The sequence below is a fragment of the Neoarius graeffei genome, chromosome 14, assembly GCF_027579695.1.
Source record: "Neoarius graeffei isolate fNeoGra1 chromosome 14, fNeoGra1.pri, whole genome shotgun sequence".
In the NCBI taxonomy this organism is placed as follows: Eukaryota; Metazoa; Chordata; class Actinopteri; order Siluriformes; family Ariidae; genus Neoarius; species Neoarius graeffei.
In genome coordinates, this window is record NC_083582.1 from 70579573 (window position 1) to 70852726 (window position 273154).

At 42.3% G+C, this 273154-nt stretch overlaps 5 protein-coding genes across 6 annotated transcripts; 2 read left to right on the forward strand and 3 right to left on the reverse strand.

The window, feature by feature from the left end:
- Positions 1–762: 762 nt before the first annotated feature.
- On the reverse strand, positions 763–10239 carry bccip (BRCA2 and CDKN1A interacting protein). Its single transcript, XM_060939073.1, has 7 exons — positions 9815–10239; positions 9580–9654; positions 9385–9465; positions 4427–4513; positions 4126–4313; positions 1221–1386; positions 763–1139 (listed from the first exon to the last, which is right to left on the reverse strand). The coding sequence occupies exons 1-7, from the start codon at positions 9938–9940 to the stop codon at positions 969–971; spliced, it is 894 nt and encodes a 297-aa protein (XP_060795056.1). The 5' UTR covers positions 9941–10239; the 3' UTR covers positions 763–968.
- Positions 10240–11162: 923 nt separating this feature from the next.
- wbp2 (WW domain binding protein 2) lies at positions 11163–41417 on the forward strand. Its single transcript, XM_060940286.1, has 8 exons — positions 11163–11361; positions 16890–16998; positions 21296–21431; positions 23608–23700; positions 28409–28558; positions 31355–31474; positions 33371–33450; positions 40650–41417. The coding sequence occupies exons 1-8, from the start codon at positions 11303–11305 to the stop codon at positions 40695–40697; spliced, it is 795 nt and encodes a 264-aa protein (XP_060796269.1). The 5' UTR covers positions 11163–11302; the 3' UTR covers positions 40698–41417.
- On the reverse strand, positions 41371–71458 carry trim65 (tripartite motif containing 65). The gene is made up of 7 exons (XM_060940285.1): positions 71371–71458; positions 70378–70835; positions 68669–68764; positions 53137–53367; positions 50375–50543; positions 49267–49356; positions 41371–45068 (listed from the first exon to the last, which is right to left on the reverse strand). Exons 2-7 carry the CDS (start codon positions 70813–70815, stop codon positions 44530–44532), a joined length of 1563 nt encoding a protein of 520 aa, XP_060796268.1. The 5' UTR covers positions 70816–70835; positions 71371–71458; the 3' UTR covers positions 41371–44529.
- An 8401-nt stretch (positions 71459–79859) lies between these two features.
- Positions 79860–124504, forward strand: mrpl38 (mitochondrial ribosomal protein L38). Its single transcript, XM_060940288.1, has 9 exons — positions 79860–79968; positions 88748–88933; positions 98343–98474; positions 98590–98792; positions 98895–98967; positions 102577–102622; positions 108166–108324; positions 121053–121189; positions 121641–124504. Exons 1-9 carry the CDS (start codon positions 79881–79883, stop codon positions 121775–121777), a joined length of 1161 nt encoding a protein of 386 aa, XP_060796271.1. The 5' UTR covers positions 79860–79880; the 3' UTR covers positions 121778–124504.
- A 19885-nt stretch (positions 124505–144389) lies between these two features.
- Positions 144390–240659, reverse strand: fdxr (ferredoxin reductase). 2 transcript variants are annotated; one of them, XM_060940289.1, is made up of 12 exons: positions 240155–240659; positions 236804–236898; positions 207705–207800; positions 202098–202220; positions 201893–202006; positions 188856–188957; positions 176709–176816; positions 166852–166936; positions 161608–161789; positions 161249–161420; positions 149622–149795; positions 144390–144664 (listed from the first exon to the last, which is right to left on the reverse strand). In XM_060940289.1, the coding sequence occupies exons 1-12, from the start codon at positions 240234–240236 to the stop codon at positions 144534–144536; spliced, it is 1464 nt and encodes a 487-aa protein (XP_060796272.1). In that variant the 5' UTR covers positions 240237–240659; the 3' UTR covers positions 144390–144533. The 2 variants fall into 2 exon arrangements, with proteins under 2 accessions (XP_060796272.1, XP_060796273.1); XM_060940290.1 differs by lacking the exon at positions 240155–240659 and adding an exon at positions 236636–236674 and having other exon boundaries at positions 236804–236822.
- Positions 240660–273154: the final 32495 nt, after the last annotated feature.

Consider the following 273154-nt stretch of genomic DNA (forward strand, 5'->3'; position numbering starts at 1 on the left):
ATATATATATATATATATATATATATATATATATATATATATATACACACACACACACACACACACACACACACAATGTCTAGTTCTTATCTAGAGTGTTTACTTTTTGTATTGTTTATTCTCAATTATTCTATTTATTGCATTGCTTGTTTGCACTGTCTGCTCCTATGTCTAGTTCTTATCTAGAGTGTTTATACTGTTTGTATTGTTTTTCAATTCATCTCATCTCATTATCTCTAGCCGCTTTATCCTGTTCTACAGGGTTGCAGGCAAGCTGGAGCCTATCCCAGCTGACTACGGGCGAAAGGCGGGGTACACCCTGGACAAGTCGCCAGGTCATCACAGGGCTGACACATAGACACAGACAACCATTCACACTCACATTCACACCTACGCTCAATTTAGAGTCACCAGTTAACCTAACCTGCATGTCTTTGGACTGTGGGGGAAACCGGAGCACCCGGAGGAAACCCATGCGGACACGGGGAGAACATGCAAACTCCGTACAGAAAGGCCCTCGCCGGCCACGGGGCTCGAACCCGGACCTTCTTGCTGTGAGGCGACAGCGCTAACCACTACACCACCATGCCGCCTTGTTTTTCAATTATTATATTTTTTATTTATTGCATTGCCTGTTTGCATCGTGGGTCAGAGAGGACTGAAATTTCATCTGTGCTGTACGTCGAGCATGTATAGCATATTTGACAAAGTTGACTTGACTTGAAATCATGTTTCATCAATAACTGATTCCACCCATCTCGGTTATCTTGGTAAAATGTGTTTTTAATTGAAGATGTTGAGCAGGCTCTGAGGTCCTGATGGATATTCTCTAAACAGAGAGCACTTGTACGTGTCGATCCTGGCTGCGTTCACGCCGCCGTCTCTCTCTCTCAGTTTTTAAAGAAGACTGTATTACAGGGAGAAAAATGACTCCGTCTTTTGGATGAGGAGGAAGGGTGTCGAAGTGTTCAGAGTGTGAGATAGTCCTTCAGCTTGTCCATAATTACTGGCATTCTCTCCATGGGGATCAAACACACTGTCCGGAAGGGTTTCATAGGTACGTCATCGAACGACCATCGTCCCGAGTGACATGAATCGGCGTCCTCCTGGACGGAGAAGTGAAACTTCACCACGGCTTGCTGTGATCGACAGGAAACAAACCATTAGATTCACGGAGAGAATAAGACGCGATGTCCATGACAATGTTTATTTTCCTCTACCTCGTAAAAGAACTCCTCTTCGGCGTTGATGAACAGTGGCACTTCTTTGGCAGGCCGTCTCCCCGGGATGCTCTTCTTGGCTTCCTGGCATGTTTTACTGATCATCAGACAGTAGTGACATTTCCCACTGGGTTTATTGGTCCTCTGGGCTTCAGACATCTCCTCACTGTCCAAACGATTAAAACATTAATATCCATGGCACAGATTTCAGCAGTGGGGTTAACAGGCAAGGGGCAGTTTCACTTAACATGCAGTAGCTCAAAGTTACAAACTGCTCCTTTAAAGGAGAACTGAAGGCAAATTTTTTTATCATCAAAATTCTATTTCTCATTATTAAATATAGGAATACATTTTTGATAGCATATTTCAAACACTCAACTTGCTATAGTAGTGACAAAATAGCTGTGTGATACATCAGTCCATATGTCAAAGCGATGGCCGTAAATGAGATTCGTTGAGTATGGAATCAATTTTGTGCCAAAATGTTCATAAAATACTTTTGAAATATCAAACAAAAACGACAAATCAAAATACAAAAAAACAAAAAGTCAATTTTTTTAGACTGGCAAACAAATTATTCGTGTAATCGTGCAAAATATCAGTCTATTACTCTTCAGAAACCTTTTATTTTTGTTCCGCGTCTTTCTCAGTTTTGTTTGACGTAATTTATTTTGGTTGCGCTTCCAGCTTTCTCGTTTGCGCTGCCTGACTTTTTGCTTGCAGTTTTGGCACAAATGTCACGTGTGGGTGGGCTGTCCAGGAATGCATTCCCATTGGCTAACTTGTGTTTGACTGACAGCTACGCTCAGCCATTCCCTACTCGGATTCTGGCGGACTGTTTGACGAGTGACCGATCCATTGACGGTAAAGAAGGATCGAGTGGACTTCAGTGGCGACTATGATATTGAATTTACACTTTGTTGAATTAATTCAATATCATAGTCGCCACTGAAGTCCACTCCATCCTTGTGTACCGTCAATGGATCGGTCACTCGTCAAACAGTCCGCCAGAATCCGAGTAGGGAATGGCTGAGCGTAGCTGTCAGTCAAACACAAGTTAGCCAATGGGAATGCATTCCTGGACAGCCCACCCACACGTCAAGTTTGTGCCAAAACTGCAAGCAAAAAGTCAGGCAGCGCAAACGAGAAAGCTGGAAGCGCAACCAAAATAAATTACGTCAAACAAAACTGAGAAAGACGCGGAACAAAAATAAAAGGTTTCTGAAGAGTAATAGACTGATATTTTGCACGATTACACGAATAATTTGTTTGCCAGTCTAAAAAAATTGACTTTTTGTTTTTTTGTATTTTGATTTGTCGTTTTTGTTTGATATTTCAAAAGTATTTTATGAACATTTTGGCACAAAATTGATTCCATAGTTGAGACCTGTGCAAGACATCGTAGGACGGAAGTAAAACGTACAGCGCAAATCAAAGTGGCCGACGTCTGCCAGCATTGTCAAAAGACGCGCGCGCCCTATTTCAAATGCTGACGTGATCAAGCTGGAAGTTTTGTTTGTTTTGATAGCAATCAGGAAAGTTTGAAAAAAGTACGCAGTAATCGTCATTTAAATTCGTTTTTGTGGTTTGGAAAACTGTTTTCAAAATGGCGGCGCTGACACTTGACGTTTTGAAGTCTCGCACAGGTCTCGTGAAGATCGCGCGGATAAGCGACGCCTGCCGTGGACCAAACGAACTAAATTCAACATGGCTGAAAACCGAATAGGCCTTTAAGTATAATATTTAATTGCAATTAGTTGCCAAAACGAGTCACAATATAAGATTACCAAAACCAAAAACGTAATCGAATAACACATTAAGAAATAAAGCAAGTTTAAAAATGACTTCAGTTCCCCTTTAAGACTCAACTAACATCCAGTAGCCTACTATCACCAGCTTTAAAAAAAAAAAAAACATCACGACAGGACATGGCACCACAGAAATCTAATTATATCCAATTTAAAGTGCCATTCCACCATTGGATGTATTCTCTGGCATAAAATACAATATATTTTGACAACATATATAAATGGTATCACTAGATAGAGAAATCTTTTAGCTTCAAAATGATATATCAAACATAATTTTTTGACAACGACAAGTATATTAATTTTGCGACCAAAGTCACCTACCCTTTTAATTTCCGCGCGTGATGTCATCGGCAGGTTCCCCTTCTTCTGTACCACGTGACGTGGCACATATTATCAGCAATGGCGGATAGAACGCGATAAAAATAATACCAATAAATCTAGCTAATACCAATAAATCTAGCTAACTGAAAGATTAACTCAAAATTTTTCGCAATTTTTTTGGCCCCCATATACGAGGAGAAATGACTCTCTCACTTTGGGGGTTTCCTGGTCTAAAAATAGACCGACACGTGGTACACAAGAAGGGGAACCTGCCGATGACATCACGTTTCACTACCGCGCGGAAATTAAAAGGGTAGGTGACTTTGGTCGCAAAATTAATATACTTGTCGTTGTCAAAAAATTATGTTTGATATATCATTTTGAAGCTAAAAGATTTCTCTGTCTAGTCATGTTGTCATAAAATATATTGTATTTTATGCCAAAGAATACATCCAATGGTGGAATGGCACTTTAAGTCAAAATTCAAGGATCAAAACTTAAACACGTTAGCTGACGATCATTTAAAATAAGTTTAAAAACCATTGTCTTTTTTTTTTCTGCCCCAAAGCAATCCATAAAGATGCTTTTAGGAAACTGATCTAAAGCAATTTTTAAGTCCTTTCAGTTTAAAAGGTCCAATTTAAGCGTTCCTAGACCTGTAATATTATTTAATGAGAGCATTTTCAAACCAAGCCATTAGCTCTGCCCCTTCCACCTCCTTCAGAAAAGCAGCAGCGTGTAAATCAGGCCACAGGGACGCTCTAAATACTCACAGCAGTTGTGTGTATAGCGGCAAGGCGATCTGTGGGGGAACGTTGATAAATCGCTCACTGAGCAGCAGGCCGACACTCTGAGACGCGTCCTCTATAACCTGCTGAAACTGCTCCTGCACAGCGGCCGAGCACGCTTTCTCACACTGTCCCAAAACCAGTTCCTTAATCTGCTCCACACACTCCATACCCTGTTCAACACACACTTATTAGTTGAGAGGAAATGAAGAAATTAACTACTGTATCAATGCTATGATCTACTACACGTTTTAGAATGTAGTTGTAGTAGAAGCTGGTATTCTACCTTTCTGTCCGTCAGATTTATAATACTGATAAACCCAAACACTTCATCTGGATCCTCGTTATCGCTGTCATCGGGCAACTCCGCTTGCTGTAAACAGATGCGCAAAGCCAGCATGAACTCTCAAATAAATAAAATATCATTTGTTCCTAGGGCTGGGTGAGAACGGCTAGAACGACAAACATCTGTTTTGCTTTAATTTACTTGTGCGTTTCAGTTTCAAATCAACAGAAAACATCCTTTCACCAACTACAATGGACTCTAAAGGGGTGTTCACACGGCAACTTTTACTCCGGTGTAGCACCGGGGCTGCCCCGGTAGAGCGTTCACACGGTACAAAGTTATACCGGTGTAGCCCCTGAAAGCTGCTTAAACCGGTGCAAATCTAACCCTGCTCGGGAGGTGGTTTAAGAAATTTACTCCGGAGTAAATGCTAGTTTGCGGGGCAGCACCGATATAAAATGAGACATCTGAACGCTACAGGGGTAGACTCGCTACGCGTGAGGAGAGTTGATTACATACAGGCATTGCATAATTTGCATCCTGGTATTTTGCGCTTCCAAAATGGCGAATATCAACAACAACAGAACTGCGTGTCTTCCAGTGTTGCCAGATTGGGTGGTTTTAAGTGCATTTTGGTGGATTTGAACATATTTTGGGCTGGAAAATGTCAGCAGTATCTGGCAACACTGGTGTCTTCATCCACGTTGTTTTCCCAGGGCTTGGTGATGCCATGACAACCGGGAAAAGGAAGTACATTTTCACGCATGCGCATATTTCATTTCCGCATTATTACTATCGTATAGCACGGTCGGAAAAACTGCCGTGTGAACGCAAGTGGAGCTGCACCGGTGCTAACACGCTTCTCTCTAGTAAGCAGGTTTGTGACGTGTGAACGCGCCACAAAATTTACACCGGTGTAAGATATATCGCAACAAAATACATCGGTGCAGCATCGATGCAAACATGTGCCGTGTGAACACTCCTTATTTCCATTTAAATGTGCAGCCCTCGTCTATACATTGTTTAAAACCATAGTTGTACACCTACAAAACAGACATACAATCCCGATTCCAAAAAAGTTGGGACAAAGTACAAATTGTAAATAAAAACGGAATGCAATAATTTACAAATCTCAAAAACTGATATTGTATTCACAATAGAACATAGACAACATATCAAATGTCGAAAGTGAGACATTTTGAAATTTCATGCCAAATATTGGCTCATTTGAAATTTCATGACAGCAACACATCTCAAAAAAGTTGGGACGGGGCAATAAGAGGCTGGAAAAGTTAAAGGTACAAAAAAGGAACAGCTGGAGGACCAAATTGCAACTCATTAGGTCAATTGGCAATAGGTCATTAACATGACTGGGTATAAAAAGAGCATCTTGGAGTGGCAGCGGCTCTCAGAAGTAAAGATGGGAAGAGGATCACCAATCCCCCTAATTCTGCGCCGACAAATGGTGGAGCAATATCAGAAAGGAGTTCGACAGTGTAATATTGCAAAGAGTTTGAACATATCATCATCTACAGTGCATATCATCATCAAAAGATTCAGAGAATCTGGAAGAATCTCTGTGCGTAAGGGTCAAGGCCGGAAAACCATACTGGGTGCCCGTGATCTTCGGGCCCTTAGACGGCACTGCATCACATACAGGCATGCTTCTGTATTGGAAATCACAAAATGGGCTCAGGAATATTTCCAGAGAACATTATCTGTGAACACAATTCACCGTGCCATCCGCCGTTGCCAGCTAAAACTCTATAGTTCAAAGAAGAAGCCGTATCTAAACACGATCCAGAAGCGCAGACGTCTTCTCTGGGCCAAGGCTCATTTAAAATGGACTGTGGCAAAGTGGAAAACTGCTCTGTGGTCAGACGAATCAAAATTTGAAGTTCTTTATGGAAATCAGGGACGCCGTGTCATTCGGACTAAAGAGGAGAAGGACGACCCAAGTTGTTATCAGCGCTCAGTTCAGAAGCCTGCATCTCTGATGGTATGGGGTTGCATTAGTGCGTGTGGCATGGGCAGCTTACACATCTGGAAAGACACCATCAATGCTGAAAGGTATATCCAGGTTCTAGAGCAACATATGCTCCCATCCAGACGACGTCTCTTTCAGGGAAGACCTTGCATTTTCCAACATGACAATGCCAAACCACACACTGCATCAATTACAGCATCATGGCTGCGTAGAAGAAGGGTCCGGGTACTGAACTGGCCAGCCTGCAGTCCAGATCTTTCACCCATAGAAAACATTTGGCGCATCATAAAACAGAAGATACGACAAAAAAGACCAACTAGAATCCTACATTAGACAAGAATGGGTTAACATTCCTATCCCTAAACTTGAGCAACTTGTCTCCTCAGTCCCCAGACGTTTACAGACTGTTGTAAAGAGAAAAGGGGATGTCTCACAGTGGGAAACATGGCCTTGTCCCAACTTTTTTGAGATGTGTTGTTGTCATGAAATTTAAAATCACCTAATTGTTCTCTTTAAATGATACATTTTCTCAGTTTAAACATTTGATATGTCATCTATGTTCTATTCTGAATAAAATATGGAATTTTGAAGCTTCCACATCATTGCATTCCGTTTTTATTTACAATTTGTACTTTGTCCCAACTTTTTTGGAATCGGGGTTGTAAAAGTACAGACACTTGGTATATTTTACTTATACGATTTTTTTTTTTTTTCATTTTTGTGGTTACTGCCTCAGAGTAAATATATATATATATATATATATATATATATATATATATATATATATATATATATGCGCTATATTTACTGTATGGACATGGGATCAGAAAACTATTTTATTTATAAGCAGTAGGCACATGGACCCATAGGGGACCGATTTTTCTCTTATACAGTGTATCTATCATCCCAACACAAACTGTACAATCCTTCCTTTCTCTTTAGGACAGTTGTTGAAACAGGATTATTTTCTCATGTTATTTGCCTTTTTCACTTCATTCTCACAGTCACGTCTTAACAGTATTTACTGGTTGCAAGCTGCATGAATATTGTACCAGTGAATAATGCGACCAATAAATACTGTTAAGACGTGACTGTGAGAATGAAGTGAAAATGGCAAATAACATGAGAAAATAATCCTGTTTCAACAACCATCCTAAACAGAAAGGAAGGACTATTATACAAAAGAGAAAAGGTGCACTGTATAAGAGAAAAACTGAAATAATCTCTGTAAAAATTATAGTAATAAAAGAGCTGGTCAAAAAATGATCAGAGACTGGAAAAGAAAACAACAGTAGTGAAGGGGATTGCTATAAAGGAATGGGGGTAAATTTTGGAAAATAAGAGGAGGTAATGAAAGGGGGGAAAGTTAAGAGATGCTTTTCTTAGGGCAAATTTGATCAGATATGATGGTTTAACAAATAAACCAAATACACGCGATGAGAGTGGTAAGATGGCGGCCAGACGGTTTCACTCTGACGAGCCTATGAGCTCTCCAGGTTTTATATAGAGCTCAGTAAGATCTACATATGGAATAATAGATATGTTCTTTACAAAAATAGATCTATTTTCTGTAAACCATGGTTTAATATTATTATTTTGATTAATCAGTTGTTTAACCAGCATGGCCAACTATATTCATACTCAGAATTTTTACACAGGTATGGAATCCCCATTCCTCCAAAGGAATTCTCGATTGTATTTGATGCAATACCGTCAGGTATTATTACGCTCTTTAGAGGAGTGGGGGTGAGTCGAAATCTCCCTACAGTGTGTGTGACAAGTATTGGAAAGAGTTGTCTTTCACCACACAAGAATGTCAACAAAACTATTCGTATTCTTTTCTAACAAGATCTCATTACTACTCCTTGCTCTTTGTCACACTGGTCGAATTTGGTGAGGGAGATCTGTTGGGAAAAAGTTTGGCTATTACCACAAAAATTCTTTTTGACCAATAAGGTGAAAGAAATATCTTTCAAAATGCTACATAGATTTTATCCTAACAATTTTTCATCTCATCTCATTATCTCTAGCCGCTTTATCCTGTTCTGCAGGGTCGCAGGCAAGCTGGAGCCTATCCCAGCTGACTATGGGCGAAAGGCGGGGTACACCCTGGACAAGTCGCCAGGTCATCACAGGGCTGACACATAGACACAGACAACCATTCACACTCACATTCACACCTACGCTCAATTTAGAGTCACCAGTTAACCTAACCTGCATGTCTTTGGACTGTGGGGGAAACCGGAGCACCCGGAGGAAACCCACGCGGACACGGGGAGAACATGCAAACTCCGCACAGAAAGGCCCTCGCCGGCCACGGGGCTCGAACCCGGACCTTCTTGCTGTGAGGCGACAGCGCTAACCACTACACCACCGTGCCGCCCCCTACGAATTTTTATTTGCAGAAATTTAAAAAAAAGACATCATTGTCAATTGTTATTTTTGTGGGGTAGAAAGAGAAACCCTTATTTATTTTAGCTTTGCCCTTATTCAAAGCTTTGGTGGAGTAAGCTTACTCGTCTTATTATCGACTCCATTCATTCAAACTTTAGTCTGAAATGGGAGAATGTCTTGTTTGGCTTTTATGACAGCAGAAATCTTGTCTCTCATTTTTACTTGATTAATTTGTTGTTAATAATATTGACAAAATACTACATTCATAAGTCTAAATTTCAGAATAAAAAAAAAACTAATTTTACAGGACTTAGTACAGACATTAAACAGTACGTAACCACTATTTCTAGCAGCAATAATAAGAAGGCTGTCAAAACACAAACACTTTTTGTGCTATACAATGTGTTTTTATGATCTGTTTTTTGTTTTTTTGTTTATTTTGTAGTGTACATCCCCCTGGCGTAGCTGCACCAATGTTATTGTATTGTATACTCTTTGTATACTTGATTTGATCTAATAAAAAAAGAGCTCAGTAAGCATTTCTTTCAAATAAATTAAAATATGAATAATGTCGCACCCTGATGACGCTGCCTATGTGATTTTGCTGGATGATGACGTCAGTGAGCTCTGCGACGTTCACGTGCGCCTTCAAGAAAAGCTGGAGAGAAAAACGTTATCATGACTACATTTAAATTATTAATTGTTTTAAAATATATTCGCTATAATCTAAATTACATTTTTGCTCATTCGTGTTTCTAAGCTACATATTTACCTGCTGCAGCAGTTTCTTAATGCCGTTGAAATCGTTGTCTGATATCGTGTGTGCCTCAAAATCCACCACAACTTCCTAAAAAACAAAACAATACACTTTCACACATATTGAAAAATTCGTAATATTTAAAACAAACACTAACCAGACTGCTTATTACCGGTGTTGACGTTAGCCAGCATGGCATAGCAGCTTGTCAACACTGAGCTGAAAAACATGGAATTCAGTGCTAATTTACCTCGTTCATTTCTTCTGAGTTTTCACTCTCCTCTCCGGAATCCTCTAATCCTTCATCCGAGCTGTCATCGCGGTCTTGAGGGTTTTCTCCGCTTCCAATCGCTCTTCTTTTCGCAGATGAAGCCATGCTGCTGCCCAGACGAAATACAACACACGCTGGGAGAATGAGCGACGTGAGACACGTTGAATTATACACAAGGGAAACTGCCTTTCACTGGCTACCATTCCGGCTCGAAGTCAAATTCATTTTCTATTAGAAGTAACCGCTGAAATGGAGCCAAAATGGCGGACGTTTCTTCAGCTACATACCTGAAGAAATGAAAGAAACCATTTTGCAGAGGAAGTGGAGTGTTGAAAGGTCCTTCCGTTCACATTCAAGAATGAAATAATAAAAAAAATTAAATGCATTAAAAATTGAACTTTTCAGTTCAAATACAACACACGCTGGGAGAATGAGCGACGTGAGATACGTTGAATTGTACACAAGGGAAACTGTCTTTCACTGGCTACCATTCCGGCTCGAAGTCAAATTCATTTTCTATTAGAAGTAACTGCTGAAATGGAGCCAAAATGGCGGACGTTTCTTCAGCTACATACCTGAAGAAACCATTTTGCAGAGGAAGTGGGGTGTTGAAAGGTTCTTCCGTTCACATTCAAGAATGAAAGAATTTATATATATTAAATGTATTAAAAATTGAACTTTTCAGCCATTGTAGCACAATACCTTATAGTTGTTGGGGTTTTTTTTGCAATAGAACTAAATTAAGGGAAGTGAAAGTAAATAAATGAAAATGACAGTAAAAACAAAACAAAAAATGGTTGTACCTAAAGAAATTACATAAAAGGGAGCTTTGCTTTGGGCCTGTTAAATGTGGAGATGATACATGGCAATGTAGGAATAGTTAATAGTAGTTATAATAATAGTTATACGTCCATAAATGGACTTAGAAGTATAATTTCTATTTAATTTCAACCAATTAAAAAATCTGTAGTAAAAATACCAGCCTTAATGTATGTAATGGGGCACTAACATTCAGTACCTTTAATAGACCTAGTATTTTTTAAACAAACATTTTAAGCAATTTAATCCATGCAACAAGTAAGACTAAACATACATAAAACATTAACTGTATGTAGTTTTATAGAAAATCATTTATAGCATTTCTTAAGATATTTATTATTATTATTATTATTATTGTTATTATTATTATTATTATTATTATTTTGTGGTCGTCATGGTAACACTACTTCACAACACATCCTATTTGCGAACTGGAGGGAGAACTTTCGGGAATTTTCCGTGTTCTTCCTGACGTCGCCATGACGACGCATAGTGGGCGTTACGAGTTCCGGAAGTGCAGGTGCACCGTTACAGAATACTTTCAGCTCCGGAAATAATAATTTATCCGAGTTTCTGATTGTGTTGGAAGAAGGATCTGTGTCGCTCTGTCTGTCTGTCGTGGATGTAAAAGCAAACCGTGGAGATAAAATGGCTTTAAACCAGAATCACTCGGAGGCAGGGGGAGTCATCGTCAACAACAGTGAGAGGTAAAGAACATGCGCTGTTGGCCATTTTAAAGGAAAATCACGCAGATGTTGATGTATTTAATGTAGCTAGCCATCTAAAACAGTTCCCATTGAAACTATTTATCAGTTTCTTTTGGTGTGTAACACTGTGTACAGCTGGTGTGTCAGATTATCTCTCTTACAGAAGATAAGAGTCAGGGAGCAGCTCACATGCGTTGGTCTGTGTAATAGGGCCAAAGTCCAAAAATCTCTCCACACCATTGATTAAAATGATTGATATGAATGCACAGAAAAATAATTTAACGCGAATCCGGTTATCCAGGAACGGTTCAGTCGTTTCTCATCAGGTCACACGATCCTGAAAGCCTCTTAACCCTTTTAAGCACCATGGACAGGGTTGTTATTGTTTTGTCTGAGGTGACTTCATCACCTAATAGTAGAGCACTGATCTATGGGGTTTATCTTCTTTCGACACTCCAAGTTATGAGAAAAAAATGTTGATATATGTTCAGCTCCATTAGTTGGGCATGTGGTACTGACAGTTCAATCGTGAAAAACAGTTCAATACCTTTCAATGAGGGATGGATTAGGAAAATCCTGAGCCCTTGGGTGGGAAGCTATACAGGTCCACCTCCCACCCCGCTACACATGGACCAGTGCATGGAGCCCTTATCTCCCAACCCCGCAATTTATAAACCAGTGCGTGGTCCCCTTACCTCCCCACCTCGCAACTCGTAAACCAGTGTATGGACCCCTTGTCTCCTCACCTCACAACTCGTAAACCAGTGCGTGGACCCCTTACCTCCCCACCCTGCAACTCGTAAACCAGTGCGTGGACCCCTTACCTCCCCACCTCGCAACTCGTAAACCAGTGCGTAGATCCCTTACCTCTCTACCTCGCAACTCGTAAACCAGTGCATGGACCCCTTACCTCTCCACCTCGCAACTCGTAAACCAGTGCGTGGACCCCTTACCTCCCCACCTCGCAACTCGTAAACCAGTGCGTAGATCCCTTACCTCTCTACCACGTAACCCGTAAACCAGTGTGTGGACCCCTTACCTCCCCACCCTGAAACTCGTAAACCAGTGCGTGGACCCCTTACCTCTCCACCTCGCAACTCGTAAACCAGTGCATGGACCCCTTACCTCCCCACCCTGCAACTCGCAAACCAGTGCGTGGACCCCTTACCTCCCCACCATGCAACTCGGAAACCAATGCGTGGACCCCTTACCTTCCTACCCCACAACTCATAAACCAGTGCGTGGACCCCTTATTTCCCTACCCTGCAACTCGTAAACCAGTGCATGGATCCCTTACCTCCTCAACTCACAACTCGTAAACCAGTGCATGGACCCCTTACCTCCTCAACTCGTAAACCAGTGCGTGGACCCCTTACCTCTCCACCTTGCAACTCATAAACCAGTGCATGGATCCCTTACCTCCTCAACTCACAACTCATAAACCAGTGCGTGGACCCCTTACCTCCCCACCTCACAACTCGTAAACCAGTGCATGGACCCCTTACCTCCTCAACTCGTAAACCAGTGCGTGGACCCCTTACCTCTCCACCTCGCAACTCGTAAACTAGTGCATGGACCCCTTACCTCCCCACCCTGCAACTCGCAAACCAGTGTGTGGACCCCTTACTTCCCCACCCCGCAACTCGTAAACCAATGTGTGGACCCCTTACTTCCCCACCTCATAACTCGTAAACCAGTGTATGGACCCCTTACCTCCTCAACTCGTAAACCAGTGCGTGGACCCCTTACCTCCCCACCTTGCAATTCGTAAACCAGTGCATGGACCCCTTACCTCCCCACCTTGCAACTCGTAAACCAGCGCGCGGACCCCTTACCTCCCCACCTTGCAATTCGTAAACCAGTGCATGGACCCCTTACCTCCCCACCTTGCAACTCGTAAACCAGCGCGCGGACCCCTTACCTCCCCACCCCGCAACTTGTAAACCAATGCGTGGACCCCTTACCTCCCTACCTTGCAACTCGTAAACCAGTGCATGGACCCCTTAACTCCCCACCCCCCAACTCGTAAACCAGTGCGTGGACCCTTTACTTCCCCATCCCGCAACTAATAAACCAGTGCACAGACCCTTTACCTCCCCACCTTGCAACTTGTAAACCAGTGCGCGGACCCTGTCCTCTCACCTCGCAACCCAACACATGAAGGAAAATCCCCACGTATATTATTATGTTATGTAATCATTACAAGTGCCTGAGTAGTTTCTGTGATGCACAGAAGGTAATCTTACCTCTGGTGACTGGTTTCTTTCTTGCTTTTCAGCTCTCAAACGCATTCACCAAATCATTGAAATACAGTGTTTTTTAAACAAGCTCTGACTTGATGACCAGCAGTGATGGCATGTTGTGTCTTGACCCATTTTGGTACATCTTTTTAACTAACTCATTTGGGAAAATGGAAGTTCTCTGGCTTCTTTCCTTTTTCAGCAATAACAATCCACATACTTTGTATGATTGTACAGTATGATCGTGCATGTTTGTTTATCCATGAGTTTTCCTGCTTATCTAGCTCCAGTTAAAACAATTAGGACCTGACCTATGAATTTATTGGATAAAGTTTAGACCCACACCCCAGTATCATTTCTCAGTGTATTTCAGATTCTGGGACTTTTCCAGTGTTCCAGAACATTGGCTTGTGTTCTGTGTATTGTGTTGTGTGGGTCAGTGTTGTGCAATGGCCTATTCATTCCCTTCGAATCCTTGCCCATTGAGAGTGCCTAATTGGCCAGGGCCCCTGGGCACATGCCCAGTATGCTCGGTCAGTAATCTATCCCTGCTTTAAACACTTTCATTTTCACTAAATATGCCACAGGTTCCCAATATGTTGAAACTGTGTCATGCTTATAAATGAGTCAGAGCCACAAAGTAGCTTTGTGCCCCTTTTGTCAAGTTGTACTTTGAATAGGATAGGAAAGTTGTACTTTGACTATATGGGACACACTTATAGAAGCAAGTTATTTAAAAATCACGCTATCTGTTATCACCCAGATAACATGATTGGTTCCCTTTTGACTCTGGTTTCTCTCGAGGTTTCTTCCTCATGTCGTCTGAGGGAGTTTTTCCTTGTCACCATCACAACAGGCTTGCTCATCAGGGATAAATACATTTATTAGGAATAATATAAGCTCATATGTTTTAAAGTCTGTATTTTTCTGTAACGCTGCTTTGTAACAATGCCCATTGTTAAACGCGCTATACAAATAAGCTGACTAAAGCACATCGGCTTAGCAGTATTGTTGGTCTGTCTGTAGAATATTTCCATTTAGCCACCTTTAAATGAAACTGTTAACACACCGGTGTTCAAAACAGAAATTTGATGAGATACAGTTCTGTGCAAAAAAAAAAAAGGCCTTAAGCATCCTGGGTTTTTTTTTCATACAAACTTTATCGATTTCTGTTCTATGACTTCTACATTATCAAGTCAAAACATTACAAACATTTTAGAGTTCCAGAGACTCGGATTGTTTTGCAGGTCAAGGGGCCCACAGGGCCCCTCCTGGGAAAAAACAGGGGCTCATTTCTACGATGGGGGGCCCAGTGATTTATCCTTCAGTTGAAGTGAACCCAGTGAACAGCTGGGGCAGCCCAGCGGCTGTTTTTTCTTCTCAATTCTGTTTTGGTTTTTTTTTGTATTAGAACCCATATGAAGCAATGTAGATGACAAAAATCAATGCTTCAACCAAATATATTGAGATATTGTTTAATTAGTGCCAATATTTTGGAATTCAACCACAGGCCACTATATATCACATCTATATTATCTCCTCCTTGTAAATTATAATTTATTTTATTAACTTGTTTTCAGTTTGGTGTAGGTCTATAGTAGTAGTAGTAGTAGTCACCAGTGGTGGTAGTAGTAGTGGTTGCTGTTGTAGTAGTTGATGTTGCAGTAGTAATTGTTGTTGTTGTAAATCTAGTATGACTAATTACCTTGGGTATCAGGGGTATCAGTTTTTTCAGGTGAATGTACTCTCTTTCTGCCGAAGAATGACAAAATAGATGTATTTTTCTTTTTTTCTTATCCATGTTTTCTTGTCTCTTTCGAATATTCGTACCTAGACCGTAAGACGGCACCTAGCGAAAGACTTGGATCAGGTTTTACTCGCTTGGGACGCTACAAACGGGGCGGCGTTAATACACGAACGGGTCTGACGTATATTCAATATGGCGGCAGTCAAAACAAATTCATCTGATGCTGAAATCTGTTGAATATCCAGATAATTATGTTGGAAGTTGCATATTTGTGCAAGATTTTCGATACTGAGACCATGAAGTCAAGTACGCCACGAAACGTTCCAAATAGGGTATAAAATGCTTGCGTCCATATTGGCCCCTGCCCCTCTCAACAATGCGTTCATTATTCGAAATAGTGCGTCTTAGATGCGGGCGCGTCAACAATCTGAGTCTCTGGAGTTCCAAACGTTCGTTTTCCAGCACAGAATTAAATGTTACAGAAAAACAAAGTTTGTACCATATCTGAGCAGCATATTCCATAAGAGAGCACTTTTCAGATTAAAAAAGAAAACATAATGAAGGCTGCTGGGTTTTGGGGCAAAATGAAGACGCGAGTGTGACAGTCAAAGTGTCCAGAAGAACTGTGGCTGGTTCTGGAAGACGCTCAGTAAAACCTACAGCTTGGGACATTTCCGCATCAAACTGCACTCAGTGTACCTGAGACGACTATTTTTTTTTTAAAGCAAAGGGTTGTCTTACACCAAATACTGACTTTGGTTTTCTTATTTATTATGACTGACTGCTGTTGAGAGTATTTTTTTTTATGTTGAAACATTTCATTTCGTTATTTTTAAGCCATTTTTGCTCTACAGCATTTCTTTACACGCGCCTAAGATTTTTGCACAGTACTGTATGTACACTATAATCCAATAATCTGAACTGATGCTGTTTAAAGTAACCTGGTTAATTTTGTACAAATTCCACTTTCAGGGCTAATTTACACATCGAAATCCATCCATCCATCATCTGTAGCCGCTTTATCCTGTTCTACAGGGTCGCAGGCAAGCTGGAGCCTATCCCAGCTGACTACGGGCGAGAGGCGGGGTACACCCTGGACAAGTCGCCAGATCATCACAGGGCTGACACATAGACACAGACAACCATTCACACTCACATTCACACCTACGGTCAATTTAGAGTCGCCAGTTAACCTAACCTGCATGTCTTTGGACTGTGGGGGAAACCGGAGCACCCGGAGGAAACCCACGCGGACACGGGGAGAACATGCAAACTCCACACAGAAAGGACCCCGTTGGCTACCGGGCTCGAACCCAGAACCTTCTTGCTAACCACTACACCACCGTGCTGCCTGAAATACTAACTAGTAATAGTTCAAATCCAGTATTGAATATCAAGTGATGTTTTTTTTTTTTAACGTTTATGGTATTATTTTGGTATCCGGTGTTGTGCTACAGTGCTTGGTATCCAAATCAAACTTGTACTATAAGGAGAACACTAAAAAAAAAAAGCACATTTGTTCTCATTTCTCATCTCCTTAGTGTCTTGATGTCCTATGAGAACGTAGAGCTGACGTTCAGCGATGCAGAACGCTTGCCAGACGTGTTTAGGAAGAGCAGGAAGGGGAGTGTCTATCTCACACCATACAGGGTAGGTATCAGTTCTTTGGAGCTGACTTTTCTGATCAACTCTCGACCAGAAACTTTTTTTTTTTTTTTTTAGTTGCGGTGCTTGAACCCAAGCAAGCTCGTATACCAATAGGTGTAGGAGATCACTCACTAATCTGAGGTCCATGCAGGAACAGTACATCAGTCGGATTACTATATTTGATTAGAACAAAGACAGGACGTGCAACCTCAGTTTACTGAGTGATTTTCTCATCCTTATTGTTGAGAGTTTATTTCAACCCTGTCAAAGGCTCAACTAAACCGCACAACGGGATATTTGCTCTGACTGGATGCATGATTTATTAGAACAGTTTTGATTCATGTTGTTACTGTAGTTTCTTATGACTCCTTTTTACAATATTACAACTCCATCCAAATAACTATTTATATATATATATATATATATATATATATATATATATATATATATACACACACATATATATACACACACACACACACACACACACTTGTGTTCAAAATAATAGCAGTCCAACACGACTAACCAGATCAATCACTGTTTTTGGTGGAAATTATATTACTACATGGCAAATAATTTACCAGTAGGTGTAGTAGAGTCATAGAAAACCAACAGACCCAACATTCATGATATGCATGCTCCCGAGTCTGTGTAATTGAATAATTAAGTGAAAGGGACGTGTTCAAAATAATAGCAGTGTGGAGTTTAATTAGTGAGATCATTCATTCTGTGAAAAAAACAGATGTCAGTCAGGTGGCCCTAATTTAAGGATGAAGCCAGCACATGTTGTACATCCATTTCTCTCTGAAAACCTGAGAAACATGGGTCGTTCCAGACATTGTTCAGAAGAACAGCGTGCTTTGATTAAAACATTGATTGGAGCGGTAAAACGTATACTGTAAAGAAGTGCAGAAAATGATGGGCTGCTCGGCTAAAATGATCTCCAGTGCTTTAAAATGGACAGCAAAGCCAGAGAGATGTGGAAGAAAACAGAAGACTACCATTCGAATGGATCGAAGAATAGCCAGAATGGCAAAGACTCAGCCAGTGATCAGCTCCAGGGTGATCAAAGACGGTCTGAAGTTACCTGTGAGTACTGTGACAATTAGAAGGTGCCTGTGTGAAGCTAATCTATCGGCAAGAAGCTCCCGCAAAGTTCCACTGTTAAAAAAAAAAGACATGCTGAAGAGGATACAATTTGCCAAAGAACACATCGACTGGCCTAAAGAGAAATGGAAAAACATTTTGTGGACTGATGAAAGTAAAATTGTTCTTTTTGGGTCCAAGAGCCGCAGACAGTTTTTCAGACGACCCCCAAACACTGAATTCAAGCCACAGTACACTCTGAAGACAGTGAAGCATGGTGGTGCAAGCATCATGATATGGGGATGTTTCTCTTACTGTGGTGTTGGGCCCATTTATCGCATACCAGGGATCATGGATCAGTTTGCATATATCAAAATACTTGAGGAGGTCATGTTGCCTTATGCTGAAGAGGAAATGCCCTTGAAATGGGTGTTTCAACAAGACAACGACCCCAAACACACCAGTAAGCGAGCAGCATCAGGGTTCAAAACCAACAAAATGAAAGTTATGGAGTGGCCAGCCCAATCCCCGGACCTTGATCCGATAGAAAACTTGTGGGGTGACATCAAAAATGCTGTTTCTGAGGCAAAACCAAGAAATGCAGAGGAATTGTGGAATGTTGTCAAATCATCCTGGGCTGGAATACCTGTTCACAGGTGCCAGAAGTTCTCAGAAACTGTGGTTATACAACTAAATATTAGTTTAGTGATTCACAGGAATACTAAATCCTTAAATTTTTTTCAGTTTATACAGTAAATATTTGGAGTTTGTAATGAAAAATGCAGACACTGCTATTTTTTTGAACAGCCCAATGTTAATTTTTCTTCATTTTCTGTAAAGTAATTAAAATATTGATACATTTTTCTTCATGTTTTGATGTAGAATATAATGTGCAGTGTTCCCAATGCATGGAAATAAAAACTATTATAAGGATTTTGAGCTTTACTCACGTTTTTAAACACACTGCTATTATTTTGAACACAACTGTGTGTATATATATATATATATATATATATATATATATATATATATATATATATATATACACACATACATACATACATACATACAGTTATGTTCAAAATAATAGCAGTCCCTCAACAGTAGCAAGATAAATCACTGTTTTTGTTAAAATTTCAACCTTTACACCGCAAGCAAGTTTCTGGAGGGTATAGTAAAGGTATAGAAAACCGACAGACCCAACAGGCCTGCCGTGCATGCTACTGATTCTGTGAAATTGAATGATTAGCTGAAAGGGGTGTGTTCAAAAAAATAGCAGTGGTGAGTTCAATTAGGAGGGCCTTGATTTTGTGAAAAAAAAGGTGTTAACAGGTGGTCCTTATTTAAGGATCAAGGCAACTGACATTGCATATGCTGGCTGTCCTGCATTGGTCCTGAAAAACCAAGTAAAATGGGTCGTTCAAGACACTGTTCTGATGAAGAGCGGCTTTTAATCAAGAAGTGGATAAAAGAGGGGAAAACATACAAAGAAGTGCAGAAACTTATAGGCTGTTCAGCTAAAATGATATCAAACACTTTAAAATGGCAGCCAAAACCAGAAAGACGAGGAAGAAAAAGAAAAACAACTTCTCGAATGGATCGGAGAATAACCAAACTGGCAAAGGCTCAGCCAATGATCAGCTCCAGGAGGATCAAAGAAGATCTAAACTTGCCTGTGAGTACTGGTACAATCAGACGACGTCTATGTGAAGCCAATCTACCAGCAAGAAGCCCCCGCAAAGTCCCATTGTTAAAGAAAAGACATGTGCTGAAGCGGCTACAATTTGCCAAAGAACACATTGACTGGCCTGAAAAGAAATGGCGTAATATTTTGTGGACAGATGAAAGTAAGATTGTTCTTTTTGGGTCTAAGGGTCACAGACAGTTTGTCAGACGTCCTGCAAACACAGAATTCAAGCCACAGTACACAGTGAAGACTGTTAAGCATGGTGGTGCAAGCATCACGATATGGGGATGTTTTTCATACTACGGTGTTGGTCCTATTTACCGCATACCAGGGATCATGGATCAGTTTGAGTACATCAGGATACTGGAAGAAGTCATGTTGCCATATGCTGAAGAGGAAATGCCTTTGAAGTGGGTGTTTCAACAAGACAATGACCCCAAATACACCAGCAAGCGAGCAAAATCATGGTTTCAGACAAACAGCATCCAACTAATGGAGTGGCCAGCACAATCCCCGGACCTCAATCCCATAGAAAACTTGTGGGCTGACATAAAAAATGCTGTTCATGAGGCAAAAGCAAGAAATGCAGAGGAATTGTGGAACGTAGTACAATTGACCTGGGCTGCAATACCTGTTGACCGTTGCCAGAAATTGGTCGACTCCATGCACCACAGATGCGAAGCAGTTATCAGAAACCATGGTTATGCAACAAAATATTAGTTTAGGATACTCAGCAAAGTTGAATTTTCAAGAATGTCTTAGTTTGTATGGTACATTTTTGAGTTTCCAAAGAAAGATGTCAACACTGCTATTTTTTTGAACATTACATTTCTTGACTTTCTGTGAAATATTATGAAATGTAATTACTTTTTCCAATTTTCTTGCTTTGAAATAGAATGTGCAGTATGCCCAATGCATTTGTGTTCATTAAAGTACAATTTATTTGAAGAATTTTGACATTTACTCGCCTTTTTAAAGACACTGCTATTATTTTGAGCACAACTGTGTGTGTGTATATATATATATATATATATATATATATATATATATATATATATATATCATTATCTCTAGCCGCTTTATCCTGTTCTACAGGGTCGCAGGCGAGCTGGAGCCTATCCCAGCTGACTACGGGCGAAAGGCGGGGTACACCCTGGACAAGTCGCCAGGTCATCACAGGGCTGACACATAGACACAGACAACCATTCACACTCACATTCACACCTACGGTCAATTTAGAGTCACCAGTTAACCTAACCTGCATGTCTTTGGACTGTGGGGGAAACCGGAGCACCCGGAGGAAACCCACGCGGACACGGGGAGAACATGCAAACTCCACACAGAAAGGCCCTCGCTGGCCACGGGGCTCGAACCCAGACCTTCTTGCTGTGAGGCGACAGCGCTAACCACTACACCACCGTGCTGCGCCGAATTTGTCATCATTGTAGATTTAATATGAATACTCTGATGCAGCAGTTCTTTATTTGCTTTTTGTACTCATTACGAGTTGGGTTTTTTTTTTCTTAGGTGATATTTGTGACAAAGGCGAAAGAGACTTTGCAGTCATTCATGATGCCGTTCTACCTGATGAAGGGCTGTGAGGTCAAACAACCTGTGCTCGGAGCCAATTACATCAAGAGCACTGTAAATGCTGAACCAGGAGGTGACAATTTCAGTCTGTTTCTGAACTAGCAAAGACAGCGTGAAGCATCGGTCGTAAACGGCACGAAACTAAAGTGCATGTAACGCCCCTAAACTCCACTTTTTTTCCTTGTACAAAGCAACAATCATTATGTTGATTGACCATGCGTTTTCGAACCGGAGCTGATCCAAAAGGCCATAAATTGATGGAAAAATCAATAAAATCAGCCGATTTTCACGGAATCTGCCGAGACTCATCCGGAAGATCCCGAAGGGGTGCGTGACGTCACACGTGTAACAATCCAGGTATCAATTTCGTTCCCATGCGCACCAGTGGTTAGACCAGTCTCCATTGGGATTCTTATATGTCGGATGAAGGGCCAGATGATTATCAAGGATATTCCGGAGTAAATGGTTCTCTTTTTGAGCCCCTAAGATGAGAAACAGATGCCAGTTCACGACAGTCTTCCTCTGTAGTGTGCGTGAGATCTTGAGATGGATACTGTAGGTGGATAGATAGAGAGATGTTTAGAACATGGTATTTACCTTTCATCATGGTTTCCTGAACAAAACTAAAAACAAATCGAGTCTCACAATATTGCAATCTGAGAGCATTTAACACGTTTCAGTTAATAATTAATGATGACTGCGTGCACGTGTTTTTCTTCCTGTTAAAGTGCATCAGATATGATGAGATCGGACGTCACGAGCGTGTAAATGTCGCTCATAATCCTGCATCCGGTGCACACTGTGTGTGTGCGGCTTAATAGGGGAATCGACAAACTCTCCAAATGTCAGATCAAATGTCATTTATTAAATCAATGGGTTTCTTTTTTGCTCCAGTAATTCCCACGTGGTCGTTCTGGTGGTGGTGAACACTTGATGAATCAGATTTATTATTAGTAGGCGACATCAGATCTGCCCATTTCGTTTGCACAAACCTCACCCACTGTCGCTTCAGTGTCATTTCTCGGAAATTCATGAACCGAATGTCCTGTTGTATATGGATTTGAACATCCAAACACAACTCAGCGCTTTCACATCGTCGTTTTTGTAAGATTCCAACAACAATATCCAATTTCAGCGAGTAAACAAGCACGGAGTCAGATGAACCGGAATGACCCAGATAATGGCCCAGGTTTCACGTGTAACATCATGCGAGATTAGCCCTGAGCCAAGGCTGCCTTTTTCCGGAATCCGGACGCCACGATTTATCAATAGTTTTGTGCTTGATAATAAAATAACATAATATTATTTTCCCCCTGCTTTATTAATTCATTTTGGCCGTTACTAATGATATATATTCATTTTAAGGCATTACAATAAGGCATGACATACACTTTAACTTCGTATGCAGTTCAGGACAGAAGTCACACAAGTCTTATGTTCTGTCCGGTGTTTTAGAGCTGTGCATTTGAAACGTTTATCAGGAAACCTCAAAATACCTGTTTTAAATAACTATAGGAACCATCAGACATGAGCACTAAATGATAGTGCTAGGGCTTAGTCAGGGAGAAATTGAGCCGAGGACATCTGAGGTGGTGTTTACATTAGACCGTATCAGCGGATCATCAGATCAACGTTTTTAAAACGATTCGCGTGCACACAGCAACGCCAATACACGGATACGCTCGGCTCCGCAGGCATCCTGCGCTCCAAATCACTCCGCCCTGAACAGCGAGTGCTCTCTGGAGGGTGCGCACTCCGGCCCTGCGCAGCTCACAGAGCGCACGAGCAGTGATTCGGGACAAATAGCAGGAAGTGAAAGTCCGTGCCTGTGCCGTTTTTCAGCAGTCGCGTCACATGACCAACGTGGCATGACCAACGCCAGCAAATCAGGAAGGTGGATGTCACGGTGACGTTGTCCGATGACGACGTCAGCTAGAGCTCAGCACAGCGTATCCTCGTTTCTCAATGTTTACACAGCACCGGATCAGATACGTAATGGATTGAATACGTGGGCCCTGGCGGATTCAAGTTGTTCCGCCTGTGGAGTCGTTTCCCGGCGTTTTAATGTGAACGGACAGTGCATCCGCGACGAAAACGAGACAGATACGGTCTAATGTAAACACCACCTCAGTTCCCCAATCGTTAACCGACCGAACTTAATAATGAGTATAAATCTGTCCGTGTTAATTAAACACCAGAATTGGCACGTTAACCCCGTTAAAATATATTGGATGTCTTTTGCTTTCTAGGTGGTTGGGAGGGTTCTGCAACATTCAAGCTGATATTTGTCTCTGGTGGAGCTATTGAGTTTGGACAGTACATGATGCAGGTGGCATCTCAAGGTAAATATATCTACTGTTCCCAGTTTCTACAGGGTTTTTTTTTTTTTTTGGAAAGGCAAGGCAATTTATTTGTATAGCGCTTTTACCAACAGACATTGTCACAAAGCAACTTTACCAAAAATGAACGATTTTAAACCAGTCTTGTAGTCGAGTCACTAAACCTCGAGTCCGAGTCATTAAAGAAAATTTCAAGTCAAGTCTGAGAACAAGACTCCAACCGCACCATTTGACGGTGGTTGTTGCTGCGTTTATGTGAAAGCGTCTCTGCTGCTGTGTCGGACTAACGTTCCTGCTCAACTGCACCATTTTAGTTAACAGGCTACAGATAAAAAGCTTGTTCATCGCTCAGCAAGCCCCGCCCACTATCAACAGAGCAAATAACATGAGAGAGGGTTAACACTAGCTAGTTCATCACTCAGCAAGCCCCGCCTACTATCAACAGAGCGATGAACATAGCATGTCACTGCCTTCTCTGGGTGGAGTCTCGCCAAATGACGATTGAAGTTCGAGGTCGTCCCCGTAGTCTCCTCGATAGTTCTTCTACATATGGAACACGTAGCAGGGCATTTTTTTTTCCCCACATTTTTTTCTGTATAAGCAAAGCGGACAATCCTAGCGGCGTTCTCTCCAGGCGTTTCAGCGCCATTAACGTTAGTTTGTTCCTGAACATGACGTATGAACAGGTTCATTCTCTTGCATGAAATTAGTATAAAAATTAATGTAGATATAAATATCTTATGCCAAATTATTGACGTTACAAAAAATAAAGAAAAAAAATCAGAGTCCTCGTCTCTAATTTACGAGTCCGAATGCAGTTCATGCACGAGTCTGATGGCCCTTTTCCACTACCCTTTTTCAGCTCGCTTCAGCTCACTTCAGCCCGACACGGCTCGCGTTTCGACTACCAAAAAACAGCACGACTCAGCTCGCTTCAGCCCTGCTTAGCCCCTAAAACTTGCACCGTTTTGGAGTGGGGCTGAAGCGAGCCAAAGCGAGTCGAGTGAGGCTGGGGGCGTGAACAGACACTCCCCTGTGCACTGACTGGTGAGGAGGAGTGTCCTCACATGCCCACACACGCCCCGCGAGCACGCTGGGATCTGTAAACACCGTAAACCCGGAAGAAGAAGAATTACGAATTACGAGAATTATGAAGCCTTATGCGCCTCGCCTCATCTATATGCTCTTGCCAGTATCTGTTGGCGTTGTCGGTGACAACAAGCCACAGCACCAAGACCAGCAACACTAACGACTCCATGTCCTCCATGTTTATTGTTTACTATCCGGGTCGTGAGACTACCGCTTAAAAGGTCACTGCTGTCACTGTTTGCGCCGCTTAACGACAACACGTGACGTCCACCCACTTTTGCTAACTCCACCCAATGTGTCCACCCACTTCCAGCCAGCACGGTTCAGCGCGGTTGTAGTCGAAATGCAACTCCAACAGCCCCGCTCAGCTCGACACGGCTCAGCCGCGTTTGTAGTGGAAAAGCGGCATGAGTCATCAGTGTTCAAGTCCAAGTCGAGTCACGAGTCCTTAAAATTAGGGCACGAGTCGGACTCGAGTACTACAAGCCTGCTTTAAAACAGATAAACTAAAATGTATCCCTAGAGGTGTAAGCATGTATATAGTGCTGTAGGTTGTTATTCAGATGCTGTTGCAGTCCAAAAGCAATGCTGATTTAACTAAAAAGTCACTAGACAGCAAATAAAGGATTACACTAGATGAATTAACAGCTTTAAGATATTCTTAAAAGTATCCTAAAAGTTTATGAAATGGGCTAAATTTCAGTGTATTTACTTATAACTTTCAGAAGAATTATTTTAGTATAACTTTGTGACTTTCCATGACGTCTTAAAGATAATGAAATGCTGTTAAAAGGAACATTCAAGATGTGACTTAAAGTTACTAAATTTAACATTTAAATGTACTTAGTCACTCCTACTTTTAAGAATCTCATCTCATCTCATTATCTGTAGCCGCTTTATCCTGTTCTACAGGGTCGCAGGCAAGCTGGAGCCTATCCCAGCTGACTACGGGCGAAAGGCGGGGTACACCCTGGACAAGTCGCCAGGTCATCACAGGGCTGACACATAGACACAGGCCCTGTCCACACGGCAACGGATTCAGGTGAATCCGATGAAATTTATCATCACGATATTTTTTGAGAACGGTTTCCAGAGTGGAAAAATCTGGCAATGGCGCCGTTGCGAAATCGTCTGGATGAGTAGAACGGATTTGTTTACGATGACGTCACAACCACATGACTAGAACAAGCAGCACTCTCGCTCTCTCTTCCTGCGAGTGCTTCACGCCGGGTAGAAGAAGGGGTTTATGCGCATGCGTCCTACTTCTTCTATTGTTCTGGTGTCTCCGATGGGACCGTCTTACAGCGCACGTAGAGGTGTGGCATGTGCATTGCATCGTTTTCAGCAAGCGTTGCGTTGCCATATGTACCTGATATTTTACTGATCCGTTGCCCATGTGGACGCGATATTTTTTTTACCTGCTAAAAAAAAAAAAATCTCGTTGCCGTTGTCATGTGGATGTAGCCACAGACAACCATTCACACTCACGGTCAATTTAGAGTTGACCTAACCTGCATGTCTTTGGACTGTTGGGGAAACCGGAGCACCCGGAGGAAACCCACGCGGACACGGGGAGAACATGCAAACTTCACACAGAAAGGCCCTCGCCGGCCCCGGGGCTCGAACCCAGACCTTCTTGCTGTGAGGCGACAGCGCTAACCACTACACCATCGTGCCGCCCACTTTTAAGAATACCAAGTATATTTAATTAATTTAAAAAGTTCAGTAAAGGTACTTACATTTACCGTATTTATCCTTATAGAAGCGCCCTCCCTATTTGACGCGCCTCCACGATTTTCAGAGCTAGAATAGTATTTACCAACCATTTTCTTCATTTAACAAACTTTAAATCCAACAAACCACAACAGAGACGTTCAATTTCACCGCTGATTTTTTTTACCGGAAATCGCGTTAGTAAACATGGACAGTATAAAATACGGACATTCACTCTGCTGCGGATATCAATACGGGTGGAGATGTACCTTTTGTTTGCACCACTCTTGTACACGTTTACGGTGAACATTAAATGTTTTTGCAGCTAAGTGTTTGCCTTTCTGCTCTGCCAGTTCTACAACCTTTAACTTAAAACTAGCGGTGAAGGATCGTTTTGAGGACGACATTTTGTTTTGTGAGCTCATAAACATCGACGATGATGTGAATTGTGGCGTCACTACAAATAGTTTACTTACCAATGTTATCCTTATAAGCGAGCTGGACATTGTTTAATTGACTTTTTGGACATATAACTGTATTTTCATGTGTTTCAAAATAAATGTTTTAAATTCCGATGATTTTGTCATGTTCGATTTTTGTCATTTCAGGGTCGAAATTGACGCTCCCCCTTCATGTTTTGCATCGCGCCCGGGCGCGTTTATTAGAATAAATACGGTACTTCTAAATTTAAGGTTCCTTTCAGGTTTAGATGAAATGCAACTAAATTCACGTTTTCTCCGAGTGATCAGAGGTGCCGATACTTAATAATTACTGTATACAAATTGAAAACACCACAACAGTACATAAGCTCCAACCCTTTCCCTTGGTATACTGAAAACGTGTGACATGTATACACAGTACAGTGAACTACTTGTATTTACAAAGCCATGGTCTGAATGCTGGGTCAGCCATGACAAGGTCGTGTTCAAGAGCCCGATAATGGCAACGTGGCGGTGCTGAGATTTTAACCCACGCCCTTCTGATGGCTAGCCCAGATCCTTAACCACTGCTGAAGCTGCACAGTCTGCTTTTTGGAGATTGTAACATGCTTGGTTCTGATACTGTAGCTGTATTTTATTATGCCTGTTGTGTGCCTAATAGTAAATTTCCTAATCCTCATTTTCCTCTTTTTCTTTGCTCTTTGACCAGGGTGCGCTCAGGTCACCTGAAAGGAGACAATTTTATATATATGAGTGATTCCACGCTTATGGGTACTGAAATGGGGACATGTATTTATTTTTAAAAATTCACCTAAAACCATTTCTTTTTTTACCATCAGGTCACAAAACATGTAATCTTTAATGAATGATATGTTAAAAGATAACTTTAATTTTCTGAGATGTAATAAAAACATATTTATGCGCCAAAGTCAAGCCTATGAGTTCCAAAATGATGTCTGTTACATTACTTCTGTTACGATTGTCCATCTCGCGTCTGTTACAAATTAATTACAATCTCGCTATATACCATGTTAATCTTATTGAAAGAATGTGTATGTTTATTCTACTACACATGTTTATTAATTATATTTGCTAAAACATCACCTTCCTATGTTTCAAAAAGTAATTCTACATTGTTAAAATTGAGAATCTATATGTCCACAACGCTTCTGTTACGTTCTGACTTTGGCATATAAATATGTTTTTATTACATCTCAGAAAATTAAAGTTATCTTTTAACATATCATTCATTAAAGATTACATGTTTTGTGACCTGATGGTAAAAAAAAGAAATGGTTTTAGGTGAATTTTTAAAAATAAGTTCATGTCTCCATTTCAGTACCCATAAGCGTGGAATCACTCATTTTATATATATATATATATATATATATATATATATATATATATATATATATATATAAAAAGCAAATAAAATGTGTATAAGCTGTATTTGTGATTTCTCCTCCTAGCCTCCAGAGGGCAGCCTGTGACCCCCAATTTTGGCTGTCCATACATGGCTAATGGCTCATATGCTTACCCACCTCCCCCTCCAGCGAACGGCATCTACTCCACTGCACCACCTCCTCCTGGCTATTCGTACCCTGCTCCTCCACCTCCAGGTAATACACTGTGTGTGCACCAGGCTTGTAGTACTCAAGTCCGACTCCTGCCCTAATTTTAAGCACTCGAACTTGGACTCATACATTAACTGCATTCGGACTCAAATTGGAGACGAGGACTCAGATTTTTTCTTTATTTTTTGTAACAAGCCATAATAATTTGGCACAAGATATTTATATCTACATTAATTTTTGTACTAATTTTGTGTAAAAGAGTGTCACACCTGTGCACCTTGTCGCATGCATCAGATAGACTCTCGGACGTGCTCCGGACAGCGCGCGCACCAAGCGGACTCTCTTGCGCGCGCACGCCGTAAATGACTCGCACCTGCACAGGATTAAGGCGCAAGCAGCGCGCCGATATAAAAACTGTGAAAAAACACTTACTTTGCGAAGTATTGAATTATGTTGCTGATACATTAACAAGCCTTATTTCCTTGTTTGGTTTCCTGATCCCTAATTTCCTGTTTCTCGTCTTCGATTCTGCCGAGTCGGTACGGTGGTGTAGTAGTTAGCATGGTCGCCTCACAGCAAGAAGGTTCCGGGTTCGAGCCCAGCGGCCAGCGAGGGTCTTTCTGTGTGGTGTTTGCATGTTCTCCCCATGTCCGCGTGGGTTTCCTCCGGGTGCTCCGGTTTCCCCCACAGTCCAAAGACATGCAGGTTAGGTTAACTGGTGACTCTAAATTGAGCGTAGGTGTGAATGTGAGTGTGAATGGTTGTCTGTGTCTATGTGTCAGCCCTGTGATGACCTGGCGACTTGTCCAGGGTGTACCCCGCCTTTCGCCCGTAGTCAGCTGGGATAGGCTCCAGCTTGCCTGCGACCCTGTAGAACAGGATAAAGCGGCTAGAGATAATGAGATGAGATGATTTGGACTTGAACGCTGGGGACTCGAGACTCGACTACAACACCATGTGTGGACTGACTGACACACCATTATGAAGGTCTCTCAGGTCATGGCTTCTGATTTCAAAGGCAAACAGACATGATGGTTAAAGAGCTGCTGTTCTAAAACATATGTTTTTAGTTGGTCTGAAAAGATGAACAACGAAGGTGCAAATTACAGTGCTGAGCGTAAATTAGTACACCCCCTTTTAAAAGTAACATTTTAAACAATATCTCAATGAACACAAACAGTTTCCAAAATGTTGACAAGACAAAGTTTAATATAACATCTGTTTAACTTATAACGGGAAAGTAAGGTTAATAATATAACTTGGAGTACACGTTTTTTCAGTTTTACTCAAATTAGGGTGGTGCAAATATGAGTACACCCCACAACAAAAACTACATCATCTAGTACTTTGTATGGCCTCCATGATTTTTAATGACAGCACCAAGTCTTCTAGGCATGGAATGAACAAGTTGGCGACATTTTGCAACATCAATCTTTTTCCATTCTTCAACAACGACCTCTTTTAGTGACTGGATGCTGGATGGAGAGTGATGCTCAACTGGTCTCTTCAGAATTCCCCATAGGTGTTCGATTGGGTTCAGATCAGGAGACATACTTGGCCACTGAAATCACTTTCACCCTGTTCTTCTTCAGAAATCCAACAGTGGCCTTAGATGTGTGTTTAGTCATGTTGGAAAAGTGCACGACGACCAAGGGCATGGAGCGATGGTAGCATCTTCTCTTTCAGTATAGAGCAATACATCTGTGAATTCATGATGCCGTCAATGAAATGCAGCTCCCCGACACCAGCAGCACTCATGCAGCCCCACATAAGGACACTGCCACCACCATGTTTCACTGGAGGCACCATGCATTTTTCTTTGTATTCCTCACCTTTGCGACGCCATACAGTTTTGAAGCCATCAGTTCCAAAAACATTTATCTTGGTCTCATCACTCCAGAGTATAGAGTCCCAGTAGTCTTCATCTTTGTCAGCATGGGCCCTGGCAAACTCTAGGTGGGCTTTTTTGTGCCTGGGCTTTAGGAGAGGCTTCTTTCGTGGACGGCATCCATGCATGCCATTCCTCTGCAGTGTACGCCGTATTGTGTCACGGGAAATAGTCACCCCAGTTTGGCTTTCTACTTCTTTAGATAACTGCAGTGAACTTGCATGCCGATTTTCTTCAGCCCTTCTCATCAGAAGACGCTCCTGTCAAGGTGTTAACTTCCGTGGACGACCTGGACGTCTCTGTGAGATGGTTGCAGTTCCATCTTTCTTAAATTTTTGTACCACTTTTGCTACAGTATTCCGACTGATAAGTAAAGCTTTGCTGATCTTCTTGTAGCCTTCACCTTTGTGGTGTAAAGAAATTATTTTCTTTGGGGAATTCTGAAGAGACCAGTTGAGCATCACTCTCCATCCAGCATCCAGTCACTAAAAGAGGTCGTTGTTGAAGAATGGAAAAAGATTGATGTTGCAAAATGTCGCCAACTTGTTCATTCCATGCCTAGAAGACTTGGTGCTGTCATTAAAAATCATGGAGGCCATACAAAGTACTCGATGTAGTAGTTTTTGTTGTGGGGTGTACTCATTTTTGCACCACCCTAATTTGAGTAAAACTGAAAAATGTGTAATCTAAGTTATATTATTAACCTTACTTTCACGTTATAAGTTAAACAGATGTTATATTAAACTTTGTCTTGTCAACATTTTGGAAATTGTTTGTGTTCATTGAGATATTGTTTAAAATGTTACTTTTCAAAGGGGGTGCACTCATTTACGCTGAGCACTCTAACTTACCGTTAATGCTGTTTGTAATTTTTTAATGGCAGTTGTATGAGGAAATGGATGATTAGTGCTGTATGTCTGCTTCCCTGACTCACTATTCTGGCTTGTTTCCAGGTGCACTCTATCCCCATCCTTCGGGTTTTGATGGCGCTGCAGCCTACGTGCCCCCTCCACCTTACTCCGCCTCACTGGCCCAAGCCCCTCTCAACCCTGATCTACCACGTACACCTGCAGGTCCAGACCACAGCCAGAGAACATCAGAGATCTCACGGCCAGAATAATGATCAGTTTCCTGATAAACATGAATTATAATATGGATAGGACGGAGACACTTCTAGATGAGCACTTATAGCCTGAATGAAGACTAAAAAAATATTAGTGACAGAGTGTTCAGAGTATATCATGTCTACCTCTACCTCTCATAGACCTGAAGCTACAGGAAAGTAGGAGAATCAGCAATTATATAGAATAAATGACTGATTTTGGTTCTCTCATAATTGAATACTGTATAGCAGGGGTCACCAAACTACGGCCCGCGGGCCAGATCCGGCCCACCACCCCCCTTTGACCGGCCCCCCCAGCCCCTCTGCCCCCCATCACTTAAACCGGCCCTATGAGGCAATCCCCAAAAGTGGTCATGGCCTATTTTTTTAAATTGCTTTTTGGCAAATAATAACATGTCTGCATCTTGTATTTTGTTGATTTTATCAATTAAAATTGATATTTAGTTATAAAATTAACTATTCATATTTTCCGAATTTTCGTCATATGCTCGCGATCAAGCAGTGACAGGCAGCGCACGCGCAGAGAACTGTCAGTGTTCAGGACAGCAAAATGGCTAGCGGTCAGCGAAAAGCTGACAGAGAGTGCAGAGTTTTTAAAGAACAGTGGACCACCGATTATTTTTTCGTTCAGTGTAAGGACCGTGCAGTTTGTCTTGTATGTAAAGAAAGTGTGCCGGTTTTCAAAGAATATAATCTGCGTCGTCACTACGAAACCCGCCACAAAGAGTATGCTAGTTTGCGAGGGCAAACAAGAGAAGACAGGATTCGGAGGATGAAATGCAGACTGGCTGCACAACAGAATGTATTCCTTCACCAAACCCAGATCAACCAGGCTGCTGTCTGAGCTAGCTATAAGGTAGCTCACCTACTAGCTACCCATGGAAAGCTGTTTACTGATGGGGACTTTGTTAAAGTATGCATGCTTGCTGTGGCTAAGGAGGCGTGTCCCGACAAGAAGGATGCGCTCAACGCGGTGAGTCTCTCCGCACCTACTATGACCAGGCGAACCAAAGATTTGGGGGACACCGTGTATGACCAGCTGAATGAGAAAGCGTCAGAATATGAGTTTTTTGCTTTGGCCATGGATGAGAGCAATGACGTGCAGGACACAGCACAACTGCTGTGATCTATTGCTCATATTATTATAATTTCACTGTTTTTTAAAATGTATTTATTTTATAGGCCTATTTATTTGACCTTTATTAAGTGCTGCATACAATTATTATTTATATTATTAATAATATCAACAGGCCTACCTACAATTTCTAATTTTCCACTCACCTTTGCCAGTGTCAATCACCTCAACTAGGCAGATGTTTCTTACCTTGACAGCTTTGATATTATTTTTATTAGAAAATAAATAAATGGAATATCAGTGGTATTTCAAATTAAAACAAAGTGTGAAGACTCGATTACTACTTTTGCAAACCACTAGTAAAGATAAACAAATATGTGCCAGGAATCAAGTGTTGATCTAGTAGTGTGGATATAGTAGTGTGGATGGCCGTGCCAGGCTAGTAATCTCTACTACACAATGAGGCCTGCTGGTGGTCATATTTGTCTGGGTCATACAATTCTATGTGATATAGCTGACCCGACCCCGGCCCCCATCACAGTCAGGAACGACAATGTGGCCCCCAGAGAAAAAAGTTTGGTGACCCCTGCTGTATAGTGTACCCAAGTCACATTATTATTATTATTAATTTCCAAATTAAGATATTTTAATATAATACAAGAACACTGGTGCAGATTCAAAACATGATCTGGATTTTTTTTTGGAGAAAACAATGTTGTGTGATGAATTATTAGATATAGTTGGCACAAATTTCATGTCTGTGTCTTTCAGCGGAGGCTAAAGCAGCCGAGGCAGCAGCCAGCGCTGCAAACCCTGCTCCTCTTGCTCCTACTCACGTTTATCTGCCCGAAGTAAGTTTCATCTCTGCTCTCGACCCTATTCAGACATACGCAGCCAACCTGTTTCACACAAAACCTGCTCTCTGACTTACAATTACATCTCTCCATCCTCTGTAAAGTGTCATGCGTAAGTATTGACCCTGTTGAACTTTTCCACATTTGGAAAAATTTACAGCCTGGACTTGAAAATGACTTAAATTTAGATTTTTGTAGCTACTGCCTCATAGAGGCGAAGCGAGGCAGTAGCCGCCATGCCATCACATTGTAAGAAGGAGTGTAACAATAGCGCACTGTGCATACGCATAAGCATTACAAATCACCAGAACGGTGAATCGTAGTCTCGCGTTATCAAAGGTACACAAGAACGAGTGGTGACGCCATTATGGCATCATGTTGTAAGAATGAGTGCAACGATAGTGAAACTTCGTAACCAATCAGCACTTATCCTGATCGAGTTCGATTACCCGTTCTACTTCTTGATAAACTTCGGAACCAATCAGAACCAGAAACGAAATAAGAGAAACCTCATTATAACTTCATACTATCGGAAGATAATCGGCAGATAAAAAGATAAACGAAATTCACCTCGTGGTTCGCCAAGGCTGCTGATTCGATATCGAGTAAGTGGGGTTTATTTTAAGAAAATTGACCTTTTGATTATCACAGCTTTTGTTTGGTCCTTATGAAAGGTCAAATGAAAGGTTTTGTAAGTTTTTTTTTTTTTTTTTTTGGGGGGGGGGGGGGGGGTGGTTAGCTTTTTGGCAGATATATCAAAAAGCCGATATCAAACTTCCTTCTGCTATTCGCTTTAATTTTTTTTTTAATTTTAGTGTCTTTACACTACACTTGTGAAACAAAACGTGCTCATTAGTACCAAATAATGCTTCTAAGGTGGGGTTTACATTAGACCGTATCAGCGGATCATCAGATTAACGTTTTTAAAACGATTAGTGTGCACACAGCAACGCCAATACACGATTTGCGTGCACACAGCAACGCCAATACACGGATACGCTCGGCTCCGCAGGCATCCTGCGCTCCAAATCACTCCGCCCTGAACAGCGAGTGCCCTCTGGAGGGTGCGCACTCCGGCCCTGCGCAGCTCACAGAGCGCGCGAGTGAAGTGCACGAGCAGTGATTCGGGACTGAGCCGCTGTGTGTGTGATCCCAGTGCATATCACTTACCACTTGCAAGTGGAAGGATGGCAAGCCTAAAGACAATCATAACTACACAATGGGCAGTATTTGCATCAGTATTTGCAGTATTTTCATACTTTTATACTCTTTAATGAAAGGCGATACAAGGCGGAAGTCCGCGCCGTTTTTCAGCAGTCGCGTCACATGACCAACGCCAGTGAATCAGGAAGGTGGATGTCACAGTGACGTTGTCCAATGACGACGCCAGCTAGAGCTCAGCACAGCGTATCCGCGTATTCTCAATGTTTACACAGCACCGGACCAGACACTATCTGGATTGAATACGTGGACCCTGACGGATTCCCGTTTCCCGGCGTTTTAATGTAAACGGACAGTGCATCCGCGAAGAAAACGAGACAGATACGGTCTAATGTAAACTTGGCCTAAGACGATTCATGAACAAGCGCTTCCTTTCTTAGTATTTTGAAAATAGATCTAGTTCACAGCACTGAATTTCGAACAAAAAACACAGGAAACAAAATTGGTAGCCAAAATACTCCAAGCCCTGATGCTGCTCACAGCTTGGTGATGCTTGCAAGAGATGAGGCGAGTAGAACTGATAACATGTACTGTATATATGCGATATTTACTGTATGGACATGGGATCAGAAAACTATTTTATTTATAAGCAGTAGCCACATGGACCCATAAGGTACCTTTTTTTAGCATTTGATTTACAGATTGTCTTAACATTTGAAGGGGTACAATGTTATATTGTGACAGAAATGGTAATTCAACCAACCAACCAACCAACCAACCAAAAACCCCACAAAAGATACATATTTGGCAGTATTAGTACTGTACTCACTCTTCTGGGTCAGTACTCAATACTTTTGCAGAGGATGCGTGTCTATCAGTTTTACACATCTTCTTAATGTTGGTGAATAATGTTCAAGTCTTGATAAAAATTCTCAACCAGACTGAGATCTGGGCTTTGACTGGGACATGAACACTGAGTATCCTGGTTGTGAATCAATCCACTGAAGCTTTGCCAGTATGCTTAGGATGGTCGTCCTGTTCAAAGGTAAACCTCCACCCTCCTCTCAAGTCTCTTGCAAATTGAAACAGGTTTTCTTCTAGGCCTTGAATCCTGACCGGTTTCCCAGTCCCTGCTGATGAAAAGCATTCCCACAGCATGATGCTACCACCACCAGGCTTTACTGCAGGATTGAGTCCACAGAATGATGAGCAGTATTGGGTTTCTACCAAACCAAGCATTATAAAATGGTCTCATCTAACCAGATACCCTTTTCCATGTCTGACGAGTCTCCAACTTCTTTTGGCAAACTCTAAATGGGATTTCTTGTGCCTTTTATTTCAATAAGAAGGGAAAGTCAACAGAACAGCTCTTAAATGCACATTACAGAGAAGTGGAGAGAAGAAGCAGCAGAAAGAAAAGTTATTTGTGGGAATACTGTTTGTCGGTTTTTACCAAAGCTTTCAACACAGTCACATAATGTTCGTGCAAAAGCTGAACAACCTTGGAATTAGAGGAGATATTTGGCTGTGGTTAAAGAATTACCTCACAGAACGAAGACAACTCGTCAGAATCAATGGACGTGACTCAGATATTACACAGTTTATATCGCATGGAGTACCACAAGGGTCAGTCCTCGGACCCACATTATTCTCGCTTTTCACAAACGACCTCCCAAAGTTAGCATGTTCTGCGGAAACCTACTTGAATGCAGACGATACAACAATATTTAACGTATTAACAAACACACTAAACAATGTCCTAGCTGAACTCAAGAAATGGTGTGACAGGAATCCACTGGTACCCCATCCAGACAAGTGCAAGGCAACGATCATGCAATGGAAACCATTTATTGGTCCCATTCAAGCTCTGCATCTTGGTAACATCATCATAAAGTGGACAACCTCCGATCGACTCCTTGGAGTTCAAGTGGACAATAAGATGTCCTGGTCAGCTCATGCTGCAAATGTAGCGAAGTCCTTTGCGTCTAAACTAAGTTTACGCCGATGTATGCGGTTTCTTCACTGGAAGCATATGAAGGACTTCTACACGAAGGTTGTACTGCCATCAGTTATGTATGGTCTAATAGTTTGGGGCTCATGCAACGAGACACATTTAAGCAACCTGGAAAAACTTCTTGCAAGGGCCGGGCGTATTGTATAGGGACCGTCGTAGGGGACAGCACTGAAGAAGTTTTACCGTAAACAGGATGGGAGACTTTGGAGACAATGTACGATTAACGGAGTTTGTCTTCAAAGGCATAAAAGGTTATACTGTTACAGAATTCAAGGATTTATCTGCACAGAGGAATTCAAGCCGTGAAAGTAGAAGAAATGGAGACATAATTCTTCCAAGTCCAGAAATGAATTATACCAGGCTTGTAGTATTTGAGCCTAGGACTCAGACTCGAGTCCGACTCATGCTCTAATTTTAAGGACTTGTGCTCTTGACTTGGACTTGAGCACTGATGACTCGGACTCATGCACTAACTGCGTTCGGACTCATAAACGGTAGACGAGGACTCGGATTTTTTCTTTATTTTTGTAACATGCCATAATTTGGCATATTTATCTACATTACATTAATTTTTGTCCTAATTTTGTGTAAGAGTGTCACACCTGCGCACTGTGGTGTGTGCATCAGATATAGTGGTGCTTGAAAGTTTGTGAACCCTTTAGAATTTTCTATATTTCTGTATAAATATGACCGAAAACAACATCAGATTTTCACACAAGTCCTAAAAGTAGATAAAGAGAACCCAGTTAAACAAATGAGACAAAAATATTATACTTGGTCATTTATTTATTGAGGAAAATGATCCAATATTACAGATCTGTGAGTGGCAAAAGTATGTGAACCTCTAGGATTAGCAGTTAATTTGAAGGTGAAATTAGAGTCAGGTGTTTTCAATCAATGGGATGACAATCAGGTGTGAGTGGGCACCCTGTTTTATTTAAAGAACAGGGATCTATCAAAGTCTGATCTTCACAACACATGTTTGTGGAAGTGTATCATGGCACGAACAAAGGAGATTTCTGAGGACCTCAGAAAAAGCGTTGTTGATGCTCATCAGGCTGGAAAAGGTTACAAAACCATCTGTAAAGAGTCTCGACTCCACCAATCCACAGTGAGACAGATTGTGTACAAATGGAGGAAATTCAAGACCATTGTTACCCTCCCCAGGAGTGGTCGACCAACAAAGATCACTCCAAGAGCAAGGCGTGTAATAGTCGGCGAGGTCACAAAGGACCCCAGGGTAACTTCTAAGCAACTGAAGGCTTCTCTCACATTGGCTAATGTTAATGTTCATGAGTCCACCATCAGGAGAACACTGAACAACAATGGTGTGCATGGCAGGGTTGCAAGGAGAAAGCCACTGCTCTCCAAAAAGAACATTGCTGCTCGTCTGCAGTTTGCTAAAGATCACATGGGCAAGCCAGAAGGCTATTGGAAAAATGTTTTGTGGATAGATGAGACCAAAATAGAACATTTTGGTTTAAATGAGAAGCGTTATGTTTGGAGAAAGGAAAACACTGCATTCCAGCATAAGAACCTTATCCCATCTGTGAAACATGGTGGTGGTAGTATCATGGTTTGGGCCTGTTTTGCTGCATCTGGGCCAGGATGGCTTGCCATCATTGATGGAACAATGAATTCTGAATTATACCAGCGAACTCTAAAGGAAAATGTCAGGACATCTGTCCATGAACTGAATCTCAAGAGAAGGTGGGCCAATGCAGCAAGACAACGACCCTAAGCACACAAGTCGTTCTACCAAAGAATGGTTAAAGAAGAATAAAGTTAATGTTTTGGAATGGTCAAGTCAAAGTCCTGACCTTAATCCAATGGAAATGTTGTGGAAGGACCTGAAGCGAGCAGTTCATGTGAGGAAACCCACCAACATCCCAGAGTTGAAGCTGTTCTGGACGGAGGAACGGGCTAAAATTCCTCCAAGCCGGTGTGCAGGACTGATCAACAGTTACCGCAAACGTTTAGTTGCAGTTATTGCTGCACAAGGGGGTCACACCAGATACTGAAAGCAAAGGTTCACATACTTTTGCCACTCACAGATATGTAATATTGGATCATTTTCCTCAATAAATAAATAAATGGCCAAGTATATTTTTGTCTCGTTTGTTTAACTGGGTTCTCTTTATCTACTTTTAGGACTTGTGTGAAAATCTGATGTTGTTTTAGGTCATATTTATGCAGAAATATAGAAAATTCTAAAGGGTTCACAAAATTTCAAGCACCACTGTTGACTCTCGGGTGTGCTCCAAACAGCACGCACGCCAAGCGGACTCTCTCGCGTGCACGCACCATAAACGACTCGCACCTGCACAGGATTAAGGCACAATCAGCGCACCGATATAAAAACTCTGAAAATGCACTTCCTTTGCGAAGTATTGAGTTGCATTGCTGATACATTAACAAGCCTTATTTCCTTGTTTGGTTTTCTGATCCCTGATTTCCTGTTTCTCGTCTTTGATTCTGCCGAGTCTACGATAGGCTGTTTGTGCCTTGCTCGACCTGTTTCACTGTTTTACGATTTTGCCTGCCATTCTGGATTGTTTACCGTCTTCACTTGTATTAATAAACACACCTTCTGCACTTACATCCGTCTCCCAACCATCTCTGACAGAATACTTTACACTCCCTGATAAAGAGAAGCACATTCACCTGTTCATACGTCATGTTCAGGAACAAACTAATTTTAATGGCACTGAAACAGCCACCGTCACATGGTGCGGTTGGAATCTTGTTCTTGGACTCGACTTGAAATTTTTTTTAATGACTTGGACTTGAACACTGGGGACTCGAAGTTTAGAGACTCGACTACAATATTGAATTATATTAGGAACTCCATATGATACAGAGGAGCAATAGCGTGGAACAGTCTATCAAGCAAGGAATCACCGGCCAATAACTTAAACGAATTCAGGTGTTTACTAGCTAAATTTGACATTAGCTAAATAAACTTTTATCCTATTGCCGCTGTAACTAAACACTATTATGCATACCGTTAATTAACTTAATGTGAAGATAATTAAGGGGGCGGCACAGTGGTGTAGTGGTTAGCGCTGTCGCCTCACAGCAAGAAGGTCCGGGTTCGAGCCCCGGGGCCGGCGAGGGCCTTTCTGTGCGGAGTTTGCATGTTCTCCCCGTGTCCGCGTGGGTTTCCTCCGGGTGCTCCGGTTTCCCCCAGTCCAAAGACATGCAGGTTAGGTTAACTGGTGACTCTAAATTGACCGTAGGTGTGAATGTGAGTGTGAATGGTTGTGTGTGTCTATGTGTCGGCCCTGTGATGACCTGGCGACTTGTCCAGGGTGTACCCCGCCTTTCGCCCGTAGTCAGCTGGGATAGGCTCCAGCTTGCCTGCGACCCTGTAGAACAGGATAAAGCAGCTACAGATAATGAGATGAAGATAATTAACAGATAATCAACATATTTTAAGTTGTTGGGTTTTTTTTAAAGATTGTGTATATATTTTTAGGGTTTTTTTGTATTTGTAATTATTTGCATCTGTACATGCACAACCCCACCAGCTCTGCTGATCAACTTCTCATCTCATTATCTCTAGCCGCTTTATCCTGTTCTACAGGGTCGCAGGCAAGCTGGAGCCTATCCCAGCTGACTACGGGCGAAAGGCGGGGTACACCCTGGACAAGTCGCCAGGTCATCACAGGGCTGACACATAGACACAGACAACCATTCACACAGACACGGGGAGAACATGCAAACTCCGCACAGAAAGGCCCTCGCCGGCCACGGGGCTCGAACCCGGACCTTCTTGCTGTGAGGCGACAGCGCTAACCACTACACCACCGTGCCGCCCCGCTGATCAACTTCTCATGTTTAAATAAATTAATTTATTCATCCATTCAAATGTTCCTTTTACATTCAATTCAATTACAATTTTCAGCACAAACAAATCCCTCTGTTCCTCACAAGATGGCAGTATTGTGACAAAACAGAATTCAGCATGATGCATGAGCTTATTTATGAATATCAACGTTTGTTTTTGTTTGTTTAATAGGACAAGCCACCACCTTACTCACCTCCTGAAGACAAGAAGAACCAGTAAACGTCACACCAGCAATCCCAAAGCCAGCCCTCAAGCTCCTCTCTCAGTGGTTTCTCTCACGCTCACACCTTCTGAACAGCATTTCATTTAATAATCTCTACTATCCATACCAGGCGTTTATTCCAACAAGCAGTAAATTGTGGCATTAAAGAAGGAGAGGAAAAAAACAAAACGCGAGTGTGAAGGAATTAAAGTTTTAGGGCTTATTCAGAGTCACGACAGATTTCCTAACGGTGTATTTTGTTGTATTTGTAAAGTATTGACTGCGTATCGGACTCGATTTGTGAGTTTATTTTCAGGAGCTGGTCCAGTTGGCCATGAAATACAGAGCCAGTATGTTTGGATCAACCATTTGATGAGAAATACTAATCACTGCTGTGTATTCGGTCAGGCATTCTACTTCACATCCTTCCCCGTTTCTTGAATGTGTTCATCCTGAAGGCACCTTGCTGTACCTGTGGATCCTCTGTCCCAGTGTTACTCGTGTCTGTGTGATTCTCTGGTGCATGACTCACACTAACACGGCACTTTAGCTTTTTTTTTTTGGTCATGCATCAGTATAATCTGTTCTGAGAAACATCGTGTGTACATATACTATAGCTGTTTAACAGTTCTTCATTTATTTGGATTATAAAATATGTAACCATCTAAGCATGCTCTCAGGTGTGATGTCTAACATGTATAATGGATGTATTTTATTAAATTAAACATGGACCGGTTTACAGGGTTGTCTTTTTTTAAACAGCAAACAAACATTTTAAAATACACACACTCTTCAGGGTGCAGTACAGATTCCATTACTATTGCGACAGTTGGCCTATATTTAAAGTCTTTTCCTCCTTTTGAACTGGTTCATCGACTTGCTAGATAATCAGAGTGCATTTATCACTTTCTGGATGCGTGTGTACGCGCCTCTCCTAACGTCCCAGTGTCTTTGTAACAGATCTACAATCAGCCCGGTCTGTTTGCTGTTCGAAGCTCATCTACACGTTAATAGTCGCAATAAAAAAGAAAAGGGTTAATTTAACATCATACATGAATCAAATCAATCAATGTGCTTCACGTTTGGTCCATTGAAAAAAAAAAAATCCCTTCACAGAAGGGAAGGAGAGTAATGTAAATATGCTGGGTTGAAATAAAACACTATTTACACAGCATCTAGGCAGCAATGTGACAACCAGAGGTCAGGCTGAGTCAAAAATCACCACCGTAATAAACCTGATTACTAGCTGAATACATACCATGCCCTCCAGAATTATTGGCACCCATTGTAAACATTCGTAAAAAGGGTTCAGAAAGAAAAAATCCACCTTTTGGTGAAATAGCTTCATCTCATACGGAAAAAAACCCCCAAACAAACAGAAAAATCCAACCTTTAATTGAAAATTCATGAGAAGTAAAACAAATCCCTCATCAAGAAATAATTATTGGCACCCCTGCATTTAATACTTTGTACAACCTTCTTTGCAGTAAAACAGCGCTGAGTCTCTCCTATAACATTTTATAAGGTTAGCGATACATAGCAGGGCATCGGAGACCGTTCCTCTTTACACAGTCTCTCCAGGTTCTTGTCCAGGGTCCTCGGCCCTCTCTATTCTTCAGCTCACTCCACAGGTTTTCAATGGAGTTCAGGTCAGGGGACTGAGATGGCCATGGCAGAAGCTTGATTCTGTAGTCAGCGAACCATTTTTTTAAAAACTAAATCTTTACAAGGGGTGCAAATAATTATGAAAGGTTGGAATTCTCTCGTTTTTTTCAGTGATATGAAGCGACTTCACCAAAAGGTGGATTTTTTTTCTCTAGCCCTTTTTACTAATGTTTACAAGGGGTGCCAATAGTTGTAGAGAGCACTGTATATTGTACAGGTAATATTATTATTATAGGAGTAATGCTGCACACACAAAAAAAAAATCACAATTTTGATTTGTCTCTGGTTGCAATTTGATTAAGAAACATTTGCATTTGAATAAAACAGAGCACCATGACTCCTCCCTATTCACCGAGACCAATGAGCATAGACACTGTACCACATGACCACAACAAACATCTGTGTGTCGTGAGAAGGAACAAATTTGTCCTAAATGTTTAAGATTATTTACAGAAGAATAATTTTCAGATTACTGAACAAAATGAGTAAATGTGTGAAAGGAATGAACGATGTGCTTACCATTATCAGGTAAAGTTGTTTGAGAAGGTAAACGTCCCGTATTTTGACACCATGGTGAATAAAGTGCATGAACTAACACGATGGATAACTTGAGAAATGTAGCATAAGAAAAAAAGTATATGAGTGAACAAGACTGTTCACGTTATTAAATAAAAAGTTAGTTGTGCTGGAGCATCTGGCTTTTAAGAGTTCTTTGTCTTTGAGTACAACGCCTCGAGTTTGTTTTTCGAATAAAAGTCTAGGTTTCAGGAAATGGCTTTGTCTCGGAGCGTTTGTTACTGGTGAGGATCCTCACAATACTTCTTGGAGGCCTGGAGCTACTTCCCTACTCTAGTGAAATTAAGTGACCCTATGGAGTGCTTGTTCATTTGCTACAGAGCTAAATTAGTTCCAACCCCCAAAAAGTTAGGACACTGTGTAAAACATAAATAAATAAACACACACAAAAATAAATAAATAAAGGAGTTGTCAATCATGGAAACCCTATACTTCACTGAAAATAGTACAAAGACAACATATATGCCAGTAACACATTTTAAAAAGAAGTTGGGACAGGGGCATGTTTACCACGGTGTTGCATCACCTCTACTTTTAACAACACTCTTAACTTTTGGGAACTGAGGAGACTAACTACTGTAGTTTTGAAAGTAAAATATAGTTCCTTTATTGCCTAATATACAATTTCAGCTGCTCAACAGTTTGGGGTCCCCAAATGTTTTAAATGGGAGATAGTTCTGTACTGCAGGCAGGCCAGTTTAGCACCCGGACTCTTTTACTCTGGAGCCATGCAGTTGTAATATGTACAGAATTCAGTTTGGCATTGTCTTGCTGAAAGAACGAAAGCCTTCCTTGAAAAAGATTTTGTCTGGATGGCAGCATATCACTCTGAAACATGTATATATCATTCAGCATTAATGATGCCTTCCCAGATGTACAAGCTACCCATGTCATGTGCACTAATGCCCCCTCATACCATCACAGATACTGGCTTTTGAACTGTGCGCTGATAACAAGCCGGATGGCTCCTCTCCTTTTTAGCCTGGAGGACGTGGTGTCCATGATTTCTAAAAAAAAAAAAAAAAAGAATCTCTACTTTTGATTCGTCAGACCTCGGGACAATTTTCCACTTCGCCTCAGTCCATCATAAAAGAGCGGCGGTGTTTCTGGATATTGTTTGTATCTGGTTTTAACTTGCATTTGTGGATGCAGTAATGAATAGTTTTCACAGACGATGGTTTTCTGAAACGTTCCCCATTTTTCCTCTCCGAGATGCTCTTTTTATACCCAATCAGGTTACTGACCTGTTGCCAATTAGGTTTTTTTTTCCCCCCCCAAACATTACACAACTTTTCCAGTCTTTTGCTGGAAAGACTTGTCCCAACGTTTTCGAAACATGTTGCTGGCACTAAATACAAAACGAGCATGTATTTTTTGAAAAAGCAATAAGATTTATAAGTTTCAACATTTGATATGTTGTCTTTGTACTATTTTCAACAAAATATAGAGTTTCCATGATTTGCAAATCATTGCATTATGTTTTTAGTTAAATTTTACACAGCGTTCCAACTTTTTTGGAACTGGGGTTATTGAAATTGTTTAATGAGCTGAATGACAGCGTTTCTGAAGTTCAGTTCTGCGCAGTTTGTTTAGAAAAGCTGTTGACATTCACACTGGGCAGAGTGTGACGCTGACGCCCTCGCCAATCCAGCAGGCAGGATAGAGCTCATGGGCAAAGATGCAGTGGAAGGTGTGCAGCCTCACTTGGTTCTCCGCATAATAAGCCAGAGTGCCTTCCTCATAGTCCAGCAGGATGCCAATGCGCAGAGGCTGTTTGTTTAACTGCAGCTCACCTGTTACAGTCTCTCCATGGCTGCCGTGCCAAGCCGTGAGCTGGCGCTCGTTCAGCTGCAGGCTCCATGACAGTTCATTCATTCCCAGCATGGACGTCCTGCCTTTCTCCTTGCGTGGGATGTCCGGGTACGTCACACCTACGTACGCCCAAGGCTTGGACACCTCCAGCTCCCAGTAGTGGCGACCGTGTGTGAAATTCTCCAAGCACAACACCTGCCAGGTGTGGTCAAAACGCGCTGCTTCAGGGGGCACTGGATGAGGCCCCGTGGTCAGGTGCTCCGCCCGCTGGTTGTTCTGAGAAAGCATGAGGTGAGCGTTGGCCGTGCGATGGTCAAAGGTCAATGAACAACGGTCTGTCACAACAGAATGTACATAAAAGAACGTTATTAAAACACTGAATTGTCATTTTAACACTGGTGTTACAGCATATAATGAAAACCTGTAAACTAAATGAAATCCCAGGACCTTTACATTCTCCTATAATTTTTTTAAAAAATATTAATTTCATTTTAAACACGAGCCATGGCCTAATGGTTAGAGAAGCAGCTTTGAGACCAAAAGGTCACCAGTTTGATTCTCTGGACCAGCAGGAATGGCTGAAGTGGCCTTGAGCAAGACAACTAATCCCCAACTGCTCCCTGAGCTGCTCTGGGTATGTTGTATGTCGCTCTGGATATGAGCGTCTGCTAAATACCTGTAATGTCATGTCATGTCAACACTACATGATCATAAAAGGTCAAAATAAACCTTATTATTACTATTGGAATAAGACGCTGCCAATATGATGTAGATTTTGATACCCTGTAAAACAGAATATTTATTTTATTTAGCTAATGTAAAGATAAACAGAGAACAAAATATATATTAAAAATCTCCCAATTTACGTTTCAAGTCCCTGCTTTTACTTCTGATTTTATATTTAACAGTTATTCCATGAAATCGAATCATACATGAGCTGATATAAGCCATGTACAATGAGATTGAGTGGAATAACTGTTTTATTCTATCCATATTAACTGGATTTTGAGAAACGGAGCATTTTTATTTATTTTTTTTTTGCAAATTCGATAAATACACACACACACACACACAGTGGTGCTTGAAAGTTTGTGAACCCTTTAGAATTTCCTATATTTCTGCATAAATATGACCTAAAACATCAGATTTTCACACAAGTCCTAAAAGTAGATAAAGAGAACCCAGTTAAACAAATGAGACAAAAATATTATACTTGGTCATTTATTTATTGAGGAAAATGATCCAATATTACACATCTGTGAGTGGCAAAAGTATGTGAACCTTTGCTTTCAGTATCTGGTGTGACCCCCTTGTGCAGCAATAACTGCAACTAAACGTTTGCGGTAACTGTTGATCAGTCCTGCACACCGGCTTGGAGGAATTTTAGCCCATTCCTCCGTACAGAACAGCTTCAACTCTGGGATGTTGGTGGGTTTCCTTACATGAACTGCTCGCTTCAGGTCCTTCCACAACATTTCCATTGGATTAAGGTCAGGACTTTGACTTGGCCATTCCAAAACATTAGCTTTATTCTTCTTTAACCATTCTTTGGTAGAACGACTTGTGTGCTTAGGGTCATTGTCTTGCTGCATGACCCACCTTCTCTTGAGATTCAGTTCATGGACAGATGTCCTGACATTTTCCTTTAGAATTCGCTGGTAAAATTCAGGATTCATTGTTCCATCAATGATGGCAAGCCGTCCTGGCCCAGATGCAGCAAAACAGGCCCAAACCATGATACTACCATCACCATGTTTCACAGATGGGATAAGGTTCTTATGCTGGAATGCAGTGTTTTCCTTTCTCCAAACATAACACTTCTCATTTAAAACAAAAAGTTCTATTTTGGTCTCATCCATCCACAAAACATTTTTCCAATAGCCTTCTGGCTTGTCCATGTGATCTTTAGCAAACTGCAGACGGGCAGCAATGTTCTTTTTGGAGAGCAGTGGCTTTCTCCTTGCAACCCTGCCATGCACACCATTGTTGTTCAGTGTTCTCCTGATGGTGGACTCATGAACATTAACATTAGCCAATGTGAGAGAGGCCTTCAGTTGCTTAGAAGTTACCCTGGGGTCCTTCATGACCTTGCCGACGATTACACGCCTTGCTCTTGGAGTGATCTTTGTTGGTTGACCACTCTTGGGGAGGGTAACAATGGTCTTGAATTTCCTCCATTTGTACACAATCTGTCTGACTGTGGATTGGTGGAGTCCAAACTCTTTAGAGATGATTTTGTAACCTTTTCCAGCCTGATGAGCATCAACAACGATTTTTCTGAGGTGCTCAGAAATCTCCTTTGTTCGTGCCATGATACACTTCCACAAACATGTGTTGTGAAGATCAGACTTTGATAGATCCCTGTTCTTGAAATAAAACAGGGCGCCCACTCACACCTGATTCTCATCCCATTGATTGAAAACACCTGACTCTAATTTCACCTTCAAATTAACTGCTAATCCTAGAGGTTCACATACTTTTGCCACTCACAGATATGTAATATTGGATCATTTTCCTCAATAAATAAATGACCAAGTATAATATTTTTGTCTCATTTCTTTACCTGGGTTCTCTTTATCTACTTTTAGGACTTGCGTGAAAATCTGATGATGTTCTCGGTCATATTTATGTAGAAATATAGATAATTCTAAAGGGTTCACAAACTTTCAAGCACCACTGTAATGTGTGTGTATATATAGAGTGGGGGGGGAAATACATTCTTACCATCAAACACTTTCCATATTTTCTTGCTTTTTTTGCGGTTTTGTTTTCGAGTAGAGTTTTTATTTCATCCTCGGATGGTTCAGCAACACGCTCCGCCATTTTGTTTTTCTCTACTCACGGTATACGAGCTGATAACCTAGTAGTCGAGTAGCCAATCAGAGTGTGCGATTGCTCGTATCCAGTGAATGTGGATAGAATAATCAATCAGTCTTATACCGGTTTTCCATCAGTATAACAGGGTGAAGTTACGAATCAGAATCCACGACCTAAATAAATACCCGTGTTCATTTTTCATCAAATAATGCTCTGGAAGTAGGAGTTCCCAGTAAATAGTAAAAAGAGTCGCATCATTGCAGGAGCTTCATAGTGTGAACCTTAACTGTGTTGATAGATTTATTCAAAAGACATAAAATAGCTAATCAAACAGAAACTCAAGGGATTTCATTGTATTTGATGTGACTCATCACACACACACACACACACACACACACACACACACACACACACACACACACTACAGACTGAGGTATTACGCAGCCTGGTAGGAAACATATTCTAGCAAGATTAGTCTTAGGGTGTATTCAGACCAGGATAGTTCGATAGTTTACTTGCTTTGGTCCGAACCAAATGTTTTTTTTATTTTTTCATTTTGGTGCGGTTCGCTTTCACACTGTACATTTTAGTAAGCGGACCAAAATCTGTCAACAAAGCCACGCGCCCTGAGGTCGTTCAGCTATTGGTCAGAGACGACACGCGCACAAAGCATTAAGTTCAAAAGTAGTCACGGAGGATAGCGCTGATGAGCGCACATCATGTTGTGACAGTTCTGGCTCTTCACGCAAGTCGCTAGTACCGCCACTTTTTGAACGAATGTCCCTGATTTTAATGTAGGTCTGACGGAGTTTCTTCACTTTTAGCCGACATTGTTCTGGGGAGCGCGTGAACCCCTTCTCCTTCATTTTCTCACTGAATACAGCAAACACGCCGGCATTTTTGTGTGTTCTCTCCAAAAGCTCAGATATGTGGACATCTGCCCAGATATCCACAAGGGTACGCGTTTCTTCCTCGGCCCACGTTTGCCCCCTACTCATTTTTTGTACTCTGTAGTCTAGCCTGAATGACTGAACGACTGTTGTAAGGTTCCCTTGACAACCGAAACAGTGTTTGCGCTTTGCGGTGGAGTGTCAAGACTCTGTTTCCCATAATGCTCGACAAACGACGGAAGCTCCCGAGGTACAAAAAAGCAAAATTGTCGGATTAGGTCCGGTCTGCTTTCACACCTCCAAAAGATCCGCACCAGGGTTCCTTTGGTCCGGACCGAGTCCGACCTTGCAGCTCGGTCTCGGTCCGCTTGTTTGGTCCGGACCAGAGTTCGGTGGTTTGTATTCAGACCAACCCAAAAGGTCCGGACCAAGGGAAATTTGGTTCGTTTGGTCCGGACCAAACAACGTAGGTGTGAATACGCCCTTAGACTGTAAACAATAGACTATATGAAGGAATAAACTTGACTACTTTGTCATGTCCAAATTGGGAAAGAGCTCTGTTTTTACTACTTATCAGCTAGCGTGTCAGTTTAATGGATTATTTTACTTTTCATAATAAACGTCTTATAAATGACAAGCTTAAGTACAGTTAAAAGACATCAGTTGAGAGTTTAGCATTTAAATGCATAAGTATTACACTATGCAACCCTTCATAGAGGACACATATTATCTGTGAAAGTATTGCTGTGTTAAAAATAAATAAATAAATAAATAAATAAATAAATAGAGTTGTGTGGGTTTTTGTCGGGTTTTTTTTTTTTTTTACATTGAGTGAGGCCTTCCTTTCCTGTTGGATAAGGTGGAGTGGCTGGACTTGGCACAACAGCGAGCATCGGTCTCTTGTCTTGAGGAGAGCCTGTGCAAAAAGAACATGTTTAACATGTGTAAGCGCATCTGAAAAGGAAGAAAAAAAAAAAAAAGGTACCTTATGGGTCCATGTAGCTACTACTTATAAATAAAATAGTTTTCTGATCCCATGTCCATACAGTAAATATCGCATATATACAGTACATGTTATCAGTTCTACTCGCCTCATCTCTTGCAAGCATCACCAAGCTGTGAGCAGCATCAGGGCTTGGAGTATTTTGGTTCCCAATTTTGTTTACTGTGTTTTGTTCGAAATACAGCGCTGTGAACTAGATCTATTTTCAAAATAGTAAGAAAGCAAGCGCTTGTTCATGAATCGTCTTAGAAGCATTATTTAGTACTAACGAGCACATTTTGTTTCACAAGTGTAGTGTGAAGATTCTAAAATAAAATTTAAAAAATTAAAGCGAATAGCAGAATTTTGATATCGGCTTCTCAACATATCTACCAAAAAGCGAAAAGAAAACCTTACAAAACCTTTCAGAAGGACCAAACAAAAGCTGTGATAATCAAAAGGTTAATTTTCTTAAAATAAACACCACTTACTCGATATCGAATCAGTAGCCTTGGCGAACCACGAGGTGAATTTCGTTTATCTTTTTACCTGCTGATTATCTTCCGATAGTACGGAGTTATAACGAGGTTTCTCTTATTTCGTTTCTGGTTCTGAAGTTTATCAAGAAGTAGAACGGGTAATCGAACTGTGCTGATTGGTTACGAAGTTTCGCTATTGTTGCACTCATTCTTACAACACGATGACATCGCGGCTTCGACACTCGTTCTTGTGTACCTTTGATAACGTGAGATCAACTGCTCGTATCGCGAGATCACGATTCGCCGTTCTAGTGATTGTAATGGTTATGCGTATGCGCAGTGCGCTATTGTTACACTCATTCTTACAACATGATGACATAGTGGCTACTACCTCGCTTCGCTTCGATGAGGCAGTAGCCACAAAAACACATTTATTTATCAAACGTGTACAAAACAATACTCTTTCTCCTAACCTTCTTTGCTGTGGCTCACAGCTGCATTAACGGCTTTATCCAGATCCTCACACACCAGCTTTGAGATACGAGACAGGACGTCTGTGACCGGATTCAGCTTCTCTTGAAGGTTGACACTGACGTCTACAGGAACTGAACCCATCTGAGGGACCTCCACCAGCCTGGAGTCCTGTTCACACACATACCACATGTAACATAAGCCAACACAAGTTATTTACAGCCCCGCCTAGCAGTATTGGCACCCCTTAATTTTATTCACAACCTTTGTAATATCTCCAGAAATAAATGGAAATGGACACAATTTGCAATACCAAGATCTTTTAATTGAAGGTCCAAAGGAACTGAAAAGTTGTTTTCGTTCAATATAGGCATTTTAATTTCTAAGACAACAAAAAACAGAAATACAGCAGGTGCAGGAATATTGGCACCCCTCCTTAGTATTTGGTTGCACACCCTTTGGCAGCGATGACGGCCTCCAAACGTTTCCTGTAGCCATCAATGAGCTTCTTGCATTTGTCTTGTGGTATTTTCTCCCACTCTTCCTTCGCTATGCGCTCTAGGTCTTGGATATTTGAAGGATTCCTTCTGCCAATGGCAGATTTCAACTCCCCCCAAAGATTCTCAATTGGATTGAGGTCAGGACTCATTGCTGGCCATTTCAAAAGAGTCCATTTTTTCTTTTCTAACCATTTTTGTGTGCTTTTAGATGTGTGTTTGGGGTCTTTGTCCTGCTGGAGTACCCAAGATCTTCGCCTCAAACCGAGCTTTCTTACACTGGGCAGGACGTTTTGCTCCAAAATCTGTTGATAATCTTCAGATTTCATAATACCTATGACACACGTAAGGCCTCCAGTCCCAGATGCAGCAAAGCAGCCCCACAGCATTATTGATCCTCCACCATGCTTGACTGTTGGTAGGGTGTTCTTTTCTTTGAATGCTTCATTGCAGCGCCTGTAAACATACTGCCTGTGAGAATTCCCAAAAAGCTCTACTTTTGTCTCATCTGTCCACAGGACATTTTCCCAGAAGGACTGTGGCTTGTCCAGGTTCTCTTTCGCAAACTCCAGACGCTCCTTTTTGTGTCTTTTTTTCAATAATGGGGTCTTCCTTGGCCTCCGCCCATGTAGCCCTGCTGTGTTGAGTGTGCGCCTTATGGTGCTTCTTGAAACAGTTACCCCAGACTGTTCCAGGTGGGCCTGCAGGTCCGTAGATGTTAACTGAGGTGATTCTGCCACCAATCGCACCAACCTTCGACGACTTCTATCATTGATTTTTCTCTTACCCCCACGCCCAGGGAGGTTCTTGACAGTTCCATGCTTCAAATATTTCTTAATAACATTACGCACTGTTGACACAGGGATACCAAGCTCTTTGGAGATGGCTTTATAACCTTTGGAGCTCTTGTGTTTGTCAACAACTGCATTTCTTGTTTCTTCAGACAGCTCTTTTGTCTTCACCATTGTGAAAAAGGGACTGAGTGAAACAGTTGGTTTTTCAAAACACAAATCTCATCATTCATTGGCCATTTCATGTCACATGGGCACAGACAGGTCTTCACAGGTGATTTCCATTTGTAATTTACCATAGGTGAGTCAAATTAGGTTTAGTTAGGTTAGGTTTTAGGACTAACAGCAAAGGGTGCCAATACTAGTGATACAGCAAGATTTACCTTTTTCATTTTTTTTCACTCTAATTGTTTATTTTTTTTAATTTTGTTGATACTTTGCTCTTTTATATTAACCACGAGCTATCTGTAGAAAAATTCTGCATCACTACATCACTTTTGTTTAGGAGATGCTTAACTTTAAGTACATAAACTTCAAGGGTGCCAATACTACTAGGCGGCACTGTAGGTTTTCATCTGTGTCCTGCCTGAGTGACAACTGGCTAATTGCATTCACACCTATCATCATGAATTGCTTCGAGCAGCTCACACATACAAAGCAGGCTTCCCTGTACACTGGACCCATTCCAGCATAGCATTCTACCGTCCTAACCGCCCAACAGAGGACTCCGTATCCACTTTTCTCTGACTCACCGAGGCAAAAAGGACAGTTACGTACAGATTTCAGTTCGGCACAATCATCCCACAACGACTGGTAGAAAAGCTGAGCCTACACCACCACCTCCAGCACCTCCACACTGAACACCGGCGCTCCTCAGGGCTGCATGCCAAGTCCACTGCTGACTGTGCTGCAAAGTACAGTTCAAATCACATGATCGAGTTTGCTGACGATACTACAGTTGTGGGTCTAATCAGTAATGATGGGTCACCGTATAGGGAGGAGGTAGAGCAACTCGCAGAACGGTACAGAGACAACAGTTGACAAGTCCAGAGATTTGATCGCTGATTTCAGGAGGATCTGACTGGATCCCTTACCACTGCACATCAATGGAACAACTGGGGAGAAAGTCAAAACCTCTACGTTTCTGGGTGTGCGCATGACCAAGGACCTCACTGTGACTCGAGCCAAGGCGGCCCAGCAGCACCTCCACTTTCTGCAGATACTGAAGAGGGCCAACATCCTTCACAGGTCCTCACCACCTTCTACAGACGGACAACAGAGAGCGTCCTGACCAGCTGTCTCACCGTCTGTTACGGGAATTGCACCGTTCCAGACAGCAAGACCTTACAGCGAATTGTGGCAATAGCTGAAAAGATCAGGGGTCTGTCTCGACCCACCTTGAGGAAAAAGTCTGAAATCTGCAGCCATTTTGTAAAATTGCCTCTGCGTGTTTATGCTATGCGAGTTGTTTCCAACCTGAATGAACTGGCAGTTGGGGAGGGCACAGAGGCTGCTGATCTGCTCCTGTAGCTCTCCGAGCTGCTGAAGTTTCTCCTGCAGGTTGCTGAGCCGAACCTCAGCCTGAGACACGGTGCTGGCCTGCTGCTGGTCCAAGAAATTCTGCGTCACTTCCTGTTTCTCCGCCAGCACCTTCAGCAGCTGTGAAAACTTTGTGCTCACCCACTGAGACGTCTGCTGCAGTGACACCTGTGACAGAAACAAGAGTGCTGAGGAACTTGCCAAAGGCCAAAAAATAAAAATTATCGTAATGTTCTATTTATCTTCAAACAACCCAGTTTAAATGCTTACTAATATTTATAACTTACAAAAAAAATGTAACAGCTTAAAGGAGATACGCAGAACCATGGCCTCACTTTTTGTTTATAAATGCCTTGAGACCTCAAGAATAGCACAGGAATAGTTTTAAGCGTTAACAATAAATCTAATATAGTAATTTTTACGATTAAAATGATTCATATAGGTAGCGGTCTGAGTGAATGACCTTGACATCTGTGACGTCACAGCAGGAAGGCTATCGGTCTCATCGCCATTTCCGCTAGACTAAAAAAACAGAGCTGACTGCAACTTTGATTCTCCATTTTGAGCTACTTTATCGCCATGCCATGTAGATGTGTTGCTGGAGGGTGCAGCAACATAACAGAAGGTGGATTTATGTTGCATTCATGGCCCAAGAATGTTCAAACTGCAAAGATTTGGACGCGTTTTGCGAGAAGTTCACGGGCACATTTTACTGATGACTTGTACGAGACCTCTGATCCGTTGAGGAGCGTTGGATATAAGCCTGTATTGAAAGAGGGTGCAGTATCAACAATTAAAGGAAAAGAAAACTACAAGAAAAGGAAAGTAAGTTCAGTTGCACCAGTTCTCCCGGAGCGTGAGCCGAAAAGTCATGGCGGAGTACTCAGTATGGAGAAAATGTTGAATGAGTGGACCAGTCGTCAGATTTCTCCACTGGATATGCTCCCCCCCCCCGCCGGATATGCTTGCCTCAGCAGCAATATCTCGCCCTTACGTGGAAGAAGCGAATGAACGAAGAAATGAAAGTCAGATTGTTTCAAAACAATCAGCTACAAGCTCAGCCTTCAAGAAGCGAGAACACAGACGGGTAAGATGCGACTCTCATTTGGTTACGTGACAACAACACTCGTTGCTTACCAGCATTTAGATTAACTTGTAATAGTAACTTGTATTGTGTATTTAAGTTGCCGGTATAAGATTCTTTAATTTGCTTCAGAATGTGATTGTCTCAGTTCATCTAATTATTTAATTAGCCTTTTACATTTTAATCAGTGAAAATGCATGCATGTACATGTATGGTGCATAAGTTATAACACCTATCCTGTTTTAATGAGAGTCACATGAGACTGTCAGTTCAATTCCATCCAATTCTCTAGACGGCTTTGTTCTCTGGCTTTATTTTGTAAGATGAGGGCCTCCGTGGCCGACGTGTTGCTATCGGATTCACTTTCCGATGGTTTGAACTGATACGGTTCTACGTGTATAGCAGTAGCATGTACACACACACACACACTCCAATTTCAGGACTATCACAGTCAGATGTAAACTGTGGGTGGTAAAAGAGAGCAACTGGACTTGCTTGAAGGTTCTTGAAGACGTTTCACCTCTCATCCAAAAGGCTTCTTCAGTTCTGTCTGACTAATAGGGAGTATCAGGTATTTATCCTCTATGGATGAAAAGCAATCCTAAGGTGTCGTTGAGTCATCCTGTTGATGTGGGTCACTGGGGGCTGGGTGTGAACGACCTCAAGAGTCGTTGGGGTGATCAATGGATTGCTGGTTCTCTCTGTCCTCCTGTGAGTCACTGAAAACAGCTGGGTTTTGGTGTGCATTCAGTTGTCTGGGAAGTGTGCCAAGGACTGCATTGTAGGTGGCTGATAAATGATGTCTTAGGCTACGTTTACATTACGTCGAATCAGCGGATCATCAGATTAACGTTCTTAAAACGATTCGCGTTGACACTAAAACCGTTAGCCGTGCACACAGCAACACCAATACGCGGATACGCTCGGCTCCGCAGGCATCCTGCGCTCCAAATCACTCCGCCCTGAACAGCGAGTGCCCTCTGGAGGGTGCGCACTCCGGCCCTGCGCAGCTCACACAGCGCGCGAGTGAAGTGAACAAGCCACGATTCGGGACTGAGCCGCTGTGTGTGTGATCCCAGCGCATATCACTTATTACTTGCAAGTGGAAGGATGGCAAGCCTAAAGACAATCATAACTACACAATGGGCAGTATTTGCATCAGTATTTGCAGTATTTTCATACTTTTATACTCTTTAATGAAAGGTGATACAAGGCGGAAGTCTGCGCCGTTTTTCAGCAGTCGTGTCACATGACCAACGCCAGCGAATCAGGAAGGTGGATGTCACAGTGACGTTGTCCAATGAGACGCCAGCTAGAGCTCAGCACAGCGTATTCGCGTATTCTCAATGTTTACACAGCACCGGAGCTGATACGATCTAGATTGAATACGTGGATGCTGGCGGATTCCCGTTTCCCCGCTTTTTCAGGGGGGTTAATGTAAACGGACAGTGCGTCCGCGAAGAAAACGAGACAGATAGGGTCTAGTGTAAACGTAGCCTTAGATCCCCACCTCTGGTCAGTGATGGCCGTTCCAAGTTGACAAAAACGGCTTCTTTAACTCCTCACTCATACCAACGATCCTCTCTGGCTAAAATGCGTACGTTGCAATCCTGAAATGAGTGTCCTTTGTTGTTAAGATGAAGATAGACAGCAGAGTCCTGGCCTGAGGAACTGGCTCTCCTGTGTCGAGCCATGCGCCTGTGAAGCGGTTGTTTTGTTTCCCCAATATACGCGTCCGTGCATTTTTCACTGCACTGAATTGCATACACTACGTAGTCCTGTTTGTGTCTGGCTATTCTGTCCTTAGGGTGGACCAGTTTCTGCTTCAAGGTGTTAATGGGTCTGAAATGTACCGGAATGTTGTGTTTGTAGAAGATCCTCCTGAGTTTCTCAGATAGACCAGAAATGTAGGGAATGACAACGTTCTTGCGTTTGTTCCTGTTGTCCTCCTTGTCCATCATGTTCCTTTTTCTGCTCTCGAAGAAAGCCCAGTTGGGATACCCACAGTTCTGAAGTGCTTTCTTGATGTGATTCCGCTCCTTCTCTTTTCCCTCTACCGTTGTAGGAATGTTCTGAGCCCTGTGTTGCAAGGTCCTAATGACCCCCAATTTGTGTTCCAGTGGATGGTGAGAGTCGAAGAGTAGGTACTGGTCTGTGTGTGTGGGTTTCCGGTAGACCTCGATGCTAAGGCTTCCGTCTTGTCTAATGTGTACATCACAATCCAAGAAGGCTAGATTATTCCCACTGACATCCTCCTGAGTGAAATTAACATTGATATCCACTGCATTGATGTGCTTAGAGAAGGCTTCCACCTCATGGGTTTTGATTTTAACCCAGGTGTCATCCACATATCTGAACCAGTGGCTGGGAGCAACTCCTGAAAAAGTGGTCAAAGCTTTATGTTCCACTTCCTCCATGTAAAGATTGGCCACAATAGGGGACACCGGTGAGCCCATGGCACATCCATGCTTCTGTCTGTAGAAACTTTCATTAAACTGGAAATAAGTGGTAGTCAGGCAGAGGTCAAGCAGGGCGCAAATCTGGTCCGTGGTGAGGTTTGTTCTATCCAGTAAGGTGCTGTCTTGAAGGAGTCGTTTTCTAACAGATTTGACTGCTTCTGTGGTGGGAATGCAGGTGAAAAGAGAAGTGACATCGTAGGAAACCATGGTTTCATCTGAGAGGTCTGCAACTCATCTCATCTCATTATCTCTAGCCGCTTTATCCTTCTACAGGGTCGCAGGCAAGCTGGAGCCTATCCCAGCTGACTACGGGCGAAAGGCGGGGTACACCCTGGACAAGTCGCCAGGTCATCACAGGGCTGACACATAGACACAGACAACCATTCACACTCACATTCACACCTACGGTCAATTTAGAGTCACCAGTTAACCTAACCTGCATGTCTTTGGGCTGTGGGGGAAACCGGAGCACCCGGAGGAAACCCACGCGGACACGGGGAGAACATGCAAACTCCACACAGAAAGGCCCTCGCCGGCCCCGGGGCTCGAACCCAGGACCTTCTTGCTGTGAGGCGACAGCGCTAACCACTACACCACCGTGCCGCCCAGGTCTGCAACTTTAGTAGCAAAATCTTGGGAGTTTTTGATGTGATGTGGCGTATTCCCAACAAGAGGAGCCAGGATGGTGGCTAGGTGTTTGGCAATGTTATAGGTGACAGAGTTTATACTGCTGATGATAGGTCTGAGTGGAGCTCCTTCCTTACGAATCTTGGGGAGTCCGTATATGAGAGGAATGGCTTCCCCAGGGTGCAATCTGTAGTACGGAGATCGGTTGATGGTTTGATCTTTTTCTAGTTGTTGCAAACAGCTAACAACTTTCTTTTTGTAACAACTGGTGGGGTCCCGCCTCAAGGTTTCATAGGTGGTTGTGTCACTGAGGAGACTGGTCATCTTGGAGTGGTAGTCCGCTGTGTTTAGCACCACTGTGCATCTTCCTTTGTCAGTAAGAAGGATGGTGATGTTCCAGTCTCTTTGAAGCAAAGTAAGGGCCCTCCTTTCTTGGCTGGTGAGGTTGTTGGGGGTGCTTTAAAGAAGCCATTTTTATCAACTTGGAATGGCCATCACTGAACAGAGGTGGGGGTCTAAGACATCATTTATCAGCCACCTACAATGCGGTCCTTGGCACACTTCCCAGACAACTGAATGCACACCAAAACCCAGCTGTTTTCAGTCACTCACAGGAGGACAGAGAGAACCAGCAATCCATTGATCACCCCAACGACTCTCGAGGTCGTTCACACCCAGCCCCCAGTGACCCACACCAACAGGATGACTCAATGACACCTTAGGATTGCTTTTCATCCATAGAGGATAAATACCTGATACTCCCTATTAGTCAGACAGAACTGAAGAAGCCTTTCGGATGAGAGGTGAAACGCCTTCAAGAATCTTCAAGCAAGTCCAGTTGCTCTTTTTTACCACCCACAGTTTACTATGACCTGGATGACTGAGAATCTTCACAGACATGTTTCCACGCACTTTGGGATGAGAACCCTTCAACTGGTGCGGGAGCATGAGAGAATTTCCAGGAAACTGGCAGACTACAGAAACCACCTGCGTTTCAACCTGAGATGCCGACAATCCAACATTATCCCCACTAGCCTATGCCTGTATTCAACTGTCAAAGGACACAGAGCTGAAATAATCCTCCAGAAAGCCCAGAAGCAGCTTCTCAACGAGAGAGTGAGACAAATACATTTCACCATCGATGCTCTCCAGAACAGGACTGAACTGATGTTTGAAGAGTTGATAGTACTTCTTCCCAGTGAAGTTTTGGAACGAGTCTCTGAGTTCGCTGAGAAGGCACAGATTTCACAACATACCAAAGGCAAGGAACGACAGATGCACAAATTTCAAACATTGCTGTCTAAAACCACCTCCTCCAGCAAGACAGAAGTGCTGACTTGGAAGAAGAAATCTGACCAGGCTACACAACCGGACACAGAAGAGAAATGGGTGAAGAACTTATCCGACAGGGTACTCACCCAACCAGAGAAAGATGTTTTATCCAAGGGACTTAACTTTGTAGTTTCACCAGAGCAGACACCAGTGGTAGACCTCATCACAGCCACAGAGTCAGCCATCAGAAACAACAATCTGACCAACACAGAGGCAGAACAACTTAGAGTGAAGATATCAGCTGCTCTGTCCAGTGCGAAAGCACCCCCCTCCAACCTCACCAGCCAAGAAAAGAGGGCCCTTACATTGTTTCAAAGAGACCGGAACATCACCATCATCTCCCTTTGTCAGCAGGAAGACACAGTGGTGCTAAACACAGCGGTGCTAAACACAGCGGACTACCACTCCAAGATGACCAGTCTCCTCAGCGACACAACCAGTTGTTACAAAAAGAAAGTTGTTAGCTGCCTGCAACAACTAGAAAAGGACCAAGCCATCAACCGATCTCTGTACTACAGATTGTACCCTGGAGAAGCCGTTCCTCTCATATACGGACTCCCCAAGATTCACAAGGAAGGAGCTCCACTCAGACCTATCATCAGCAGTATAAACTCTGTCACCTATAACATTGCCAAACACCTAGCTACCATCCTGGCTCCTCTTGTTGGAAATACGCCACATCACATCAAAAACTCCCAAGATTTTGCTACTAAAGTTGCAGACCTCTCAGATGAAACCATGGTTTCCTACGATGTCACTTCTCTTTTCACCTGCATTCCCACCACAGAAGCAGTCGAATCTGTTAGAAAACAACTCCTTCAAGACAGCACCTTACTGGATAGAACGAACCTCACCACGGACCAGATTTGCGCCCTGCTTGACCTCTGCCTGACTACCACTTATTTCCAGTTTAATGAAAGTTTCTACAGACAGAAGCATGGATGCGCCATGGGCTTACCAGAAAGCAGAAACTGGTCCACCCTAAGGACAGAATAGCCAAACACAAACAGGACAACGTAGTGTATGCAATTCAGTGAAGTGAGGAATGCACGGAATCGTATATTGGGGAAACAAAACAACCGCTTCACAGGCGCATGGCTCGACACAGGAGAGCCAGTTCCTCAGGCCAGGACTCTGCTGTCTATCTTCATCTTAACAACAAAGGACACTCATTTCAGGATTGCAACGTACGCATTTTAGCCAGAGAGGATCATTGGTATGAGCGAGGAGTTAAAGAAGCCATTTTTATCAACTTGGAACGGCCATCACTGAACAGAGGTGGGGGTCTAAGACATTTATCAGCCACCTACAATGCGGTCCTTGGCACACTTCTCAGACAACTGAATGCACACCAAAACCCAGCTGTTTTCAGTCACTCACAGGAGGACAGAGAGAACCAGCAATCCATTGATCACCCCAAAGACTCTCGAGGTCGTTCACACCCAGCCCCCAGTGACCCACATCAACAGGATGACTCAACGACACCTTAGGATTGCTTTCCATCCATAGAGGATAAATACCTGATACTCCCTATTAGTCAGACAGAACTGAAGAAGCCTTTCGGATGAGAGGTGAAACGCCTTCAAGAATCTTCAAGCAAGTCCAGTTGCTCTCTTTTACCACCCACAGTTTACTATGACCTGGATGACTGAGAATCTTCACAGACACACAGTCAGATGTATTACCATCTGAGGAATCTGAAGAATCTTCAATAAATCCGAATGCAGAGGCCATTGCAACCACTCTTGCCTGCCGAGTTTGGCTTTGGTCTATAGCTTTCAAAGGCTTTGGCCTTAAAACCGGTTATCGCAGTGACATCACGCACTCAGGGCTGGCTGGCTCAGCGCGGCAGCTTGAATGCCAACTTTGCGGTCAATTTTACCTCTCAAATATATATTTATTCCCATTTATGCAGCATACAAGAGTCAAGGATGGAGATACTATCCACTCAGAAAAGTATTTAAAAATAAAAGGTTCAGCGTATCTCCTTTAACGATCTAAAAATGTTCTATAATGGTGGATTTATGATTTGTATACATTTTTAAATATTTGTACATTAATAGGATTATATTCAGAAAAGATAAAACAAAGTCCATGATTTATGTAAAGTTGTTAGCACTTGACATCATAACTATCCCCAAGGATGCGAAGAGCTTTTGTACATCTATTGTTTATTGTAAACTGAGAAGAGCGATACTAAATAAATGTTACAATTGTACACCGAATTAAAAGAGATGACCTGCATCAGTGCATCCTTTATTTTGCTAACCAGTGAACAAAACATCTGGATGCACGACTGATGTATAAATGTATAATTACACTATTTTTACATCATGCAATAATTTATTTATTATAGTTTTAGGAGTAATTTGTAATATTTAAAGCTTTCTATTGCCCAAGATGCATTAAAACATATCCCTCCTTCACTATTCAAAGTATTGATCTGTAACTTATTTCGTATGCTGCCTTTTCGGGAAAAGGGGCAGAGCTGAGAAAATCTGTTCTGGTTACAGGACCAGAAAAATATTTAATCAATTCATCAATCAATCAATATACCACATATTACTACTGCGAAGCAGAATTTCCCTACGATTCATATTCATGTTATACGATTATTATACAGTATATGGCCAAATGTTTATGGACACGTGATTACATGTGGCTCTTACCCAAACTTCCACAACAAAGTCAGAAGTGCAGAATAATCTAAAAAGTCTGTGCACACTGTAGCATTAAAGGAGATACGCAGAACCATGGCCTCACTTTTTGTTTATAAATGCCTCGAGGACCTCAAGAATGGCACAGGAATAGTTTTAAGCCTTAACAAGAAATCTAATATAGTAATTTTTACGATTAAAATGATTCATATAGGTAGCAGTCTGAGTGACTGACCTTGACATCCGTAACGTCACAGCAAGAAGTCTATCGGTCTCGTCGCCATTTCCGCTATACTAAAACACAGAGCTGACTGCAACTCCGATCCTCCATTTTGAGCTAATTTATCGCCGTGCCACGTAGATGTGTTGCTGGTGGGTGCAGCAACACGACAGAAGGTGGATTTATGTTGCATTCATGGCCCAAGAATGTTCAAACTGCAAAGATTTGGATGCGTTTTGCGAGAAGTTCACGGGCACATTGGGCACCTATAAAGTGGTCTCTCCTCTGCTCTTCAAATTTCACTGAAGACTTGTACGAGACCTCTGATCCGTTGAGGAGCGTTGGATATAAGCCCGTATTGAAAGAGGGTGCAGTACCAACAATTAAAGGAAAAGAAAACTACAAGAAAAGGAAACTAAGTTCAATTGCACCAGTTCTCCTGGAGTGTGAGCCGAGGGTTGTTGCTAAAACCTGGGATGGAACGGGACGGGACAGGATATATCATAGCTCGGGCAGTGACGACCTTGCGGTTGTTGCTAAAACCGGTGACGTCCCGTACCAGGTTTTAGTAATTGCCTGAGCCGAGCAGTAATGGCGGAGTACTCAGTATGGAGAAAATGGAGAATGAGTGGACCAGCCGTCTGATTTCTCCACTGGATATGCTTACCTCAGCAGCAATATCTCACCCATACGTGGAAGAAGTGAATGAACTGAGAACTGAAAGTCAGATTGTTTTGAAACAATTGGCCACAAGGTCGGCATTCAAGAAGCGAGAACACAGACAGGTAAGCTCCAACTCTCATTTGGATACAAAACAACACCACTCATTGTTTACCTGCATTTAGATTAATACATGTAACTTGTATTGTGTGTTTAAGTTACCGGTATAAGATTATTTAATTTGCTTCAGAATGTGATTTGTCTCAGTTCATCTGATTATTTAATTAGCCTTTTACGTTTTATCAGTGAAAATGCATGCATGTATATGTATGTTGCCTAAGTTATAACACCTATCCTGTTTTAATGAGAGTCAACCCACAATCAATGAAGTCAAATCAATCTTAGTTGAGCGAGTCAGTAACGGTATTTCTTACTTTCACCATAAAAAGTTTTATTTCTGTGACTTTGGTCTATAGCTGTCAAAGGCCTCGGCCTTAAAACCGGTTACCGCTGTGACGTCACGCACTCAGGGCTGGCTGGCTCAGCGAGGCAGCTCGAATGTCAACTTTGCTGTCGATTTTAACTCTCAAAAAATATATATTTTTTAAATTCCCATTTATGCAGCATACAAGAGACAAGGATGGAGATACTATCCACTCAGAAATTTATTTAAAAATAAAGGTTCTGAGTATCTCCTTTAACATTTCCCTTCACTGGAACTAAGAGGCCCAAACCTGTTCCAGCATAACCTAAAGCTAAACCTTTAGGAAGTCTAAAGGCCTAAAGGTTAGAGAAGCAGCTTAGGGACCTAAAGATGGCCAGTTCAATTTCCTGGACCAGCAGGAATGGCTGAAGAAATGGATATGAGCACCTGCTAAATGCCTGTGATGTAATGTAATGTAATGCCATGCCCCTGTGCACAAAGTGAGCTCCATGAAGACATGGTGTGCCAAGGGTGGTGTGGAAGAACTCGAGTGTTCTGCAAAGAGCCCTGACTCCAATCCCACTGAACACCTTTGGGCTGAACTGGAACACCGAGTGCACCCCAGACCTCCTCAACCAACATCACTGCCTGACCTTATAGTGTTTCTGATGCGTCATCTCACTCACACTGAAGTTGATTTTTCACTCCCATTAAACAAAACAATGGCACTGTATTAAAGGAATTAATAAACTGATTTATGAATCGTCACAATTATAGTAAACAGATACAGTAAAGAAATTGAGTCCAATTTCATTAAAGCAGACCTGGGCATTTTACGGCCCACGGGCTGCATCCGGCCCTTTGGTTCATTCTGACCGGCCCGCGTAAGGTTAATTAGAAATTACAAAATAAACGTATTTTCTAATTTTACCTCATGCATGGACTGAATGTGCATTGCTTTTATTTTGAAGTTGTGTTCAACAAAAACGCAATGCGCGCGACATGAACATGACATGAAATCGCACGAAACCTAATCCCGCGATAACTACTTCTGTAATTTGTCCAGACCAACCACAAACTTGTACGTCATCCTTCAAACGGTCCAGCCAATCACATATGCCGCTTTTCCACTACAAACGCGGCTGAGTCGGGCTGAGCCGTGCCGTGCTGAGTCGAGCTGAGCAGGGCTGTTGGAGTTGCATTTCAACTACGCGCTGAACCGTGCTGGCTGGAAGTGGGTGGACACATTGGGTGAAGTTAGCGAAAGTGGGTGGACGTCAGGTGATGTCGTTAAGCAGCGCAAACAGTGACATCAGTGATCTTTTAAGCGGTAGTCTCACAACCCGGATAGTAAACAATAAACATGGAGGACATGGAGTCGTTAGTGTTGCTGGTCTTGGTGCTGTGGCTTGTTGTCACCGACAACGCGGACAGATACTGGCAAGAGCGTATAGATGAGGCGAGGCGCATAAGGCTTCAGAAATTCTCGTAATTCGTAATTCTTCTTCCGGGTTCGCGGTGTTTACAGATTCCAGCGCGCTCGCGGGGCGTGTGTGGGCATGTGAGGACACTCCTCCTCACCAATCAGTGCACAGGGGAGTGTCTGCTCACGCCCCCAGCCTCACTCGGCTCAGTTTGGCTCGCTTCAGCCCCACTCCAAAACGGTGCGAGTTTTAGGGGCTAAGCAGGGCTGAAGCGAGCTGAGTCGTGCTGGTTTTTGGTAGTCGAAACGCGAGCCGTGTCGGGCTGAAGTGAGCTGAAGCGAGCTGAAAAAGGGTAGTGGAAAAGGGCCAATAGTGTGACGTCACCAGCAGGCGCCGGAGCCGATCTGATACCTACACCGAATCGACACGGCATCATCATTATATGATGTATCTTGCTTGATATTTGGAGTAGAAAGACAATATTTTGATGTCTTTATTGTGTTTTGGGGTGAATGTGACTGAAAAAAAAAAAGGTACAAACGTTCACATTTTGTTAACCATTGTTTTGGGAAATTTGATTGAATAAATGACATTTTTGTAAGGCAACCTCGTTTTTTTCCATACTCTTACCAGTCTTAGCAGCTTGTAAAAACAATGTTATTTACTGCTTTATATAAAGAAATACAATTAATATTATGCAGAATTTAGTTCAGCCTTTTGGTCCGGCCCTCCACAAAATTTTCTGTTTCTCATGTGGCCCTATGGAAAAAATAATTGCCCACCCCTGCATTAAAGGTTTTTTTTTTAATTACCAAACATTATTTTTTGATAAGTCATTCTGAATCTGTAGGTGCTAAAGAAGGCAACTGGACTTGCTTGAAATCCTCGAAGATGTTTCACCTCTCATCCGAAAGGCTTCTTCAGTTCTGTCTGACTAGTGGGGAGTTCCAGGACTGCAATGTACACATTCTAGCCAGACAAGACCGGTGGTTTGAAAGAGGAGTAAAAGAAGCCATCTTCGTCAACCTGGAACGACCATCGCTGAACAGAAGAGGTGGTCTGAGACACCACTTATCAGCCACCTACAATGCAGTCCTTGGTACACTTCCCAGAAAACTGAATACACACCCACACCAACCCTGTGTCTGAAATCGCTCCCTACTCAATATATAGGGCACTGTATAGTGAAGACGCCATTTTGTAGTGCTGTCCGAAACGACAGTGAGGATTATTACACCCTATATAGTGCACTCAAAGCATCCCACAATGCATCACGAAAAGCAGTGTACAATCGATGGTCACTAACCAAGGAATATATCCTATCATGCATTCCGGTCGCGCTGAAAGAAATCGAATTAAAAGTCTCAAATTTGATTTAATAAAAGGCAGCAGCAAAGAAGAAAGAAAGTATTCAGCCTTGATATGTAGTGGAAGTTCATCATGTCTGACTGTTTAAGTATTTTTAAGTTCATTTCTTAGACAAGGATTTTAAGATCGTTACCTTGTTGACAGTTTCAGCGTGAATCTTCTGCCTTCCTCAGAACTGTCACCAGATGTCAGGTGGTGACGTGCCTTATCAGTTGATGTTACGTTACGGAGGCGTGAACGTCCCGCCTGATTTGACAGGTAGTTCACGCCTCCTGCTGTCAGGTCGCTCCCCCAGGACGGTTCTTGTATGGTCAAACCATAGAAGAACCTCCGACAGTTGCTAGTTCACCCCAAAGACAAAATACAACCGGACAACAAATGCAATGTCATCTATGAAATCCCTTGCCGTTCATGTAACAAAGTCTATATTGGTGAAACGGGCAGATGCTTCCATACACGAAGGAAAGAACACCAAATAGAATGTGAGAAGAAACAACAAAAAGACATACAAGATCCGAAAAAGAAAAAGCACACCAAGAAATCCATTTCAGACCACTGCAAACGACAGAATCACATAATGAATTGGGAAGAGCCCAGAGTCATTCGCGCTGAAGAAAATAGATACCAGCGTTGGATTTTAGAGGCAGTGGAGATACGCAAGCGGGCACAAAGGACGAAACCGGGATGAGGGAGCGTATGCGCTGTCGCACACCTGGAGCGCCGTCCTGGGGGAGCGACCTGACAGCAGGAGGCGTGGACTACCTGTCAAATCGGGCGGGACATTCACGCCTCCGTAACGTAACATCAGCTGATAAGGCACGTCACCACCTGACATCTGGTGACAGTTCTGAGGAAGGCGGAAGATTCACGCTGAAACTGTCAACAAGGTAACGATCTAAAAATCCTTGTCTAAGAAACGAACTTAAAAATATTCAGCCTTGATTTAAAAGAACTGAAAGATGCAGGTACTTCGTATTGATTAGTGTGGGAAATACGCTCAGTATAATATGGATTTATCACAAAAACACATGCATGTATTTATTATTTTGAAAACCCACCAGCTGACTGATATGACACGTTTTAATTGTGCGACAGTAATGACGTAAATACCAGCATGACGGAATAGTGTCCGAAAGCGTTTTTTCATTTTACCAACGAGCTCACTATATAGTCCTCTATATAGTAATTCCCTATATGGAGCACTTGCATGTGACGTCACAGCCGATCCAGATTGTGACAGACGCCATCTTGTCGGTCAAACGCCATATTCCGCCTTCTACTTCTGGTTCTACTTCTACTTTTACTTCTACCTTTTCTTCTGGAAAACCCTACTATATACAATTCTACTACAACGGCTGCGGCTACAAGCTCTCCCTACCTGTGCACGTTTTTTATGTTTTTTGTGTGTATTTTTGCGTGTTGTTCGTCTGTACCGGACTTCAATATCCACTACAACCGTATGGACTTACTGGACATTGGTTTCCAGCAGAAAATGACAGTTTGTAGCGATTTCCATCGCATGCACAACATTCCGGACGAGAAAAAAAAAAAAACATTCCGGACGAGATAGCGAGACCAGCGGGGTCTCCGTGGATTGTTATCGGAAGCAAAGCGAAGGAGGCGGTGCCGGGAGCGGAAGCAAAAGCGAGGCTGCAGAGCCGGCCTGTTGACTAAGCTCAGAAAACAGCCACTCAAATCTCCACTGCTAAGCCTCTACCTCTCCAACGCCAGATCCATGTAAACAACACAGACGATTTGGAATTACCTTATTCTATTCTATAATCGGCTGGTTAGTGCTATACTCAATACTTAAGTGACTTACCCGTCCAATGAGGATTCTTGTTTACAAGATGCCACATCTGAGTCGCTGACAAATCCTGAATTTCTGTAAAGATAACTGTCCAGAGATTTATAGGCACGCAGTGCTTTACCACTGAACAGCGAGGGAAAGTTAATGAGGTAATTATACATGTCTGGGTATTCCGCTGGCAGTTCAAAATCCGGTCGTGAAAACTCCGTCCGGTAAGCCATAAGGGTCACAAATCTGTAGATCGTTTATTTTAGACATATATCTAGTTATCTGTTCATTAGAAAAATGAGCCGTGTAGTCCGTCGGTTGAAACTGATCCATTCTGTACACGAGTGCAGCAGTATTCAGCGGTGTTTTTGACCGACAAGATGGCGGTTGTGTACTTTCCGGTCACGTGACTGCAAGATCTCTATAGGGAGTAGCGAACAAGTGAGTAATTTCAGACACGGGGCAAAACTCAGCTGACTTCAATGACTCACGTGATGGCAGAGAGAGCCAACGACCTACAGATCACCCTAACGACTCTCTAGGCTGCTAACACCGTTCACACCCAGCTCAGTGACCCTAACACCTACAGGACAACCGAGAGCATCAACGACTCTCCTTAGGGTTGCTTTTGATCCACTCGAGGATAAATACCTGGAACTCCTCACTAGTCAGACAGGACTGAAGAAGCCTTTCGGATGAGAGATGAAACGTCTTCAAGGATTTCAAGCAAGTCTTTAGCACCTGTGGTTTACGATGATCTGGATGACCGAGAACCTTCACAGACGTACGTCATTCTGAATCGTGTAATTTTCATCATGAGTTGTGCGTGACTTTTTATCATGTGCTGTATCGGTTTTGCACGTCATTTTGAATCATGTATTCACGTACTGGAACGTTTGGAAATATTGGTGAATACAAAGTATGAAAATCTGAGATGTCCATACAGCCCAGTACAAAATATTGGTGGAAATGTGGTGAAGTACAGCGAGACGTATTAACCAACTGTGATATGTTAGAACTGCATAAAAAGACAAAACCCTGTGATTAATGGAGATCACTCTGCAGACTGACTTGGCTTTTATCATTTGCTTTAACAAAAATCTATTTTTCTCCAACTTCTTGCCCTTTGATTCTTTTTAGTGAGCAAGTTTCCAACCTCACTAATGCCGTTGTGGCTGATTAAGCCATGGAACAAAATCTAGGGGAACGCCTTCCCAGCAGTGTGGAGGGTATTATACCAGTAAAGAACTGGAATGGGATGTTCAACAAGCATGGGGTGAGTGGACAGGCATCCTCATACTTTTGGTCAGATAGTGAAGGTCTGGAAATACTTCTAAACACGAGAAACCAGTGTTTAAATTTTAGTAAATACGATCTTCGTGAAACAGGATCTCATGAGCCCGTTTTCTTTCTTACCTTAGCGTCAGTGATATTTTCTGAGAGCACCAGGATGTTCTTCTCTGCATCCTCCATGCACTTTCCGATCTCCGTGCCCTTCTTCTTCAGTGTCTCCTGTCAACCAAGACAACACGACGAGCTCTAGATGACGTACTCAACAATTACATAGTCTGATGGAGCGCAATTATATACAATACTGAGATTTAAATACTTGGTAGCTACACTCACTGGCCACTTTATTAGGAACACCCATCCACCTGCTGTTTCATACAGTTATCTAATCAGCCAATCCCTTGACAGCAGCGCAATGCATGAAATCATGCAGATGCAAATCTTCAGTTAACGTTCACTTCAAACATTTTTATGGGAAAAATTGTGATCTCAAAGTGTGACTTTCACTGTGGCATGGGTGTTGGTTTGAGCCAGATGGACTGCTGGTTTGAGGGTCCGAGTATTTCAGAAACTGCCGACCTGCTGGGGTTTTCACACACAGCAGTCTCGAGAGTTTACACAGACAGAATGGGGCGAAAAACAAAAAAACATCGAGTTGAATGAGTGACAGTTCTGCAGGTGGAAACAAACGCCTTGTTGGTAAGAGAAGTCAGAAGAACTAGATAAAACTCGACGCCAACGGCGTCGATGGGGATGCCTCTGCCTGGTAGAGTACACGCCTTATTAAGTTGTGATTTGGGGATGGACATTTGACCTCACAATAATCTTGACCTGTGACCTTTTAACCTCAAAATCTAAATCAGTTCATGTTTGTCCCAAAGCGCACAAATGGTGAAAGTTTGGTGAAATTCCTTTCATTTGCCTTGGAGATATTGGGTTCACAAGGTTTTTCGGACAGACATTTGACCTCACAGTGACCTTGACCTTAGACCTTTTAATCTCAAAACCTAATCATTTCATCTTTGTCCCAAACCGCACAAATGGTGAAAGTTTGGTGAAATTCCTTTCATTAGTCTTTGAGATATGGCGTTCACAAAGTTTGGGGATGGACATTTGACCTCACAGTAATCTTGACCTGTGACCTTTTAACCTCAAAATCTAATCAGTTCATCTTTGTCCCAACGTGCACAAATGGTGAAAGTTTGGTGAAATTCCCTTCATTTGCCTTGGAGATATGGTGTTCACAAGGTTTTCGGACGGACATTTTACCTCACAGTGACCTTGACCTGTGACCTTTTGATCTCAAAATCTAATCAGTTCATGTTTGTCCCAAACCGCACAAATGGTGAAAGTTTGGTGAAATTCCTTTCTTTAGCCTTTGAGATATCGCGTTCACAAGGTTTCAGGACGGACGCGCACACGGACGCACGCACGCACGGACAGATGGACGGACAACCCGAAAACAATGCCTCCTGCACCTTAAGGTGGCAGAGGCATAAAAATGGACAGATTGAGCAGTTCAAGCTGCCAGGAAGGATATAGTAACTCATAACATAAATCACTCTTTACAACCGTGGTGAGCAGAAAAGCATCTCAGCATGCAACAGAAGACCACGTTGGGTTCCACTCCTGCCAGGCAAGAACAGGAATCTTAGAATCAAGAACAAGTTCCTATTAAAGTGGCCGGTGAGCGTACAGCTTATTACACAGAGAATGCAAACTGAACATTACAAGCTGGAGGAGCCTTTTTAATCTGGCTCAATGTTCAACTTCCCAAAACACTGCATTACTACTGTAGTAGGAGAAAAAAACTCCGCTGAAGATGGTGTTCTTACCTCTCGGTCACTCCTTTCCTCTTCCACCAGCACCTTGTCATGGTCTTTGCACTCTTTCACAGAGCACACACAGCACACACACACACGATCGCTCCTGCAGTAGAAGAGAAGAGGCTTTTGATGGCGACCGCAGAGCTCCTCAGAGCCGTCTTCGACTCGGTCTATTCTACACGCAGCACCTGCAACTCTCTCTGCTGCACTGCTGGCGGCCACTTCGCTCAAAACGGACAGGGACACGTTCCTGTTCAGGGTGGGTCTCGGGGAGAATGTCATTTTGCAAACCGGACAGTTGAACAATGTATTCGGAGATCCACCTCGCTCCATCTGATCCCAGTGTTTCGATATGCATTCCTGGCAGAAGGTATGGCCACAAGGGATCGTCACGGGGCATGTGAACCGGTCCAAGCAGATGGTGCAGGTCAGGCTGTGCTCCTCCATGACCAGGTTTGTCTCTCCGCCTGTTAAGGAAATGAAAATGAAGGTCCAGACTAGGCAAATGCATTCTGAGGAGATTCCTTTCCCAATATTACTCCTCGACAAGGATGGGATCAGGAAAACAGTAAAGATAATTACAGTGGTACAGACGTGAGATTTATTTTACTTTTTAAACTTATAATCACGTGCAAAGGGAACTCTTTTTAAACAGATTAAGCAAGACATGTCTTATGTACTGTATTTATTGACAACTGGTACATCTATATTGCATTATAATGACTGGAAGTGATGACAATAAGGGTTTTTTTTACATCCATAAAAGAAAACAAAACCATTTCACACTATCAGTGTCAACTAAGTGTCACAACACTTCATATTTATTCATTAGAAAGCCAGACATCTAACTAGCACAGCTTTTTGACAGCAGCTAGCAACCGAAATGCTAGTGGTAAGTTTATTTTTTCCCCTCATTTGTCATATTACACAACACAACGACTTCATATTACATTTAATATTAATTATATTTTTCTCCACAAACTCAAAAACATATATACTTACTAGCTACTGGGCTTTGCTAACAGCGATATGATGCTAATTCGACGGTTTGCTATGTGTGCACTCTCTCTGACAGACCCTCACAGCTCAGCTGGGACACAATCTGTGACGTAGTACGCAGAAATTTCAGACTTGTGTGTACACGTCACACATATTCCCGGTGTTTGAAAGGACAAACTTGAATAGGGCGTCCTTAAAAAACAGACAGTATGTCGGGCTCTGATGAGGTCTGTGTTTGATTATGGTTGTTTAGCGCAGGGGTTTTCAAAGTGTGGGAGAGTCAGCCCCCCTCAGAGAGCAAATAAACAACAGCGCCCCCCTTACAATTTTTGTTGTTGCTATACTTATGGTGCGTTCATGTGCTATGGGAATTATGGTAAATACCAAACGCCGACATGGAAAGCACACATGAACGCCCCCTCTTGTGGTATTTTCCACTGGGCAGCTCGTAGAAAATTTTGATACACGAGTTGCCGAGATGAGATGAACTTTAACCTTTTCAACATGGCGGCGAGCGGGACAAGGTAACACAGGCATGAGGGAGCCCCGGGACATAAAGCAGCAGCCACTACACCGTCAACAAACTCGAGTGAGCAAGCGAGTGGGGACTGACAGCATCCATACATCCCAGTTTACCCAAACACTCTGTCTGAGGACCCTCCAGATCTACTCCTTTACCTCATAAACACCATTACAAAGTATTGGTTAACATCAGCTACAGTACTGCCCAACAGTCCCATTATCACCAGTCCCACCATGGTTATTCCCATTACCAGTTGTAGATTTAAATATTCATCAGGAAATAAGAAAGAAATCAAAGGATATATCAGAGACTGTACTTTCTCAGAATACTCAGAAAGAACAACATCACACAAAGACTGCTGGTCTGTTTCTACAGGGCCTCCATTGAAAGCATACTAATATACTGCATATGCATCTGGTATAAAAGCAGCACAGCAGCTCAGAGGAAAGCGCGTCAGGGGGTCATCAACACCGCCCAAAAGATTGTTGGCTGCCCTCTCCCCACACTGGAAGAACTTCACCACTTGCGGTGTTTGAAAAAAGCCCAGAACATTATAAAAGACACCTCACACCCTGGCTATCCCCTGTTTGAACTGATGCCCTCAGGCAAGCGGTACAGAGCAATCAGGGCAAGGACAAATAGATTTAAGAACAGTTTCTATCCCACTGCAGTCACCTGCCTTAATGCTGCTAGAAACTAAGGAACTCTGCTTACAGACAGAGAATCTGTTTACATGATGTCTGATGTCTGAACTGTGTGAATGAGGCAACTGGAACTGTGTAGGTATGTGTGAGTGTGTGGTCTGTGTGTCTTGGGCTTAGGCCACTGTTTATTGCTTTTTACCCTATTATTTTACCCTATTTATTGACTCTTTGCACTGACTGGATAGCACTTTCAATTTCGTTGTACTTGTGGCAATGACAATAAAGACATATTCTATATTCTATTCTATTCTAAGGGAAATTGTACAAGATTATTTGGATTTTAATTTTTCTAAATATATGTGTATATTTACAGTACAGATGGTTCTAAAGACCACAAAAAAAGGGCGTGCTGGATCAGCAGTGTATATCCCAAAGAAGGGAGTAAGTATTAAGAAAAGAGTGACCAACAATGTGACGGTGTACTGGTACACAACAGAATTGGTGGCAATATTACTGGCTCTGGAATGGGTTAATGAAAATGCAATGAACAAAATAGTCATAATCTCAGATAGTTACTCAGCACTGGAAAGTATTCAATCAGGTAAATAATTTAGAACAGATTTAATCAAATATAACTTTGCGTAAAATAGATTCAAAGGGCATTTCAACTAGTTTTTTTTTGGGGGGGGGGTACCTGCGCATGTTGGCGTGGAGGGAAATGAACAGGTGGACAAGCTGGCTAAGCAATCACTAAATAATATAGAAATAGAATTGCAAATCCCAATCAGTAAGGCAGAGGCTAAGATTTACATCAAGTCCTACGCAAAGTCAGTCTGGCAGAAGTATTGGGATGGCAATGAAACAGGAAGACATCTATACTACATTGAAAAACAGGTGAATAGTGGAAGGATGGGGGGCAGGAGTCAGAGAGAGGACATCATGATCACCCGTTTAAGAATTGGACAAACAGGACTTAACTAGTCCGTCCATCCATTATCTGTAGCCGCTTATCCTGTACAGGGTCACAGGCAAGCTGGAGCCTGTCCCAGCTGACTATGGGCGAGAGGCTGGGTACACTCTGGACAAGTTGCCAGATCATAGAGACACACAACCATTCACACTCATCTCATCTCATCTCATCTCATTATCTCTAGCCGCTTTATCCTTCTACAGGGTCGCAGGCAAGCTGGAGCCTATCCCAGCTGACTATGGGCAAAAGGCGGGGTACACCCTGGACAAGTCGCCAGGTCATCACAGGGCTGACACATAGACACAGACAACCATTCACACTCACATTCACACCTACGGTCAATTTAGAGCCACCGATTAACCTAACCTGCATGTCTTTGGACTGTGGGGGAAACCGGAGCACCCGGAGGAAACCCACGCAGACATGGGGAGAACATGCAAATTCCACACAGAAAGGCCCCCATCAGCCACTGGGCTCAAACCCAGGACCTTCTTGCTGTGAGGTGACAGTGCTAACCACTACACCACCGTGCCACCCGGACTTAACTAGTCTCTTAACAAAATAGGCAAACACCCAACCGGAAATTGTGAATACTGTAGCCATCCGGAATCAGTAGAGTATGCAATACTTCACTGTAGGAAATATGAATGTGAAAGAAATGAGCTTTATAGATCTCTCAGAATGGTTAATCATCACAATTTCACATTACCTGGTTTATTAGGGAGAATATAGAGAGGAGGTGGAGCAGCTGGTGGGCTGATGCAGGGAAAACAACCTGATCCTGAACGTGGACAAAACTAAAGAGATCATTGTTGACTTCAGGAAAAACCAGCCCAGCCACACTCCACTTCTCATCAATAACACGGCCGTGGAGGTAGTCAATAGCACCAAGTTCCTGGGGGTGCACATCACAGACAACTTCACCTGGTCTGTGAACACCGCGTCACTGATCAAGAAGGCACAGCAGCGTCTGCACTTCCTGCGTAGGATGAGAAGAGTCCACCTGCCCCCGCCCATCCTCACTACATTCTACAGAAGCGCCATAGAGAGCGTTCTAACCAGCTGCATCTCTGTGTGGTGTGGAGGCTGCAGTGCCTCTGACTGGAAGACTGTGAGGAGAGTGATGAGGACAGCAGAGAAAATCATTGGGACTTCTCTTCCTTCCATTCAGGACATTGCACCAATGCACTGCATGTCTCGAGCCAGAAACATCATCAATGACCCCTCACACCCTCACTATAGACTGCTCTCCCTCCTGGCCTCTAGAAAGAGGTTCCGCAGCATTCGGTGCAGGACCACCAGGTTCTGTAACAGCTTTTTCCCCCAGGTCACCAGACTGCTGAACTCCAAATCCAAACTCTAAACTTCTATTTCTAACTTGAACATTCCTAATTCCACAGGTCACTTTATACTATTGCCCTTTATAATATTTTTGCTGCTGCATAATTTAATTTAATACACTTCATATTTATTTCTGTGCTGAGCCAAATTGCAACGAAATTTTGTTCGGTGTACACTTGTCGCATACTGAATGACAATAAAGGTTGTCTGTCTGTCTAGAAATTCAAGTCAGATGTATTGTTATGTTATCAAATTTCTGAAAGATTCAGAATTAGCTAAAAGAATATAAGGATTTTTTTAACTCCCCCCACCCCCTTGGGATGGCACGGTGGTGTAGTGGTTAGCACGGTCGCCTTACAGCAAGAAGGTTCTGGGTTTGAACCCCGTGGCCGGCGAGGGCCTTTCTGTGCGGAGTTTGCATGTTCTCCCCATGTCTGCGTGGGTTTCCTCTGGGTGCTCCGGTTTCGCCCACAGTCCAAAGACATGCAGGTTAGGTTAACTGGTGACTCTAAATTGAGCGTAGGTGTGAATGTGAGTGTGAATGGTTGTCTGTGTCTATGTGTCAGCCCTGTGATGACCTGGTGACTTGTCCAGGGTGTACCCTGCCTTTCGCCCATAGTCAGCTGGGATAGGCTCCAGCTTGCCTGAAACCCTGTAGAACAGGATAAGCGGCTACAGATAATGGATGGATGAATATAAGGATTTTTTTTTATTCTCCACCTCCTTGGGGCAGCACGGTGGTGTAAGTGGTTAGCACGGTCGCCTCACAGCAAGATGGTTCTGGGTTTGAACCCAGCGGCTGGTGGGGGGCCTTTCTGTGTGGAGTTTACATGGTGTCTACGTGGGTTTCCTCCGGGTGCTCTGGTTTCCCCCACAGTCCAAAGACATGTGGTCAGGTTAAAATGCATATTCTGGACCAATTTCATGTTTTTTTTTTTTAAATATGAAAGTATGTCCCTTTACACACTCATCCAGAAGGGTAATTTTGCACAAGGCCATCTGTCTACAGCAGAAAAAAATAAAATAACAAAACATGTCTGGAAAAATCCCAAGGGAGTCTGGAGCCAGATTCGTGACGTCACCTGCGGAAGCGCCAGCAGGCTGTGAGAGCTTTGCACGGTTTCAGTGCACAGCCTGTGTAGACCAAGCGCTCCCATTTCTCTCTCATTGTCCGGTCTTTTGGGAAACGATAAGTTTCCCATCAAGATTGGTGTTGCTACACCCTCCTACGATACATCTGTTAACCATTTTAATAATTACGCGATAACGTTGAAGAAATTTGCAGAAAACCACCAGGTCGTTTTCTCATAAACAAACCAGCGCTGACGTAGGATTCAGAAGGAGGCATCCCGCACGTGACGATACGAAAATCAGTGTTTGCCGGGAAATCCAAATGCCAAGTTTTTTCAGAGTTGGACCAATTCGCCTCAAATGGCTTGATTTCAACTGAATTTTTCTGGTATTGTGCAAGGTAAAAAAAATTTGCACAAAATGCAAAATGTGACAGATATTTGACCAAAGTTTAATATAAAATAGAAGAATTACATTGATCTTGTTCCTGAATTTACCCGTGATATGCACTTTAATATGGGACGGCCTTGGGCTGAGGTGCCCTTGAGCGAGGGCACTGAACTCACAACTTCTCCCCGGGCGCTGTCGTATAGCTGTCCACTGCTCTGGGTATGTATGTATGTATGCATACCGGTACATGTCAACCTATACGGAATGTCCGTATTTTATACGGATTTGATTCAATAAACGTAGTACACGGGCGTACAAATAAAGTTATACGGATTCTTTAAAAAAAACTTCAATATTTATTTAGAGCTATAATCAATTCCCATGATGATAAAAGAGCGCATAACATTTACAAACGTACTGTACACCACAGAAAGCACAAACAGCCAGTAAAGAGTCTTATGAAATCGCGCATTATCTTGTGGTAGCGAGACTTCGTTCCACTTTTGATCATGCGCACACCGCATTGCGAGAATCCCGCCAACCGGGAAGTAACATTTTGTTTGAAACGCGTATTTCCACCTGAGCGACTTTCACTAGCGACTGAAAAGATTCTGAATGGGCACTCCGGCAAGATCAACACAGACACTTGCTGTGACATGCAGCCTCGTGAGGTATTGGTGCAGAGCGCTAAAAAAGCTGTCATGGAGTACAATTCAGAACATTAGAGTGACACTTTGTGTTTTTGTCAAACATTGGAGCTTTGTATTCATTCTGAAGGTTTATTGTTATTAATATTGAATAAAAAGTAACTTGGATATATCATTGTTAATTATCATTCAAATTTTAGGTAAATTATTTTAATTTGCATCTTATAAGGATTTTATAAGGGAAATACGGATTTTGGAGGTTGGTTATACAGGTTTAGGCTGGCCAGACGTCCGTCTTTAGGCCGGACCGTCTGTCTTTTCAATGTCTTGTCCAGCGTCCGGCGCAGCATCAAGCCGGACGCACATTTGTCCTCCTTTTAGAGATGATGAGCGGAATTATATAATATCGACTTGCCAGACTGGAAGAGCAGAGTTCTAGAATAACGTTTTGTAGGGAAACTGCAGATCTGTGCTGCACATTAGTAATCTACAATAAAGAGTCTATGGCTCGATGTTTTTTGGCATGCAATGCGAACTCCGCACCGCGAGGCGTTGCGTTCTATCCTTTGATGATCTTCCTGGCGCGTGCCTAGTGCCCTGCCCCCCTGGCCCTGGCTGGGACTTGGAAACACGAGTCTGTCCGATAGACCAGCTGCTCACAACTTAACTTGTTAGGATATGGATGACAGTGCAAATACACATCTACTATATCTACCTTAAGTTTAATTTCAGTGGTTTGTTACTCCACAATGTTTTTAATAAATACAAATATGGTGTTCTAGCCAATTAAGAGCTAATACATGAATTATAATAAATACTATGAATGCTTTAAAACGTTTTATAATGTTGCTGGTTATGTTGCCTATTTGGCGGCACGGTGGTGTAGTGGTTAGCGCTGTCGCCTCACAGCAAGAAGGTCCGGGTTCGAGCCCCGGGGCCGGCGAGGGCCTTTCTGTGTGGAGTTTGCATGTTCTCCCCGTGTCCGCGTGGGTTTCCTCCGGGTGCTCCGGTTTCCCCCACAGTCCAAAGACATGCAGGTTAGGTTAACTGGTGACTCTAAATTGACCGTAGGTGTGAATGTGAGTGTGAATGGTTGTCTGTGTCTATGTGTCAGCCCTGTGATGACCTGGCGACTTGTCCAGGGTGTACCCCGCCTTTCACCCGTAGTCAGCTGGGATAGGCTCCAGCTTGCCTGCGACCCTGTAGAACAGGATAAAGCGGCTAGAGATAATGAGATGAGATGTTGCCTATTTGTTCTTTGAGAATCTACAAATGTTGTGCTTTTTGGTACTCAGCACCTTAAGTTTAATTTCAGTGGTTTGTTAACTCCACAATGTTTTTAATAAATATAAATACTGTGTGTTCTAGCCAATTAAGAGCTAATACATGAATTATAATAAATACTATGAATGCTTTGACCTTACTCTTTTTTCCCCACAATCATAATATTTAACCCTACAAAATTGCGATGTTGATTTCACCAAACTTGAGTGACTTGCATAAAAATAATCCATTCTCAATCTTGCCACTGTGGTTTACATAAAAATTTGAGGGCTATGAATCAGATGGGATTTGCCATTATTCACCCTAAAATTGATTAGAATGCAGGAAATTGCATCTAAGAAATACAAAATTTTCTGGGGGAGGGCCCCCAGACCCCCCCGTCCAAATAATGTCCTCCTTTTTGGTGTTATGGAAATGGTCACCCTATACAGGTTTGATTGACCAAAGGTTGACATGTATGTGTATGTATGTATGTGTGTGTTCACTGCTTCAGATGGGCTAAATGCAGAGAGGAATTTCACAATTTTGTTATGAATAAAGTTGCGCTTGGGCGGCACGGTGGTGTAGTGGTTAGCGCTGTCGCCTCACAGCAAGAAGGTCCTGGGTTCGAGCGCCGGCGCGGGCCTTTCTGTGTGGAGTTTGCATGTTGTCCGCGTGGGTTTCCCCCACAGTCCAAAGACATGTAGGTTGCTCCAATCAAGCATCCAGCCAGAGCAGGTCATGATATTTTTTTACCATATTAACATGCCATTGTTGTGTGTTATGCCTGATGTAAAGACTCTCGTCTCTGCGAACCTACCACACAGATTTAAAACTTGTCATTTTTAGGGCATACCTAACAACCTGTGTTTTCTTTCTCTCTCTCTCTTCCCCCCCCCCAATCTGTCCCTCTGAGTTACATGTTGATCCTGGGATTGAGATGCTGGCCTCTTCTGCCCCTCGGACCTGCTTGATCCATCCTGGTGCCCTGTGTCTGGTCGGAGTTTTATCGCACCGCTCCTGTGAAGGACGGCCCCATGAGGACAGTTGAGGGTTATACCTGTTAAAACTGTTAATATTATAGTCAGGCTGTCTGTTGTTGCCCAAATGAGGATGGGTTCCCTTTTGAGTCTGGTTCCTCTCGAGGTTTCTTCCTCATGTCGTCTGAGGGAGTTTTTCCTTGCCACCATCGCCACAGGCTTGCTCATTGGGGATAGATTAGGGATCAAATTAACTCATGTTTTAAGTCGTTCAAATTCTGTAAAGCTGCTTTGCGACAATGTTTATTGTTAAAAGCACTATACAAATAAACTTGATTTGATTTGAGGTTAGGTTAACTGGTGACTCTAAATTGACCGTAGGTGTGAATGTGAGTGTGAATGGTTGTCTGTGTCTATGTGTCAGCCCTGTGATGACCTGGCGACTTGTCCAGGGTGTACCCCGCCTTTCGGGGATAGGCTCCAGCTTGCCTGTGACCCTGTAGAACAGGATAAAGCGGCTACAGATAATGAGATGAGATGAAAGTTGTGCTTTCTTTCCTCCCTTATAGCCCCTGTTCCACACTCCAGCCCAGTAGGTGGCGGTAATGCACCTTTAAGTTGGTTTGCCAACAGCCTTAAAGAAGAAGAAGAAGAAGAGGTCAGGCATGGGCTGTGTATTCCAAGATGGCGCTGCAGAGGATGGTGGCGCGGTTGCTGTGCATCAGGACAGATTTAGGGGTCAAAAATAACGTGAGACATTTTAAAACAGCAGGTCGGTGATAGTTTTTGTTTTTATTATTAATTATGTTTCTTTTGTGAGCTTTATTCACGTGTGTGTTGTCTGTTAATGCCATATTTCTTTCTCTGTAGCTGTGTATTCCTGTCACATTATGCATTAGATGATGCCGGAGGGTTGACTGAGTCCATATAAGATTATTTTGAATGTTTATTTTACTATCTACTCACGAAATTAAAGTGTTTATAACACTTCTTTTCATCTGCTATGTCAGTGATCATAAATTAATTTTGATTACTAGAGCGGCGGCTACAATTATCGACACCTTTGGCTGTTGCAAAAGTAGAAAAGACTTTCAGTATGTATAGGGTGACCAGATTTCCCTAGTCTGAAACCGGGACACTTTTTTTTGTGCGCGACCATGCTCGTGCACGCACACTTTTTTTTTTTTTTTACGTAAACGTGACACTTGGAGAGGTGCTCTTATCATTTTGTTGAAGCTCACATTTATCAACATCTCACATGAAATAAAACAAACAGGCATTTTGTTATCTAGTAGCATAGTGGTATACAGATCAGTTAAATTATGGTCAGACAACAGATTTTGTAATGGCTGAGAATAGGCCAGGCTATGTCCATAGGCCAAATTTAAACTGATTTATTTCACCTGTTTGTGAGAACACCAAGAAGAATGCATATGCACATGTAGGCTCATCTCATCTCATTATCTCTAGCCGCTTTATCCTGTTCTACAGGGTCGCAGGCAAGCTGGAGCCTATCCCAGCTGACTACGGGCGAAAGGCGGGGTACACCCTGGACAAGTCGCCAGGTCATCACAGGGCTGACACATAGACACAGACAACCATTCACACTCACATTCACACCTACGGTCAATTTAGAGTCACCAGTTAACCTAACCTGCATGTCTTTGGACTGTGGGGGAAACCGGAGCACCCGGAGGAAACCCACGCGGACACGGGGAGAACATGCAAACTCCGCACAGAAAGGCCCTCGCCGGCCTCGGGGCTCGAACCCGGACCTTCTTGCTGTGAGGCGACAGCGCTAACCACTACACCACCGTGCCGCCCGCACATGTAGGCTATATCTCTAAAATTGTATGCACTATAGCATGAACTTAAAAAGTAGATATGTGACCTCAACATAGCCTCGGTCAGAATCAACCTTACTAACCATTCCTCACAACTGAATGAATAAAGCAAGAAGATGTGTACAAAAGTGAACACTTTAATGGAAGGTGCAACAAGCTGTTCAACACAGCAATATGGCCAAACTGTCAGAATGGTATGTTAAACAGAAACAAAAAAGAGACAAGTGATTTGAGAATATGTACTACGCAAGCTGAGAGAGGCCCTTCATATAATCCTTTTTTTTTTATTCACCTTGTTATCCCGAGATAACGACATAATTAATTCGAGATCTCGAGAAAACAACACAACTAATTCGAGATCTCGAGACAACAAAATTATTTCATGATCTTGAGTAAACAACTGAGAAATGGTTCATTCAGGTGCGCCAAGAGACTTGTGATATGCTGACTTTGGGGCTATTTCTCATTCTGTATAGACGCAACTTTGGTCATTAGAATGTCTGGAATAATCGATCACCTAATAAGGCAATATTTTGATCAGGGGTTGACACAGGGAGAGATTGCATTAAGCCTTTTAATAAGGGATCATTTCAAAATTAGTCCGCGGCACCTCCGCAGAAGACTGGCCCGGCTTCGTCTCTACCGACGGAGATGCAGTGATCCAGCTGAGATCATAAAATAATTTTGTTTTCTCGAGATCTCGAATTAGTTGTGTTGTTTTCTCGAGATCCTGAATTAATTATGTCGTTATCTCGGGATAACAAGGTGAATAAAAAAAGATTATATGAAGGAGCGCACAGCATTTGCAGCATAGGCTACCCAACTCAGTACAAGAGCAGAGCACTTACAGTGTGTGCAGTAGGCTTCGTGCGCATTGTTCTGCACCTCTCGGAGGAAGGGGTAGGTAGGTGCCCTGTAAATCTTTGGAAAAGGTACATTTTCTTTTCGGCATAATTGCTGCGGCATTACTGCTGCTGGCTGCTAGACAAATAACATTCGCGCCAGTTAATGTTTATTTTATTGTTGCATGTCAACACGTTCTGTTGTCTGGAATAAACACCCCTGCCACAGGGCCAGGGGGCAGTAACCAGGAAAGTTTGCGATTCCTGTCAATTCATCAAAATAGTAAATGCAGACATTCTTCCGCTAATAATTCCCACGCTGCTCAGTCGCAAACGTCGCGAGTGGCGAAAACCGGGACATATCCGTGTCCTGACAGACTTTTGTCGGGACTCGGGGGACACAACCCCAAATCGGGACTGTCCTGGTAAAACCGGGACGTCTGGTCACCCTAAGTATGTATAAATTGTGAATGAATAATTACTCAAACTTCCAATGGGGGAAAAAATGAGTTGATTCCCGATTATTTAGCATATCAGGTCACGTGACACCGCGCCACAATTATCGACACCTTTGTCCACAGTTATCGACATCCAGATTATTTAAAAAAAAAAAACAGTATGTAGTATTAATTGAAAACAGTTTCTATATAAATTTTATTTTACATAGACTTATATTGAGTACAAAATATATTTTTTAAATAAATATATCGATGTCGGTGTTTACATACCTGTAAATGAGGAAGTAATCCTTCTTCTTTTGGCTGCTCCTGATTAGGTGTCACCGCAGCGGATCTTTCGTCTCCATTGCTCCCCGTCTTCCGCATCCTTCTCTACCACATCCATGTATCTCCTCTTTGGCCTTCCTCGTTTTCGTGTGCCTGGCAGCTCCATCCTCAATGTTCTCCTTCCAACATGCTCTGCGTCTCTTCTCAGGATGTGCCCGTACCATCTCAGTCTCATCTCTCTTAGCTTAATTCCCAAGCTCTCTACATGTGCTGTCCCTCTGATGTGCTCGTTCCTTATCCTGTCCAACCTCCCATCGCAAACCTTAAAGTGCATATCACGGGTAAATTCAGGAGCGAGATCAATGTAATTCTCCTATTTTATATTAAGCTTTGGTCAAATATCTGTCACATTTTGCGTTTTGTGCAATTTTTTTCCCTTGCGCAATACCAGAAAAATTCAGTTGAAGTCAAGCCATTTGAGGAGAATTGGTCCGCCTCTGAAAAAACTTGGCATTTGGATTTCCCGGCAAACGTTGATTTTCGTGACGTCACGTGCGGGACGCCTCCTTCTGAATCCTACGTTAGCGCTGGTTTGTTTATGAGAAAACGACTGTATTATTTACATCCCTGGTGTTGTCTCTGTCATCTTCACGACTTGAATCATCATCATCAAATCCAAACAGATGAAGCCTCAATTTTGACACCTCATTATATTCTTCATCCAAAGGCGAATTAACATTGCGCTCAGGTGACAATTCCATATTTCAATGCAAAATCGTTTGCTGCTAAACTTGGTCTACACAGGCTGTGCACTGAAACCGTGCAAAGGTCTCGCAGCCTGCTGGCGCTTCCGCAGGTAATGTCACGAATCTGGCTCCAGACTCCCTTGGGATTTTTCCAGACATCTCATCTCATTATCTGTAGCCGCTTTATCCTTCTACAGGGTCGCAGGCAAGCTGGAGCCTATCCCAGCTGACTATGGGCGAAAGGCGGGGTACACCCTGGACAAGTCGCCAGGTCATCACAGGGCTGACACATAGACACAGACAACCATTCACACTCACATTCACACCTACGGTCAATTTAGAGTCACCAGTTAACCTAACCTGCATGTCTTTGGACTGTGGGGGAAACCGGAGCACCCGGAGGAAACCCACGCGGACACGGGGAGAACATGCAAACTCCGCACAGAAAGGCCCTCGCCGGCCACGGGGCTCGAACCTGGACCTTCTTGCTGTGAGGCGGCAGCGCTAACCACTACACCACCGTGCCGCCCCCGGAAGTAATTCTAATGTTTGCAAACAAATGAACTGATAATGTTTATCCTGCATCAGAAAATCTTTGTTCCACTTTCTAAGTATTTTCGTAGATCACATTTTGTTAATCATTCGTTGTTCGTCTTAATTTCTCGTTTTGTAGTTTACCAATAAACGTCAACAGGCAATTGATATTGTAACCGCATGAGAATCCAGGTCAAAAGTCGCACGTCATTCCTCGAACCAAAATATAAAATGTCTCCTGATTTATTGTAATCTGCGGTAGATATTTACAACAAACTGCAAAAAAATTCTGACACTTTCAAGCATGTAAATTTTTTTTTTTTAAATACGCGGGCAATTCCATGGGTAACTGACGCAACATTCAGAGGGTTTAAAATTAAACTGTGTGGCTATTATAGAAAGAGCAAACTCAAACAAATGTATGATGACTTGAGGCCCAAAGGCCATCTTGGACAACAGAGTTTTTCCCACATACTAATAATTTATTTATTTAGTGGCATGCAGATAATATTGGTAAGGCCCCCGTCACATTTATTTGGTATTAGCAGGAATCAAGCAGAACCAGCCGGAATGAACAATTTTTCAAAATCCGTGCCACATTCGGGTGGGAATTTCAAGCTGACCAATGTTCTTACAGCTTTGTAAGAATGCCGTTCAAATACTTAGAATGCGCTTTGAACCTGCCTCGAATGATTCTTGCACAGTCCGGGTGTATTAGCTTTCGAATGCAGTTCAAATGTAGTTGGAACACGGTAGGAATACCTAGAATGCAGTAAGAATGTTAAGAACGCACTTCGAATGCCGTACGAGTGCGGTTCGGTTGCTGCCTGAATACCACCCGAAGTCTGGTCGGAAGGTGCCTCGAATGCTGTACGAATTCACCTCGAATGCAGTCAGAACGCTCCCGGAATAGTCGCCGAATAGGTTTTGAACATCTAAGAATTCAAAGAGAATGCAGCTTGAATACTTAGAATGTACTTTGAATATCCCGGAATATACCAAGAATTTTCATTCCGATGGCATTCCGCCTCTAGTGTGACTACCCTATAACTGACGCAACTTGGAGAATTCGACAACTATGAACACACAAGTACAAATGCCAATTTCTGTGAAACTTGTTGCAATTTTAGTAACGTTTTTTTCAGGGCTTTGAGCCAGAATTTTTTCCTATTGGTTCGTTCCGAACAGAAACGGAATTTTAACGTTTCCGGTTTTGGGTTCCACCATTAAATAGACGTTCCCGAACCGGTTAGAACAAAAAAATTTCATTCCCGGAACGGTTAATTACGTTCCCTGTCAGCTGTTTAACAAATGGCTATAAAATTATGTCTCTGTCTCATCCAGCTTAAGCCAAATGTAGGCTAATTCTATTACAACCTTCATTAAATAAGACAAGAAATAATTCAAAACAATTATTATTTCAAATGTTGGCGATTTGGATTCTCAGTATGTCTTCCCATCTACACAAACAGAAAAAGTGCCAAAAATGAAAGAGAATTCGTTTAGTGCGTTACCAAAGGCTAGTCAGGCCCTATGCATTGATAGGCTAACAGAGGTTAACGTCATTTAATGTTCGCGAGCCTCTCATTAACGTGGACAAATATATTGATATCGTGTTTGAAATTGACGTTTTCGAATAATGATAGACTGCAATATTTACCTCTTATTTAAGATGTGGAGACGTGATAGTAGTCCACCCTCCCGCTCTCTCCATTCAGTCAGCGAACGTCACACAGGAAGTGAACCCCAGCAGGTCATAGAAACTTGCGCAGGAGAAGAATTACTTTTTTTTTTTTTATTTGTAGGCTACGGAAACTTTGAGGAACGAAATAAAAACCGGTATTAACCGGTTACCATTATTTTTAATCAGCGTTTCTGTTCCGGAGCATAAAAAATAATAAAGTTTCTGGTTTCGTTTCTGTTCCATGTGAAATAGAAGTTGTTCCCGGTTTTCGTTTTCGTTTCTTGAACCGGTTCAAAGCCCTGTTTTTTTTCCAACTTTGCTTTTAACATGCCATCGTATACAATGAACGAAATAAACTATGGAAAATGTTTCGAACTGACAGTTGAGATCATGGACCGTACAGTAACTGACGCAACATTTTTGGTAACTGATGCAACGCTTTCCAAATTTACATATGATTTGATGTACAGTGAGAGATGAAAAGTGGTAATTTTCTCTTTCTTGGTCATAATATCAGTCAGTGACCAAAGCTACTTGTTAGATCTAAAAGGCCCCAAAGCTGTGATACTCAGAGGAATCAATTTTTTTCATGGAAATGTAAAGAATAAGGTCCATTTGATCTAAAACACAGTTGAACTTACCTGGTGAGGACTTTTGACAGCAGTTTGAGTGCGTCTTTGTGTCTGTTAGTTTTGGGTTTAAAGTATATGCTTGGATCTGCCAATTTCAAAATGGCTGCCAGTCATGTGACATGAGTTCAGCACAAAAATATTGACTGCAGTGAATGAACCAATCAAATTTAACACCATATATGCAAAATGAATTTTCACCCCTTGGGTTGACCATTTCGTGGAATTGCCCTCGCTAGGAATTTAATTCTGGTCTAATTCTCATTGCAATCGGATTCCAAATACTCTATAAAACATTCCATTCTGTTATGAATTAAGAAAAAAAAAGGTCAATCACAGCACTTTGAGAAATAAAAATACTTCAACAATGTTACACAAAGATCGATCCGTAACAGTTGTAAAATGTCCCTTAATTCCACAGGGTGTCAATAATGGTGGACACCGGTGAAAGTGATCACTATTATCGACACCTCACGCACGTGACTTCTCAAACGCACGTTTAGATACAAAATGGTGGCTGTCAGATGAAAGAGTCAGAAACAAAGTAGGTTTCGACGAGGAGATCATGAAATATCGGTGAATTTGATCAGTAAAGACATGTCCATGATCTTTCCACCATGCTTACCTGCGATGATAGTCCGGGTTTTTCAAAAAATTGCTGATCGTGCTGAAAAAAAATTCCATCTCAGGTAACGAGCTGTGTCATCAAAGGGCGAGACGGGTCTTCCGGTTGATTTAATTAACCAATAATAACTGTTGGAACTGAAACTGACCTTGGTTTAAAAAAAAATGTGTGTGTGTGTGTGTGTGTGTATATTGGTAAATCTGAAAAGGTGTCGATAATTATAGCCGCTGCTCTAGTGTAATATTTCCATATTTTGATGCCCCATGCTCATGTCTCTGATAATTAATTTTATTCATATTTACGTTTTGTACATTTTGCTGCATTATTTGCATTAATAGATTAGCTTGGACTTGAATCCTGGCAACTTGTATTGTTTAATCAACAGATCAATAATCACAATAGTACACCTTTTAATGTCAAAGTCAAGTAGCCACAAGGTGCTGTCCAGAAGAACCTCCACAAAATTCTTTGGAGCACCTTCACTCACTCACTTTCAGTAATCGCTTTATCCTGATCAGGTGTGTAGTTGATCTGGAGCCGAGTCTGGAAAATCTGTGTATGATGAAGGACGGTTCACAATAGATGGTCACACCGGAGGAGTCCCATCCCATCCCTTTCCCATGTTCAGAATAAAGAAAGTATAATTTATTCATGTTAGAACTTGTATATTATATCTCTTACACTCAAGCACAGTGAAATTCCTCTTCTGTATTAAACCCATCTGAAGCAGTGAACACCCAAACCCAGAGCAATGGGCAACTATACTACAGCACCTGAGGAGCAGTTGGGGGTTAGGTGCCTTCCTCAAGGGCACTTCAGCCATGATACAGATGGAGGGGGAGGTGCTGTTCATTCACTCCCCTCACGTTTTTCCTGCCGGTCCTGGGACTCGAACTGGCGACCCTTTGGGCCCAAGGCTGCTTCTCTAACCTTCAGGCCATGGCTGAAGGTTAGCAGGGTTTTGGTTTTGGGTTTTGGACACCACTGTTACTACAGGAGCCTGCTAGATGTTTTACATCAAACTGGCGACCCTTTGGGCCCAAGGCTGCTTCTCTAACCTTCAGGCCATGGCTGAATGTTAGCAGGGTTTTGGTTTTGGGTTTTGGACACCACTGTTACTACAGGAGCCTGCCAGATGTTTTACATCAAACTGACGACCCTTTGGGCCCAAGGCTGCTTAGCAGGGTTTTGGGTTTTGGACACCACTGTTACTACAGGAGCCTGCCAGATGTTTTACATCAAACTGGCGACCCTTTGGGCCCAAGGCTGCTTCTCTAACCTTCAGGCCATGGCTGAAGGTTAGCAGGGTTTTGGGTTTTGGACACCACTGTTACTACAGGAGCCTGCTAGATGTTTTACATCAAACTGGTGACCCTTTGGGTCCAAGGCTGCTTCCCATGGCTCCCCCCCATGTAAACATGTATAAAAATGATCCTACTGTTATGATTCACTTGCTCCTGGTTTTTTTTTTTTTTCCATCCCATGGGAATGCCACAGGAAATCCTGAAAAAAGTCACCCTCTAATTCACAACTGGGGCATTTTGTCTTAGTCAATCCACTTATTGTCACGTTTTTGGAAGGAGAAAACCCTTGCAGCCACAGGGCGAACATGTACAGAAACTTCACACAGGCAGAAACCTGAGCTCATGATTTGGAGCAGGAACCCTGCAGCAGCAGCTCCCTGCATCATCAGATGAAATTTCAAATAGTATATTACATGTGGGTGAAGTAGCCACGAAGTATTGCAACAGTATGCACCTGCTATATTCTCTCTCTTCCATTTATAGAGTGCAGTAGTATATGGTAAGATGGTTTTGGACACCACTGTTACTACAGGAGCCTGCTAGAGGTTTTACATCGCATGTTTCTCCATGTTCATGCTTGCTATACAGTATGGTAATACAATGCTGTACCGTTTGCAGCTGTGTTATTTCGCCGGACTGCGCCACTGGGTCCAATGCCAAATGAAGACGTAGACTGGAAGAACCTGGAGGCTCTGGAGAAATATTGCAGCTACACACGCTACCTCAGAATTGCAGAGGAGGCCAGTACTAAAGACGTCTGGTGGAAGACGTACAAGAAACATGTGGAACAGAAATCTGACACAGGTAAACATTTTGGCTCCCCCCCCCCCCCCCCCCCCCCCCCGTAATCTTAAATCCAAGATGGAAGTGAAACAGGACTTCAGCTTCTCCCAGTTGCTCATGTATCATGTAGGGTTTGCAGTGTGTTTCCCTTAAGTTTACTGGTTTGGGGGGGAGGGGGTGCTGGATGAGGATGGTCACCTGCAGGACCCCTACCCACGGCTCCTATTATGGAGCATTTGGACCTGAATCTTTTGCCGCCTGGGGGGGGGTTCTGATTATTGTTTGAATCGAATTGTTTTTGAGCGCACGAGAGGAGAGCGAAGCAGACAGGGAGTCAGCAGCTTGAGCAGGGGATGTTTCTGCATGGTCCTAGTGCCTGTACCCTCTCCTGTTTTTTGAGCAGGCAGTTTTTCTGCATGGTCCTAGTGCCTGCACACCTGTGATGGGTTGGTTTTTTTTTTTTTTTTTTTCTTTTTTTTTTATTTGGGGGGGGGGATCTTAGTGTGTGTGTTTGAGGGGAGGGGGCACCAATTACAGGGCTGTCTCCAGAAAAAATATCAGAGTGGTGCTACTGATCCGGAGCCCAGCCCAGAGGGATCCAGGGGCATCGTCCCTTGGAAAATTTTGAAATTAGAGACTTCAAATGCATTTTGGTGGCATCTAGGGCTGATTTAGGCACAATTTAACATTAAATTTGCTGGTTTTTTTTTTTTTTTTTACCTTGTCAAATATACAAGGGGTGAAATTTTTAAGGGCAAAATTAGATTTGAAATGAAAACACTTTGTAGCACGCCTCTTCATTTTCCAATTCCAGGATGCCAGAAACAGAATTTAGGACTTCCGGTTTGGGCCATGAAGGGGTAGGCTGCGTGTGTGAAGAGCTCTGACCGAATTTGCAACTTATGTGACCAAATGTAATATTTTACCACAGGACTTGTGTGATTAACGCACATTAAAGCATTAAACAACCCCGAAAAGCGAATGGCTACCTCCAAAACAAAACAAGCTTCTTCGACGATGACCACGCGCACAGTGGCTAGTAAGCTATCCGCCATGGCATCAGAAGCTAGCTCTCCCGAAAGCGACGGAATAACCATGACTCAGCTGGTGGAAGAATTGGCCAAGCAGCGAGAAAGTTTGAAAGAAGATATTTCTGCCCTTATTCAAGATTCACTGGTGCCGTTACAGACTACAATGAAGGCTTTGGCAGAAAGTGTGAACTCTGTGCAACAACGACTGACGGAGGCCGAATCACGTACAGGTGATAATTTTGATAAGATATGTGCACTCGAGCCAGCTGTGGAAGCTCTGATAACCCAAAATGCGACACTGTTGGATCGGATCGAAGATTTGGAAAACAGATCACGCCGCAATAACTTGAGGATTATAAATGTTCCAGAGAGCAGCGAGGGTGTAGAGAATGCAGTTAACTTTGTGGCGAACTTGATTATGGAGGTCACCAGCGACGGCGAACATGCGCTATTTGGCTCGGCTCCAGTTCTGGAGCGCGCGCACAGAGTGGGCACGAAATCCGACCAAGACCAAGATGTCCATCCAACACCGCGACCCTTCCTGGTATGTTTCCAAAGTCACCAGGAAAAGGAGCGATTACTTCAATGGGCAAGACAGAACACAGTCACCTATCAAGGCGCTACACTGAGAATGTATCCAGACTACAGCGCTGCCCTGTCACGAAAACGCGCAGACTTCAACCCTGTTAAACAAGCATTCTACAAAAAAGGTGTCAAATTCCGCCTGCGTTATCCAGCTGTACTACGAGTCTTCCACAAGGGAAAGACATTCAATTTCAACACACCGAAGGAGGCACGGGCTTATTACGATCAACAGGTGGTTGGTATGGAGGAGGTCTGATGATGCGGATGGTTCGCGCGCGCCTGATGGAGGGAGACCGCTTCTCAGCTTGAAGGACGTTTTGACATGTCAGTACTCTCGAACTTTAACCAGCGCACTTTAGTCAAACTAACGGATGAGCATTATTGGCAAATAACCGAGCTTTTTTGTTTTCTTTCTTCCTTTCTTCACTTTTCCCTGGTAAGTGCCTTAAGGCTGCCTGTTTTTTTTTTCTGTTTTTCTCCCTCCATTCTTATTGTCTTTCTTTGAGGAGTTTGTCAACTGATAGCCTATGTTGGATGTCGCTTTGCCACTGTCTGCCGACGGTCATGGACTACTTTTCCCTAATTTAACAGTGAACGGGACTGCAGTATAGACTAGTCGGTAATATATTTATCGTGTGCTTTTTCATTTAAAATTTAATTTGAAGATGGTTTCACTTACTACCAGTTATCAATGCTATTAGGTCACAGGTTCTCCACAGCTTAGAGGAAGAGGGTGTACCGGAAGGTTCAGGAGTTAGAAGAGAGCCTGCAGTCTGCCCATGTTCAAGGGGCGGGCATAGGATTTGTTATGTTTGGGGTTAATGGGAGGGTTATTCCTGAGGAAGCATCATTGTTTTTTCCTATTGATCAGGGATTTTGTACTGCTTTTTTATTATTCTTTACTAAGTTTTTGTTTGGTATTGACAGACGCTTTGGGGAGCACATCCCACTCTTTATTTCTTTTAATTTTTTAAACATGTCACATGACGCATAACACAAATAATGTCAGGGCGGATATAGGTGTAATGCCAACACGTTTCATTACCTGGAATGTGAAAGGAATGAATGGGCCTAATAAGAGGGCGAAGATTTTCTCTCATTTAAAAAGGCTACATGGAGAAATTATTTTCTTACAAGAGACCCATTTGAAAATAGCAGACCATATCAGGCTTAAGAAGAACTGGATAGGACAGAGTTTCCACTCTCACTTCAATAATAAATCACGGGGGGCTGCCATCTTGATCCATAAAAAAATTTTGTTTACACCATCTAAAACCATCTCAGACCCCCAAGGACGATTTGTTATAGTATCTGGGTTACTGTTTAACACTCCAGTGATATTAGCAAGTGTCTATGCCCCAAACTGGGATGATGTTAGCTTCATACATAAACTTACCTCTCTTTTCCCAAACTTAAACAGACACAAGCTTATAATAGCTGGCGACTTCAACACGTGTATGGACCCAGCTCTGGACCGCTCCAACCCTAGGACTGTGGTACGCTCTAAAATGTCTTTAGCTCTTGCTGAGTTTAACGACAGAACGGGCTGTGTTGACCCTTGGAGGTTCTTAAATCCTCAAAAAAAAGAATTTTCCTACTTTTCACATGTCCATCACACGTATAGTCGTATTGATTTCTTCCTCATTGATAAGACACTTCTCCCTTTCACAAAGAAGATCGAATATAATGCAATCGTCGAATCTGATCATGCACCAGTGTCCATGGATATTGCTTTCTCTCAAAATGTCACACAACCAGGTGTCTGGAGATTAGACAGGTCCCTACTGTCTGACAGTCGCTTTTGTGAAATCATTGGCAAAGCAATAGAAGAGTTCATATACTTTAACAGGTCTGAATCCATATCCCCATCTATATTATGGGAAACGCTCAAGGTTGTTATAAGAGGGAAGATTATTTCTTATTCTATTTCATGCAGCAAGGAGAGAAAACAAAAAGAAAGCGAACTACTGAAATTAATAAGACACGTTGACCAACAATATTCCATCACCCCAACTCCTGAGCTATATAAAGAGAGAGTTGCACTGACAGCCCAATATGACTTATTGTCAACTGAAAGAACGGAAAAACACCAGCTTTGGCTAAAGGGAAACTATTATGAACATGGAGATAAGGCAAGTCGTCTTCTGGCTTACCAACTTAAATGTCAATCTGCATCTCGCTTAATACCTCAGATACGTACCATATCACAATCCCTGACCATAGACCCAATAGAGATAAATGACACTTTTAGAGATTTCTATTCCAACCTATACACTTCTTCTGCCCCATATGATAACTCTAGCATGATGACTTTCTTAGACAACATTCATTTCCCACAAGTAGATACAGAAGCCAAAGACAGCCTTGAAGAAGCCATTAAATTACAGGAGGTAGTTGACTCCATTCGCAAAATGCAGAGTGGCAAGTCACCTGGGCCAGACGGCTATACTGTCGAGTTCTATAAAAAGTTTTCTTTTCAACTCGCTCCCTTGCTCCTTGATATGTTTAATCACTCTTTTGATCAGAAACATTTACCGCAAACTTTAACAGAGGCTTCCATTTCGCTTATTTTGAAACCAGGCAAGGACCCGAACGATTGTGGGTCATATCGACCTATATCTTTGCTTAACGTTGATGTTAAAATCTTAGCTAAGCTGATAGCTTCAAGACTAGAGAATGTTACTACAACTATCATTTCAACAGAACAAACTGGTTTCATAAAGGGTCGCCAGTCTTTCACTAATATCCGTACGCTTCTCAATGTTATTCACTCCCCTGCATCCAGAGAGACTCCTGAAGTCGTCGTCTCCATGGACGCGGAGAAAGCATTTGATAGGGTGGAATTTGCTTATTTATTTACTGTATTAGAGAAATTTGGCTTTGGCTCAAACTTCATATCCTGGATTCGTTTATTGTACACATCACCTAAGGCATCAGTAACTACTAACAAAATATCATCCAAACAATTTTCTCTCTCAAGGGGTACACGCCAAGGCTGTCCCCTGAGTCCACTTCTATTTGCAATAGCTATTGAACCCTTATCAATAAAATTTAGGACAACTCCCTACATTTATGGTATACGCAGGTTTAGTATCGAACATAAAATCTCTTTATATGCTGACGACTTGCTTTTGTATATTTCTGATCCAATATCATGCATTCCTAATATTATTAACATCCTTAATGACTTTGGACTTTTCTCTGGTTACAAACTTAACTTCTCTAAGAGTGAATGCTTTCCCATTAATCATCTGGCCCTTCAGCTACCAGACAATGCGTTCCCCTTCCATGTATCAAAGTCTGGATTTAAATATCTAGGCATACGTATCACCCGTGCCTTCCCAGATCTCTATGAGAATAACTTCAAACCCCTCTTGCTGAAATTGGAAGCTGATTTTAAGAGATGGGCTGGCCTATACCTATCTCTGCCAGGTAGAGTTAGTTGTATAAAAATGAATGTCTTACCTCGTTTTCTATATCTGTTTCAATGTCTTCCTATATTTTTGTCTAAATCCTTTTTCCAATCTTTAAATAAATTAATTTCATCTTTTCTTTGGGCAAATAAAAATGCTAGAATACGCAGAGAGTTTTTAGAAAGGCCCAGGGATAAGGGGGGCCTGGCACTACCTAATATGAGAAACTATTATTGGGCATCTAATATTCAAAAAGTCATATATTGGTACCAAAATCCACAACCGGATTGGTGTAAGATTGAGGCAAACTCATGCACCTCTACGTCACTTCCTGCTTTGGTCACTGTTGGATTACCACTGTCACCCTCCAAATTCACTTCTAGCCCAGTGGTATCCGCTACACTGAGGATATGGTCACAATTCAGACAACACTTCAAACTAAAGGAATTTTCTATATACAGCCCTATCTGTAACAATCATCTTTTCCCTGCCGCCAGAACAGACCATACCTTCAATGTATGGAGAAGGAAGGGCTTGAATGCCTGCCACAGCTTCTATATAGATGGCATCTTTGCCAATTTCCATGACCTCTCTGCCAGATTCCATTTACAGAAATCTGACTTATTCAGATATTTCCAAGTCCGCCATTTTATTCAAAGCCAGAGTCCAGCATTCCCTGACTTTCCAGCAGACTCAGGACTTGAGAAAATTTTGCGTCATCCTACGCATTTGGGGAGCCATATTGCAAATATTTCCAATATAATAACCTCTCTTCAGGAAACATCATTAGATGGGCTAAGAACTGCATGGACTGAAGAACTTGGTTTTGAGATTCCTGGATATTTCTGGGAATGTGCTCTGGAAAGAATTAATGGAACATCGTCCTGTGCCCGGCTTAGCCTGATACAATTCAAAGTCTTTCATAGAATTTACTACACTAAATCTAAACTTTCAAAAATTTATGACAATATTAATGACAGGTGTGAGCGCTGCAATTCTGCGCCAGCAAATATGACTCATATGTTCTGGACCTGCCCTAAGTTAATTGAATTTTGGTCATCTATCTGTAAAACACTAAATGATGCATTTCACACTAAAGTAAAACCATCTGCAGATATGGCCATCTTTGGAGTATTGGTTGACGAGCACACACTAACCATTGACAAGATGAATGCTTTTGCTTTTGCATCTTTGATAGCCCGCAGGAATATAGTTTTACATTGGAAAACCCCTGAACCACCTAAAGCGTCTGTCTGGCTCACTGAATTAATGTTTTTCTTGAAATTAGAGAAAATTAAATACTTTACTAGAGGTTCAACAAGACAATTTCACAAGACATGGGACCCTTTGATTGAGCACTTTAAAAATCTTAAAACCCTTCCATAAACCTATGAAGCCCTGAGATATACTATTGATCCGGCCTAACTAATGACATGTTTATGAATAGGTAATGACCCAATTGTCTGTCATTATTATCCTAATTTATTTTTTATTTATATTATTATTTTGTTTTTAGTATTATTATTATTGACAATTATATGTTTCTTGTTTGTTTTGTTATTATTATTTATCTATTTATTTTCTCAAGTTATTTATTTAACTTTTTGCACAGTCAGTGTATTCTATTTAACTTGACATTCTATACTTATGTGTTTCTTTTTGTCTTTCACAGCAGTATACGAGTGTTGTGAGTGGGGTTTGGTTGTTGGGGGAAAAAAAAAAAAAAACGAATCTAATTCAAGATATTGTAACTAAATGCATATCACTTCAGCTTTCTTGAATAAAAAATATAATGCAAAAAAAAAAAAGAAACAGAATTTAGGTCAAATCGTGCAACTGCGCCATCTAGCGACCAGTGCTGAGAACGTGGTTTTATGTATGGTTGTGAGTGGCGGTCAGTGCATGCAGCGAAATCCTTTTTCACTTCTGGGTTGAGTACCAGGATAGTCTAGACCAGGGGTTCCCAAACTTTTTTGGCCGCGCACCCCCTTCTATACTCCAACCAGGTTGACGCACCCCCAGTTTCAAAAAAACACACGCTTTCTTATAAGGGAAGCGTCTTTAATCGTGCTAAATGATAACAAACATCGTTTGCCACACCTGCAGGAAACCACAAAAGTGGGAAAAAAAAAACACCAAAGCTTTCTTACAAAGGCAGCACGTCATGCTCGAATGAGAACATCGAATCACATTAACATATTATGCGCTCTCGTATTTGAATTAGATAGAATTTGATTGAAATGTAACAGTTTTAAAACGTTGCAACACGGTAAATGCGCAAATTCATTACAAAGGGAGATCACATCAAGGCATGTAGTCTACCAGCCAGATATGGGGAAAATATATGATTTTCATCCGTGTTTAAAACACTAGCAACACAACCCTGTCATTACAAGGTTATGAAAATGAATTGAGAATGAATTTAATTTGCAAAAACGTTAACATATAATAACAGTAAAAATAGCAATGATAATTATGAACATATGCATTTTAAAGAGATACAACAATTAAGGAGCATATCAGGAACAGATAAAGAAGAGGATCCATCTGATTGTGAAGTGCAGCGCTGGCGGCTCAGTCTGCAGCGAGAGAGACAGACAGACAGACGGTGGGTGGGTCAGTAGGCTATATGGAGCACTTGCGTGTGACGTCACAGCCGATCCAGATTGTGACAGACGCCATCTTGTCGGTCAAACGCCATATTCCGCCTTCTACTTCTGGGTCTACTTCTGCTTTTACTTCTACCTTTTCTTCTGGAAAACCCTACTATATACAATTCTACTACAACGGCTGCGGCTACAAGCTCTCCCTACCTGTGCACGGTTTTTATGTTTTTTGTGTGTATTTTTGCGTGTTGTTCATCTGTACCGGACTTCAATATCCACTACAACCGTATGGACTTACTGGACATTGGTTTCCAGCAGAAAATGACGGTTTGTAGCGATTTCCATCGCATGCACAACATTCCGGACGAGAAAAAAAACAAACATTCCGGACGAGATAGCGAGACCAGCAGGGTCTCCGTGGATTGTTATCGGAAGCAAAGCGAAGGAGGCGGCGCCGGGAGCGGAAGCAAAAGCGAGGCTGCAGAGCCGGCCTGTTGACTAAGCTCAGAAAACAGCCACTCAAATCTCCACTGCCAAGCCTCTACCTCTCCAACGCCAGATCCATGGTAAACAACACGGATGATTTGGAATTACCTTATTCTATTCTATAATCGGCTGGTCAGTGCTATACTCAATACTTAAGTGACTTACCCGTCCAATGAGGATTCTTGTTTACAAGATGCCGCATCTGAGTCGCTGACAAATCCTGAATTTCTGTAAAGATAACTGTCCAGAGATTTATAAGCACGCAGTGCTTCACCACTGAACAGCGAGGGAAAGTTAATGAGGTAATTATACACGTCCGGGTATTCCGCTGGCAGTTCAAAATCCGGTCGTGAAAACTCCGTCCGGAAAGCCATAAGGGTCACTAATCTGTAGATCGTTTATTTTAGACATATATCTAGTTATCTGTTCATTAGAAAAATGAGCCGTGTAGTCCGTCGGTTGAAATTGATCCATTCTGTACACGAGTGCAGCAGTATTCAGCTGTGTTTTTTACCGACAAGATGGCGGTTGTGTACTTTCTGGTCACGTGACTGCAAGATCTCTCTAGGTCCTATTTTCAGTAGCAGTATATATTTTTAGCAAGATCAATGCCATTTGGCCAAATACATACCAATATTAATGCGACGGATGGGCCTGCATCTTGGCACAGAGCTCTCCGATGTTTGGGGTAATTGAAAACAGTCTCAGCCTCAAATCTTTCTCAACATCCCCCAGTCTTTGCCGATGTTTAGTTGCCGATCGGCATTTAGTTTTGCCGATTTCAACCAGTTGAGCATCGCGAATGAATGAATGAAGCCACAAACTACTGCAGAACCGTTACGGCGTAGAAGAAGAGTTAAAAATCGCCATTAAATTTTTTTATCTTGCGCACCCCCGGGGGTGTGGCACCACACTTTAGGAACCCCTGGTCTAGACCTATATATTACAATATCTTCCTATTTCTATAGTTATTACTCCCTTTCAGAAGGGAATAGGAGATACTTAGTTGCGGGAAGTACTCTGCATTGCTCAGTGTGTTTTTTTGCGTGCAAATGAGAGTGCGGCGCTGACATCACACAGCATGGCTAAGCACCGCGTATCCGCGCTTTGGGGAAAGCCCTGCAATATAATAATAGGGGAAACACTGGGTTCTATTATAAGAAATCGTAAATCATCTGGTCTTATAGGCAAAATACTTTTTCTGTTTGGAGGAACCAAGCTCTTTCTGGGGTTAATGTCATAAAATGGGGGCATCGGCATATTTTTGATATATGCGCTAGTAGTGAAATATAACCTGTCTCATGACTAGACTTTGAGCCAGTGGACATCGGCTTGCCTTACTGCCGACCCTCCAGGTTAAAGGAAGTTCGGGAAAGAAGGAAGGTGATAAAAGAAAACAAAAAGAACCCAGAGCTGGAGAGAGATGCTCGTCTACGCACGTGTACGTATTACTGCTTTTCTTATTATGCGTTACTGATTTATCCATGATTACTGACTTCTTATTATTGTCACGTGCTCAGCATGACTTTGAGTGCTTCTTTCCTTTTGCATTCTAGTTCGCATTCCTTTGGACCAAGTGAAGGAGGAATGGGAGAAAACTAATGGCCCTTACCACATCCAGAGGCTGGCGGAGCACTACGGAATATACAGAGACCTTTTCCCCATGGCCTATTTTGTTCCAAGGGTGATGCTGAGGGTGGCATACGGTGACGATAGCAATGCCATGGTGCATTATGGCAGTCATTTATCACCTAGTCAGGTGAGGCTACTTGAACAAGGCACTGTTTCTCCCATGCAGCAATCTTTAAGTTTTTGTTTTAAAAAAAAAAACACCGATTTTGTTTTTTAATTTGTTTTCCAGGCTTCGTCAGCTCCTCGCGTTAGCTTCGAGGCAGAAAAGAATTCTCTTTGGACACTGCTGCTAACAAGCCCAGGTAAAAATTAATGAAATAAATCTATAATTTGTAACATCCATACTGCACTGGCGAGTGTCGTCGTCTTTTAAGGCTTCTCTGGGTTTTAGCAGCCGGGGAGGAGGAAGAGGCGTTAACTCCTCACACATCCTTGACTTGCAAGTGAAGTCAAAGCAAAATAGAAACCCGGATGTCGGCCATCTTGGTGGATATACAAATACAGGATCAAGTGACATTCCATACAAAACATAATCACGCGTGCACAGCTCTGTTTTTCCACTGCTTTAAGCGTTCTTTTAGCGATGCCATATCTTTGTGCTGTATATGGCTGTGGTCACAACAGTACTCGTGACCGTGGACCGTTCCAATTTTTTAGAATTCCGTCTGTGATTCGGGAAGAGGGCGAGGACACTCTGAGGCTTAGTATGGAGAGGAGACGAGGGGATCAGGACACTTCATCCAATGACCGTTTCGTCTAGTAGTTAAGACATTTCATTCAAATCCTTTTTCAGGTGCACTATCAATTATTTTATATTTCAGGTATTCCGGTGTTTGCGAACGAAAGCTCTGTGAGGGCGCGCCAGCCAGATTTTAAAAAATTAATAACTTTGCCAACAGAGCTCACAGCATACCTGTCAACCCTCCCGTTTTTCCTGGGAAATCCCTTATTTTGGCTTATTTCCCGCTGTCTTCCCGTTTTTTTTTTTTTTTTTTTTTTTTTTTTAATTTTCCCGAAAATATCCCGTATTTTCACATTATATAAAAGTCCCGTATTTTCACAATATAAAAAAGTCGGTAGGTCCAGAATTCATGACGCGCCTTTGACAGGAGTTTACAGCAGGAAGTCGGGCCATGAATTCACGTCCCCGCCCTCTCGGGCATCAGTAATTACATAACTATGTCCGGAGGCGAGGCTGAACAAGTGATTAGGTCCAGTGTTGCCAGATTGGGTGGTCTCCCGCCCAAGTTGGGCGGTTTCAAGTGCATTTTGGCGGGTTTTGAACATATTTTGGGCTGGAAAACGTCAGCAGTATCTGGCAACACTGATTAGGTCTGAGGTGAAGATGGCGATGCTAATAGCTAAGAAAAACATTAGCCTCTCTTTCTTTGATGATTTCAACAAGTGCGTGGCTGGAATGTTCCCAGACTCTTCCATCGCAAAGAAATTTTCCATGGGGAAAACGAAAGCCTCCCAAATAATCAAAGGTAAGCTACACATGTTTACATTAAGTATGTCCTGGCTAAGACCTCATAAATAGCCTAGTGTAAACTAATTGGTGTATTAACTGTTTTATCCACTCATTGTCTATTTTATTTTCTATCTGAAACTTACCCATTTTAAATCACTCTTGGTTTAATATCTTATATTACTCTATCTATCTATCTATCTATCTATCTATCTATCTATCTATCTATCTATCTATCTATCTATCTATCTATCTATCTATCTATCTATCTATCTATCTATCGTTCCGAGGCCATGACTATGGTAAAACCATAATAAATTGCAGTGGAATTGAATTTATTGACTGGTTATATAATGACCTTTCTTATTTTAACATAAGATACGTATTTTAGCCCTTAATTTGGGAAATAACTGGTACCACTGAAAGCAAATAAAAATAAATGTATAGTTTATTCACAAATGCACTCTATAAACCATAAGCATATTGAGTTTGGGTCTTGGCTATCACCAACATGCACCAGAGTACAGGAAATCACAAATACTAGATAGAAAATTGCCCCCCATTTTGCCCCCATAGAAAATTTTCCCTTATTTTGAGTTAAAAATCTGGGAAATATCCCTTTTTTTCAAAACTCAAAGTTGACAGGTATGGCTCACAGCGAAGCCAAATTTCACAGGCACCTCCCTCTAAGCCTCCCCCTTTGAAAGAGCATGATCTCGGGTCGGTAGGACCGCGCCTCGGCCTGTGATTCGTGAACAAAGCCCCTGTGAGAGCTCTGCTCTGCACCTGAAGATTTAACATGATCCAGCCAGAAACAGACATGCAAGCGAGCAGCCTGCAATGACAAGGGAGTTAAACTCATCCCAGGGTCAGCAAGTGGCACAGGCTGACGTGGTTACACCCCTTACAGGGCTCGATATTAACTTTTGAACCAACTTGCCCTGGGGGGGGCAGTTGGGAGTTAATTTCCACCTCCACCTCCCTAGTGTGTAGGTTGTGGGTGTTTTATATAGACCTGGCAACCTGTAACTGAATCAGTGTAGCTGGTCTGACGGGGTTTTTTTTTAAACCTAGATGTGATAACAAACAAACCCTGATGTATAAATATTTTGCACAGGACTGTGTTCCTCTGATAACCGAAACAGAGCTCCAGCTCTCTCTGCTCTTAATCTGTTCTGTTCTTTCAGGATTTATCGCACGTCGCTCCTTGTTGAGTTTTTTATGCCCGAACTGTCTGAAACCAATCCGGGTTTTCTGTGTCGAATAAGGAAGCGGCTTCACCTGTAAGAAAATCAAACACTTTCATGAAGGAGCTAACTCGAATGCGAGCAGAAAATAAATAAAACGAGATTCTTAAGCAAACTCCTCCATCCTCACTTCCGACTTTGTTTTTGTAAAATACATTTTAAATACAATCGTGAATTTCTCTGGAGTTTCCAGCCTGAGCTCCTCTCTTCGTATTCTTTAACCACTCATTTTGTTGTTGTTGAAGCATTTTCTTCTATTTGTTAACAGTTTTCTTGATAGCGGGGAGACGGTAATGCCTTTTATCTATTTCTCTGTTTGAAGAAGCAAAAACGGCGCAGAAATTAACCATATTGAAGACAGATTAAGTCTTGCTTACATGAAAGACGGTGTCTGTCTGACCCCAGCTGTAAATGGGTGGCATGGTGGTGTAGCCTCACAGCTAAAAGGTTCCGGGTTCGAACCCAGCAGCCGACGAGGGCCTTTCTGTGCGGAGTTTGCATGTTCTCCCCGTGTCCGCGTGGGTTTCCTCCGGGTGCTCCGGTTTCCCCCACAGTCCAAAGACATGCAGGTTAGGTTACCTGGTGACTCTAAATTGACCGTAGGTGTGAATGTGAGTGTGAATGGTTGTCTGTGTCAGCCCTGTGATGACCTGGCGACTTGTCCAGGGTGTACCCCGCCTTTCGCCCGTAGTCAGCTGGGATAGGCTCCAGCTTGCCTGCGACCCTGTAGAACAGGATAAAGCGGCTAGAGATAATAGTGCGTATGAAAAAGGCTTTGGACGAAATGACCTGTATTTGTACTCGATGGTTGGTAGAAGCGTCTTCAGAAAAGTCTGACATTTATTTATTTTTTTTAAAGAATATGGGTCAAAACCACACACACCTATCTTCTCTTTGTATCGAATCTTCACTCGAGCGTTCAAATCGTGGTAATACTGAGAAAATTCAGCATTGTTTACTGATACGCTTTCAGCGGCTGCAGTCCTAGTTGCTTCGTATCTCTTCCATCATGGCAGATGTTCATGATGTGCCACATTTTGATCATGTGGTTGCAAATCATCTGTGTGGACACTTCTTGTCAGTTTCAGTTTACACCACATGATGGCGATGTCTGCTGTTTTTTCACGGTTGTTAAAATGGTGAATCGCTTCCTCACCTTGACCAGGTGAATAATTTGCTTTTCTGTGTTTTCCCAGATGAGCATTTGCAGGATGGTGAGCAGGAATATGTGCATTGGCTAGTGTGGGTATTCAAGCAATAATTCATCTCACACATGCACACACACCGATACTAGAGGCTGGGTAGTGAGCTAATGAAGCTGCTATGCTTGTGTAGCCTTGTGGCATTTCTCTTCTCTAGCCAACACGGAAGAGAGAAATATACAAACAGGTCCACCTTGTACTCGAATAGACTTTTTAAAAATAATAGAAACCACGTGAAGGGAACATGACCTTGTGTAATGTACAACCCCTGGCAAAAAAATACGGAATCGGTACTCTTGGAGGATGCTTATTCAGCTTTTATACTTTGTAGAAAAACAAAAATGCAGCTGTGACAAACTATTTTTGTTTAATGGTTGAGCAATGCGGTGTTTTTTTTTTTTTTTTAATTGAAAACCATGAACATAAACATGCCACTTATAAGGCAAGAATACAAAGGTTGAGCGAGGAAAGAAAAGAGAAGGGAAAACAGAACAGGAGCTTCGCTCAAATTACAGCCCCGATTCCAAAAAAGTTGGGACAAAGTACAAATTGTAAATAAAAACAGAATGCAATGATGTGGAAGTTTCAAAATTCCATATTTTATTCAGAATAGAACATAGATGACAGAGAAAATGTATCATTTAAAGAGAAAAATTAGGTGATTTTAAAATTTCATGACAACAATACATCTCAAAAGTTGGGACAAGGCCATGTTTACCACTGTGAGACATCCCCTTTTCTCTTTACAACAGTCTGTAAACGTCTGGGGACTGAGGAGACAAGTTGCTCAAGTTTAGGGATAGGAATGTTAACCCATTCTTGTCTAATGTAGGATTCTAGTTGCTCAACTGTCTTGGGTCTTTTTTGTCGTATCTTCCGTTTTATGATGCGCCAAATGTTTTCTATGGGTGAAAGATCTGGACTGCAGGCTGGCCAGTTCAGTACCCGGACCCTTCTTCTACGCAGCCATGATGCTGTAATTGATGCAGTATGTGGTTTGGCGTTGTCATGTTGGAAAATGCAAGGTCTTCCCTGAAAGAGACGTCGTCTGGATGGGAGCATATGTTGCTCTAGAACCTGGATATACCTTTCAGCATTGATGGTGTCTTTCCAGATGTGTAAGCTGCCCATGCCACACGCACTAATGCAACCCCATACCATCAGAGATGCAGACTTCTGAACTGAGCGCTGATAACAACTTGGGTCGTCCTTCTCCTCTTTAGTCCGAATGACACGGCGTCCCTGATTTCCATAAAGAACTTCACATTTTGATTCGTCTGACCACAGAACAGTTTTCCACTTTGCCACAGTCCATTTTAAATGAGCCTTGGCCCAGAGAAGACGTCTGCGCTTCTGGATCATGTTTAGATACGGCTTCTTCTTTGAACTATAGAGTTTTAGCTGGCAACGGCGGATGGCACGGTGAATTGTGTTCACAGATAATGTTCTCTGGAAATATTCCTGAGCCCATTTTGTGATTTCCAATTCAGAAGCATGCCTGTATGTGATGCAGTGCCGTCTAAGGGCCCGAAGATCACGGGCACCCAGTATGGTTTTCCGGCCTTGACCCTTACGCACAGAGATTCTTCCAGATTCTCTGAATCTTTTGATGATATTATGCACTGTAGATGATGATGATATGTTCAAACTCTTTGCAATTTTACACTGTTGAACTCCTTTCTGATATTGCTCCGCTATTTATCGGCGCAGAATTAGGGGGATTGGTGATCCTCTTCCCATCTTTACTTCTGAGAGCCGCTGCCACTCCAAGATGCTCTTTTTATACCCAGTCATGTTAATGACCTATTGCCAATTGACCTAATGAGTTGCAATTTGGTCCTCCAGCTGTTCCTTTTTTTTGTACCTTTAACTTTTCCAGCCTCTTATTGCCCCTGTCCCAACTTTTTTGAGGTGTTGCTGTCATGAAATTTCAAAATGTCTCACTTTCGACATTTGATATGTTGTCTATGTTCTATTGTGAATACAATATCAGTTTTTGAGATTTGTAAATTATTGCATTCCGTTTTTATTTACAATTTGTACTTTGTCCCAATTTTTTTGGAATCGGGGTTGTAAATTAAAAACACTTAGTAAAGAGAATTAATAACGGGCTCTCTTATATTTTACGTATTGTTGAGATTTGTACAAGCTCTTAAATTTGTTCAGCCAATGAACCAAACACGGAGCAGTTTTAAAGTATCTACACCTTGTGAGTGAAAAATTTCCCAAGTAAAATTTAAGTCAAATTCTCTCCATCGCAGAAACCAAATTCAGTCGCTTTCCAAGTTAAAGGGGGTGTGTCAGTCCTCTTGGACTGGAGCCAGCGCCACAACTCCTTCTAAAAGGACTGCGCTGGTTTACAAAGGAAAAACCAACATTCCAAATTTTCTATCCTTGTGTCCGAAATCACTCTGTACTCGCTGGATAGCGGACTATATAGCGAGTTCGCCATTTTGTAGTGCTGCCCGAATGTATAGTGAGAATTATTACACCCTGTATAGTGCACTCTGTTTCCCACAATGCACCGTGAAAAGTAGTGCACAACCGATGGTCACTAACCAAGCGATTACATCCCATCATGCATTGCGGTCATGCTTGGGGGGGGGAGTGTGTTGGGGTGACTGGACGGAGGAAGAAACACATTATAAACAGATATTCAAGTAAAATTAAAAATAGTAAGAGAATAGAAAATGATCTGAAATAGAATGACAGATAAAATACAAGAATAAAAGTTGGTGTAAAGTGAGGAATTAATCAAAAGCCTCAAATTTGATGGAGTAAAAGGCAGCGACAGAAGAAAGTATTCAGCCTTGATTTAAAAGAACTGAAAGATGCAGCAGACACAAAGTACTTCGTATTTATTAATGTTGGAAATGCGCTCGGTGTAATATGGATTTATCACCAAACCACATGCATGTATTTATTATTTTGAAAACCCACCAGCCGACTGATCTGGTACGTTTTAATTGTGCGACAGTAATGACGTAAATGGCGGAGTAGTGTCTGAAAGCGTTTTTTCTTTTTTGCTTTTCATTTTTTCAATGAGCTCACTATATAGTCCTCTATATAGGATTCCCTATATAGTGAGTATGGAGTCGTGAAAGTGATATAAGCTGCGTCTGAAATCATTTTCAGAAAATACACGATTGCTCGCTTCGACATTAAAGCTAGATTGCCTTTCAGATTTTTCAAGTGTCGGTCATAAAAAGAATTTTCCCCAGCACTTTTTTTTTTTTGAGTGGACCGAAAGCTCCTGAATTTGAATCACAGACTTCCAATTTAATTTTTTTTTTAAACAGAGCAATTAATGAATTTATCTCCACATGGTCCTAAATTCTCCGCTATTTTTTATTTTTTTTTTTTCCTGCTTCACCATGACCCGATTCAAGATACGATGCCATGCATGACTAGCCTGGGAAATCCCATGCTGCTTTGCACAGTTGTTCCGATCTGAAAAGACAGCATGGAAACTATGGTCTAAGGTGGGGTTTACATTAGACCGTATCAGCGGATCATCAGATTAATGTTTTTAAAAATGATTAGCGTGCACACAGCAACGCCAATACACGGATACGCTAATCACATGACTAATTCGGCACGCAAGTTGAAATGTGTCAGTGCGGCTCATCGCTTCCTCCTCAGCGGCTGCGCTCCAAATCACTCTGCCCTGAACAGCGAGTTCCCTCTGGAGGGTGCGCACTCCGGCCCTGCGCAGCTCAGAGTGCGCGAGTGTAGTGCACGAGCAGTGATTCGGGACTTGCGCACAGCGGCTCAGTCACTTACCACTTGCAAGTGGAAGGATGGCAAGCCTAAAGACCATCATAACTACACAGTGGGCAGTATTTGCATCAGTATTTGCAGTATTTTCATACTTTTATACTCTTTAATGAAAGGTGATACAAGGCGGAAGTCCGCGCCGTTTTTCAGCAGTCGCGTCACATGACCAACGCCAGCGAATCAGGAAGGTGGATGTCACAGTGCCGTTGTCCAATGACGACGCCAGCTAGAGCTCAGCACAGCGTATCCGCGTATTCTCAATGTTTACACAGCACCGGACCAGACACGATCTGGATTGAATACGTGGACCCTGGCGGATTCCCGTTTCCCGGCGTTTCCAGGCGTTTTAATGTAAACGGACAGTGCATCCGCGAAGAAAACGAGACCGATACGGTCTAATGTAAACTTGGCCTAAAGGCTTGCCTGAGTTAGGGAGCCAATCAGAGAGTGGGGAGGGGTGGAAAGACGGTGACGCGTACTACTCGACAAACGGAAGCTTGTAGTTTATTTGGGACTGTTTACGGATCACATTTAACATGGCGGTGAGCGATACGAACCAAACTTTCGATCAAGCTTTAGACACTGTTCTGAATAGTTTAGAGCAAAAGTTTGTTTTAAAAAAAGAACAGCGTTTGGCGTTACAGTCTTTCGTTGACACGAAGACAGATGCCTTTGCCTTGTTCCCGACAGGGTTTGGTAAAAGTCTCATTTACCAACTAGCCCCCTTAGTGGCTAAGCAGTAATCGTTCGGTGCCATTGTTTTCCTATTTTTGTTTTGCCTTCTCTTTCTCTTTCCTTCTCTTCTTCGCCTCTTCGTCGCTCTAACTACGTCACCGGGTACAACTGCCATGATTGGCCATGGGCTACGTATACGCCAAATGATAGACATTCGCAACGTCCAATAAACGACCGTTGACAATCGTAAACCACACCTCCCTTACGAGAAATTCAATAGGCGGATTCCAGACCATATTTCACTTGATATGGTCTGGTGTTAACCAGACTAATGCATGACGTGGTGGGCTTTCCCCGTTCACGCAAGGCATTGTGGGATACAAATTTGAAACAGGAGAGAAAAATGGAGGACGTGAGCATGCGAATGAAACGACTACAGTAACAAAGCGAGAAGAAAAGACGTTATGTTCTATACGAAGGAAAGGAAATGCAGGACCAAACTAATAAATATCGGCGCTCAGCGAGCACCTCGGTGTGATCAGCTGTTCGTTTAGCGACAGAATGATGGAACGGTCAGTGCACGCTCAAAGGGAAACCTGCGCATGCGCACACACGGACTTCCTCTGTCTGCTTGACTGCGCGAAGCGAGTGATTTCATGCACATTTTGCTTTAATCCGCTCAAATTAAAGAACTTCCAGCTACAGAACAGAATGGTGAGATTACAGAAATCAACATGCATCATAACGACCACATTTCAGAAGGAACTAAATTTCACCGATTTTATGAAATCGAAAGGCCGTCTAGCTTTAATATTGGCTATGGCTGTTTATTACAAAGTGTATTTGCACTGACGCATTTAAATTAAATTTTTATTTTTTTAAATTTGTTGGTTTGGATTAAACCTGTTCAGTATGATTTTTCCAGTTTTAAATGGAGAAAATTGATGTGAGCTCAGACTTTTGTTTTGGATCCCACTGTGCATCTGTGTTTCTAACTATATTTTTCAGGGTTTTTTTTTTGTTTATCTGAATGTTTACACTTTTGGGATTTTGCATTACATATCAAAATTGTAGCCACTTGATGATGATGATGATGATGATGATGTAAACCTCTCTTTTCTTTTGATGCAGTGGTAATATTCCCGGTGACGCTGTATGCGCCGGTGATGAGCTCGCTCATTACATGACTCCATTTCCTGCCAAGGGAACAGGGTTTCACAGATACGTCTTTATCCTCTTCAGACAGGATGATGTTGTCGACTTCAGCGATGATGTCAGACCAAATCCCTGGTAAGCTCTGGGATTTTCCTGTTCTCCCAAAGATCACACAATACCATTTGGCACGAAACTGTGGACGGACGGACAGACAGACAGAGCCACGTTTAATAATGAACGTCTGTTCACCCACTTGTTTATCCCGTCAGCTAAGTATGTGACAGCAGCACAATGCAAACAACCAAAGGGATACAGGTCAAGAGCTTCAGTTAATGTTCACATCAGAACGAGGGGAAAAAAAAAAAAACATGACCTCTGACCTTTAATCCTAGCGTTGGTTTGAGTATTTCAGAAACTGCTGATATCCTGCGATTCTCACACACAAACAGTCTCGAGTTTAGAGACCCAGAGAGTTTGCGTGAATCTGCCCTGTGGCCATGACCGCCACGGATTCCTGTTCATGGCTGACAGGACTGGAAACCAGTGGGGTCCAGGGTTAATACCATTTTACCAAAGACTAAAACTAGCCATGAAGAAAAATTAACTGAAATAAAACAGTTTAGAATTAAATAAAAATAAAAAAGCTACATTGAACGATTCAACATGAACTAAACTGAAATAGAATTATAGATAAGATCAGCTTTTGTTTTCGTTTTCAGTTCGTTTCCCCCTTGAGACAGGAACAGACTATTTCCAGAACTTGGCAGGGATGTAATACCAGCTGCTATAAAACTCCGATGATGATGCTTACTGTGAACATGCCGTCCCTCCCGGTGTCCGAAATCGCTCCCTACTCACTGAATAGTGGACGATATAGTGAGGACGCCATTTTGTAGTGCTGTCCGAAATGATAGTGAGGATTATTTACACCCTATATAGTGCACTCAAAATATCCCACAATGCATCACGAAAACAGTGTAGAACGATGGTCACTAACCAAAGCAATATATCCCATCATGCATTGCGGTCGCGCTGAAAGGAATCAAATTAAAAGTCTCAAATTTGATTTAATAAAAGGTAGCGGCAAAGAAGAAAGTATTCAGCCTTGATTTAAAAAAAAAAACTGAAAGATGCAGGTACTTTGTATTGATTAATGTGGGAAGTACGCTCAGTATAATATGGATTTATCACAAAAACACACGCATGTATTTATTTTGAAACCCACCAGCCGACTGATCTGGCACGTTTTAATTGTGCGACAGTAATGATGTAAATACCAGCGTGACGGAGTAGTGTCCGAAAGTGGTTTTGTTTTTTTTTTTCCCCATTTTGCCAATGAGCTCACTATATAGTCCTCTATATAGTAATTCCCTATGTAGGGGGTAGTGAACGAGTGAGTGATTTTTGGACACAGGGATAGAAATACAATAATGCGCTAGAATGGACATACTCATCACAGCAGCATCTTGGAAAGCTGTTTATTGTCCTTTAAAGTAAATATCTCAGAAATAAACAAATTGAGCTAAAAGTCAGTCTTTGTCTGTCCTTTTATTAAAAAAAAAAAAGGCTGCGTGGCAGGGCTTTGAACCGGTTCAAGGAATGAAAACGAAAACCGGGAACTTTTTCTATTTCACATGGAACAGAAACGAAACCAGAAACTTTATTATTTTTTATGTTCCGGAACAAAAACGCTTATTAAAAATAATGGTAACCGGTTAATACCGGTTTTTATTTCGTTCCTCAAAGTTTCCGTAGCCTACAAATAAAAAAGCCATTCTTCTCCTGCGCAAGTTTCTATGACCTGCTGGGGTTCACTTCCTGTGTGACGTTCGCTGACTGAATGGAGAGAGCGGGAGGGTGGACTACTATCACGTCTCGTGTCTGAGCAAAGAAGAGCCTGAACGTTGCAACCTCCCTATTGGCTGTTTGTAAAAATGTATCAGTTGTTGCCCTTCCCACGGGAATCATCGCGGGCTCGAGAGACGAGACCTGACGAGTTAGTTCGTTGGTAGCAGAACAAAATGTCTGGACACAAATCGGGTTTTCAGAAAAGGAAAGAAAATAAACGGAGGGTCGAAAATACAAAAAAGGAGGCAGAAAATGCAAAACGAGTTTTAAGGTAGGACAAATGGTTACTTTTCTGAGGCAGCCCGCCGTGGCTGCCTGCAGGCTTATTTATTATAGCCCATTTAGTTAAAATAGTTGATATAAAATGTTTATAGTTATGTGATGGTTGTCCTGATTTAGACTGGTGGTTTTTTTTTTTTTTTTTGGGGTTGCGCGATGTTGCACCCGGGTCCAGATTAGGGCAGAACCGGCCCTGGCTACATTTCAGGTGTAGTTTGTTTTATGTATGTATGTACTTGCATAGATGTGTACTTGGTCTTCCAATATGGCGCCTAACAAAATCTCGCGGCGCGGTGACGTCATGCGGTAGCCCTCTATAGGGCCTGACTAGACTTTGGTAACACACTAAACGAATTCTCTTTTCATTTTTGGCACTTTTTCTGTTTGTGTAGATGGGAAGACATACTGAGAATCCAAATCGCCAACATTTGAAATAATAATTGTTTTTGAATTATTTCTTGTCTTATTTAATGAAGGTTGTAATAGAATTAGCCTACATTTGGCTTAAGCTGGATGAGACAGAGACATAACTTTATAGCCATTTGTTAAACTGTTGACAGAGAACGTAATTAACCGTTCCGGGAACGAAATTTTTTTGTTCTAACCGGTTCGGGAACGTCTATTTAATGGTGGAACCCAAAACCGGAAACGTTAAAATTCCGTTTCTGTTCGGAACGAACCAATAGGAAAAAAATTCTGGTTCAAAGCCCTGCTGCGTGGTGAATTTTTGTTCCCAATGATACAACCATGAAAATACACGTGTTTTTTTTTTTTTTGTTTGTTTTTTTGGGGGGGGGTCAGGGATGCTGCCATAACTCCATCGTGCGTGATGTCATTTTCCGCGAGCACAGCAGAGGTGTACCAGTGCATGCTGTATGAGACTATAGTGTAATATTATGGTCGAGCGTATTTGTAAAGGTTCCCCCAGTTGGAACGGTCAACCTCTCGAGATCAGTGCCCTCGTGCCACCTGCAGAACTCTGGGGCGAAAAAACACCGCGAAAAACAGACCAGAAAAATCCAGAGATTGGCTTCAGCGCTGTTTATTCACAGTCCTTTCACCAAAGATGAAATATTCCAAACAACCTTTTATAACAAATTATAATCAGAACAAATGTCTGTTTATCTTTCTAAAGGCAGCTGTATTTGTGTCTGTTGTATGTGTGTGTGAATGTGTGTGCGTGACCTTGGCGGTGTTTGTGTGTGTAAAGGGGTGAGGGTAGGATGTGTGTGTGTGTGTGTGTGTGTGTGTTGTGTGCGTGTATGTGAATGTGTTGATATCTTGTGCTAAGTCAGCAAATCACATCTTAATTCCATCAATATGTGAAACCTTGGATTAATCATAAGCAAAATATCCTGTATATATTTCATATCAACGGATATTTTTTAGCAACTCGGCATTTACGCACGTCAAAGCGCGAGATGTTTTTTACGACAATTTTAAACAAAGACATGTTTATGTCTAGTCTAGCAAAGAAGTGTGTGTCTTCTCCACTTGAGGAAGGTCACACTAACTTTACAGGAAATTATACAGGAATAGTAGCCTAGTAAACTGGACCCACCTGCCTAGCGGCCAAAAATATTTTTGCCTAGCGAGTGGGTCTATCTATTGCACCATATAAACAAAAACACCATATAAACAAAAACACCCCGGGCATCAAATCGTGCCCGCCAATCACAACGCAAGGTTTTTGTTTGGATTCTTTGGGCGGGCTTTTGCAGGAGTGACGACAAAGCTGCGCGACGCTGGAGAAAGCGCAACAGGAAAGATGGCTACCGCTAGTGAACAGCGCGCGTTTGACTCCGCTTTGGAATCAGTTTTAGAAGAATTAGACTTGGAGTTTTCGTTGAAACATGAGCAGGAAGAGGCTCTCCGCTCATTCCTTTTCAAGAAGGACGTGTTCGCCGTTTTGCCGACCGGCTATGGCAAAAGTCTGATCTACCAGCTGGCTCCGCTCGTAGCCAAAAGGATGGGGCTAGTTTGTGCAGTACGAAGAATTAATAAACAGCTTTGAAACATTACTTTTTGATTGTTTCTTATTTTCCCGTTATTTTAAATTTAAGGGAAATTATTTCACCAAACACCACTAAATAAAAACTCTCAAAAACAGTTTAAGCAAACACTTGAAAAACACTTGGAAAAAAATGAGTGTATGTGGTACAGACTCCAAACTTGTGGTCATTATCTCCAAACTTCTTAATATCTAGAACCTGTTTATTAATTAATACGCATTTTGAAAAATTATTTATTTCAAGGCCTCCCCCACTGCTTTCTGTCGCTCTGACTACGTCACAGTCACTGTTGCGCTGATTGGTCAGAGCGTTGGCCTATACGCACAGAGACAGTTTGAAAGACAGCGGTTTGTTCCTCCTGCACCCGTCGGAAATGTCTACGGATCGAGGCCAAACTAAATATTCACATTTAGTCTGGCTTGCCAGGCTACAGGTACAGGATCTAAGAGGCTAAAATGTTAAATTCATAAAGTCTTAACAATCCCAAATCACATTCTGCATTCTAAAACTACAAAACTAACTTGAATCACTTAATGCAGCTTTAAATCTAACATTCAATCGTTTCAATTTCAAATTCAACACTGAAGAGACTGGTTAAATCTAACAATCCTAAATCACGTGTAGCTATAAAACTAACTTAAATCATGGCTTTAAATCCTAACAGTATTATAGTATAGACTCGGCCAATTTGTTTGCATTTCTCTACAAAAATTTATGGTAATGTAGGATTGGAAAAGGAATCAAAATAAAGTTGTGGCTAGTTTATTTCCTGGTGACTTAAAAATATGTACCTGCTTATCATTCCATCCGTTTGATGCGTGACATGGTGTGCTGTCGTCCGGAATCCTATGCCACGCAGTGCCACCCTTGTTTTTGTTTCCTAGTACATCCATGTATCTGGCTAATCCAGTATGTCTCCGCACAGGGAAATGGCCCAATGGACTGATGCTATAACTTTGAAGCTAAAGTCTGCTTAAATTTTTTTTTTTTTGGGTCTAGAACATCTGCTTTTATTAAAGGTGCCCTTCTACCAAAAATGTTTAATACTGGCTCTTTTTGAAATGCCATAGTTCATTCCAAGTTGCATATGCATGCTGCATGTGAAAATGTAATTCTACTCCCATTCCCTGTATTAGCTTAAAGAAAATAGTTGGAAAAACGAGCGGATCAGAAAAAGCCCTACAAACTTACGTAAGTTCGAAAATTAGTCATGGCCTCGCCCACCTTGGCTTGCGACCGCCCACGGGAAGAAAGTTTGGATTTAAGCGCGAGGAGAGATAGCAGAGCCCATCTCGTCAGTAGCTAACGAAGAGGACCTGACAGCAAGTTGAAAATATGTCCGAACAAGTTCGTGCCTGTGTTATTTGTGGCAGTAACACATCAACGTTGCATTTCTTGCCCAAGATAGAAGAGCTGAAGAAGAAATGGTTGGAATTTATCTTTGGAACACCACCAGCGAAGTATAATTCAGCGTTAGTACTGTGTTCTGATCATTTCAACCACAGTGACTTTTCAAACTTCGGTGCCTTCAGTAGTGGCTTTGCTTCGAGGTTGTTTTTAATCCCTGGATCTGTACCGTCAAGACGATCGACCACCAGCTCACAAGCTGTAAGTAAAACATGAACTTTTTGTTCGAAGGTTTTTGTTACAAAATAGCATGTTCATATTCTCCACGTTAGCATGCATGACATGGTCACAAGCTCGGCAGGGATGAGAGTTTTCCGCTTTTTGGCGGATTTCCGCTTTTTCTGAGTAAAAAAAAAAACGACCTTTTTATATTATGCCAAATCCGTTGAGAATTTTTTTTTTTTTTTATTAATTTCGGGGGGTTGAGGTATGTTCTTTCATGCTGTTCAAACTTTATTAACTCCAACGATGTTTACACATTTATTTGTAAGTCGCCATCTTTAGTCTCGTTTAAATCTCGTTGAATGTGATGTAAAATTCGTGTTATCTACATTGTTATTGGTCAAAATATTGATGTCGAGACCATAATAGCCAATCAAAACAGTTTTTACAAAGACACCCACATCCGCTTGTTCTGACCCACTGGAGGTAGCGTCACAGTGCTGTTAGCCAATCAGAGGTAACATGTTTACATGTCATGAATATTAATGAGTAAGAGCTGAAATCCTGTCGTTCTCCTGCCACCCGCTCCTCCACCAAACTAGAACAGCCTGAAACAGGAGAACCACAGCATTTTTTTTTTCACCAAAACCGGCTTACAGGGCATTCATTCATACTAGAGACCACCACACAATTAATGAAAAAACGATGCAATGAGACTTTTAAGGTATAATGATGACATTTCATAACCCCGTAACATCAATTTTCTGGTTAATCACTTTTTTTTTTAAATGATAGATGAGAGTGGGTGAAATTCCTTGAAAGGGGCAGGAATACGTCACGATTAAAGGAGAACTGAAGGCAATTTTTTTTTTTTTTTTAAATCAAAATTCTATTTCTCATTTTATTAAATATAGGAATGCATTTTTGATCGCTATTTTGTCACTACTATAGCAAGTTATGAGAGTTTTGAAATATGCTCTGTAATATATCAGTCAAAGCAACGGCCGTAAACGAGATTCGTTGACCTGTGCGAGACGTCGTAGGACGGAAGTAAAACGTACAGCAGAAATCAAAGTGACTGACATCTGCCAACGTTGTCAAAAGACACGCACGCGCCCTCGAATCTGTTGCCTTATGAATCGATGCAGTCGAGGATAACTGAAATGTGTTTCTCTCTCGCCGTTTCCCTCGGATACTGAAGGCTTAATGCAAGCTTTAGAAGAGCTGGATTATCTTGCAGCTTTGGATGATGATGGAAACCTTTCTGAGATCGGGATCATTATGTCTGAGCTGCCCTTAGACCCTCAGATGTCGAAAGCTCTGTTAGCGTCATGCGAGTTTGATTGTGCCAGTGAGGTGTTAACTATTGCAGCCATGTTGGCAGGTACAGAAAATGAAACCCCATGAGCAGGAATGATCCACGAAGTCTCAGTCTAGCTGCGTTTCTCAGGAAGATTTTGCCTGAACAGGGATTAAGATTAGCCTAAAAACTATTGGCAGTGGGAACTGGTTCAGGTTCAGGCGGATTCGGGATGTTAATGCGGGAGCTGTTTGTTCGTGTTTAGTATAAATCTTTGCTTTGCTTTAATAATTAGGCAATTTGATCATATAAACATTAACTTTTCGTATATTTTCTTTTGTCCACAGCAATATATGGATAAATAACACTTCTTATGCAATCTATAATCAAGAAAATAGTCTATGAATTTCACAGCAATCATTTTATTTCAGTTCTGATCACCCAGTGCATCCCATAGACAGAAAATGTATTTAAAACTGAATAAAAAAAACAGGGTAGTCCAATCAGTGGTTATACGCCTCTGCTATCAAAAGGAGCCCTGCTACACGTATACAATAAATAGAAACTAAAAAGGAACTAGTTATGATTAATATTAATTTACAATCTGTATATATTTGATATATTCAAATTGGTTATAAATGCAAAAAACGTATATGAATAAAATAAAATATATAATATGAACTATAAACTATAAGCTTAATCTATTAAAAATGATACAGCCGTGATAATAAAAGGATTTCTTGGCCAGTTCGGTTCTTACTCTTGGCAATTGTAACGTATTATGACAATGAATTTTACTGATCTCTACGACCCCTCCAGGAAGTATGAGATTACAAAAAATACACATTCCTAAAACACAATGGAAAAAAAAAAAAAGATAAAAATGGTTTACTAATTACATTTTATGTCTTCTAACGTACAACAAATTTGAGATTCATCAATACAATATTAAAAGAGAACTGAAGGCAGATTAAAAAAAAAAAAATAGTGGTGCTTGAAAGCTTGTGAACCCTTTAGAATTTTCTATATTTCTGCATAAATGACCTAAAACATCAGATTTTCTCACAAGTCCTAAAAGTAGATAAAGAGAACCCGGTTAAACAAATGAGACAAAAATATTATACTTGGTCATTTATTTATTGAGGAAAATGATCCAATATTACATATCTGTGAGTGGCAAAAGTATGTGAACCTCTAGGATTAGCAGTTAATTTGAAGGTGAAATTAGTCAGGTGTTTTCAATCAATGGGATGACAATCAGGTGTGAGTGGGCACCCTGTTTTATTTAAAGAACAGGGATCTATCACAGTCTGATCTTCACAACACATGTTTGTGGAAGTGAATCATGGCACGAACAAAGGAGATTTCTGAGGACCTCAGAAAAAGCGTTGTTGATGCTCATCAGGCTGGAAAAGGTTACAAAACCATCTCTAAAGAGTTTGGACTCCACCAATAAACAGTCAGCTTGATTGTGTACAAATGGAGGAAATTCAAGACCATTGTTACCCTCCCCAGGAGTGGTCGACCAACAAAGAGCACTCCAAGAGCAAGGCGTGTAACAGTTGGCGAGGTCACAAAGGACCCCAGGGTAACTTCTAAGCAACTGAAGGCCTCTCTCACATTGGCTAATGTTAATGTTCATGAGTTTACCATCAGGAGAACACTGAACAACAATGCTGTGCATGGCAGGGTTGCAAGGAGAAAGCCACTGCTCTTCGAAAAGAACATTGCTGCTCATCTGCAGTTTGCTAAAGATCACGTGGACAAGCCAGAAGGCTATTGGAAAAATGTTTTGTGGATGGATGAGACCAAAATAGAATTTTTGGTTTAAATGAGAAGCGTTATGTTTGGAGAAAGGAAAACACTGCATTCCAGCATAAGAACCTTATCCCATCTGTGAAACATGGTGGTGGTATCATGGTTTGGGCCTGTTTTGCTGCATCTGGGCCAGGATGGCTTGCCATCATTGATGGAACAATGAATTCTGAATTATACCAGCAAATTCTAAAGGAAACTGTCAGGACATCTGTCCATGAACTGAATCTCAAGAGAAGGTGGGTCATGCAGTAAGACAACAACCCTAAGCACACAAGTCGTTCTACCAAAGAATGGTTAAAGAAGAATAAAGTGAATGTTTTGGAATGGCCAAGTCAAAGTCCTGACCTTAATCCAATCGAAATGCTGTGGAAGGACCTGAAGCGAGCAGTTCATGTGAGGAAACCCACCAACATCCCAGAGTTGAAGCTGTTCTGTACGGAGGAACGGGCTAAAATTCCTCCAAGCTGGTGTGCAGGGCTGATCAACAGTTACTGCGAACGTTTAGTTGCAGTTATTGCTGCACAAGGGGGTCACACCAGATACTGAAAGCAAAGGTTCACATACTTTTGCCACTCACAGATATGTAACCTTGGATCATTTTCCTCAATAAATAAATGACCAAGTATAATATTTTGGTCTCATTTGTTTAACCGGGTTCTCTTTATCTACTTTAAATTCTATTTCTCATTTTATTAAATATAGGAATGCATTTTTGATCGCTATTTTGTCACTGCTGTAGCAAGTTCTGAGTGTTTGAAATATGCTCTGTAATATATCAGTCCATATGTCAAAGCAATGGCCGTAAACGAGATTTGTTGAGACCTGTGCGAGACATCGTAGGACGGAAGTAAAACGTACAGCGCAAATCAAAGTGACCGACATCTGCCAACGTTGTCAAAAGACGTGCGCGCCCTCTTTCAAATTCTGACGTGATCAAGCCGGAAGTTTTGTTTGTTTTGATAGCAATCAGGAAAGTTTGAAAAAAGTCGGCAGTAATCGCCATTTAAACTCGTTTTTGTGCAATATTTTGTTTGGAAAACAGTTTTCAAAATGGCAGCGCTGACACTTCACGTTTCGAAGTCTCGTGAAGATCGCACGGATAAGCGACGCCTGCCGTGGACCAAACGAACTAAATTCAACACGGCTAAAAAACGAATAGGCCGATAAGTATAATATTTAATTGCGATTAGTTGTCAGTACGAGTCACGATATAAGGTTACTAAAACCGAAAACGTAATCGAATAACACGTTAATTAAGAAATAAAACTGTTTAAAAATGACTTCAGTTCCTCTTTAACTTCACCCATTATACGAACAAATATTGGAAATCAAGAGAGATCACTTTCCGCAAGTCAGAATTCAAGTTCAGAACGTATTCTTGGGCTTTTATGGTGTTTTGGTGTTCGAGTGTGCTGATTTTCATACAGTACACTAATAAAGGGTTAGTGCACCTTTTCCAGTGCCCTCCCCTGATTTGGGGCACGCAGGCCATCCCTAAGTGGGGCTGCATGGTCATGGAGCGAGCTGTAGAAGTGTGATCTTTACCGTTTCAATACACAACAATTATCACAACTACACCTTCGACAGTGTGTTTTTATAGCTTTGCAAATAATGCGCATGAAATCGCTCGCTTCGCGCAGTCAAGCAGACAGAGGAAGTCCGTGTGTGCGCATGCGCAGGTTTACCTTTGACTGCACACTGATGGCTCCATCGTTCCGTCGCTAAACGAACAGCTGATCGCACCGAGGTGCTCGCTGAGCGCCGATATTTATTAGTTTGGTCCTGCATTTCCTTCCCTTCGTATATAACATTAACGTCTTTTCTTCTCGCTTTCTTTCCGTTACTGTAGTTGCTCTTTCATGTTTCATTCGCACACTTGCGTCCTCTGTTTTTTTTTTCTCTCCTGTTTCAAATTTGTATCCCACGATAGAGATCTTGCAGTCATGTGACCGGAATGTAAACAGCCGCCATCTTGTCGGTAAAAAACACAGCTGAATACTGCTGCACTCGTGTACAAAATGGATCAATTTCAACCGACGGACGACACGGCTCATTTTTCTAATGAACAGATAATTAGATGTGTCTAAAATAAACAACCTACAGATTAGTGACCCTTATCGCTTACCGGACGTAGTTTTCACGACCGTGTCAGTGGATATTGAACTGCCAGAGGTGGAATACCCAGACGTGTATAATTACCTCATTAACTTTCCCTCGCTGTTCAGTGGTGAAGCACTGCATGCTTATAAATCTCTGGACAGTTACCTTTACAGAAATTCAGGATTTGTCAGCCGCCCTCAGATGTGGCATCTTGTAAACAAGAAAATAACAATCCTCATTGGACTGGTAAGTCACTTAAGTATTACTAGTACTGATACTAGATATATCAGTATCTAGTATAGCACTGACCAGCCGATTTATAGAATAAGGTAATTCCAGCTGTAATTCCAAACCGTCCGTCTTGTTTACCATGGATCTGGCGTTGGAGAGGTAAAGGCTTGGCAGTGGAGGTTTGAGTGGCTGTTTTCTGAGCTTAGTCAACAGGCCGGCTCTGCCTGCAGCCTCGCTTTTGCTTCGGCTCCCGACGCTGCCTCCTTCGCCTGCCAGACCCGATAACAATCCACGGAGACCCCGCTGGTCTCGCTATCTCGTCCGGAATGTTGTGCATGCGATGGAAATCGCTACAAACCGTCATTTTCTGCTGGAAACCAATGTCCAGTAAGTCCGTACGGTTGTAGTGGATATTGAAGTCCGGTACAGACGAACAACACGCAAAAATACACACACAAACAAACATGCACAGGTAGGGAGAGCTTGTTGTAGTAGAATTGTTTATAGTAGGGTTTTCCAGAAGAAAAGGTAGAAGTGGAACTAGAAGTAGAAGGCGGAAATATGGTGTTTGACCGACAAGATGGCGTCTGTTACAGTCTGGATCGGCTGTGACGTCACATGCAAGATCTCTATCGTTTGTCTTGCGTGAACGGCAAAAGCCCACCACGTCATGCATGACGTAGTATCTTGAATTGGATCATGGTGAAGCAGGAAAAAATGGCGGAGAATTTGGGGCCATGTGGCCTTAAATTCATTAACTGTTTTTTATTTAAAAAAAAAAAATTGGAAGTCTGTGATTCAAATTCAGTAGTTTTTGTCCACTAAACAAAACTAATTGGGTGTCGGGGAAAATTCTATGACCTACTGTCTGCTTAAAATCTGTACGGTATCCAATACAGTAATAACGAAACTGACATTCATTTTAATGACCAGGTATTTGGGTCATAAGGCGTGGGCACGCGAGGTTATTACTGTTTATAAAGATTGGGGGGGGATCTCTGCTATCTTGGTCGGGTGTTTATTGTACAAGCCCTCAAGTGGATTGTGTGTAAAGTCCCGTGTAAAACAGCTGAGCTTGAATTTCTGGTCTGAAGATTTCAATCAAACTGAAATGACTGGAAGAGAGCTTGTGTTGGTGAGTAAGCGTTTGATTGCAGTAGGATTAACGAGAACACAATCCTGAATATGACCGGTCTGTGTGTGTGTCCCTAACCCAAGAACGTAACCCCACTCCTCTCCTGGAGAAACGTGCTTGGCAGTATTCAGATTCCAGTCTTTTTCCATCCGAACTATTAAATGACTGCATTCTGAACCTGTGATCATCCTCGGTGTTCGAGTTAAGAAGACCAAAGTATTTGTCCTTGTCAATCCGGAGTCGAGAGCAATTGTAAACAGGACCTTTTTTTTTTTTTTTTTTTTTTGAGATGTTGAATTAAGATTATATATAAAATACCTGTGATCAATGGTAGTAAACTATTATAAATCCATTTTAGTTCACCTTTGCTTTGATTCATGGAAGTATTAGGAATTTCTTTCTCGATGAGGGATTTGTTTGTGTCTGAATAAATGTATTTCGATTAAAGGTTGGGTTTTTCCTCATTTTTTTTCAGTGAGAGATGAAGCGACGTCATCAAAATATTTTTTATATGAATCTTTACAAGGGTGCCAATAATTATGAAGGGCATTTTGTGTGTGTACACTTGTAGTTACAGTCTGCAGCAGCGAAGTTTTAAGACACTGGACTTCTACAGGAAACACGAAGGTCTAATTACTCCTGCTGGACTGGCTTTCTTTCAGAGCCAGTGGGACGAGTCTGTCACCACAACTTTCCACACATTGTTCAGTAAGGTGTTGTTTTCTTTGTTCAAACCACACATGCACACGGTGTTATGTAATTAACGCTGCGCTGGTTTTCAAAGAAGTGGCTTTATCAGGATTTTTTTTTTTCCCCTACGGGCAATTCATTGAAATGTTTCACGTTGTTCTGAACTTCATGTAAGAAAAACAATCATATCGCTCGAGATGTTATCTAAAGCTTTGTGGTCGATCATAGTGCAGAATAAGTGACGATCACTGAAGTGTAAACATGCCATGTTTGAGTTCAGGGTTAATGTTAATGTATGAAACCTGTAAACCGTATCATTTCATTAATATAGTTTAGCATCGTTTCCAAAGGCACTTGAACAGTCGGAGTGCTTTGATTCTGTTCATGCAGAACCGAGAAGCCAAATTATTTGTGACTGAAGTATGTAATTAAGAAAGTAAAAATGAAAAATGCTTTTTCTTCTCTACAGATATGAGAGAGCCAGTGTTTGAGTACGACCAACCACCGGTGTATCATCCACCCCAGAAAAAATACCCTCACGGTCAGCCGCTTCGATACCTGGACCGCTACAGACCCGGAAAAGAACACACGTACGGCATTTACTGAAAACGCATGCTGGATGTTTGTGACTGTAGAAATTTCTTCTCGTAAAGAAAATGGTTTAATTCCATGATACAGTTCACTAGGCATGAAACTTGCCAATCAGACTTTTAAATAAACAAACAAACGGATGCGTTATGAAATATCCGAAGCAGTACGAGTTGATGCAGTTTGAAAAATTTCCTGTGCTAGAAAACTTTTACTGGACTTGACAAAACACAATCACCCAACCCAACACTGATCCATTCAAATAATATAACGGCTCTTTTTTTTTTTCTTTTTGCACAAGGCCATCTGTCTACAGCAGAAAAAAATAAAATAACAAAACGCGTCTGGAAAAATCCCAACAGAGTCTGGAGCCAGATTCGTGACGTCACCTGCGGAAGCGCCAGCAGGCTGCGCGAGCTTTGCACGGTTTCAGTGCACAGCCTGTGTAGCCCAAGCGCTCCCATTTCTCTCTCATTGTCCGGTCTTTTGGGAAACGATGAGTACTAATCCCATCAAGATTGGTGTTGCTACACCCTCCTACGATACATCTGTTAACCATTTTAATAATTACGCGATAACGTTGAAGAAATTTGCAGAAAACCACCAGGTCGTTTTCTCATCAACAAACCAGCGCTGGCGTAGGATTCAGAAGGAGGCGTTCCGCACGCGATGTCATGGAAATCAATGTTTGCCAGGAAATCCAAATGGCAATTTTTTTTTTTTTTTTTTTTTTTTTATTTAAGATTTTTTTGGGGGCTTTTTCACCTTTATTGGATAGGACAGTGTAGAGACAGGACAGGAAATGATCGGGAGAGAGAGACCGGGAGGGATCGGGAAATGACCTCAGGTCGGAATCGAACCCGGGTCCCTGGATTTATGGTATGGCGCCTTAGCCACCTGAGCCACGACGCCCCCAAATGCCAAGTTTTTTCAGAGGCGGACCAATTCGCCTCAAATGGCTTGATTTCAACTGAATTTTTTTCTGGTATTGCGCAAGGTAAAAAAAAAAAAAGAATAGCAGAGAATGCAGAATGTTACAGATATTTGACAAGTTTAATATAAAATAGGAGAATTACATTGATCTTGCTCCTGAATTTACCCGTGGTATGCACTTTCATGTTGAGCAATCAAGATTTATTCCTCAAAATTTGAACGAGAAATTCAAAAGGTATGTGGATTCCATGAACAATTTCACAAATTTATCACGTTCGACTTTGTTCGAGCGTATATAACACGTAATGAGCAAAACGCCTTTTCTTTTCCAGCGAATAGCATTTTCTATACCTAAAAAGATAAAAACAAAAAAAATTAAACATTTTTGACCTGTTTCCACACATGCTGTTAAAATTTGAGGTCAATTGAACGAAAACTGGCAAAGTTATTAGATATCAAATTTTTTTGAAACACCCTGTATGTCTGGATCACATAACCACTTCCCCACATTAACCCAGTTAGAAAATAATCAGTTCTAATTCTTCTTTGTGCCGCAAGGAGCGAAGGGCCTAAGACCATCGACGATCCTTTTCCAGCGCGCACCTCTCTCCCTACATCTGTCCAACTTAATCCTTGCTCCCTAAGTTCTTTATATCTGAATCTCTCCTCCAGCTGTTTCCTCTTTCTTGAAGAGTTCCTGGCCAATATGTTGTTCCTCTTTGACTTGTGCACTTCAATCCCTCTCTTCCTCTCTTTGACCTATTCACCCTCATCTGTAGCGTGACTAGTTCTTCCCCCGCTTGATTTCATAACTCCTCATGGGCAAGGGAGTAACTTTTGATTTTGACATTGGTGGGGACACAAATGTGATCCAAGGCAGAGCTTCTGAAAGGTGGTTTTTTTTTTTTCCATTAGCAATCATAATTTCATGTCATGCAGATCTTATAGGTTAATGAGGGCAGCCGTGGCCTAATGGTTGGGAGTTGGTCTTTGGATCCCAGGGTTGCAGGTTCGGATCCCGCCCTTACCTCTCCCTACATCTCCATCCATGGCTGAAGTGCCCTTGAGCAAGGCACCTAACCCAACATTGCTCCAGGGACTGTAACCTAGCTCTGAGTCCTGTCATGTTGCTAAACCTGCCTAAGGAGCCGCAGCAATACTTTTATGAAGGGTTTCCATACATCAAAAGGATTTTGTTGAGTTCTTAAAGCTCGACGGAAACCCTGCACTTACATTCTTGACTTTGAAGAAGAATGAACGAATGTCTTGGAAGGGGGCCGTCGTCCATGATACTCAAGTCAGCATGCGAGTCGTAGGGCAAGCATGCATGGATATCGAAGTCCAGCTCAATTTGTAGGCTGACGGAGAGTGGGGTGTGTGTGGGGTAGGTCAGGTGTGTACGTGTGAGATACGGGGGGTTGATGGGCGGGTAGTCACGGCTGCTGTGGGAAGTGTGCTGCTTTTACAGCAGATGGAGTGACAGCTGGGATAGCCAACCATGTAAGTTAGCGAGAAACAGGTAGCTAATCAGAGAATATCTACGTTAGAGGGGGGATTATTAGCAGTGTCATACATTTAACCCTTTGTGTGCCATATAATCATTGCTCAGGTTAGGACATCGGTTTTATTGATCGTGATTACACAGTAGCGGCTGAATACTGGTATGGACACGTCCCTCCCCAAAATTACGCCCTAGCTCATGGGTAACCTCATCACATCATAATATTCTCAGACAAATGTTGATTAAATGTCTGGATTTTCCAATTGGATATTTTGGTTGCCCTTAAAAAAATAAAAGTTTATTCAAGTGTGCGTCTCGTATGCTTCTTTTAAACTATGTTTTCAGTTTACTTTGTATTTACTTAGAGATATACTTAATAAAGTTATACATAAGTATACCTGGCTTATACTGAAAAGTATTTAGAAAAGTCTAAGTATATTAAGCTTAAACTTTTGATCAAGCTATACGTAAAAGTATTTAAATATTTGTGCCTTATAAACAGCGTTGTTGACTCTTCAGTTTGTCTGTGGTTCCATACAATTTTTTTTTTTTTTTTTTTTTTTAATTTCTCTTGAGTGGGATGGATAATTTACTTTTTTTTTTTTTAATTTCATTTTCTTTAGAGCTTTGATGCCAATTTCAGTTGTCATTGCCATGTTTTTATACTTTGGCATTTAATACAATGCTACTTTAAATTTTGATTTGTTAAAGAAAATGAATATGTTCTTAATCCTGAGTATCTGTTATTTTGTGAATTCTTACCTTTTATAACTTCATTGTAACTTAAGGTACAAGACAAGTTGTTTACTGGTAGTGTGCATGAGGTAAGGGTTAGGGCTAGAAAACTAATAGTATACCTAGAAGGGTAATTGCAGTAAACTTCAAAACTAAAAAGAGGACTAGATGTGTATAACCAGTAACAACTAGTATATTTCCAATATGCTATAAAGTATACTTTTATAAACTAGAAGTGTGTAACGAGTAAACCAATAGTATGTTTCCAGTGTACTGCAAAGTATACTTTAGTAAACTAAAAAGTGGACTAGAAGTAGAAAACAAGTAAACTCATAGTATATTTCCAGTATACTATGAAGTATACTTTTGTAAACTAAAGAGTGGATAGAACTAGTAAACTATTTGTATACAAGTTTACTTGTGGTATACTTGCAGTACAAAATTAAAAATACTAGTTGTATACTCAAAGTTTACTTCTATTAGACTTAAAATATACTTTTTATAAACTAAAAGTGGGCCAATTTAGTCCCAAGAAGTATTAGATTAGTTTACTTACAAGTATACTTAAGGAAATATACTTTTAAGTATACTTCTTTTTGATAAGGGCGTCCTCGACGTCTCTGCCCTATCCTATACAATAACAGATGCCACATCGGATGTGAAAATCTGGAGGTTGGTTTTAGTTTAATTCAATTTTCTTTATTGAAAAAATTGTTCTAATAAGTTCCTTTAAAACCAGATAGGTCGCATTTTAGTGACAGTCACATAATTCACAATATAAACAAAAATAAAGCCTGGAGCCAAAACAGGACTCCTAATACCAGGATCAGACATGATATGAGCTTTTCCTTTCAGTATGGTCACCATGTCAGATTAGGCAATCATAGTGCCATAACTTCTTGACATGTCTTGGTTAACAGACTAGCAGTACTTACAAGCTCAACCACGACCAATCATCGTTCAAGTCCTAGTGGTGTTTGGAGGGGGGGGGGTAAATTTTCAATCATGGCTACAGAAGGAATGTCAAGGAGCATGATGTAGGAGTTGTAAAAACTACGCCCAGGTGCCACATCGTTGTTTTTCAGTTGTCACACTACAAGGCCCTTTTACCATTCCTGATGTTGAATAGTGTGTCCAAGTACGGTTGAATGTGTGGGTTCTGATCCCAGTATAGAGCTAGTACTCGTACACAAATCCTTCAAATTAACAACAAGCAGCAGCCAAGGCCATGATTCTGAGAAGTGGACCTTAAAAAAACCTCCAAAAATAAACATGGGAATCTCCGGTTCAGGAAATAGATTACATCTCTAGTTGGAACAAAGCCTCAGGGTAAACAGCAGAGCGGATAGGTCATGGCCCACTCCAAGCAGAACTCCTAAGCTATTCATGCCTATGAGTAGCATTCAGAAAGATTCAGGGAAAGGGAAATGAAGTAGAAAATGGGTTTCAGTTTAATGCTTGGTACTGTTCCATGATTCAAATGCCTCTGCAGAATCATTGTGCTAATGAGCTGTGAAGCCAATACAGGACGGTATACTGGGACACTTGGAATTTTCTAAGACTTTTTTTTTTTTTTAAAGTAACATCCCATCCATTTCAGGACAACATCCGTACACATGCACGCACACAGATATGCACACACTATTACATCATCCTTGCCATTTATCTGCTCAGCTGTTGTAAAGCACAGCACGGATTTGGAAATTCCACATCTCAGTGCAGGATTTGGAAATCCCAGACAGCCGAACGACTCTATTGTAAGAGAGTGCAGAAGTAAAAGAGGAAAAACAAGAACAAAGGAAGGGGAAGGAACGACTAGAGTTTAAAAAATAAGTCACATTACGAAACAAGAGCAGATCGTTATCATATAGTAACCAAGGCTATACAATGCAGGGCAGTGGACGCGTGTCATGTAATGGAGTAGAAAGGCCTGGGGTGGTGCCTTGAGCAACCCCTCACTCCCCCTGGTCAGGGTTATGACTCAAGACTGGACTTGGCAGACTGCACAGAGAACAGAAGAAAAACCACCACATGGTGGTTCAATGGGCAGGAAGGAATGTGGACCCAGCAAAGCATTTGGGGAGTGCGAACAGAGCCCAGTGCAACACGTAGAACACTGTTGGCCATCCACTGCATCCCAACCTACAGTGGGGCAAAAAAGTATTTAGTCAGCCACCAACTGTGCAAGTTCTCCCACTTAAAAAGATGAGAGAGGCCTGTAATTTTCATCATAGGTACACTTCAACTATGAGAGACAGAATGGGGGGGAAAGAATCCAGGAAATCACATTGTAGGATTTTTAATGAATTAATTGGTAAATTCCTCGGTAAAATAAGTATTTGGTCACCTACAAACAAGCAAGATTTCTGGCTCTCACAGACCTGTAACAACTTCTTTAAGAGGCTCCTCTGTCCTCCACTCGTTACCTGTATTAATGGCACCTGTTTGAACTCGTTATCAGTATAAAAGACACCTGTCCACAACCTCAACCAGTCACACTCCAAACTCCACTATGGCCAAGACCAAAGAGCTGTCAAAGGACACCAAAAACAAAATTGTAGACCTGCACCAGGCTGGGAAGACTGAATCTGCAATAGGTAAGCAGCTTGGTGTGAAGAAATCAACTGTGGGAGCAATTATTAGAAAATCGAAGACATACAAGACCACTGATAATCTCCCTCGATCTGGGGCTCCACGCAAGATCTCACCCCGTGGGGTCAAAATGATCACAAGAACGGTGAGCAAAAATCCCAGAACCACATGGGGGGACCTAGTGAATGACCTGCAGAGAGCTGGGACCAAAGTAACAAAGGCTACCGTCAGTAACACGCTATGCCGCCAGGGACTCAAATCCTGCAGTGCCAGACGTGTCCCCCTGCTTAAGCCAGTACATGTCCAGGCCCGTCTGAAGTTTGCTAGAGAGCATTTGGATGATCCAGAGGAGGATTGGGAGAATGTCATATGGTCAGATGAAACCAAAATAGAACTTTTTGGTAAAAACTCAACTTGTCGTGTTTGGAGGAGAAAGAATGCCGGGTTGCATCCAAAGAACACCATACCTACTGTGAAGCATGGGGGTGGAAACATCATGCTTTGGGGCTGTTTTTCTGCAAAGGGACCAGGACGACTGATCCGTGTAAAGGAAAGAATGAATGGGACCATGTATCGTGAGATTTTGAGTGAAAACCTCCTTCCATCAGCAAGGGCATTGAAGATGAAACGTGGCTGAGTCTTTCAGCATGACAATGATCCCAAACGCACCGCCCGGGCAACGAAGGAGTGGCTTCGTAAGAAGCATTTCAAGGTCCTGGAGTGGCCTAGCCAGTCTCCGGATCTCAACCCCATAGAAAATCTTTGGAGGGAGTTGAAAGTCCGTGTTGCCCAGCGACAGCCCCAAAACATCACTGCTCTAGAGGAGATCTGCATGGAGGAATGGGCCAAAATACCAGCAACAGTGTGTGAAAACCTTGTGAAGACTTACAGAAAACATTTGACCTCTGTCATTGCCAACAAAGGGTATATAACAAAGTATTGAGATGAACTTTTGTTATTGACCAAATACTTATTTTCCACCATAATTTGCAAATAAATTCTTTAAAAATCAGACAATGTGATTCTCTGCAACATCGCGTGGCGGTCGGGGACAGTGCCTCTGGAGTGGCAGACTGGGGTGGTGGTCCCTCTTTTTAAGAAAGGGGACCGGAGAGTGTGCCCCAATTATAGGGGAATCACACTTCTCAGCCTCCCAGGGAAGGTTTACTCCAGGGTACTGGAGAGGAGAATTCGACCAATAGTCGAACCTCGGATCCAGGAGGAACAATGCGGTTTTCGTCCTGGTCGCGGAACACTGGACCAGCTCTATACCCTTCATAGGGTGCTCGAGGGTTCATGGGAGTTTGCCCAACCAGTCCACATGTGCTTTGTGGATCTGGAGAAGGCATTCGACCGTGTCCCCCGTAGTATTCTGTGGGGGGTGCTTCGGGAGTATGGGGTTCGGGGCTCTTTGCTAAGGGCTGTCCGGTCCCTGTACGAACGGAGCAGGAGTCTGGTTCGCATTGCCGGCAGTAAGTCAGACCTGTTCCCGGTGCATGTTGGACTCCGGCAGGGCTGCCCTTTGTCACCGGTTCTGTTCATAATTTTTATGGACAGAATTTCTAGGCGCAGCCAGGGGCCAGAAGGAATCCTGTTTGGGAACCACAGGATTTCATCTCTGCTTTTTGCGGATGATGTTGTCCTGTTGGCTTCTTCAAACCAGGACCTTCAGCATGCACTGGGGCGGTTTGCAGTCGAGTGTGAAGCGGCTGGGATGAGAATCAGCACCTCCAAGTCCGAGGCCATGGTTCTCGACCGGAAAAGGGTGGCTTGCCCTCTCCAGGTTGGTGGAGAAGTTCTGCCTCAAGTGGAGGAGTTTAAGTATCTCGGGATCTTGTTCACGAGTGAGGGAAGGATGGAGCGTGAGATCGACAGGCGGATCGGTGCAGCCTCCGCAGTGATGCGGTCGCTTTACCGGTCTGTTGTGGTGAAGAAGGAGCTGAGCCAAAAGGCGAAGCTCTCAATTTACCGGTCGATCTACGTTCCGACTCTCACCTATGGTCATGAGCTTTGGGTAATGACAGAAAGAACAAGATCGCGGATACAAGCGGCCGAAATGAGTTTCCTTCGCAGGGTGGCTGGGCGCTCCCTTAGAGATAGGGTGAGAAGCACAGTCACTCGGGAGGAGCTCGGAGTAGAGCCGCTGCTGCTCCACATCGAGAGGAATCAGCTGAGGTGGCTCGGGCATCTTTTTCGGATGCCTCCTGGACGCCTCCCTGGGGAGGTGTTCCAGGCATGTCCCCCCGGGAGGAGGCCCCGGGGAAGACCCAGGACACGCTGGAGGGACTATGTCTCTCGGCTGGCCTGGGAACGCCTCGGTGTTCTTCCCGAGGAGCTGGCCGAGGTGTCTGGGGAAAGGGAAGTTTGGGCTTCCCTGCTTAGACTGCTGCCTCCGCGACCCGGTCCCGGATAAAGCGGAAGAAGACGAGACGAGACGAGACAATGTGATTTTCTGGATTTTTTTTTTCTTATTTTGTCTCTCATAGTTGAGGTATACCTATGATGAAAATTACAGGCCTCTCTCATCTTTTTAAGTGGGAGAACTTGCACAATTGGTGACTGACTAAATACTTTTTTGCCCCACTGTAGCTCCATCTGTCTTGATTCTGTCGTGCCCCTGGACCTAATTAGGTCGGGATAAGAGAGTGAAGCTGACGGCTGCGCAACTCTCATTCACTCTAATCCAAGTCATGACTTCAAATTCAAGTCCTGTGGCGATGGGCAAGTGGCGAAACAGAAACACGAAGCTGTAGTCACGAACCTGCACACAGGCCACCCAGGACATTGGGTCGCTCTCTGCTGGAACGAAGCAGTAGCGGAGTTCGGCAGCCCCCCAGGTGTCTGAGCAGCCCTGTTTGGGATTTGCTTTACTCACCATGGAGGAAGGGGCTAGAAAAGATGCCTCAAACATTGCCTGCTTCATCTCATGGCTGGCAAGGATCCCACTCAGCAATCAAAATACAAGAAAATAAATAAGATAGTGAAGGTACTCGACCTTGGCACGTGTCCCCGGAAGGCTTGAGCTATTACCACCCCCAATACAGCACCTACCAACATGTGGGCATACCTTCAAAGCCCAGATTGGCCTCATCAGGCACCTCCAGACCCACAACCGCCAAATTGGTCATCTTCAATTCTATTCACATTATATATAAATGATCTACCTGATATCTGTCATAGTGTTAACATCCAGATGTATGCGGATGATGCAGTAATTTATACGCATGCTAAAAACATCCAAGTTACATCGACTTTAACATCTGTAATGACTCATATTCAGGACTGGCTAACTGAATCATGCCTATATCTGAACACCAAAAAAAAAAAAAAACAGTCTGCATAATGTTCTCTAAACAGGCTATGAAGTTGACACATTCTAATGTGTTCCTTAGAGGAGAAGAGCTTCATATCATCTCTAGCCGTCTTGTTAATGAGTTAAGTATTTGGGAGTAACCCTGGCCTCCACATTAACCTTCAAAAGTCATGTGAAAAGGGTGTCAAATAAAGTAAAATTCAACATTCACAATTTCAGGCAAATTAGGCCATTTCTCGACATGAAAGCTGCCAAGATGTTTTTACATTCTATGATTTTCTCACATATTGAGTACTGCGTCATAAATTGGTCATTAACTAGTACAGCAACACTTATTATAAAGTCAGTACATGAATAAAGATTTCTATTGTAGTTCGAGCAGATTTGGGTGGCCTCCTATATGTGACTTGATGAGATCTGGTCAGATGATCACGCTGATGGTTTCAGCAGTTGTGTGTTCCTTCAAGTTGGCAATTCAAAAAGAAACAACAAATACAATACAGTTTTGTTACTGCTAATTTAGGCTTATTGTACAGCGTATATACATTAAAATAATAACAAGACAGCATCATCTATATCCCCCGCCCTATATACCAACTATACACCAAGTTTCAAGATATTGTCACATTTTTCAAGTTCTGCTGCAGGAAACCAACCCTACCTCTTTACAATGACCTCAGCAGCCCATGGCATAAACCCACCGGACCTTTGGTCCAGGTGAGCTAAAAATTAAAATCTCTCACATTTCTTAGTATCAAAAGGCACATATACATTACTCAATCAACACATATACCAACTTTCAAGACCATACAACTCACAGTTTTCAAGTTCTGCTCCAGAAACAAAACCTACCCCGTAGACTAACCTGAGAGACTAAGTCTGAAATTGTTTCCATGGAAACATCTCATCATCTCTAGCCACTTTATCCTGTTCTACAGGGTCGCAGGCAAGCTGGAGCCTATCCCAGCTGACTACGGGCGAAAGGCGGGGTACACCCTGGACAAGTCGCCAGGTCATCACAGGGCTGACACACAGACACAGACAACCATTCACACTCACACCTACGGTCAATTTAGAGTCACCAGTTAACCTAACCTGCATGTCTTTGGACTGTGGGGGAAACCGGAGCACCCGGAGGAAACCCACGCGGACACGGGGAGAACATGCAAACTCCGCACAGAAAGGCCCTCGCCAGCCCCGGGGCTCGAACCCAGGACCTTCTTGCTGTGAGGCGACAGCGCTAACCACTACACCACCGTGCTGCCCCATGGAAACATGAAAAAGTAAAATTTCTTAGTATGAAAAGGCACATCTACATCACCTTGTTAACATGTATACCAAGTTTCAAATCCGTATCATGAATAGTTTTGGATATATGCTCTAGAAACAAACATTGCTCTTAGAAACTCAGTCAAAATCTATTTTTAATGTGAAAAATACTTAAACAAAAAAAAAAAACAAAATTCAAAATAAAAAAGGCACCAGTTCACATGTTGCTTGATACGCATACAAAGTTTCATGAAGATATCTTCAGTAGTTTTAAAAAGATATGGCCCGGAAATGAAAACATGACCGGACTGACGGAACCTGTTTCTAAATCCCCCGCCAAACGAAGATAACTAATGTGGGGTGGGTTTCCCAAAAGCCTCTTAACGCTAAGAGCATCTTAACTAGGAGAGAGTGAGTGTTCGTTGTGCTGCTCGCTCTGCCATTTAACGATGATCTTTGTGCTGCCATGCTTTTGGGAAACTCGGGCGTCTTCGGTGTTCAAGGGTTCAACATGCATACGAAAATACAGACAGAACTCCTCTGAGGTTTCACTGTTACTTCAGCACTGTGCAGATATAATAATAATAATGTTACTGAACAGTCATCAATGTGATCATGCATGATTATATAAAACTTACTATATATTCTCATCAGGGGCGGCACGGTGGCGTAGTGGTTACCGCTGCCACCTCACAGCAAGAAAGTCCGGGTTCGAACCCCGTGGCCGGCGAGGGCCTTTCCGTGTGGAGTTTGCATGTTCTCCCCGTGTCCGCGTGGGTTTCCTCCAGGTGCTCCGGTTTCCCCCACAGTCCAAAGACATGCAGGTTAGGTTAACTGGTGACTCTAAATTGACCATAGGTGTGAATGTGAGTGTGAATGGTTGTCTGTGTCTATGTGTCAGCCCTGTGATGACCTGGCGACTTGTCCAGGGTGTACCCCGCCTTTCGCCCGTAGTCAGCTGGGATAGGCTCCAGCTTGCCTGCGACCCTGTAGAACAGGATAAAGCAGCTAGAGATAATGAGATGAGATGTTCTCATCAACATCTCATATTTCATGGCTGCAGAAAGGTGTTTTCCTGTGTTTAGCTTTTGTTCTTGTTCACAAATCTTGTTCTGCAAGATTTGTGTATTGTTTTTGTTTTGTACAACTGGAGAGTGAAAAAAGAAAAGGAACACCAGGCGAAAGTTTGGGCACCTCAATACATTTGAGTTCTCAGGTAACTTTTACCAAGGTTCCAGACCTTAATTAACTTATTGAGCTGTGGCTTGTTCAAATTCTTCTCTAGGAAAGGTCAGATGATGCAGATTTCAAAGCTGTATAAATTCTCTGACTCCTCAAACTTGTCCCTAAAATCAACAGCCATGGGCTCCTCTAAGCAACTCCCTCGCATTCTGAATAATAAAATAATTGATGCTCACAAAGCAGGAGAAGGCTACAAGAACATAGCAAAGTGTTTTCAGGTAGCTGTTTCCTCAGATCATAATGTTATTAAGAAATGGCAGTTAACAGAAACAGTGGAGATCAAGGTGAGGTCTGGAAGATGAAGAAAACTTTCTGAAAGAACTGCTCGTTGGATTGCTAGAAAGGCAAATAAAAACCCCTGTTTGACTGCAAAAGACCTTCAGAAAGATTTAGCAGACCCTGGAGTGGTGGTGCACTGTTCTGCTATGCAGCGACACCTGAACAAATATGACCTTCATGAGAGAGTCATCAGAAGAAAACCTTTCCTGCGTCCTAGCCACAAAATTCAGGGTCTGAAGTTTGCAAATGAACATCTAAATAAGCCTGATGCATTTTGGAAACAAGTCCTGTGGACTGATGAAATCAAAATAGAACTTTTTGGCCACAATGTGCAAAGGCATGTTTGGAGAAAAAAGGGGGCCAAATTCCAGGAAAAGAACACCTCTCCAACTCTGAAGCATGGGTGTGGATCGATGATGCTTTGGGGTTGTGTTGCAGCCAGTGGCACAGGGCACATTTCACTGGTCGAGGGAAGCATGGATTCGAATAAATACCAGCAAACTCTGAAAGCAAACATCACACCATCTGTAAAAAAGTTGAAGTTAAAAAGAGGATGGGTCCTACAATAAGACGATGATCCAAAACGCACCTCAAAATCTACAATGGAATACCTCAAGAGGCACAAGCTGAAGGTTTTGCCCTGGCCCTCACAGTCCCCTGACCTAAACATCATTGAAAATCTGTGGATAGATCTCAAAAGAGCAGTGCATGCAAGACAGCCCAAGAAATTTGTAGAACTGGAAGCCTTTTGCAAGGACGAATGTGTGAAAATCCCCCAGGTAAGAACTGAAAGATGATTAGCTGGCTACAAAAAGTGTTTACAAGCTGTGATACTTGCCAAAGGGGGTGTTACTAGGTACCAACCATGCAGGGCGCCCAAACTTTTGGCTCTTTTCCTTTTTTGTCATTTTGAAAATGTAAAAGATGAAAATAAAAAATTGTTTTTGCTTAAAATATAAAGGGAATGAGTCATCTTTAACTTCATGCCTTTTGGAGATCATTTCATCTTCAACTTGCTTCACTGGTGCCCAAACTTTTGCATACCACTGTATATACAGTGTGACCACAACAGTGTTTGCCAATTACTGTAGGCTCACAGTATTTAAGACGGGAGGGAAAAAAAAAAAAGCTATATAGTACATTATAAACAAAGTCATCTACTGACAACATAAGACGGGACGTGCAAGACTACGGACTAAATTACATTTCAAACATATTGATTTAAAAGTGCAAGGGTTCTTGCAGTCATAATTATTTAAAGCAGAACAATAATAACATGGTATTAGATTTAAAAAAGCAAAGATTGTTTCGTTTAAATTCAGTTCGTCAGAAAGAACGTTCCAAACTCTTGTAGTTCCAACAGTAAAAGATTTCTGGTAGGTTGTGGTTTTACGCTTACAGGCATTATACTTAACAACATCGCTGCTCGAGGATCTGGTTGATATCGAGCAGCGAGGAACATTATTATAATGTAATGTGATGCATTATAAAGAATAATTATTATAATTTATTATTATTATTCTTGGGTGGCACGGTGGTGTCGTGGTTAGCGCTGTCGCCTCACAGCAAGAAGGTCCTGGGTTCGAGCCCCGTGGCCGGCGAGGGCCTTTCTGTGCGGAGTTTGCATGTTCTCCCCGTGTCCGCGTGGGTTTCCTCCGGGTGCTCCGGTTTCCCCCACAGTCCAAAGACATGCAGGTTAGGTTAACTGGTGACTCTAAATTGACCGTAGGTGTGAGTGTGAGTGGTTGTCTGTGTCTATGTGTCAGCCCTGTGATGACCTGGCGACTTGTCCAGGGTGTGCCCCGCCTTTCGCCCGTAGTCAGCTGGGATAGGCTCCAGCTTGCCTGCAACCCTGTAGAACAGGATAAAGTGGCTAGAGATCATGAGATGAGATTATTATTCTTAGATCACGATTAGAAGTCAACATATCTATTTGACAGTTAACTGAATAATTCAAAGCGAGAGAACATTTGTATTTATTTTATCCACATTGACTGGATATGAGCAATCGTGCACTCTGATTGGCTACTGTACTACTAGGATATCAGCTCATATACCGCGAGTAGAGAAAAACAAAATGGCGGAGCGTCTTGCTGAAGCAACCGAGGACGAAATAAAAACTACTCGAAAACGAAACAACCCCCCCCCCAAAAAAAAAGTGCAGAAAAATGTGGAATAAAAGTATTTGATGGTAAGAACATTTTTAAAAAAATAATTATTGCATTTTTCACAAATTGCTGCTGTCATTTCACTGGTTTGTTTACATTCTAAACAGAAATTATTTTGTCAGACATTTTGAATAAAAGTTTTTATTCATCGAATTTGCAAAAAATAAAAATGCTCCATTTCTCAAAATCCAGTGAATGTGGATAGAATAAAAGTGCTATTCCACTCAATCTCGTCGTACATGGCTTATAGACTAGAGGTCTGCGCGGGACAGAATTTTCAGTCCCACTCCCACATTGTGCAGTCCCGCTCCCGCAAAGAATTATGATTTTCAGTCCCGCTCCCGCCTGCCATATTTTGTACCGCTCCCGCTCGCAAATCCCGCATGATGCAGACATTCGCGTTATTTCTCACGAAAGTTCTTGTCATTGGCTTGGGGAATTAAACATGCTGAGCTTAGCTGAGCTCTACACTGACCGATCCTTCACCTAGTGCACGTAGCGAGGGTGCGCGTTGCCAGGCGGCATGCGCAGCTGAGGCTTTACAGAGATACCCAACACACCTACCAAAATCTACAGTGGATATTAAGAATATGTGACCCCTCACCGAATCCAGGGACGCATGTCGGCCGAAACGAATCCGAGATAATCGCAAAAGAAGCATTTTTTTTTCGAAATTTGTGATTTGTTTTTTTCCATCATGTGCAAGTTGAGATCTTGAAGAATGCAATCAGTATTTCAGATAATAGATTGTTTTGTTGGAAAAGCATACATTTTTTGTTGCAAATTGTCTCGTTTTTGTCAGGACTGTAGCCTGCTGGGGGGTGTGGGTAAATTACCATATGGGCCATTCACATGATGATTTAAGTCTTTTGGTTTTTTTTCATGAATCAGCTGTATGATACGAGCTGAGCGCGTGGCTACTTAACTGCATACAGGCGTGTAATTTCACTATGGAATGAGCAAGCTAAACAGAGCGCAGAGGAGCTGAAACACCGCGAAGCAAACAGACACACGGTATTTACATCGGAGATAAACATTTCTAGCAAAAAAACCCCAACCTCGTTTTCCAGATTGAATGGAATACTTGAATGATCGGATGATACACGGACCGTTCTAGGACTACATTCCATCGGAGGCATTGATGTGTGCACGGCGACGTTTCTCTTTCTGATGGGGTAAGTTTATTAATCTAAGGCTGTGTGGTTATTTTTGCATGTAACGGAGAGTGTTGTGGTTTGGTTAAGCCTAGGTCACAACCGGACGTACGATTTTTTGGCCGTGCTATTTTTGGCGTTTCCCCAAATCGCTGCGTTTTTTTTTTTGTTCGTGGAGAAAGACGCGCATTGGCCGTAAGTTTGTCTTGAAACCTGAAAAAAACGTAAGCGCCCGTAGAGTTTGTTTGACATGACAACGAACCTCTGTGGCCGGTCTGCGGCTCGAAAATCAGCACGTCACACGCGCGCTCTCGTGCGTTTCATGCGCGCCCTCCGCGCGTTTCTTGCATTTTTTGCATGTACACCGGCCGTAGGAGCACGTACGGCCGGTTGTGACCGAGGCTTTACATGAAACTAGCGTTGTGTTAGTTGTGTCATCATCGTGCTATCTTTCTTTCTTACGGTGTGAGTAATTTTTCAACCACAAAACGTTCAAGTATACTTTAGGACTTATTTTTGTACTTCATAATTGTGTTGGGCATACTTTGCATGGAAGGAAAATTGACGTGGTGATTTGTTTACATGAAAGTAGTATCGTGCTAGCTCGTAGGGGGTAGGGCTTTCCTTAATGTCATGCAAATGAGCACCATTATGTGCCCGCCCTACACCCAGAGTAGCGGAGATGGAAAACTTTGAGGGCGATTTTCTCCCTTTTCTGTTTTAAGAGGTATGCACTTTCAAAAGGCCACACATTCTTCAACTATTGTCAGATCTCCACATGGAAGGCATCATCGGAAAGCTTAGAAACTGTACTTTCTGAATCTGTCAATAACTCAAAATGCCCCCGGGCCAACATGTGTCCCTGGATTCCGTTATCTGACACATATTGTACATTGCACATAGCTTATATGTCACTCCTCACATTTACATTCTAGGAAATACAAGTAGGCCTATAAGAAATTAATATAATTTAAAGACACAGCGTGATGGTGCCCCGCCCCCTACTTTGAGTGGATTTGAGCATAAATATCTACAGTTCACGTTCTAAATGTCTGATTTCAAGACTCTTGACTTTATAATGGTAAATGTACCTCTTTTTAAAGCAGCACTTACTTCTGAAGTACTGTGAGCTTCACTAGAGGAGCTCTGCTCTTCTGCCATGATCGGAGATCTCAAACACGGAAGAGCGGAAAGGAATCGGAAACAGACCACATCCGCAAATTTAGGCATCTTAAAATGTTTTTATTAATGCCAAATAAAATATCCAGCACAAATTATATATGATAGACATAAATTAATAATTTATCAATTTTATTTTAAACACGTTTTTAGTTAGCGGGACTGCAGCTTATCACCTCTCCCGCCCGCGCCCGCATTGTGCACTCCCGCCCGCGCCCGCAATGAGCTTTCAAAACTCACTGCTTTGTGTCGGGTCCCGCGGGAGTGCAGGGCTCTTTTACAGACAATCCGGTGCTACGCACCTCATCAGCTATCAGCTCATGTACGACTCGATTTTGTGGAATAACTGTTAAATAACTACCAACATCGCACGCACCCATCTGCCAGTCCTTCTGATAAATATAATATATACAGATTGAAATCAATCAATTCACATAAATAATAGCCTTTAGACATTTATTATTAGATTATTTAATATATAAAAATAACATTAATTACTTAATGTATTCATTCCAAGGCTTCATTGTGCGTACTAAAATGCAGAACACATCTGAGGTTTTACAGTTTACAGACATTGTCAGATCAGAATACCTTCTCAGCACATGAAATCTCAGATTCTGTTGCCTTATTATCTCCGTCTTCTCATGACTCATACAACAACCTGAGCAGATAAAGGTTATTGAGATAGTAATTTGGATTCCCTGAGGGAAACAGTGACAAGACATTGACAAGAGCAGTAATATTAAAACAGTAGTGAAACAAAGCCAGTGTGGTGTGAAGAGAGACGCATATTAATTAGGTGCATTAATACAGAGTTCCATTTGTGACAAAAATCCTGAAATGGGACACTACGGCAAGACGCAAATAAATTAGTAACCTAAATAGTTCTAAACAAACCATGTGGAAAATTTCAACATTTCAGTAAAATTACTAACCAGGCTTGTAGTACTCGAGTCCGACTCGTGCCCTAATTTTAATGACTTGTGACTCGACTTGGACTTGAGCACTGATGACTCGGACTTGTACATTAACTGCATTCGGACTCGTAAATTGGAGACTCGGACTTTTTCTTTATTTTTTGTAACATGCTATAATAATTTGCCATAAGATATTTATGTCTACATTAATTTTTGTACTAATTTCGTGTAAGAGTGTCACAGCTGCGTGCCTTGGTATGTGCATCAGATAGACTCTGGGGTGCGCTCCGGACAGCGCGCGCACCAAGCGGACTCTCGCACATGCCATAAACGTCTGGCACCTGCATAGGATTAAGGTGTAATCAGTGCGCCGATATAAAAACTCTGAAAACACACTTACTTTGCGAAGTATTGAGTTGCATTGCTGATACATTACCGAGCCTTATTTCCTTGTTTGGTTTCCTGACTTCCTGTTTTTCGTCTTTGATTCTGCCGAGTCTACGATAGCCTGTTTGTGCCTCGCTCGACCCATCGCCTGTCTCACTGTTTTACGATTTTGCCTGCCGTTCTGGATTGTTTACCATCTTGACTTGTATTAAAAAACACACCTTCTGCACTTACAGCCGTCTCCCAGTCATCTCTGACAGAATATTTCACACTCCCTGATAAAGAGAAGCACGTTCACCTGTTCATACATCGTGTTCAGGAACAAACTAATGTTAATGGCGCTGAAACAGCCACCGTCAAATGGTGCGGTTGGAGTCTTGTTCTCGGACTTGACTTTAAAATTTTTTAATGACTTGGACTTGAACACTGGGGACTCGAGACTGGACTCGGGTGACTTGACTCCAACGTTGTTACTAACAATGAAGAATTGTTTCAGAATTTACAATCCCCTCCGAAAATATTGGAATGGCAAGGGTAATTATTTTGTTTTTGCTATCAGTTTCAGCAGTTAAAAGTTACTTTATCATCCCGGTATATTTTATATACATCCATGTATTACAGGGCAATAAAATGTCTTTTAATTAATAAAAATAAATTGAATTAGAAGGCGTGTCCAAACTTTTGACTGGTACTGTATATATTTCTTTCCATTCTCTCTGCATTCACTGGATATGAGCAATCGTGCGCTCCGATTGGCTACTCTACTACTAGGCTATCAGCTCATATACTGTGAGTAGAGAAAAACAAAATGGCGGAGAGCATCAAGTCCGATATATCACTTGATCATCAAGTATTTAAAAGAAACAGAAATAGGTAAAAGAATACATACGTCAAGTTATATGGTTTTGCTGTAATTCATACGGATTTTCAACAAAAATGAACCTATACGGCCGTATATATGTTTATCTATACGGGAATTTCTCACCAAAAATCAAATGTCAAACAATTGTTTATTCGGAAAATAAATTGTGAGCAATCCTGTCTCATACCAAATGTGCAAATGCTGGACTCTGATAAACATCGATTATGCAACTTCCTGCTCCGTTGACATGAGCGATAAGATTAGTGTCCGTGTTAATTGGTTCTAGTGTCGGGTCGCGCAGCAAGTTTCACGTTAAGATTTCATAGACTGGATTCCTGTCTAACGTTAAATTGCCCCGCAACCAGACATTGTTCACTTGTTTACTTTTACGGACATCCTGAAGGAAAAGACAGTCATGGGAGAGGACGGACTTCCTCAGATGAGGAGAGTAACGGGGCGGTGCTCCGTTTACCCCACAGTAATGCTGACGGTGAGAGAGTTTTCTCTCAAGTCAGCAAGATACACACAGAGAGCAGAAAGAACCTGAATGCAGACACACTGACCTGCCTACTGCAGTGTAAGAGCAACACAGACATGTGCAACCTCGTGAGGCATTGGTGCAGAGTGCTAAAAAAAAGATGCCATGGAGTACAATTCAGGACATTCGAGCGACACTTTGTGTTTCTGTCAAACATTGGAGGTTTGTATTTATTCTGAAGGTTTATTGTTATTAATATTACAGCATGGTTGTGTAGTGGTTAGCGCTGTCGCCTCACAGCAAGAAGGTCCTGGGTTCGAGCCCCGTGGTCGGCGAGGGCCTTTCTGTGCGGAGTTTGCATGTTCTCCCCGTGTCCGCGTGGGTTTCCTCCGGGTGCTCCGGTTTCCCCCACAGTCCAAAGACATGCAGGTTAGGTTAACTGGTGACTCTAAATTGACCGTAGGTGTGAATGTGAATGGTTGTCTGTGTCTATGTGTCAGCCCTGTGATGACCTGGCGACTTGTCCAGGGTGTACCCCGCCTTTCGCCCGTAGTCAGCTGGGATAGGCTCCAGCTTGCCTGTGACCCTGCACAGGATAAGCAGCTACAGATAATGGATGGATGGATTTTATTTTGCATCTTATAAGGATTTTATAAGGGAACCCCCCCCAAAAAAACCTCCTGTTTCACACTCCAGCTCAGTAGGTAGCGCTACTGCACCTTGAAGTAACCACCAAAAAAAAACCCTAAAGAAGAAGAAGAAGAAAATGGCAGCGCGTGTTACTGAACCAACCGAGGATGAAATAAAAACTCTACTCGAGAACAAAACCCAAAAAATGTAAAAAGTATTTAATAAGAACATCTCTTTTTTTTTCAACAATTATTATTATTATTGCATTTTTCACAAATTGCTCCTGTCATTTTGCCGGTTTGTTTACATTCTAAGCGGAAGTTTTGTTGGACGTTTTGTATAAAGTTTTTATTGATCGAATTTGCAAAGAAATAAAAATGCTCCGTTTCTCAAAATCCAGTGAATGTGGATAGAATAAAACTGTTATTCCACTCAATCTTATCATACATGTTTCATAGCCAACTCAGTGCTACGCGCCTCGTCAGCTGTCAAGCTCATGTACGACTCGATTTCATGGAATAACTTAAATATACAGTATATTGTACAAGCACAGTTAGGTCCATAAATATTTGGACAGAGACAACATTTTTCTAATTTTGGTTCTGTACATTACCCCAATGAATTTTGAACAAAACAATTCAGATGCAGTTGAAGTTCAGACTTTCAGCTTTAATTCAGTGGGTTGAATAAAATGATTGCATAAAAATGTGAGGAACTAAAGCATTTTTTAAACACAATCCCTTCATTTCAGGGGCTCAAAAGTAATTGGACAAATTAAATAATTGTAAATAAAATGTTCATTTCTAATACTTGGTTGAAAACCCTTTGTTGGCAATGACTGCCTGAAGTCTTGAACTCATGGACATCACCAGACGCTACGTTTCCTCCTTTTTAATGCTCTGCCAGGCCTTTACTGCAGCGGTTTTCAGTTGCTGTTTGTTTGTGGGCCTTTCTGTCTGAAGTTTAGTCTTTAACAAGTGAAATGCATGCTCAATTGGGTTGAGATCAGGTGACTGACTTGGCCATTCAAGAATATTCCACTTCTTTGCTTTAATAAACTCCTGGGTTGCTTTGGCTTTATGTTTTGGGTCATTGTCTATCTGTATTATGAAACACCGACCAATCAGTTTGGCTGCATTTGGCTGGATTTGAGCACACAGTATGTCTCTGAATACCTCAGAATTCATCCGGCTGCTTCTGTCCTGTGTCACATCATCAATAAACACAAGTGACCCAGTGCCACTGGCAGCCATGCATGCCCAAGCCATCACACTGCCTCCGCCGTGTTTTACAGATGATGTGGTATGCTTTGGATCATGAGCTGTACCACGCCTTCGCCATACTTTTTTCTTTCCATCATTCTGGTAGAGGTTCATCTTGGTTTCATCTGTCCAAAGAATGTTCTTCCAGAATTGTGCTGGCTTTTTTAGATTTTTTTTTTTTAGCAAAGTCCAATCTAGCCTTTTTATTCTTGAGGCTTATGAGTGGCTTGCGCCGTGCAGTGAACCCTCTGTATTTACTTTCATGCAGTCTTCTCTTTATGGTAGATTTGGATATTGATACGCCTACCTCCTGGAGAGTGTTGTTCACTTGGTTGGCTGTTGTGAAGGGGTTTCTCTTCACCATGGAAATTATTCTGTCATCATCCACTACTGTTGTCTTCTGTGAGTGTCCAGGTCTTTTTGCATTGATGAGTTCACCAGCACTTTCTTTTTTTCTCAGGATGTACCAAACTGTAGATTTTGCCACTCCTAATATTGTAGCAATTTCTTGGATGGGTTTTTTTCTGTTTTCGCAGCTTAAGGATGGCTTGCTTCACCTGCATGGAGAGCTCCTTTGACCGCATGTTTTCTTCACAGCAAAATCTTCCAAATGCAAGCACCACACCTCAAATCAACTCCAGGCCTTTTATCTGCTTAATTGAGAATGACATAACGAAGGAATTGCCCACACCTGCCCATGAAATAGCCTTTTAGTCAATTGTCCAATTACTTTTGGTCCCTTTAAAAACAGGGTGGCACAGGTTAAGGAGCTGAAACTCCTAAACCCTTCATCCAATTTGAATATGGATACCCTCAAACGAAAGCTGAAAGTCTGGACTTTATGTCCATGTCCATTATATAACTATCACTTGAATATGTTTCAGTAAACAGGTAAAAAAAAAAAAACAAAATTTGTGTCAGTGTCCAAATATATATGGACCTAACTGTACCTTTCTTCTTGTACTTGTTTACTGCTTAACTGAGGTTTTTTTTTTGTTGTTTGTTTGTATGTTTGTTTTACTTTAAGGCTGTAACTGAAGTCAAATTCCTTCCAGTTGAAACCATCCTTTCCCTAATCACATTATTTCAGACTGAGACTGTTCAATAATGCCAATAGTTCTGTTCAAAATGGAACTCGACATGTTAAAACAGAGAAAGCATGATACAATTTTTTAGGTTGCATAATCATAATGTAAACCAAAACCTGCTTGCACAATCCATAGTGTTACGTCACGGCCACCCAGGCTGATGTCTTGCCAAAATGAGAGTAATCCCAGCTGCAACGGAAGCGCACCCTTACAGGAGACTTCATAGTGTTCACGGACTCTTGAACTCGGTCTTAAAACAAAGGGCATCTTGACTTCTCTCATCTCATTATCTCTAGCTGCTTTATCCTGTTCTACAGGGTCGGAGGCGAGCTGGAGACTATCCCAGCTGACTACGGGCGAAAGGCCGGGTACACCCTGGACAAGGTCATCACAGGGCTGGCATCTTAACTGTTTTTGGAAACGGGTTTTCACAGCAAGTGGCCATGTTGCTTTATAATCTTTAACTATTTTTCCACGATTTCATATCTTGGCACAGGATTCCGTTTACTGCCCCAATGATTTATAAACCCAATCCGAAAAAGTTCATATGGTTACATATTAAAAGCTAAGACATTAAAAATTACCTTCTTTGCATTTTTTCCTCATCCAGACTCTGAGCAAAATAAAAAGCTGCAGATTGGAACATTTCAAGCTGCTGTTTAATCTGACGCGAGATAAATGTACATTAGACAATCTCATCCTTAATTAAAATCACCACATACGTAGTGTGACGAGATGAGATTTGATGACCTCAATCAAATCAGTCAAATATTTTTGAGTCAGGATCAGGACCAGGCTACGTCCAGCATCTCTCTCACATCCACGACTTTTTCCCGGGGCTTTCCCAGAGCTTCTCCTCTCCGAACCTCCTCCGCGTTGATCTTCTCCCAGTCTGAGAAGTACACTGGTCTCACATCTGAAAATAGAAGACACATCCTGACCCTTCAAATAAAGATATAGGATAAGACTGCAAAAACACACAGCTTTTTAAAAAATTATTATTAAACTGTCTTTTTTTTTGGTAGCTGAAAACAACAGTTCCTTATTTCGACAAATCTGTAAGTTCATGTACACTCTAAAGTCATGAAGGCCAAATTATTGTTTTTGGATTTTTCTTGGCATCAACAGTATATTCATTCAGTGTTTTCTCCGTATTAGTAGAACTTAGAAACTCTTTTGGATGTTGCAGGAATGCAGGGGATTGCAAATATATTCCAAAACAATACACCCCCAGTTCCAAAAAAGTTGGGACGCTGTGTAAACTGTAAATAAAAACAGAAGGTGAAGATTTGCAAATCATGGAAACCCTATATTTCATTGAAAATAGTACAAAGACAACATATCAAAATGTTGAAACTGAGAAGTTCTACTGTTTTTTGAAAAATATATGCTCATTTTGAATTTGATGTCAGCAACACGTTTTAGAAAAGTTGGGACAGGGGCGCGTTTACCACTGTGTTGCATCACCTCTACTTTTAACAACAATCTGAACGTTTAGGAACTGAAGAGACCAATTGCTGGAGTTTTGAAAGAGAAACGTTGTCCCATTCTTGCCTGATATACAGTTTCAGTTGCTCAACAATTTGGGGTCCCCAAATGTTTTAAATGGGAGACAGGTCTGTACTGCAGGCAGGCCAGTTTAGCACCCGGACTTTTTTACTACGCAGCCATGCAGTTTTAACATGTACAGAAAGTGGTTTGGCATTGTCTTGCTGAAAGAAGGAAGGCCTTCCCTGAAAAAAATTTTGTCTGGATGGCAGCATATCACTCTGAAACGTGTATACAGTATATATCATTCAGCATTAATGATGCCTTCCCAGATGTACAAGCTGTCCATGTCATGTGCACTAATGACCCCTCATACCATCACAGATGCTGCTTTTGAACTGTGCACCGATAACAAGCCGGATGGTCCTTCTCCTCTTTAGCCTGGAGGACGTGGTGTCCATGATTTCTAAAAAAAAAGAATTTCTACTTTTGTTTCGTCAGACCTCGGGACAATTTTCCACTTTGCCTCAGTCCATCATAAAAGAGCTCGGGCCCAGAGAAGGTGGCGGTGTTTCTGGATATTGTTTATATCTGGTTTTAACTTGCATTTGTGGATGCAGTAATGAAGTGTTTTCACAGACGATGGTTTTCTGAAGTGTTCCTGAGCCCATACAGTGATTTCCACTACACACACGTGTCTGCTTTTAATGCAGTGCCTCCGGAGGGCCTGAAGATCACAGGCATCCAGCGTCAGTTTTCAGCCTTGTCTCTTATATTCATATTCAGGATTGTGTCATCAGTCAAACATCCACTCACCAACCACAATCTGTCTTACAGTCGTCTCATTTTGACTTCTTCGGACCAGAAATTCAAGCTCAGCTGTTTTAGACGGGACGTTTTACATAATTCCTTCAAGGGTTGAGGCAACAAACAACTGACGAAGAGATAATAGAAAATTTTCCATCTTTGTAAACAGTGATGACATCACATGCCCACGAGCATGGTCTAATTACAGAAATACCTGGTCATTAAAATTAACCATGTCAGTTTCGTTATTATTACTACTATTATTATTATTATTATTATTATTAATAGTAGAGCGGCGGCTACAATTATCAACACCTTAACGATCTTTTGGCCGTTGCAAAAGTAGAAAAGACTTTCAATATATAAATCGTGCATGAATAATTACTCAAACTTCCACTGGAAAAAAATGAGTTGACTCCCGATTACTTAGTGTATCAGATCACATGACACGGTTCCACAAGTATTGACACCCATGTCCACAGTTATCGACATCGTTCCACAATTATCGACATCCAGATGATTATTTAAAAAAAAAAAAAAATCAGTTTGTGGTATTAACAAAACAGTTTTTATTTAAAATTTGTTTTACATAGACTTATATTTAGTACAAAATATATTTTATATAAATATATCAAATGTCGGTGCTTACGTAAATGAGTAAGTAATTCTAATGTTTGTAAACAAATAAACTGATAATGTTTAACCTGCGTCAGAAAATCTTTTTGTTCCACTTTCTACCCACTAAGTATTTTCATAAATCACATTTTGTTAATCATTTGCTGTTGTTTGTATTAATTTCTAGTTTTGTAGTTTACCAATAATTCAAACAATGCTCTAATTTGTTGCAATTAGATTCAGATTGGTGGAGCTTCAGTATTTTCAAACAAGTGATTTTTTTTCATTGAGATTGTAAATTTACATCTAAAAATATAAAATGTCTGCTGATATTGTAATATGTGGTAGATATTTACAACAAACTGCAAAAAAAAAAAAAATCTGAATGGAATAGAAAAATCTGAATACATCAAGCATGTAATTTTTTTATATGCTAGGAATTTAATTCTGCTCTAATTCTATTTATTGCAATCAGATTCCAAAATGCTCTACAAACATTCCATTCTGTTATGAATCAGAAAAAATATATATAAAATCACAGCACTTTTATTTTTTTAAGTACTTCAACAACATTACACAAAGATCGATCCATAACAGTTGTAAATGTCCCTTAATTCCACAGGGTGTCGATAATGGTGGACACCGGTGAAAGTGATCACTATTATCGACACCTCACGCATGTGACTTCTCAAACACGCGCTTAAATACAGAATGGCAGCTGTCAAATGAAAGCGTAAGAAACAAAGTAGGTTTCGACGAGGAGATAGTGAATTTGATCAGTAAAAACATGTCCATGATCTTTCCACCACGCTTACCTGCGATGATAACGTCCGGGTTTTCCTCAAACTGCTGATCGTGCTAAAAAAATTCCATCTCCGGTAACGAACTGTATCATCAGATGACAAGATCAAATGGCGAGGCGGGTCTTCCGGTTGATTAATTAACCAATAATAACTGCTGGAACTGAAACTCACCTTTGTAAGATTGTTTTTTATTGGTAAATCTGAAAAGGTGTCGATAATTATGGACTGTCGATAACTGTAGCCGTTGCTCTACCAGTCAAAAGTTTGGACACACCATCTAATTCAATGTTTTTTCTTTATTTTTATCAAATAAAAGATGTCTTAAAGTAATGATGGGTGTCGTTTCTCTTTACATAGCTGTTTGGTTCTTGACATAATATGGATTACTACAGTTGTGGTGTTGAATAGGGCTGTTTACTGTATTTTTATTATTTACTGTTTGATCTCGAATGCATTGAGCGACAAAAATTGCACTAATTACCTTTTGACGAGGCACACCTGTTAATTAAAAAGCATTTCAAGTGATTATATGCAATGCAATTGTGTATACAGTACAACCCCGATTCCAAAAAAGTTGGGACAAAGTACAAATTGTAAATAAAAACGGAATGCAATGATGTGGAAGTTTCAAAATTCCATATTTTATTCAGAATAGAACATAGATGACATATCAAATGTTTAAACTGAGAAAATGTATCATTTAAAGAGAAAAATTAGGTGATTTTAAATTTCATGACAACAACACATCTCAAAAAAGTTGGGACAAGGCCATGTTTACCACTGTGAGACATCCCCTTTTCTCTTTACAACAGTCTGTAAACGTCTGGGGACTGAGGAGACAAGTTGCTCAAGTTTAGGGATAGGAATGTTAACCCATTCTTGTCTAATGTAGGATTCTAGTTGCTCAACTGTCTTAGGTCTTTTTTGTCGTATCTTCCGTTTTATGATGCGCCAAATGTTTTCTATGGGTGAAAGATCTGGACTGCAGGCTGGCCAGTTCAGTACCCGGACCCTTCTTCTACGCAGCCGTGATGCTGTAATTGATGCAGTATGTGGTTTGGCATTGTCATGTTGGAAAATACAAGGTCTTCCCTGAAAGAGACGTCGTCTGGATGGGAGCAGATGTTGCTCTAGAACCTGGATATACCTTTCAGCATTGATGGTGTCTTTCCAGATGTGTAAGCTGCCCATGCCACACGCACTAATGCAACCCCATACCATCAGAGATGCAGGCTTCTGAACTGAGCGCTGATAACAACTTGGGTCGTCCTTCTCCTCTTTAGTCCGAATGACACGGCGTCCCTGATTTCCATAAAGAACTTCAAATTTTGATTCGTCTGACCACAGAACAGTTTTCCACTTTGCCACAGTCCATTTTAAATGAGCCTTGGCCCAGAGAAGACGTCTGCGCTTCTGGATCGTGTTTAGATACGGCTTCTTCTTTGAACTATAGAGTTTTAGCTGGCAACGGCGGATGGCACGGTGAATTGTGTTCACAGATAATGTTCTCTGGAAATATTCCTGAGCCCATTTTGTGATTTCCAATACAGAAGCATGCCTGTATGTGATGCAGTGCCGTCTAAGGGCCCGAAGATCACGGGCACCCAGTATGGTTTTCCGGCCTTGACCCTTACGCACAGAGATTCTTCCAGATTCTCGGAGTCTTTTGATGATATTATGCACTGTAGATGATATGTTCAAACTCTTTGCAATTTTACACTGTCGAACTCCTTTCTGATATTGCTCCACTATTTGTCGGCGCAGAATTAGGGGGGTTGGTGATCCTCTTCCCATCTTTACTTCTGAAAGCCGCTGCCACTCCAAGATGCTCTTTTTATACCCAGTCATGTTAATGACCTATTGCCAATTGACCTAATGAGTTGCAGTTCGGTCCTCCAGCTGTTCCTTTTTTGTACCTTTAACTTTTCCAGCCTCTTATTGCCCCTGTCCCAACTTTTTTGAGATGTGTTGCTGGCATGAAATTTCAAAATGTCTCACTTTCGACATTTGATATGTTGTCTATGTTCTATTGTGAATACAATATCAGTTTTTGAGATTTGTAAATTATTGCATTCCGTTTTTATTTACAATTTGTACTTTGTCCCAACTTTTTTGGAATCGGGGTTGTATATAATTTGTAACTGTGTGCATGTATGTTACCTCGAGTCTTCAGTAAGACTGTAATCTCCTGAGCACCGGCTTTGTTGACGGACAGGTCGAGTGCTCCTGAGTCCACATCTTTCAGGAGAATTCGTGCTGTTTCAAAGCTGTCATTCATAGTTGTTGCAATCACACCAGTCGGCCCACGCTTTACCCAGCCACTACAGTACAGCCCTGAACACAAACACACATGTTTTACAGTGACTGCATTTGGCAAACGGCATCATCCAGAGATATTTACATTTCTCTCATTTATTACAAATAAGCAAGTCAGCTCGAAGAAACATCAGCTGCTTCTCAAACGATCCCATGCACTTACATGGTCTTAGTATCTGCCTAGAACGATATGCTACCTTACGCACTTACAGTAATAAACCACACTGCTTATATATTCAATAACATCTTAAAAGTTTGCACTTGCTGCTATAAAAAGGTCATACAGACATTCACAAAACGCGTCTTTTTTTTTAAATCAAAACACAGCACCCTTAATTTCCTCCTAGAAATAGAGTTCAGGAATATTACATTTACTTAAATATCGTGGCGTGAATTTACTTTTTCACTTGGCACAAATTCAGACAAAGCACCAGGTTTGTACTTTTTAAATTATGTTCATTCCATCGTTGTTGTATAATGCGCAGTGTATTCATACACTCGTCTCCAAAGAGAAAAAATTACAACAGCTCGTATTTCAGTCAGTCAGTCACTTGAGCTGTAATTCTTACTCAGACTGAAGCCCTATTCAGACTGGATTAGTTTTGTGGGAAGGCGGAATAATGTGATTATTTATGGTGCGTCTCTGGGATTGTAGTAGACCTGCACAAAAGCGTTCATCAAAGAGACAGCTTGACATCAACTCTAGTTGGATGTTGACAAGGTGCTCTGGAATCCCCTTCCATTTTCAACGTGTATATGGACTTTGTTGTAAGAATTGCCCGCCATGAAATATTAAAGCATAACGCATGCCCAGACACTAGCTTCAAGATCAAATATCGTATCCCAAATGAGGTGTCGCCATGAGAACTTCGTAAAAAAAAAGCACGAGCAAATGGGGAAAATCGGATAACCATTTTTGCAGAATCCATTGAGGAGCTTCAAAATGTTCTGCAGGTTGACGACAACACTTTCACTTGCTTTGAATTGCAAATATCTTATGTTAAGACGGCCACGATGGCCTATAATGTGGATGAGGAGGTGAAAAGTAAGGAGTGTCTCATTTGCCTTGGTGATAAGATCAAAAATGTAGGTAGCTTTAAATACCTTGGAGATACCATCATGAACTCTGGTGACAATTCTGCATTCCTTGGTACTAGGATTGGAGCCGCTTTTCAAAAATGGAACGAGTTAAAACACATTCTAACTGACCGTCGCATCCATCTATCAACTAAAGTTCCTCACAGCGTGTGTTCGATCAAAGCTGTTGTGCAGTGTACAGGCATGGCAGTTAAATGCACGAGAAATGAGTAAAATTGAAGTTGGATGGCATGGCCTCCTTCGTAAAACGGTAAAAGGTGGATTTAAGCGTAAAAACGCACCCGACAGAAATAATCAAGATAAAGATATCGAGGGAGAGATAGACTGGAGCTTTGAAATATCAAATGCAGAACTACGTGAGTAAACAAAGACCCTTCCCATTAAACTATTCTGCCATAAACAACAATTAAGATATACCGTATTGCACACACATGTCGTATGGGCAACGATGAACTCCCAAAACAACTACTGTTCGACACAAGATCTCCTAAGTGGTCAAAATTTGAAAAACTTTTGGGTTTAGACACAGAACAGATAAGACGTACAATGATGGATAAATCAGGCTTCTTGCAACTGCTCGACAGGATTCTTCCTACCAAGACAGAAGCACCCTAAGGAGGACACTCCACAAAGGGAATATGATGATGATGAAGTCCTGTCCAAATCAGTTGTATGATCTTTTAACAAACTACGCATGCAAATCTGCAAAAGATTTCACCGCCATGTGTGGCGCAAACCCAACACATCCCAACCCAACACCTGGAGAACACTATTCCTACAGTGAAGCATGGTGGTGGCAGCATCATGCTGTGGGGATGTTTTTCATCTGTAGGGACAGGAAAGCTGGTCAGGACTGAAGGAAAGATGGATGGCACTAAATAGAGGGCAATTCTGGAGGAAAACCTGTTTGAGTCAGCCAGAGGTTTGAGACTGGGATGAAGGTTCACGTTCCAGCAGGACAATGACCCTAAACATACTGCTAAAGTGCCACCGTAGTGGTTTAAAGGGAAACATTTAAATGTCTTGGAATGGCCTCATCAAAGCCCAGACCTCAATCCAATTGAGAATTTGTGGCATAACTTGAAGATTGCTGTGCACCAACGCAACCCATCTCACTTGAAGGAGTTGGAGCAGTTTGGCCTTGAGGAATGGGCAAAAATCCCAGTGGCTAGATGTGCTAAGCTAATAGAGACATACCCCAAGAGACTTGCAGCTGTAATTGGAGCAAAAGGTGTCTCTGCAAAGTATTGACTTTGGAGGGGTGGATACCTATGCACACTCCAGATTTCTGTGTTTTTTCCATCTTAATTATTTTTTGTGTCGCGATCATACCTGTCAACCCTCCCGTTTTTCCCGGGAAATCCCTTATTTTGACTTATTTCCCGCTGTCTTCCCGTTTTTTTATTTTCCCGAAAATATCCCGTATTTTCACATTATATAAAAGTCCCGTATTTTCACATTATATAAAAGTCGGTAGGTCCAGAATTCATGACGCGCCTCTGACAGGAGTTTACAGCAGGAAGTCGGGCCATGAATTCACGTCCCCGCCCTCTCAGGCATCAGTAATTACATAACTACGTCCGGAGGCGAGGCTGAACAAGTGATTAGGTCCAGTGTTGCCAGATTGGGCGGTTTCCCTCCCAAGTTGGGCAGTTTCAAGTGCATTTTGGCGGGTTTTGAACATATTTTGGGCTGGAAAACGTCAGCAGTATCTGGCAACACTGATTAGGTCTGAGGTGAAGATGGCGATGCTAATAGCTAAGAAAAACATTAGCCTCTCTTTCTTTGATGATTTCAACAAGTGCGTGGCTGGAATGTTCCCAGACTCTTCCATCGCAAAGAAATTTTCCATGGGGAAAACGAAAGCCTCCCAAATAATCAAAGGTAAGCTACACATGTTTACATTAAGTATGTCCTGGCTAAGACCTCATAAATAGCCTAGTGTAAACTAATTGGTGTATTAATTGTTTTATCCACTCATTGTCTATTTTATTTTCTATCTGAAACTTACCCATTTTAAATCACTCTTGGTTTAATATCTTATATTACTCTATCTATCTATCTATCTATCTATCTATCTATCTATCTATCTATCTATCTATCTATCTTTCCGAGGCCATCTATCTAGTGTTCCGAGGCCATGACTATGGTAAAACCATAATAAATTGCAATGGAATTGAATTTATTGACTGGTTATATAATGACCTTTCTTATTTTAACATAAGATACGTATTTTAGCCCTTAATTTGAGAAATAACTGGTACCACTGAAAGCAAATAAAAATAAATGTATAGTTTATTCACAAATGCACTCTATAAACCATAAGCATATTGAGTTTGGGTCTTGGCTATCACCAACATGCACCAGAGTACAGGAAATCACAAATACTAGATAGAAAATTGCCCCCATTCAACTACACACCCACTTTTGGTGAAGGGTATGACTTTCCAAAATTTTCCCTTATTTTGAGTTAAAAATCTGGGAAATATCCCTTTTTTTCAAACCTCAAAGTTGACAGGTATGGTCGCAATTTTAAAAAAAAATTGCACTTTTAAAGTGGTCGGCATGTTGTGTAAATCAAATGGTGCTAACCCTCCCAAAATCCATTTTAATTCCAGCTTGTAATGCAACAAAACAGGACAAACACCAAGGGGGATTAGTTTTATGTGGGGAGGTGGAATAATGTGATTATTTATGGTGCATCTCTGGGATCTGGGACTGTCGTCCTGTCCAAGTAAGTCGTATGATCTTTTAACAAAATGCACATGAAAATCTGCAAAGATTTCATTGAAGTTTATATTCAGAGAGAGAGAGAGAAACAATAACAACCACAGGTAATAACTTGCCAAAGATTCCATTACAGCCTGTGAGAAAATATGACTTGAGCGTTTTTCCCCTCCCCTCAGTATAAAGGCACTCCAGGAAGTGCTCACGCTTTCCTAATATTCTCTTGCCCAAACAAAAAAGTACTCATGGAGCTTAAAGCGCAGAACAATACAGTAAACAATAAAACAGGTTCTGATACGACTCTACGTTTCTAGCACATTATGGTTATGTGACCTAGTAATGCTCAAGCACACAGCTACAAGCATTAAAGCAAGCGTTTATAATAGATGTGAAAATTACTTTGTTCTCAATTGTGATGTGTGTAAGTGCACGTGAAATGCTTTGGGATGTGAACATTGAGAAAACACTCCCACTTCTAGGATTTGTACAACCCCGATTCCAAAAAAGTTGGGAACAGTGTCCTGATCCCTGATTTCCTGTTTCTCGTCTTTGATTCTGCAGTGTCTACAGTAGTGCTCGAAAGTTTGTGAACCCTTCAGAATTTTTTATATTTCTGCATAAATATGATCTAAAACATCATCAGATTTTCACACAAGTCCTAAAAGTAGATAAAGAGAACCCAGTTAAACAAATGAGACAAAAATATTATACTTGGTCATTTATTTATTGAGGAAAATGATCCAATATTACATATCTGTGAGTAGCAAAAGTATGTGAACCTTTGCTTTCAGTATCTGGTGTGACCCCCTTGTGCAGCAATAACTGCAACTAAACGTTTGCGGTAACTGTTGATCAGTCCTGCACACCGGCTTGGAGGAATTTTAGCCCGTTCCTCCGTACAGAACAGCTTCAACTCTGGGATGTTGGCAGGTTTCCCCACATGAACTGCTCGCTTCAGGTCCTTCCACAGCATTTCCATTGGATTAAGGTCAGGACTTTGACTTGGCCATTCCAAAACATTAACTTTATTCTTCTTTAACCATTCTTTGGTAGAACGACTTGTGTGCTTAGGGTCGTTGTCTTGCCCAAACCATGATACTACCACCACCATGTTTCACATATGGGATAAGGTTCTTGTGCTGGAATGCAGTGTTTTCCTTTCTCCAAACATAACACTTCTCATTTAAACCAAAAAGTTCTATTTTGGTCTCATCCATCCACAAAACATTTTTCCAATAGCCTTCTGGCTTGTCCACGTGATCTTTAGCAAACTGCAGACGAGCAGCAATGTTCTTTTTGGAGAGCAGTGGCTTTCTCCTTGTAACCCTGCCATGCACACCATTGTTGTTCAGTGTTCTCCTGATGGTGGACTCATGAACATTAGCCAATGTGAGAGAGGCCTTCAGTTGCTTAGAAGTTACCCTGGGGTCCTTTGTGACCTCGCCGACTATTACACGCCTTGCTCTTGGAGTGATCTTTGTTGGTCGACCACTCCTGGGGAGGGTAACAATGGTCTTGAATTTCCTCCATTTGTACACAATCTGTCTGACTGTGGATTGGTGGAGTCCAAACTCTTTAGAGATGGTTTTGTAACCTTTTGCAGCCTGATGAGCATCAACAACGCTTTTTCTGAGGTCCTCAGAAATCTCCTTTGTTCATGCCATGATACACTTCCACAAACATGTGTTGTGAAGATCAGACTTTGATAGATCCCTGTTCTTTAAATAAAACAGGGTGCCCACTCACACCTCAGGTCTTTCAATTACATGAAACCTGTGACGGATAACGTCGTAGGCGCCCAAATTAAAAAGGCGCCCAAATTAAGGTCAAGTGCCCAACATATGCTACCAAAAGCAAAAAAAAAAAAATGTAAATACAAAAAACAAACAAAAAAAACCCCTAAATGTTGATTAAATAAACTTGGCTGCATAAAACCCAATGTCTTGACTTTCTTCTTTAAAAACACCGAAATTAGTGAGAATTAGCATGCATTTCTCGTAATTGACACGAAATCCGCACCATTCCCATGTTGTTCTGGGTTTGTCGAACTAGCCGTAAGCCTCGCACAGAGCACGAATTCTCCATCAACGGCGATCGGCACGCCATGATTTTGTGGAGGAGCGAGACTCGCATACCAATGACCAGAGCGGGATTTCCACATTAGGTAAATCTTCTTTCTTCTTCTTTTATATCATTTTATGGCAGTTGGTAAACAGCTTTTAGGTGCATTACCGCCACCTTCTGGACTGGAGTGTGAACCAGAACGTTTCACACCCTATCGTGCTAAATTCTAATAATTCCTGTATCATTTAAAAACTTAAAAATAGCCCTATATCCCACATTATCGGACCTGAACTGCAAGATCTCTCTGATACCTAGCGTCATATGATTTAAATCAGGTAAAAGACTGAATAAAAGAGAGTTATTCAGGACACAGCTGTGTGTATTTAAGATACAGCTTGCATCTTAACTACACACAGTTTGTGTAAGTGCGGGTGGAATCAGTGACTTGGAGCTTGGTCCTCTTGTTGATGATAGTCTTAGACACTGGCCTTTCATTTAAACTAAGATCTTTGACCCGACTACATACTGTGAATTGCGCTGCCAATTCTTGTCATGTGACTGAAAAACCTTTTGTGTCGCAGGTCTGCTACAGGTTTGTCTCTTTGATGGCAACAGTGCAGAACTTGATTTTTCGTTCCCAGGCTCCTTTCCGCCAGGCTCTCCTCAGGCCCCAACACATCTTTTAAATACTAACTAACTGTATTCTAATTATTTTTGTCATGTACATCAAGATGGATTAATGCTGTAGACATTTTGCAATAAAGGTTAAAAATAACATTCATAGATTTCTTTATTTATTCATAACTTTGGAGCTAAATAAGTAGCAGCAGGTTTAAAACACAGAGCCCTGGGAAAACAGTACTTTGCGCGTGCAGAAAAGCCCAAATTACCCTGAATCACGACGGAAAAAGCCCAAATTCAGAAATACAGGGTGTGGCCCAAATTTTGTAATTGAAAGGCCTGCACCTGATTGTCATCCCATTGATTGAAAACACCTGACTCTAATTTCACCTTCAAATTAACTGCTAATCCTAGAGGTTCACATACTTTTGCCACTCACAGATATGTAATATTGGATCATTTTCCTCAATAAATAAATGACCAAGTATAATATTTTTGTCTCATTTGTTTAACTGGGTTCTCTTTATCTCCTTTTAGGACTTGTGTGAAAATCTGATGATGTTTTAGGTCATATGTATGCAGAGATATAGAAAATTCTAAAGGGTTCACAAACTTTCAAGCACCACTGTATATTGGCTTCTGGCACAGTTTTAAATACAATACCTACAATTAAAAAGAGTTTGTTTTTATGGAATTTATTTAATTCCTGGGCTCCCATCTGTAACAGGGAGTGATGTTGCGTCCCATTAGTACACTTTACAGTAGATTATTAGATTGTAATAGAATCGATGAGCCAAAATAATTAGGGATCTTTTATAATGGGCCCCGACTCGTTACAAATATGAATAGGTGGGCCTTAAAGCAGAACAGGTTGAGAACCGCTGGTCTAGCAGACACGGTCACATCCCCCATCTGCTCATGATGTTTTAGGTCATATTTATGCAGAAATATAGTAAATTATAAAGGGTTCACAAACTTTCAAGCATCACTGTATGATAGCCTATTTGTGCCTCGCTCGACCCATCGCCTGTTTCACTGTTTTACGATTTTGCCTGTGGTTCTGGATTGTTGACCGTCTTCGCTTGTATTAATAAACACACCTTCTGCACTTCCATCTGTCTCCCAACCATCTCTGACAGAATACTTCACGCTCCCTGATAAAGAGAAGCACGTTCACTTGTTCATACGTCATGTTCAGGAACAAACTAATGTTAATGGCGCTGAAACAGACACCGTCACATGGTGCGGTTGGAGTGTTGGACTCGACTCGGATCAATAGTGGACTCAACTCGAAATTTTTTTTAATGACTCAGACTTGAACACTGGGGACTTAAGACTGGACTCGTACTCGAGGTTTAGTGACTCGACTACAACGCTGATGAAAATTAAAATCTATGAAATGCAACCAAAACTCAAATAAAACTTCGAGTCAAACCTGCAAACATCAGCACCCTTCATGTTTATCATATACAGTGGCATGCAAAAGTTTGGACACCCTTGCTGAAAATGTCTGTTACTGTGAATAGTTAAGTGAGCAGAAGATGAACTGATCACCAAAAGGCATAAAGGTAAAGACGAGACATTTCTTTAATATTTTCTGCAAGATTACATTTTTATTTCCATCATTTACAGGTGTAAAATACCAAAAAATGAAAAGGACCTGAAGCAATAGTTTGGGCACCTGAAATGGTCAGTACTTAGTAACACCCCGTTTGGCAAGTATCACAGCTTGTAAACACTTTTTGTAGCCAGCTAATAAGCTTTCAGTTCTTACCTGGGGGATTTTCACACATTCATCCTCGCAAAAGGCTTCCAGTTCTACAAGTTTCTCGGGCTGTCTTGCATGCACTGCTCTTTTGAGATCTATCCACAGATCTTCAATGATGTTTAGGTCAGGGGATTGTGAGGGCCCGGGCAAAACCTTCAGCTTGTGCCTCTTGAGGTATTCCATTGTAGATTTTGAGGTGTGTTTTGGATCATCGTCTTATTGTAGGACCCATCCTCTTTTTAACTTCAACTTTTTTACAGATGGTGTGATGTTTGCTTCCAGAGTTTGCTGGTATTTATTCGAATCCATGCTTCCCTCGACCAATGAAATGTGCCCTGTGCCACTGGCTGCAACACGACCCCAAAGCATCATCGATCCACACCCATGCTTCAGAGTTGGAGAGGTGTTCTTTTCCTGGAATTTGGCACCCTTTTTTCTCCAAACATACCTTTGCACATTGTGGCCAAAAAGTTCTATTTTGATTTCATCAGTCCACAGGACTTGTTTCCAAAATGCATCAGGCTTATTTAGATGTTCATTTGCAAACTTCAGACACTGAATTTTGTGGCTAGGATGCAGGAAAGGTTTTCTTCTGATGACTCTCTCATGAAGGTCACACAACCCTGATTCCAAAAAAGTTGGGACAAAGTACAAATTGTAAATAAAAACGGAATGCAATAATTTACAAATCTCAAAAACTGATATTGTATTCACAATAGAACATAGACAACATATCAAATGTCGAAAGTGAGACATTTTGAAATTTCATGCCAAATATTGGCTCATTTGAAATTTCATGACAGCAACACATCTCAAAAAAGTTGGGACAGGGGCAATAAGAGGCTGGAAAAGTTAAAGGTACAAAAAAGGAACAGCTGGAGGACCAAATTGCAACTCATTAGGTCAATTGGCAATAGGTCATTAACATGACTGGGTATAAAAAGAGCATCTTGGAGTGGCAGCGGCTCTCAGAAGTAAAGATGGGAAGAGGATCACCAATCCCCCTAATTCTGCGCCGACAAATAGTGGAGCAATATCAGAAAGGAGTTCGACAGTGTAAAATTGCAAAGAGTTTGAACATATCATCATCTACAATGCATAATATCATCAAAAGATTCAGAGAATCTGGAAGACTCTTTGTGCGTAAGGGTCAAGGCCGGAAAACCATACTGGGTGCCCGTGATCTTCGGGCCCTTAGACGGCACTGCATCACATACAGGCATGCTTCTGTATTGGAAATCACAAAATGGGCTCAGGAATATTTCCAGAGAACATTATCTGTGAACACAATTCACCGTGCCATCCGCCGTTGCCAGCTAAAACTCTATAGTTCAAAGAAGAAGCCGTATCTAAACATGATCCAGAAGTCCAGACGTCTTCTCTGGGCCAAGGCTCATTTAAAATGGACTGTGGCAAAGTGGAAAACTGTTCTGTGGTCAGACGAATCAAAATTTGAAGTTCTTTATGGAAATCAGGGACGCCGTGTCATTCGGACTAAAGAGAAGAAGGACGACCCAAGTTGTTATCAGTGCTCAGTTCAGAAGCCTGCATCTCTGATGGTATGGGGTTGCATTAGTGCGTGTGGCATGGGCAACCTGGATATACCTTTCAGCATTGATGGGGTCTTTCCAGATATGTATATCTGGAAAGACCCCATCAATGCTGAAAGGTATATCCAGGTTCTAGAGGAACATATGCTCCCATCCAGACGACGTCTCTTTCAGGGAAGACCTTGCATTTTCCAACATGACAATGCCAAACCACATACTGCATCAATTACAGCATCATGGCTGCGTAGAAGAAGGGTCCGGGTACTGAACTGGCCAGCCTGCAGTCCAGATCTTTCACCCATAGAAAACATTTGGCGTATCATAAAATGGAAGATACAACAAAAAAGACCTAAGACAGTTGAGCAACTAGAATCCTACATTAGACAAGAATGGGTTAACATTCCTATCCCTAAACTTGAGCAACTTGTCTCCTCAGTCCCCAGACGTTTACAGACTGTTGTACAGAGAAAAGGGGATGTCTCACAGTGGGAAACATGGCCTTGTCCCAATTTTTTCTATGTTCTATTCTGAATAAAATATGGAATTTTGAAACTTCCACATCATTGCATTCCATTTTTATTTACAATTTGTACTTTGTCCCAACTTTTTTGGAATCGGGGTTGTATTTGTTCAGGTGTCGCTGCATAGTAGAACAGTGCACCACCACTCCAGGGTCTGCTCAATCTTTCTGAAGGTCTTTTGCAGTCAAACAGGGGTTTTTATTTGCCTTTCTAGCAATCCAACGAGCAGTTCTTTCAGAAAGTTTTCTTCATCTTCCAGACCTCACCTTGATCTCCACTGTTTCTGTTAACTGCCATTTCTTAATAACATTATGATCTGAGGAAACAGCTACCTGAAAACACTTTGCTACGTTCTTGTAGCCTTCTCCTGCTTTGTGAGCATCAATTATTTTATTATTCAGAATGCGAGGGAGTTGCTTAGAGGAGCCCATGGCTGTTGATTTTAGGGACAAGTTTGAGGAGTCAGAGAATTTATACAGCTTTGAAATCTGCATCATCTGACCTTTCCTAATGAAGAATTTGAACAAGCCACAGCTCAATAAAAGTCTGGAACCTTGGTAAAAGTTACCTGAGAACTCAAATGTATTTGGGTGCCCAAACTTTTGCATAGTGTTCCTTTTCTTTTTTTCACTCTCCGATTGTACAAAACAAAAAATAATACACAAATCCTGCATAAAATGCTGAAAAGAAATGTCTCGTCTTTACTTTTATGCCTTTTGGTGATCAGTTCATCTTCTGCTCACTTAACTATTCACAGTAACAGACGTTTTCAGCAAGAGTGCCCAAACTTCTGCATGCCACTGTACATGTCATTTAGCATATCATAGGGGGAAAGCCATGGCCTAAAAGTTAGAGAAGCAGCTTTATGACCACAAGGTTGTCAGTTTGATTCCCTGGACCAGCAGGAATGACTGAAGTGCTATGAGCAAAGCATGTAACCCTAACTGCTCCTCAGGCTGCTCTGGGTATGTTGTCCATGGCTCTGGATAAGAGCATCTGCTAAATGACATTAATGTAATATGAGAAAATGGATCAGAAAGTCATGCAACATGTGGCAGGACATCAGGCACACAGACACATTCCTGGCAAGAGGCTACGACAGTTGACCTTTCTTCCTCTCACCTGCTGTATGCATCACTCTGCCATTGTCGTTTGGCACTGTAGAAGTGCGAGGGTCAAAGGGCACGGAGGGGTCAATAGGTAGGCTCTTATAACCAATACTACTGATGAGTAGACCGCACTCGAGATCCTGGGTCTGTCCTGTGGGAAGAGCCCGAGCGTCCTCCCCTAAACCCTGAGCACAGATACAGGAGAAGCAACTCAAACTCTTACCTCGCAATATCACCACACAACATCATAGCTCATTAAACTGTGATGTTCAAAAAGCCACGTATAACACTCCGAAGCCAATCCCAGCTGGAGTACAGCTGTGTAAGCTTCTGTAATGAAGCAAGAACAGGCCCTGATGCATAAATCCTCACCTCAAGTTTGTTCACTGCCAAGCGAATCCCTGCTACTTTCGTCCCATCAGCATCCGGAAGCACTTCCACAGGACTGCGCAGGAAACGAAAACCCCACTGTTTATTTGCTTTCCGTCTTCCTTCGTCCCCTTTCACCGTCTTCAGTATTAGCTCCGTCAGCCTCTTCCTCGGCCTGGGGAGATCTACACACCATGTAAACACAACAAACTTCATTACAAATAATACTACTGATAACAACCAGAGTGAAAAGTCGACTCTTAAAATTATTTACAATGAATTTCAGTTTCTTCTGGTCACCTTTTTGCTTTAATAACCAACAGTGTGCGCTCCAGCCGGCATGGACGCCACAAGTCTTTGCCGAACCTTATGATTCATTTGAGATCAAATCAAATTTTAGTGTCATTTGAACACATGCTTCAATCGAAGAGATTAGGCATGAGGAAAATCGGACCTTTTGTACAAAGCAGTTAACATTGTCAATAGCACACATCTAAATAGGGCCCTAGAAATAGTGCAGAATCTCATCTCATTATCTGTAGCCATTTTATCCTGTTCTACAGGGTTGCAGGCAAGCTGGAGCCTATCCCAGCTGACGACGGGCGAAAGGCGGGGTACACCCTGGACAAGTCGCCAGGTCATCACAGGGCTGACACATAGACACAGACAACCATTCACACCTACGGTCAATTTAGAGTCACCAGTTAACCTAACCTGCATGTCTTTGGACTGTGGGGGAAACCGGAGCACCCGGAGGAAACCCACGCGGACACGGGGAGAACATGCAAACTCCGCGCAGAAAGGCCCTCGCCAGCCACGGGGCTCGAACCCGGACCTTCTTGCTGTGAGGCGACAGCGCTAACCACTACACCACCGTGCCGCCTAGTGCAGAATCTTTAATATTAAATATTCAAGACACTGAACAATTTAATTTCCTTGTTTAAATTCCATCTATCTATCTATCTATCTATCTATCTATCTATCTATCTATGGGATTGGACCATATGGGCTAGCCTTCGTGCCCCATGCAAATCTAGCCCTGTGTCCGAAATCACTCCGTACTCACTGGATAGTGGACTATATAGCGAGTTTGCCATTTTGTAGTGCTGTCCGAATTTATAGTGAGAATTATTACACCCTATATAGTGGACTCATAGTATCCCACAACGCATCAGTGAAAAGTAGTGTCCAACCGATGGGTAATAACCAAGCAATATATACCATCATGCATTGCAGTCGTGCTGAAAGAAAAAAAGAGTTGGGGTGAATGGACAGAGGAAGAAATGCATTATAAACAGACATTCAAGTACAATTAAAAATAGTAAGAGAATAGAAAATAAGCTAAAATAGAATAAGACAGATAAAATACAAGAATAAAAGTTAGAGTGCAGAACGAGGAATTAATCAAAAGCCTCAAATTTGATTTAATAACAGGGCTGTGAAATGGAAAACGTTAAATCCGAGGGAAAAAAATGCAGGGGGTCGGGAGCTTTTACTGGTACTGATATATTTGGGAGAAAAATCCCTTAAGTCACATTATTTTTTTTCGCGGTCCAAATCCTGCACTCTGATTGGCTGGCCAGCGGGTCCGTATCCTGTGGTATGGACCCCAGTTATGGACCCCGGTTATGGACCTCTGGCGACTCGCTCGTTCACGACAACAAACAACATAATAGCATTTTTTGTCAACATTTATCTCTTTTTTTTTTTACAAGGTTTATTTATAAGATTATCAAAAATCTTATAAATTTTTGCCAGCATTTCTCAGGAGAATAGCATTAATTTTACATCATGGACAGCGATAACGACAGTGTTCACAGCGAAAGCGAGTTTTACTACCCTGAGGAAGAAGAAATAAAAGAAAACATTTCAGGAGAAAGCTAAAAACCTCTAACTTGCTAATGCCGAGCAAAAACATGGCTGAATCCTGAATGACTCCTATTTGTATAAATAGGGGACTACATAGGTGGCAAAATGTAGTTTTTTTCCTGCCATGGAAGTGCACTTGTATACCAAGGAGGAAGCCATTTGCATTCCAGCCGTGAATGAGGATTCAAAATAGCATTAATTTTACAGCATGGATAGCGATAACGACAGTGTTCACAGCGAAAGCGAGTTTTACTACCCTGAGGAAGAAGAAATAAAAGAAAACATTTCAGGAGAAAGCTAAAAACCTCTAACTTGTTAACGGTTTGATCTCATTAGTTAATGAGGCCCATTTTGGACCATGTTATCCTAATACATAATATTACATTAGGTAAAATCTTTAAACCAGTACAATCTCTTCTTCAAAGTTTCACCAAATGGCTTTATTTATACAGTATTATGACCTTTATATTGCATAACTTTGGTCGAGCAAAAACACTGAGTAAAAACATGGCTGAATCCTGAATGACTCCTATTTGTATAAATAGGGGACTACATAGGCGGCAAAATGTAGTTTTTTTTCCTGCCATGGAAGTGCACTTGTATACCGAGGAGGAAGCCATTTGCATTACAGCCGTGAATGAGGATTCAAAATGGCGGCTCGGCTCAGTTTTCCCTTTCGGGCGCTCTCGTTTTCTGTTAGAATTTGATAAAGAAAAAAATAAATGTATTATTTACCAGCTTAAGGTCGGTCCGTATGGTGAAATACCGTGACTTCGGCCTTAAATACTGACCTCGGCCCAGAGGGCCTCAGTCAGTACTTTCAAGACCTCGGTCACGGTATTTCACGATATGGACCTCCCAGGCAAATTAAAAACAAGTTATAACACTAATAAACATTTAGTAAGAAAAGTATCATGTATGATCGACAGACAAATATGAAAACAATATATAAAATACCTGGTAATCTGTAATTTGACAGCTTTAATTTCACCAGTCCTGCGTATTTCTTTCCCTGGACATGATCGACCGAGCGTGTTCTTCCTCCCGATCCGTAATTTACATCCTGATGGTATAACGTGCAGTACGCCTTGCCTGGTTCCTTGATCTTTCAGATGTGTTCATAAAGATGTTAATTTCTGACTTTAAATTCCAGCCACTGCCAGTTCCACGGATTCTTGATACCGTTTCCCTTGTCGAATTTTTTCACATTGTCGTTATCGCCATCCTCCCTCTGCACAATATCTCTCCGTGACACGGACATACCGAAAAAATCTTTTATCATCACTTAATCACAAGCTATATTGTCAACACGTGTTTGAAAAGAGTAACCCGAAAATGGTAAGAAAGAAATGCCGCCGTGTCGTAAAACGGTCTACGATGTCGTGTATATATATATATATATATATATATATATATATATAAAAACTTGTACGATGGCGATTACAGTCCCCAGCCATTAGCAGAGTTCCCCCACCGCTACATTTTTTTTTTTTTTGCAAAAATACACTATTTACAAAAATGGTATTTTTGTGATCAAATCCGCGGAATTCCGCTAATTTTTCACAGCCCTGTAATAAAAGGCAGCGGCAAAGAAGAAAGAAAAGTATTCAGCCTTGATTTAAAAGAACTGAAAGACGCAGCAGACACAAAGAACTTTGTATTGATTAATGTGGGAAATGCGCTCAGTATAATATGGATTTATCACAAAAATACATACATGTATTTATTATTTTGAAAACCCACCAGCCGACTGATCTGGCACGTTTTAATTGTGCGACAGTAATGACGTAAATAACGGCACGACAGAGTAGTGTCCAAAAGTGTTTTTTTTTTTTTCCCCTCATTTTACCGATGAGCTCACTATATAGTCCTCTATATAGTAAGTCCCTATGTAGGGAGTAGTGAATGAGTGAGTGATTTCGGACACAGGGAGTGAGCCTTCGACACCCATGACCCTGTCACTTGTTCACGGTTATCCTTCCTTGGACCACTTTTGGTAGGTACTAACCACTGCATACCGGGAAAACCCCACAAGATGTCCCATTTTGGAGATGCTCAGACCCAGTCATCTAGCCATAACCATCTGGCCCTTGTCAAAGTCAAAATAACTTTACCCCAGTCTGCAGTCTGCAAAAAGTTTTCTTCTCTGATGAAGCCCCCTTCAGACTGTTTGGGGCATCTGGAAAAATGATTATCCGGAGAAGAAAAGGTCAGTGCTACCATGAGTCCTGTGTCATGCCAACAGTAAAGCATCATGAGACTATTCATGTGTGGGGTCGCTTCTCATCCAAGGGAGTGGGCTCACTTACAATTTGGCCTAAAAACACTGCCATGAATAAAGACTGGTATCAAAACATCCTCCAAGAGCAACTTCTCCCAATGATCCAGGAGCAATTTGGTGATGAACAATGCTTTTTCCAGCATGATGGAACACCATGTCACAAGGCAACAGTGATCCCTAAGTGGCTCGGGGAACAAAACATTGAAATTTTGGGTCCATGGCCAGGAACCTCCCTAGATCTTAATCCTATCGAGAACCTGTGGTCAATCCTCAAAAAGCGGGTGGACAAACAAAAACCCAAAAATTGTGATAAAATCCAAGCACTGATTACGTATGAATGGGTTGCCATCAGTCAGGATTTGGCCCAGAAGCTGATATCCAGCATGCCAGGGCGAATTGCAGGAGTCTTGAAAAAGAAGGGTCAACACTGTAAATATTGACTCTTTGCATAAACTTGATGTATTTGTCAATAAAAGCCTTTTAAACTTATGAAATGCTTATAATTGTACTTCAGTATACCACAGAAACATCTGACAAAATGATCTAAAAACACTGAAGCAGCAAACTTTGTGAAAACCAAAATTCGTGTCAGTCTCAAAACTTTTGGCCACAACTGTACTCTCGAGCCCATGTGGCTATATTTGTCACATTAGCATGATGGTTTTTCAGGCTGAGGGCTCAAAGGTTACACACATTCAGCAGTGGTTTCAGACCTCGCCCTTTACTCACCGAGATGTCGCCAAATTCCCTGAATCTTTTCACAACATTATGTACTGTAGATTTTGAAAGACCGAAAATCTTGCATTAAGAAATGTTTGTTTTTGATTGATTAATAATTCTCTCATGAATTTTGGCACAAAGTGGTGAGCCACGCCCCATCCTTGCTTGCAAAGACTGAGCTTTTGGTGCATGATCCTTTTATACCCAATCATGATAGCAAGTAACCTGTTAACTGTGGAATCTTCCAAAATGGTGTTACTTGATTATCCGATAAACTTTTCAGTTTTATTTTGCCTCTGTTCCAACTTTTTTTTTTTTTTTTACAGGCTAAATGCCTGTAATGTAATCTAACGTAATGTAATGTTTAGTGCCTGTACCTTTCAGAGCCTCAGTGATGCCCTCAAAGTCACCTGGGAGCATGTCGGCTTCAGTCTCAGGCAGGTTAATCATTTCTCTTACCTCCTAAAGAGAAACAAGACAGCAGGGACAACTTAGTCTACACTTATTTAAACCTGATCAAGTCCGGGTGAGCAAGTTCTTATCGCTTTCACTTATTCAACATAATGCCAGATGCAAGGCGAGATGTGAAAACTTTCACTGTGCTCCCCACCCATCTCCTACAGTCGCTCGCAGAGCCTGTGTGTCTAGCGCAGAGTGCCTCGAACCATTCAGAGCGTTCTATTATGGTACAATTGTCTAGACTGTTTTCATCAAACTAACAAAAGCCTTCATTAAAACATGACACAACGTTAAAATGAAAATCAAAAAGAAACTAAAGAACACTGCTTTTTTAGGAAAAGAGGAACCAAAAACAAAAAAAAACAATTTATCTCATGAGGGTGGTCCGAAGGAAATGTGAGACTGCGTTAAATCTTTTTGAGTCGTGTCTCTGAAGGCTTTTACAGTAAAGCTAGACTGACTTTCAGATTTTTCAACTGTAGGTCATAAAAATAATTTTCCCAACACTCAATTATTTGTGTTTAATGGACTGAAAGCTACTGAATTCGAATCACAGACTTCCAGTTTTCTTCTTTTTTTTTTTAATAGAACAATTAATTAATTTAAAGGATATGGGACATGAAACATAAATCCACGCTATATCAGTTTCTTTCCATTAAAAATATGAATTAATTGCATCAACAAATACAAAATCATCTATTAAATTCAGCAAAATCGTTATATTCGTGATGATTATATGGCATTTCTGCTCGACTTCCGATATGCATTTTCTACAACCGGAAGAGCCGCTGTCACGTGATCATACGTCACAAAAACTTTCGGGCACAGCACAAGTGGGTAGATGAATGGAGAAGTGGATGACAAGAAAATTGTTTTTATAGTCTTTAAAGTACATTGGACATCATGGTGTATTGTGCTGCTTATGGTTGCAATAATTCCAATGGGAAATGCCCTGGAGTAAGTTTTTTTGCATTCCCCAAGGACCCGAAGCTGAGGAAAGTGTGGGCTCACTACTGCCGTAGAAAAAACTTTGCACCTACTGTTTCCCACAAACTGTGTTCGGACCATTTCACAGAGGATTCTTTCAACTTTAATACTCAGGTACTGAGCGATATTAATTGCCAAGCCAAATTTAAGAGGCTACTTAAAGATGGAGCAGTTCCCAACGTCCCAATTCAGGAACAAGACGGCGGAGTGAAACCAGAAGTGTTACGGCCACCACGAGGTGCATTCGCTAAGCGTCTGAAAGCCGAGGTAAGGATTAGTATTATAATTTTGGGTGTATCAATTATGTTGGTAAGTTTGTTTAACTTTTCTTAATTTTCATCTCTTTCGCCAAACGGCGTAGTGTTGTTGGCAGTGTGATGGCGTTTCACCATTTTGAATGTTTTCATCTCAGACTCTGGAAGCATTGTATCTCAATCAATCTCGAAAGATATCAGCAAAAAAAAAAACTAGCTTGCAACGGACTTTAGCTAGATCTATGATGAACTTTCAATGTATGATACAAAAATAATACTTCTTTCAACAGATCATTAGCCTTTGAGCAGAATTGTTTTTAACTTACCAGGAAGTGTTATCGAGCCAACCGCTTTCAGTTTCATGGGGATTGAATGAACTCTCACTCTCAGAATCATCTGACCCGTCAGAGTAAAGACAAGATCCATGTTCATGTGAATTTCCAGCTATCGGTTCGAATTGGTAGGGTCTAACTTCACATCTCTGTGAAACATCGGGAATATCACTGTCGATGGTGTCCATTTCGGTAACCTGTTTACATTAGATTCCCAAGCGCTGGCTCCTTGGAAAGTTTTTGTTGCGTCACGTGACCACCTAGCTCATTAACGAATCCTTGTTTTACGCTGATGTATAAAAAAACTTGAATAATGTGATGATTTTCACATTTTTGACGCCCTGCAGTGATTTAGATGGCATTTCTTATGTCCTTTATACATAATTATGCCCAGAAAAAAATCCATGTCCCATATCCTTTAAGGCCACTTGGCCCTAAATTCTCTGCTATTTTTTCCTGCTTCACCATGACCCAATTCAAGATACTACATCATGCATGACATGATGGGCTTTCCCCGTTTGCGCAAGGCATTGTGGGATACAAATTTGAAACAGGAGAGAAAAAAAAATGGAGGATGAGTGTGCGAATGAAATGAGACGACTACAGTAGAGCAATTCCAGCGTTATGGACGTGACACTTGAACTCAAAATGGCAACAAATGACCCAGTGCATGTTTTATTGTCTCCCAGTATTTAAACAGGTGTTGCATATTTTAAGGCTGTACCATACTGGAGAAGTGATAGAACAAGAACAATTCCCATAGTACATCTAGGGCATGCCAGAAAATGCCAATAAAAGATGCGTTATGGATGTGACAGAAAAAGTATCACTTTTCTTGGGTGACTGTACATTTTTATCAAACTCTGTGAAATCGTAAACCTAATGTCGAAATGGAGATATCCATTTGATAGAGGGGTCCAAGGTGAATATTAAAAAATCTTTGTTTAAAATATTTTGTATTTCATGCAGAGTTTCGGAAGGAAAAGTCAGCGTTATGGATGTGACGAAATTCCGTTATGGATGTGACGCGTCTGAAATGGACATGGCATACGTTTAGAAAATCAGCAATTTAACCACCATAACCCTTTGAAAAACTCTCTAAATATCAGCTAAAACTATCAAAGTTCTTAAATAATATTTAGGATGGCTATTGTTTTGCTGTCTTGTGGATTTTAGCATACATTTCTGTGGCTTGTGGCAATAATATAGAATTGTACATGATCAAAGTTGATTTTAGCTTGGGGTTTACATTATAAGAAAGAAAGACTGACATATTAAGGCGAAGGGAACAATTCTTGTGACAAATTGGTTCAACTTATTCACATCTGTAAAATACAGGCCTAGGTGATATCTCTGGGAGTGGTTTTGATGTATTACATGTTGCTTTATTCTTGCATGGTGAGGTTGACATTTACATGGAATTGCCCAGTAATGGAAAGCGAGAAGAAAAGACGTTATGTTATATACGAAGGAAAGGAAACGCAGGACCAAACTAATAAATATCGGCGGTCAGCGAGCACCTCGGTGTGATCAGCTGTTCGTTTAGCGACAGAATGATGGAACTGTCAGTGGACGGTCACTTGTAGGTAAACCTGCGCACGCATGCGCACACACACACACACGGACTTCCTCTGTCTGCTTGACTGCGCGAAGCGAGTGATTTCATGCACGTTATCTGCTTTAATCCCCTCAAATTAAATAACTTCCCAGCCACAGAACAGAATGGCCTGATATTTTGTGAGATATTACAGAAATAAACATATATGGGTCCGTCTCAGAAACTGGTCTCTCATTTGGGACATTATGGTCAAAAAATATATTTTCTAATTTTAATTTTTTTTTTTTTTGCATTTACCCAACACTCAATGTTTCTTTTGTCATGTTTAATAAGAATAAAGATAGTATCTTGCTTTATCTGGCCTTCACTGTGGAAAATGTTTTTTGACTACAATTCAAATGCTTTTGTAAAATTGATTTCCATATAAAATAACTACATCATGAAGAATTAAAGCCCCTCCTTTACAGATGAGTGAAAATATTGAATAAATTTCCTCTTTTTGATTGTTTGGGTTAAAAATGGCAAGTTATGATGACTGAATTGATGATTCAAGAACACACCGGAAAGATGAGAATAACGGCGGTGGTAAAAGAGCAGCGACTGTACCGGCTGAAGGTCGTGTGGGTCTCTGCTGCGGCGCGCGAGCAACGGGACATCACTACCGCACCGGACGGAGCGGGGGCGGGGCAAAATGACTGGCCGTAGATTCTATCAAGAAACATATTCTATACCTAAGTTTCAGCTTTTGTTTTAAAAAAAAAAAAAAAAATCGCAGATTTATAACTAGATTTTTATATGGCGTAGTGATTTTAAGTTCCTACTTTTGGTGAGGTCGTGACCTCGACCCTGAGGCTTTCCGTTTAGATCAAAACACACGATCGTATTGGTTTTGGGTCTGTGGAAAACGGAGTTACAACGGTGATCAAATATTTTGCATGATGTTTTATTACGGTTATGATTATTCTGTGAGCGCACCAATCCTTAGGTGTATAAATTTACAACTTAAAATACAATTAGTGATAACTGTAGACTTTTCAGTGGACTACAACCTTTTTAAGGGAACGCGATGTAGTCGACCGTTTATCATGTCCCAGATCAAGCCGCCATTTTTCCACGAATTTGCAGAATTTTTGCCAAATTCTGAATAGAGTATTCACATCAAAGATTTAGTTTTATCTGTATTATTTCTTTCATCGTTTTATTTCAAATTCAAACCAACATCACCATTCAAAACCGTATAGTTTATTGACTGAGAGTATGTTTAGTGGGGGACCCCCACAGTACCCAGTTTCTGAGACAGACCCATATCACAATGACCACATTTCAGAGGGAACTACATTTCACCGATTTCATGAAATCGAAAGGTTGTCTAGTTTTACATAAATGAACTCTGAAAGTGTTAGACTCTGGGTGTTAAAACAACAATGGGGATTTTGCCGTGCACTTTCAGTTTGCAATAAATCACAGCTGCTAGCTAGACATCTCTAGGCTATATGGAGACAGGACAGCAGTTACTGCTTCACTTTCAGTTTGGGCTTTAATTTTATTGTAAAGTTTCTTTAAAAAAATTTGTTTTCCACAACAATTTGTAACAAAAAGTTGAATTTATTAGTTGCAGTTATGCACCAAGATGTCGTACCCATGCATTAATAAACTGCGATTAATAAGCCGCCATTAATAAACTGCGATAAGTTCCGTTCTGATACATTAATTAATTGCAGCTATGCACCAAAATCCTGTTCCCATGCCTTAATGAGTTCTAATTATGTACCAAGAGCTCATTCTTCTGGCTCTTCATGCGTAATGACAATTTACGAACACATCATAATGGACCTTTGTGTGTAACTACAACTTAACATCACAGAATGAGATATTAATGTGTAATCACAACTTAACAACACATTCCTCCAGACTGTTGTTCCAGTTTATCATTATCTCTGGGATTTTCTTTTTTGAATCAACTTCCTCATTTAGCTCATGAGGAATGAGGAATCGTACGCAGAGAATTACAGAGGGTTAAGTATCATCACAACGCTCTCAATGATTGTGTCATCAATAATCGTTGACAGGATGCGCGATGCTTATGAATATATACCGTATTTTTCGGACTATAAGTCGCACTTTTTTTCATGGTTCGGCTGGCCATGCGACTTATACTCCGGTGCGACGTATATATGTTTTTTTTTTTTTTTCACCGCGGAATAACTGGAGCTGATGCTGAGTCTGACGACAGCCACGCAGAAGAAGAGGAAACGGCGCTTCGTCTGCCGCTGGAGGCAGAATTGTTCAGAAGCGACACCGAGGATGAGGAATTCAATGGATTTGCTGATTTGGAGTGAAATCATCAGCTTGATAAACTTGATTGACCTGTGTTTTATTATTAATGATAGGGCTATAGTTATTTAAATAAGTTATGTCGTGATTTTAGGCAGTGCTTAATTTGTGAAGTGGGAGGTCCCAGAACGCAGGAGGTGGGTGGGTCCGGTGACTCAAAAAAAAAAAAAAAAAGGCGGGGGATGGTTTACTATAACTTTACGCACATGCGCTTATTGTGTGTGTAAAATAATAATAATAATAATAATAATAATAATAATAATATCAGACATTATGATCTTAGAAAACGCTTTAGTGACAAACAGTTACAGACAGTAATATGTCGTGATATTATATTATAAAATATTAATTTTTATTAGTCTATATATTAAATTATATATTACATTTATCTTCTAAAATAACAGACTGTACTCATCACAACCGGTTTATTTCACCATTGGAGATCAGATCACACAAGACATGAGTTAAATTACTCGTTTTAAGGATTTAAGTAGGGGATTTAAAAGTGGTTGTTGTTGGGTTTTTTTTCACTAGACGGTTGTTTTTACTACCGTACCTGTCTTTGGAGATGATATACCTATAGCCTACTTGACCTCTGATTTGATGAAATAAAATTCGACAAAAATGAAGAATGACACTCCTCGATGATGACTACAGCTTTAATAACACAGATGAAAGAGCCATGGGGCGATAATAAGCCCTACCGGTAAAAATATTCTAAAAGCAAACTGATTAATGCATCAGTAATAGGCTACTAATATTAGTTATAATAATAATAATCTAGGCTATTAGTAATAACGATAGTGATAGTATTAAAGATAGTAGTAGATATTTAAAATAATCAGACTAGGCTACTTACAGGGCAAAGGGCGCGTTATCACTGCTCAGCTGTTCGTTTATTAAATAAACAATGCAGTCGCGCAGTAACCACGCGCCGCTTATCAGATACAATCACAGATTCTATGGATAGAATAACCCGTCAAAAAAGTGCGACTTATAGTCCGGTGCGACGTCTATATGTTTTTTTCGTCTTCATAATGCATTTTTTGGCTGATGCGACTTAAACTCCGGAGCGACGTATAGTCCGGAAAATACGGTACTACTATCATCCCAGTTTGGTTTCCGTGGCAACAGATCAATTAATGATGCGATATTCATACTACGCCACATACTAGAGAAGTCTTGTAAAGCCAACAGCCCACTGTTCATTGCTTTTATAGACTTGAAGGCCGCGTATGTTTGGATACCCCGTGATGCACTGCTAAAATGTCTTGAGATTAGGTTGAAACGCCCTCGGATAATAGCGATCCTAAGAGCTTTGTAAACCAACACCAATGCATTCATCAAAGGTTCAACTAAAATATTTGGAACGTTTGTCGGACGTCGACAGGGAGCCATGGAATCACCAACACTATTCAACGTGTACATGGATTTTGTGGTTAGAGTTGCCCGTTACGAAGTGCATAGAGCATACCCAGAGACAGGCTTTAAGATAAAATAGAACATCCCTAATGAAGCCTCACCAAGGGAACTCCGACGAAACGCTAAGAGCAGAGGAGAGACCAGAATTACAGAACTCTTGTATGCTGATGACCAAGCAATCTTTGCAGAGTCAACTGAAGAACTACAAGATATTCTGCAAATCTATGACCATACGTTCACTCGTTTTGGATTAAAGATGTCATATTCTAAAACAGAAACAATGGCCTTTAATGTTGAGGAAACCATCAAAAATAGTAAAAGCCTTGTGCAAGTAAGCAACACCGAAATAAAAAACGTGAGAAGCTTTCGGTATCTCGGTTATACCATCACAAACTCTGGGGACAACACGAAGACCCTTGGTTTGAGGATTGGATTGGCCTTTGAGAAATGGAACGAGTTCAAACATGTTCTAACAGACCAAAGCATACACATGACCACAAGAGTGAAATTCCTCGTTGCATGCGTAAGATCGAGACTCTTATATAGTGTACAAACGTGGCAAATACTTGAAAAAGAAAATGCAAAGATAGAGGTGGCTTGGCATGGTTTTCTTAGGAGAATAGTTAAGGGTGGCTTGAGAAGAAAGAGGGGTGACATCAACGGAGAGGGTACTGACGGTGATAGTGATCAGGGGTGGCATTTCAAGCTGTCCAATGAAGACCTTCAGCGCATCACCAAAAACCACACCTATCAGGGCTGTATGTCTGCGACATCACTTAAAGTACCTGGCTCACATTTGCCGAATGGGAAATGATGACCTTAGGAAACAAGTACTATTTACAGAAGGCGATTCAAAGTGGGGAAAGCTGGAGAGGAAACTTGGGCTGGAAAGCCAACAGATTAGGAAATGGATGATGAGCAGAGAACACTAAGTGTCTACTAGAACTTACAGACACGTCCTCATGGGGTTAAACTCCAAGAAGAGGGAGAAAGATGATGATGACGACATTGGGCATACCTAACAACCTGTGTTTTCTCTCCCCCTCCCCCCAAATCTGTCTCTCTGAGTTACACGTCGGTCCTGAGATCGAGATGCTGACCTCTTCTGCTCCTCGGACCTGCTTGATCCATCCTGGTGCCCTGTGTCTGGTTGGAGTCTCATCGCATCGCTCCTGTGGAGGACGGCCCCATGTGGACAGTTGAAAGTCACACCTGGAGGACGCTCTGGACTCTTACAGTAATGCTTTTATGGCTGAGGACTACAGTTGACTTGCTAACTTTAGGACTGCAGTTGTCATGAACAGTTTTGCACTCAAGTTTCCATCAATGAAGAGTTATAACATCAACGAAACTGACTTCATGTTAAAACTGTTAATATTATAGTCAGGCTGTCTGTTGTTGCCCAAATGAGGATGGGTTCCCTTTTGAGTCTGGTTCCTCTCGAGGTTTCTTCCTCATGTCGTCTGAGGGAGTTTTTCCTTGCCACCATCGCCACACGTGTGCTCATTGGGGATAGATTAGGGATAAAATTAGCTCATATTTTAAGTCGTTCAAATTCTGTAAAGCTGCTTTGCGACAATGTTTATTGTTAAAAGCGCTATACAAATAAACTTGACTTGACTGCTCCCCGGGTGCTCTAGTGTGGCTGCCCACTGCTCTGGCTGTGCGTGTGTTCACTGCTTCAGATGGGTTAAATGCAGAGGATGAATTTCACTGTGCTTGAAGTGTGCATGTGACAAATAAAGGTTTCTTCTTCTTCTAAATGAAATCAGTAAAAAAGAAACTAAAGAACACTACTTTATTAGGGAAAGAGAAACCAAAACCAACCGCCCCCCCAAAAAAAAAAATTTTAAGGCATGAGGGTAGTCCAAATGAAATGTGAGATTGTGTTAAATCTTTATTAGGTCATGTCTCTGAAGGCTTTTAAATGTTTTGAATGAATGACTCATCTCATCTCATTATCTCTAGCCGCTTTATCCTGTTCTACAGGGTCGCAGGCAAGCTGGAGCCTATCCCAGCTGACTACGGGCGAAAGGAAGGCGGGGTACACCCTGGACAAGTCGCCAGGTCATCACAGGGCTGACACATAGACACAGACAACCATTCACACTCACATTCACACCTACGCTCAATTTAGAGTCACCAGTTAACCTAACCTGCATGTCTTTGGACTGTGGGGGAAACCGGAGCACCCGGAGGAAACCCACGCGGACACGGGGAGAACATGCAAACTCCGCACAGAAAGGCCCTCGCCGGCCACGGGGCTCGAACCCGGACCTTCTTGCTGTGAGGCGACAGCGCTAACCACTACACCACCGTGCCGCCCTGAATGAATGACTTTAAAAAAAAAAAAAAAAAAGGGGTAGCCAATCATTTTGCTACAGGATTATTGGGGGGGGGGGGGGGGGACCTTAGTTTTCTGCTGAGGTAAGAATACTGCATTAGGTCAATGAAAATAACATAGGCTCGAATAAATAAGTTGAATACTGTAATGGCAAAATGATGAACAGGCCTCTGTGTGAACTGGAGATAAAAAAAATGAAGTCAAGTCAAGTTTATTGTCAAATATGCTATACATGCTCGACATACAGCACAGATGACATTTCAGTCCTCTCTGACCCACGGTGCAAACAGGCAATGCAATAAATAAAAATAAAAAATAAAAATAGAATAATTGAAATAAACAACAGTATAAACACTCTAGATAAGAACTAGACAGAGTAAACACTCAACACTCATGAAGGGGAAAGAGAGTAGGAATAAACTGAAAATGGGAGAGAGAGAGAGTCAGACAGGCAGACAAAGAATTAGAAGAAAAAAGGAGAGGAGGAACGAATACTGAGATTGACATGCAGAGAGAGAGAAAAAAAAAAAAAAAGCTCTTATACTTTAATGGTACATGCGATTTGCAGAGGACCTCTTCGTCCCACAATCAGAACCCTGCGCACTTGACTGGCTTGGAGAGACTCCAGGGCCTGCTGGGTAATGTCCGTCTTCTGTAGAAAAGCAAACACAGAGAGAGAGAGAGAGAGAGAGAGAGAGAGAGACAGAGACAGATTTATTTGCTGTGTTACTTAACACTCACCGCAGGGTAAAAGGTGTTAACCAAAAAACATTAACTTGCACAATATTTTTCTTTCCACACAAATTTTACGTCTGCTTGAGAAAAGAGAAAAAAAAGCAGTGTCTTTTATCAGATAAGCAAGAATTAGCTTTTCATCAGCGCAATCATAATGATTCATACAAGTCCATCCATCCATTCATCCATCCATCCATCATCTGTAGCCGCTTTATCCTGCCCTACAGGGTCGCAGGCAAGCTGGAGCCTATCCCAGCTGACTACGGGCGAAAGGCGGGGTACACCCTGGACAAGTCGCCAGGTCATCACAGGGCTGACACATAGACACAGACAACCATTCACACTCACATTCACACCTACGGTCAATTTAGAGTCACCAGTTAACCTAACCTGCATGTTTTTGGACTGTGGGGGAAACCGGAGCACCCGGAGGAAACCCACGCGGACACGGGGAGAACATGCAAACTCCGCACAGAAAGGCCCTCGCCGGCCGCTGGGCTCGAACCCGGACCATCTTGCTGTGAGGCGACAGCGCTAACCACTACACCACCGTGCCGCCCCATTCATACAAGTCAGTATAATTTATTTATTTATATAGCACTTTCCACAGACAAAAGTCACAAAGTGCTTCATAAGGGCAGATACAAATACAGATAAACACATGGATACAATAAACACAGCAAGATAAACAGTACACAAATGACAAAAGTGCATAAGAACAATGAGAGATTAGCCAGGAGTTTACCCAAACGCTTGTTTGAACAAGTGAGTCTTCAGCTGCCTGTTAAAACAGTCCTCAGAGACAGTAAACCTGAGACTGCGGGCAGGGCGTGCCACAGTTTGGGGGCGACAACCTCCTCAAAAACTCAGTCAACACAGGTTTTTAAACGAGTGCGTGGGAATGATCACAGGTTTTACTTGTTGGATCCAAGGGATCCAACAAGTTTTATTGGTGAATTTGGTCTGCCAAATAAGCAGGGGCTTGAACATGAAGTGCCCGATAAGAATCTTAAACTGTATCCTGTAGCACATGGGGAGTTAGTGAAGGGAGCTGAGCAGAGGGGTGATGTGACAGTATCTGCTAGAACAGGAGGTCTCAACCTTTTCTGCTTTAAAGTGCATATCACGGGTAAATTCAGGAGCAAGATCAATGTAATTCTCCTATTTTATATTAAACTTTGGTCAAATATCTGTAACATTCTGCATTCTCAGCTATTTTTTTTTACCTTGCGCAATACCAGAAAAATTCAGTTGAAATCGAGCCATTTGAGGCGAATTGGTCCGCCTCTGAAAAAACTTGGCATTTGGATTTCCCGGCAAACACTGATTTTCGTGACGTCGCGTGTGGGACGCCTCCTTCTGAATCCTACGTCAGCGCTGGTTTGTTTATGAGAAAACGACCTGGTGGTTTTCTGCAAATTTCTTCAACGTTATCGCGTAATTATTAAAATGGTGAACAGATGTATCGTATGAGGGTGTAGCAACACCAATCTTGATGGGATTAGTACTCATCGTTTCCCAAAAGACCGGACAATGAGAGAGAAATGGGAGCGCTTGGTCTACACAGGCTGTGCACTGAAACCGTGCAAAGCTCTCGCAGCCTGCTGGCGCTTCCGCAGGTAACGTCACGAATCTGGCTCCAGACTCCCTTGGGATTTTTCCAGACGCGTTTTGTTATTTTATTTTTTCAGATGGCCTTGTGCAAAATTACCCTTCTGGATGAGTGTGTAAAGGGACAGACTTTCATATATTAAAAAAAAAAAAAAAAAAACGAAATTGGCCCAGAATATGCCCTTTAAAGTGCCATTCCACCATTGGATGTATTCTTTGGCATAAAATACAATATATTTATATAAATCGTATCACTAGATAGAGAAATCTTTTAGCTTCAATATGATATATCAAACAATTTTTTAACAACAACAAGTATATTAATTATGCGACCAAAGTCACCTACCCTTTTAATTTCCGCGCGTGATGTCATCGGCAGGTTCCCCTTCTTGTGTACCACGTGACGTGTGACGTGGCACATATTATCAGCAATGGCGGATAGAACGCGATAAAAATAATACCAATAAATCTAGCTAATACCAATAAATCTAGCTAACTGAAAGATTAACTCAATTTTTCGCAATTTTTTTGGCCCCCATATACGAGGAGAAATTACTCTCTCACTTTGGGGGTTTCCTGGTCTAAAAATAGACCGACACGTGGTACACAAGAAGGGGAACCTGCCGATGACATCACGTTTCACTACCGCGCGGAAATTAAAAGGGTAGGTGACTTTGGTCGCAAAATTAATATACTTGTCGTTGTCAAAAAATTATGTTTGATATATCATTTTGAAGCTAAAAGATTTCTCTGTCTAGTCATGTTGTCATAAAATATATTGTATTTTATGCCAAAGAATACATCCAATGGTGGAATGGCACTTTAAGGCCCACCTATTCATACTTGTAATGAGTCGGGGCCCATTATAAAAGACCCCTAATTATTTTGGCTCATCAATTCTATTACAATCTAATAATTGTATTGTATTTAGAGATTTATTCCGAACAGTAAAGAAGATATAAAAAAACAAACAAACAAACAAACAAACAAACAAACAAACAACAAAAAATAAAAGTAAAAAAATGCAATAATCAGAACATCGTCATAAACAAACAGAATAGCGTAGCCACAAGGCAATAACATAATAATGTTCGGAAAGGATTAGGAAGAAGTAAATAACTTATCAAATCCGAACCCTCTATACCACCGCTAATCAAACATCACTTTCCACCATAATAAACTATATATACAAAAGAAAACAAAATCAACAAAAAAAAAAAAAAAAACATACCAACATACCAAGACATACCAACATGGTATAATATCGACCAAATCAAATCATATATACAGATACTTATGTTATGCACACATACAATACATATATACACAGTACATACATAAACACATACCTACCGTATGGACCCTTTTCACGTGACGTCACGACAAACGCGGCCGCCATTTTGGACATGTACTACCAGTAGTTTACCACAGCCAGCATTGAGGAACGGCAGCAAAGAAAGTGTTTATTTTCAGCAAGACTTCCATCATGCCACTATATTGTTGTGCACCTGGATGTAGTAACCATCAACAAACAAGGCAAGGGTTATCATTTTATCAGATCCCGACGGAGAAGACGGATAGCGGCCATTAACAGATTGGCAGCCCTCGGCATACCAACGCTTGTGTAGTGACCACTTTGTTGGAGGTAAGACGAATAAAATTAGCCAGAAAAGGCATTACATTGCTGTTAACATTCTGTGGCGGCGAGTGTGTAACCAAATAGGCTAAAATAACCCATTGTAACCTCTTTGTTCTTCTGTAGTAGCTATTGTTGGCTAGCTAATGTCAACAACATCATAGCTGGTATGTTACTGTAGCAATGTTTACGTTCAATCATTTGGATGACTGTTAAAACCTTTCAGTCTCAAGTTTTTCCTTTACTGTATTTACTAGTTTACTGTAATTATGATCCGGCAGCTATTTACACCGGATCCAGTGTAAATAGCTGCCGGAGCCAACGTCCGAGAATTAAGCAGTGCGCTCTGGCTTGCTCGCCCTCAAATTAAGCAGCGCACGCCGGCTTGCTCGCCCTCAAATTAAGCAGCGCGCGCCGGCTTGCTCCCGGAGTGTTCCGGCCGAGGTTCCGGAGCGCGCTCCGGCTTGCTCCAGGAGTGCTCCGGCCAAGGTTCCGGAGCGCGCTCCGGCTTGCTCCAGGAGTGCTCCGGGCGAGGTTCCGGAGCGCGCTCCGGCTTGCTCCCCATCAAATTAAACAGCGCGCACCGGCTTGCTCCGGAGCAAGCCGGAGCGCGCTGCTTAATTTGAGGGCGAGCAAGCCAGAGCGCGCTGCTTAATTTGAGGGGGAGCAAGCCGGAGCGCGCTCCGGAACCTCGGACGTTGGCGTGTATGTGTATGGCATGGCGATGGGTTTTTAACGACATAGGTATACAGATCATGTGGGCCGAAGTCAGGTAAAGACGAGGGCTTCGTGTACTTCCGTACGTCAGTGAACAATCCTGGTGGAAGCAGGTAAACGTCGTTCTCTAAGCCTGCTAACCTCAATTTTTGCAAATACCTCTCCCTCTGCTCGCCCTGTAAATGCCCTACGTCGCTGGATAGTGAAGGTGTTTTCTGCATCTCGCTCCTTTTTCTTTTGTTTTTCGTTTGTCGCCTTCCTCGCATTCAAACTGATTCGAGCCGAAGTCCAATACATGTCCAAAATGGCAGTCGCGTTTACGAAGGTCACGTGACTGAAAAGGGTCTATAGCGCGGACAGACTCAAGGAAGTTGCCTACAACCCTGCACAGGATAAGCAGTTACGGATAATGGATGGATGGATGGATGGATGGATGGAATAATTAAGACCTCTGTCTTGTCTGTATTTAACTGGAATAAATTTCCTGCCATCCAGTATTTCATGGCGTCTAGGCAGTCTAGGAGCCTAGAGAACCTAGACGCTTCATCCGGTGTGAATGTAAAACAAAGTTGTGTAAACGTCTACAATGAGTGCTCTGGAGTTCTGGAGGAAGAGAGAAATGTGAACACACTGGACATGAATTAAGACAGATTTGCAATGTAAGTCATGGTATAACGCAGTGTTGTAGTCGAGTCACTAAACCTCGAGTCCAAATCCAGTCTCAAGTCCACAGTGTTCAAGTCCGAGTCATTAAAAAAAAAAAAAATCTTATCACTCATGTCAACGGAGCAGGAAGTTGCATAATCGATGTTTATCAGAGTCCAGCATTTGCACATGTGGGGTGAGACAGGATTGCTCACAATTTATTTTTCGAATAAACAATTGTTTGACATTTGATTTTTGGTGAGAAATTCCCGTATAGGTTCATTTTTGTTGAAAATCCGTATGAATTACGGCAAAACCGTATAACTTGACATATGAATGTATGTATTCCTTTACCTATTTCTGTTTCTTTTAAATACTTGATGATCAAGTGATATATCGGACTTGATGCTCTCCGCCATTTTGTTTTTCTCTACTCACAGTATATGAGCTGATAGCCTAGTAGTAGAGTAGCCAATCAGAGCGCGCGATTGCTCATATCCAGTGAATGTGGATAGAATGGAAAGAAATATATACAGTACCAGTCAAAAGTTTGGACACGCCTTCTAATTCAATTTATTTTTATTGATTAAAAGACATTTCATTACCCTGTAATAGATGAATGTATATAAAATATACTGGGATGATAAAGTAACTTTTAACTGCCGAAACTGATAGCAAAAACAAAATAATTACCCTTGCCATTCCAATATTTTCAGAGGGGATTGTAAATTCTGAAACAATTCTTCATTGTTAGTAACAACGTTGGAGTCAAGTCACTCGAGTCCGAGTCCAGTCTCGAGTCCCCGGTGTTCAAGTCCAAGTCATTAAAAAAATTTTAAAGTCAAGTCCAAGAACAAGACTCCAACCGCACCATTTGACGGTGGCCGTGTCAGCCCCATTAACATTAGTTTGTTCCTGAACATGCCGTATGAACAGGTGAATGTGCTTCTCTTTATCAGGGAGCGTGAAGTATTCTGTCAGAGATGGCTGGGAGACAGATGTAAGTGCAGAAGGTGTGTTTATTAATACAAGTGAAGACGGTAAACAATCCAGAACGGCAGGCTAAATCGTAAAACGGCGAAACATGCGATAGGTCGAGCCAGACACAAACAGGCTATCGTAGACTCGGCACAATCAAAGATGAGAAACAAGAAATCAGGGATCAGGAAACCAAACAAGGAAATAAGGTTCAGTAATGAATCATCAACTGGCTGACGAGTTGAATGTGTTTTACTGCAGATTTGACACATTCACACCTCTCCCCCCCCCCCAGACATGAAAGACCCATTTACACCCCCTGTTATTCTGCCTCCTCTCGCCTCTGATCCCACACCAGCACTCAAGATCTGGGAAGAGGATGTTTGTCAGCTTTTTCACAGACAAAAGATCAGGAAGGCACCCAGCCCAGAAGGTGTGTCACCCTCCTGTTTGAAGGTCTGTGCTGATCAGCTGGCCCCCATCTTCACTCAGATCTTCAATAGATCCCTGGAGCTGTGTGAAGCCCCCTCATGCTTCAAACGCTCCACAATAATCCCAGTTCCCAAGAAAACCACCATCACAGGACTGAATGACTACAGGCCTGTCATGAAGTCCTTTGAGAGACTGGTGTTGTCACACCTGAAGGACATCACAGACCCCCTGCAGTTTGCCTACCGGGCAAACAGGTCAGCGGATGATGCAATCAATATGGGACTGCACTACATCCTGCAACACCTTGACACTGCAGGGACGTACGCCAGGATCCTGTTCGTGGACTTCAGTTCAGCGTTCAACACCATCGTTCCAGATATCCTTCACACCAAGCTCACTGTGCCCTCCACCTGTCAGTGGATTATAAACTTTCTGACTGACAGGAAGCATCAGGTGAGGCTGGGGAGCATCACATCCACCACCCGGACTATCAGCACTGGCACCCCCCAGGGGTGTGTGCTTTCCATACTGCTCTTCTCCCTTTACACCAACGACTGCACCTCAAGAAACCCGTCTGGTAAACTCCTGAAATTTGCAGACGACACAACGGTCATCGGCCTCATCCGAGACGGTGACGAGTCTGCATACAGACGGGATGTTGAACAGCTGGGTCTGTTGGTGCGGTCAAAACAATCTGGAGATGAAAACGCTCAAAACTGTGGAGATGACCGTGGACTTTAGGAAGAGCCCCCCCACCCTGCCGCCTATCACCATCAACATTGTGACTGCTGTTGAAACCTTCAGGTTTCTGGGTTCCACAATCTCCCGGGACCTGAAGTGGGAGACCAACACAGTCACCATCATCAAAAAGTCTCAGCAGAGGTTGTACTTTCTGCGCCAGCTCAGGAAGCTCAACCTGTCTAAGGAGCTGCTGACACAATTCTACTCTGCCATCATTCAGTCTGTTCTCTGCTCTTCCATCACTGTTTGGTTTGGATCGGTCACCAAGCAGGACAAGAACAGACTGCAACGGACAATAAGGTCTGCAGAGAAAATTATTGGTGTCAGCCTGCCCTCCATCCAAGACCTGTACCTGTCCAGAGTCAGGAAACGGGCAGGTAACATATCTCTGCAGACCCATCATACTCTGGTCACAAATTATTTAAACTTCTCCCCTCTGGGAGACGCTACAGAACACCGTACGCAAAAACAACCAGACACAAGAACAGTTTTTTTTCCCCTCAGGCTGTCTCTGTGATGAACAGCTAAAACCGGACTCAAATATCAGTAACATCAACTGTGAAATATCTGCACACTCATCCCGTCATTCTGTGCACACTGTATATTTATATTTACTAATTCATCCTTGCACTATGCTGTCTATACATACATTTACCCTTCTACATGTGCATAGCTTTTTGTTTTTGTCTACGCTTTTTATCTGTTTGTACTAAGAGAGCTAAGTGAAACCGGAGTCAAATTCCTCGAGTGTGTTCACATACCTGGCAAATAAAGTTCATTCATTCATTCATTCATTCATTCATTATCTCTAGCCGCTTTATCCTTCTACAGGGTCGCAGGCAAGCTGGAGCCTATCCCAGCTGACTACGGGCGAAAGGCGGGGTACACCCTGGACAAGTCGCCAGGTCATCACAGGGCTGACACATAGACACAGACAACCATTCACACTCACATTCACACCTACGGTCAATTTAGAGTCACCAGTTAACCTAACCTGCATGTCTTTGGACTGTGGGGGAAACCGGAGCACCCGGAGGAAACCCACGCGGACATGGGGAGAACATGCAAACTCCACACAGAAAGGCCCTCGCCAGTCCCGGGGCTCGAACCCAGGACCTTCTTGCTGTGAGGCGACAGCGCTAACCACTACACCACCGTGCCGCCCACAAAAAGTTTATTATTATTATTATTATTATTAATGTGTAAGCAATGCAACTCAATACTTCGCAAACTAAGTGTGTTTTTACAGTTTTTATATAGGTGCGCTGATTGCGCCTTAATCCTGTGCAGGTGTGAGTCGTTTACGGCACGTGTGCGAGAGTCCGCTTGGTGCGCGCGCTGTCCAGAGCACACCCGAGAGTCTATCTGATGCACACGCCGAGCCACGCAGGTATGACACTCTTACACAAAATTAGTACAAAATTAATGTAGATATAAATATCTTATGCCAAATTATTATGCAATGTTACAAAAAATAGAGAAAAAAAAAATCGAGTCCTTGTCTCTGTGGTTGGTTGAAGAGAGCAACTGGACTTGCTTGAAGATTCTTGAAGACGTTTCACCTCTCGTCTGAAAGGCTTCCTCAGTTCTGTCTGACGAATAGGGAGTATCAAGTATTTATCCTCTCATGGATCATCATAGAATCCGAATCAGAATGCTGATGGCTGCATTGTAGGTGGCTGATAAAAGATTGATACTCCCTATAGAGGGATTTCACTGACGTCGCCCGAAACCGGAAGTAAACCGACCCTGCGCCATTTTGGAAGACCAACAAACTCGTGATAAGGGGATAATAACGGCAGCGGTATGTGAACCCACGAGAATAAAGTGGAGTGGCAAACGACTTAAACAAACAAATCTGAGCTGTTTTATTTATGATTTATTGGCCCAACAGTAGACTTGAAAGAAACCTGTGTGAGACTTGGCAAAAAACTGTGGATATAATGGATAAGTCTGTGCATGATCTGCGGACACTTTGAGGTAAGCAAACGCAAGAAATTCAGATTTAAAACATGCTAAATTGGCCCCAAGTTGATAACTGTATGAGGAGCAAGCCTCCCAGACTTCTACAATTTAATAATAATAATAATAATTTAGGATGGTTTGGGGCTTGCTCTCCCTCCTATTATATAAATAAAGCATAGTTGTTGTGTAGGCATATATCATAAATACATATGTATAATTTGGATAAATTAACCTAAATTATGGATACCTTAATAGTAACAAAAAGTATTAATTTTTCAACTGAAAAGATATATTATTAAAAGATAAATATCAACAAGATTACCTTGGCCATAACTATGTGTAGGTTATTCTTAATAACAGCTGTAATATCACGAACCAAGCCATTAACAACATAATTGTAAGCCTGTAGGCTTTCAAGTCATCAGCAGTGTAGGCACTGGGTGTAAACAACAAATAGTTTACAATGTCTGGGTAGCAAACAGATGGCAGAATTGGTGTCCGGTCCTCCTTATGTTCCCATTCTCCCTTGCCGCGAGTCTTATCATATGGGTCAAACCCATCAATCACAGCCAGTTTCTCCACATACCGTGCCCTTTCTGCAGCTGGTAATGTACTCACATAACCCGAATTATCATCCATCGTGTCACTTTACTCTCGCTCGTACTTTGTTTTATATTGTGAGTGCATATACTTGGTCTTCCAATATGGCACCGAACAAAATCTCGCGGCGCGGTGACGTCATGCGGTAGCCCTCTATTAGTCAGACAGAACTGAGGAAGCTTTTCAGACGAGAGGTGAAACGTCTTCAAGAATCTTCAAGCAAGTCCAGTTGCTCTCTTCTACCAACCACAGATTAATATGTACCTGGATGACTGAGAATCTTCACAGATAAGAGCCCTTGTCTCCATTTTCAGAGTCCGAATGCAGTTAATGCACGAGTCCGAGTCATCAGTGCTCAAGTCCGAGTCGAGTCACGAGTCCTTAAAATTAGGGCACGAGTCGGACTCGAGTACTACAAGCCTGGTATAACGTCACTTCTTTCATTTTTCAAAGAATAATGCATCACATGAAAATATTTAACGGTTATTCCACAAAATCGAGTCGGACATGAGCTGATAGCTATAAGCCATGTACAATGAGATTGCGTGGAATAACGGTTTTATTCTATCCACATTCACTGGATTTTGAGAAACAGAGCATTTTTATTTTCATTTTTTGCAAATCCGATAAATAAAAACTTGATACAAAACATCCGAGAAAATCATTTCTGCTTAGAATGTAAACAAACCGGCCAAATGACAGGAGCAATTTGTGAAAAATGCGATAATAATAATTATTGAAAATTAAAAAAAAAAAAAAAGATACATTCTTACCATCAAATACTTTTATTCTGTATTTTGTTGCTTTTTTTGTGGTTTTGTTTTCGAGTAGTTTTTATTTCGCCCTCGGTTGGTTCAGGAACACGTTCCACCATTTTGTTTTTCTCTACTCATGGTACAGTGGGGAAAACAAGTATTTGATCCCTTGCTGATTTTGTTGGTTTGGCCACTAATAAAGACTCGATCAGTCTGTAATATTAATGGTAGGTGTAGTCGAACATGCTGAGACAGAATATCACAAAGAAAATCAAGAAATCGACTTTAAAGAATTTGTATTAATTTATTTGCATTTTATTGAGGAAAATAAGTATTTGAACCCTCTTGCCAAAAGGACTTAGTACTTTGTGGCAAACCCCTTATTAGCAAGCACAGAGGTCAGATGTTTTTTGTAGTTGATGACCAGGTTTCTGCACATATTAGGAGGAATTTTGGTCCACTCTTCTTTGCAAATGACCTCTAAATCATCAAGATTCCGTGGCTGTCGCTTGGCAACTCTGAGCTTCAGCTCTCTCCATAGATTTTCTATAGGATTCAGGTCCGGAGACTGGCTGGGCCACTCCATGACCTTGATATGTTTCTTCTTCAGCCGTTCCTTGGTTGCCTTGGCTGTATGCTTTGGGTCATTATCCTGCTGGAAGACCCATCCACGACCCATTTTAAGCTTCCTGGCAGAGGGAAGGAGGTTTTCACTTAGGATTTTACGGTACATGGCTCCGTCCATCCTCCCATTGATACGGTGAAATAGCCCTGTGCCCTGTGCAGAAAAACACCCCCAAAGCATAATGTTACCACCTCCATGCTTGACAGTGGGGATGGTGTTCTTGGGGTCATAAGCAGCATGTCTCTCCCTCCAGACACGACGGGTTGAATTGATGCCAAAGAGCTCAATTTTGGTCTCATCTGACCATAACACCTTCTCCCAGTCACTCTCCAAGTCATTCAGATGTTCATTGGCAAAGTTCAGGCGGGCCTGCACATGTGCTTTCTTAAGCAGGGGTACTTTGCGAGCACTGCAAGATGTTAGACCATTGCGGTGTAAAGTGTTACCAACTGTTTGCTTGGTGACTGTGATCCCAGCTGCTTTAAGATCATCCACTAACTCTGCCCGTGTTGTATTAGGTCTATTTCTCACCGTTCTCATGATCCTGGAAACCCCACGAGGTGAGATCTTGTTTGGAGCCCCAGACCTAGGTTGATTGATGATCATGTTGTGAGTCTTGTACTTGTGCACAATTGCACCAACAGTTGTCACCTTAACGCCCAGCTTCTTGCTAATGGTTTTGTAGCCCATACCGGTCTTGTGCAGGTCTACAATCTTCTCCCTTAAATCCACAGAAAGCTCTTTAGTCTTTCCCATGTTGGAGAGTTTGGAGTCTGACAAACTGATTGATTCTGTGGCCAGGTGGCTTTTATACAAGTCATTAGTGACATCAGGTGTCTTCAATTTAGGTGACAAGGTAATTTGGAGAGTCTAACTTGTCTGTATTAACAAGAACTCTTGATGGTTACTAGGGGATCAAATACTTTTTTTTCTCAATAAAATACAAATAAATTAATATAGATATTTAAAAGTTACTTTCTGGATTTTCCTTTTGATATTCTGTCTCCACATGTTAGAATACACCTACCATTAAAATTACAGACTGATCAAGTCTTTCTTAGTGGGTAAACCAACAAAATCAGCAAGGGATCAAATACTTGTTTTCCCCACTGTATATGAGCTGATAGCCTAGTAGTAGAGAAGCAAAATCAGAGCACGTGACTGCTTATATCCAGTGAATGTGGATAGAATAAAAAACTAACATCCATTTAATACATGATCAGTTTTGTAAATGATTTGTGGTGCGGCGACCTTTAGAAAGTCCAGGGGAGACAAGAGGATTCTGGCTACATCCAGTGCCACGTTTCCCTGTCCCAAAACCACAGCTGTGTCACAGTTGAGATCAGGCTGCAGCTGCATGACAAAACACAGAAAGTTGAAATGAACACATGATCATCTGAATGGTTTTAATAAAAAGATTACATTCCACTTTCATCAGGGTTTCTAACTGAAGTGAACCAAAGAAAAAAAAAAACAAAACCAAAAAACCCCAGGAACATGTAGACCATAGAATTAAAAAAAGAACACCTCAAACCAACCATCAAGCACAGTCATGGAGGGGTGATGATTCGGGCTTGTTTTGCAGCCACAGGGCCTCATTGAGGCCAAGTTTACATTAGACCGTATCTGTCTCGTTTTCTTCGCGGATGCACTGTCCGTTCACATTAAAACGCCGGGAAACGGGAATCCGCCAGGGCCGACGTATTCAACCCAGATCGTATCTGATCCGGTGCTGTGTAAACATTGAGGATATGCAGTGCTGAGCTCTAGCTGACGTCGTCATTGGACAACATCACTGTGACATCCACCTTCCTGATTCGCTGGCGTTGGGATCACACACACAGCGGCTCAGTCCCGAATCACTGCTCGTGCGCTTCACTCGCGCGCTCTGTGAGCTGCGCAGGGCCGGAGTGCGCACCCTCCAGAGGGCACTCGCTGTTCAGGGCGGAGTGATTTGGAGCGCAGGAGGAAGCGATGAGCCGCACTGAGGTTTATTTACACATTTCAACCTCCTTCAGGCGCTTAAACTCAGTGAGAACATGAACATCACAGCCACGTGTGTTTATCTGCTGGAGAAGGTGTTCGCTTGCCATCCTTCCACTTGCAAGTGGTGAGTGACTTGCGCATGCCCGATATGCACTGGGATCATGTGACGTGCCGTCTAATTAGTCATGTGATTAGCGTATCCGTGTATTGGCGTTGCTGTGTGCACGCGAATCGTGTATTGGCGTTGCTGTGTGCACGCGAATCGTTTTAAAAACGTTAATCTGATGATCAGCTGATTCGAAATAATGTAAACAGGGCCTGAGTCAACCATGAACTCCTCTGTACACCAAAGTATTCTAGAGGCAAACGTGAGGCCATCTGTCCAACAAGTCAAGTCAAGTCAACTCAACTTTATTGTCAAATATGCTATACATGCTCGACATACAGCACAGATGAAATATCAGTTTCAACCAAAGCTTGGCTGCAATTGGGTCATGCAACAGGACAATGATCCCAAGTAGAGGTCTGCGTGGGACAGAATTTTCAGTCCCGCTCCCGCAAAGAATTATGATTTTCAGTCCCGCTCCCGCCAGCAAATCCCACATGATGCGGACGTTCGCGTTATTTCTCACGAAAGTTCTTGTCATTGGCTTGGGGAATTAAACATGCTGAGCTTAGCTGAGCTCTCCACTGACCGATCCTTCACCTAGCGCACGTAGCGAGGGTGCGCGTTGCCAGGCGGCATGCGCAGCTGAGGCTTTACAGAGATACCCAACACACCTACCAAAATCTACAGTGGATATTAAGAATATTGTACATTGCACATAGCTTATATGTCACTCCTCACATTTACATTCTAGGAAATACAAGTAGGCCTATAAGAAATTAATATAATTTAAAGACACAGCATGATGGTGCCCCGCCCCCTACTTTGAGTGGATTTGAGCATAAATATCTACAGCTCACGTTCAGGGGTGCGTTTCCCAAATCGGAAACGTACGCGAGATTAGACCATATCCGCAAATTTAGGCATCTTAAAATGTTTTTATTAATGCCAAATAAAATATCCAGCACAAATTATATATGATAGACATAAATTAATAATTTATAAATTTTATTTTAAACAACGTTTTTAGTTAGCGGGACTGCAGCTTATCACCTTTCCCGCCCGCTCCCGCATTGTGCACTCCCCCTCCCGCCCGCGCCCGCCCGCAATGAGCTTTCAAAATTTGTCCCGCGCCGCACTGCTTTGCGTCGGGTCCCGCGGGAGTCCCGCGGGAGTGCAGGGCTCTAATCCCAAGCACACTAACAAACCTACAGCAGAATGGCTGAAAAAGAAAAGAATCAAGGTGTTGGAATGGCCAAGTCAAAGTCCAGACCTCAGCCCGATTGAAATGCTGTGGCAGGACCTTAATAGAGCTGTGCACAAACAAATGCCCTCACGTGACTGAACTGAAGCAATGTTGTTAAGAAGAGCGAGCCAAAATTCCTCCACAATGATGTGAGACACTGATTAAAATCTGACAGAAAACAATTGCTTCAAGTTATTGTTGCAGAAAGTGGTTCTACAAGCTACTGAATCATGGTACTTACTTTTACACACATGGATTCTGCATTTTCACTTAATTTTTTGTTAAATAAATAACGACATGGTGGAATCTGCTGTGTGTTGCTTTACACCTGAGGTTAGAGTTGCATAATTTTAAGACCTGGTAAGGATCAGATGATTTTTTTGATCTGTCTTGATTGGTAAAGCCATGTACCTGAAAAAGAGGATGTACTTTCTTTTTCACAAGACTGTATGTCAGACGCGTGAGAACATCACCACAGTAAGTGCAACAAATACCACATACACACACACAGTTTTTTTTTTTTATAACTTTACCAAACCACCCACACACATACCGTGGGCTTGTTTTACTTTCTCTCCATTCAAAAGCTTAAAATATTGTTAAAGTGGCAACGCCACCAAAAAACGTAAGCAAATTACAAGACAAGTCAGGAAGCAAACATTTACCGTACGCCACATCAAATGGTCAGTCATCGTGTTTGGCTATTACAGACACGCATACCACACAAACACTGAATCTCAGGCATGAGGCAGGACGTTAACACTGTCAAAGTACAAATTAAAGCTAACTTTTTAGGTTTTGTTTTTTTGTTTTTTTACTTGGAACAGCAATAAAGGAATGAACATACACCACCGTTCAAAAGTTTGGGGTCACCCAGACAATTTTGTGTTTTCCATGAAAAGTCACACTTTTATTTACCATAGGGTGACCAGACGTCAGTCCCGATTTGGGGTTGTGTGTCCCGAGTCCTGACAAAAGTCTGTCGGGACACGGATATGTCCCAGTTTTCGCCACTCGCGACGTTTGCGACTGAGCAGCGTGGGAATCATTAGCGGAGAAATGTCTGCATTTACTATTTTGATGAATTGACAGGAATCGCAAACTTTCCTGGTTACTGCCCCCTGGCCCTGTGGCATGGGTGTTTATTTAGCCACATTATTCCAGACAACAGAACGTGTTGCCATGCAACAATAAAATAAACATTAACTGGCACGAATGTTCTTTGTCTAGCAGCTAGCAGCAGTAATGCCGCAGCAATTATGCCGAAAAGAAAATGTACCTTTTCCAAAGATTTACAGGGCACCCACCCCTTCCTCCGAGAGGTGCAGAACAATGCGCACGAAGCCTACTGCACACACTGTAAGTGTTCCTTCTCCATAGCCCACGGTGGTAACGCCAATATACAGGATCACATTAAAACGGATCACTCTTCTTGTAAATATACGTAGGCTAATGCATTTTGTTTAGGGTGGGTGGATTGACAGTCGCCTTAGCTTTGTTCCTGTGCTTTGTTCTTGTACTGAGTTGGGTAGCCTATGTTGCAAATGCTGTGCGCTCCTGTGGGGGCTTTCCTCAGGCTGTCGCCCCTCTCCTCCTTTATTGCTGTTTTGTTTGAGTGTATATTCTCAAATCACTTGTCTCTTTTTTGTTTCTGTTTGTGGCAGCGGGGGCGTGGTCTAGCATCGGTCTGTGACAGGAGGGCGGAGTCAGGGAAGGTAAGTGGCAGAATCACTACACCTGTCGTTAATTAATGTTTGTGTGTCTTCCCAGTGACCGCGCCCTATTTAAGGGGAGAGAGCGAGAGCAGAGGGAGCTCCCTCCACAACCAGACGGCTGATGTGTGTGCGTGTGTCTGAGTGTGTGGGAAGAGAGATCAAAGCTGAATAAAAGAGTTTGTGAAATCAGTTCTGTCCTGCCGTCCTTCTGTGCTCCACCCACCTACACGAACTGCTACAGTGGTGCCGAAACCCGGGAACGAGTACAGAAGACAACAGCCCCATGGAGTCCTCCACCTTCGCCGACCTGATCCACACCCTCGCCACGGCCCAACAGAGCCAGCACCAGGCGCTGCTCGCCCTCCGAAAGGAGCAAGAACAACGGTTCGAGGCCCTGGTGCTGGCGCAACAGGAAGATCGTCGGGCGTTCCGGCACCTCCTCGCGTTGGCGGGGTCCACCATCTCCACCGCCGCGGGCCCTTCCCCCCCCCCACCCTCACGAAGATGGGCCCGCAGGACAACCCCGAGGCATTCTTCACACTCTTTGAGCAGGTAGCAGAGACCTCGGGGTGGCCGGTGGAACAGCGCGTGGCGCGCCTCCTCCCCCTGCTAACGGGAGAGGCGCAGCTGGCCGCGCTACAGCTCCCCGCCAACCGGCCTACGCGGACCTTCGCCGGGCCGTCCTCCAGCGGGTGGGACGCACCCGGAGCAACAACATGAGCGTTTCCGCGCTCTGCGCTTGGAGGAAGTCGGCCAGCCGTTCGCGTTTGGCCAGCAACTCCGGGATGCCTGCTGGCGGTGGTTGAGGGCCGACAGCTGCAACGCCGAGGGACTCATCGACCAGGTGGTACTGGAACAGTTCGTCGCGCGTTTACCAGCGGGAACCGCACAGTGGGTCCAGTGCCACCGCCCGGCGTCGCTGGATCAGGCAATCGAGCTGGCGGAGGATCATCTGGCGGTTGTCCCGACGGCAGGACAGCAGACGACCCCTTCTCTTCTCTCCTCTCTCTCTCCTCCTCCTGTGTCTTCTCCTCGCCCCATTCCCCCACCGCGGAGGCGGGGGCCGGCGCCACCTCAGCCGGCCCGCCGCACCCGCGGTGCCCTTCCGTGTCTCCCTTCTGTGTCTGTCCCTCCCCCCCCTCAGGTGAGTGAGCCCCAGAGCACTAGTGCAGAGAGGAAGCCCGGGCCGGTTTGCTGGCGCTGCGGGGAACCGGGCCACCTCCAACAGCAGTGCTCGGTAATGGAGGTGGGCGCGGTGGTTCGGATCCCCAACGCGCCAGGAGCCGCCCTCGATTGGGCCGGAGCATATCGCATACCGGTGAGTATCCAAGGGGATACATATCAGGCGTTGGTGGATTCTGGCTGTAATCAGACCTCAATCCACCAAAGCCTGGTGCAAGACGAAGCATTGGGGGGAGCACAATTGGTGAAGGTGTTGTGTGTGCACGGGGATGTTCACAACTACCCTTTAGTGTCAGTCCACATTTTTTTCCAAGGGGAAAAATTTATAGTGAAGGCGGCGGTTAATCCTCGCCTTACCCACTCTTTAATTTTGGGGACTGATTGGCCGGGATTTCGGGATTTAATGACACACTTAGTAAAGAGTGGGTCCTGCCATTTGACAGGGGGAGGTCCCGGTGTCACTTTGGCGGGAGCAGCTGTCACAGAGCCGTCTACGTCATCTCCGCGTCAGGGTGAGGAGCCGCCGGCTCCTCCTCTCTCTATTGAGGAACCCCTCGTGGATTTCCCATCAGAGCAGTCGCGAGACGAGACTCTGCGGCATGCGTTTGACCAAGTGAGAGTAATCGATGGTCAAACGCTCCAGCCGAACGCCACCCCGTCCTTCCCCTACTTCGCGATTATGAAGGATCGATTATACCGAGTGACGCAGGACACTCAAATTAAAGAGTGAGTCACGCAGCTTTTAATTCCGAAGAGCCGCCGGGAATTGGTATTCCAGGCGGCTCACTTTAATCCCATGGCTGGACACTTAGGGCAGGATAAAACACTAGCCCGAATAATGGCCCGATTCTATTGGCCGGGGATTCGCGGCGATGTCCGTAGGTGGTGTACGGCATGCCGCGAATGCCAGTTAGTAAATCCAGTGGCCATTCCAAAAGCGCCTTTGCGCCCTCTGCCGTTAATCGAGACCCCGTTTGAAAGAATTGGGATGGATCTCGTCGGGCCATTCGATTGGTCAACACGAGGGTACCACTTTATATTAGTTCTAGTGGACTATGCAACGCGATACCCGGAAGCAGTGCCTCTTCGCAATATCTCAGCACGCAGTATTGCGGAGGCACTCTTCCGCGTCATCTCCCGAGTTGGAATCCTGAAAGAGATTCTGACTGATCAAGGCACCTCGTTTATGTCACGAACACTGAACGAACTGTATGGGTTATTAGGTATTAAGCCGATCCGCACCAGCATGTATCACCCACAAACGGACGGTTTAGTGGAACAGTTTAATCGCACCCTTAAAAACATAATTAAAAAATTTGTAAGTGAGGACGCGCATAACTGGGATAAGTAGCTCGAACCCTTGCTCTTTGCAGTGCGAGAGGTCCCTCAAGCCTCCACGGGGTTCTCCCTGTTTGAATTATTATATGGGCGTAAGCCGCGTGGCATTTTAGATGTGCTGCGAGAAAATTGGGAGGAGGGACCTTCACCAAGCAAAAATGAAATTCAATACGCTATTGACCTGCGCGCAAAACTCCACACACTCACACACCTAACCCAGGAGAATTTGCGGCAGGCCCGAGAACGGCAAACCCGCCTGTACGACAAGGGTACGTGCCTTAGAGAGTTCGCACCGGGAGAGAAAGTACTCGTACTGTTGCCCACATCGAGCTCTAAATTAATCGCCAAGTGGCAAGGACCCTTTGAGGTCACACGGCGAGTCGGGGACGTCGACTATGAGGTGAAGCGAACGGACAGGGGTGGGGCGCTACAGATTTACCACCTCAACCTACTCAAACTCTGGAACGAGGAGGTCCCCGTGGCGTTGGTGTCGGTGGTTCCGGAGAAGGCAGAGCTGGGGCCGGAGGTTCAAAAAGGGACATTAGCATCACGTCCCTCTCCGGTCCCCTGTGGAGACCACCTCTCCCCGACCCAACTCGCGGAGGTTGCCCAGTTGCAGACCGAGTTTTCGGACGTGTTCTCGCCCCTGCCCGGCCGCACTAACCTCATAGAGCACCACATTGAGACGCCCCCGGGGGTGGTAGTGCGTAGCCGCCCTTACAGGTTACCCAAACACAAGAAAAAAGCGGTTCGGGAAGAACTCGAGGCCATGCTCGAAATAGGCATCGTCGAGGAGTCCCACAGTGACTGGAGCAGCCCGGTGGTCTTGGTACCCAAGGCTGACGGGTCGGTCCAGTTCTGTGTAGACTATAGAAAAGTCAACGCGGTGTCTAAATTCGATGCGTACCCAATGCCTCGTATTGATGAGTTGCTCGATCGGCTAGGCACGGCTCGTTTTTACTCGACACTGGATTTAACAAAGGGTTATTGTCAGATCCCCTTGACTCCATTATCCCGGGGAAAAAACGGCCTTTTCCACGCCGTTCGGCTTACACCAATTCATTACACTTCCTTTTGGGTTGTTTGGGGCGCCCGCTATGTTTCAGCGGCTGATGGACAGGGTCCTCCGCCCCCACGCCACCTATGCGGCCGCGTACCTAGACGACGATATTATTTATAGTAATGACTGGCCGCGGCACCTACAACACCTGAGGGCCGTCCTTAGGTCGCTGAGGTGGGCGGGTCTCACAGCCAACCTGAAGAAGTGTGCGATTGGGCGGGTGGAAGTACGGTATCTGGGCTTCCACTTGGGCAATGGGCAGGTGCGTCCCCAGATTAACAAGACCGCAGCGATTGCGGCCTGCCTGAGGCCCAAGACCAAAAAGGGGGTGAGACAGTTCCTGGGGCAGGCTGGCTATTATCGTAGGTTTATACCTAATTATTCGGACGTCACCAGCCCGCTGACTGATCTGGCTAAAAAGGGGGCACCAGATCCGGTCCAGTGGACGGAGCAATGCCAGCGGGCTTTTTCTAAGGTAAAGGCTGCACTGTGTGGGGGTCCACTTTTACACTCCCCTGACTTTTCTCTCCCCTTTATGTTGCAGACGGATGCGTCGGACAGAGGGCTGGGGGCCATTTTGTCCCAGCGGGTGGAGGGGGAGGATCGCCCAGTCTTATACATTAGTCGGAAGCTGTCGGTGCGTGAGGGGCGCTACAGTACCATCGAGAAGGAGTGCCTGGCGATCAAGTGGGCGGTCCTCGCCCTCCGGTACTACCTGCTGGGACGCCCTTTCACCCTCTGTTCGGACCACACGCCCCTCCAGTGGCTCCACCGCATGAAAGATGCCAACGCGCGGATCACCCGTTGGTATCTGGCACTCCAACCCTTTAATTTCAAGGTGATCCACAGGCCGGGGGCGCAGATGGTCGTGGTGGACTTCCTCTCCTGTCGGGGGGGGAGTCGGCTGCGGGCCGGACGGCTGCCCGGCCTGAGTCGGGCGGTGGGGGTATGTGGCAGTGGGGGCGTGGTCTAGCATCGGTCTGTGACAGGAGGGCGGAGTCAGGGAAGGTAAGTGGCAGAATCACTACATCTGTCGTTAATTAATATTTGTGTGTCTTCCCAGTGACCGCGCCCTATTTAAGGGGAGAGAGCGTGAGCAGAGGGAGCTCTCTCCACAACCAGATGGCTGATGTGTGCGCGTGTGTCTGAGTGTGTGGGAAGAGAGATCCAAGCTGAAAAGCTGAATAAAAGAGAGTTTGTGAAATCAGTTCTGTCCTGCCGTCCTTCTGTGCTCCACCCACCTACACGAACTGCTACACTGTTTAACATACCATTCTGACAGTTTGGCCATATTGAACAGCTTGTTGCACCTTCCATTAAAGTGTTCACTTTTGTACACATCTTCTTGCTTTATTCATTCAGTTGAGGGAATGGTTAGTAAGGTTGATTCTGACCTAGGCTATGTTGAGGTCACATATCTACTTTTTAAGTTCATGCTATAGTGCATACAATTTTAGAGATATAGCCTACATGTGCATATGCATTCTTCTTGGTGTTCTCACAAACAGGTGAAATAAATCAGTTTAAATTTGGCCTATGGACATAGCCTGGCCTATTCTCAGCCATTACAAAATCTGCTGTCTGACCATAATTTAACTGATCTGTATACCACTATGCTACTAGATAACAAAATGCCTGTTTGTTTTATTTCATGTGAGATGTTGATAAATGTGAGCTTCAACAAAATGATAAGGGCACCTCTCGGAGTGTCACGTTTACATTAAAAAAAAAAAAAAAAAAAAAAAAGTGTGCGTGCACGAGCATGGTCGCGCGCAAAAGTGTCCCGGTTTCAGACTAGGGAAATCTGGTCACCCTACTTTACCACCATAAGTTGTAAAATGAATAGAAAATATAGTCAAGACATTTTTCTGGCCATTTTGAGCATTTAATCGACCCCACAAATGTGATGCTCCAGAAACTTAGGCCAAGTTTACATTAGACCGTATCTGTCTTGTTTTCTTCGCAGATGCACTGTCTGTTTACATTAAAACGCCTGGAAACGCCGGGAAACGGGAATCTGCCAGGGTCCACGTATTCAATCCAGATCGTGTCTGATCCGGTGCTATGTAAACATTGAGAATACGCGGATACGCTGTGCTGAGCTCTAGCTGGTGTCGTCATTGGACAACGTCACTGTGACATCCACCTTCCTGATTCGCTGGCGTTGGTCATGTGACGCGACTGCTGAAAAACGGCGCGGACTTCCGCCTTGTATCACCTTTCATTAAAGAGTATAAAAGTATGAAAATACTGCAAATACTGATGCAAATACTGCCCATTGTGTAGTTATGATTGTCTTTAGGCTTGCCATCCTTCCACTTGCAAGTGGTAAGTGATATGCGCTGGGATCACACACACAGCGGCTCAGTCCCGAATCACTGCTTGTGCGCTATACTCGCGCGCTCTGTGAGCTGCGCAGGGCCGGAGTGCGCACCCTCCAGCGGGCACTCGCTGTTCAGGGCGGAGTGATTTGGAGCGCAGGATGCCTGCGGAGCCGAGCGTATCCGTGTATTGGTGTTGCTGTGTGCACGCGAATCGTGTATTGGTGTTGCTGTGTGCACACTAATCGTTTTAAAAACGTTAATCTGATGATCCGCTGATACAGTCTAATGTAAACCCCACCTCAATCTGCTCAAAGGAAGGTCAGTTTTATAGCTTCTCTAAAGAGCTCAACTGTTTTCAGCTGTGCTAACATGATTGTACAAGGGTTTTCTAATCATCCATTAGCCTTCTGAGGCAATGAGCAAACACATTGTACCATTAGAACACTGGAGTGAGAGTTGCTGGAAATGGGTCTCTATACACCTATGGAGATATTGCACCAAAAACCAGACATTTGCAGCTAGAATAGTCATTTACCACATTAGCAATGTATAGAGTGGATTTCTGATTAGTTTAAAGCGATCTTCATTGAAAAGAACAGTGCTTTTCTTTCAAAAATAAGGACATTTCAAAGTGACCCCAAACTTTTGAACGGTAGTGTACAGTTGATAATACAGATGCAATTTGTCAGGCTTTTTAATTGTGTAGTTATAATGGTCTTATTTTTGTGTCACCATCTAAATTCTGGAAAAAAGAAAAGAAAGAAAACCAGAAACTGGGAAAAATGCAAACATTCAATCCATCTTCAGTAACCACTTGTTTAGAGTCCTGGTCAGGATTGAAGATGATCTCGGAAATTGCTTCGAATCACAGCAACACAAGAATTAAACTTTTGCAGAAGTGCCTTCGGTTATATATCTATAAGTACCTTCTCTTATTTATTATATATCAGTAAATTTTTTTAATTGTGTGAGCTTCATCAATTAAAAAGGCACAATTTTCACAACTGTTTAAGGTTTTTTTTTTTTTAAATCAGCTTAGTAATACATTTAAAATCTTATTATGCAGGTCTTCATGATGTAATTCTACATGGCAGTCACTGCCTGCCCAGATTAATGAGTGAGTGATCAAGAAACACCACGAGACCTACAGCGACTTGCCACACAGAAAAACAACAAGAAGAGATCAGTTTATGTGCCACCCCTGTGTGAACAATGATCTCAGGCTACGTTTACACTAGACCGTATCTGTCTCGTTTTCTTCGCGGATGCACTGTCCGTTTACATTAAACCGCCTGGAAACGCCGGGAAATGGGAATCCGCCAGCGTCCACGTATTCAATCCAGATCGTGTCAGCTCCGGTGCTGTGTAAACATTCAAAATACGCGGATACGCTGTGCTGAGCTCTAGCTGGCGTCTCACTGGACAACGTCACTGTGACATCCACCTTCCTGATTCGCTGGTGTTGGTCATGTGACGCGACTGCTGAAAAACGGCGCGGACTTCCGCCTTGTATCACCTTTCATTAAAGAGTATAAAAGTATGAAAATACTGCAAATACTGATGCAAATACTGCCCATTGTGTAGTTATGATTGTCTTTAGGCTTGCCATCCTTCCACTTGCAAGTAGTAAGTGATATGCGCTGGGATCACACACACAGCGGCTCAGTCCCGAATCACAGCTTGTTCACTTCACTCGCGCGCTGTGTGAGCTGCGCAGGGCCGGAGTGCGCACCCTCCAGAGGGGACTCGCTGTTCAGGGTGGAGTGATTTGGAGCGCAGGATGCCTGCAGAGCCGAGCGTATCCGCGTATTGGCGTTGCTGTGTGCACGGCTAACAGTTTTAGTGTAAACGCGAATCGTTTTAAGAACGTTAATCTGATGATCCGCTGATTCGACGTAATGTAAACGTAGCCTCAGTCTGGCCACCCCTAGAAAAACTGTCTGGCTCCGCCACTGACGAGTGGGGAGTTAAACTCTTGCGGGTACCAGAGGACCCGCCCCCCCCACTTTAACCCTAACCGTATAGGCAAGAGGCCGAGGGCTATAGAAGCGGAGATCGGCGCCGCCCAATGCACCTTAAGGGCCTGGTTAGTACCGGGATGGGAGACTGCCTGGGAAGACCAGGTCCTGACACGGGAAGGACTCGGACTTTGATTCTAATTAACAGTGTAATTAATGATGATAATACTGAGTGTTATATTTATTTCTCTCATCTGTTGTGTGGGATATTAAACCATCAGCAGCTGAAGCTGAACAGAGAACAGCAGAGTGACCATGAACTTTAATCTGAGAGAGAGAGAGAGAGACTGAATCTCAGATGGGTCTCTACTAGACTTATAGTGCACTACACAGGGACAATAAACTCGCTTCTCCGGCGTCTACATCGTGCATTTATAAAACACTATAGATTTATATTATTGTCGAATCAAGGAACTAAAAGTCTGGGATTTTTCCAGACGCGTTTTGTTATTTTATTTTTTTCTGCTGTAGACAGATGGCCTTGTGCAAAAGTACCCTTCTGGATGAGTGTGTAAAGGGACATACTTTCATATAAAAAACTAGACAGAACTCGACGCCAACGGCATCGATGGGGATGCCTCCGCCTGGTAGACTACACGCCTTATTAAGTTGTGATTTGGGGATGGACATTTGACCTCACAGTAATCTTGACCTAGTGAAATTACTTGTATTAGCCTTGGAGATATTGTGTTCACAAGGTTTTCGGACAGACATTTGACCTCACAGTGACCTTGACCTTAGACCTTTTGATCTCATAATCTAATGTTTGTCCCAAAGTGCACAAATGGTGAAAGTTTGGTGAAATTCCTTTCATTAGCCTTGGAGATATCACGTTCACAAGGTTTCAGGACGGACGCACGCACGCACGGACAAACCGAAAACATAAAAACACGAAATTGGTCCAGAATATGCACTTTAAATCTGTCTTAAAAATCTGCTGTATTACCAAAGTACCTATTAATTTAATTATTTACTCAGATATTATGTTTAATTAGTATATGTTTACTCTTTTACTTTACTGCTTGAAAAGTTATTGTTTTTAATATTGTGACGTATATATTTATTTGTATGTTAGATGGGGGAGGGCCAATTATAATCCATTTAGGTTTCTTCCCCTCCCCCAGCATGTACTTTGTACCTTTACTAGTATTGATAAGCGGGGTGGGGAGGGGAAGGAAGGGAGGAAGTGTTCAGGGTTTAAACAGAACTTGGAATAAAAATTACATGGACTTCATCAGGTCATAAGTGTAAATTCTTCAAGACCAGAACTCAGACAAATGGTGTAACCTGTTGACAAGAAAGTTAAATTTTACCTCGTTGTTGCGGGGGACTCCGTTGTACCATCCTACAAAGTCTCTGGCTGAGAACACACCGGCTAGATTTTCCCCACGCACTCCCATCGAGCGATTTCCTTCAGCCCCATAACTCTGACCAAATACAGTAAAGCGAGCGTGTTTGATGCGGTAATGTAAAATAGCGAAGAGTGTATGATGAATAAAACAATGAAAGAATCCTCACAAGCACAACGGCGTGATAGGCTTTCTTTAGCTCCTCCACACTGACATCCGTACCTATGCTGACATTGCCATAGAAGGAGCAGCGTTCGTGCTGGGCCGTCTGCGTGAACGTGTTAATGACGTTCTAAAGAGATTAAAAAGAGGAAAAAAGGAATGAATAACAGTACATATATGCTTTTATTCTATCCACGTTCACTGGATATGAGCAATTGCGCGCTCTGATTAACTAATCGACTACTAGGATATCAGCTCATATACCGTGAGTAGAGAAAAACAAAATGGCGGAGCGCATCAAGTCAGACATCACTTTGTAATCAAGTATTTAAAGGAAACAGAAATAGGTAAAAGAATATAGTCATCATCATCTTCAAACCCCCCCCCCCCAAAATATCTCCTGTTTCACACTCCAGCCCAATTGGTGGCGGTAGTGCACCTTTAAGTTGGTTTGCCAACTGCCCAAAAATAAATAAATAATGTTTAAAAATGCTGACGTGTAACCCCCCCCAAAAAAGCAACAAAATACAGAATGAAAGTATTTGATGGTCAATTTTTTTTTTTAATTTTTCAAGATTTATTATTATAGCATTTTTCCACAAACTGCTCCTGTCATTTCACCAGTTTATTTACATTCTAAGCAGAAATGATTTTGTTGGATGTTTTGTAGAAAGTTTTTATTTATCGATTTAGCAAAAAATAAACATAGAAATGCCCCCCCCAAATATCTCCGGTTCCACGCTCCAGCTTAATTGGTGGTGGTAATGCACCTTTAAGTTGGTTTGCCAACCACCTAAATAAATAAATAAAGAAGAAAATGGCAGAGCGTCAAAAAAAAAATACAGAATGAAAGTATTTGATGGTAAGAACATGTTTTTTTTTTTTTTTTAATTTTTCAAGACTTATTATTATAGCATTTTTTCCACAAACTGCTCCTGTCATTTCGCCGGTTTATTTACATTCTAAGTGGGAATGATTTTGTCGGACGTTTTGTATGAAAGGTTTTATTTATCAATTTTTGCAAAAAATAAAATAAAAATGCTCTGTTTCTCAAAATCCAGTGAATGTGGATAGAATAAAAGTTATTTCACTTGCTCAATCTCATCGTACACGGCTTATAGCCAACTCAGCGCTACGCGTCTCGTCGGCTATCAGCTCATGTACGACTCGATTTCATGGAATAATTTAAATATTCATGACTCCTGACTTTATTTGCATAGGCTTAGGGCCATCTATTACTGCACAGGAAGTCCTTATGGAAGCCTTATGGTGGCTGTATCACTCATTATTAAACAAACCTCTCTACAGAGAAAGTGTTTTGTTGTTTTTTGAATGCGATCATAAATCTAAACCTTATCATTCAGAAGATTAGAAATGTAAACTCAAATCTGATGTCTCGATTGCCACGAGAGTGTTTAAATGAATAAAAGACAGATATTGCAATCATGGTTGTATACATCTAACATTCACAGACACTACATACAGTGGGGAAAAAAGTATTTAGTCAGCCACCAACTGTGCAAGTTCTCCCACTTAAAAAGATGAGAGAGGCCTGTAATTTTCATCATAGGTACACTTCAACTATGAGAGACAGAATGGGGGGAAAGAATCCAGGAAATCACATTGTAGGATTTTTAATGAATTAATTGGTAAATTCCTCGGTAAAATAAGTATTTGGTCACCTACAAACAAGCAAGATTTCTGGCTCTCACAGACCTGTAACAACTTCTTTAAGAGGCTCCTCTGTCCTCCACTCGTTACCTGTATTAATGGCACCTGTTTGAACTCGTTATCAGTATAAAAAAGACACCTGTCCACAACCTCAGTCACACTCCAAACTCCACTATGGCCAAGACCAAAGAGCTGTCAAAGGACACCAGAAACAAAATTGTAGACCTGCACCAGGCTGGGAAGACTGAATCTGCAATAGGTAAGCAGCTTGGTGTGAAGAAATCAACTGTGGGAGCAATTATTAGAAAATGGAAGACATACAAGACCACTGATAATCTCCCTCGATCTGGGGCTCCACGCAAGATCTCACCCCGTGGGGTCAAAATGATCACAAGAACGGTGAGCAAAAATCCCAGAACCACACGGGGGGACCTAGTGAATGACCTGCAGAGAGCTGGGACCAAAGTAACAAAGGCTACCATCAGTAACACACTACGCCGCCAGGGACTCAAATCCTGCAGTGCCAGACGTGTCCCCCTGCTTAAGCCAGTACATGTCCAGGCCCATCTGAAGTTTGCTAGAGAGCATTTGGATGATCCAGAAGAGGATTGGGAGAATGTCATATGGTCAGATGAAACCAAAATAGAACTTTTTGGTAAAAACTCAACTTGTCGTGTTTGGAGGAGAAAGAATGCCGAGTTGCATCCAAAGAACACCATACCTACTGTGAAGCATGGGGGTGGAAACATCATGCTTTGGGGCTGATTTTCTGCAAAGGGACCAGGACGACTGATCCGTGTAAAGGAAAGAATGAATGGGGCCATGTATCGTGAGATTTTGAGTGAAAACCTCCTTCCATCAGCAAGGGCATTGTAGATGAACCGTGGCTGGGTCTTTCAGCATGACCATGATCCCAAACACACCGCCCGGGCAACGAAGGAGTGGCTTCGTAAGAAGCATTTCAAGGTCCTGGCGTGGCCTAGCCAGTCTCCGGATCTCAACCCCATAGAAAATCTTTGGAGGGAGTTGAAAGTCCGTGTTGCCCAGCGACAGCCCCAAAACATCACTGCTCTAGAGGAGATCTGCATGGAGGAATGGGCCAAAATACCAGCAACAGTGTGTGAAAACCTTGTGAAGACTTACAGAAAATATTTGACCTCTGTCATTGCCAACAAAGGGTATATAACAAAGTATTGAGATGAACTTTTGTTATTGACCAAATACTTATTTTCCACCATAATTTGCAAATAAATTCTTTAAAAATCCTACAATGTGATTTCCTGGATTCTTTCCCCCATTCTGTCTCTCATAGTTGAGGGATACCTGTGATGAAAATTACAGGCCTCTCTCATCTTTTTAAGTGGGAGAACTTGCACAATTGGTGACTGACTAAATACTTTTTTGCCCCACTGTAGCTATAGTTCAATAATTTGGCTCATTAGCTTTCCCTAAATAACCTTCCTGTCATGACAACCTGCTGATGATACACAACAAATGTCAAACTATTACATAAAGTCTAACAAGAGGCTATACATATTCATGAAAACATGCAATATGCATTTCATCTGTGGCATTAATAGCAATTGGACGGCAATAAATCAAATGACACTGCACGTGCTCAGATGGCAGGTGTTCAAATGACAGGTATATTAGCAAATCAATCTTATCAGTCTGATTACACCCATTCAGTAATATTAACCTGCCACAAAGAGTTCAGTTCACAGCTGTGGTGTCACATTTAAGTCAACGTGGCTCATGCATCAGACATTTTCCTTTACAGAATGCTAAGCGTATTGTTGCCATGTGACCAAATAGTTTACAGTTCACAGCCCATGTTCTACCTGAAACAACCCTGTTTCCTGAAAAAGTTGGGGCACTGTAAAATGTAAATCAAAACAGAAAGTGATGATTCACAAAGCATGGGCTTCCTGTTTTCATTGAACAAATGGGACAAAGAATGACAATGATCACATCACATATTCAAACTGAGAAATTTCATTCTTGTTTGAAAAACAGATGCTTGTTTTGAATTTAATGCCAGAATCATGTTTCAGAAAAAGGGGAGCATGTTTATCACTGCTTTGCATCTCCTTATCTTTTAACAACACACTGTAAATGTTTGGGAACTGAGGAGACCAACTGCTGTAGTTCTGAAAGTGAAATGTTGTCCCATTCTTGCCTGATATACAACTTCAGTTGCTCAACAGGGTTTCCCTTTGTCCTTTTTTTTTTTTTTTCTGCTTCATAATGCGCCAAATGTTTTAAATGGGAGACAAGTCTGGACTGCAGGCAGGCCAGTTTAGCACCTGGACTCTTTTACTCTGGAGCCATGCAGTTGTAATATGTACAGAATTCAGTTTGGCATTGTCTTGCTGAAAGAAGGAAGGCCTTCCTTGAAAAAGATTTTGTCTGGATGGCAGCATATTGCTCTGAAATGTGTATATATAATCATTCAGCATTAATGATGCCTTCCCAGATGTACAAGCTATCCATGTCATGTGCACTAATGCCCCCTCATAACATCACAGATGCTGGCATTTGAACTGTGCACCGATAACAAGCTGGATGGTCCCTCTCCTCTTTAGCCTGGAGGACGTGGTGTCCATGATTTCTAAAAAGAATTTCTACTTTTGATTCGTCAGACCTCGGGACAATTTTCCACTTTGCCTCAGTCCATCATAAAAGAGCTCGGGCCCAGAGAAGGTGGCGGTGTTTCTGGATATTGTTTATATCTGGTTTTAACTTGCATTTGTGGATGCAGTAATGATATGTTTTCACAGACGATGGTTTTCTGATGAGTTCCTGAGCCCATACAGTGATTTCCACTACAGACACGTGTCTGCTTTTAATGCAGTGTCTTCTGATGGCCTGAAGATCACAGGCATCTAGTGTCAGTTTTCAGCCTTGTCTCTTGCCTACAGAGATTTCTCCAGATTCTCTGACTCTTTTAATGATAGATGATGTGATCCCTAAATTCTTTACACTGAGGAACATTATTCTGAAATTGTTGCACTGTTTGCCCACACAGTCTTTCACAGAGCGGTGAACCCCTCCCCATCTTTACTTCTGAGAGACTCCACCTCTCTGGGATGCTCTTTTAATACCCAATCATATTACTGACCTGGGGCGGCACGGTGGTGTAGTGGTTAGCGCTGTCGCCTCACAGCAAGAAGGTCCGGGTTCGAGCCCCGTGGCCGGCGAGGGCCTTTCTGTGCGGAGTTTGCATGTTCTCCCCGTGTCCGCGTGGGTTTCCTCCGGGTGCTCCGGTTTCCCCCACAGTCCAAAGACATGCAGGTTAGGTTAACTGGTGACTCTAAATTGACCGTAGGTGTGAATGTGAGTGTGAATGGTTGTCTGTGTCTATGTGTCAGCCCTGTGATGACCTGGCGACTTGTCCAGGGTGTACCCTGCCTTTCGCCCGTAGTCAGCTGGGATAGGCTCCAGCTTGCCTGCGACCCTGTAGAACAGGATAAAGCAGCTACAGATAATGAGATGAGGTGAGATTACTGACCTGTTCCCAATTAACCTAGTTAGATGCAAGAAATTCTACCAAGTGATTTCCTGTCTTTTGTTGCAATTGTCCCAACTTTTTGGAAAAGCGTTTTTGGCATTAAATTCAAATTGAGCATATATTTTTTAAAAACAATAAAATTTCTCAGTTTCAACGTTTGATAGGTCTTTTCAATGAAACATAAGACTTCTGTGATTTGAAAATCGCCACAATCTGTTTTTCATTTATATTTTACATAGTGTCCCAACTTTTTTGGAACTAGGGTTGTACATTTTTAGTGTCCTGCAGACTGTTTTGTATTTGCACTTCGTGTATTCTTGTGTACAGTAGTCTTGCAGAAACGACATTTTGCCAACTGTTGTACCATTATCGTGCTGCTTAATTTTCTTAATTTCTATTAAAAAAAAAAAAAAAAAAAGAACGAAAACTAACCTTAACCTCAGGGTGATCCGGAGCCACACCAAATCGAACCAGGCCAAATGGGACAGGCAGGCGCTCATAGATATCTACAACCATGTCACTCCTGGCCTGAGACAGAGCACATACACTTATAAATATTCAACAAACAAATCGATTAGCGCGTGTTTACAAGGAATAGATTCGGAATAGATTCAGTGCTGAACGTGTGCTGCAAAGGTAAGGAGTTATGTGTATTCATCTTTGAAGTGGCATGTAAAAATAGAGTAACAGGAGTGCTCTGAGAGCACAATATCCCCCGCTGGCAACTATTCCATAACTCTGGTAAAATGTGACCCAATTGAACGAAATTATGCAATATGCGTATTACCGACATATAACAAAGAATCCTGTCAAGTTTTGTGAAATTCCTCCAAAAATTGTGAAAGGGGTTGATTTCAGAAGTTAAGCACCCTTCCTGGGACGGACATCGCCACGACATAATCCCCCTTCGGGTCTTTCGGCCAGCGGGGGAACAAAAATTGTGAGGGAAGTTGATTTCAGAAAGCAAGCACACCTTGATGAAATTGCCAAAATACAAGTTTGTTAATAATCAAGGGCATAACTCTGGGAAAAATTTGTCCAAATTAAACAAAATTTCAATCTGCGTATAACGGTCATATAACAAAACCTTCTGCCAAGTTTTGGTGAAATTCCTCCAGGAATTGTGAGAGGAGTTGATTTCAGAAGAACGTACACCCTCAGGAAATTCTCAAAGTACAAGTTATTTAATCAAGGGTCAAAACTCTCGGAAAATTTTCGCAAATGAAATTAAATCGCAATATGCGTATTACCGTCATATAACAAGGCTTTTTGCCAAGCTTTGAGAAATTCGTCCAAAAATTGTGAGAGGGTCAGAAGGCGAGCACACAAAGTACAAGGTTATTAATCAAGGGACACAACTCTGGTAAAATGCGACCGAATTTAATAAAATTATAATATGCGTACTACCGACGTATAACAATGCATCTTGTCAGGTTTGGTGAAATTCCTCCAAAAATTGTGAACGGAGTTGATTTCAGAAGGAAAACGCACTCGTGAAATTATCAAAGTATAATTTTGTTAATCAAGGGCTGTAACTCTGGTAAAATGCAGCTGAATTGAACGAAATTACAATATGTGTAATACCGACATATAACAAAGAATCCTGCCAAGTTTCATGAAATTCCTCCAAAAATTGTGAGAAGAGTTGATTTCAGAAGGTGGGCACCCTTCCCGGGATGGATGGACAGACAGACGGACATTGCCACGACACAATCTCCCTTTGGGCCTTTCAGCCAGTGGGGGATAATAAAAATTACTGAATCATATTGGACCTAGTTGCATAGATTCAAGTTTTAAGGACAAAATCTTCTAATAGAAGACACAGGCAAATCTTTCTTCTCGAATTGTTGCTCTAAAACAACTTTATAATTTCTTTGCTCTTACATTTTGTTTCACTTAACAGTTCTCTTCTGTAACATTAGATCTAACAAGCTACTTTCTCTGTTCTCTGAAATCTCACTTATGTTACATCCCATGACGACCATGTACCTGTTTCCTACTGCAGTCATGCTAGGATTTAACTTGATAAAGTTTTCCTCACGTCATACCAATAGAAAATGGTGCACGGTGGTGCTTGAAAGTTTGTGAACCCTTTACGATCTTCTATATTTCTAGGGGGGAGGGGAAAAAAAAAAAAAAAGAGACCAAAAACATGATCAGATTTTCGCACAAATCCTACAACCCCGATTCCAAAAAAGTTGGGACAAAGTACAAATTGTAAATAAAAACGGAATACAATAATTTAAAAATCTCAAAAACTGATATTGTATTCACAATAGAACATAGACAACATATCAAATGTCGAAAGTGAGACATTTTGAAATTTCATGCCAAATATTGGCTCATTTGAAATTTCATGACAGCAACACATCTCAAAAAAGTTGGGACAGGGGCAATAAGAGGCTGGAAAAGTTAAAAGGTACAAAAAAGGAACAGCTGGAGGACCAAATTGCAACTCATTAGGTCAATTGGCAATAGGTCATTAACATGACTGGGTATAAAAAGAGCATCTTGGAGTGGCAGCGGCTCTCAGAAGTTAAGATGGGAAGAGGATCACCAATCCCCCTAATTCTGCACCGACAAATAGTGGAGCAATATCAGAAAGGAGTTCGACAGTGTAAAATTGCAAAGAGTTTGAACATATCATCTACAGTGCATAATATCATCAAAAGATTCAGAGAATCTGGAAGAATCTCTGTGCGTAAGGGTCAAGGCCGGAAAACCATACTGGGTGCCCGTGATCTTCGGGCCCTTAGACGGCACTGCATCACATACAGGCATGCTTCTGTATTGGAAATCACAAAATGGGCTCAGGAATATTTCCAGAGAACATTATCTGTGAACACAATTCACCGTGCCATCCGCCGTTGCCAGCTAAAACTCTATAGTTCAAAGAAGAAGCCGTATCTAAACATGATCCAGAAGCGCAGACGTCTTCTCTGGGCCAAGGCTCATTTAAAATGGACTGTGGCCAAGTGGAAAACATTTCCTCTCCAGGATTATTTTTAGCTGATGCAACTCGTGTCTCATGTCTTCAGTATTGCTTCCATAGATGGATGCAAAGGGTAGCAGAGCTGCTTCATCACAAAATGTAGTGTTTATGGGATTCGGTGCTGGGACGCCCCTCATCACTTGACAGTTGGGTTGAGAAAACAGTCTGTTGATCTCACTTTCAATTCATCTTACATCATAAAACAGAAGATACGACAAAAAAGACAAGCAACTAGAATCCTACATTAGACAAGAATGGGTTAACATTCCTATCCCTAAACTTGAGCAACTTGTCTCCTCAGTCCCCAGACGTTTACAGACTGTTGTAAAGAGAAAAGGGGATGTCTCACAGTGGTAAACATGGCCTTGTCCCAACTTTTTTGAGATGTGGTGTTGTCATGAAATTTAAAATCACCTAATTTTTCTCATTAAATGATACATTTTCTCAGTTTAAACATTTGATATGTCATCTATGTTCTATTCTGAATAAAATATGGAATTTTGAAACTTCCACATCATTGCATTCCGTTTTTATTTACAATTTGTACTTTGTCCCAACTTTTTTGGAATCAGGGTTGTAAAAGTAGATAATGAGAACCTAATTAAACAAACAAGACAAAAATATCATCCACGGTCATTTATTTATTACGGAAAACGATCCAAGATGACACATCAATGACCGGTAATTAATAGTTCGTGAAACTTTACAGGTTTACAGGAAACAGGCAAGGCAAACCTTGTGGATGGATTTACAACTATGAGAGAGATAATAAGGCGGCACGGTGGTGTAGTGGTTAGCGCTGTCGCCTCACAGCAAGAAGGTCCTGGGTTCGAGCCCCAGGGCCGGTGAGGGCCTTTCTGTGTGGAGTTTGCATGTTCTCCCCGTGTCCGCGTGGGTTTCCTCCGGGTGCTCCGGTTTCCCCCACAGTCCAAAGACATGCAGGTTAGGTTAACTGGTGACTCTAAATTGAGCGTAGGTGTGAATGTGAGTGTGAATGGTTGTCTGTGTCTATGTGTCAGCCCTGTGATGACCTGGTGACTTGTCCAGGGTGTACCCCGCCTTTCGCCCGTAGTCAGCTGGGATAGGCTCCAGCTTGCCTGCGACCCTGTAGAAGGATAAAGCGGCTAGAGATAATGAGATGAGATGAGATGAGAGAGATAATAAATTGCAGAGCTTTTATTATGTTTTTTAATAAACATTATGATCTCAGCATGTGGAGTGTGCTTATTGTTTTCTCTCTCTCTTTTTTTTTTTTGGGGGGGGGGGGGGGGGGGTTTAAAAAACCAAAACACTGTTTATAGGTTTTTCTTTGCAATCTTTTTTCTCATTTCCTGCTTTAAGCTGGAATCTCATCTCATCTCTCATCTCATTATCTCTAGCCGCTTTATCCTTCTACAGGGTCGCAGGCAAGCTGGAGCCTATCCCAGCTGACTACGGGCGAAAGGCAGGGTACACCCTGGACAAGTCGCCAGGTCATCACAGGGCTGACACATAGACACAGACAACCATTCACACTCACATTCACACCTACGGTCAATTTAGAGTCACCAGTTAACCTAACCTGCATGTCTTTGGACTGTGGGGGAAACCGGAGCACCCGGAGGAAACCCACGCGGACACGGGGAGAACATGCAAACTCCGCACAGAAAGGCCCTCGCCGGCCCCGGGGCTCGAACCCGGACCTTCTTGCTGTGAGGCGACAGCGCTAACCACTACACCACCGTGCCGCCTAAGCTGGAATTTAAAAACAAAAAAAAATCAGCACAAGTTGCTGGAAAGGAAGGACTTTTTTTAAAAAAAGAAAACCATATACATGTGCTTGAAGCTTCTTTCTCACGGTTTTATTTAAAGAAAGCTGTCTCCTCCTGTATCTCTTCAGAGCTTCATTCATCATCCTCAACTCTCAAGCTTTGGGCCAAATTACGCTTCAAAATCCCGACTGAGAAAGAATAATTTAGTTGTTTACACTTTGTAGTAATATACTGAAACCTAATACAAAGGCATAGAATAAAGTATAAATAAAGATGGCAGCTTGTGAGACCTTTAAAGATGCGTACAGCTGTGTGACTGATGAACAGATTTTCGATGTGTCCATGGCAGCTCCATTACATACTCAAGTCTCATTTGGCACGGATTTACGGACATGGCTCTACACAGAAAGAGGCATAAAATCTGCCTTTCTTGGAACATCTGAGCAGATGTTTGATTGTGACGGAAGGGCAAAGGCCTGGTCTGTATACACAACTTTCCCAAACTTTGACCTTTCCCATGATTCACTGTTGCGTTATAGCAGAAGCCGGGATCTTTATTCCGCTCCACTGTGTTTACGTTTGTAGTTAACGCTAACTGCTAGGTCAGTAAGAGCAAAGGTGACTAAAAGATGGTTACACTGGTCCAATTTTCTGATGTGCTCTGGGGATAATACGATCAAAACGCCCCATCCATCTACCCTCACGGAATGGATAGACGACATGAAGTTGTGGCCGGACATCAGCTACATTGACTGTCATTTATTTTATTCTTAGTGACGGTGTTGATGGTGAAGAGATAAGGAACTATAAAAGCACAGACGCGTACAATTATGTACACAGTAATAAAACTGGCTACCGGTAAATTACGTGTAAAAGAGAGGGTGAGCTTGTTTGCTTAAGGCTGAAGTTGAGTCTAGCCAGAGCATGAACAAACCCAAACAACTGGCTTGGGTAACGATAAGAGCCAATGGCATGATAGAAACAGTGGGCTGTTCCTGCCTTGCAGGGTTTGGGAAATCCTATAGTCATGCAGTAGCTATCATCTGGAACGTAGGCGATGTCAGAGTAGAGCGATCGTATTGGTTTACTAATATTGTAGTGTTTATATTTGGACAAAAGCGTCTGCCAAATACCACAACCATAACCACATTAACAATAAACACCTACAGTGGTGCTTGAAAGTTTGTGAACCCTTTAGAATTTTCTATATTTCTGCATAAATAGGACCTAAAACATCATCAGATTTTCACACAACTCCTAAAAGTAGATAAAGAGAACCCAGTTAAACAAATGAGACAAAAATATTATACTTGGTCATTTATTTATTGAGGAAAAGGATCCAATATTACCTATCTGTGAGTGGCAAAAGTATGTGAACCTTTGCTTTCAGTATCTGGTGTGACCCCCTTGTGCAGCAATAACTGCAACTAAACGTTTGCGGTAACTGTTGATCAGTCCTGCACACCGGCTTGGAGGAATTTTAGCCCGTTCCTCCGTACAGAACAGTTTCAACTCTGGGATGTTGGTGGGTTTCCTCACATGAACTGCTTGCTTCAGGTTCTTCCACAACATTTCCATTGGTTTAAGGTCAGGACTTTGACTTGGCCATTCCAAAACATTAGCTTTATTCTTCTTTAACCATTCTTTAGTAGAACGACTTGTGTGCTTAGGGTCGTTGTCTTGCTGCATGACCCACCTTCTCTTGAGATTCAGTTCATGGACAGATGTCCTGACCATTTTCCTTTAGAATTCGCTGGTATAATTCAGAATTCATTGTTCCATCAGTGATGGCAAGCCATCCTGGCCCAGATGCAGCAAAACAGGCCCAAACCATGATACTACCACCACCATGTTTCACAGATAGGTTAAGGTTCTTATGCTGGAATGCAGTGTTTTCCTTTCTCCAAACATAACACTTCTCATTTAAACCAAAATTTCTATTTTGGTCTCATCCAGCCACAAAACATTTTTCCAATACCCTTCTGGCTTGTCCACATGATCTTTAGCAAACTGCAGATGAGCAGCAATGTTCTTTTTGGAGAGCAGTGGCTTTCTCCTTGCAACCCTGCCATGCACACCATTGTTGTTCAGTGTTCTCCTGATGGTCAACTCATGAACATTAACATTGGCCAATGTGAGAGAGGCCTTCAGTTGCTTAGAAGTTACCCTGGGGTCCTTTGTGACCTCGCCGACTATTACACGCCTTGCTCTTGGAGTGATCTTCGTTGGTCGACCACTCCTGGGGAGGGTAACAATGGTCTTGAATTTCCTCCATTTGTACACAATCTGTCTGACTGTGGATTGGTGGAGTCCAAACTCTTTAGAGATGGTTTTGTAACCTTTTCCAGCCTGATGAGCATCAACGATGCTTTTTCTGAGGTTCTCAGAAATCTCCTTTGTTCGTGCCATGATTCACTTCCACAAACATGTGTTGTGAAGATCAGACTTTGATAGATCCCTGTTCTTTAAATAAAACAGGGTGCCCACTCACACCTGATTGTCATCCCATTGACTGAAAACTCCTGACTCTAATTTCACCTTCAAATTAACTGCTAATCCTAGAGGTTCACATACTTTTGCCACTCACAGATATGTAATATTGGATCATTTTCCTCAATAAATAAATGACCAAGTATAATATTTTTGTCTCATTTGTTTAACTGGGTTCTCTTTATCTACTTTTAGGACTTGTGTGAAACTCTGATGTTTTAGGTTATATTTATGCAGAAATATAGAAAATTCTAAAGGGTTCACAAACTTTCAAGCACCACTGTAGCTCTAGTCCAGGGATGAAAATGAAAAATATTTAAAAAGTCTGAAAAAAGCCAGGGGTTTGGGGGTCGCAGGCATCCAGCGGGGTCCAGGAGCACAGCCCCGGGAGCTAATGATTTTTGGCTATTTTTTTACCCCAAAACCATTAAATTTTATCAGCAAAAAGTTGCAGTTTATTTGGAAATAAATTCCCCTTCTTGGTGGACGACCAGGTGAAAATGATTAATATGGTACACAAGACTTGTTTTTAATCGATTCACATTTGATGATTTCAAAAAATCAATGCACCTTTTAATAAAAACGAGCTCTACAGTATTATATTTCTGCATTTTTGCTATTCATGTCTTTGTTAACATGTGGATATCGATGTAAATGAATGAATATATAATTTTTTAAAAATATATAATGGAGACTGGGCTGCTTTCTCTGAAGTTCTTTTCATAATAGTGATAAGGTTACAATACTTTTCACAATACAATATTATTCACACGATCAGCTACTGATATCACAGGCTTTACAGTGTTGGTGTGGCCATCTGTGCTTTTCACCACTGGTTGATGTATATGAGCTGCACTGCTACTATCACTAGTCTGAAGTGATGCTGGTAACTGGTAGTTTGTCCTCAGAAGTTTCAGTTTGTCTAAAATGATATCATCAGTCTCGTATGAAATTTATGTTCTTTGTTGATCTACTCTAATCCTTTAAAATGAAGTGCAAACCAGAATAAAGTTCTATCATATACAATGAACAAAAATATAAACGCAGCGGTCCATATTTTATGAAATACAAATGTTCAGATAGAAATTCATTTTCATTTTCGATGTGCCCGAGCCCAGTCCAGACGAGAACGTCGTCGCCCAGCAGTCAGGTTCAATCCTCGATGAGGTCTACGTGCATGGAGGCCAGCTTCTCTGAGTCGGTTTCTCACAGTTTGACTGCTGACCCTGTGATTGTGTCTCCCCACGGTCTCATCTGCGGTCCGTGTTGCAGTCCGGCACCGATCACGCAGGTGGGTCAGACGGATATGCCGGTCTTGTGCTGGAGTGGTGACACGTGGCCTGCGTGCATGTGGCATGTTGTCTGTGGTGCCATGCTGCTGAAATCGTCGTCGGAGGCGGACTATCTTGGAATAGCACCCCCAATTGACGCCCTACAGCTCTGATGGACATTCCAGCCTGCAGCATGCCAATGGCTCGTTCCCGGTTGATTCTGGTCATCTGTGGCATCTTGATATTTGAACATTTTTGTCATTTTAGGGTGGCCTTTTATTGGCCCCACATAAAGGATGGTCATGACATGCATTACTCAGTGAAATTTTTGTCTGCAATGGTCACACCCAACTGGATCATGGATTATCTCAAGTCTGGGCACTGCTCAGAACTTGAGTAGAGGGACATTTTTTTTTCAAAAAATGTTTACTGGTATGCTATACCATCATTTGATGTGGGCGGAAAAAAAAAATCAGTATCGGATGTACAAAATAAATAAAATCGTTAGGTGCTGCGTTTATATTTTTGTTCAGTGTACTTCTCTTCAGCTTTCTTCTGATGGCATCATGCTAGCAGGAGGTCTTGCATGTTAAGCAGGCAACATTCAACATCACTCCCCTTTCAACTGTTGTGTGTACTAACAAGATTTTATCTGGACAGGATGTTGTGTAATGTAATACAGATACCATATGGTCAATGTGAAGATCGAGATGGTGAGTTTGAATTAAAGAACAGGCATGTACAATGGGCATTACATATTGGAAATTTTTTTTTTAAATCAAAAACTACAAGTTCATCTCGGCCTAAAAAAATTGGGCAGACGCTCCCGCGCGGCACATGCCAGCAATTCCCCCCCCGTCCCCCTATGAAATGAGCAATAAGTAGGAGAGTTATACATGGTATCATACCTAAAATTTCATCAGAAATATAGATATGATACTATGATTCTCCCCAACATGCTACATTAGATAAGCTAACCTCATTTATAAAAGATACACACTTTATATATGACATGTATTTGATAAATATATATCATCTCATTATCTCTAGCCGCTTTATCCTGTTCTACAGGGTCGCAGGCAAGCTGGAGCCTATCCCAGCTGACTATGGGCGAAAGGCGGGGTACACCCTGGACAAGTCGCCAGGTCATCACAGGGCTGACACATAGACACAGACAACCATTCACACTCACATTCACACCTACGGTCAATTTAGAGCCACCAGTTAACCTAACCTGCATGTCTTTGGACTGTGGGGGAAACCGGAGCACCCGGAGGAAACCCACGCGGACACGGGGAGAACATGCAAACTCCACACAGAAAGGCCCTCGCCGGCCCTGGGGCTCGAACCCGGACCTTCTTGCTGTGAGGCAACAGCGCTAACCACTACACCACCATGCCGCACCATATATATATTACACACACCATGGCATTGATTCGTGCAATGTACATTATAAATAATATAATGAATCATTGAAGAGGCAAACTAATTTTCGACCTACCCTTGTGTTTTTTGGTGTATATGTGAAGTTTGATAGCCCTTGCCCCTCTCCTAGCTTACCGTAGTTTATCATGTCAGAACACAATGAGCAAAGTACTTTTCCTGGGACGTCTATTTTCCGTATGTGATCACCGAGCTTCGTTGCGACAGTCTGCTCGTCGATCTCGACATTCTTTCTAGCCAAGCCCATCGAAAACAGTTCTTTATTCCTGCACCTTTATCAATCTCCCTCGCTCGATCCTCTTCTTTCTTATCTAGGACTTTTGCCATTGTCGATATGCTAAAATATCCCACCTGAATACGTGTCTTTCAGATGTTACAAATGCGTATCGTCAAACAGTGTGTACGGTCGGTGAACGGCGATTGCAAGCCACGCGTGGAGAGCATGTGTACTTGTGTTTATACACTGCACGCGATGGGATTTCCCGAAAATTCTACCGCAAATAAGTCGAACATTGTCGCAAAAGTGAATGTTAATTACGACATGTCGGAAGACTCGAGTGTGTTAATCCGGAGCCCACCAAGAATCAAGACGTTTTAAGGTGACCACAGATCGTTACCCATACCCCCTCCGAAAATTTCTCAACGGATTTACGTCGATCTCAAAAATGATCATTTTGGTCTGAAAAAATCGGAAATCCGCCGATCGGCGGAAAATTCTCATCCCTGCTCGTCTACTAGAACTCTACCAGTCTACTCATTGTTCTCCCCAGAGCGCTTTTGCGTGTTGGGGCCGACACGCTTTAATTTCATGCTGATGCTATTTTTTTGCTCCGACACTCGTTGAAAAATCACGCAAGACTCCTGCCTTGTGATGTTTGGGGCATATTTTGAAGTAAAATCAGTGTTTTGGGCCGTTTTGCGGTCATGATGCGCTCAGGCAGACCGGAAATACCACTGGGAAATCCCCAATCACTTTGCTGCTGTACTGGTACCATGAAGCTTCAGTGCATGATGAGATCATGGTTTATGGTTTTTGTGTGGTGGGTATACAGTACGTCTCCACATTTCAATCATGCCGAAAAGAGGCTCGAATGGCGCTTGGCGCCCCAGAGGTTCATATTTTCGACAGCTACTTAGTTAGTTATGGCCGGGTTCTTGCCCAAACTGATAAATCACATCATCAGTTTTTCTCTGGCTAATCAGACACAAGGTACACCACCACTTTTGCTGGAGCAGTTGGGGGGGGGGGTTAGCCACCTTGTTCAAGGGCACTTGAGCCAGTCCTGCTGGTTCAGGGAATCGACCCAGTGACCTTTTGGTCCCAAAGTTGTTTCTTTAACCATTTGGCCATGGCTTCCCCAAGCTAAATGAGAGTAGGACAGAAGAGCCAGAAAGAGAGGAGGAAAGAAGTGAAATCGAAGACATTGTTGACACAGTAGATTTATCGGAAATTGAAGATGATAGGCCACCAAAGGGAAAAAAAAAAAGGACCAAGCAAAGGACGTCTGGTTTTGATGAAAACTGGCTTAAAAGGAGTTTCTCTGGCTTAGGGAGGTACTCAATGGGAAAGGTAACTTTTATTCTAAAATAACTAAGGGCCCGTTTACACGAGGACGCTGTCGGGTAAAAACGACTAAATATTTTATCAGAAGTGCCTTTCGTCTACACGGGGACGGCGTTTCCGAGGCTGCTCCAAGACCTTCAAGCTGCTCTGGCAGCTTTAATAAACGTCCAGGAGTCCTTCGAACATCTATACCGAATCTGCACATATACCGTTAATGAACAGAGGCGGGTATAGCATGCTCTTACTTTTTTACCTACTTTCTTACTTACCATAGCCAGAGTAGTCAAAGTTTTTGCGGCGCAGATGTGCAGATCAGACAAGACGGAAGACGTTGCGCATGCGTGCAGGCATAGCGGAGGTCTTTCACAGCACCACCTAGCCGCCTGGCATGCACATCCAATTGAATTCCACACATTCATGTGTCACCGTATAGACGCAGATTTCCTCCTTGAAAACGGTCGTGTAGACGCGGAAAAAAGTGAGAACGAAAACGGACTTTTGCGTTTTTGTTTCAGACCGTCCTCGTGTAAAGTGGGCCGAAGAGTGGTCAAAAATATAATGATGAAAGAATAATGTTCTTAAAAAATAATGTCTAAACATCAATGGAAAACGTCAAAGTCAAAAATCAAAGTCCCTTCTGTGCCAGGATCTGGTCTTCCCAGGCAGTCTCCTGTCCCAGTACTACCCAATTCCTTAAGGCATATGGGTGCGGCGCTGATCTCCGATTTGTTAGCCCTCGGCCTCTCGCCTATTATATAGCTATGGTTACAGTGGGGGGCTGGTCCTCTGGTAACCGTGAGAGCTTGACTCCCCCACTCGTACCTGTATTGCAGCGTGCCTTGCCAGATGGCAGTAGGTACCATTTTTATGATGGTCTTTGGTACGACCTGACCACGAGTAGAACTCGTGATCTCCTGGTCAAGAGGCGGTCATGCTAACCACTAGGCCAGCTCGCAGTGAATGGTAAACGTAGTACTTTATTATTCTTGGAGGGCCTCAAAGCCAAAGGGTGTATATCCAGTTTGCACATCAAGATTTCATCCTTGTGTGACTAGCTCCAGTATATAGGGTATTATTGTGATTATTATTATTATATTATGGTTTACACTGTCGATATGTGTACTAGTAGCAGTATTATTGCTCAAACTTGTTGTTTATTCTAAGATGCTTTTGTTAAGGTGCTTAAAAGGTGTCTGAAGTATTAAGTAGGCCTAAGTATAAAGGTGCTACTCAAGATTGTGGCATTTGTGCAGTCTGCAGGGGGTATTATTTATTTATTTATTTTTAAACTGCAACAGAACTCATTTAAACTTTTGGTTAGTGGTGTTCTGGCAATGGTTCAGGTAATAAAATAACATTATTATATCCTACTGTGGCAGCGGGGGTGTGGTCAAGTATCGGTCTATGACCGGAGGGCGGAGTCAGGGAAGGTAAGTGGCAGAATCACTGCACCTGACGTTAATGTGTTTGTGTGCCTTCCCCAGTGACCGCGCCCTATTTAAGGAGAGAGAGCGAGAGCAGAGGGAGCTCTCTCCCCAACCAGACGACTGATGTGTGTGCGTGTGTCTGAGTATGTGTGAGTGTGTATATAGAAGCTGACATTGTTGCTCGGGGGTGCGCCCCACCCGCTGGAGGACGGCCCGGCGAAGGTCCGCGTAGGCCAGCCGGCGGTTGGCGGGGAGCTGTAGCGCGGCCAGCTGCACCTCTCCCGTTAGCAGGGGGAGGAGGCGCACCACGCGCTGTTCCACCGGCCACCCCGAGGTCTCTGCTACCTGCTTAAAGAGTGTGAGGAAGGCCTCAAGGTCGTCCTGCGGGCCCATCTTCGTGAGGGTGAGGGGGGAAGGGCCCGCGGCGGTGGAGATGGTGGACCCCGCTGACGCGAGGAGGTGCTGGAACGCCCGACGATCTTCCTGTTGCACCAGCACCAGGGCCTCGAACCGTTGTTCTTGCTCCTTTCAGAGGGCGAGCAGCGCCTGGTGCTGGCTCTGTTGGGCCATGGCGAGGGCGTGGATCAGGTCGGCGAAGGGGGAGGACTCCATGGGGCTGTTCTCTTCTGTGCTCGTCCCAGGTTTCAGCACCACTGTGACAGTTCGTGTAGGTGGGTGGAGCACAGAAGGACGGCAGGCCAGAACTGAGTTCACAAAACTCTCTTTTATTCAGCTTTTCAGCTTCTATATACACACTCACACACATCAGTCGTCTGGTTGGGGAGAGAGCTCCCTCTGCTCTCGTTCTCTCTCCTTAAATAGGGCGCGGTCACTGGGGAAGACACACAAACATTAATTAACGTCAGGTGCAGTGATTCTGCCACTTACCTTCCCTGACTCCGCCCTCCGGTCATAGACCGATGCTTGACCACGCCCCCGCTGCCACACCTACATTGTTGTCAGATGATGACTATTTATTGCTCATGTGAACCCCATTGTTGTAGCAACCTTTTCAACCATGTTAACAGTAAAAAGCAAGTGTCAGTAGCACCCTAAAATGCTCCTAAAAGTCACCAAATGCCAGCCAATGGGCTCCCTTTTTTAAAAATTTTCTGGGGTAGGCCCCCCGGACCCCCCAAAAGTTAGGGCTTTATTTTAATCCTGGGGAGAACACTGCTACTGTACCGTGATGTCTCTTGTATCAGCTCAAAAAGCAAAAGCTCGGTCAGAGAGGCAAAGGCTAACCATTTTAATGCAGATGCAAATGTTGTCAAATTTTGGAAACAATAAAAACATACCATACTTAGATAATACCTTCAAGCCTGAAGGCCAGGCATTGCCCGAATTCCTGATTTACATAACCAAAACATTCGGGCAGAAATATTTTAGTGAGTTAGGCCCGTTCGGGCACACCTATGGTCTTTAAGCACAAAAATTATTTTCAAGCGAGCACCTTACGAAAAACAAGACGTATTAACCAGCATCCTCGCCTCCCCTGTGATCACCGTTTTGTTTTTTCTTCCTGATTTGTAACTGCGATTCTGATTGGCTCGCTTCAGGTGCGCATTTCTGCTTTTCATCACTACGAGTGGTCGCCGGTGCCGTCTACGTTTTCCCGGGCTGACTTCAAGACGTCTGCGCATTATATATACACACACACACACACACACACTATATTGCCAAAAGTATTTGCTCACCCATCCAAATTATCGGAATCAGGTGTTCCAATCACTTCCATGGCCACAGGTGTATAAAATCAAGCACCTAGGCATGCAGACTGTTTTTACAGTTTGGAGCTGGCCCCTTCCTCTTCCAACATGACTGTGCACCAGTGCACAAAGCAAGGTCCATAAAGACATGGATGACAGAGTCTGGTGTGGATGAACTTGACTGGCCTGCACAGAGTCCTGACCTCAACCCGATAGAACACCTTTGGGATGAATTAGAGCGGAGACTGAGAGCCAGGCCTTCTCGTCCGACATCAGTGTGTGACCTCACAAATGCGCTTCTGGAAGAATGGTCAAAAATTCCCATAAACACACTCCTAAACCTTGTGGACAGCCTTCCCAGAAGAGTTGAAGCTGTTCTAGCTGCAAAGGGTGGATCGACGTCATATTGAACCCTATGGATTAGGAATGGGATGTCACTTAAGCTCATATGTGAGTCAAGGCAGGTGAGCAAATACTTTTGGATATATATACACACACACACACACAGTTAGGTCCATATATATTTGGATACTGACACAAATTTTCTTTTTTTACCTGTTTACTGAAACATATTCAAGTTATAGTTATATAATGGACATGGACAAAGTCCAGACTTTCTGCTTTCATTTGAGGGTATCCACATTCAAATTGGATGAAGGGTTTAGGAGTTTCAGCTCCTTAACATGTGCCACCCTGTTTTTAAAGGGACCAAAAGTAATTGGACAATTGACTCAAAGGCTATTTCATGGGCAGGTGTGGGCAATTCCTTCGTTATGTCGGAGAGCGTACCCAATAAGCCCATGTACCATTTAAGCCCACTTTCAACTTTGAGGTCAAATTACAAAAAAGGAAAACATTTTTTTTTGCCAAAAGTTACTTCATTCAATTAAATAATTTGTTCTTTACGAAGTGTTTTTTATTGCATACCAATAACATTTTGTATGGTTGAATTAGCCCCGCCCATGTGTATACAGTCCCAGGACAACTGACGAGAAGACACAGAAAAACTTTGCACTTTTGCAACCTGTTAGAAATCCCCAATTTTCAACACTTTTCAGCTACATCTTTGGTAAGTATATTGATATTATGTCAAATAAGAGGCAAATGTGCTGATTTTTATTGAAAAAAAACCGATGTGTTTTCTTAAATTATATATTTTCTCTTTTAATGAAAAGATGAGTTTTGTGAGCTTGCAAAAGTAGCTAACCTCTCAAAAAAAAAAAAAAAAAACATGCTAGTGTTGCTAATCCTTCTCCAGCAGAACAGTTAAAGTTGTTAGATAGAAATAGTGACCATTTTATGATTTGTTTAACATTGATATTTAAATATATGTATCATAAAAGGCCCTGTTTAGTTGTGTGTTTACATAAATTAGCCTTTTGAACAGGTGGGCTTAAATGGTACCACCCATTGAAATGTATGCAAACTACAGCTAGCAAATGCTAGGCAAAAGGGGCAGTGCTACAAGCAGCATCATTTTGAAGCACTGCCCCCGACGGCAGCGCGAAATAGCGCTATTAACATAATAGCGAACTATTGTTATCTAATCACCGCTAATCACCCTATTAGCATATTATTAGCGGTTCTTTCATCCTGGTGTGTGGCCGGAGGGGGTGTCACCTGGGCCCCCCATGCCACTGAAGCTAGCATGTAGGTTAAAGACAGAAACTACTGCCGCTTTTCCACTACCAACGCGGCTGAGCCGTGCCGTGCTGAGTCGAGCTGAGCGGGGCTGTTGGCATTGCATTTCGACTACAACCGCGCTGAACCGTGCTGGCTGGAAGTGGGTGGACACATTGGGTGGAGTTAGCGAAAGTGGGTGGACGTCAGGTGATGTCGTTAGGCGGCGCAAACAGTGACCTTTTAAGCGGTAGTCTCACAACCCGGATAGTAAACAATAAACATGGAGGACATGGAGTCGTTAGTGTTGCTGGTCTTGGTGCTGTGGCTTGTTGTCACCGACAACACCAACAGATACTGGCAAGCGCGTATAGATGAGGCGAGGCGCATAAGGCTTCATAATTCTCGTAATTCTCCTTCTTCCGGGTTTACGGCGTTTACAGATCCCAGCGTGCTCGTGGGGCGTGTGAGGACACTCCTCCTCACCAATCAGTGCACAGGGGAGTGTCTGCTCACGCCCCCAGCCTCACTCAGCTCGGTTTGGCTCGCTTCAGCCCCACTCCAAAACCGTGCGAGTTTTGGGTGCTAAGCAGGGCTGAAGCGAGCCGAGTCGTGCTGTTTTTTGGTAGTCGAAACGCGAGCAGTGTCGGGCTGAAGTGAGCTGAAGTGAGCTGAAAAAGGGTAGTGGAAAAGGGCCATATTTTTCCTGTAACTTTAATATAACTGCTGTAACTGTAAGCTGTAGTCAAGCTCAGGTTTCATGCATGGTTTTGTGAGCATAAACTTCTTATATTTTGAAAGGATTTTTTCCTGTAGCCTATTGTTCTCTCTTCAAGCACACCTCATACAATATTTTTTTATCAACTTCTCTGTGTAGAACTGTAAACATAAACATTAATTAGACGTTGTTATGTAATAATAATAATTAAAGCCGCAAGCGGCCTCGACGGGCCCTCGCGCCAGCGGCCAAGGGGGGCGGGGGCATGCTTCCCCGCGAAAAACCTTCCACAGCTTCTTCGGCAAGAGACATTACACCCACAATGGCGACAAAGCACAGAATTGGACACATGGCAACAATAGGGTCTCGCACTGTACGGTGCTCGGGGCCTAATAATAATAATAATAATAATAATAATCCTTCAAAAACAATAGGGTCTCGCACTGGACGGTGCTCGGGCCCTAATAATAATAACTAGAAACTATATGCCAAGCAGGCACCTTAATGCGAGAGGCAAAAATCACAAAACGTTAGGGGGCGCTATAGAGGCCCTGAGGCCCGCCTGGATCTGGTGCGTTGTCGACCATGGCAAGCGCCCCAATAAGGGTCTTGTAAAGAGTTTGCTTGCCAAGGTTGACAAATCAGAAGCTGCAATATCATGTCTGCCAAAACCAGCACCCCCAGGGGCGAAAGTGCACAAAATTTGGCGTATATGTCAGGTGAGCTATGAAGAGTTTGCATATGAAGTTTGATGACAATTGAGTAAATAGAAGATGAGATATAGATTTTTGAAGAATAAATTTTTTGGTTTTTCCCATGCCAGTAGGTGGCGCTATGCTGTACATGAGCGATTATGAGTTGGAAAAATAAGTGTCTACAACAGCAACGTACTATCACAAGGTAGTGGTGTGAAGGAAAAGCATTATGGAATTATTTACCAAAAACCCGTTTTGGAGCAATTGCGTCGGCCAAAAACAGCGCCCCCCATGGACGAAAATTCCCAAAATGTGGTATACATGACATGGGAGGTAGAAAGAGGGTGGCCATGAAGTTTGACCAAATTTGAGGAAAGATTGGAATTTTTGCCCAAAAATAGCGCCCCCAGTGGCGAAAAATCACAGAAATTGGGTAACATGTCAGAAGCCCAATGAGTGATTAGCGTGTGAAGTATGAGCAGTTTTGAGCAATTAGAAGATTTGTTATGAATTTTTAAGCATGTAAAATTTTGAAGTGAAAATTGATTGACGTATAACTTCTGAACGGTTGATCCTACGTGAAAGGTATTTAGTAACTTTTGTCAGCCATGTCTGTAGATGACGTGTATCAATTTTGGTGACATTCCTATGAACGGTCTAGGAGGAGTTGCGCCGTCTTCGTGGCAATGCATTTCGCACAAAAGTGAAATTACCTCACTTCCTGTTGGGCGTGGCTAATGCATTGGCATTACATTTTTGTCCGGCTTAGTGAGATACATATGTGTACCAAATGGCATGCCACTACTACAAACTATATGGCAACCAGGCACCTTAACGCGGGAGGCCGAAATCACAACGACTTAGGGGGCGCTATAGAGGCCCTGAGCCCCGGCCAAGTTTGGGCTTTTGGTTCTGAGTAGCGGTGGCAACTCTCGGAACTGGTGCCAAATTTCGTGCGTTTTCGCCCATGGCAAGCGCCCCGAAAATGGCCCAACAGCGGAGAAAAATAAAGAAGAAGAAGAAGAATAGTGAACTCTTACAAGAACAATAGGGCCTTCGCCCATTAGGGCTCGGGCCCTAATAATAATATTCTGCTGCTAGTAATACAAAGCATACAGTGTGTGTGCAGAATTGTTGCATATAAAGTCTAATGTTATCATTTGTTTACAGCAAGGAAATGTCGACAAAGAGGAAGAACTACAGGACCTGTCCCAGAATGATAGAGGCATGTCGCCTTTACCGTGAGGGAAAAATAAAGAACTTATCTGTGCTAGCCAAACAATATGGTGTGGACAGAAAGTCTTTGAGGGAGAGAGTAAATGCCAAGATCAGAGATGAGGCTCAACAGGGACGTCAAACCTTCTTCAGTTCAGCAGTAGAGAAAGAAATATCAGAGTGTCTTCAGCAGGGCTCGAAATTAACTTTTTTTCTTTGTGTCCCCCAGTGGTCCCGAATTCTGTGTTGTATTGTCCCGAATGGAAGCAATAGTGTCCCCATTTTTTTCCTCTCTGAAATAACCAGTGGTTAATATTATCATATGAAGTTACTATTATATTTGTAACTATGTGATTTTGAACCCTTTATATCATTTTTACAATAAGTCACAAAACACAAGTGACACATGTCCTATACATCATCTACTTCAAAATTACAGTTATTGCATTTTCAGTTTATTAAACTTTGGCGATCTCACTGTATGAATAGATAACCGTTTATAGCCAACTAGCTCATTCAGAAAATGTTTCAACTCACTACATCTGCAGTACACTTTAGTTGAAAATAAGACCCCTTTTATGTTCATTTCATCTACTTATACCTTGAATATCTGTTGGCATTTATAAGGCCAACTTATAATTTTCACCAATTACCGTTATCCATTTTTATGAACTTTCCGTTATCCATTACCGTTATCCATTTTTATGAACTTTCCGTTATCCATTTTTATGAACTTTCCGTTATCCATTTTATGAACTTTCGCTGCCGAAACGTGGGTGCAAATGTTAGCAACATCAGCATAGTGCCAGGTCCGAGCCTAGTTGTGCTGCTGACTGACTAAACTTTCTGAACTAGAAAGACACCAAGAAAACTCACTTATTCTGTTGAACGGTATCTTCCGTCAATATCATCCACATCATTCCTGTTGTATTTTATAACGTGTCTAACAGTGTTCATTCAGTTGCTAGCGTTGCCTGCAGACCAGGCAATGACACTTTGGATCCTGAAGGTCCCGGAGACGTTATGTCTGGGCTTTCAGTTTCTTCCCCGCGGTCGGTCCGCTTCAACCACTTAAGCATTTTTGTTCTGGCAAGAGTCGGCGCAGCGTGTGCGGTAGCAATTCCATTCCAAGTCCATATAATGCGGACACCGGCTGAAGATTCTAGAACAGAATGCGCTGCTCTGTAGCCTACGGATGCAGGTCCATCGAAAGTGTAGCTACTATGTATTTTTCGCTGTTAACGTTTTAAAATTAAAATTGACAAATTAGGTGAATGTCTACGTATGTGTTACGGCTTTGTAAATAATATTAATGTAGAACTTTTTTTCTAGATCTATTTTTTTCCATTGTCCCGGGATTGTCCCAGATATGATAATTTTGTGTCCCGATGACATTTTTTATGGTCCCCGGGACACCGTTAGTTTCGAGCGCTGGTCTTCAGGTAGGCTGTGAAAAACCAAGTTAAAGTGCACAGAACAGGTTAAGCAGAAGGATTCATAACATGATTTAACTTTGAAGAGCCTTACACTGTTGTTTCTGTCTTCTTTCAAACTCTGCAGGTCCTCTGTGATTGGGGTTGGGGCTTTACCCGTGCTAAACTCATGGATCTTGTTCAGGAGTACATTCTGGATCATCATCTAGAGACCCCATTCACTAATTGGAGGCCAGGACGGAAATGGTTCAAACGTTTCATGCGAGATCATCCTGAGCTTACCATCCGCAAATCACAGCAGTTTTCTATAGCTAGATGGGAGGCCTCTGCCAATGCTGACATAGTAACCAACTGGTTCGAGCTTCTCAAAAGGGAAATGGATCTGGCTGGTGTCACAGCTAAGCCTCAAAACATTTACAATGTTGACGAGACAGGGTTTGTAACCGACGCAGCTTCAGAACACGTCCTAGCTCGAAGAGGTTCACAGAATGTGTACCAAAGCACAGGAGGAAGTGGTAGGGAGCAGATAACCGTCTGTATCACTGGGAATGCTGCAGGCCGCTTCCTCCCACCAATGATTGTGTACAAAAGGTAAACATCTGTACAGTCCTTGGTGTGTTGGTGGACCTGACCGTACACGCTTCGCCGTTTCAGACCATGGCTGGATGGAGAAGATGGTCTTCATGGATTACTTCACGAATCTCTTCCTACCGGAATCTGCTCGGCTGTCAGATATGACCTCACCTCATCTTTTAATATTTGATGGCCATACATCACATGTATCCCTGAGCCTTGCAGTTAAGGCCAAAGAAAACAAACAATGTAGTGCTGCTGCGTCTCCCCTCTCACCTGACGCATGATCTGCAGCCTCTGGATAGGGCTGTGTTCGGAGAGGTGAAGAAGGAATGGCGAAAAAAACTCCGTTTGCATGCGAGGGTCAGCAGGAACAAAATTACGAAGGAAGACTTTCCTGAGAGGCTCAAAAGTGCCCTGGATGCCGGTTTAAAGTCTAAGAACATCATCAGCGGTTTCCAGAGCACTGGGATATATCCATTTAACCCCAGTGGTGTAATCAGGGGGGTGAAGACCAACACACCATTTACACAAGATCAATCCTCCAACCCCACTGAAGCCATCCCACTGTCCACTCCTCAATCTGTGCCTCCAGCTATGCCATTGCCTGTGCCTGCAGCAACAGCGAGCACGTCTACAGCAGTCAACTGTGCACCACTCTCTGAGATAAAGGAGTATTTTCTGAAGCGCATCATGCCACAAGAAAACGCAGGAGACAAGAAAAGACGGAGAATATCCACCATGAAATATGGAGAGGCTCTCACGTCCGAACAGGCATTAGAAAGATTGAGTACAACGGAAAAGAAGAAACAACAACAACAACAACAACAAACAAACAAACAACAAGGGAAAGAAACAAAAGGAGCTGACCAGAACAAGAAGGATGAATGCCAAAGTGCTCATCTCGAGTTGACTATAGAGAGAGACACTTACTACGCAGTGCTTTTTACCAAGCCTGCGAAATATTATATAGTGCGAGTCCTCAATGAGTCCACGCCACCAGAGGGTGAGACATCTTACGTCATGAAATTTCTTGACCGGGGCCCAAACAACGCGCACCATCTCCCTTCAAGGGAGAAGGTTGAAGATGTGGAAAAAAAGTTCATACTGTGCAAGGCAAACCTAGTGGGAGCTGGCCCATTCTACCTCAGCAACTACACTGAGGTGGAAAATGTATACAAACAAAAACTTATGATCAAATCCACTCGCTGATCCGCTTGCCTGAAATGAAACAAAATTAGATGAAATGATTCATTGTTCTGTGTTGTTTTGTCATGTTTGTCAGTTGATCAGATGGTCATATTTATGAAAAAGAATGTTTACAGCACACTTTCATTGTTATTTCATGTATTGATATATTTATATTTCATTAAAAAACATTATTCTATGAAATATGTTGAAGTGGGCTTAAAGGGTACCGATGGTACCCTTTAATACCCTTCATTCTCAATTAAGCAGATAAAAGGCCTGGAGTTGATTTGAGGTGTGGTGCTTGCATTTGGAAGATTTTGCTGTGAAGAAAACATGCAGTCAAAGGAGCTCTCCATGCAGGTGAAACAAGCCATCCTTAAGCTGCGAAAACGGAAAAAACCCATCCGAGAAATTGCTACAATATTAGGAGTGGCAAAATCTACAGTTTGGTACATCCTGAGAAAGAAAGAAAGCACTGGTGAACTCATCAATGCAAAAAGACCTGGACGCCCACAGAAGACAACAGTGGTGGATGATTGCAGAATAATTTCCACGGTGAAGAGAAACCCCTTCACAACAGCCAACCAAGTGAACAAGACTCTCCAGGAGGTAGGCGTATCAATATCCAAATCTACCCTAAAGAGAAGACTGCATGAAAGTAAATACAGAGGGTTCACTGCACGGTGCAAGCCACTCATAAGCCTCAAGAATAAAAAGGCTAGATTGGACTTTGCTAAAAAGCATCTAAAAAAAGCCAGCACAGTTCTGGAAGAACATTCTTTGGACAGATGAAACCAAGATCAACCTCTACCAGAATGATGGAAAGAAAAAAGTATGGTGAAGGCGTGGTACAGCTCATGATCCAAAGCATACCACATCATCTGTAAAACACGGCGGAGGCAGTGTGATGGCTTGGGCATGCATGGCTGCCAGTGGCACTGGGTCACTAGTGTTTATTGATGATGTGACACAGGACAGAAGCAGCCGGATGAATTCTGAGGTATTCAGAGACGTACTGTGTGCTCAAATCCAGCCAAACTGATTGGTCAGCGTTTCATAATACAGATGGACAATGACCCAAAACATAAAGCCAAAGCAACCCAGGAGTTTATTAAAGCAAAGAAGTGGAATATTCTTGAATGGCCAAGTCAGTCACCTGATCTCAACCCAATTGAGCAGCATTTCACTTGTTAAAGACTAAACTTCAGACAGAAAGGCCCACAAACAAACAGCAACTGAAAACCGCTGCAGTAAAGGCCTGGCAGAGCATTAAAAAGGAGGAAATGCAGCGTCTGGTGATGTCCATGAGTTCAAGACTTCAGGCAGTCATTGCCAACAAAGGGTTTTCAACCAAGTATTAGAAATGAACATTTTATTTACAAGTATTTAATTTGTCCAATTACTTTTGAGCCCCTGAAATGAAGGGATTGTGTTTAAAAAATGCTTTAGTTCCTCACATTTTTATGGAATCATTTTGTTCAACCCACTGGATTCAAGCTGAAAGTCTGAACTTCAACTGCATCTGAATTGTTTTGTTCAAAATTCATTGTGGTAATGTACAGAACCAAAATTAGAAAAATGTAGTCTCTGTCCAAATATTTATGGACCTAACTGTAATGTGTGTGTGTGTGTGTGTGTGTGTGTGTGTAAAAATAAAAAACCTAGTGGTAAGTACGTTTAATGAATAGAAAGACATGCTTTTGTGTCTCAAATAGTAAACCACACCCTCTACAGTAAATATATAAATCATTTACATTGTGTATTATCCTGTAGATAAATATATCTTACCCCATTTATCATTTGACATTGACCCATCATGCACGTGAAGTGAAGATGATTGGGGGGAGGGGGGGTGATGGATGGAGGGAGGGATGATTGATTGACACAAAACTGCTGGTGACCTTCTACCGGTCAGCCATTGAGAGCCTGCTGACCTATGCTGCGTCAGTGTGGCACTCGAGCTGCACAGAAGCGGACAGAAAAAGACTGCAGAGGGTGACTAACACAGCACAAAAGATCATAGGCTGCCCTTTACCTCCTTTGTCCACCATCTACAACTCCCGGTGCCTAGGCAGGGCAAAGAGCATCATAAAGAGACTATACACACCCTGGCTTCCACCTCTTCGACCTGTTGCCCTCTGGCAGGCGCTACAGGGCCATACCAGCCAAAACAAACAGACTCAGGGACGGTTTCTTTCCAAGAGCTGTCACAATACTCAACTCAAGTTTGCACTGAGGAACTGTCATGCTTGAACACCACTGACAAGGTCACCATCACCACAATGCTGCTTACCACTTGATCTCAACCTAGTCTCTCCTTGTCAGACTGTAAACTGTCATATTTGCACTGTAAATGCCACAAGACTATCATATCAAGTCAGTTCATCTGTTCTTAGACATCCACTTTCTTGTCATTTTAAGTACTGTAAACTGTCATATTTGCACTGTTAATATCATAGCTATCTGTAAACTGTCTTATTGCACTATCATCAAGTCAGATCTTTTTTTTTTTTTTGGGTTGCCTACACCTATGGTCATGAGCTTTGGGTAATGACCGAAAGAACAAGATCGCGGATACAAGCGGCCGAAATGAGTTTCCTTCGCAGGGTGGCTGGGCGCTCCCTCAGAGATAGGGTGAGAAGCACAGTCACTCGGGAGGAGCTCGGAGTAGAGCCGCTGCTCCTCCACATCGAGAGGAACCAGCTGAGGTGGCTCGGGCATCTTTTTCGGATGCCTCCTGGACGCCTCCCTGGGGAGGTGTTCCAGGCATGTCCCCCCAGGAAGACCCAGGACACGCTGGAGGGACTACGTCTCTTGGCTGGCCTGGGAATGCCTCGGTGTTCTTCCCGAGGAGCTGACCGAGGTGTCTGGGGAGAGGGAAGTTTGGGCTTCCATGCTTAGACTGCTGCCTCCGCGACCCGGTCCCGGATAAAGCGGAAGAAGACGAGACAAGACGAGACGGGTTGCCTACATACTGAAAATAGGCGTCTGTACATGCCAATGCTACCTCTATCACTTGATGCAGCTAGTCACTTTATTCTCAACCCTGTTACTGTTATGCACCTGTGTTCCTTCAGGGACTTGCACAAGTTTATGTATAGTTGTCAGTAGTTTTTTTTTTTTTTAGTAGTAGTAGTTTTATATTAGTTTCATTGTACATATTTTCCTATGTCTATTTTAGTATTTATGTGTGCGCTGTATGGTGAAGCTTTAAATCTCATTGTACTTGTATAATGACAATAAAGGCTTTCTATTCTATTTCTATTCTATTCTATGATGGGAGGGGAGGGAATGGGTGGATTGAGGGATAGAAAATCATCATCATTTTTTTTTTCCAGTGGTGAGATGTCAAAGCAGGCGTCAATATTCAGTATGAAATCAAAATCCAAACCACCCCAAGATGAACCTCCTCCAAAAGCATCTCCCAAAATTTTAGGGCAAAAGGAAATTAAAGGGAGGCAAAAATGTTTTGAGGCCATTTGGTGTCAAAAGTTAACGTTGAGGCCTGACCTTGTCTATGTATTCGTCCAAGTGTCTTCAACTTCTTAACTCCCCTGATCATTCCAGATATTGGATGGTATTTGTAGGCTATTTGTTTACACTAGTACTTCAGCACTGGTTGCGCTTGGCTTCTCTTGGCTACAGGCACTTACTGTTAGTCGCTTTGAACAAAAACGTCAGCTAAATGACTCGTGTAATGTTTGAATAAGGTACAACAACAGTTACATTGAATTCATGTTGTTGATTCAGGTCCAGAATGCAGTGGTTAGTGGAAAGACAAGAATCGCATGTGCAGACGAGCAGCGTATGGTGCTGGACAACACGTCTTCCGAGTCTGTTTGTGCAGCTGACGACGGCACATGTTGAACCAGGAAAAGACATAAAAGACGTAATCCTCTGATTAAAACATGGTTGTTGTAACTAGCTCCGCTTGGCTACGTTTGGCTCGCTCAGCCTCAGAACTCAAAAACTGGCATTCGGGAGAAGCGGCGCTCATGGTGACCCCCATTGTCTCTCGCAGGAAAGCTACTGATAGATGTGCAACTGTGTGGAAGGTAAATGTCAGTGTACTTGCGTTGTAATTTAACAGCATCTCAGAGTCTTCCTGGTCTCATTTGTGGCCAAAAAAAAAACCCCATTGTGCCTCAAAGTTTTACTTCCCACAGTTGGGGATTTCCTACAGATCGCACTGAACCCAAGTAGAACATGATGATGAAAATGTGGGATTGTTTAACATACTTTTCTCTCATGTTATCTGGTCAGGCACATAAATTTCCAAAAGGAAGTGTACTGCCTTTCCAAATGCGATGGCCAGCTTTGATTTCTCATGATGATTAGTGCTCTGGAGGGGTTATTTGTGGGTACTGGCATCCTGCATCCTCATCAGTACAACTACAGATTTCTTTTTCTTTGCAAATAGTCACCGAGTTAAAGCCAAGAATAAAAGGAATCGTTCCAAAGTTATTCTTCTAACAGCAGCTCATTGAAAGCATTTGATCCGAGTTGTTCATCAGCACAGCACTGAATTTCTCGCTTGAATCAAAACATGTCCCTTGTTAGCTTTGATATTTTGACATTTGGGCGAATTTTATTCCCGTTCATCAAAAAGTTTCATTTTAACAATCCAAAATCGGAAATAGAGTTAAAAGAAAAAAAAAAAGTACCTTGGCTTTGTAAATGTAATCATTTTCGATATTTTCCTTAACTCCTTCTGGAAGCTCGTCTAATTTATCAGACTACAGTATGATTATTACTACAAGAGTGCTCTGAGAGCACAATATCCCCCGCTGGCAACGATGCCATAACTCCGGTAAAATGCGACTGAACTGAACGAAATTGCAATATGCGTATTACCGACATATAACAAAGAATCCTGTCAAGTTTCGTGAAATTCCTCCAAAAATTGTGAGAGGAGTTGGGTTCAGAAAGTGAGTATACTTCCTAGGATGGACATCGCCACGACATAATCCCCCTTCGGGCCTTTCGGCCAACGGGAGATAATAAAAATTGTGAGGGAAGTTGATTTCAGAAAGCAAGCACACCTTGATGAAATTGCCAAAGTACAAGTTTGTTAATAATCAAGGGCATAACTCTGGTAAAATCTGCCCAAATTAAACAAAATTTCAATCTGCGTATAACTGTTATATAACAAAGCCTTTTGCCAAGTTTGGTGAAATTCCTCCAAAAATTGTGAGAGGAGTTGATTTCAGAAGAATGCACACCTTCATGAAATTCTCAAAGTACAAGTTATTTAATCAAGGGTCAAAACTCTGGGAAAATTTTCACAAACGAAATTAAATCGCAATCTGCGTATTACCGTCATATAACAAGGCCTTTTGCCAAGCTTCGAGAAATTCGTCCAAAAATTGTGAGAGGAGTTGATGTCAGAAGATGAGCACACCTTCATGAAATTGTCAAAGTACAAGGTTGTTAATCAAGGGCTGTAACTCTGGTAAAAAAATTTCCCAAATTAAACGAAATTTCAAGATGCGTATAACTGTCAGTAGGAAAACACACTCTCATGAAATTGTCAAAGTATAATTGTGTTAATCAAGGGCTGTAACTCTGGTAAAATGTGACCGAACTTAACAAAATTACAATATGCAGAGTATCGACATATAACAAAGAATCCTGCCAAGTTTGGTGAAATTCCTCCAAAAATTGTGAGAGGAGTTGATTTCAGAAAGTGAGTACCCTTCCTGGGTACAACGTAATCCCCCTTTGGGCCTTTCGGCCAGCGGGGGATAAAAATTAGCCCCAATGAGGCTGTAGCTCATACCAGTCAAGACACCAATAAAATGTTAAATATTACAGGTGGTGCCACCATCTTGACAACTTTTATGCACACCCACCTGGGGAACATTATATGCGAGTTTTATTGAAATCAGATCAAGCCTGTTGGAGAAGTAGTGATTTTTGTAAATTGTAGACGGACAATGACGACGGATGACGCATGATCGCATAAGCCCATCTGACTTGGCCTTCAACTGGATGAGCTAATAAAAATTGGATTAAATAAGATAAAGGACCCGTGAACTCCAACTAGACCAGGATAAATCCGTATTAATAGAACTACAGTGCGTTTCCTAACGATCTCGAATACACTATTCAAATGTTTACGGACGTGTCAGAAAAATATCTTCCACCAGCTGAGCTCTACATCACCACTGCTTCAGGAGATCAGCAAACTACACTGATCCTATACACGTTAAGGGTTTTAAAGGTTATAAGCACAACTGCAAAAGCTTGAATATGTCGGGGTTAAACATGCATCTATTCATCCAATCTTTAAAGTCTATAAAGTCAACCCGAATCCAAAACCTTCTTTTGTCGTTTAAGTTCATGTCCCTTGTCTTATCACGCACAAATAATGAGTTCAAAAGGACCATTCTTGTTTTGTGGTTCAATTTCAAAAATGAGGGCTGTGTTCGACATTGTCTTCTACTTTTGTGCAGCTCTGCCACTGAAACTCTCCAATGTACCAGCAGCATAGAAATGAAAGTTAACGCTGTCGGTTCTTTCCCAACTCCTTTCTATGAACACTATTTCACGAGTAACAGGTATGAGGGCAGAGGCTGCCTTTTTTTTTTTTTTGAAGACTAATTTAAGGGCAGCACAGTGGTGTAGTGGTTAGCACTATTGCCTCACAGCAAGAAGGTTCTGGGTTCGAGCCAGGCACCTAACCCCCAACTGCTCCCCAGGTGCTGTCGCATGGCTGCCCACTGCTCTGCGTATGCGTGTGCGCTCACTGCTCACATGTGTGTGTTCACTGCTTCAGATGGGTTAAATGCAGGGAGGAATTTCACAAGTGTACGTGTGATGAATAAAGTTCTTCTTCTTCGGTTCGGTAAATCCTTTGGACTTAAAAGAAATGGATCTTTTAAAGAAATAACAGAATTCAACAGCAACTCATGAGGGTTGTGTCTCATTCCGGACCTGTGTGTCAAGTTTTGATGCATTTTGCTTCATAGGTCTTTGATTTGGTTGGTTTTTGTCAGTTGCTTTGCCATCTGCCCGTGTTACCTGTTCTAAAAATTTTGATATTTTTTCATTCATCTGGGGAAAAAAAAAATCCCCCATCCTTATCTTCTTATGAGCAAATGAAATTCCAAACTGCTGCCATCAGTCACACACACACACACTTAAAGGTACAGTGCGCTATTTACTTTGGCTTAGAGTTAATCAAGAGTACAAAACTATGGCACACAACACTGAAATGCAACATGCACATGTAAAAGTGTGATCCTCATGAACTCCTTCACAACTCTCACCTTTCTCATCATGGCCTACGCAACACCAGCTGGCCAAATCTAAGCAAATAAATCACAGGCATTAACATGATGACCAAAGGAAGTCGTTCCCAGACAGCCACAGGGTCTGTGTAGTTCACTGGTGATTTAACTAACGGTCATGAGATATTGTTATTAATGGAAACTAACCTTGAGGAGATGTTGTGCGGTGTAAAAGCCTGCAGGACCTCCTCCCACAATACACACTTTTGGACTCGAGGCACATGCAGAGAATCGCCTAAGTGCTGAAAAGGAAGCAAAATAATAATAATAATAATAATAATAATAATAATAATAATGACCCTGTAGAACAGGATAAAGCGGCTAGAGATAATAATTATTATTATTATTATTATTATTATTATTCATAGTATTTATTTATAACATTTAATCAGAATTAATAATATCCAATATTATTATAATACATATTTAAATATTAATTTATTATAATATTAAATTACTATAGTGGTTCACTGTATTTTTATTAATAATAATAATATTAAAAATAATTATTAGAAATTATAATATTAAATTATAAATAATATCTGATATTAATATTTAGTAACATGATAGTTTATTGTTAATTTATTATTTAATTATCAATTATAGTAGTTCACTGTACTTATTATTATTAATTATATTTATAAAAATAATTATAAGTAATATCTAATATTTTGTAATATAATTGTTTATTATAGTAGTTCACTGTATGTTTTATAATAATGACAATTTATAAGATTTATTATAATGATTGTATTTAATTTTAATATTTAATTATAATATTTAAGAATATCAATATTTAATATAGTGAGTTATTAGTTTATTATAATATTTAATTATAGTTAATCATAATTATAATAGCAATTATTCTATATAATAATGATAGCAGTGAAAGGGAGAAGAAAATAAAATAAAAAATATAATTAAAGTACAATAATTAAAATACAAAAGTAAAGTAAAATAAATAATGCGAGGAACGATCATGCAAATAATAAAAGCTAGTTGACTTAAAAGCCAAAGTGAAACAAAAACATGTTTCTTAGCTTTTTGTTTGGTTGGCTTTTTTTTTTTTTTAAATGAGTGATCAGTGGAGCCTGAGCAAAGTCTCATGATAATGTGCTGCAGATCTTTGGTGCATAAAAGGAAAAAGCACTGCTGGACCATTATTTTTATATTTCAGACATAAAATTTGGAGAAAACCAGCACGAGATGATCTGAAGGCATGATTTGCAACACAGTTTAATAAAGGTGCGTCACTCTTAAATCAATCAACACACTTCCCTTAAGCACAGTTCCTTAAATGCTATAAAATAATGTAAAATAATGTGTTGCCATTTCTGTTTCTTTCATGCATATTCTTTCCAACCCTAACAGACATTTGTGGAAAACATTACTGCAACTTTTACAGGCTTGGCGCAAGGTGTGTACATGAGGAACTGTACTTTGAACCCGTATGCCAAAAGTCTGGTGAAGTGTATCGATAAAATGTGCACAAGCTGTGACAAAAACAATACAAAAAGAAATCTATTAAAGGAAAATGAGCAACACACACAATGATGATGATGGATTTGAATAATTTCGTACACAATACAATCAACTCCTATGGAAGCCCATTTCTGCCACCATAAAAATGAGATAATGCTCTCGTAATTATGACTTTCTGTCTCGGGGCATATAAGATCATCTCATAAATGGCGCTTTCTAAGTCATAATAACGAGATCATCCATCATGTTACACTGTCCATACACTGTTCTAACTGCATCTGTCTGGCAGAAGGTAGCATCTGAATAGTCACTGCTAGACAGCTTCTTCCCCCAGGCAGGCAGTCAATCATCACCTCGTGGTTACCCTGAAGAATTCACAGTTCAAACTGAAACTACAGTTTCTCATCCATGTCTCCACACATGCACAATGCTCACTTTGCACTTGTCTTGTATTGTCTTGTTTGTAATGTCCTGGAAAATACTTGAACTCGTCTCTTGTATTGTTGCACATTTGGGGCGGCACGGTGGTGTAGTGGTTAGCGCTGTCGCCTCACAGCAAGAAGGTTCTGGGTTCGAGCCCAGCGGCCAGTGGGGGCCTTTCTGTGTGGAGTTTGCATGTTCTCCCCGTGTCTGCGTGGGTTTCCTCCGGGTGCTCCGGTTTCCCCCACAGTCCAAAGACATGCAGTTAGGTTAACGTGGGTTGGCCTTGGGCTGAAGCGCCCTTGAGCAAGGTACCGAACCCCTGACTGCTCCCCGGGCGCTGTAGTGTGGCTGCCCACTGCTCTGGGTGTCCGTGTGTTCACTGCTTCAGATGGGTTAAATCCAGAGAATGAATTTCACTGTACTTGAAGTGTACATGTGACAAATAAAGGCTTCTTCTTCTTAATTTGCATACGAACGAATACACTATCACTTTGCACCTGTCTTTATCTTGCCAATTATACTTAGATAGCGATACGTTTAGATCACTAAGGCCCTGTCCACACGGCAACGGATTCAGGTGAATCCGATAACATTTTTTATCGTTTCGGCCTGGCGTCCACACGGCACCGGCGTTTTGGGTGCCCCAAAACGATATTTTTTGAGAACGGTTTCCAGAGTGGAAAAATCTGGCAACGGCGCCGTTGTGAAGTCGTCTGGATGAGTAGAACGGATTTGTTTATGATGACGTCACAACCACATGACTAGAACAAGCAGCACCCACTCATTCATGCCGGGTAGAAGAAGGGGTTTATGCGCATGCGTCCTACTTCTTCTATTGTTCTGGTGTCTCCGATGGGACCGTCTTACAGCGCACGTAGAGGTGTGGCATGTGTATTGCATCGTTTTCAGCAAGCGTTGCACCTGATATTTTACTGATCCGTTGCCCATGTGGACGCGATATTTTTTTTACCCGCTAAAAAAAAAAAAAAAATCTCGTTGCCGTTGTTGTGTGGATGTAGCCTAAATGTTACTTACATAGCTGTAGATCGTTATTTATATACCTTGTTTTGTAATTTTTCTCTCTATCAATGCCTGAGGGAAATGGTATTTCAGTGCAGAGTTCATGGACGTCTTGACATTACATTACATTAAATGGGAGTTAGGGGTTACATGCCTTGCTCAAGGGCACTTCAGCCATTCCTGCTGGTCCAGGGGAATCGAACCGGCGACCTTTATGATCCCAAAGCTGCTTCTCTAAACTTTAAGCCATGGCTTTGCCATAATTATGATTTGTTTTCTCATAATAATAATAATAATAATAATAATAATAAATGAGAAAGTGTCTCACTTTATAACTGAAGTTCCCATAATAATACTTTTTGAGAAAACGTTCATTATGATACAGTACGATATAATAAGTCAGAATTATGACATGGTATCACATAATTATGAGATACAAAGCCATAATTAGATATTTTCTCATCATTATGAAGTGCTATGCCTTTTTTTAAACTCTTCTATAAAGTCCTGAGGAAGACACTGTGATTTATTTAATTGCAAAGCTGTCAAGTGGCACAAATAAATCTTCTTTACCCGATGATGAAAGAGCACATGGACATCTTGATGCCTGCAGCAGATTGTGCAAGGCAAGAAAGGATCTCTTTATGTTCCTCATGTTTCAGAAGGTCGACCTGGATGGATGGATATGAGCTGTTCTGCTGAATAACGACCTGTAGCGATGGATAATAAGATGCATATGGATCTTCTCCCCTTCCTTTTAATATTTGTGCAGAATCACACTCTTTCAGCTTTTAAAAAACCGCTAATATCCTTTCATGATCCTCAGACTTGCTCCTGTAACCGAGTCCCCTATATTTCCATTCACTTTTGAAGAACTCTCTAAACCGGACTTTGTTCGACTATTCAGGATTAGTTCAAGATTAAAACAACCGCATAGCACCATGTTTTGCCATTTCGAGGCGACAGATGCTCATGCAGCTTGCCCAACGTGACACTTCAAAAATAATAACAAAAACCGCAAATGAATTACAAACTGAAGCACTTATTATCATAAAACAAGAGCGGATCCGTCGCTCAAAACGATCCGTGTGCAACAACGTTCCGGCTTTAAAGGTTCCTAGTTTGGTCTGGCCTTGAATTCAGGCCCAAGGCGAAAAAATCTGTCAAAACAAGGACACAAGCAGACCTTGTCTTCTTATCTCAGCTCATAGTGTGCGAATAAAATGCAGATTTACACATCTATCTGTCTTTACCTGTGATCTGATAACACCATTTCCAGTGCAGAAGACTTCACACTTCAGTTTTGGGTGATGCTGAGAGTGTGCTTTACCAAGAGTTTGTTTGTTTGTTTGTTTATTAAACCATCATTTATAGTCAATTTTCATCAGCTCATAGTTTACTTGATATGATTTCTTATTGGTGGTGTAGTGGTTAGCACCATCACCTCACAGCAAGAAGGTTCTGGGTTCGAGCCCCGGGGCCGGCGAGGGCCTTTCTGTGTGGAGTTTGCATGTTCTCCCCGTGTCCGCGTGGGTTTCCTCTGGGTGCTCCGGTTTCCCCCACAGTCCAAAGACATGCAGGTTAGGTTAACTGGTGACTCTAAATTGACCGTAGGTGTGAATGGTTGTCTGTGTCTATGTGTCAGCCCTGTGATGACCTGGCGACTTGTCCAGGGTGTACCTCGCCTTTCGCCCGTAGTCAGCTGGGATAGGCTCCAGCTTGCCTGCGACCCTGTAGAAGGATAAAGCGGCTAGAGATAATGAGATGAGATGAGAAGATTTCACACTTCAGTTTTGGGTGATGCTGAGAGTGTGCTTTACCAAGAGTTTGTTTGTTTGTTTGTTTATTAAACCATCATTTATAGTCAATTTTCATCAGCTCATATTTTACTTGATATGATTTCTTATTGGTGGTGTAGTGGTTAGCACCATCGCCTCACAGCAAGAAGGTTCTGGGTTCAAGCCCCGTCGCCGACGGGGGCCTTTCTGTGCGGAGTTTGCATGTTCTCCCCGTGTCCGCGTGGGTTTCCTCCGGGTGCTCCGGTTTCCCCCACAGTCCAAAGACATGCAGGTTAGGTTAACTGGTGACTCTAAATTGACCGTAGGTGTGAATGTGAGTGTGAATGGTTGTCTGTGTCTATGTGTCAGCCCTGTGATGACCTGGCGACTTGTCCAGGGTGTACCCCGCCTTTCGCCCGTAGTCAGCTGGGATAGGCTCCAGCTTGCCTGCACAGGATAAGCAGTTACAGATGATGGATGGATGGATGGATCCAGAACACTCATACAATACAAGGTAAAAATAAAAAGACTCGAGAAGCCATGGCCTAATGGTTAGAGAAGCAGCTTTAGTTCAAGTTATTGTCATATGCACAGTAAGGACATGTCCTCTTGCACAATGAAATTCTTAGTTTGTTGTCCACCATGAATGCCAATTACGAATAAATAAATAGGCGGAAGAAGTAATACAAAGTAAAGGCAATATAGTGCAAAATAAAAGCAAAAAAGCAACAAAAAAAAACAGTATAGTACAAAATAAAGGTAAATGTCGTGCAAATAGGTAGTGTAATACAAAAACTAGGCTGCATTTCAGCAGAGAAAATGCAAAGTGTGCTTGCTGAGCTGTAGCAGAACAGCTATCATGCTAAAAGCTAGCATGCCAACATGCTAACAACTAGCATGCTAACAGTTAGCGTACTAACATGCTAAAAGCTAGCATGTTAACATGTTAATGCTAACATGCTAACAGCTAGCATTCTAACATGCTAATGATTAACATGCTATTTGTTAAAATTCTAACACTTTAAGGCTAATATGCTGACAGCTATCATGCTAACAGCTAACAGGCTAACATGTTAATGGCTAGTATGTTAACTTTTAGCATGCTAACACGCTGAGGGTGACATGCTAACAGTTAGCATGCAAACATGCTCAGGCGAACTCGCTAACAGCAAACATGCGAACTCTGCATGCTACCATGCTAATCCTAACATGTTAACAGCTCTCATGATAACATGCTAACAACTCGCGAGCTAACAGCAGGCATGATATCATAATGGGTAACATGCTAACAGCTAGCATGGTAACACGTGAATGCTTATATGCTAATTGCTATCGTGTGTGCGTGTAAGTATTCCTAATAAAGTGGCCATTGAGTTGAAGTTGATTTGCTATCAAAGTCTCAAATGAGCAGATCCTTGCCAAATGCATTATCACCTATGGGGGAAGGGAGGAACGACTCAGTCAAGCTTCCATTGATTAGCGGCAAAATGGAGAAAAAATGGACGGATGAAAGGCAAGACAAAGACGAGTGCGGGTCAGAACCAGTGTTGGGCAAGTTACTTCAAAACTCATCTCATCTCATTATCTGTAGCCGCTTTATCCTTCTACAGGGTCACAGGCAAGCTGGAGCCTATCCCAGCTGACTACGGGCGAAAGGCGGGGTACACCCTGGACAAGTCGCCAGGTCATCACAGGGCTGACAAATAGACACAGACAACCATTCACACCTATGGTCAATTTAGAGCAGGGGTCACCAAACTTTTTTCTCTGGGGGCCACATTGTCGTTCGTGACTGTGATGGGGGCCGGGGTCGGGTCAGCTATATCACATAGAATTGTATGACCCAGACAAATATGACCACCAGCAGGCCTCATTGTGTAGTAGAGATTACTAGCCTGGCACAGCCATCCCTACTACTATATCCACACTACTAGATCAACACTTGATTCCTGGCACATATTTTTTTATCTTTACTAGTGGTTTGCAAAAGTAGTAATCGAGTCTTCACACTTTGTTTTAATTTGAAATACCACTGATATTCCATTTATTTATTTTCTAATAAAAATAACATCAAAGCTGTCAAGGTAAGAACATCTGCCTAATTGAGGTGATTGACACTGGCAAAGGTGAGTGGAAAATTATAAACTGTAGGTAGGCCTGTTGATATTATAAATAATATAAATAATAATTGTATGCAGCACTTAATAAAGGTCAAATAAATAGGCCTATAAAATAAATACATTTAAAAAAACAGTGAAATTATAATAATATGAGCAATAGATCAATAGATCACAGCAGTTGTGCTGTGTCCTGCACTTCATTGCTCTCATCCATGGCCAAAGCAAAAAAACTCGAATTCTGATGCTTTCTCATTCAGCTGGTCATACACGTTGTCCTCCAAATCTTCGGTTCGCCTGGTCATAGTAAGTGCGGAGAGACTCACCGCGTTGAGCGCATCCTTCTTGTCGGGACACACCTCCTCGGCCACAGCAAGCATGCATACTTTAACAAAGTCCCCATCAGTAAACGGCTTTCCATGGGTAGCTAGTAGGTGAGCTACCTTATAGCTAGCTCGGACAGCAGCCTGGTTGATCTGGGTTTGGCGAAGGAATACATTCTGTTCTGAAGCCTTCCTTTTGCCCCTCTGACATCATGCCCTCCAGACTCTTCAAGGAAGTTTTTGGTATACTCTGCCCAATTGTATTAGCTATAGTAAACTGCTCCCTAGCTAACGGTATCTTCCCCTCTAGTCTTAAACACGCAGTAGTTCAGCCACTACTAAAAAAGCTCTGTCTGGACCCCAATGACCCTAAAAACTTTAGGCCCATCTCTAAATTACCCTTTCTCTCTAAAATCTTAGAAAAGGTGGTTTTTCAGCAGCTCTCCTCCCACTTAAACAACTTTAATATTTTGGACAAATTTCAATCTGGTTTCAGAGCCCTTCATAGCACAGAGTCTGCACTACTCAAAGTACATAATGACCTCTTGCTTGCAGTTGATTCCGGTACATGTGCCATTCTCCTCCTTCTAGATCTTAGCGCTGCATTTGACACTATAGACCATAACATCCTGTTGGCGCGCCTACATGATAAAGTTGGATTGCAAGGCCCAGTCTTAAACTGGTTTAGGTCTTATTTGGAGGATAGAACCTTCTGTGTCAAGATTGGTAACCAGTCTTCCTCCTCAGCCCCACATAAGTATGGTGTCCCACAAGGGTCCATTCTAGGCCCCCTGCTCTTCTCTCTTTACATGCTGCCCCTAGGTTCTATTCTCAAGAAGCACAACATTCAATATCACTGTTACGCTGATGATACTCAGCTCTACCTGCCCTTTAGTCCAAACTGCTCTTCCACCATCAACAATCTGTTCAGCTGTCTTGAGGACGTTAAATCCTGGATGGCACACAACTTTCTACAACTAAATGAAAGTAAAACTGAAATAATATTATTTGGTTCATCCCCCACTGTCACCAGCCTTGGCAATGCTCTTCCTCCTCATCTACCAGACACACAGAATGTAGTCAGAAATCTGGGCGTTCTGCTTGACAGTTCGCTAATTTTTAATAAACAGGTTAATGCTGTGGTTAAAGGCAGTTTCTATCAGCTGAGGACCATAGCAAAGTTAAAACCTGTTCTTTCCCCTAAAGATCTGGAAATAGTCATCCACGCATTCATCTCTTCACGCTTAGATTACTGTAATTCCCTTTACACAGGCATGTCACAATACAACATTAATAGACTTCAACTGGTACAAAATGCTGCTGCCAGGCTTCTGACTGGCACCAAGAAAGGGGAACATATCACACCAGTCCTAGCCCAGCTCCACTGGCTTCCAGAAAGATACAGAATTGATTTTAAAATTTTACTTTTTGTTTTTAAAGCACTTAATGGTCTAGCACCACCTTATATTTCGGAACTTTTGATTCCACACTCTGCACCCAGATCACTTAGGTCACAAAATCAATCACTCCTTACCATCCCTCGCACACGCCTCAAAACCCCCGGTGACCGTGCTTTCTCTGTAGCTGCTCCAAAGCTCTGGAATGCCCTCCCGCCATACATTAAATCCTCCCCTACAATTGCCTCTTTTAAATCCAATCTGAAGACTTACTTGTTCACACTTGCTTTTGAGTCAAATTGAGGTTTTGTTTTGTTTCTTTTTTACTCCCTTATTATGGTGCTATTGTCGCGCTTTCAGTGATTAATGTAAATATGTGGGTCTGATGTTTCAGACTATTATTGTTTTTATCTATGCCTTAGCTAACACTGTGAAGCACTTTGGCTCAACCCCTGTTGTTTTTAAATGTGCTATATAAATAAATGACTTGACTTGACTTGACTTGCAGTCAGTCCGCATTTCATCCTCCGAATCCTGTCTTCTCTTGTTTGCCCTCGCAAACTAGCATACTCTTTGTGGCGGGTTTCATAGTGACGACGCAGATTATATTCTTTGAAAAACGGCACACTTTCTTTACATACAAGACAAACTGCACGGTCCTTACACTGAACGAAAAAATAATCGGTGGTCCACTGTTCTTTAAAAACTCTGCACTCTCTGTCAGCTTTTTGCTGACCGCTAGCCATTTTGCTGTCCTGAACACTGACAGTTCTCTGCGCATGCGCTGCCTGTCACTGCTTGATCGCGAGCATATGACGAAAATTCGGAAAATATGAATAGTTCATTTTATAACTAAATATCAATTTTAATTGATAAAATCAACAAAATACAAGATGCAGACATGTTATTATTTGCCAAAAAGCAGTTTTAAAAAATAGGCCATGACCACTTTTGGGGATTGCCTCATAGGGCCGGTTCAAGTGATGGGGGGCAGAGGGGCTGGGGGGCCGGCGGGCCGGATCTGGCCCGCGGGCCGTAGTTTGGTGACCCCTGATTTAGAGTCCTAACCTGCATGTCTTTGGACTGTGGGGGAAACCGGAGCACCCGGAGGAAACCCACGCGGACAAAATGCAAACTCCGCACAGAAAGGCCCTTGCCGACCACGGGGCTCAAACCCGGACCTTCTTGCTGTGAGGTGACAGCACTAACCACTACACCACCGTGCCACCCCAGGCCTATTCATATTAACATGAATTGAACTGTATTGTATTGTAATGTCTAAAGATATGACAGGATACAAAATTAGCATTTCTATGCCTTTATTGTGGGTGGCACGGTGGTGTAGTGGTTAGCGCTGTCGCCTCACAGCAAGAAGGTCCTGGGTTCGAGCCCCGGGGCCGGCGAGGGCCTTTCTGTGTGGAGTTTGCATGTTCTCCCCGTGTCCGCGTGGGTTTCCTCCGGGTGCTCCGGTTTCCCCCACAGTCCAAAGACATGCAGGTTAGGTTAACTGGTGACTCTAAATTGACCGTAGGTGTGAATGGTTGTCTGTGTCTATGTGTCAGCCCTGTGATGACCTGGCAACTTGTCCAGGGTGTACCCTGCCTTTCGCCCGTAGTCAGCTGGGATAGGCTCCAGCTTGCCTGCGACCCTGTAGAAGGATAAAGCGGCTACAGATAATGAGATGAGATGCCTTTATTGTTTTCAAGTTTACAGCATTAAGCATAGTTTATGCTTCATAAAAAAAAAAAAAGATTAGCCCTAAGGGACATGACTCCATTTCAGAAATTTAACAAAAATGAACATATGGCAAATCGTAGCCTACAATAAAACTGGCCTGAAAAAAAACCCCACAAGCCTTTTAAATCACAGCTAGACAATGACTATTAGCTATATGAGGCTACCCAGTCACATTTCGAAAAACAGAATTAGAAATAATAAAATCAAAGTGCTTTTAATGATATTGAAGTGCTTAGGCATATTAGCCCTCGAAGGAAAGGCAGCTCAATCGCTTTAGTCTGACTTCCGACCAGAAAAAAAACTCAGTTATACAGGACAAAAATGTAAACAAACTGTCAGCATATCTTCAACAACATACTCCGCCACAAGTCTCCTAACCTCTTGAGGCTGAAGGAGCCTCTCAGAGCGGCAGAACGTTAATTTTGACTGCGTTGTGATTTTATCGCCACTCTCATCCTCCGCTTGCTTCCTTGCTAACTTCATGTTACTATGGCACCTCTGGAAATGCTTAGTTAAATTACTGGTGCTATTTCGGGAAGTGGACAGTTCTTTAGGTTTAGCACACAAAGTGCATTTGACTACGATGTTCTTCACATCCTTATTTTTCACAAACTTAAAGTAACGGGCATATGCCCATCTGGAGAATGTGCTATCCAACGTTAGATCAGCTGCAGGTTCACTCATCTCTCTCTTCTGTCCGACTAGCCTAAAGGAAAAGGAAGTGAAAAATTTTGCGCAGACGTTTCACCTCTGCTGATCTCGTGGTGATTTTGGCGAATTTGTATGAAGGAAAAAAAAACCCAGCACTTCATTCCAGGTTAAAAATGCATTGTAACGCGCGTTACTGACATTTGTACCGAGTAAAATATTACCAATTTTTTTTCTGTAATGCCTTACATTACCGCGTTACTGCAAAAAGCAATGCATTACAGTAATTCGTTACTTTTGTAACGCGTTACTCCCAACACTGGTCAGAACCGATATCATGTGTGTGATGGTGATTTGGCCTGAGGTGCCGTATGAAGTTTGGTGGATGTGTGGTGAAGTGTTACTGAGCAAAACTCCATTCATTTGAATGGGGCCAAAAATCAATGGAAGCCTATGGAGGTAAAAAGAGATGCGTGAAAACCAAGGAAAAGATGAGTGCAGGTCTCAGATGAGGGGATGGATCTGTGCGGGGACTTGGCCTGAGGCATCAAGTGAAGTTTCTTGAAGTTTGGTCACTTGGTTAAAAAAATTGATGGAGAGTGAAAGTTTTTCTCCTGAAACACCATTCATTTTCACTGGGGCCAAAAATCAATGCAAGCCTATGGAGGAAAAAGGGATGAGCAAAAAGAAAGGAAAAATATGAGTGCGGGTCAGAACCGATTGCATGTATGTGTCGGGGGAGTTGGCCTGAAGTATCACATAAGGTTTGGTGCATCTGCGATGGAGCGTGTCCGAGTAGGACGATTCGATTCATGAGCCCTATTCATTCTCTATGGGAAAAAAACAAAAGAAAAACGACAAGAACAAGAGAACGGGCGTGTTGATCCAAAAGCTGTATACAAGCACAGTACACCACTTCGGGCCAGACGTCTCAGAGTTGGAACGGTGTCTCTATCTCGAACGCCGTAGGAAGAGTAGTGGATCCAAAAAACATGTCGGAATAAGGCAGAATAAGTAAACATAGTGTGCTTGAGCAAGCACGCTAATAAGGCAATGAACGGACGTAGCAGCAGAAGGGAAGTCAAGGAACAGCAGCAAAAAAGGCAGTCATGTGCAAACAAATGTAAACAGTCAAGGACAGTTTACAGGGAGGTAATTCATGGTTATAAACTCCTGTCAGCTGTTCAGGAGTCTGATGGCAGAGGGAAAGAAAGAGTTCTTTAGTCTGACAGTTTCGTTTCACACTTTTTTCTCCCCTTCCTCTCTCTCTCCCTCTCTACACACTGTTCGCACTGTTATTGGAGATGCTTTAATCTCATTGTACATGCGTATAGTGACAATAAAGGCATTCTATTCTATTCTATTCTATTCTATTCTATTCTATTCTATTCTGTACCTCCGGCCTGAGGGTAGAAGTGTGAACAGTCCGTACTGGGGGTGGGTGGGGTCTTTGAGGATGGAAGCAGCTCTCCTATGGACTCTGCGGTGGTAGATGCTCTGCAGAGAGGGCAGTGGTTCAGGGAATCAAAGCAGCAACCTTTAGGACCAAAAGGTTGCTGGTTTGATTCCCTGAACCAGCAGGCATGGCTGAAGTGCCTCTGAGCAGGGCACCAAGCTGCTCTGGATAAGAGTGTTTGCTAAATGCCATCACTGTAATGTATATTTTGTGGTTATGTATTTGTTATTATTTCTTAGACTTGAGCTTAATGGGAAAATCTTAACCTTACAGGGGTTCCAAAACTATTTGAGCCAAATAACCTAAAATTAGAAATGTATTTTCTGTGATGCCAAGCTCTGAGAACCTTTTTTTTTTAATGATTATTATTCCAGATATACACTGATCAGTCATACCATTAAAACCACTGACAGATGAAGTGAATAACATTATCTTATTACAGTGGCACCTGTCAAGGGGTGGGATATATTAGGCAGCAAGAGAACAGTCAGTTCTTGAAGTTAATGTGTTGGAAGCAGGAAAAATAGATAAGCGTAAGAATCTGAGCAACTTTGACAAGGGCCATGTTGTGATGGTTAGATGACTGGGTCTGAACATCTCCAAAATTAGATTAAATTAGATTAGATTCAACTTTATTGTCATTGCACATGTCATAGGTACAAGGAAATTAAATGCAGATTGGATCTAACCAGAAGTGCATAGCAGTAAATTACATAAGTGTAATATAGAAATATAAATGTACAGAAATTACAGGGTATGGAATGGTATAATGATATGATATAGATATTTACAGTATGTACAAATGTGCGATATGAATGTACTATAGTGCAATGGTATGATATAGATATTTGCAGTATATACACAATGCGGTAAACAGTAGTGCAAGTGGTGATAGTGCAGTGAAGTCAGTTCAAGTCAATTCAGTTTGGTCGAGGGGGGGGAGGAGTTCAGCAGTGAGACAGCTGAAGGAAAAAAACTGTTCCTGAACCTGGTGGTTTTGGGCCGAAGGCTCCTGTAGCACCTTCCAGAGGGCAGGAGAGTGAACAGGTTGTGTGCTGGGTGGCAGGAGTCTTTGTTGATGTTTATGGCTCTCCTGAGACATCGCTTCCTGTAGATGTCCTCAATAGCAAGAAGTGAGACTCCCATGACACGCTGGGTGATTTCCACCACCTTCTGCAGTGCCTTCCGGTCCAAAACATTGCAGTTCCCATACCAGACTGTCATACGGTTGGTTAGAATGCTCTCGATGGTACAGCGGTAGAAGTTCACCAGGATGTCTGAAGAGAGGTTTTTTCTTCAGAGTCCTCAAGAAAAAGAGATGCTGGTGAGCCTTCTTGACTAGGTTGGAGCAGTTGGTTGTCCAGGTGAGGTCCTGCGAGATGTGGATCTCCAGGAATTTGAAGCTGGTCACACGCTCCACTGCTGCACCGTTGATATGGCACATCTTGTGGGGTGTTCCCGGTATGCAGTGGTTAGTGCCTATCAAAAGTGGCCCAAGAAAGGACAACTGGTGAACTAGTGACAAGGTCATGGATGTCGAAGGCTCATTGATTCACATAGGGCACGAAGGCTAGCCCATATGGTCCAATCCCGCTGAAGACCTATTATAGCACAAACTGCTGAAAAAGTTAATGCTGACACCTTTCTGTTTTAGCCAACATTAATGTTTTTCAGCAGTTTGTGCTACAGTAGCTTTTCTCTGGGACTGGACCATATGGGCTAGCCTTCGTGCCCCAAGTGAATCAATGAGCCTTTGACACCCATGACCCTTTCACCGGTTGTTCTTCCTTGGGCCACTTTTGATAGGTACTAACCATCCCAGGAACACCCCACAAGATGTGTCATTATGGAAATGTAAATATCCACTGAAATTCTGATCTATCATCTCATATTCATCATTCAGTAGCAAATCCAAATGTCTTCAGTATAGAGAAAAAACAAAAGAATGGCCTTTGTCTCCTCGCATCGCTCCTGTGGAGGATGGCTCCATGAGGACAGTTGAAAGTCACACTTGGAGGATGCTCTGGACTCTTACAGTAATGCTTTTATGGCTGAGGACTACAGTTGGCTTGCTAACTTTAGGACTGCAGTTGTCATGAACAGTTTTGCACTCAAGTTTCCATCAGTGAAGAGTTTATAACATCAACGAAACTGACTTCTTGTTAAAACTGTTAATGTTATAGTTATGCTGTCTGTTGTTGCCCAAATGAGGATGGGTTCCCTTTTGAGTCTGGTTCCTCTCGAGGTTTCTTCCTCATGTCATCTGAGGGAGTTTTTCCTTGCCACCGTCGTCACAGGCTTGCTGATTGGGGATAGATTAGGGATAAAATTAGCTCATGTTTTAAGTCATTCAAGTTGTGTAAAGCTGCTTTGCGACAATGTTTATTGTTAAAAGCGCTATACAAATAAACTTGACTTGACCTTTGCTGTTCCAAAACTTTTGAAGAGGACTGTATTTTGAGTTGTGTTATGAATACTTTATTCATTATATTGCTGATGCAGTTGTTCCTCATATGTTTTACCCACAGTCTGGTGACAGTCCCTCTTCCCATTCTATGTTCTGGACCACAAGCTGTCCTAGTGGTTAGTGTGTCTGCCTGTTGACCGGGAGGTCACAAGTTCTACTTGCAGTCGGGTACAAAAGACCATCATAAAAATGGTACCTACTGCCATCTGGCAAGGCACGCTGCAATACAGATGTGAGTGGAGTGTCAAACTCTCACAGTTACCAGAGGACTACCCCCCCCAGTAACCCTAGCTGTATAATAGGTGAGAGGCCAAGGGCTATGGAAGCAGAGGTTGGTGCCACCCAATGCACTTTGCCTGGGAAGATCAGATCATAGCACAGGAGGCACTTTGACTTTTTTTTAAAAGATTTTTTTTGGTCCTTTTCCACCTTTATTGGATAGGACAGTGTAGAGACAGGAAATGAGCAGGAAGGAGACGGGGAGGGATTGGGAAATAACCTCGGGTCAGAATCGAACCCGGGTCCCCGGATTTATGGTATGGCGCCTTATCCACCTGAGCCATGACGCCCCCAGCACTTTGACTTTTGACCACCAGATGCAAACCACTTATCAGAATTAAGAATCAGAAGACCAGACTGGAACTTGCAAAGAAATGCAAATTCTTCTTTTGGCTGCTCCCATTAAGGGTTGCCACACCGAATGCTCTTCCTGACACAACCCTCCCCAGTCTTTCCAGGCTTGGGACCAGCATTAAGTATGCACAAGCCTTTTTACTTAATCTGCATGTCTTTGAACTGTAGGAGGAAACCCATGCAAACACAGGGAAGAACATGGAAGCTCCACGCCAAAAGGCCCCCATCCGCCGTAAGGTTCAAACCCAGAACCTTCTTGCTGTGAGGTGACAGCGCTAACCACTACACCACCATGCCAACAAAAGAAATACAGAGATGAGCCAGAAAAATTCTGGAACCAAGATTTACCTCTGCCAAACTGATGGAAAGGTCAGAGTGTAGAGAAAGAAAGGATCTGCTCATGGTGCGAAACATACACGCTTATTGATTAAGTATGGTGGAGGTAGTGTCATGGCTTGGGTTTACATGGCTGCTTCTGGACTGGATACAATAATCTTTATTGATGATGGAACTCATTTACAGAGAAATGCATCCAATCTAATTGGGAGGACCTTCATCACAGAGCATGACAATGACCCAAAACATACTGCCAACACAACAGAGGACTTTATTAGAGAGAAAAAGTGAAGCCTTTTTTACTGTCCATGGCAATCATCAAGCCCTAACCTAATTAAGTATCATTTCACCTCCTGGAGAGTAGATCGAAGGGAGAATCCACCCCAAACAAAGCAGTACTAGCCTAGAAAAGCATCAGAAAAGAAGAATATAGCAGTTTGGTGATGTCAGTGGCTTGCTGACTTGATGCAGTCATTACAAGCAAGGGACAGCAACCAAATATTAAGTTTTTACTTACATTGTCTATCTGTTCCAATACTTTTGCTCACCTAACGATTGGGTGGTCTGCTACCAAAGGTACCATGTTCTAAGTTGTTTCACAGATCTGGATGTAAATATCAGTAAATGAAAGCTGAAATTCTGATCTGTCATCTCATATTCATCTTTCAACATCAAACCCAAATGTCTTCAGTGTATCGCAAAAACAAAAGAATTGCCCTTGCTGTTCCAATACTTTTGGAGAGGACTGGGTTTTTTTTGTGTGTGGTATGAATACTTTATTAATTATATTGCTGATGCAGTTGTTCCTCATATGTTTAACCCACAGTCTGGTGACAATCTCTCTTCCCATTCTATGTTCTCTGTTACTTCACAGTTTGGTCACGTTTGCTTAACTCCTCATTTTCCCTGAACTTTCAGGTACCAAGTGACTGCAATATTTGCTTTAAAAAAGACACATTTGTTTATATCTCTATTAGTATAATAGTTACATATTTAAAGAGTATAAGGTGTCCTTTCTTAATGGTGTTGTTTGCTTTGAAATTATTATTATTATTTTAAACAATTGAATCTTTTATTTTATTGCCATTTTACTACTCTCACTTTGTGTAGTTTATATAATTTATTAGAGTTACAGATATTAGTAACTAACTTCTCATCTCATTATCTCTAGCCGCTTTATCCTGTTCTACAGGGTCGCAGGCAAGCTGGAGCCTATCCCAGCTGACTACGGGCGAAAGGCGGGGTACACCCTGGACAAGTCGCCAGGTCATCACAGAGCTGACACATAGACACAGACAACCATTCACACTCATATTCACACCTACGGTCAATTTAGAGTCACCAGTTAACCTAACCTGCATGTCTTTGGACTGCGGGGGAACCCGGAGCACCCGGAGGAAACCCACGCGGACACGGGGAGAACATGCAAACTCCGCACAGAAAGGCCCTCGCCGGCCACGGGGCTCGAACCCAGACCTTCTTATTGTGAGGCGACAGCACTAACCACTACACCACCGTGCCGCCCCAGTTTTATAAGTGTTTTACTAATTTTACAAGTATTTTACCAAATTTAACAGTTTTTAAATAAGTATGCCTCATTGTGTAGCATATCAATGCCACAATGGTGGCACGGTAGTGTATTGGTTAGCACTGTCGCCTCACAGCAAGAAGGTTCTGGGTTCGAACCCAGTGGCCGACGGGGGCCTTTCTGTGTGGAGTTTGCATGTTCTCCCCGTATCTGTGTGGGTTTTCTCCGGGTGCTCCGGTTTCCCCCACAGTCTGATGACCTGGCGACTTGTCCAGGGTGTACCCTACCTCTCACCCATAGTCAGCTGGGATAGGCTCCAACTTGCCTGCGACCCTGCACAGGATAAGCGGTTACAGATAATGGATGCATGGAAGGCTACATTACATTACAGGCATTTAGCAGACACTCTTATCCAGAGCGACGTACAACAGGACCCTGACACACCCCACCCAGCGAGCAATTGGGGATTAGGTGCCTTGCTAAAGGGCATTTCATCAATCCCTGCTAGTCCAAGCAATAAAACTAGTGACTGTTTGTTCCCAAAACTACTTCTCTAATTGCTAGGCCATGGCTTCCCACAGAACTAGTCTGCATTTCCTCAGAGAAAACGCAAAGTGTGCTTGATCTGTTGGAGCAGAAGGTCGCTGACAATAACTGGATCAGACATGAGACCTCATGCTGCAAGTTCTTTTTTTTCCCCACATGATCAGCATAGACAACTATTTGGTCTCCGAAAATGAAAGTTTGATTTCTGAAACCTGTGACTAATTTTACATAAAATAAGTTTGAAAAATCAATCCGCTGGAGGATCCCTTTAATCAGATCATGCACAAAAAATGGAGGAGTATCTCAATTAAGCACTTAATTTCAATTTGATTTGCTTTAATGGCATGACAAACAGTATTCCTGGAACTCTATTGTCGATTCAGGTTCCACACATGAAAACAAGGTGCAGGTTCAAATTATACAATGCAGTTCTTGCACGTTTTAGAATACCTGAATAGCAAATAGCATGGAAATGTAATACATTGCCCATCACCCATACTGTACGTTTTCCAGTTGACCGTCTCTCTTATGAACAAATCTTAGTTCAGGGGCGGCATGGTGATGTAGTGGTTAGCGCTGTCGCCTCACAGCAAGAAGGTCCTGGGTTCGAGCCCCTTTCTGTGTGGAGTTTGCATGTTCTCCCCGTGTCCACGTGGGTTTCCTCCGGGTGCTCCGGTTTCCCCCACAGTCCAAAGACATGCAGGTTAGGTTAACTGGTGACTCTAAATTGAGCGTAGGTGTGAATGTGAGTGTGAATGGTTGTCTGTGTCTATGTGTCAGCCCTGTGATGACCTGGCGACTTGTCCAGGGTGTACCCCGCCTTTCGCCCGTAGTCAGCTGGGATAGGCTCCAGCTTGCCTGCGACCCTGTAGAAGGATAAAGCGGCTAGAGATAATGAGATGAGATGAGATCTTAGTTCAGCATGCAGAAATAAAAATTATTCTGTATGCAGGGTTGGGGATTGTGCATCAGAGAACAGTTTTTCTGTTTGTATCCTTTGTTAATATTTGAGATGAGGCTGAGCGTGAGCCAAATGTTGGCAACTGAGCAACATGAAAGCTTGCTGCCTTTTGACATCAATTCATTCTGGCTGGAATGACCGTGTTGGTATTTAACAGTTGAAAGGACATTTTGTAGAAATGTTCAAGCAGAGCCATGCCTACTAATGAGCAGCTCAGAGCTTTCATTTGTTTCAACAGTCCAGTTGGGGTAGGTCACAGTCACGCATCCCTGATGTCACACATGCACAGCTGGGGAAGCAGTTCATGGCCTGATGTAAATGACATAGGGGCATTTCACATATCATTGTAACTGCGGATTTGTTTACGTGGCCATATTGCCTGGCAAGCTGTGTGTTTGACAGCGACTGGCACAAGTGTATGCGAGTGATTTTAAGCCCAATTCAGTAAACATCTGCAGATAAACTTGTAGACGTTCCATCTAAGAAAACAATGCCAGAGACCTGTAGTGCTTTTGGATGTAATAACAGACTTGGAGATAAGCCTGGTTTCACTTTTCACTGCTTCCCAGCGAACCCAGAAAGACAAGAAAAATGGCAAGGTGCAGTTAAACAGGAAGACCGAATGATAAACCATTCCCGTGTGTGCGGAGAACATTTTATATCAGCTTAGTATGAAAGCTCTTTTTTTTTTTAGATGAGATTAGATAGAACTTTATTAATCCCTTTGGGAATCAATAAATTAAAATTCCAGTAGCATCGTTACAGGATAAACAGAGAATAGAAAATAGAGAAAAACCTCTAGATAAATTAAGTATTTACATGCAGTATATAAATATATATATTAAAAAGTTCTTTCATACATAGTTTGCAATAGATTTCTATTTCAAGACTTTTACATTATCGAGTCAGTACAAACACATTTTAGAGTTCCAGATATTAGTTTTCTAGCAGAAAATTAAATGTTACAGAAAAAAAGTTTGTATCTGAGCAGCATATTCCATAAGAGAGCACTTTTCAGATTAAAAAAGAAAATATAATGAAGGCTACTGGGTTTTGGTGCAAAATTCAGAAGCGAGTGTGACAGTCAAAGTGTCCAGAAGAACTGTGTCTGGTTCTAGAAGATGTTCAGTAAAACCTACAGCTCATTTCCGCATAAAACTGCACTCATTGTACCTGAGACTACCATGTTTTTGTTTTGTTTTTTTTAAAGCAAAGGGTCGTCTCACAAACATTGACTTTTTTCATGCATTAGTGCTTACTGATTTTTATAGTATTTTTAAAATGTAGAAACGTTTAATTTAATTATTTTTGAAGGCATCTTTGCTCTACAGCATTTCATTGCATGTGCCTCAGAGTTTTGCACAGTACTGTATATTTGGACATGAGCTGTGGACGCAATATATTTTATTAGACCTGATGCTTGGTTAGACTGGCAGCATGATTGTTATATACTGCTAATGTAGTAGATGAGGACAAACACCATAAAATATGATCGATCTAGGCCCTGGCTTGTTTATTACTGTACGATTAGAAGTCCATGTTTGAGATTATCTTTGTCATAAATTATGAGAAAGGTAATCTCAAACATGGACTTCTAATCGACTTCAATTCCCAATGAACAAAAAAATACCTTATTATGACTCATAATAAGGTATTTTTTTGTTCACTGGGAATTTCCCATAACATTCTGGCATGCACGAAACCTGCCTAAAAATGCTGGTAGGCATCTGTACTTTTGTATGCCTTTAGTATTTCTGGTATATTTAGAATTCCCAAATACTAAATAGTTCAGGATGTCATAGTATCCCAAATCTGGTTTGCCGAATACTTTAAGTCGAATAAATACGTTTGTGGATAAATTATATGGATCTGTGATGCCTGCATGTTTCAGTTTTTGGATGTGCTGGTATAATCTAAATTTTAATCATTTCAGAGAGATTGCACCGACTGCAGTCGTCTCGATTTTCATTATTAACTGTCGTGACTATGTTTCTTTGTTTGCCCGGTAATATGGTGGACGCTGTGTGATAAACAAAAATCTGTGTGACATCAGTGAAAAGCCTCTACAGCAGGGGTGTCAAACCTGATCCATAAAGGGCCGTGTGGCTGCAGGTTTTCATTCCAGCCATGCAGCAGCACCCTGATTTGGCTTATTCAATCAACTGACACACCCACCCTTTAATCAAGGGTGGGTGTGGCTGCAAGTATTTGACTGTGTGAAGACAGTTCAGTTGATTGAATGAGCCAAGTCAGGTGTGCTGCTGCATGGCTGGAATGAAAACCTGCAGCCACAAGGCCCTTTATGGATCAGGTTTGACACCCCTGCCAGGCTAAACAGGTGACTGATAGCAAGGGGTGTGGTCACAGTGATTGTTGTTGAGAATGAGTGAGGTAATGAATGAATTGATACATCTGTGTGTGGTTGTCAGGTGGCAGGATCCAGGCGAAGGTATATGGAGTGAAAGTTGCAAACAAAATCAATACACGGGCCATTCTATAATTGCGGGCAGGCCCGCCGACAGGGGGGGACAAACAGGTATGTTGTCCCGGGCCCAGGAATGGGGAGGGCCCAGAACTGGGCTCTCATGAAGTTGCCATTATTTTATTTCATTTCAAAATGTGCTGATTTGGGGGAGAAATGTGCTATATTTGCATTCAATAAATGATTTCTAGATCTTTTGCCTTTATTGTCTTTGAAAAAGGCGTCAAGAACCCCCTACCACCCCTAATGCAAAAATGGTTTGGTCTGACTCTTTGATTAAGGGGAAAAAAACGACATCGTTCGATCATAGCGCTTCGACAATCAGCGTGCGTGCCATTTGCCAACATGCACAAGTCAGGAGCACAGAAAAGAAAAGAGAAAAAGAGAGGAAGAAACCAAGAGACTCAGGGGCTCACTGCATAAATATTTTAAAAAAGATTCGGATGATGCAGCAGGTACTAGCAAAGGCAGTGGGGCAGCTGAGCCAGGTAAGACACAGCCAACTTTTTCCAGCCCCGTAAAGTAACCCCAACCAAGGCACGCGCGGCACGCAATTCATGTTACAAACGAGGGGAGATCAAGTCACACTGAACACCATATCAAACGCACAGGGCATTGAATCATTTCATAACCACAACGGCTTAATAACATTGTTTCATATATCTGATTGAAGCTAAGAATATTCACATTAGCCCGCAATCATATCCCACCGTTTCTCGAGCGCTGTGTTCTTCTCTGCTTTTCACACTGGACAGTACGTACGCACAGTATACTATGTTCGCCCCCAGCCCTGCCTGAAATCCCCCGTCCATCGCTGCTCCTTCAAGAGCACCCCAATTGCGTGATTATAGTAGACTATCCACAAGTTTAGGAAGGCATTGCAGGGGCTGTCGCATGCAGGCTTGGGGCGTAACGGAATACATTTAATGGCGTTCGGTTAAAGGATACAAAATAACAGTAACTGCTTATTCCGTTACAGTACAGGGGGGAAAGATTCAGTGAAATTGGGGATTACTTCGCAGGATCACAATGTGTGTGAGGTTGCTGGTTTTGGGCTTTTTTTTCTAAGAAAATGTTAAAACTGTAAAAATGTTGAAATGCTAAAATGAAATGGTTGTTGACCGGTTGAATGGTTTTTGAATACCTGTCATTTAAGGGTTGGAGTGAGTAGAGACTGGGATAAGAGAGGTGGGTGTGTGTGTGGGTTGGCCCGGGGGGGTTGTTAGGGGGGGCCCATTCAGAGCATTTTGTCCCGGGCCCAGCCAAAGCCGTCAGCGGCCCTGATTGCAGGTACATTTCAAGTGTTGACTCTGTTATTGTTAAATTGGGCAACTCATGAACAGAACTGACAATAGCAGAGTTGACGTTTCCCACCATTTTGTGTCTTTACTCCACATGCTAACCTCAAACTAGCTACTGCATGGCATGTGTAAAAACAGAGTTTTATGGATTTTGATCATATTATTGTTTTAAAAAAATGAGCGAGAGATTCACCCCAATATCACAGTAACAGAGTTGACGAATAATTAATCTACTGTTGGTGTAAAATCCTCAACATTTTGTTTAAATTAACGAGAGAAGAAACAACATACCTCACTGCCTTTCTGAAGTTTCCCACCAGAAGAAGTGACATCACTCGGTGCAGGTGTCATGTGTATTATTGGGACGGATTAAAAAATATATATTTTATTACTGAAATTTCACATAATACAGAAAATACACTTTCTATGCAATTGATTTGATAACAGTTAATAGAATAAGCCCCCCCCCCCCCAAAAAAAAACAGCCTGTTAGACTGAATCACTTCATGTTTATTCGAGTTGAATGGATCAATCAGGAGTCGAAGACAGCCAATAATGTGGGGGGAGGGGTGGGGGTCATTTAGTTAATGTTTTATGGATAAATTGGGTCTAAAATGTACAACAGACATTGCCATTGATGAACGTTTGTCATAATTTGCATTATTGTTCAAAACTGATTCAATAAAGATTTCTTTTGTGGAAAACAAAAGGTTTATCTCAGAGATGCGAAACGTACCGCGAATTCGAGAATGACCCACATAATCCAAAATTAGTGTTAGTATGCAGGCAATGGTCACTCAGTATGGCAGGCAAGATCAAGATAAGAAAACCTAATCAGTAATCCAAAGGTTTAGTATAGACTGGTATGGATACACAGATCCTATACTTTGCAAAGTCAATGTGGTTAGAAAGTCCTTATATACTGTGGGTGAATGTAGCTGTGATTGGAACCAGCTGTGCCTGATCAGTAGTCAGGTGAGTGTGAACATGATAATCTGTGATGGCTGTGTGTTGTAGCTCTCGGCAGCCATGTTTGTAGGTCATGTTGTGTTCTGGGAACTGTAGCTTGATGCCAATTCCGGGTTTGATATGATAAAGGTTAACGAGACAGTCAATGACGGCGTAGCTCACTCCGGCCCCGTCTAGTCCAGAAAGAACGCTCTAAAGTGTGCAGTTCTACTCTCAACCAGTCCAGCTCAAATATTTGCCAGAAAGAACCCAAAATGGCGAGGAATTGACCGAGAAGAAGCGATTTTTGTCGAACTGCTCATTAAGGCTTAATTAGTCCATAACTTCATTCATAATTGTAATTAAGCAAATCTGGGTAGACGTTATATACACTCTAGGTACCCGTACCTTCATGCCAGAAAGAATCAAAATCGGTGAAGAATTGAGGGAGAAGAAGCGATTTGTGTGGAAACTGCTCGTTAGGGATTGATTAATTACTCCATAGTTTCATTATTAATTGCAATTATGCAAATTTGGGTAGAAGCCATATGCACCCCAGGCTGACCTACCTTCCTGCCAAAAAGAATAAAAATCAGTGAAGAATTGAGAGAGAAGCAGCGATTTTTGTAAAATGTGGATGACGCCAGACAACACATGATGGCATAAACTCATCGCCGGTCGGCCGGATGAGCTAATAATAATCAAGTACGAGTAGTTATTGCCCATGACAATTGAAACTCTCTGGCGATTGGGGGAGGGGATCCCCTGCCGAGGCTGCACACAGTGCATTAGTGTGAGCATGTAGTTTATGGGAAATGAATAGGGTGTTGGATTAGCACTAATCCCATCTCATATCATCTCTAGCCACTTTATCCTGCTCTACAGGGTCGCAGGCAAGCTGGAGCCTATCTCAGCTGACTACGGGCGAAAGGCGGGATACACCCTGGACAAGTCGCCAGGTCATCACAGGGCTGACACATAGACACAGACAACCATTCACACCTACGGTCAATTTAGAGTCACCAGTTAACCTAACCTGCATGTCTTTGGACTGTGGGGGAAACCGGAGCACCCGGAGGAAACCCACGCGGACACGGGGAGAACATGCAAACTCCACACAGAAAGGCCCTCGCCGGCCACGGGGCTCGAACCTGGACCTTCTTGCTGTGAGGCGACAGCGCTAACCATTACACCACCATGCCGCCCCTTAGTAATCTTATATATATATATATATATATATATATATTAGTGCTGTCAAGCGATTAAAATATTTAATCGCGATTAATGTCGCGACTGTCATAGTTACCTCGCGATTAATCGCAATTTAATTGCACATTTTTGTCACATAAAAAACCATTGTAATTCTCTTATCAGCATAAAAAAGTGAATGGGCTTGCTTTATACCAATGTTTTTTTTATTGCAAAGCATAACACGTCTTGACACAGCCACTGCAAAGTGAAACCTAAGCCGAGCACCGGCGCGGGGCTAGCAAGAGAACCATGAGTGAAGTGATCTACTGCTTGAGAGAGATAGGTTACGCAGTGACGGTAGGCTTGACTTGCTTGATTATAATATAAAGTACACTATTATATTAACTTTAAGTTGTTTGTTGATAAATATTGCATTGAATCTGATCTTTACTGTTTCAGCTCACTTAATACATTTTGTACTTTTACACTTTCTGCCTGTTGATGCGTCACGCTGTCCAATCAGAGGCGGCCAAATTTGCATATTACAGGAAGGATTTCTGGGATAGCATTGAGTTTACAGTTCAGAGGGATCTGGCTTCTTTAGACGCTGTCTTCTTAAAACTGAATAAATATTTAAAAAGAGCCAAATGAGCCAGTCTTTTGAACGGCTCTTTTCAAAGAACGGATCACAAAGATGCGGATCCCATCAAAGAGCCATAAATCCCATCTCTACTAGCGCGCCCTGCCCGCGCTGGTTCTTTGGGGGAGGAGGGCAGAGGACTCTGGCTGTGCGGGGCGTGGCATTACAGTCTAGCTGCTATCGGTTTTCTAAGCAAAGTCTCTGTTGCAAGTTCCTGGCAGTTTCAAAAGCTTATGAAAAACCTACATCATGCCACAGAGCGTTAATCTCGCGATAAAAAAATTATCGCCGTTAAAATTGAGTCAAGTTAACGCGTTAATAACGCGACATTTTTGACAGCACTAATATATATATATATATATATATATATATATATATATATAGTCCTCTGCACACCGTCATCAGCAACCAAAGGACAGTGACAGAATGCTCCTTCCCAAGTGCAGGACTAACAGACTTATAAACTCCTTTGTCCCTCATGCCATCAGACTGTACAGTTCCTCTCTGGGGGGGAGGAGGGGTAACAGGAGGACAGAGGACACAAAGGAGCAGTAGCCTAGCCTGACAAAAAGCAATACTGGACAACGTGCAATATAAATGTGCAATACCTCTCCTGCTGGCATTTTTTTTCTTCCCATATCTTATTCTTTTTTAGATTTGTATATGTAAATACTTAAATTAAATTATCTAGAAGTTTTTCTCCATTTTCTATTCTCTGTTTATCCTGTAATGATGCTGCTGGAATTTTAATTTCCCAGAAGGAACCCGTCCAAAGGGATCAATAAAGTTCTATCTAATCTATAGATTTATTGGCTGTTTATGTTGCAGTGAGTGTCTCTGACTCACAGGACATTGTCTGCATTTTGTTAAATTTTCATGAATAGCGAGTTTGCCAAGGAATGCACTGAAGTGAAGGCAGGAAAAAATCTTTGGCACTCTCTCTGAAGCTCGTTTGTTTTCAGTGTCCCCAATCCCATTACTGACTTCCAGGGTTTGAGAATGCCAAAAACATTTATCAGCCCAGTATAGTACATTGTGTGAAACATTTTATGATATAAACATTCTGATGGGATAGCCATAGCCATGGCTTAAAGGGCTAGAGAAGCAGGCTTGGGAATACTGTAAAAGGTTGCTGGTTTGATTCCCTGAACCAGCAAGAAAAATGCCTGGGTACCAGGAGTGAATGAACAGCACTTGAGCAAGGTACTGAACCCCCAACTGCTCCCTGGATGGTGTTGTGTAGCTGCCTACTGCTCTGGAGGTGTGTGCATGTTTGAGCCCCCTTTCAGATGGGTTAAACACAGAGAATCTTAATTACCCCTCCCTCAGGGATTTTTTTTTTTAATTATTAAAAAAAAATGAGGAAGATATCCATTTCACCTGTGTTTGATCATACTCCTGCTTCCTCTGCGACAGTCAGACATTTCTGCAGTGATTTTTCTCCTTAAATGGTAAAGAGAATGTAAAACACTGAAAATAAACATCTCATATCAACTCTTTTGGACAGAGTATGGGGTTCTCACAGTTTTTTGGCAGGACTACTAACATACAAAAACCATTCACGTCATTGCCTGTGCAACTTCTCATCAGAATAGAATGATAACCACACAACGATTTAGTCAGAATTCTGTACATTTATTATGTTCGTATTTACAATTTACAAGTGCATGATACAATAGAATACACAGTAGACAAAAGTATGACAACATTCAGTGTCCTGCACATCCTGTGAAGGTTTCTTAATTAAAATCAAATCACAGGTTAAAAATGATTGTTAATGCTTTGTCACAAAGTATTGTACAAGTATTTCTGATCCCTTAAGATACAACAGAGGATTAGACGCCCTTGATCATGTGTCTATACTGTACATTTGTGGTTATGTAAGTAAAATGGTACAAACAGCATGCTCTTGAGGACATTACACCAGTGACAAATGATGGGACAGTATCTACAGATGGGACCTTTTTTCCTTCTGCGAACAAATTATTTTGTGAAAAAAAAGCTACTGTTAAAAATCACCATAAATGTTTTCAAAGCACTCCACAAAACCTCAAAATCGGAAAGTGAATCCGTTCACACCAGTCCATTCACACCAGTCCATTCACAGGAAGTAATTGGCTATCACACAGTGATAAATAACAGATAAAAGTAATTTCACTGAAACCAGAAATGAAGGGTTAGAAAAAAGAAAGGAAAGAGAAAAATCAGACTTGTTCGACATATCTGTGATGGTATCCTCACCGTTACCCTGTACACTCCCCCCTTATTTCCTACATTTTCGGTCCCTGTGTCATGATCGAGAGTGATGTACAAAAGAAAGCGTGCCTGTCTGAGCCTAGTACAGTGTCACAACTGTAAAAAAAAAAAAGTTACGCCAACTTAAAAATTCAAGGCAACTTACTGCACAGGATTTTTGAGTTTGTGACAACTAAGATTTTTAAGCTTTGAAGAAAGTTGTGCCAACTTATACTTTTGGTCTCAGATAACTTAGCCTTCATATTCACACAAACTTAATTTTTTCAGTTTTACATGATAAGAATTCAACTTTAAGACCACTAATCTTTCATCCAAGTAAAAACTTCAAAATTTTGAGTTCAATTTTCTTTTTATCCCACAATAAAACAAATAACAATCCAGTTCAAATAGCATGTTTATTTTAACATGATGGTAGCAAAACTGCTATAAAACTGGAGTGGCAGTGCTTTTTTGTGAAGTCACACATTCACTTATTTTAAGCCTGAAGCTAATTTGACAAACAAATATTCAGTATACTGAATTGTTTGCACATTTCGTTTGTCAAATTAGCTTCAGGCTTAAAATAAGTGAATGTGTGACTTCACAAAAAAGCACTGCCACTCCAGTTTTATAGCAGTTTTGCTACCATCATGTTAAAATAAACAAGCTATTTGAACTGGATTGTTATTTGTTTTATTGTGGGATAAAAAGAAAATTGAACTCAAAATTTTGAAGTTTTTACTTGGATGAAAGATTAGTGGTCTTAAAGTTGAATTCTTATCATGTAAAACTGAAAAAATTAAGTTTGTGTGAATATGAAGGCTAAGTTATCTGAGACCAAAAGTATAAGTTGGCACAACTTTCTTCAAAACTTAAAAATCTTAGTTGTCACAAACTCAAAAATCCTGTGCAGTAAGTTGCCTTGAATTTTTAAGTTGGCGTACCTTTTTTTTTTTTTAAACAGTGTATGCATTATGATCATACCTCAATTATTTCCTTATGATTTTGTTCAGTTTCTGCGGAAATTTGGGAAGTTAATAGTCCTGACATCAACACATTATTGCATTTCTTTCTTTTATAGACAATTGCAAATATGATGCCCATGAGAAGACAAAATATGATCAATACAGCAATGGTAGTTGCATCTCTCCCTCTTAGGTGTTTACCGGTAGGTGTTTCTGTGAAAAGACAAAAGCCATTGTATTATTTAAAGCCCATGTCACATCACATCACATCACATCTCTTGCAGCAAATAAAATACATCCATTCAACACAGTGAAAGCAAATTACCTGAAGTACCCGTAGTACGCTCCTTTGTAGGTGCTCCAGGAGCTGCAGAAGAATCAAATGATTAATAACAAATGTGCACTGCAAGCGTACACAAGAGGTATACATGTTATAGAACAACAAAGGAAAAGTACACTCACACTTAATGCTCACACTGAATGCCCCTGTATTATATCCAGATGTCATTTGTACGAAAAGTGTAAAAGTTCCATTGTGTTTCTCTGATGCAATTGGAATCGTGCATTCAAATTTATGACTGTCGCCTGTTGTAATATCACGTGCTGATTCATTGTTGCACTCGTCAGTATCTGATATGTTCCAGTAATATTTAGGTGTAGAGGTACACTTTTTACATTTAACAGTGCACGTTAGATATAATTCTTCTCCCATAGTCCCATTTTGATTTGGACAACGAATGTCAATGTTTGTAGATTCTGTTGGGGGGAAAAAAGAAAAAAAGTCTAAGTTTCACACAGACGTCACTCATGATCCATGTTTGGTGTTTGAGCATGTGGGTCAGTAGTAAAACATGATCCTTCTTAAGCATAAAAATTGTACTCACGTCCATAGACGGTGATGAACAGGACTTGAATCAGGACACAACAAATCAGACATGTTCTGGCCATGGTCTCTGTCCTAAAACAAAATGCATTTATCATCACATTACAACCCAATTAGGCTAGTGGCAGGCGTGTTTGTGCTCATTACAGTACATCATGCAACGATTACGCTACTTTATTGTCCAGAACTCTAATGAGCTTCTTATCTTCATGGACTTTGAACACATTAGTTACATTTTGACTATGTACTCAACCTTAAGATCAGCAAGTCCCAAGACAAAATAGCTCTGCTTATAGGCAGCCTCGTGCTGCTTTAATAAGTAACACAGTTTTTAGTTGCAATCAGAATTTAGGTTTTAATTCAAGTAGTACTAATGTGAACCAAACAAACAATTTAGAGCATGCAAATTCACACACGAACACGTCCAGCCAACACAACACAAATAAGCGATATCATGATAAGATCACTGTGTCTATAAACACATGCAGACGCATTGTTTCTACTGACAACTGATTTCTGATAAACAGACAAGTATGTGACCCAAATGTCAATAAAAACTAATTGTAGAACTTCTCCATATCATATACCTTTAAGTTTTTCTCTTTCAAATGTAGTGGAAAAAATGTGCCAATATAATACACAATAATCACTGCATTGCAAAAATAAACAACAAACACTCAGATAGTAACTTTAAACCGAGTATAATTTTAGAGCAAGTTAACTTGCATGCATCATTTAGTTTTATCTATATCTAAATGTTCCCTTAGATATACTCCAGGTTCAGCCTGAGCATAATGTGGTATAAAAAACAAACAAAAAGCGCACTGAACTGTAGCCTATAAATGACAAACTTGGATACTTACAGAGGAGGACTGTGCTGCTACCTTGAAGGACACTCAGCATGTGACGAAGTCTGCTTAGCGCACTACAGAACTGCTCTCAAACTTTCACTTTCAAAATGAGTGTCCAGGGTTGGTATCTAATCGAAATCTGACACCAAGTCTCCCACAGTTTGTTTATTCACAGACAGACAGACAGACAGACAGACAGACAGACAGAGTCCTCCCACCTACCGTACTTCCATCCAAATCTGAAGCTCATTTTGCAATCAATCATTTAAAACATTTCTGAGAATGAATACATCACCACCATCTAATTATGAGCAAAGACGATGAGCTCAGCTTTGGGAGAAGGAGAGCAAGAAAAAGGAACCAGGGAGAAAGAAGAACGAAGCTTCAAGAAAACTGGAACAAGTGTTGTGTTTGAAGAAGTGGAAACGGAAGAATATGATGAAACTTTTTCCACTACAGAGGTGCCAAAATGAAGAAAGATCCTGGAACGTGAAAGTGTTTTTGGGTGGCACGGTGGTGTAGTGGTTAGCATGGTCGCCTCACAGCAAGAAGGTTCCGGGTTCGAACCCAGCGGCCGGCGAGGGACTTTCTGTGTGGAGTTTGCATGTTCTCCCTGTGTCTGCATGGGTTTCCTCCGGGTGCTCCGGTTTCCCCCACAGTCCGAAGACATGCAGTTAGGTTAACGTGGGGCGGCCTTGGGCTGAAGAAGTGCCCTTGAGCAAGGTACTTAACCCCTGGCTGCTCTGGTGTGGCTGCCCACTGCTCTGGGTGTGTGTGTTCACTGCTTCAAATGCAGAGGATGAATTTCACTGTGCTTGAAGTGTGCTTGAATGTTCTCTACAAGAGGTATCACATATGAAGAGTGACCACACACACACACACACATTACGTCAAGCAAAACTGAGAAAGACGCGGAACAAAAATAAAAGGTTTCTGAAGAGTAATAGACTGATATTTTGCACGAATAATTTGTTTGCCAGTCTAAAAAAAATGACTTTTTGTTCTTTTTTTGTATTTTGATTTGTCGTTTTTGTTTGATATTTCAAAAGTATTGTGGGCGGCACGGTGGTGTAGTGGTTAGCGCTGTCGCCTCACAGCAAGAAGGTCTGGGTTCGAGCCCCGTGGCCGGCGAGGGCCTTTCTGTGTGGAGTTTGCATGTTCTCCCCGTGTCCGCGTGGGTTTCCTCCGGGTGCTCCGGTTTCCCCCACAGTCCAAAGACATGCAGGTTAGGTTAACTGGTGACTCTAAATTGAGCGTAGGTGCGAATGTGAGTGTGAATGGTTGTCTGTGTCTATGTGTCAGCCCTGTGATGACCTGGCGACTTGTCCAGGGTGTACCCCGCCTTTCGCCCGTAGTCAGCTGGGATAGGCTCCAGCTTGCCTGCGACCCTGTAGAAGGATAAAGCGGCTAGAGATAATGAGATGAGAAAAGTATTGTATGAACATTTTGGCACAAAATTGATTCCATAGTCCACAAGGGGGAGTGAATGTGCTTTATCATTAGGCCCAATTACAGGTAATTAACTCACTAAAAGCCCAGCTTACTGCTCAATTATTTCTCCTAATGCAAATTATTGAGTAAGAATTATTCAGTAACTTCATGCAAGTTAACAGGAAGTGTGTGCAGGAATGATATTCAAGAAGTCACATACCACTGCTCATGTGAAAGCCACTGAAAGGTTTTACTTCCTTTATTGAAGGCAAATATTTTCAAAAGTACACTTTCTCAGGCTCTCTCACAGCACAAAAATGTCAATAATAATAATAATAATAATAATAATAATAATGCACACGATAATTTTCTCACTTATTTAAAAGTGTAGCTGAAACAGAATTGGGTTTCATTATAATAATGCTCAACTCATGTAAATAACTTTACATATGTTGCTTGATTTTGATGGCCAAGATTTTTGGTAGAAGTGCAGTAGCGTGTGAGCATTAAGGAAATACAGTACATATTGTGTTGCGGTTCGTTTAACCAGTGAATTGTGAACACAAAGTGCTCCAAGTTTGCCATAGTGTTTTAGCCTGCTATGCTTGCCATAGACAGATTATAGGTCACATAAATGTCAGAAATATATTACCAAAAATGGATCAGATGCAGAACTTACTTATGGAGTCTAACCTGGATTTTTTTGTGTATATCTGAGACTTGGTTGACTAGTAATATTTCTACCGACCTAATTAACATACCATACTCATGCTACAGGAAAGATAGGCCCAAGGGAAGGGGGTGTTTTGATTTATATTAGGGAACAGTTTAAGATTTCACAGCTCGATTTCAATGTGAACCTGGAGAGTTTAGGATTGAATGTAATTCTCTCCCCAAATATGAAATTCAGTATAGTTGTGCTTTATAATCCTCCATCTTATGATGTGAATTTCTATAATGAATTGAAAAGTCTTTTGTCTATTGTTGATAACGCCTGTGAATGTATGTTGTTTGGGGATTTTAACATTAATTGGATAGATAAAAAAGGAAAAACAAAACTAAAATCAATTATGGAAAAATTTACCGTATTTTCTGGATTATAGAGCGCACCTGTATATAAGCCGCATCCGCTCTATTTAAAAAATAAAAATAAAAAAAAGATATACAAGCCGCACCGGGCTATAAGCCGCAGATATCTATGTTGAAAAATTAGATATTTACTGCATGTACAGAACGATTTTGTACTGTAAATGTACATGTATGTACCTGAACAGATTCTTTCCGAACAGTGCCTTTTAACACGGCAGCAACTTTGCTGATTAAAACGGAACAGAACCAAGAGAAAATAACCGGTATTTATTTACCTTCATTTCTCCTGTGTTTGAAACCACAAGTCACTTTAATCATCTTCGCTGGATTTGAAAATAATTACCAGTTAGTAATTTAAGATCTGCTAATTCTTCTTTGCATTGATTTTTCGTCTATCTTATTTTTGATTCTACTTCCGGTTAGAGCGCCCCTAGCGGTGGAAGAAAAATCCACAGAATAGCCGCACCTTTGTATAAGCTGCATGGTTCAAAACCTAGGAAAAAAGTAGCGGCTTATAGTCCAGAAAATACGGTAAATACAAACAGCTGATTTGATTTGACCCCTCCTAGAACTGCCACCTTATTGTGGTGGAGGGGTTTGTGTGCTTGAATGATCCTAGGAGCTATGTTGTCAGGGGCATTATGCCCCTGTTAGGGTTTCCCAAGGCAGACAGGTCCTAGGTGACAGGCCAGACCAAGAGCAGTTCACCAAAAACCCCTATGGAGAAAAAATCCAGGACCGTGACGTCGCCCGGTATGACGCAGCCGGGGCCCCACCCTGGAGCCAGGCCCGGGGTTGGGGCTCGTATGCGAGCGCTTGGTGGCCAGGCCTTTGCCCATGGGGCCCGGCCAGGCTCAGCCCGAAGAGGTGACGTGGGCCCGACCTCCTGTGGGTTCACCACCCACAGAGGTAGCAGTAGGGGTTTGGTGCAGTGTGGATTAGGTGGCAGTCGAAGGCAGGGGCCTCAACGACCTGATCTCCGGACACAGCGGCTGGCTGTTGGGACATGGAATGTCACTTCGCTGGGGGGGAAAGAGCCTGAGCTTGTGCGGGAGGTTGAGAGGTACCGGCTAGAGATAGTCGGGTTCACCTCCATGCACAGCTTGGGCTCTGGAACCCAGCTCCTCGAGAGGGGCTGGACTTTCCACTTCTCTGGAGTCGCCCATGGTGAGCGGTGGCGGGCTGGTGTGCGCTTGATTATAGCTCCCCAGCTCAGCCGCCATGTGTTGGAGTTTACCCCAGTGAATGAGAGGGTCGCCTCTCTGCGCCTTCGGATTGGGGAGAGGGCTCTTGCTGTTGTTTGTGCCTACGGGCCAAATAGCAGTATAGAGTATCCGCCCTTCTTGGAGTCCCTGGGAGAGGTACTGAGGGGTGCTCAGACTGGGGACTCCATTGTGCTACTGGGGGACTTCAATGCTCACGTGGGCGACGACAGTGACACCTGGAGGGGCGTGGTTGGGAGGAACGGCCTCCCCGATCTGAACCCGAGTGGTGTTTTGTTATTGGACTTCTGTGCTAGTCACGGTTTGTCCATAACGAACACCATGTTCGAGCATAGTGCACGTGGCACCAGGACACCTTAGGTTGGAGGTCGATGATCGACTTTGTAGTCGTTTCATCTGATCTCCGGCCCTATGTCTTGGACACTCGGGTGAAGAGAGGGGCTGAGCTGTCAACTGATCACCACCTGGTGGTGAGTTGGATCTGCTGGCAGAGAAGGAAGCTGGACAGACCTGGCAGGCCCAAACGTATGGTGAGGGTTTGCTGGGAACGTCTGGCCGAGCACTCTGTTGGGGAGGTCTTTAACTCCCACCTCCGGGAGAGCTTTTCCCAGCTTCTGAGGGAGGCGGGGGACATTGAGTCTGAGTGGACCATGTTCTCTACCTCCATTGTGGACGCAGCTGTTCGGAGCTGTGGCCGCAAGGTCTCCGGTGCCTGTCATGGCGGCAATCCCCAAACCCGGTGGTGGACACCGGAAGTAAGGGATGCCGTCAAGCTGAAGAAGGAGTCCTATCGGGCCATGTTGACCTCCGGGACTCCTGAGGCAGCTGACGGGTATCGGCAGGCCAGGCGTGCTGCAGCTCGGGCAGTTGCGGAGGCAAAAACTCGGAACTGGGAGGAGTTCGGGGAGGCCATGGAGAAGGACTATCGGTCGGCCTCGAAGAAATTCTGGCAAGCCGTCCGGCGCCTCAGGAGGGGGAAGCAGTACTCTGCCAACACTGTTTACAGTGCGGGTGGGGAGCTGTTGACCTCGACTGGGGACATTGTCGGGCGGTGGAAGGAATACTTTGAGGATCTCCTCAATCCCACCGTTATGTCTTCCACTGAGGAGACTGAGGCTGATGACTCAGAGGTGGACTCGTCCATTACCCAAGCCGAAGTCACTGAGGTGGTTTGCAAGCTCCTCGGTGGCAAGGCACCGGGGGTGGATGAGATCCGCCCTGAGTATCTCAAGTCTCTGCATGTTGTGGGGCTGTCTTGGTTGACACGCCTCTGCAACATCGCGTGGCGGTCGGGGACAGTGCCTCTGGAGTGGCAGACTGGGGTGGTGGTCCCTCTTTTTAAGAAAGGGGACCGGAGAGTGTGCTCCAATTATAGGGGAATCACACTTCTCAGCCTCCCAGGGAAAGTTTACTCCAGGGTACTGGAGAGGAGAATTCGACCAATAGTCAAACCTTGGATCCAGGAGGAACAATGCGGTTTTCGTCCTGGTCGCGGAACACTGGACCAGCTCTATACCCTTCATAGGGTGCTCGAGGGTTCATGGGAGTTTGCCCAACCAGTCCACATGTGCTTTGTGGATCTGGAGAAGGCATTCGACCGTGTCCCCCGTGGTATTCTGTGGGGGGTGCTTTGGGAGTATGGGGTTCGGGGCTCTTTGCTAAGGGCTGTCCGGTCCCTGTACGAACGGAGCAGGAGTCTGGTTCGCATTGCCGGCAGTAAGTCAGACCCGTTCCCAGTGCATGTTGGACTCCGGCAGGGCTGCCCTTTGTCACCGGTTCTGTTCATAATTTTTATGGACAGAATTTCTAGGCGCAGCCAGGGGCCGGAAGGAATCCTGTTTGGGAACCACAGGATTTCATCTCTGCTTTTTGCGGATGATGTTGTCCTGTTGGCTTCTTCAAACCAGGACCTTCAGCATGCACTGGGGCGGTTTGCAGTCGAGTGTGAAGTGGCTGGGATGAGAATCAGCACCTCCAAGTCCGAGGCCATGGTTCTCGACCGGAAAAGGGTGGCTTGCCCTCTCCAGGTTGGTGGAGAAGTCCTGCCTCAAGTGGAGGAGTTTAAGTATCTCGGGATCTTGTTCACGAGTGAGGGAAGGATGGAGCGTGAGATCGACAGGCGGATCGGTGCAGCCTCCACAGTGATGCGGTCGCTTTACCGGTCCGTCGTGGTGAAGAAGGAGCTGAGCCAAAAGGCGAAGCTCTCAATTTACCGGTCGATCTACGTTCCGACTCTCACCTATGGTCATGAGCTTTGGGTAATGACAGAAAGAATAAGATTGCGGATACAAGCGGCTGAAATGAGTTTCCTTCGCAGGGTGGCTGGGCACTCCCTTAGAGATGGGGTGAGAAGCATAGTCACTCGGGAGGAGCTCGGAGTAGAGCCGCTGCTCCTCCACATCGAGAG

Excerpts from the sequence above, each read along its gene's own strand:
- bccip (XM_060939073.1), bottom strand. The coding sequence starts at position 9,940 with ATGGCTTCATCTGCGAAAAGAAGAGCGATTGGAAGCGGAGAAAACCCT. Across the intron at positions 9,466-9,579 it reads TTAAGAAACTGCTGCAGCAG|CTTTTCTTGAAGGCGCACGT; the intron begins GTAAATATGTAG and ends TTTTCTCTCCAG. Across the intron at positions 4,514-9,384 it reads ACATAGGCAGCGTCATCAGG|CAAGCGGAGTTGCCCGATGA; the intron begins GTGCGACATTAT and ends ATCTGTTTACAG.
- wbp2 (XM_060940286.1), top strand. The coding sequence starts at position 11,303 with ATGGCTTTAAACCAGAATCACTCGGAGGCAGGGGGAGTCATCGTCAAC. Across the intron at positions 16,999-21,295 it reads TCTATCTCACACCATACAGG|GTGATATTTGTGACAAAGGC; the intron begins GTAGGTATCAGT and ends TTTTTTTCTTAG. Across the intron at positions 31,475-33,370 it reads TCTACCACGTACACCTGCAG|CGGAGGCTAAAGCAGCCGAG; the intron begins GTCCAGACCACA and ends TGTGTCTTTCAG.
- fdxr (XM_060940289.1), bottom strand. The coding sequence starts at position 240,236 with ATGAGGAACATAAAGAGATCCTTTCTTGCCTTGCACAATCTGCTGCAG. Across the intron at positions 161,421-161,607 it reads TGGCAGTGAACAAACTTGAG|GGTTTAGGGGAGGACGCTCG; the intron begins GTGAGGATTTAT and ends ATCTGTGCTCAG. Across the intron at positions 149,796-161,248 it reads CAGAGTGATGCATACAGCAG|GGCTGTACTGTAGTGGCTGG; the intron begins GTGAGAGGAAGA and ends GTTTGTGTTCAG.
- trim65 (XM_060940285.1), bottom strand. The coding sequence starts at position 70,815 with ATGGAGGAGCACAGCCTGACCTGCACCATCTGCTTGGACCGGTTCACA. Across the intron at positions 68,765-70,377 it reads AGGAAAGGAGTGACCGAGAG|GAGACACTGAAGAAGAAGGG; the intron begins GTAAGAACACCA and ends CTTGGTTGACAG. Across the intron at positions 53,368-68,668 it reads AAAATATCACTGACGCTAAG|GTGTCACTGCAGCAGACGTC; the intron begins GTAAGAAAGAAA and ends TTTCTGTCACAG.
- mrpl38 (XM_060940288.1), top strand. The coding sequence starts at position 79,881 with ATGGCGCTGCAGAGGATGGTGGCGCGGTTGCTGTGCATCAGGACAGAT. Across the intron at positions 98,793-98,894 it reads GTCATTTATCACCTAGTCAG|GCTTCGTCAGCTCCTCGCGT; the intron begins GTGAGGCTACTT and ends TTTGTTTTCCAG. Across the intron at positions 102,623-108,165 it reads GAATATGTGCATTGGCTAGT|TGGTAATATTCCCGGTGACG; the intron begins GTGGGTATTCAA and ends CTTTTGATGCAG.